The sequence below is a fragment of the Neovison vison genome, chromosome 3 (assembly GCF_020171115.1).
Source record: "Neovison vison isolate M4711 chromosome 3, ASM_NN_V1, whole genome shotgun sequence".
In the NCBI taxonomy this organism is placed as follows: domain Eukaryota; kingdom Metazoa; phylum Chordata; class Mammalia; order Carnivora; family Mustelidae; genus Neogale; species Neogale vison.
Genome location: NC_058093.1, coordinates 138,122,076 through 138,410,433, shown reverse-complemented (window position 1 = coordinate 138,410,433; position 288,358 = coordinate 138,122,076). Strand labels below are relative to the sequence as shown.

Below are 288,358 nucleotides of genomic sequence, written 5' to 3'. Positions count from 1 at the left end.
TACAGAATATTTCATTTAGATCCATATGCTTTTCACCTTAGTCACTTGGAGAATTTTCTAAGTCTACTTCCAAAGGCATCTATGAACCAAGTTCAGGGATTCAAATGCTAATTCTTTATACTGCTGCCAATTTCTCACTGCACCTAAACTTGTAAAAAACAGAATGTAATTGGTATATCAACCCAAAATCCATGCAGGTATTGAAAAAAAGATAAAATTTCACATAATCCAGCTTTCAAATGGGAGCCGTCCCTAGATCCGTCCATAGAGCTCTGGTTAACACAGTTACAGAAAGAAAGTTGCTAAGTTAAATTAGGGAAGATGACATAATAGAAACCTCTGAATCCAGCACTTCCCTCCTTGAAATTATTAAAATTGTAATTACAAAAATGAAAATGACTGAAATCCACTTATCTTCAGGGATTGGTTTACAGATTATTCCATAATAGGCATACCAAATGATCACAGCAACCAAAGTTGTGACAGGGTCACAGGAAATGGGCCTCCTGCCTGAAATCTCCAAAGATGTAAGAAATCATTTCTTTCAAATATTATAATGTCCAAATGTGCTAAATTGTTATAAATGTTATTATCTGAGAACCAAGTTAAAGGAAACACAAAATTTTGTTCCTCAGCAACCTTTCCCTGACTACAGATAAACACACGACAGAGATGTTATAATACCTCCTTCGTGGGAACTGCCTTGTAAAAGCTCAATCGTTCTGTAGGACCAAGTGTTGGGATGTTGTAGCTGTGATGCTGCCAGTTCCAACCTGCCTAAGAATGCCCTATGGTGATTTCCTCAGCAATAGAATAGCAAGTCTGTGGCCTAAAGGGAGAGTGTGGTGGCCTTTGGACCTGCCCCTCCAAGACAAAGAGGTGAGGAGCAAAAGAAACACTCAAGGGACGCCTGGGTGGCTCAGGCAGTAAGGGTCTGCCTTCCGCTCAGGTCATGATCCCAGGGTCCTGGGATCAAGTCTTGTATCGGGCCTGCTTCTCCCTATCCCTCTTTGTTCCTTCCCTGCTTGTGCCCTCTCTCTCTGACAAATAAATAAATAAAATCTTTAAAAAGGAAGGAAGGAAGAGAGGGAGGGAGGGAGGAGGAAGGGAGACTGACTCAAGGGGACTGGGTATGAAAGAGGGAGGGCTGGTGTCACTGCCAAACTGAACCCTTGGAGAAGTACAGAAGGCCTCCCAGCCCTGTCATCAGAGCAGAATGCAGCAACAGAGTTCTCGAACAAGTCTGACATGGATGGCCTGGAGTCTGCACATATAGGAGCATGGAGACACATGGGTCCCCTTGTCTGGCAAATTTTGAAGGGAGACCACAACTCTCAAAAACAAAACAGAAGAGCGGGTAGAAGTGGGTCATTTGAACTGCAAGTGTGGTCTTGTTTTCTTTGGGTCAAGCAAGTTCTTGGAGGGTGGCAGGACTGGGCCCTCACTGTAGAAACCTCATCCAAGAGGGTGAGGATGAGAAAACCGCATAATACAAGGTTACAGGTAACAGTGTTTTCAGATTAGTCAACCAGAGAGAGTGTGAAGCCAGTATATTGGAAATGTGCGATGTGATGGTCTTTGGGAGGACTTCTAGATTATCCATCCATTACCCTGTCCATGCAGTTGCCCACAAGGCAGCATACCGCATGAAGCATCTACCCCCAGAGCAGAACGGCACCACTTAGGTCATGTTTCATCCTCTCGTTCCTCTAATTGCCTACCTATCCAAGAGTCAACAAAGCAAGAAGAACAAGGAGAAGGAATGAAATACAACAGAGCACATCTTTTCCCCAGTGCAAAGAGAAGAGAGACTGTCAATTATATGCGCTAAAAATTCTTTTATTTGAAAAAGTCACAATTACAGAAAAGAGAATGATCTTCATTATAGGAAAGAGATCAGAACATTACATAATCTGCCTAAGATGTGATCAAGAAGAGAAGAACATCTTAGATGGGTTTGAAAAAAAAATAGTAATGCCATTTTCTAATAGTTGTCCAAGACTCTCCCATAATCAGTCAATCAATCAATCAATCAGGAAGTTTTAATTGAGCACAAATGCTGTGAGAGAGCATGGTCGCACACAAATAACTTAGAAGGCCTTTACCCCATTTGGCAAAATTGGGGTAGACAGTGACCAGAACTATACTGCCTAGGATTAGAGATACCCTGCTAGTTCTATACCTGCATGACCCTATCCTATAGAAATGGGAATTTGGTAAGAGGGAGGATTTTGCTAGACTGGTATTCCAGAGGACTATCTGGACCAGTATAGTTGCTGAAACTAATGTGCCTTCTAAAGATGGGAAAGTTTAGGTTAAAATCAATGATAAATGTAGAGGGGGAAAAAATAGTAGCTGAGGGTAAAGGAATAAATAAGTGGATATGGAACAAGGGAGATCCAATATCACATTAGTGCCCTGAGAAAGAGTCAGAGCAAGAGAATGATATTGTCTCATAGCATAATTATACCAGATGCCCAAAATAATGAAGCCATATGGTTGCCAAGACCACCCCTGCTTTTGGAACCTGACAAGGTCTAATGGCAGCCTGCAAACCTGAATGGCATCATTCTTGGAAACATTCTGGTCGTACAATGCGATGATGAACTCGACAAATTGTTGATGAGGTTGGAACTCCAGTATGTGCCAATATCTTTTGACTCTCATTTTTGAGGTAACATATACCATAAATGATATCACTTGGGAAGAAATCTCCAGCAACTGTGTAATAGCTTCTGGCAGACTGATCACTGTGCAACTATAAATAAACCTTGATAAACAAATGCTTAGAAAGGCCCCTGGTCATAATGGAGAAAGCAGAGAGCTAACTGCCTGACATGCCACCATGCACTACGCACAAGGGCATATTGCTCTCATTCTTGTGGATGAAAAGCTGTTAACCAGAATAGAAGAACCAATGGGTTTCTGATGAGAATTAACCAGTAGGCTTCACAAGTGGGTCCAAATTCCCCTGGGGAGCAGCCCAACCTAAGACGAGGAAAGCTGTGGGAAGCCACACAGCATATTCAAACTACATTGCATCTAGGCATGACTACCCCTCATTTAACCCAACATTTGAGAGACCCAAATTTGGGGGTACGAAACATGTATCCTAACAGCACTCAGGCTATTAGCACACAATGGCAATAACATGCCAGTGGGGTAAACCACATTGGCCCATGAGGCCTAAGTGTTTTAGAGGAGATGGGTGCCAGTCTAGACATCATAGGACAAGCTGAATTCACTTTTAGTGAGGAAAATATTCAAAGGAAAAAGATGTATGAACTAGAACAAGCAGATTAGAGGGAATTCTCTCCAGGAGGAAGGTAAGGGTTGGGATCCAGCCTGAAAAGATGACAAGGATTTAGTGAAGTGAGTTAGGCCAACTCAACAAATAATGCTCGATAATACTAGGACCCAGCATTGAGAAAGGGCTTATATCCCAATGCACCAGGACCTCTTGACTATTTTTTTAAGATTTTATCTATTTATTATTTGAGGGGAGGGGAAGAGGGAGTAGGAGAGAATCCTTAAGAAGACTCCCTGCTGAGCACAGAGCCCAACAAGAGGCTCAATCCCATGACCTGAGCCAAAGCCAAGAGCCAGACATTCAAGCAACTGAGCCACCCAGGTGCCTCCTGACTATTTGAATACAGATTAAGGCTAAAATAACTATGGGGCAATGGCCTTCACCTTGCTACTGAGGCTTAAGAAGTGAACTTATGGGATATCATGATCTCCAAACCTCAGAAATTTCTCCGGGGCAATTTAATTTACATGGATGAGCATTGACCGCTTTCACTCCAAGAACAGATCAGAATAAAATATAAACTGTGATGTAGCTAGCAGGGCTAAGAACTATTCTGAGGAACACTTGTGTCCTCTCCATAGAAGGAAGTGGGCTTGGCTACAAAGGAGCACACAATGGAAACCTGTCTCAATACAAAACTTTGAACTAAGGCAAGGAACTGGTTTTGTCCCTAACTGACTTAGAACCTAGAAATAACCAAACCATAGTCAATTTTAATGATTCCTGTCCAAAATATCTGGTATATAGACAAGGGCCAGTTCTGTTGGGAAGACATTGCAAATACCAATATAATTCTTACTGATATGTTTTGTAACAGAACTGAATTGTATCATGACTATATTTAATATAGTGTAACATGGGCAGTGTCGGTAAGATTCAACTGCCCTATATAAATAAGTTATATAATAATACCCATATTAATGATCAAATATTTCAGAAGTTGCAGTTAAAGCCTCTTCAGGATGTAGTACTGATGGAAACTGACTGGCCTGAGAAGAAGTGGATTTTAGCTAAACATTAATTAATTACTATGCTAAATGGTTAACACACATTTATCACAAGGTACAAGTAATAACAGATCAGGGAGAACAGCAAATAATCAAATTAGTACAAATATATAAAAAGGCATATAATGCCTTTACAGGATGGACTGGTTCTTTCTTTAAGTTTATCCCTACGCCACACTGGATCCGTAAAATGTTAGGCGTATTCATGCTGATACTATCGTTGCATGTTATATAAATGCTATATTAAAGGCAGATGCTCATAAAAATATGATCATTTTAGGAAGAGAGCCTAGGCCAGGGGCCAATGGTATAGGCTTTGTGGGAGAGAGATAACTCAGTAGGCCTGTGTTGCTCAAACCCTGCACATTCCTAAGTACTGCCTTTTTTTTTTTGAAGATTTTATTTATTTATTTGACAGAGAGAGAGAGCGAGAGATCACAAGTAGGTAGAGAGGCAGGCAGAGAGAGGGGGAAGCAGGCTCACTGCCGAGCAGAGAGCCCGAAGCGGGGCTTGATCCCAGGATCCTGAGACCATGACCTGAGCCGAAGGGAGAGGCTTGACACACTGGGCCACCCAGCCGCCCCCCAAGTACTGCCTTCTTGAGGATTGGTCCTTGGCTGGCTCCTAAAAGACAAGCTCTGAGCCCTTGGAATATTCTGCCTGGTAAGAGTGCTTTTGTATGCCTGTAGTCTTGGGTCACCCAGCACTAGTTCGATCAGATAGTTTATGCTAACAATGTGATTTATGGTGATACCTATTTTTGCTTTGAGTGGTTGAGGTCAGTTGTCTATGTGACTAAACCCCAGTAAAAACTCGAAACACCAAGGCACAGCCCTTCCCCTGTTGGCTACACTGCATGTGTTGTCACACATCATTGCTGGGAGAACTAAGCCCAACCAAGTGATTCTCTTGGAAAACGACACCTGGAAGTTTGTGCACGGTTTCCTCTGGACCTTGTCCTGTGTGCTTTTTCCCTGTGCTTATTTTAATCTGCATCCTTCCACTGTAATAAACTATAACCATGAGTATATCAGTTTTTTTCTGTTCCCCATAAGTCCTTTCTAGTGAAGCATAATGATTTAGAGTGATCTTGGCATTCTCCCAACCCATGGCGCAATCAGGCTACACAGAGGAGGTGGGTAGATACCCATCCTGAAGGATGGGTAGATATCCTAAGGAAAGACATATCATTCAAGACAAGAGGGTGGTTGGACACAAAAGAAAGTTCTCTGCCACAACAAAGAATCCTGAAAGGGAATAAGGAATTTCACTCATCTAGAAGACTTTGGACTGTCTTATGGCTTCCTGGTAATCTCTTTATGACTACTTTCTAACTCTGGCAAAAAAGAATACAAAGCTACATCTTTTTTATTTTCTAAATTACATTCCATAAGTTTAGAAGCTAATCATGAACAATTCTCTAACTTCATTCATCTTCCCTAAAACAGCCCTGAAACATTTTTCTATTCTGAATGTTGATAAGTTGTGAATTTTATTTTCCACTGAGCCTAAATCTTTTATTTTTACAGATAAAACCCACAAACATAGGCCTCAGTTGACTGTCACTTTTTTTTTTGAGAAAATTCACAAATTGTGCCACATGATAGAACATGTACTATAAAAAGTTATTCCACATCAGCTGTCACCAAAAGCATCTGAATTCTTTTTGTTTGACCAAGGCTTTTTGCCAAGCAGCTAAAAATGTTCTATCGTGGACACTTGATTTCCTAATAAATCTTCTAGTTCAGATCTCTGAAAAAGCTCTGTGAATTATTTGTATGATCTGATCCAAAATTGCCTGATGTTCTAATCATGCCAAGGTCTGTACACACAAAAAGTCTTCCTCTGGATATTTCTTATCACTGTTGCTAGTTTCTTCTCTCTGACTGACTCCTAGTTAGAAGAAATTCTTTCTTGGTTCTCTAGTTCCCAAATCCAAGACTTGAAGCTGTCAAAATGAAGACCTTCCACAGATATGTCAGAAGTTTTTTTCTCTGAAACACCATGAAAATTCTGAGTAACTTCCCACAGAAGTTTTTCTCTGCATTATATATGGAAAAATATGTAACAGGAGTGAAGGGAGAAGTAACTCTATAGTAGTTGGGTAACCACAGAGTATTTCTCTTGAAGGAGCACTGAGCTCAACCGATTCCTCTGATTTGCTTCCTATTTAAGATGTACCTTTCAAGGACCTAACAGTTCCTCTGAGTTCATACACGTAACATGACTTGCAGGAACATAAGCCAGCTGGCTAGACAATTGATTGGAAACTCCGGGGCTATTAGTTCTCATTCTTGTATTAGAATATTGTAATTTGGTTCAAGTCCAGTGGCCTCTTTCTGTTCTGTACACTCAGATGTGAAACAGTGCCAGGAGTCCAAACTTATCTCCTTGGATTGTTTGAAAGATTATTAATGATGGAAATTTCGAAGAGTTCTCCTAAGATAAAACATCATACCAATACTAAGTAAAAGCACATGAATGATTTTAAATTATCATGTGGTGTAGTAGAGACTGTAACAGCCTCTCACATTTTGTGTTTACACTGGCAAGAATAATAATGTTAGCATATAATCTTTGTGCAAGTAACAGTAGTCAGCCAAAGGCTTGCCTTGAATCTTGAAGCAAAACAGAAAGTCTTAGGTACTTCTGAAGTTGGCACTCTCAACCATAAGCCATCCCTAAGCCCAGCAGATATATTTAACATGTATGAATGAGTTAAAATGGAGTGAATTTTACCTGAGACTTTGCCTAACTGTGTTATCTGTTCTGTTCCTTAGGCACCTGGCACCTGACAGATTCTAACTTCAATATTTTAAAATCATTAGTGAGACTGCACTAAGCTTTAATTCCAAATGCCTTTAATCACTTGGTAAAATCTGTCTCAACAAAATTTTTCTATTTTTAATACCTTTTAGACTGTAAGGAATGAGTGAGAAGGAGCTTCTTTGCCCAACATTTATCCAGAGCTTTTTTTCATGAGAATTATAGATAAGAAACCTGAAATTAAGTAAGCATAAACAACAACAGAAAACAACAAATCTGTGTTAAAAAATAATTGAAAATCTAGGATCAGATAATCTCTTTACAAGTCAAATTCTCTACTAATGCCTCCTTTAGAGTCTCCCAAATTTCTAAATGCAGAAACGATTCGATTCCAAGCTCTACCTGTACAGAACATACTTACTGAGAATGATGCTCTTCTCAACCACAGGAGAGTCCCTACAATGACCCCATTAAGCCAACTGCCAATTTCCAAACTGTCACTAAAGAACGCAGCCTTAGTCAAGAAGACTTAGTAGATTTACATGCCAATAATGTAGATGTAGGAAAAAAAAAAAGTGGCCATGTACACCTGCACTCCTCCAACATTGGAGCTGGTCTGCTCATCCATCATTTACAACTCGTTGCCATGGTTCTGCAAAGACAATACACACTCCTAACCCAAAAAGGAAGAAAAGGAAATTGAATTCCCTGTAGTCTATACACACATATACACAGTACAAACATATTTGCTCGAACATGAATGTATATAAGCAGGAATCCAAACTTAGTAAGAGAAGCAGGAGTCGGAGCCAAAAGTTTAAGACTATTACATTTCTGCTGAGGGTGGGGTACAGTAAGGGTCTTACAGGGAAGAGAAGGGTAGCAAGAAGTCAAAGGGAAGCAGTCAGTGAGAGATCTGTGAGCTCTTCATCCCGGGTGTGGTGCACCTGCTCAGAAAAGTTCGATTTTATCTAAAAGCACAACTTAGCACTATAGTAAAGTCTTTGGCTACGGTTTTATATTTGGCTGCTGACAGCTTCCACATTCCACCAATGCTTCTTCCCCTTCTGCTCCACATCGGAGCAAGCTGCTAAGAAAGCCAGTGTGCACCCTCCTTTAGTGCCAGTAAAAAGTTCAAATGGTGTCAGCCCCAGCCCACGTGAGCAAACCTTCACCCCAGTCCCAGCCCCGCAACCACAATGAAAGCCAAGCCCATCTCCTCTCCCAGCTCTCTCACCAAACTTTCAGACCTGCCTGGAAACCTACCCCACTCCCCCCAGAAAGACTCAGCACGTGAATAATAAACATTTCAGACCCTCTTGGTTCATGTGTGGCATCAATCAGTTTCTTTTCTTATATAATTTTTAAGATTTTATTTATTTGAGAGAGAGAGAGAGAGCACAAGATGGGGGAGGAGCAGAGGGAGAGGGAGAAGCAGACTCTCCACTGAGCAGGGAGCCTGATGTGGGGCTCGATCCTGGGCCTCCTGGATCATAACCTGAGCTGAAGGCAGACACTTAACTGACTGAACCACCCAGGTGCTCTGGCATCAGTTTCAAGATCAGAACCAAATTTTAAGTGAGAAGAGTACACTCTTTGTGCAGGAGACCAGAATGAGCTCCATCTAAGCTATGCATGGTCATTATCAATTGGAGGAACTATTAATAGAGCGCACTGGGATTAGAGTAATTTCTACTCCCACTATTCAGCCCAGCATTTTTGTCATCAGAAAAACTGGTAACAAGTCTCTTATAACATTATCCATGTAAAACTAGTTGCAATCTTTTTATCAGAAGTGACTAAGGGAATAAGTGCCCTAATTTGTCTATGAGTGTGTCACAAGTCCCTCAGTTCAAGTCTCTTCCCACACACCTAGAGGAAATTTACGGGGCAGCCCAGCATTTTGGCACCTGCACTGTGAATACACAAAGAATAATGCATAAGATGGAAGCTTTTAGTGAAATAAAATCTGAAACTAGTAAGTATTGTATCATCTCATCTCATATCACAACCTGCCATATAACATTTTCTATAGCGAGTGTTAAATGACTTCCAAAGAACAGATGGGCCTTGAAAAATATAGAGACTATCTAATGCTATTGACAATCAAAGAAAATGGGCTTTTCTGAGATCTCAGTCTATGTCTATCTTAATAAAAGCAGAATGAATTGAGAAAGACTCCACAAGAGATACTTCAGGACATAGCACAGCACGCCCTGCATCCCCAGGCTAAGTGTTTACAGAGAAGCGTGAATAAAAAGGCCGAGAGAAAGGTGAAAAGCTGATTCTAGGACTGCCCCCTCATTGGACTGCAGAAGGTACCTCCCTTCATTAAAACCCTGAGACAAAGGTGGTGTCAGATACACAAATGAGAATAGTGACAACCAGCTTGCAGAGTAAGAGCATCATACAACTTTAAGTATCCAAAGTGCCTTCTGAACCGAAGCACTACTTAACTAGAAGTTGGTAGTGACTGGGTCCATCTTTCCTACATCCTACTCAATCTCTTAAGAAGTTGTGATAATTCAAGTCATAAAGGAAGTTTGGCTTGGTATAACTTTTTTTATTACCCTTTCATTTGTCTTCTTGAATACCTTTGCATGTTTGCAACAAGCAGATGTTGTATATTTGTGAAACAGAACAAAAAAACAATAAATACAAATTTAAAGGGGTCTATTTTGTCAAGTTATGAGAAGGGATTTTCTAATTAGAGCTGCTCTACAAAGAAATGGGCTTTCTCAACAAAAGATCGAGCTGCTAAATCCTGGAAATGCTCAAGTAGAAGCCATCTGTCATGCAGCATTTCTGCACTGGGAGAAAGATTGGAATGCATGATCTGCAAGGCCCCTTCTACTTGTAAAATGTGATGTGGACAGGGAAAACATGCTGTGCATCTGAGAATGATCTGGTCCTCTTAAGAAAAAAAATGTTTTGATCTCTTTTTCAAAATGGCATTCCAAGGACTGTGACATTGATGGTCCCCTAGAGGAGAGTAAAGACAACTATCTAACCCCTACTTCTCTTCTTTAAAACACAATTTCTGATTAAGAGCAGGGACTAGATCCAACCTGCATGGCTCACTAGGTCAGCACAGTTTTTAAAATGTTCAATTTAGGCAATTAGGAAGGACATACACCTTTCCATTTACCATGTCACCATTCCTCATATTATACCAACCCAATTCACATATTTACATCAACTGAGCCCTGCAGACGGTGGCACTTTTGAGATCCTAATCTATAATATAAATGAATAATAGCAAAAATAGCATAGCATAAGGTGGTATATAGTTACTTTTAAACAAATGTCACAAACAAAAAACATTAGAGGGGTCTGGAGGAGGAAAAGATCAGTATGATCTAAGTCTTCTCCAAGACTTCATGGAGAAGGGAAAATTTAAGTAATCTCTACACCCAACATGAAGCTCAAAATTACAACTCCAAGATCAAGAGCCGCATGCTCTCATGACTGAGCCAGCCAGGCCCCACCAGAAGGGAAAATTTACTCTGAGTTTTAAAGAACAGAAAGGACTGAAACAAGCAGAAAGAAGAGGAGAAGCCATCCCACACATGATGATGACAGGAAATCAGTCAAGGTGTGAAAGCACAACCACAGCTGGAAAGAAGTGCTGAGAACAATGGAAGAAAGCAGAAGAAAAAGATGGGAGTGGGAAGTAAGACTTGATCAAATTTTAGAAGGTTTGAAAGTCAAGTCACAGTAATCAGAAATTTTGACAGAAAGTAACAGAAACCCAAGCCAGAGTAGTCTATTCAAAAACAGGAATTTATCAGCTTCCCCCAATTGATAAATTCAGACACAGCAGGGTCCGAGCACTCAAATTACATGATCAGCATTTTTCCTCTTCTCACTCTTGCATTACTTCTCATTTCTTCCATGTGTTGTTTTCTGTCTTGTTGCACATGGACCACCACCATAAAATCAGGGATCCTGGCCTTCAGGACCCTCAACTTCTCCAGCTAGACTGAAAGAAAGATCCTTTCTGAATACTCATTTATGAGCTCAAAGGAAGGATTCTGAGTCCAGGATATGCTAAACCACTGTGGTCAGAGGAAACTGGGCCTGTAAACAATACTGATGTATGTATACTGGATAGTCACAATAAAGGAAGGTATTGGGATGGCTCATCACCCTACTAAAATCTACTGAAGATTTTAAAAGATTTAAAGATTTAAAACCTGAAACTCACAAGACCAAAACTCTGCCTTAAGAAGTTCATGTGATGATGGGCACCTGGGTGGCTCAGTTGGTTAAGGACTGCCTTCAGCTCAGGTCATGATCCTGGAGTCCTGGGATTGAGTCCTGCATCAGGCTCCTAGCTCTGCAGGGATCCTGCTTCTCCCTCTAACCTTCTCCCCTCTCATTCTCTCTCTTTCTCTCTCTCAAATAAATAAATAAAATCTTTAAAGAAAGAAGTGATGAACTGGAGGAAGAGGCAAAAGAATATGGGAGGCCAGTTAGAAGGCTCATCCAGCAGCCTAGGACTGAAGACATAAAGTTTAGACTAAAATGGCAAAGGATAATGCAAATCAGACAGATGCAAGAAATATTTAGGAGGAAAAATCAATAGAATATGGAAATTGACTGGACACAGGAGAGGGAGGTTTCAATGATACTTCATTCAGTAAGGCATTCATTCTGTTCCAGCTACTGTTCCAGACACTAGTGAATACAGCAGACAAGAGGTCTGCATCACAGAGATCATGCTCCTCTGGGGAATATGGAAGAGGAACACAAACTGAAAAATAAGTAACATCATTTCAGTTCCTAATAAATGTTCTGAAGAAAAAAAAAATGGGTCCACGGCATAGAAAGTGGGGAGCAGAAGGTGCTTATCTAAAGATAAGGAGATCTGAGAAGGACTGTCAGAGAGGTGACACTTGAGCTAAGAGGTAGACAGTGAGAAGGAAGCAGCAAAGTAAGGATCTGGGGGGAAAAGCTGTCCAGGGAGCGGGACCAGCAAGTGAAAACTCTAAGCCAGGAACAGGCTTGGCAGAGGAGTAAGACATAAGATCACCTGGCTGGAGAAAAGTGGACCAGGGGAGATAAGGAGGAGACGAGATGGGTGCTGGACAGGCCCACATCTGGTGGGGCTGCCGAAACCATGGAAAGGAAATAGGATTTTATTCTAATTGTCACAGAAATTCAGTGAAGGATGTAGGGCAGGAAAGAGACATGATCTCATTTGGGCTCTCCCCAGACCACCCAGGCTTCAATGTAGAGAATGGACCACAGACAAGAAGGAAGCAAGAAGACTCATTATCAGGTTTCTATGGTGGTCCAGACAGGAGAAAATGGCGGCTTAGGCTGGGGTGTTGGCAGTGGAGATGGTGTCAGATGGTCAAGGAAATTCAAGGTTTTGTGCCTGAGTGAAACACAGAAGTGGCTGAAGATTTTTCGTACTTTAGACCTGATTATATCTAGTACTCAAGAGATGTCTAAGCTGTTGGATGTCTAAACTCCCTGTTCAAGAGCAAAGGCCCACAAGGGCTTCCTTTCAACCATGCAGGGAGGGGGAAACATGTGAACAAGTGCCAAAGAACTGCTTCTGATTGAAAGTTTTAACCAACAGTGGAAAACTGTTGACAATAGCTATTTTGGATACAGGAAAAGCCCGAAAGGATGCCCTCCAAAAATGAAAGGATGAGAAAGGAATATAAAAAATAAATAAAAGAAAAATTATTTCAGAAGAATTCTTAAAAACTTCATAGAAGGAAAAAAATAAAACGAGTTCTTTGGCCTCTGGTTTTTACGAATTTTGAACAACAAAAGAGGCATGATTCCCTACCACTTCTTCACTTTCTTCTTTCTACTAGAATTCTGGTGATTTTCAGAACAAAAAATATTATAGAGACATTTCTATATATTCCTGCTTAAACAGTAATGTTTACAGATTTTCTGAAGGGGGTTTGGGCAGAATGTGTAACAGAAAAACATTTATGTCCTTTATTTGTTCTGCTAGTTAGTTACAGAAATTTATCCTAAAGAAACCCAAATATGGAAAATATTAAAAAGTTAATACAGATTGTTATATACATATACATGTAGATATAGTCTACACATACAGACAGACTACAGAGACTATATACAGAATATACAGATTATGTGTGTGTAGACATATATACACAATCCACATACACATATACATACACATAACCACACACACATATACATACACATATCCACATAACCACACACACACATATATATACACATATCCACACATACATACACATATCAGTTAAAAGTGTGAAATAATCTAAATGACAAGAGAGAAATGACAGAGACACATAGATAACTTTCCCGTATCCTTTTTGTGCTGCCTTTATAAATACACATGGGCAGGAGGGAAATCTGGAGAAATCAAGAGAAAGGTCCTTCCCAGATTTCACTGGGTAAGTAAAACCCTTCATGCAGTACCTGGTTCATGATCCTACAACAGCACTAAGAATGTGAAAGTCTATCTTTGCAAAAAAGAAATTCCTACATTTTTGTTATTTCAGACCTCAAATTCCAGTTTTAAAGGCAAAATAATCAATAAGAAAGAAAGGATGAAATAAATAAATTAAGAAATCCTGGGAACTATAGGTTCATCACTGGGGGATTGCAGACAGCGAATCAGCACCTTGAGGCTAAATGCGCAGCAGTTCTGTTACACTTTTATCCCGGAATCATCTGTTTCCCAATGTTGTTCTTCTCATGCACGGTTTGGCCTGATAAGGTGTCTTTCACTATACTGTTCTTTGAAATGCCTAAAAATCTTTAGTTTTGTTTCAAGAAGGGGCCCAAGAACCCACAAAAAAGAGGACAGTATACAAAGAACTGGTTGTCACTGCCTGCTTGGGTTCCATGTTGAGAGAGAGACAGAAAGACAGAGAGAGGCAGAGGAGACAAAGGCATGTGAAAAGGAACAAAACCATTCTGCACCATCAACAGCTGTCTGTGACAACCACATCCCATCACCTTTGGGCCACCACTGAGTAATTTTTCATAATTAATGAGAGAACTGAAGAAATAAATGGCAGAAAATTTAATGGCAAGGCTGAATACAATACTGAAGGCAGAGAAACTCATATGATGGCTTCATATTCTGAACCAAAAAAGAAAGAGAACACCATGGGTTTCTATTTTGATGTTTTCATGTTTAATTAGGGACTTCAAAAATTTTTTTAACAAAAGTTAAGTTTGGCCCCTCAAATTTCACATAACTTTAATCAGTTTCCAGATTTCTCCAGTATTTTCAAGAACGCATTCGAGGCTTATTTCGTGCTTTGAATGACAAACATCTAAACACACTGTGACACAACCCACTTTAGAGTTTTTACAAAGATAAATGTGTTAAAAGAGTTACATTTTGGTGACTCTGACTTAAAGAAAGATAACCACGTGCCCTTGGTTATAGTGACATTTGTGCCTCGTTCGTGTGGCAAAATTCTCCAGAGAGATCATTTAAATTCTCCAGAGAGATCAAGGCTGTATCTTAACATCCTCATTTGGTGTCTCATAACATTGGCCTCTACTTTGGACACTGAAAAAAGAAACAAACGATCCAGATCCTACTTTTCTTTCTTCTTTTTTTTTTTTCTTTTTCTGTTTCCTCTGACATTGAGTCATTTTCCATGATTGCAAAATACAACTTTTTGTTTCTTTATACATGATGATGTCTGCTCTTGCCTACGTCAGCCAGGTTCCAACTCCTGGAAAAGTGAGAGGATGCTAACACTGCCACGGCATGGATTCCAGGGTCCCTCTAGGTGAAGGCACATTTCCATTTTAATGACAGAAATGCATCAAATTCTTACATTAAAAGGAAGTAGCCAAAGATAAACCAAGTTCAGTGAGAAATACAAGCATTGTTTAAGCTATGTGAACAATTCTCACCAATATCATTGAAACACTAGTGACTTCACTGGTTGAATAAGCAATGACCCAAAGGTCATGGTGCTCCCACAGAATCAAGGTAGATGAAGAAATGACAGCAACAGCCCAATATCATAACAGTTCAACACCAGCTGAAAAACCTGAAACTTCCCTACCATGGCTTGGGAGTATTTATTTTGGGAAATACAGTGGTGACTGAGTGTGGCCATTAGTTTTTTCCTGTTGTGATCTTCCCTCTTTTTTTTTTTTCCCTTTTGTGTGAGATTAATTTGTGACTGAGATTTATTAGCCTAAAGGAGGCTGGGGTTGATGAGATTTTGCTGATATACTGTGTGGAACACACATCAAGTCAAAGGGAAAAGATGAAAAATTGAAATGATAGAGTCGCATTGCTAGCTCGTTGCTGAGGTAATTGAAGTGGCTTGTGTTGTGCTGTGCTGTGATGGGTAGAAATAAAATGTGTACGAATTTATCTAGATCATTCTTCTGAAGAAAAGGACTACAAAATATATTCCCTCGCTATTTATGTATTGAGGAAATCTCCCAATTCCTTTTTTGACAGTCATATTGAAGCAAAACAAAATGAAACCCATTCACAATAAGCTCCAGAAGTGAAGCCAGCTCAAAGTTATCCATGGAAATAGGCATAGGGTTAGCATAGATAATTGAAATATGAGCATAATGTAAAAACAGCATTTTGTCTATTAGGTGAAACCACAACTCCATATAATTTCTTTTCTAAAAGAACTGAAATAGTAAAATGAATTCAATTTTTTTTAACCTTCCCAAATTTCCCTCTGATGGGAGATTCTAATTATCAGCGAAATGCCTAAAAAATACATACTCACCAGAATATTTTAAAAGGAATTTTTTTTTAAGCAAGACGATTAAAAAAAAAAAAAAAAGCCAAGACATTCACAAAGAACTAGAATATTGGCTCTGTAAGAACAACAATCTTTACCTCACTTATGTGTCCCACACAGCTGGAACTGTGTTTGTCATATGAAAGGCACCCAGTACCTTTGGGAATTAACAAAGTACACAATCAATCCTTTACCACAGAGAAATGACTAGCTGATGTGGGTAAGATCACATATATTTCTTCCCTTTTGAGAACCATTTGACAGATGCCTCACAAGGAAATCTGGCACTCCCTGCCAGTTCACCAGAACATGACGCTAGATAGTGGACCACAACCCAAGTCTAGTGGGCATGGGTTTTCCTTGAAGGTGGTATGACTGGAGAAGAGACATGCCCCCTACATCTACTACCTGCACAGTTGCAGAGATTTCAGAGCTAGAAGACCCGCCCTCTCTTCCACTGAAGCCCATGATGATATACCAGGACTGCTCTATGCCCACCACCTTGATTCTTCGGCCCCTCAGTTCACTCAACCAGGTAACATCAACCAGGTATTACAGGTCCTTCCCAGAGTTGGGCAAATCAGAGTCCAGGCATCACTGTCTTCTCTGCCACTTTTTCCACCTACTATCTGGACACAAGTAAAATAAAGTTTAAATCAGGGCTGCCTGGGTGGCTCGGTTGGTCAAGTGTCCTACTCTTGATTTTGGCTCAGGTCATCATCTCAGGGTCATGAAATCAAGCCCTGCATTGGGCTCTGCACTCAGCTAAGTCTGCTTGACCCTCTCCTTCTGCTCCTCCACCTGCCTACTAGTGCTCTCGCTCTCTCTCTCTCTTAAATAAATAAATAAATAAATAAATTTTTAAAAATAAATAAAGTTTAGAGGCACTTGGGTGGCTCAGTCAGTTAAGCATCTAACTTCGGCTCAGTTCATGATCCCAGCATCCTGGGATCAAAACCCACATCAAATCAGACTTCCCAGTCAGCAGGGAGTCTGCTTCTCCTTCTCCCTCTGCCCTCCCCCTGCTCATGCTCTGTCTCTCTTTCAAATAAATAATAAAATCTTTAAAAATAATAAAAATGAAAATAAGGTTTAAATGAGCAAAATATCTTAAAGTGGGGGTTGCACAAAAGAACAAAAGAAAAAATTTGAGGGAGATTTATAAAAGCTAATGTGGGGATGAGGCCTCCAGATTTTATGCTGGTGGGAACCATCTCCTTCTGCTTCAGACTGCCCTCTGCATCACCTTAACAGCAAACCAGAAGTCTCTATCCCCAATGTGTGTTTACTTGCAGCACCCCAAGAAAATTCCGACCTTAATCCAGAGAAAAATCTACCACTGTTTTAGTACCTATTTATTATGGTTCTCCTCACAGCACCTGTGCTCCAGAGGGCACCTGGAACATGCTTCATGTTTCATATGAAGGCTCAGCCAGCACCACAGGACCCCATTACAACCCTGTTCTCTCCCAAAACACCTCCAGTGAAAACAAAGAATACCTAAGACACTCTCCTGCATCAGTCTTTGGAGGGCATCTAAGTCTCAAACTTCCAGAGAACAAAGAAACTTCTCACCCACAGAAGAATACCTTAGAGTGCTGGTTCTAGAAATTTTACTATCTAGGTGACCTTGGGCAAGTCACCTAACTACTGTGAGGCTTATTTTGTTCATATGTTAAATGGAAATACAACAGAACCCACCTCCAAAGGCTGTTGTGATAGTTAATTATATGTAAGATATTTAGCACAAATAAAGTACTGCTACATGCTACAACTTAGATGAGACTTGACAACGTTCTGCAGAGTGAAAGACACCAGTCTCAAAGACCATATACTCCATGATTCCACTCTTATGAAGGTCCAGAATAGAGAAATCTCACACAGACAGAAAAGTAGACTAGTGGTTGCTCAGGGCTGGCGGTGGAGGGAGAGTAGGAGGGATAGCTAAAGGCTTTCTTTCTTAAAGTGATGAAGATGTCCTAAAATTAACTGTGGTGTTGGTTGCACATATCTGTGAATATACTAAAAACCACTGAATTGGACACTTTCAGTGGGTGTATTATAAATATGTGAATTAAATCTCTCAATAAAGTTGTCTTAGGATTAGGTCCAAGATGGTGGAGGAGTAGGAGACCTTTGTTTCGTCTTTTCCCAGGAATTCTGCTAGATCGCTATCGAATCATTCTGAACACCTGCAAACTCAACCGGAGATCTAAGAAAAGAATAGCTGCAACTCTACAAATAGAAAATCCACCACTTTCTGCGAGGTAGGAGGTGCAGAGAAGTGAACTCGAGGCGATATATGGGAAGATAAGCCATGGGGGGAGGGAGCCTCCATAAGCCGGCTACTGGAAAGCGATATAGCAGAGGAACCCAATATCAGAACGTTTAGAAGTCTGCTCCCATGAGGAACTTCACTGCCTGAAAGGTACTACAGCGGCCAAAGGGTGGAATCCTAGGTTGGACAGTGTGGTCTCAGAATTCTTGGGGTCACAGGAAGCCTAGGGGTGCCTGAGTGTGGCACAAAGATCAGAGCAGGGAAGCCGGCTGCTATCAGCAAGCCTAGGAGAGGGCTCTCAGCTCGGGGTTGCCAGAAACCCAAACCACAGCAAGGTTGAGTAACTACTCTCTGGACAAGGGCCCAACAAGCGGCAGAAACAGCAAGAACCCCTTCCTGTCCCACGAGGAGTGGTGTGGGTGTGAGGTGCAGGAGTCTGCAAGATTTGGAGACTCAAAAGGGGCTCATGTGCCTGGGACAGAAACACTCAAGTCACAGTCCGGTGCCACCAGAGACCAGGGAGACAGAAGTGATTGACTGCTTTTCCCTGAGGGTGCACCGAGGAGCCGGCAGAGCTCTTTGAGCGCTGGAGCTGGAGATTGGGAGGCTGCCACTTTCATTTTCATTCTAGAAAGGCGTGGAAAGCCTTTGGGGAACAAAAACTACATAGAGCAAACCAGAGCTGATTACTCAGCCTGGCCCCCTGGAAAGGGTGGCACAATTCTGCCTGAGGCAAAGACACCTGAGAATCAGCCCAACAGGTCCCTCCCTCAGAAGATCAGCAAAAACATCCGACTAAGGCCAAGTTTTCCCATCACAGAGAACTGCCAAACTCTAGCACTATGGGAAAATAGTATATAGAATTCATGGGTTTTTTTCCCATGATTCTTTAATCTTTCAATTTTAATTTTTTTCTCTTTCCTTTTTCCATGAATTCTTATTTTATCAACTCTCTTTTTAAAAAAATCCTTTTTAGGGGCACCTGGGTGGCTCAGTGGGTTAAAGCCTCTGCCTTTGGCTCAGGTCATGATCCCAGGGTCCTGGGATCAAGCCCCGCATCGGGCTCTCTGCTCAGCAGGGAGCCTGCTTCCTCCTCTCTCTCTCTGCCTGCCTCTCAGCCTACTTGTAATCTCTGCCTGTCAAATAAATAAATTTTTAAAAAAATCTTTTAAAAATCTTTTTTAATTTTCATTTTTACAGTTACATTCTATCCTTTCATTGTATTTAATTTTATTTTTGTATATATATGTTTTTCTTCCTTTACGATTTTGGGATACAGTTTCTTCTAAGAAATAGTCTAAAATAATTGCAGAATTCAGTGTACTGCTCTGTTCTGTACATCTGTCTGATTATATTCTTTTTTAAAAATTTTTGTTTTACTTATTTATTTATTTATTTTTGGAGGCTTGGTCTCTTCTTTTTGTTTAGTGTCTATTTCTCTGGGGTCACTGTTGCCACTTTAGTATTTTGTACTCTCATTCATCTATTCTTTTCTGGCAGAATGACAAGATGGAAAAACTCACCTCAAAATAAGAAAACTAATGAGCTATGGTAAGTGCTGTGAAGTGTGTAAGCCTGGCGATTCACAGACCTGTACCCCTGGGGATAAAATTACATTATATGTTTATAAATTTTATTTTAAATTTAATTTAAAAAAATAAGAAAACAAGAGGCAGTACTGACTGCCAAGGACCTAATCCGTATGAACGTAAGTAAGATGTCAGAACTAGAGTTTAGAATCACAATTATAAAGATACTAGCTGGGCTTGAAACAAATATAGAAGACACTAGAGAATCCCTTTGTGGAAAAATGAAAGAACCAAAATCTAATCAAGTCAAAATCAAAAAGGCTATTAATGAGGTGCAAAAAAAAAAAAAAATGGAGCCTCTAAGTGCTAGGATAAATGAGGCAGAAGAAAGAATTAGTGATAAAGAAGATGAAATGATGGAGAATAAAGAAGCCAAGAAAAAGACAGATAAACAACAACCAGATCATGAGGGGAAACTCTAAGAGATAAGTGACACCATAAGGCAAAACAATATTATAAAAATTGGGATATCAAAAGAAAAGGAAAGGCGGGGGCAGAAGGTATATTGGACCAAATTATACCCTAGACTTTCCCTTATCTGGGGAAGGAAACAGGCATTCAAGTCCAGGAGGCACAGAAAAACCTCAAAAATCAATAAAATAGGTCAACACCTTGACATATAACAGCAAAACTTGCAAATTTCAGAGAAAAAGAGAAAATCCCGAAAGCAGCTTGGAACAAGAGGTCTATAACCTACAAGGGTAGAAACATAAGACTAGGAACAGACTTATCCACAGAGACCTGGCAAGCCAGAAAGGACTGGCATCATATATTCAGAGTGTTAAATGAGAAAAATATGAAGCTAATACTTTATCCAGCAAGGCTCTCATTCAAAATAGAAGGAGAAATAAAAAGCTTCCAGGACAAACAGAACTAAAAAATATGTGCTCATTAAACCAGCCCTGCAAGAAATATTAAAAAGGATCTTTTTTTAAGTGAAGAGAGGGCCCAAAAGTAACACAGACCAGAAAGGAACAGGGACAAAATACAGATTCAGTGACTTTTCAGGTAATACAATGACACTAAATTGATATATTTCAATAATAACTCAGAATGTAAATGGGCTAAATGCCCCAATCAAAAGACACAGGTATCAGCTTGGATTAAAAAAAAAAAAAAAAAAAAAAAAACAAGACCCATCGATGTACTATCTGCAAGATATTCATTTGAGACCCAAAGACTTTAACACCTCACTGCAATGGACAGATCATCTAAGCAAAATATCAACAAGGAAACATGAGTTTTGAATGGCACACTGGACCAGATGGACTTCACAGATATATTCAGAACATTCCATCCTAAAGCAACAGAATGTATATTCTTCTCAGGTGCCCATGAAACCTTCTCCAGAATAGATCACATGCTGGGTCACAAATCAGGTCTCAACCAGTAACAAAAAAACTGCGATCACGGGGCGCCTGGGTGGCTCAGTGGGTTAAAGCCTCTGCTTTCGGCTCGGGTCATGATCCCAGGGTCCTGGGATAGAGCCCCACATCGGGCTCTCTGCTCAGCAGGGAGCCTGATTCCTCCTCTCTCTCTGCCTGCCTCTCTGCCTACTTGTGATCTCTGTCTGTCAAATAAATAAATAAAATCTTAAAAAAAAAAAATGTGATCACTTCCTGCATATTTTTGGACCACAATGCTTTGAAACAAACTCAATCTCAAGGGGAAATCTGGAAAGAACCCCAATACATGGAGGCTAAAGAGCATCCTACTAAAGAATGAATGAATGGGTCAACCAGAAAATTAAAGAAAAGCTTTTTAAAAAATTCATGGAAACAAATAATGAAAATGAAAATACAACTGTTCAAAACTCTTGGGATGCAGCAAAGACAGTCCTAAGAGGGAAGTATATTGCAATACAAGCCTTTCTCAAGAAACAAGAAAGGTCTCAAATACATAACCTAACCTTATATGAAAAGGAGCTGGAGAAAGAACAGCAAATAAAGCTGAAACCCACCAAAAGAAGAGAATTAATAAAGGAGAGCAGAAATCAATAAAAAAGAAACCAAAAGAACAGTAGAACAGATCAGCAAAATCAGGAGCTGTTTCTCTGAAAGAATTAATAAGATCAATAAACCACTGGCCAAACTTATCAAAAAGAAAAGAGAAAGGACCTAAATAAATAAGATCATGAATGAAAGAGGAAAGATCATAACCAACACCAAAAAAATACAATTGTAAAAACACATTATGACCAAGTATATGCCAGCAAATTAGACTTAGACTATCTGGAAGAAATGGATGCATTCCTAGAAACATAAACTACCAAAACTGAAACAGGGAGAAATGGAAAACCTGGAGAGACCCATAACCAGCAAGGAAATTGAAGCAATCATCAAAAATCTCCCAACAAACAAGAATCCAGGGCCAGATGGCTTCCCAGGGGAATTCTGTCAAACACTTAAAGAAGAAACCATACCTATTCTTCTGAAGTTGTTTCAAGAAATAAAAAAACAGGAAAACTTCCAAACTCTTTCTATCAGACCAGCATTACCTTAATCCCCAAACAAGACAAAGACCCAACCAAAAAGGAGAATTACAGACCAATATCCCTGATGAACACAGATGCTAAATTTCTCACCAAGATACTAGCCAATAGGATCCAACAGTATATTAAAAGGATTATTCACCAGACCAAGTGGGATTTATTCCTGGGCTTTAAGGGTGGTTCAACATCCACAAATCAATCAATGTGGTAACTACATTAATAGAAGAAAGGACAAGAACCATATAACCCTTTCAATAGATGCAGAAAAAGCATTTAACAAAGTACAGCATCCTTCCTCGATTAAAACTCTTCACAGTGTAGGGATAAAGGGAACATACCTCAAAATCATAAAAGACATATACAAAAAGTCCACAGAAAATATCATTCTCAGTGGGGAAAAAAATGAGTTTTTTCACTCAGGTCAGGGACACAGCAGTGATGTCCACTCTCACCACTGCTGTTCAACATATTAGTAGAAGTCCTAGCCTCAGCAATCAGATAACAAAAGAATTAAAAGGCATCTGAATTGGCAAAGAAGAAGTCAAACTCTCACTCTTCACAGAGGACATGATATTCTATGTGGAAAACCCAAAAGAATCCACCCCAAAATTGCTAAAACTCATACAGGAAGTCAGTAAAGTGGCCAGACATAAAATCAATGCCCATAAATCAGTTAAATTTCTATACACTAACAATGAGACAGAAAAAAGACGAATTGAGAAGTCGATCCCATTTACAACTGCACCCAAAACCGTAAGATACCTAGGAATAAACCTAACCAAAGAGGCAAAGATCTGTACTCAGAAAATTATACAACACTCATGAAAGAAATTGAAGAAGACACAAAGAAATGGAAATGTTCCATGCTCATGAATTGGAAAAATAAATATTATGAAAATGTCTATGCTACCTAGAACAATTTATATATTCAGTGCAGTCCCTATCTAAATACCATCAACTTTTTTCACAGAACTGGAACAAATAATCCTAAAATTTGTATGGAACCAGAAAAGATCTCAAATAGCCAAAGGAATGTTGAAAAAGAAAACCAAAACTGGTGGCATCACAATCTCAGACTTCAAGTTCTATTACAAAGCTGTAATTATCAAGACAGTATGATGCTGGCACAAAAACAGACACATAGGTCAATGGAACAGAATAGAGAACCCAGAAATGGACTCTCAACTCTATGATCAACTAATCTTCAACAAAGCAGGAAAGAATGTGCAATGGGAAAAAGTAAGTCACTTCAACAAATGGTGTTGGGAAAATTGGACATTCACACGCAGAAGAATGAAACTGGACCATTTCCTTATACCACACACAAAAATAGACTCAAAATGGATACAGAGCTAAATACAAAACAGGAATCCATCAAATCCTAGAGAACACAGGCAGAAACTTCTGTGACCTCAGCCACAGCAACTTCTTGCTAGACCTGTCTCCAAAGGCAAGGGAAACAAAGGCAAAAATCAACTCTTGGGATAAAAAGCTTTTGCACCGCAAAGAAACAGTTGACAAAACCAAAAGACAACCAATGGAATGGAAGAAGATTATTTGCACATGACATATCAGATAAAGGGCTAGTATTCAAAATCTATAAAGAACATATCAAACTCAACACCCAAAGAACAAATAATCCAATCAAAAAATGGGCAGAAGACAGGAACAGACATTTCTCTGAAGAAGACATCCAAATGGCCAACAACACATGAAAAAAAATGCTCAACATCACTCAGCATCAAGGAAATAAAAATCAAAACCACAATGAGATACTACCTCACACCAGACACAATGGCTAAAATTAACAAGTAAGGAAATGAAAGATGTTGAAAAGTATGAAGAAGATGGCACAGGGAACCCTCTTACACTGTTATTGGGAATGCAAGTTGGTGCAGCCACTCTGGAAAACAGCATGGAGGTTCCTCAAAAAGTTAAAAATAGAGCTAACCTATGACCCAGCAATCACATTAATAGGGATTTACCCCAAAGATACAAATGTAGTTATCTGAAAAGGCACCTGCACCCAGTGTATATAGCAGAAATGTCCACAATAGCCAAACTATGGAAATAATCCAGATGTCCATCGACAGATGAATGGATCAAGAAGATGTGGAATACACACACACATATAACGGAATACTACTCGGCCATCACAAAAAATGAAATCTTGCCATTTGCAACAACATGGATGGAACTAGAGATTATTATCTAAGTGAAATAAGTCAATCAGAGAAAGACAGTTATCCTATGATCTCAAAGATATCATGGAATTTAAGAAACAAAACAGAGGATCATAGGGAAAGAGAGGAAAGATAAGACAAGATGAAATCAGAGAGGGAGACAAACCATAAGAGACTCTCCATCATAGGAAACAAACTAAGGGTTGCTGGAACGGAGAGGGATGGGGGGGTTGGGGGGGTAGGTAACCAGGTGATGGACATTAGGAGGGCATGTGACACTGGATATTACATAAGACTGATGAATCACTGACCTCTACCTCTGAAACCAGTAATACATTATATGTTAATTAAATTTAAATTAAAAAACAAATTAAAAAATAAAAATGAAAAGATACTTAGCACAGGGCCTACCATATAATTAATGTTTGAAAATGCCAATTTTTATCATTTACTAATTCATTCAATAGATATTTATTAAGTTTCTATTATAAATCTGACACTGCTCTTGTTCTTGTTCTTATTATTGTTTGTATACCATTTTTACATTTTAAACTTTAATAGTCCTGGAAAACTTCTTAATGTTATTATGACTAAAATACCTCACTTGAAAAGGTAAAATTAATTTAGGTGAATAAAATGTTATAGGTATAAAGTTTTTACCTGGGAAAAAGTCACTGAAACCCTGAAACCACATAGCCATCTTGAGAATACCAACAAAAAATGTCTTCATTTATTCAAAAGTAGAGTTAATTTATCTATATTTAACTTAGAAAGTTTTCCAAATGAGAAATACATAATTTAGCGACAGCAGATCAGAGAACAAGTTTCCAGGTTTCTGTAGATTTGAGCATTTCATATTAAAGAAACACAGAAATGAAATTCTGCATTGAAAGGTTTAAGTCGAACAATAAACAAAATCTAAAGCCATACCCGAACTTCAGAAGACATTAGACAATTACTCTAAGTAGCTCTCCAAATGCCACCATCCCTACTAAACTTCCCATGACTTCTGTAAAACAACCAAATTCCACTTCCTCCTGCCCTGCACTTTCAAGCACCCTCATTTCCATCTTCCACCAAAGATTCCAGGTAACAAGTAACATAACGGATTCATAAGAAAAAAAAATTGAGAAAAGAAAAAACAGGTCTCTAAAGATCTATATGCAAATGGGAAATTCTTTCACAAAAAAATTTGGATCTGCTTCAGCAAGTGCAGAGATTTAAACGGTGTTGGGTTATGCCAAGCCTGCCCGTGTGCCAGCTCTGAGCTGGTTGTTTTAACCACAATTGGGACGGGGCACTGGGAGAACAAAGAAGCAAACTAAAAGACAAAACAGCCAGCAGCCAGACTCCCCCTGTGAAACTGATCTCCTTTGTTTTTGTTTTTGTTTTGTTTTGTTTTAATTTCGGATCAGACAGGCTGCTCACCAGAATGCTCCCTTGACATTCTAGTAAATTCTCAGAAACCAGGGCCGAACAGGAAAGCACTGAAGGCACCTGTTAGACCCAGCCTTCGCCTACAAATTCGTTGATATCTTGGCTGCCAGGGCTGGAATGCAGGTTGGAAAAGTAAGTCTGAGCTGGTGAAGGGTTCTTATTTTCAAATAATGCTCTGCCACTGTCCTTACTTCCTCCCTAAACACCCCATGGGTTTGTTCATTCACATTCTGTTCTACACCACCCAAAGCCACTGAAAAAGGGAGGGAAGTTGCCCTAAAAATCAAGTATCCTACGAGGTATCTTTTTCCTTTCAGGCATATTCAAGATTCCTTCCCAAGCACACATTCTGGAGCAAATCAAAGGAAAGAAAATGGAAAAAACTGAAAGAGCAGGAACAGACTCTAGGTCTGTAGGCCAATTTCCATGAGGATCACACTCATTTCTCTTTTCCTTTCACATATGGCTAACTTACTTAGCCCGCTCTATTAATCAAGCCGTGAATTTAAATCATTAAAAATTTTACATTCTTTATAGAAGAAAATGGCTAGTTTTATTTTTATAGATAGACCAGTTTATATAAAGCAAAGTAATAATAACAATAGAGTAATACTAATTGGGGAGGTCCTTCTATTAAGATGTGAATTTTTGAGTGAATTAACTTTCCTGTGTCACCGATAGAAGTATGTCCTCACAATCAGAATCATGTTTGCCTGAATACAGTGATTTGTCCAGGATTCTTGACAAGTGCCTTCCTCCTATGGCTTGAGCTTTAGGACAGTGTGCTGGCTAGACCCAGTGTTTCTTGAGGAAAGTGACTGTGTCTCCTTATTTATTTATTTTTATCCTTCTTATCTCATATAGTGTCTGGCCCATAGTATGGATTTAGAAATTATTTGTGAGGTAAGCGAATTACCACCTGAGTTACTAATGTACACGTGGGCATCATTTCAGAGATCTTTAAACCAATTAAGGTAACTTCGCTCATAAAACATCAGCCGAAACCCTTACAGATTATTATGGACTGATGCCCAGATTATCACTGAGAAGAGAACTTCACTATGCTTCCCCTTTTGGTAGGTTTCGATAGTTGATGGGAAAGAGAAAAGTCATTCATGGTCATTTTACTCCATTTCAGCAAAATATTTCCTGTTACCTTTGGGATTAAGATACGAGGCTATCTTAGCTGGCTCTTAACCTCCCCCCACAAATTGCAGTTGCCTGCTATTTCCCAGCTATTTCTGACTCCCAGATCCAGAGCCCCGTGGTCTAGGGCACCCAGATCAGATGAGAGATCTGGGGACACACACGCTTGTACTCTCTGCCTACAATCCAAGCCACGGGCAGTGAGCCTGGGCTGGATGGAAGCACGCCCGGGGCTCCTGACAGTTGCTGGACACCCACCCAGTCTCTCTTTTTCCTTCACACGCTTCATTCTTTGCTCTCTGTTAAGGATATGTGTTGACTTTGTGGAACCACTGCAGCGAGCTGTAAATGATGCATTTAATGAAAAGGCCTTGCCTAGCGCTCGGAGAGAGAGCCAAACAATGTAGGGCAGTCACTGCTGGGCAGTGACGAGTATTGTAATATCACATTCATCTGCTTCACCAGCAAGATAGATGTACAGCTGGCAGTGTCTCAATGGTGTACACGGAGTAAAAAATATTAACGAATACTTTAATCATATTCATTGTTTGTTGTTTCTCCTGTCCCTATCACAGTAATCCTTTATTCTCAAAGATGGGCAACTATTTTGCCTGAACATCTCAAATCCTGTATCATGAAAAGATGCACAAAAGGATTTCGAGTGATTACTTTTTTGGAGGGAGTATATTAAATTTTGATTTCTGCAGAGCTCTGTCGTTATTGCTACCATCCTTGTATTTTAATACTGAACTTCAGGTTATTGAAAAGACGATTTTTCTTCCAGTTTCCCTCTTTGTCTCTATTTCTCTCTTTAAATAAATAAATAAATAAATAAGCCAGATTTGGCCTTTTCCAACAATGCCGGGAAGTACAAGCCAAGTGACAGAGTCTAATCGAAATGGGCGCCTATGGTAACAAGAGAATCTGATGGCAGGGCCTGGCTTGGATGAGACTGGAGACGCTTCCCGGGGTCCCGGGGCTCCTGCCCTGTGGTTCACACCGACAGCGAAGAAAGTGCAGTCACTGGATTTCAGATGTTCCAAGATGACCACACGCGGTGCCCTCACATACTCAGAGTGCATTTCCTGCCATGGCCTGACACGCAGCCCACCAGCTGTATTAAAGGGGCTCCCACATTCGGGTGCCTGGGTGGCTCAGTGCATTCAGCGTCCAGCTCTTGATTTCTGCTGAGGTCATTATCCCGGGGTCTTAAAATCGAGCCCTGCGTCGGGCTCCGAGCTAGGCATGGAGACTGCTCAAGGTTTTCTCCCTTTGCCACTCCTCCTCCTTCTCTCTTAAAAAGTAAAAATAAGAAATAAGGTGGGGGGCACCTGCATGGCTCAGTGGGTTAAAGCCTCTGCCTTTGGCTCAGGTCATGATCTCAGGGTTCAGGGATCGAGTCCCGCATCAGGCTCTCTGCTCAACAGGGAGCCTGCTTCCATCCCCCCTCCTCGGCCTCCTTCTCTGCCTACTTGTGACCTCTGCCTGTCAAATAAATAAATAAAATCTTTTTTAAAAAATTAAAAAAATAAAAGCTTTAAAAAAAAAGAAAAGAAAGAAAGAAAGGAAGGAAGGAAGGAAGGAAGAAAGAAGAGGGGCTCCACATTGCTGAACAGCCCTGAGACCAGAGAAACACAGCACAGCCAACATGTGCCTCAGGGTAAGCAGCCCAGCACTCTGCTCCCAGCCTGCCGGCATGGAGCTCTGCGGGCTCAGACAGAAGAGCCGGCCTAGTGATGACAGCCCGCAGGTGCATCTACTGCTCATACCGATGGAACAGGCTGCCTGGCTATCCCCTGCGATCACTAGAAGTCACAAAGGTACCAGCTGACTTTTGTTCCTATTACCTGAGGCCCGCCCTCCTGAAGTGAGGATCTTCCTGTGATGTTCTTTTTCTCAACTACTTACTCCCCTAAGAGACAGTCTGTCCAAACTGCAGTCCGGTGCTGTGTGTTTATTGGAATTGCTATTCACTATACTAATTAGAGAACAGACTCTCTATTGGGTTTGGAGTTTCTGGTTTTTGTTTGTTTTTGTTTTTGTTCTTTGCCTACTCCCGCCACTAGAGCATGTGTCCAAGTGAAGACAAAAATATTTTCCATGAGATATTTAAAGAGTTGGCCAATTCTGATCGGGGGAAAAAAAATCAGTCAGCCATGGTCTGGTGTCATATAAATGAAATAACTGGTAGGCAAAATTTTGTTGTTGTTTGTTACTGTGGCTCGGTACAGATACAGTTGGAGTTATGGAAATGGTCACTCATTGTTTTCCATTTATGTCTAGCTTTGACAGGTTTCCCGGAGTCTCCAGAATGACCTGCTGCCATCTCCAGCCATTCTCGTCTTCAGAGAAGCCTAATTAAAGAAAAATCTTGCTTCTTATGGCTAGAAAAATCTTACTTTTTAGCATATCTAATCATAGAAATGTCACGTGGAGGCTTTACTGGATGCCTAGGATCCCATTAACTCCAAATATGAAAGGATCCCTCAAGTTTCTAAGTTTTCATTTAAATGACTCCATCAATTCCCTACCACTGAATACATTACCAAAACAATATATTCAATGTGCAGATTTATATTTTCCCCAAACTGTATTTCTAGAAATACGCCCTGTCAATGTCTTATAAAATCCATATGTTCACATTCCATGTTATTGAAACCATCACTTGGTTTATCTTTATTTTTCTCTTTGTTTCATCCATCTTCCTAGTACTTCTGGAGTCTAATAAATCACTCACAGTTTCCCACATTTAAGCTACACCAGGCTAATGAGACATTATCAACCTCACATCTTGTTTCCATGGTCTTTCTCTTGAAAAAGAATCTTCTTTCAGTCACTTCTCTGTGCCTCTTCTTTCCCTGATAACCTTGCCGGCTTGGAGTCCAAAAATACTTTGCTGCATGGTATTTGGGGAGATGAGATGTCTCATCATTTTCCCCCAACACTGTTCCTGGATGAATGAAATCTCCTTGGGAACACTATGCTGACTTTATGCAGAAAACTTCTGTATAAAACAACACATGTGACATCCTTAACTTTGCCCTACTTTTTTCTATTTCCTGAATCTTTTAAAGGATGATTTGAATGTCCTCAATCTAAATCCTTCAATTCCTGTCTTATAAATACAAACCTTCTTTGACGCTTCTTTGTGAAACTTTGCTGGTTTCCCTATAAGAAATCTCCCCGTCCATCATCTCCTGGTCACATTCCTCCTACCCTCTGTCTCTTCTGGATTTCCAGAACCTTGCTTCTCTGGCAGACATTCCTTTCCATCAGGCAGATAAAACAAAAGGCTTGCCCCCCAGTTTCACATCCCACTCTCTCACAGAGAATCATACAAAATCCAGTAACGACTCACCACAACTCATAGCCTATAGCAAAACATTTCATTACATTTGTCCAGATTTCCCATAAGGCTCAACATAAAATTTTCAACAAACAAAATTAACTATGTGTTCTCTAATAATGGCTTGTGAACACCTGGTATTTATCTGCCTCCACATCTTTAAGATTGTATTTATTTATTTGACAGAGAGAGATCACAAGCAGACAGAGAGGCAGGCAGAGAGAGAGGGGGAAGCAGGCTTCCCAGCAAGCAGAGAGCCCAACTCGGTGCTCAATCCCAGGACCCTGGGATCATGACCTGAGCCGAAGGCAGAGGCTTTAACCTACTGAGGCACCCAGGCACCCCTTTATTTTCATTTCTATTTAATTTTGCCTCTTTTAATAACTTTAAACAATACACCCAAACTCTTACTGTCCTTGCCCTCAGTGGATGCATCCATTTTCTTACATTTTCTTACATTTTTTTAGAATTTTTCCCTTTGTTTGGGGATCACACAGTCTGTTTTTCTGGCATAATTCTTATACTTCAAATACTGACTCTTTTTTGTCTTATTACCAGTGGGACACTGTCTACATATGTTAATATGGGATGTATGCTACCCTACTGTTTCTTTTCTATCTTTAAAATCTACCAGCCTGAAGTAACTAGTTATCGCCCTGAAAAAGTCTAAAATCCACAATATGACAAGGGCTATGACAACCTCTTATTACTACAGTTTTTCTCCTCTCCACCACTGAGAGTAAAGATGGATATCTCTCACGTCTGTATAGACTCTTGATGCATTAACTTGGCTGGTACCCACACTGAGAGATCTTAGGGAAAAACCGTGTTTGCTGATCCAAACATTGTTCTCAGTCTAAACCTATTAAAATTCCCTTCTTTGGCACCTTCCCTTGTTTTTTCCCTAAGACCAACATCAGTCATCGGCCTTCCACCACATAAACAAGATCTGTGGAAGTGTTTAGAAACCTGTTTAACAGTCTTTGGTTTTGGCAAGCTTCCCGCTGGCAGAATTCACTCACAAATTCTTCAATCAGCATCCAAAATATCAACAAAATCAAGCTGCAATATCTGCCTTCTCCTCCTCCTCTCTACCAGGAACCTCACTTCTCTCCCATGTGCCATGAAGGGCTGTGAACATTGGCCACTTGGGTTTCAAAAAATGCAGAGAGAAGCCATCTAAGTTAGAATGATTTGCCGTCCCTAAGAACTTGATCACATCGCTAACTCTGAGCCGTAAGTGATATTTCAAAAGATACTATCAATAACATTCTTTATAGAACTGTTTCGATGGCAGAAAACGAATTGGCTTCCTTTAAAACACACACACACACACGCACACACACACACACACACACCTCTCTACACAATGACACCCTCCTAGGTCATTCTGTCCTGCTGATGACACTGGTCTTCTAGGTTTGGAGCACCTGCGCTTGACGTTATGAGGTGAGCTGGGTGCGACCAGTGAAAACAGCGGGATGACTAGGAGAATCCCAAGGAGAAGGTACCTCCCAAGCTGCTTGAGTCAGGACAAGGCCCAGCTGGTCCTCCTCTCTTGGAAAATCTACTCTTTCCAGCTCTCAGACGTTGAAGGTCTCTTTACCATTAAGTGCTTTACTTCTTCGTTCTGAAGTCTCCCATTTCTCCACATCCTCTAATCTCAGAAGGTAGCTCTTCCGGATCTCCTTCAGCACCATTAATCTACTGGCGCTCTGACGTACAGCACCCGTTCCGTTCTTGCAAATAAGACGGATTTGCCATTGCTTGACTTCGATCAACCTCATCCTATAGATAAATTCTTCTGTTATTTGTTCTTTGATTCCTGTTATTCATGCTCTGATTTCTTCACTGGTTTCCCATACAAATAGGTGTCTTTTGAATGCCCTTAGTCTCATATCTTCGTCTTGAAAGCATTCTCTCTCCTGCTTCATTACACGTTCCATCCTTCTGCAACCTTTTTAGATGGGATTTTGGCTAGTATTTTTTAATTCAACATATTCTAAAGTGAGATTATTCCTCTGTTATGGTGGAATATAACTAAATTTTCCAGATTCTACAAATTAACTTGGCTATTCCCTTAAAATTATAAGGGAAAAGGGATATTCACCCAGACGTCAGGAAATGTGTTTCAGACAATATTTACTTACTGTCTCTGTCTAGAACATACTTGTTTTGTGCTGGTCTCAGCCTATCAATTACCAGTGTTGTGGCTGGACAAGCCCTTTTGGTTCATATCATGACTGCTGGATGCCCTTCAACAATAGCCATCAGGAAACTTTGAAAAAATAAAGGTTTGTTACTTACAGGACCCAGAAATTACATGGCACATCTGGGGCCACAAAACAAGGTCACAGGTAGAGAGAGAGCATGTGGGCCTGGGGTTCTGCATTTACTGGTGTTGAGGAAGGGACCTAGGGTTTCTCCAGCTCACTCTTCTATTGGTAAATTTAAAACATAAGTGTGAGAATTTAAAGCACCAGAAGAAAAAGCGAACAAACAAAAATGGTGGCCCAAATGGTCAATGAATCAAAATCAACCAAGCTCTCTAAATCAAAGGGGCGTTGGGGAGAGACACAGGTTGGGGGTACAACTGACCAGGCTCTTTATCTGGTCAGGTGACTGGCAACAAGTATATTCAAGATATCCCTCTTTGAAGTGGATGCCTTGGCAACCAAAGCTTAAGTCAGGCACCTGCATTACCAAAAAAGAACAACAACAGAAGCCAATGCCAGCGCTTACACTACAATACTGTACTAGGCATTTGGGAGATGAGACACTCCTCTCCACACTCACAGGTTCAAGATCTACCTGTGGAGCTAGGTGTGCCAAGAAACAACTGCATCCAGTGACGCACGCACCAGCGTGAAGATAGGTCCAAGAAGTCTCCATTGGTAGGAAGCGATCCAAGAGGTTGCAACAGAAAAGCAAAGTGTTGAAGGAGGAGCCTATTCGCCAATCAGCAAGCCACAGAGCATGTGGGAAAGTGGAAGGGAAAGAGCGTTCCAAGCAGAAAGAAAAAATCATGTTCAAAATCAAGGAAGAGTAGAGAATAATATATTTAGAGAACTACATGCACTAACTGCCTCAACAAAGATAAAGCCAACTGTGCAGCCAGAATCTGAGCAAACATGACACACGACTATGGAAACCCTAGCAGTTCTAGTGCAGAACAAGAGTCCTAGTGTACTCTCATTTCATACTAACAACTTTGCAATGAAGGCATTATGCCCATTTTATGGGTGAAGAAAATGAAGCTTAGAGATTTTATCCAACCTCAATCAGCCATTAGATGGTAGAGTCGGGAAAGAACCCAGTTGTGTCTGATTCCATAGCCCACACTTCTCCCACTCCACCAGGATCTCTTCCAGATTTCATTCTGCAGGTGTTGGAGAGCCAGAATAGTTTTATACAAAAGAGGAACTTGATCACATTTACCTTTTAGAGAAAACTGGTTTGAGGAGAGATGAACCGTAGGTAGGGAGTCCTTTAAAAAAAAAAAAACAAAAACTGATTTTGATAACCCAGGGAAGAGATGATGAGGACCTTAATTGGCAGAGGTGGCTTTAAGGGTAGAAAAGAGACTGTAACTCCAAGAAACAATCAGGATTTAGAACGGACAGCCCTTAATAACGACTGGCTGGGCCCTCAGGATGACTGAGAGGAAGGCATTTCAGGGGTGTCTCTTGGATTTCTGACCACATGACTTGGTGAATAGTTTATCATCCTCAGAGACAGGGAAAAGTAATGGGTGAGAAAATGTGGGTGATGGATTTGGTTTCTTTCACCAGACTGGCCATGCACAAGACAGGCCACGGTGTCCAGCAGGCAAGAAATCTGCATCTGATGCACAAAGGTATAAGAGTATCTGGCTCCAGGAGTTCCAAACAGACAAGGTCTAGCTCCTCACCACAACAAAATCCACAGGCAGAGAGAGGAGGGTGGTCAAACAAGAAAAGAATTTATTTCAGTGATGCCAACACAGCAAAGACAACAGATGAGCATCTCAAAGGCAGTCTCCAAAGTGCCGAAAATATTTCCAGGTTTATATACACAAAAAGGTCAAAGGGACAAAGGTCAACAGGTACATTCAGGTGGGCAGTGAAGGTCAGGTCGATCATTGTCTTGGGGCCAATCACACAGGGTCCTGCTGGCTTAGGACAGTCCTAATTGACTAATTGAGGGGGTAATTTCAGTTCCCACAAGGGGACGTCCCCCGAGTCTTTTGCCTGAATAAAGAGATATGCTAGAAAGAAGAACTTAGTCAGAAAGTACAGACTGAGGTCAAAACGGAGGTACTTGATGCCCCCTTTCAAATAAGATGGGGGCACAAGACTGAGGTCAGAGCTAGAGATAAAAAAAGAATAATCAGTATATGTTTGAAGCCATGGATAAGCAGAATATTGACTGAGAGGGATACAAAGTTGGGTGGGGGGAGACATACAAGAATAGAGCAAAGAGGTGAGCAGATAAGAGAAAGTCATAAAGGAGCCTAACGGCCACCATCCAAGTAGGAAGAGAAGAGGAGGGCAGAGCTGGAGACTGAGAAAGAGGAGTGGCTCCTACGGAAGAGGGCATGATAATGGTGGCAGCCATGATGCTCCCCAATGATCCTGCCATGTGTAACGCTCTCTTGAGTGTGGGCTCAATTCAGAGGCCGGCTTCTAACTAAAAGAACAGCAGTGGGGGGCGGGGGGAAGGGAGAGGAGTCTATTAAAGGGCTGCCACTTCCATCTGGGGCACTTGTGAAGTCGGCTGCCACGTTGTGACAGTCTTAGGGAAAGGGAAGCCAGCTGCCACATCTGGGAGCCTGTGGAGAACCCATGTGGTGACGTCCCAAAGTCTCCCAGCAGCCACTGGGAGTGGGCTTCCAAACGCCCCCCACCCCCGCCACTGCTGAGCCCTGAGCTAACTGCGGCCCCAGCCAACAGCCTCACCCTCACCTCTGGAGAGACACTGCACCAGAAACACCAGCGTCATTGTTTCTGGCCCCCTGATGCACAGAAACTAAAATAACATGTGCCATTTCATGCCACTAAGTCTGGGACAATTTGTTGTGTCGCTACCGATAACAAATACTAACACCGTGCAAAAACAGCCTAAAGTGAGACAGGACCAAAGGACCCCTGTTCACTTAGCAGTCACAATTTATATTGTTGTTATGCATACGTCTGTCAATTTTGAGGGCTCATTCATCATTTCGGTAACACATCCCAGCCGGTAAACAGTGCGTAGGTCTGAAAAGCAGTACAGTGTAGCGATAAAGGGCACAGGCTCGGGAATCCAATTTCTATACCTCTGATTACTGTGCAGTCCTGCGCATGTGACTTTACCTCTCTGACTTTGGGGCCCTGAATCTTAGGAAGGATGTCAAAGCCCCTGTAGGGTCACTGGGAGGAACACAGGAAGGAATGCGCACCACGCTCTCAAAGCAGCAGGCACGCCCAGCGTCAACGTTAACTATTATGATTGTGGGTGTGAGTGTGGGCATGGGCGGAGGGAAACGGAGAGACACGTCAATTTATATTCTCACGTTGACTAAACGGTCACCTCCACTGGTCACTCTTTGTTTTCAATTTGATCATGTTTTCCCCCTGAGAAACAGTTCCTTATTCGACACATATATAAACCTGACCTCCTTCTTCCTTGGTGGAAGTTCATTGTCATGTCAACACCACCCAGATTTCACTTCATATACCTTTAGAGCAGTCACTGACTTAGTCCTAACCCTGAACCTGACCAACCCACCCCTAATCCTAAACTCAGTCCTATTGACAAGTGTTGTAAAACCGCACATCTAACTTAACATGCAGGAATGCCATGTTGAACCCTGTCCCTACGCCACACCTTTGCCTGCTGTCTGCCTGGCAGCCTCGGTAACAGTGAGTTACTTGCTTTACACATTGGATAAAAAAAGGCACAGGTGACTTTTCTTAGGTCCCTAAGCCTCCCTCCCTCTTCTCCTATTTACTCCAGGACATATCCTGTTTCTCTTCTTCCTTATTCTTATCTTTGGGATTCACCAAGGTCTAAAGATTAATCACTTTTGCCGTGTTGGGTCTCTCCAGTTTATGACTGCCAAAGGCCCCTCCTTGCCTTTCTTCCACCGTGGACCTCTCTTTTCTGGGGCAATCAGCTCTCATCTCCTTTGCTGAGCAGGAGCTCTCTTCATCACGCTGTTTTTGACCCCTCATCTGGCTCTTTGACCACTCTTCTCCCTCCTCCTCAACCCTGCTTTTACCCTGATTTCTGTGGCCCCTCGGACTATCTCACTTTTCCCCTCTAGGTGGCGCCCTTGCACCAATAAGGGCAGATAGGACCCTGTCGTCCTCTCCTGTCGCATTCTGAGCGACCCTCTCAGGCAGGGCGTGCTACGGCCTTTCCTCCTCGCAGAGATGCTGCGCCACTTTATATAAAGAGATCACTGCTGTGCCCTTGTTCTCCACACCTGAAAGACTTCCACTGACAGCATATTTACTGGAATAATTTCTTAAGCTGCACCTGTAACCTGTTTGTCTTCGGACTCTGGTAAAATCCGTTAACCTCTCAAAGCTTCACCGCAGTCATCTGTGGGGATAATAACCATGGTAGGCACCTTCAGGTGTGGCGATGCCATTTAAATGACATAATATATGCAAATGAAGGCCCAGAGTAAACAAGTAATAAATGCTGGGATTAGTATTGTTGCTGCCATCAGCCGCAGCAGCTCTGCCGTATAGCCCTTTGTACGTTAGGTAAAAAAATTCCTAAAATGTGGCTTAACTCCATCTTCCCTAGGCTATGGATAGTTCCGTATCCCCAAATATGTCTTTTTCTTTTCCAAAAATAGCACCATCCCAAAAGAAGCCGTGATTGCTTCAATCCCACTATTTTATTTCTGGAAAGAATGGTGAGCAATTTTCGTCCTAAACATGCTAAGTAAAATCACAACAAACTTCTTCCAAGAGTCCTGTCCCTTGTTCTCCTGTAAGATCTCCAAAATAAATCCATTTTCTCCACTGGTCTGAAGCTTAACATCAAACTTCCTCCTGGGCAGAACCCGGTTTGCGAACAGTATTTCCCATGGGCAGATCCTACCTGAGCTGATGGCCAGGGTCCCCAGCGCTGTAACGGTCCCTCTTGTTGCCCAGTGGTTCCTGTCTCCCGTAAAAAGATTCCTCGCAGCGACCATGCCCTTGATGGCACGTTTATGGTGTTCCCTCCCTCATTCACAGACTTCCTAGACGTTCTTTACTTCTCTGTTTATTTCACTCCTAACTACCTAAGAGCTGCGTGAAAGGCAGAACAGACTTCATTCGCTTCCTTTCCCCTTCTCAGTCTCCTGTTCCTGTATCTCCTGCACTTACCCGTCTCCGCCACATTTTGCTGTCTCTGCCCCTTCCAAGCTCACACTGCAATGGCCGCCAATCCGGTTTATAAATCCTATCCAAAACCCTCCTGTCACTAAACAGGGTTCTCGTTTAATGGGACCAGCCCCAGCTCTAGCTGCTCTCAGCTGCATCTCCGACCGCTTTCACAACTGCAGTCACATTGGCCGCTTGGGGTGGGTATCTCTCACAGCTGGCTCTGGTCTGGGCTCCTGACCACCTTGGGAGTTAAGTCTGATCACGGGTCAGATTTATAGAGGAGAAAATGCAAGCAAAAGAAATGAAGAACTTGCCTGGGATCCATCCAATGGGTAGACACAGGGATAAATTCACGACCCCACTTCTCCTATAAGAAAAAAGGGGGCCCTTTCCAAATATTCTCAGTGGACCCATCTGGGCACACGCTCCTGTGTGAGAAACATTTCAATATCCATGCTTTTGTCGCTCTCCCCTCTGTGTCCCCCACACTGACAAAGCTCCCCAAGCCCCACTCCCGAGAAGAACAAGAATCAGGCTAATTGGATCTAAAAAGCTGATTGTTCCATGAATCCACACAAAAAGAAGAAACAGCCTATATGCACATGGAGGGGACAAAATGGTGTGACTTTCGTAAGTTCCCTTGACTCTCCATACCTCGGGAATTTTCCAACAATAAAATGAGAGGGCCGGATTTGACTGTCCCTGAGATCCCTCAGATTCAAAAAATTCTTATTTTCTTCTTTTCACAATGGTACAAATGATATTAAAGGAGATATGTCAATACCCTTTCTTGACAAAGATGACATTAAAAAGCATAAATACACACAGATATTCATAACTCTTATTAATAATAATGGGTAATCTTTAAGGTATGCTTACCATGTGCCCCGCGGTGCTGAACAATTGCCATGATTCTCTAATTTAATGCTCATAAGAACCCTGAGAGGTAGGTAGTACTAGCCACACCCCCTTTCCAGATAAGGAAGTGTAGGCACACAATAGGATTCAATGATTTACTCAAAATCACTGGGTAGTAGCAGAGCCAAGACTCCTGGGATCCCCCCTTAGCCACCACACTCTCCTCCTTTTGTTTTCTTAATGCTTTTTAGAGAGAGAGAAAAATGTAATTAGTGGCTATTAACTTTCCAGTGTAATACAGCATTAATCCTCTGATTTAAGTCATCTACAACTTCGCCTTTAATACGTTATCAATAAGCATATTTAGAGCTGTTTCTTATGATTATTTGTTGCATAAGGATTTCAGAATAACGTCAAGAATAACAAATAGTTTTTACTTACAAAGGGACTTGCAAATTGAGTTCCAATCATCTGCAAAACCTCTCCACATAAAATTAGTCATCCTATTTTATACTTTATTTTTAGGCTGCTTTATGTTCTCTTAACATTTGGTTAGTTAAACATCAAAATTCACAGCAGTCTATCTGTATGTGAGGACTTACCTACTGGAGCCTCAAAAATTAATTTATAGTCCATGCTAATTTTAGGAATTAGTGTATTTTTAAATAACATGCACCTTGCCCAGCTCTTAAAGGATTTGTTATGAATAAGAAGTGATTATTATGCATATGTGTCATGCTGAGCGTATGCGAATTTAACAGTGAATATATTTCAAGAGTTTTTTTTCCACCATTTACTCTATTCTTTGAGAAAGCATCAAAATGAAAATAATAAGCCAAACCCACACATTGCTAAAACACAGACATTCCCACTCCCATTGCTGGCAACTTACATTTTTTTATATGAACCATAACTTAATATTATATTACTTTCATTTTTTTTAATTCTTAATCATCTCACATGACATCCGTCATACAAATAACAATCACGAAAATAAAGACAAATGATTTAAATGCATTCTTCCAAAAGATATGCCACTTGACAATGAATTATAAAAATGAACATTTAAACATGACTCTTTTGTTTCAGCGAAAGAGGTTATAAGCATGCATCGTGATTTCAGAGCATCCGTGCTGTGTTTCCACAACTCTCAAGATGCTGGTGTCACACGGAGGGGAACTGTCCGAGGGACTGCAGAGGAAGTTAATTTAAAACCATCGGCCCCCTCACTGCACACAGTATGACATAATCAAAGGACATACACTCTGAACTTCACACCACTAATGCTGTCACATATATTATATTCAGACTGAGAGCTGGAATTTTATAACAAAACCTATTTCTATAGTTGAATCTGGGACATCACAGAGACATAGCTCATGGCGTCTGGGGCATCACGCACACTAATATATGATAATAAATCCAAAATAGTAGGAACGCTGGTTATCCTTCTGGATTAGTTTTCTGCTGCTTTTGTAATCAATTACTGCATCGTTAGTGGCTTTAAACAGCCCTCATTCAGGAGCTCACAGTTCTATCAGAGGTCTGGCATGTGTCCCACTGGGATAAGATCAGGGTGTCAACAGAGCCGTGCTCCCCTCCGGAGGCTCCCGGGGACAGTGTTTCCTTGCCTCTTCTAGCTTCTAGAAGCTACTTCCATTCTTCCTCTTATGGCCCCTTCCATCATCTTCAAAGCCAGCCATGGCCAGCAGAGTCTTCATGTCATGTTACTCTGCCTCTGCCTTTTCCGTCTACATTTTCCATTTTTAAGGACCCTTGCGATGACATCGAGCCCCCTTGGCTAATCCAGGACAACCCGTGCTAACTGAATGCCAGCTGACGAGCACCCTGCGTTCCGCTTTGCCACATAACCTAACACAGGTATGGGTTCTGAGGAAAAGAACGCGAACACCTCCGAGGGACCATGGCCAGCCCACCTCGGAAACAGTTAAAAGGAAACCTTGGTAAGATGCCCTAAAGTTCACGTGTGTTTTTCTCAGACCCCAGGGGAGATGTGTTCTAGCCACGAGGTTCTCCAGCTGTACCCACCATTGGTTCCACCAGATTTTTTTCATCTTCTCAGACACCTCCATAACCAGGAGGCATCCTCAACCCCAGACACGCTCTTTTTCCCAATGCCAATTAATAAGGGACAAAGAGCATTTTCGTTGTTTGCCTACCAAACTCCGGCACGAGCCAGAATCAATATTTTGCAATTCTTCACTTTCTCTGACACCCCACATCAATTGTGTTCTATTCCGTTCAGCAAACAATTATCTAGTGCCGACAACATGCCTGGCACCATGCTAGGTACAGAGACAAAAAGAGAAAAAGGCAAACTACACTCTTGAGGAGCTCACTGTGTGTGTGTCACATATGTACATGTGTGTGCATGTGCGTGCACGTGGAAGTGTGTTTGTGTATATGCACGTGCCTATCTGTGCATCTGAGTATGTATTGTATGTGCGTGTGCGTGTGTGTGTGTGTGTGTGTGTGAGAGAGAGAGAGAGAGAGACAAAGGGAAAGCTGTTGAGACCAGAAACATCCAGGACAGGCAGTAAGAAGACATTATTTCAAAGGTAAGGCTGACATGCCCGCCACATCGCTTTTCTACCTCTCCTCCTGTCTCAGCTCCTGCTGCCACCTTCCTGGCTCAGGCCATCATCACATCTTGCTTCCGCTGCTGCGAGTCTCCCAGCTGGTCCCCACCCCATCCGTGCCCCCCCCACCCCCAAACGCGCCACGCTCCAATGTAAGCATGGCTGCAGTTAGGTCAGTTCCGGCTCAAAAGCAGCACCTTCCTCCCGGCCCATGTTACAACGTATGTATTTCTCCACATGGCACCCGAGGCCCTATGGGCTCCACCTACCCTTCTAGGGGTATCTCCTTTCAATGTCCTGTGTACTCGGGCACACTGCAGTCACAGTCACAATCACCCTGTGCTCTCCCAGGCTCTCCCTCTGACCACTGGTAACCCCCTCCCCGGCTCCCGTTCCCCCATATTCATTACTTGTACTGCCCAGTCTTCAGAACCCAACCAACACACACCCCTTCCACTGAGCACTCTTCGGCCCCATTCTTCCGTCTCCACTGGGGGATAAAAAAAACTCTCTCCCTAACTGGGCTTCCCACAGCACTTCATTTTTTATCCTTTCATAGAAACTACCCATTTCTGCCTTAGATTTCCACTTTGCTAAATATCAAGGCCCTCCCCCCAGATTATAAACTCCCTGAGAGCAGTCACTGGTTTTAATTTCTCTTTGAAACCCCTCTAATAACGAGCACAGCACCTTGCCTACAGCAAGGATATGTATTCACATCGGCCGGATTTGACTGACTGGACCAGCAGCGTTAGCTCCCAGAATATCGTCACAAGCGCTGAATGTTTCTACAGCCGGTTCCCCTTGGCCGTGACGGTGGTGGGGTGTGTTTACCTCCTACCAGAGTCACAAACACAGTGAAACAGACAGAAACTGACAGGCATCAACCGCGAGGGAAACAATTTCTTCTGAGGATGACGGAAAGTCACTAATGAACCTACAAATTCAAAGGACAGAATAAATGCACATGTTACACCAAAACAAAAGTAAAGTAACACAGAAGTGCAAATGGCCTTAGTGAAATCAGTACAGAGACCTCATCCGACTCATCCATCAACACTCCAGAGAAGAACATGTAGATGAACAGCGACTTCGTCTTGGTTTTGTGAACATGTGTGTGTGTGTTTTTATTATAACAACAGTTCTGTAATGAATACTTAAGGTCAGACAGGCTATGAAGCCACACAAGTGTTTTTAATGGGTCACTGTCATCAGTTCTACTAAGTAATTATCATTACAAATCCAAAAAAATATCTGGAATGAGTAAAACTGATCATCTAGATCATGAAATTGCATTGGAAGGGTATTTGCTGACTCAGGAGACTAATTACAAGGAGGGATTGAGCTGTTTACCACTTATCTCAATTGTAAAACCATAAACCACACTGGATGGGCAGTGGCTGCCAATCAGGGTCACTGTGGGGTAGCAAAAATAATACTGAACGAGGGTCAAGAGCCCCAGCTTTGTCGTTAGCTCGGTGACCTTGGGAGCTCTTACTAAAGATCATCCCATAGGAAAAAAGCCTATCCCTTCCTTAGAGAAATATGGCCATCCTAGAAACTGAAGCTGCTCATTCACAGAAAATACCCTCAAACTGCAGAAAGATTACACACACACACACACACACACACACACCCCATATTCACTCACCTTTCCCAGACTAATACCTTCTTGCTTAATGGGCCGGTGTAGTACTACTATTAACCAGATGATTATAATTTGAGCAAGTGTTATCCATCCATGTCCTAAATAACAGTAGCTGACATAAAAATGATCAAACTGCTTTCTCACCCATGCAATTTATCAGCCAGAGGTCAAGGCTAAAGTTGCTATATTTCTGAATCTACTTTTGACCAATAATAATAATATCATTACATGGTATTTTTAAATTTCCCAAACCCCCTACTAACTATTACATTTAATCCTAAGAGCCCAGGAAAGTCAATGGGACACATTTTCTGAAGTGTGCACAATTGGTGTTGATGGGTTTTCCGAATGCCTCCCATGAAGCTAAATTTGGGGATACAAAAGTGATTAAGACAAGGTTCCTGATTTCAGGTTGCTCTTGGTTAGTGGTAGAGACAACACATTGTGTTCTAATTATTTCTCTGTGCATCTTAGACATCCTAGGGGAACACAAAGAAGAGGATTGTATTTCTACTGGAAAAAGAAGTGGTGTGTGTGTGGGGGGTGGTTGGAGGAGGGAGGCTAGGCAGAGAGAGATATAAAAGATGGCTTCACTGAGAAGGTGACTTTGTCAGTGGATCAAAGTCCCCATTCTATCTGTTTCCAGGAGAAGCTCTATCTGTTTCCAGTGCCACTGCATTTCTGGAAGCTTCATATTCCTCGTCAATTAAATATGGAAACAATGCTGAATTTCTAAGGAGGACGGAATTACTAGGAGGATAGAATGAGACAGCATATGGGAGAGCAATTTGTAAATAGCAAAGGACCCAATAAATACAGTATTATTATTTCCACTTTGCAGAGGGGCTAACTTGGCCAGCTCAAAAGGGGAATGGCTTGCCCAAGACTGCCACACACTCCCAACCCACTGTCCTATCTCGGACTCTCACAGCCCTCCCCCAACACTGCCTACTGAACTCTGGGGGACATATGGAAAGCACTCATCCTGGTAACATTTGATGGACCCTAAAATCATGTTAACATATTCATATAAATAAACATTCCAACATCGGAAGACTTTTCTGTGATATATTGCCTCTAAATCCTAAGAGGATACTCTCCATAAAAGAAAGATCCAACGGAGCATTGTAAGGGAAGAATCATGATGGGGAAAATATTAAATATTTAATACAGGGATAAAACAGTATATACTTTTTTTTACAAAGGGTTTTAAACTACCCAAAGTTTCAGAGAATAAAATATGGCAGACCCTCAACTGTTTTAAGTGATTTGACTGTGAACTTCAATAGAAAATCTTTGAATAGAAATGTGCCTTGCATTTAATACACTCAACAACTGTTGAATTCAGAGACTTAGCTCTATCATTTTTACTCCTAACACTGTAATATTAAAATTTCTCCCCTCGTGTATCTATAAACCTTGCTTTAAGCAAACCTACCATAGTCCATTGTTGAATTCTTCAAAGATTTTATTAAAATCTGATGAAGTCTCATCCATATAAATATGTATACATATAATTTTTCCTCCCTTATTAATAATGGGTTTAGAAAACCTTAAGTAAAAAAAAAAAAAAACTTTAAGTAAAAAAAACTGTTTTTATTGTATACTATACAGTATGAGTTGGTGGATGGAAATATTCAGACATTCATGGGAAATTCACAAATAGTAGTATTTACTGAAGGCACCCATCTGTATTAGTCAGGGTTCCCTAAAAAAACAAACCAATAAGTGACAAATAATAAGGAATTGACTCATACATTTATGGAGGCTGGCAAGTCCAAAACCTGCAGAAGCTCCCAGAAATTCCCAATTCCAAGGCCATCAGGCAGGAGAATTCACTCACTCAGAGGGCCAGTCTTTTTATTCTATTTGGGACTTCAACTGATTGAATGCAGCCCACCCATACTGAGAAGAGCAATCTGCTTTATTTAGTCTACCAATTTAAATGTTAATCTCACCCAAAACACCCTCAGAGAAACACCCAGAATAACACTGACCAAATATTCAGGCACCCTATGGCCCAACACGGTAACAAATGAAACTAAGCACACCATGCCCCCCCAAACAAACAAACAAACAAAAGCCTGTTTTGTTTTTTCTCTAAATTTTGGTAGGAATTAATCACCAAAGAGAAATCACTTCAACAAAACAAAAATTTCTCTTTTTAGAGAAGGCAGTATAAGCTCCTGGGGACCTGAAGACTCTGGCGTATTGATTAGGCTGCTTCGAATCAGAGTTCATCTTCGCCATCTCCCCCCATTATATATACTACTTACCTTCCTGAGCCACACCTTTCTCATCTATGAAGACGGAAAAATAATAGTGCATATTGAACAGAGTAGTTAGAAAGTTTGAATGAGATGATTCCCATAATGTGTGTCTGTCACATGACAAGTTCTCAATAAACACTGGCCGCTGAAGTAATAGTTACTGTTATAACTGGGAGTTCCAATCCTAAACTTTGCTGAAACCTATTAAAATATTGCATAACTGCCTTAACCGGGGTATTTATTTCCATCAGCACAAATTTGGGGATTTTATCAGTTGCTTATACATATCCTTTTATCAGATGTTGATACAAAGATCATTTGGCCACAAGTACCACAAGTACAGGTAAAAACATTTAGTAACCAATCAATTCAATCAAAATAAGTTTCTTTTTTTTTTTTTAAGGATTTTATTTATTTATTTGCCAGAGGGAGAGAGAGAGAGAGAGAGAGCGCACAGGCAGGCAGAGTGGCAGCAGAGACAGAGGGAGAAGCAGGCTCCCCGTGGAGCAAGGAGCCGGATGTGGGGCTCCATCCCAGGATGCTGGGATCATGACCCGAGCCGAAGGCAGCCGCCCAACCAACTGAGCCACCCAGGAGTCCCAAAATAAGTTTCTTTATTTAGAAAATCAGTAATAGGGGTGAGGGGGTAGAAATCCTAGAAGCAGGGCGCCTGGGTGGCTCAGTGGGTTAAAGCCTCTGCCTTGGGCTCAGGTCATGATCCCAGGATACTGGGATCAAGCCCCGACTCCTGGTCTCTGCTCAGCAGGGAACCTGTTTCCTCCTCTCTTTCTGCCTACCTCTCTGCCCATTTGACAGATCTCTGTCTGTCAAATAATATTTGAAAAATATTATTAAATATTTTAAATATTTATATTATTAAATATTTTAATATTATTTTTAAAAAATCCTAGAAGCAATTCACCTGAAGACTTTAAATTTTTTTAAGTTTTTATTTATTTATTTGGCAGAGAGAGAGAGAGAGATCACAAGTAGGCAGAGAGGCAGGCAGAGAGAGAGGGAGAAGCGGGCCCCCTGCTGAGCAGAGAGCCCAACATAGGGCTCAAACCCAGGACCTTGAGATCATGACCTGGGCCAAAGGCAGGGGCTTAACCCACTGAGCCACCGAGGTGCCCCCATCTGAAGACTTTAAAGAGAGAGAGAGATGTGGATGCGGAAAGGGGAACAGAGGGAGTCCCCCTCTACCCAGGTATTAAATCTACGTTGTAGTCCATAACTTCTGAAGAACTTGGCATTGGAGGGTAGGAGGCAGGACAAAGGAGAGGCTGTCACTCCTGTCGACCTTGTCTGGCCCCACAGCCAAAAAGTCTGGACTATAGTCAGAAACTGCCTTCTGGAATGGCCTTGTCATAGTTACTGTGTAATTCAGAAGGCTCCCCTCACCTGAGGATGGCCTCAGCTTCCTCCTCGGAAAACGCTGTCCTGCAGGGAACTCTGCCCCATCTCTGCCTCAGCCAAAGATTTAAAACCCTATGGTTTTGCTACGAGGACAAAGACAGTAAATGACAGCATTTGGAGAAATTCTTAAAAGTAAATGATAGAGGTTTTCCTCTCCCTCTACCATCTTTCCCCACTCCTGCTCCTGAAAATTATGTCTGTTGTATCCTCAAGGTCAAGGTTAAACCCAAGTCGAAATTCATCTCCTTTCTGATCTGTTTGCCTCTCTTTTCCAGTTCTCATTAACTACCTCTTCCGGAATCCGGAATCTATGCAGAGTAAGTCGCTTCAACTTCGGGGGGAGTTTGGGGGTAGATGCCCTCCCCTCTGCCCCCAGGACTACCTACCTCCTTTCCTCTTGCTCCTTCTCAACATTTCCTTACTCTCTCAGCCAATAGAGGGGTTTAAACATGTAAATGTGGTATCTAAACTGCATTTAAAGAATTAACCCATTTTGCCCCTCACTGCTCTGAACCACAGGGTGCCAACCGGACTCTAATTGCTTTCATCTGGTGGGGTTCCAGACAGCTCCTCAGAAGGAAGGAGCGCACATTCCTGGCACCAATTGGCTAATTCAATTTACTTCCACGGCATTAGCCTCTGTCAGAATATTCATGAGCAGGGGAATGAGGACCCGCGGCACAGACAGGCGGCAGCCACTCGGGCTAGGGAAGGCGCGAGGGAGGGGAGGCGGACCGCGCGCCGCGCTCCGGGGACGGTGACCGCGACGAGGCGGCTTTTCTCCCCGGACGGGCCGAGCGCAGGGGGCCGCGGGAGGGCGGGGCAGGGCATCTGCGGGGTTGGCGCGCCTGGCATTGCAGCCCAACTCCTGGAGACCGCGCGGAGACTTTGCGAAAGATCCGAAGGCAGAAAAGCTGTGACACTTTTGATACAGGGGGTAGGGGGGTGGGGGGCGGGGACACATCGCAAGCGGAGGCGAAGGGACGCAGCGGGACACCTGCCGCCCGGCGGGGTTGGCAGCGATGTGACCTGGACGCCCGCCCCGAAGGAGTCCGGACCGAACGTCCCCGGAGAGTCGCCGGCCGTGCCAGGTAAAGGGGAGTGCTCGGGTGGGGACCCGCGCGTTTGTCCCCAGGCTCCGGAAGCTGGAGGCGCAGGGCGCCGGTGCCCGCTCTCTCCGGGCAGCAGCCCCCCGGCGCGGCGCTCTGTCCCTCTCCGCGCCATGCTCTCTCCGCAGGTCCCCGCCGCCGCGGCAAGCCTGCGGGCCGCTCGGAGTTGGACTTCCTCGGACTTTGGGGGAAGGGGACGTGAAGGAGCCGCCCGGGCTGGGGAGCTGCTTCCCGGGGGCAGGGAGCTGGGGCGCAGCGGGCGGACGGAGGACGCTGAGCGCCGGTGGCGGGGGCTGCGCGCGCGGGGACGTGGGGACGGAGGACCCAAGAGCGCGGCTCGCGGGGGCGCTTGGACCCGGCCTCGCCCTCGTTTCCCCGAGGGCGGCGGCGCCTCCGTCTGGCTGCCGATGGGCGAGAGCTGGCTGCGTCCCCAACTCGGGGATGCGCACCGGGAACGGGGACCGGAGAGCAAGGCTCCGGGGAGGCTCGGGTGCCTGCGGGGCCGGTCGCAGTCCGCGCCTCTCGCCGCGCCCCCGCTCGAGCTCAGCCGTGGGAGGAGAATGTGGTGGTGACTCGGGTCCCCGCCACCTGCCGGACATCGCCAACTCCCCGGATTTCCTGTCTCCGGGCCTGACACTCTCGGGGAAAGCTCTGAATTGCGCTCGGGGTGTTTGGGTTTTGCCCGCCGTGGTTGCCGTGGGGTGAGAGCTGGGGTGAGGAGGCTGCTAGGAGGTCGGACAGGGTGAAAGTTGCAGATGTGTCCAAGAAACGCAAACGCTGAGTCCCAGCCCGCCCTTAGCAACAGGAGAGACTGGGGGCTGGACTTGGGCTGAAGCAGGAGGCTCGGCCTGGCTATCCACCTCGGGGGCGCGGAGGTGGGGGATGGAACCTGGAGGGCAGCCTGGAGGCACTGCCAGAGCCCTTTTCTGTGTGCTGAGACCTGGCAGAGACAGAGGGCTGGCAGCACAACACCTGGGGGTGGGGCGGAAGGGTTGGATCCTGGTGGATTCAGGCTTCACTGTGCCTTTATTATTGTCATTGTCATTACTATTACTATTGCTGCTGTTGTTACTGGCACAACCGCCAGGAAGTATTTTGTCTTCTGTTAATAGGTCGCCTGGAAACTGAGTCTGCCCCTCCCCAAATAAAATGTCCCCTGATCCCTGCTAGTCTCTGATGTCCTCCCATCAAAGGAAATTACCTCTCAGAGCTGTGGTGGTGTCAGGGACACAGCTAAGGAATCGGTGCGACTTAAAAACACAGAAACAAAAAGTCGCAACTGTATACTGTGACTGCGCCCATGCTAGAGATGGACTTCCATCAGCTCGCCTTCCTCAGCCTTATCTGGGGCTGGGGAGCAGTGGAGTCAGTGCCAATTGTGAACTCCGTCCATGACCCAGCTTTCTCCTTTCTTGTATTTATACAATCTGGGAATTAATTTTTATCTTCGGGTGACCCTCGCAGCCCCACTGGGCATGTGACCTGGCAGGGGCAGGCTTCGGTTCCCAACACTGGAGGCAGCCACAAGGGCACCTGCGCTCGCCTCCTCTTGGCTTGGCCCCTGGTGAGAGCTGGCCAGCTGATGATGGAGAAAACAGGGCAAGAGTGTGGGAGAACAGCGTGTCAGAGCTAAGCCAAGTACAGGAGATGAGGTCAAGCCTCTTCACTGGCTGTATCCCTTTCTGCCAGAGCAGAGAGACAAATGAAGAGCAAGTGGGAAGTAGTATAAATTGGCAAACCAAGCTCTCAGAGTCTACTTAAGGCTGTCGCCACTGACTTTGGTGTGACCTTTCCTTTCCCGTGCTTCTGATTTTCTCTATTTGCCAATGCACGAGTAGCCATGCCTTTCTAATAGGACAGTTGTCGTGAGATGATCTAATTTCACATCCCCAAAAAACGCTTGGAGCATCCTGGGAAAGGACAGTCTATAAAATACGAGATTTGAATGTTTTGTGAAAAGTTTGCTACACTGCAGGTTACGGAGACACATTTTTAGCATGTGTGCCATGTGGCAGTGTAAAATTAAAATGGAAAAGGAAAGTACAAACATAAAAATGACTTAGCATTCTTGACATTCTTGTGCATACTTGTAGAAAAATTATCTTTCATTTGGGGAGAGTTGCCCGGGAATTTAATCAGTGTTTATACTACTGAAACGCCCCCTTCTACCTTTCTCCCCTGTAAAATTTTATGATCCAGTTCTCACAGGAAAGGCAATGCAAATGGGCTAAGTGCTGGGGGCTGAGAGGCCAGATCCAAGGGTTGTTAGGGGAACCATCACATGGGGTTTGGAGACGGGAATGGGAAAAAAGATGCCATCACCCTCACAGAGCAGGGAAATGTTCTGGGGGCAGGGGGCAACTGAGCAGTGTAGGGCAGCGGACCAAGCAGTGGCTATCATCTGCTCCCAGATTCAGGAAAGACACTCCATCAGTCCAAAGAGGGCTAACCAAGGTGCTTTTTCCTCCTCCCTTCCCTTAAGGTACTGCCTTTCTCTTGTCTTTGGATTGGCAGTAATTTCTCTATCCCCGACTGTAGAGTAGAATAGTTTTGTCTTGCTGTTTCAAAGAGATCCAGGCGTACTCTCTCAGCCCCTTACATATTTGTAAATATTCCCCAAGTTCTGAAGCTTCTCAAAGACGTGCAGCTGGTGGTGAATTTAAGTAAATAGTTGGAAGTAATCAAGAGAGCCACTGAAAAGTGGGTATGTTTTCCCCTGGTGGAGAAGTTATTGAATGCCTTTTGAGCTCGAAAATGAGCAGTTTAGAAAAGCAGAGGGGATTTCCTTGACTTCCCTCTACCCATAAACCAGTTGTTGTACTTTTCCTCCCCTCATAGTAGTGAGCACTGTTTGCTTAAGCATTTTTTACAATTTTGGACTTAAAATGGGGTTTCGCCTGCTGGTGCTCTATGGAGAGAGGAAAAATGTAAAGAGATACGGAAGGAAGAGCTGCAGGGGCCAGAACATAAATCAGCCAGAATATATGGGGGGGTGATGAGAATAGGTCTTTTCACCCTAAAAAAAAATGTCCACTTTGGAAGAAAAAGAAGTCTGATTATTGGCATCCGAGGCTGAAACCAAGGCAGCTGATGCCCAGAGGAGCCAAAGGGCAGTTCTTCTTAGTTTAGAAACAGCAAGACAGCCTCTGCCAAAGATTGCTGTAAACACGGAATAAAGATTTCATTGTGGGCTGCTGTGACTAGAATAATTAGACAGTTAATTGTTCATTCTGATCTAGTGCTGTTGGAATCAGTAGTGCAGAGCAGCAAAAATACGAGCAAGGGAGAAATAGAAAAGTAACACATCACTTTTATCTTCACTTGTTTCCCTGGGATGGAACTCTGGAAATCCTGGTTAGTGTACAAAAAAAAAGAAAAAGAAAAGAAAAGCAATATTCATATCCCCAGAACACTGGGGACACTGCATCTGTGACCCACTGCTGCCATTTCTTCCCCTCCAGGTTCTACTCTGGTTATGGACTAAATATGGCATCTTCTAAAACCAGCCTGAGGAAGACCGTAGGAACGAATGCATTAGGTGACCTGGGCGTCAGTTACTAGACTTCAGTTAGGTGAGAGCCTTAGTAGCAGCTCAATCAAAATATATGCAAATAGAACTAAATTTTTGTGCTTCTGACACTTTTTTCAGAGGCATTTAAGAAGTAAATATTCCATTTTTGACATTTAATTATTTTCTATTATAAAACAAATTGCCTGGTGATTAATCTTTCACATTTAATTGAAGAAATAGCCTCCTCTGTATTTTCATGCTAATTTAGAGACAAAAGAAAACATATTTTAAGTGATAAAGGTGATTTTAAGCAGCCGAGCTTCTAGTTATTATAGGCAGTAGACTGTGACTTATTGTTATTTACTAAAAGATGGCACCGTCATAAATTCCTTCCAAAATGACTTCTGCAAATAAGAAATGAGTAAGAGACTGTGGAGAGCATTAAGTACTTGGTATCAGGGGTGGGAAGGAAAAATGATGTTATCTATGCATCAGGTTTAAACTGTCCCTGAATCCTCATATTGATGTGGAATATGGAGCAAAGTTTTCATTATTCGAATGAAAAAAAAAAAGAAAAGAACATCTTTAAGTATCAACGTTAAATATAATTGTTCTGTGGATAAAAGCACTATGTTATAAAGTAAGCATGCTAAATTACATGAGGTCATAAAGTCCCATGAAAAGAAATATTTCATTTCTCCAAGATATGCATTTGATCTCAGTTTGCTAAAGAGGTACAGAACTACCTTTACCAACCTTCAGTTTCTTCTACCCATCATGAATAAAAAGGGATTGCAAAGGCAGAATTACTTCCTGAGTGTTAAAAAGCATAAGTGGTACAAAATTATGGAACTATCTAGATTTCAGACGACAAAATACTTTATGAAATGCACTATCTACAGCAATTAAAAATAGAAAATCCTATCGCCACATTAAATTGTGGCAACAGCCCATTTTAAAGAGAAATTTAGTCTTTTCTCATTTAATTGCTATTCATGGTTTGCTAAATAGTTTTTCAGAATAACCTGCCAATCTCCTGCTAACCAGGACTGCCTAGTTAAGAACGTTCCTAATTACATATGGATTAACTTAATTTTAGAACCCTAAAAATATTCAACTCAAAGCATTACTCAAGTGCAATGCAAACGGTCCAATTCCCCTCAAGGTATATGCAATTTTTTTTTTTTTAAGAAATCATAAAAGAGAACCCATTCGGTATGGGAATACATCAGTTAATAACTACACTAAAAGAGTAAGGAAAGCTATAAACTGGTCTATCTTTTTAAAATATGCAAAGTAAAGTTATAACAATACCACTCATTTCTTCTTCCAAAGCAGTAAGGGCAGGTCATGTCCTGCAAAGTACAAATGTCAAATACATCACAGAGCACTGCCTTTTGAAATTGGCATTTTTTTTTATGTATAAGAATGGTTAACTATCTAATTAAAAGCTTGGCCCCTCTTCCAACTAATACCTTGACCATGTTGACAGCAAGGAGGTATCTTGCATGGAAGAAATATTTCTTTATAGTTCTATAGCTCCTCGTTGGAATCTTACACACAGTAGAATCTCAATAAATATGGGATGATTTCAATTTTTAGAAGGAAAATAAAAGAGAATTAATGGAACTATCAAGTTCGATGAATTCTTAATATTTTACGTAAAATACTTGGTCTTTGTTACTTTAAATTATTTCTCTAAATTGGCAAGATATGCCTGTGACAATAATAATAATCATTACTGGTGTTCATTCATTCATAATGTTCATTCCGGTGTGGATAGGAGGAAGATAAGAAAAGAGGAAAAACTTTGAAGGCTTTCCATTTGTTTTGGCATGTTTTCGAGTTTTACCTAAATACTGAACGTGTTTATGCGTGTATGTTACTAAAATACACATTAACTCTTCAGGATGAACATGACACTTCACCAAATGGTTATTATTCCCAACAAGTAGTCACACAAATTCTACCCTTGAAGTACCGAGGATTCACTAGACCAATTATGACTACATGGCTGCATGTTCCATCCTCTATCAGCTAATTAAAGGGTTATTAATAGACTAATAATTCCACTCCATGGCAATGGCTACTTCCAGTTGTCACTGGAGTTTGTCTGACGTATGGCCAAATGGTCAAAGCCGACCACGCACCTGTAACACCGTGTTCAGCATCTGGCAGGAGGACAGAAATGCACACTGGAATTACTTGTGGCCAATACGCTTACACTTACCTGTTCTTGCATCTGATTTATAACTAAAATAACCTAAGTGAACCTTAAAAAAAAAAAGCAGGTGCCCACAAGGAACTAAAATGTCCATTATAGGTAAATCATCAGCCTGGTCTTTCTGTTTTCCTTTTAGGTCTGACCTTAGTTGAACGAACAAGGTGGTCTTAGTGTTTTCCTGGAGAACAGTACATAGTGTAATATGTTGGCATAATTGGGAGCTAGTAGTCAAGAGAAGACCAGGATAGAATTAGCATGAAGATTCAATTACCCCTTGTTCCCAGAGAGAGTTGTTTACTAGGATTCGAGTTAAGGTTGTGGTTGAAATAGCATGAAAAAATGAACAGCACAGGGGCGCCGGGGTGGCTCAGTGGGTTAAAGCCTCTGCCTTCAGCTCAGGTCATGATCCCAGCGTCCTGGGATCGAGCCCCGCATCGGGCTCTCTGCTCAGCAGGGAGCCTGCTTCTTTCTCTCTCTCTCTCTGTCTGCCTGCCTCTCTGCCTAATTGTGATCTCTGTCAAATAAATAAATAAAATATTTTAAAAAAAATGAACAGCACAGCTTTCTTGTTCTCTAGCGGATATCTTTGCATGGAACCACACTTGGGTTTCCACTTTCCACCAACAAATTACAATACAGCTTTGGAAAGAGTAGTTGCTATAAATTGCTGGAGAGACATTTTAAAGTGTGCACCTGAACATACATACGTATTTTAGATGTATTTATAAAAATCTGCAGTTAAAACTATTGTACACATACTATTTTCCCAAAGGCACGGTGTACATTTAATATCATACTCATTATCACTTTATTTTATTGTATAAAGTCAAAGTCTTTGAATCCCGTATCAAGTCCTAATATGTGGTTAATTTGTACATATCATGAATAATCAATGAACTTCCCATAATTTGTTTTTGAAAGCCAACGAAGTAATTCAGCAATTTAATTAGAAATTGGCTAAAGGAATTTCATTTAGAAGTAATTTCTAAAGGCAACAAAATACATGTCTTTTAATTCGAAAGATTATTAGCACTCTGATAGAAGTATCAGAACAGATGGAAGTAAACACTCAGTCTCTGTATTTAAATCTTCTTCCACGCAAATGTTTTGAATAACCTGTACAGTACACATTATCACCTACTTGCCAGCCTTTCAGGTTAGGGAAAAACCACCTGGACATTACAGCCATCTCTGTGCCCACCCTCACACAGGCCCAAAGGTTGCCTTGTCTTCGTTTTCTAATGCAAAGACAATACAAGTTCCCATCGCTCTCTTCTTCAGATCCCTCCATTCCCTGCATCCAAGTTCTCATCTGGAGTATGACTTTGCAGAGGCACCGTCATCCCGTCACTGAAAAAAGCAGCCACACTGGAAAGCATGGGCCTTGTGTGCATTTTTAGATATTAAATAAGAATCTAAATCTGTGCCCATAATTTGCACAAACTGGCAAGAACCTCCCAAGGATGTTCATCTTACTAATAAATATTAAACATTTTTTGTGCTATCACTAACATCACTACCGACTGTATTTAAAGCAAAAAGTATCTAGCGATCAAAGTACATTTTCATCCACATTGTAGTTTTGAAGTGTTACAGTTTTATTTACCTTTTCCCCCTCGCCTGTGCTCTCATCTCCATAACACTGGGAACATTTATGTCTGTCTAAAAATGGGAGGCATACTGGTATTTGGAAATAAAATCCTCAAGTAGTCATTAAAAAATTAGTCCACTTGGCAGTCCAGCATCTCAGTGGAATGCATCAGGCGGCTAAGCACAGATCATCTGATTCACGGGCTGGTGAACATTTGGAGATCAAGTTGCTGAGGGTCGTTTCTTTAAACACAGGAAAACAACAGATTTCTTTATGATATAGAAGTGCTATCCCTTTCTCTGGATACATCTATGTATACAGTAGCTCGCTTGTGTCCATTAAAATGCATAGTATTCAGAGAGAAAGCAGACAGAACAATAAAAATAACCACCACGTATTCAGTCCTCGCCTCCGTGCCAGACACTACGTGGAGTGCTTCACAGGCATGACCTCATTAGTCCCCTCGGTGAAGACAGCACTGCTCCCATCTTTGTGTTGCATATGCAAACCCTGAAGTCCAAGGTTAGGGGGTCACTGAGGGCAGATTTCAAACCTAGAACTCTACAGCTTGAAAGTGTACTCACTGTACACTTCTACCACCTCCCCTAGAGCAGGGTTGTTTTGTTTGTTGGTTGGTTAAAGATTTATCTATGAGAGAGAGAGAGAGTATGTGTGGGATGGGGAAAGGCAGAGGGAGTGGGGGAGAATCTCAGGCAGACTCCCTGAGATATGGGGTTCCATCTCATGACCCTGAGACCATGACCTGAGCGGAAATTAAGAGTCAGACACACCCGACTGAGCCACCCAGGCGCCCTTAGAGCAGGGTTTTATAACTTCTACCCTGGTATTTGGGGCAGATAATTTTAAATGCTTTATTGGACAGGTAAGAAAGGAGCTGATCTGTGTGTTGTAAGATACTTAGCTGCTTGTCTACCTGCTAGATTCCAGTGGCTTCCTTCCTCCCAACTGGGCACACCAAAAATGTCTCTGGACATTGTGGCATGCCTCCTGGCAAGCAAAATTACCCTAGACAGAGAACTGCCACCAGAGAAGCACAGTTTAATGTCCATGCATTACTTATCAAACACACGTGCTTTCAATTTAAAGGTACGTCATCCATTTCCCAAATAATAAGATAATTTGCATAGTTATGCTAGCCACGTGACATAGTCAATGCCTAATAATACTTCTTTAATAAATGGATGACATTATGGATAACCTCGTATAGGTTTCGAATGCTCTATTGTAGGCCTCTGTTCAACTTGGCATGTTTTACATTTTACTTTAATTGCTGGATGTGCCTGTACCAGTATGCCAATCATATTTATAAATTTAATGAAGCAAGATGGGAAAGGTAATATGTTCAAAGAAGAAATGGGATCAAAAAGTTTGGTAAGATGGGCTGGACCTGAGGAGATGAATTTTCACACGAACAAATGCCTATGAGGAAAACAGACACTGTGAAGGCTGAGGAACATGCCCACAGCCTCTGTCACCTAAGAAGAGGCAGAGCTGGGTCTCAAACTCACCCTGCTCGGTAACAGCCCTTACCTGGCTTTGCTTTGCTTTGGTCAGGGTGCACCCGAGCTGTCCCATTCTGTTCCGCTCCTCAAACTCTGCCCGAGTCCCATCTGTAGAATATATCCACTGGCCTATGAAGTGCTCACACGCATATCTTTGAGGTGAGAGAAATCGTTCAAAGTCTACAAAATGGCTGACCCGACACAGAAATAGACATAGACATAACAATCATTTTCAAGTATCTGGAATAGCTTCACGTAAAATAGAAATGCAACTTATTCTGAATTGCATGCACACCTGAGCCAGGTCCCCTGAATGGAAACTACAGAGAAGCAAACTTTACTCCAGCACCATGACAAGTTTCTTAGTGAACTAACTATCCTACGTTGGAATGGGCTCCCGTGGGGTGTAGTGAGCTCTCAGTCATCAGAGGGGGAATATGCAGATGACTGGCCTATGGGAGTCTGAATCCAAACAGAGAGGAGAATGTACCAGACATTCTCCAGGGTACTTTCTAGCTCTCGGTGTACAGAGACTCTTTATTTGTTTGTGTGCTTTGAGAGAGAGACAGAGAGAGCATGTGTGAGTGCAGGGGGAAGAGGCAGAGGCAGAGGGAGGGAGAGAGAGAATCCCAAGCAGACTCTGGGCTGAGCCCAGTGCCCAAACACAGAGCTTGGTCTCGTGACCCTGAGGTCACAACCCACGCCGAAACCAAGAGTCAGACATTTAGCCAACTGTGCCACCCAGGTGCCCCAGGAACTCTCTCTTAGAGGCTATTATGGACCTTGTAAACTACTCCATGTAATTCTGTTAATAAAAGCAAGATCTATGTTTCCTCTACCCCACATATCTAGCGTTATAGGGGTAAGTAAAATACAATGAGCAGGAGAGAGAATCTTACCATGTGTCATCATGTAGAGTAAGAATTGTCTCCTATGTGCCAAGCCTTGTGTGCAATGTACCCCCATCTTATCCCATCTTTTCCTGAAAGGAACCCCCTAAAATAAGAACTGGTATCATCACCACTTAATAACTGAAGAAACTGAGTCACACAGAAGTTAAATAATTGATCCAAGGTTACACAGCTACTAATTCTAGCCTTACTATGCGAAATCAAGTCAGTCCTGACTTGCAAAGTCTGTTTTACAAATACACAGCATACTCCTTCATCCTTTCAGCAAGGATACACTATTTTGTTCAAAATGCTGGCAATTTCTAGAGTTTGAGACATATGGCTATTTAAATGCAAATACCTAAAACATTTTCCAAAGACTCAAATACAACGTTTAAAAAATTATTTGCTATTTTCTATTATCCATGATATTGCCCCCTTCAAACAGTGCAAATTGCTATGAGTTGACTTTAAGTAAATGAGCAAAACAAGGTTTTTAGGGATTTTTTTTTGTTTTTAACGTCTATAGAAGAAAGACTTGGTAAAAGCATTCTAGATACCATTCTGTAAATGAAAGAATTAGAACCCAGGCCTCCGGGCTATAAGTACTAGTATGAGAACAAGACTGATAACTTTGATTTCCACAGATTTAGGAAATTGTCACGGTCAGGTTTTTTAGACAGTTATATCATTAGAGATTGTGTTCTCTTCTGATCCTAATCATCTTGCTGGATTTCTTCTGTTTATGGTTATCTTACTGGCTACTTTGTAAAACCAAACTGATTTTTAAAACTACTTTCTATGCCTTTATTATTTCACTGTCAAAATGCTGATGAAAAGCTCTAAACTCTTCTGCCACACAGCACTGGATTCGGCCTATCTGTGACTGATTTCGTGAAGGGAGCTTCAACTTTGCAGGTTGCATCTGGCCACGTCCTATTCTCAGGGAGAGCTGCTTCACGCCCGCCACTCCAGACAAGAATCAGCCCAGGACTTCACAGTTCAGCATTCTCTTTCTAAACTTATTGCCGCCCTGGTGCTTACAATCATTGCAAGGTGCAATGAAGCCCGTAATTCTAGGTTGATCATTTTTGCAAAGCACAAAGGCAGTCGTACGAAAGGGCCCGAGCACCTATCATAAGACTGAAGATGGCGTCCAAAGCGGCTTTCCGCAGGCGGCCCTTTTGTCAAAAGGCAGAAGGCTTCGCCAAGCCCTGTGGCTCACGGAGTTCTCCCTCTGTCCATGGTAGGGGTCGGTCACCTGTTGCTAATGAAATGTATGTTCACAGAGCACCCAGCACATGTCTAAAAGAACTACCTGCTGGGCCTCGTACTGTAACAGTCCCTCACCAGGGTACCATTCCACCATGTCAACCTGTGACTTGAAGAACGTTCCTAAGACTTTGTGAAGTGGAACAGAGATTAGTTAGTGCACTGAAGCTTTATTCACAATTTCCCCCAGGTTGTTATGTTATTCCATAGGGGGAAACCTTTATAAAAAGAATGTTCTCAATATACTCCATGGTGGGAAATATTCTAAATCAAGAGCAAAGATGTCTCTTAAATGAACACGAGTCACAGGAAACATGTGTACAACTCAAAGCAGTGGAGAGCATGGAGTACGAAACCAGGAAGGCACATCCAGGATCACACTTGAGCTGCCCAGAATGTAGGACCCGATGGGTTATCCAGGGGATTCAGAAGGAATAAACCAGGAAGGTCCTATGAACACTGAGGAACGTACCAGGCAAGTGCCACTGCTAGTACCTTGATGCCAGACTTCCCACGTTCTTGAATCAATGGGTGTCAAACATGGCATCAACTTCTACCCTCATCCGTGGTTCTAAGAACGTTGTTGCCTTTAAGTCATGACATCTTTAGAAGTCACTGGCTAGGGTGCCTGTGTAGCTCAGTTGGCTAAGCAACTGCCTTTGGCTCAGGTCATGATCCTGGAGTACCAGGATCAAGTCCCACATCAGGCTCCCTCCTCAGCAGGATGTCTGCTTCTCCCTCTGACCCTCTCCCCTCTCATGCTCTCTCTCTCTCTCTCTCTCTCTAAAAAAAAAAAGAAGAAGAAGTCGTCACTGGCTCAGGGATCTGAATAAATGGGGCAGGAGTTAGTGATGTCGAGTGGAGAAAAAGAATAACCACTAAGGCCCAGTCTTATTTATCACAAGGGTAGGGAGGATATGTGCCACTATTAGAAGTTTCATTATGATATGTAACTTTTAAGTTAAAGGGATCTTCTACCTTCTCTTTCCCATCCAACCCCACCATTATTAATGTCCTATGGAAGATACCAAAGAGAACTCTTGCATTTGGAAATAAAAAAGAAATCTTTCATACATTTAGTGCTAGGAAAAAGAAATATTTAAACCAAATTGAAGGCATCAAAAATAAGTAACTGCATTGAAAAGTCACAGCCATATTGAACAATAAACAATTTATGGAAGGAGCCCAGAAAAAAATTGTTTTTTAAAAAATTGAAAAGCGTAGCTTCTGACAAGTATTCTTTATTTATGAGTATAAGTAGAATTTTTTAAGGAACACAAAAATACTAAAATAAAATGCAAGTTTGACACACACATTTTTCTTTGAGGGTTGGCCAAAAGGGGGAATCTAGGCAGATAGGAGGTTAATTGCATAGCTTAATTCAATGATCATTATCTACACTAATTGAGAAAACAGAATCAGGATTATGTGAAATTGTTAATGGTCTGAAATCATTTACAGTTGACTAAGGAAGTGTTTGGGGCCTTTTGAGTTGAATACAGGTATGCTATCGAGCAATTCAGTTTTTAGAAAAACAAGTTTCATAAGTGAAGTCCAGATGCCCAAGCCTGACAACTTCTCTTGTTCCTCCTCCTCCTCCTCTTAGCTCAGCTCCTTCCTACTTGTCCTGTGGTGCCCGTGGGCCACATCCCCCAGATTAGTGTGAGGCTCATCTTCTGCTGGGTATATCAGATAACCCAAAGGGCCACTGGATGTGCCTTTGCTCTTTGTTCCCTGATAGCTCTTGTGACAGTGTAAATTTATGAGTCAGAGGGCAACGAAAGGGGGGAGGTGCAGAGAAGATTAACCTAGGAAATTTCTGCCCCAATACCACGACTCCAGACCTAACGTCCCAGACTTGTTTACCACTATCAGATTCACAAAAACAAAATGCCACCTCTCTTAAACAATTCCCTGGTTTCCAGGCAAATGAAGTATGAATTGTTTCAAAAGGATTCTATGCATGCAGAGTGGATAGCTGTCAACAAAGCTATAATTAAGGAGATGAGACGCTGTCAATACACTTGAAATAATGATTTTCCTTGGAGCAGACACACTGTGTCTTATCCGTTCTCAACCCTCTTCTCATATGGCCTGCCTCCAGGATCATCTGAGTTTTCTCAACATAATTTAGGAGGGGAACTCCCTATGCAGCTCTTAAGATTTTGAGAAATTCATAGACAACACTCTTCTTCCTTTTCAAAGGACATGTTGCTTTGTTTTCTTAAAATTCATCATGTGTTTTAGACCAATTATTATCAATTGTCCTACCTCCAGTGTTCCATTAATTTAAAGAACCCAATATAGTTTCATTAGCCGATGAAGAGCAGTAAGGATTACCTGCTGGGTGAATGAATAGAGTCTTGTCTTTGCAAATTAGTTTCACATGTGCTATTGCATGTTTTCAGCACCATCTGCCAACCGCCCTTCTCCTGGCTGCAACTGATTTCCTACTATTTTGGTCTACTTGGGACATTTTAGATCTCAACAAATGTTTTTAAATGGAAGTACGGACTTCCCCTGCCAATTAAGTCACTTTCCTTACTCGTCCACTCTTAGGAACTGTTTCTACCACAGTCTTGCTCATGTCACTCCCACTTCTTGAGGAAATCACATTTCTCTGGAACCATCGCTGTCCTTTTCCCCAAAAGGTGATTCAAAACATCTCTTCCTGGATGAGACCTCAAACAATTAGCCATAGATTTCTCTGCCCACCCCCAAGCTTCTGTTGTTCTCCGTGTACTAACCTACTTTTGGGCACCATGTTTGATGGTGTTTTCCACCAGAGATGGTGGTTGGCTCAGGGGTGTATTTCCTCAACTGAGTCATAACTTCTTCAAAGCAGAAAAGGAATGTGCTCCTTTCCTATGTCATGGAGCTCCCCTCTCTCAAAAGTAGGGGCTCATCAACGCCAGTGCTTTACTCCCGAAACGTTCCTGAGTGTCAGCTCCGTGCTAGGACTGTTCTAAGGCCGACCTCCTGTCAGGTGGTTGTCTTACCTATGCAACCACAGAAAGATGAGGGGCTGCAAAGGTGGAAGGAGAGGGGCACATGCGCACAACGAGAATTAAGAAAGGAACAGGGGAAGTTAGGAAGGGTGTTAGGAGGGACCTGTAAAGCTTCAATGTGCAGGAAAGGGGGAAGTTGTCAGCTTTTTAAAAATGTGAATAATTACATTTTGGTTGCTAGGTGTAGCTTTGGAATCTAGAAATCTAGGTGTAGCTTTGTGATGCACTGGGAAAAATAAATTCATTTTTAAAGTGCACGTGGGCTGTGCTTTAAAGGTTGAAGAAGACAGGAGTCGAAATGTATACTCTTTAGGACTGGCTGCGAGAAGCCCAGGAATTACCAGAACAACTAACCATGTCTCCATCTCTGAATTCCAGGCACCAGGTGGTACTTTGGCAAATCTGTTCTCTGTGCCCTACCTGCTAAAAAAAAATCTTCTGTTTGACTTTCCCCATCTGCCTCCTAGCAAATCCAGCCTAAATCCAAAACAAACGGATGGAATTAGGTTCTGGAGACGGGCACTTTCCCAGGAAAACCTAGAGAAGTTCATTAACTGTTAGCGGTTTGAAATACTCATTTGCAAGTTGAACCTAAAATACTGTCATTCTCTGGATATGTCTTCCCAGGTTGAGATGCATGAATATGAACTATCCAGGAAATAGGCTAATTTAGAGGGAATTTAAGTTCTTAATGAATGTTTTCTAAGATTGCATAATGACTCCATTCTGTTTTTGCCATGTAAAGAAGTATGCCCTTTTCACTGTTGTTAGCATGCATGTCTTAGAAATTCACTCCTACACCATACAATGGCAATTATTTTTCCATGGATATCTAGAAATTCAGCATCTAGAGGCTCTGCACTGAGAATCAGAACACGGTGATTCAAGCTGTAGCTCTCGAAACCAAGCCTAAAACCAAATGCAGCAACATCCCAAATTAGGCCAGAGTACTATATAAGACTCCTAAATTGCCATGTGCATATGATAAAAGAAAAGAAAGGGAAACGTAAACATTATTAAAATTGGATGTTTTGATCAATCTCACAACTGTGGCTTGCCTCGATGTAATCTGGCACATATCTCCATAAACTAACAGCAGCTGAAGATTTAAATGAACGACTGGAGAATCACAGCCAAAGGTGGCACATTAGCCTATAGGGGTTCCAAGATAAAACAGCACAGACGGGGTGGCTAAAACAACAGAAACTTATTTTCTCACAGTTCTGGAGCCCGGGAGTACAAGATCAGGCTGCCAGCAGAGTTGGTGTTTAGGGTGAGTCTCCCCTGGGACTGAGGATAGCCACCTCAGAGAGACTAAGGAGGAGACTAAGGTTTAGTCTCCCCTGGGACTGAGGTGGCCACCTTCTCACTGTGTGCTCACCTGATCTCTTCATTATGCACGTGAGGCCAGGTGGGGGTGGGAGGGAGGGAAGAGAGAGAGAGAGCAGGAGCGCAAGCACTGGTCTCTTCTTATAGGAACATTGGTCCTATTGGATCAGCGCCCCAACCTGTGACCTCATTTAACCTTTATCACTTCCCTATTCCAACAGTCACCCTGGGAGGATTAGGGCTTCAGCATATGATTTCGAGGCAGATACATACACTTGAGCCATAACAGGGCTGTTTCAACCAATAAAACCCATTTATGTATTTGTCCAATTAGATCGGCACAGGCATTAAGGAATCCCTGAATACTGACTGAACCCAGAGGGTTGAAGTGACTCCCACTGGCCACACAGTAGCTGCCTAACCTGAAACTGGACCCCAGGGCCCAGGCCATTGGTCCTGCCAGTGTGATACAGTGCTCTACCTCCATGGCCCCCTGCCACAGTGCCTTAGCATGACCACTGCATTTCATGGTGCTTGGCAAGGTCTGTTGCTGCCTAGTCTTAAGAAATACCAGAAGAATCTAGGGTTTTCTCTCTCTTCTACTGGCTTTATGTTCTAAGCCCTTGTCATTTTTCTTTACATTTCTAGCATGAAATTATTGCTAGAAACCTTCTGTTTCTTCCAGCAAGACCCCTAGCTTTTTGACAAGACTGAATTCCCTTCAGTGATCCCCTTGGTTCTAGGGCTAGACTCGCAAGGTCTCGGTGGACGTGTCAGGGCAGTTGTGCAAATGGAGGGTGAGCCCAAGCAAGAGTCCTTCCTCAGCCAAAAGGAACCATAAGCGGATGACTGAACTTGTTGTGTGCTGGCAAGAGAAAGAAAGGGGGCCGCATTTACTCACCAGGACTTACAGTAACACCTACTAGCTGCTAGAACAAAAATGCCAAACGTCAGAGCTTTCACATGCTGGAAGTCTAGGTCTCGCTCACATCACAGTGCAACCGCCGCCCACGCAGTCCTTCTGAGTGCTTTTCCTCTAAGAAATGACTCAGAAATGTCCATCTCTTGGGTCTGCTTCCCCTAGGGGAAGAAATCTTTGCTTGAAGTCAGCCAAGGAGAGGCAGAAGGTGTGGTGGGTCTTTCAGAAATTTGTTTTAATTATTTTTTTTAACATATAATGTATTATTTGCCCCGGACTATTTTACAGTTAGTCACGAAAATGGTGTAGATCGCTTCCAACTGCTTTTCATCAACTCCAGAATCCTGCCATGGGACCCTAAGCTAACAGCAGGGAGACTGGGAATGTACTCTTCCCATGTGCCCGGGAAGAAGGAATGGGACTCTTGAGCATGCGAACAGCTCCCACCCTTTTCCTAACTACTGGGAAGCATCTTGTTGCTTAGATGAACTCACCCAGTTTGGTGGCACTGAGGATGGGGGAATGGGAGATGGGGGGCGGGGGGAACACCACATCACTGTCAGTAATTCCACTTTATCTGTGACGTGAAATGCAAGCTCCTTAACAAATCTCAGGAGACACAACATAGCAGTACCGTATGATGGTTAAGGGTGCTATCTCTGGAACCAGACAGCCTGAGTACCGCCGCTGCTGGTCCCAGGATCATAACCCACCCCGCTTTCTGCGGATGTGGGTGTCGCTGTCCCCATCTGAAGATTAGCTCCTGGGGCACTGGCTGGGGGTTTAACCAGCAGATCTTGGAGTCTGGTTAGCTTTAGATCCCTGTTCCTGTTTCTGAGCTAGTTACTTATATTCCCAGACAAGTTACTTCGTCTCTCTGAGCAAGTTCACTCATTTGAAGAATGAGAGTAATAATGTCAACCTTGAAGGAATTATATTTGATTATCTATATAAAACATTGTGCACTTTCCCTAACACATAGGAAACACACAATAAATGGTGACTGCAAATACTATCAGAAGAAAATGGAACCACATGCCTCTTTATGACCACTAGCCAATAAAGATAACTGCAAAACCAAATTTAAAAAACTAAAAAAATTTTAGGTGGTATGGGATAGTTTAAAAAAACAACAGGTCTGGAATTCTTACATCTGTGTGTAAGCTGCGTGACTTTGGCTAAGTACCTTGACACCTTTCTTTAAAATATATTCCTGCTACCCGTGTCCTGAAATTGACCTCATGACTCTGCATCAGGAGATAACACACAGAAGCACCTAGCAGTTCCTGTAACAGAGTTAGGTACTGGAAGCAAGTTGAATGTGGGTCACCAAGTTCCTCTCAAACGGTTCTCCATCAGAAAGTAACATTTCAAACAATGAGAGTGAGAAAACACCATCTTAGAAAGACGTGTTCCCAGAGAATAAATGATTGGTTTCAAGCAGATGCTTATTATGGTGATTTTCTGATCTTTGACCTTTATCACCCCCCAGCCCCATCAGAGAGCAGCTTCTTGATGCCTCTATTCAAATGATAATCACTGTGCAAAAACTCAATGTCTCTCCATTCAGGAGCTTACAGTACACATCTTAATAAACCATAATGAACTGAAGACGTGGATATCACTGGATAAACGGGCCTCTCTCTCCAGCTGTCATGTCTGTTTGTGACAGCAACTGGTATTTCATTGTAAAAGATGCTAATTTCAATCTGAGCTGTGGCAGTGTTGAGAGGAGCATAAAAGGAATTCTTGATTATCTATATCAGGAACTGTGGTCCCTGGGGATATGCTCGGAAACTTCAGATCACATATGGCAAGAGTGTTGTGATAAAATATGCATCAATGAGGCTTCACGATTTATGATAATAAAGAAATGGAAAGTTTTGCCCTCTATGATAAATGTTTGTGGCTGGTACGTCTCTCTTTTTTTCTACTTCTGGAGGCTTTATAAATGACATTTGTTGTACTAATTATGACATCATTCTGTACCTGGACCACCATCTCACTGCTGTAACTGCTCTGTCCAGTTCCTGGGGGCTTCTCATAGTACTGTTTGAACAATGATGATTTTTCCCCCACCTTTAAGAAATAGTAATTATGTTGGCTGCTGGACCATATTAGCTGCCTATCAGAGTTAAACAAATACTAATTATTATTTCAACTTAAATATCATTGCTTATTAGCACTGGCCAGGCTACAGGGAAGCCAAAGGTTTCAGAGATGCAAAGCACACATCAGAGGGGGAGACGTGTGGAGGGCCAAATCAGGGTGGCCGCTGTCTTTCCTTGGGAATAGGTCATTCTTTATTTTTAAGTATTCCTATTTGGGGAGCAGAGAGTGTTGTGGTGAACTTTCTTAACTGGTGTGAATACGAGCTGATGATGTTTGGGGAGAATTAATATTCTCACTTAGCAAAATTAAGAATTAGCCACTGCAACCCCTCGATTGCTTTATTTTGACCAGCTCTTGAAATCTCAAAATCTGGAAACCAGTGCGACGCTTCCCTACAACCCAGCACAAAATCTTCAGGTGGCTGAGGGCTTACTGACCATTTTACAAGGTATCTGGTTCTATTTTTAGAAGCTCTCATGATCAGAAATGTACTCACTTGATTGATACAAATCTGCCTTCATATGTTTGCGACCCTCAGTCCTCTCGCGTTACACGAAATAATCCTCATCCCTTTTGATAGAATGACTCTTCAAATGGATAAAGAAGGCCAGTGTGGTCTCCCAGTTAGCCTCTGATCTGGTCACGCACACCTGCTGCTCACGGTTTCTACTTCATGATGACCCTAGGAACCACTGTCCCTTGCTTCCAGTCACCTCCCAGATCTGTGCTCTGACACAAGAAGGGTCTGGTACCTCGATTTCCAACTTAGAAATACTCCTTTAGCTGTCCAGAGATCAAAGCCTGAAGTCTTTAGAGCCGCACTGGCTTTTCCGCCACAGGCTTTCTCTTCCCACCAGCTTCCCGCTGCTATCCACACCAGTACACCTCCTTCTCTCTGATCCTATCCTTTTCCTGAACCCCGGGCCTTTTCTCCTCTAAATGATGATCTCTATCTCTCCAAGCCTGACTTACTCTTCAAAGCCCACCTCTCCCACAAAACCTTCTCAAACCCATAGGCTGGTATTCACTTCTCCAGCCCCTAGAGACCCATAAAAGGGACTCTATATTGCAATACCAGCACTAATGATTCATTTACTTGTGTTCCTGTTGGTTTCAATAGGACATTAGAAGATCTATAATTGCACAGACGGCCTCACTTGCTTTTCAATACCCCGTAGAGTCTACCACAGTGCTTTGCACTTGGTTTAATGTTCATTAAAATTCTGTTCCATTGAATTAAATGATCTCTCGCACACACACAACCTATGAAATATCCTTCAACTGCCATTCCCCAGTTTGCCAACCCCAGACCCCACTGAGATCTCTCTTGATCTCAACCCACACTGTCCAGTACTGGAGTCACTAGCCACATGTGGCTATTTAATTTTAAACTCACATTAATGAGAGTTAAACCAAATTAAACCTTCGGATGCTCCGTCACACTAGTTACATCTCCAGGGTTCTCTGTAGCCACATGTGGCTAGTAACTACCATACTGGACAGCACAGATACAGAACATTTCCATCACAACAAACAGTTCTACTGGAGAGTGTGGGTCCAGACATTGTTCCAACAATAGAAGCACAACCTTCCTTGCTGTGTGATTAGCCACATCACATGCTTGCCGAACAGCATGCAAGCCTCTGGCTAATTAAAATCCCCAGGTCTTTTTTGAATGAACAGCTTTTAAGCTCAACTCCCTTCATAGTGTACTTAGACAATTACTTCTGGGGACCTAAAGGTAATTTCCTCTCCACCATACCCCATTAAACCCTAATACATTTTATCTCTTCTGTTTTATCCGTCCAGCTTATCAAGATCTTTGGTTTTTAATTCTGGCATGCTTTGGCTATCCTAGCCTAGGTTTGAGTCACCTACACATTTTAAGTACTTCTAACTTCGCATTAGTTGTCGATAAAAATGCTGCCTGTAAATAGGGGGAAGATATGATTTGTCATCCAAACCAGGACACTTTTCAGAGTGAAATGGAGTGCTATAAAGAAACTATGCCAGGACACAGGCACTAAAATGGGACTGGGACCAGGGCACACCAGGGTGGATGGAACTTTGCCCATGAAGGTCACAACCAGACCGTCACTAGAGAGAGTCCTCCTGACTGAGACTGGACTAGAATCTAAAATCTGGTAATATGCTAACTCAAATTTATCTAATTTCAGACCACACTGCTCCACTTAATTCATGAAGCTAGCATGAGAAATAAAATATCCTAAGTTCAAATCATCTTAACTCCTCTTAGCCTTCAATACATGTACCAACACGACAATTTTTTTTTTCAGAAAGAGGACAACATAATGTAAGCGGAAAAAAACTTACATATACATTAGAAAAATATGAGCAGAAAAAAAGAATAAATTTATAAAATTGAATATAGTATCTTCCTTGTGGTTATATCAGGACTCCAGGGGTCCACAAAAACCTGCCTTGTACATGATAAGTTAACAATGACTTAAAGCTAGATTTTCGGATTCAAACAAAAAGAAAGAACAGCCATCTCATATTACATTTTTTTCTAAATGTGTCAATTTAAAGAAATCTTACAGCTCATGGTGGGCACTAATAGTACTTGCCATTCATCTAGTAACTGAGCTAGCAAAATCCTGGTAAAATCCTAACAGAGCATGGTGCCCGGATTTTGTAAGACTGTAAAGACAAAAACAGGTATGGAGGCTTGCAACTTGAAGAAGAGGATGTCACACTGTCAAACCCCCATAAAGGAAATAAAATAAAGATTTATGTGGAAGTCTGTTTTAGTGGATCTTATGCACAGAAATATGAATAAATTTGGACCCCAAACTGGACAAAATGTCCCATAAATTAATGTAGCTAAAAGTCAGATAAAGGTCACAGCATCAGTTGACAGGGAGAGAAAAGAGTAATACGAGACGGAAAGCAGAGAAGAGAGAGAGTCTGGCCCCCTCTAGCCAGCCCTGGCCACACTGTCCAGGCACTTCTTATCCTCTGAGCACGTTTCCTCATTCATGTAGGAAATCACTCTTGGCCCCGGGATACCCCAGGCCGGCAGAAGCAGTGACCCCACCTCTCCCAAGTCCACAGGGACCATCTTTAACCCAAGTTCTCCAGCTTGAAAATCCTGCAAAGCTACATATAAGTGTCGAAAGAAATACTGAGGGCTTCTCATACACATTGAAAATACAGCTCTCATTAAAATTAAAATGAACGCTTTTTAGAAATGTCACTTATTTCTTGGATCTCCACAATGTGTAGCAAATGTCTACAACCCATCTTTTCTACTTTTAAGACATTTTTAGGGCACTATATAGTATTATTGTGCCTATGTCTTTTACTTATTTTTCAACATTTTTCTCATACAGATTATATGTCCTTCAACTCGAAATCAGATATGTGTGATTAGGTGCTTATAAATGTAATATTATTTCAACAAAATCTTACTTCTATTGAGCTATAACAGAATACTGAAATGAAGATTATCTCTTAGGAAAATATTTATTTTCCTCTGCAGCCCAGATAGGGAAAAAGAACTTTCTAATCATTAGTTTGTGGGTTGAGTATATGTCATCCTTTTATTTCTGTCCTTATTTTAATTCCCAAGCTAATAGCAATTCACAGGCAGTTAAGAAACCCAATTTGATCAATTTTCTAAGTCCCTTGTTTTTCATTAGGACAATCCTTCAGGCTGGTGGCCTTCAATTAGTTTGGTGGACAGCTCTGGCTAATGTTTTAATGATCCCTAGCAAGAGAAACAAAAAAAGAGAAAAAAAATAGGGTGGTGGGAGATTTACAATGGTGAGGATAAGCTCGATCAGGCAGGGAGACAGAGTACATAACCACTAATTAACTCTCGTCATTTCAACATCTGGAAGCGAAAAGGAGACACCCAAGTATCCCTGTGCTGCTGACAAGTCAGTCCTTGAAGTGTGTGCTACAAAAAGTAGCCCCTAATCCTATATTCCCAGACACTAGGAACTTGTCAAACAGCCTAGCTAATAACACTATTACAACATCTAATTTTTTGAGGGTGTAACGATACCAAAATACTTGCCAAAAAAATGGAAGGAACAATATAATCTTTTGCAACAGGCTTCTAATTTTCCCCTCTGCTTCCATCTTGCCTCTCTGCTGTCTAATTTACACACAGCAGACGGAATACTCTCGAAGAACAAACTAGATGGTATTACTCCTTTGCTTAAAATCCTCTAAAGATTTCTCATTGCAATTAGGATGAAGTACAAAAATCTTTACTGTGGCAATAAACCCTACATGATGTAGTCTGTAACCACTTACACTTTTAGCTTCACGACTTAGGAATCCAGTTATAATGGCTTAAATGCTAACACTTCAATGAGCCAGAGATGCAAGCAGTTTACCTTAAACAAGTAAAGGCTTCCTTTTTTTCTCCTGTAACAAAAAGTCTAGAGATTGACAGTGCAGGGCCGGTACAGCTGCTTGACAAAATCGTTAAGGAACCACATTTTCTCTGGCTTCCTGCTCGGCCATCCTTATTATGTGCCTTTTGTCCTCATAGTTGCAAAACGGCTGCTCTATTTCCAGGCATTAGGTCTATATTCCAGGCAGGAAGGAAAAGAAACAAAGGATGAAAGTACTGCATGCCAGTTGAGTCTGTGACTTTTAATCAGAAAAATAATCATTTTCCCAGGATCCCCAACTGGTAATCATCATCTCTTTGTTCAAGACAGGATCACAAGGCTACTGCAACACAAGAAAATCAAGTGCTATGGTTTGACTTCATTTCCTAATCTCTTCACTCCATTCTCCATGCTCCAGCCATCCTAGCCTCTCTGTCACTCAAAACAGCTTCTTCCTCCTTGCCATCCCTGGATCTTAACACTTGTGGTTCCTTTTGCCTAACTTTCCTCCAAATGGCTGCAGGGGTCCCGCCTTCCCATCATTCAAGCCTCTGCACGAATGTCAACTCCTGCACGCTGCTTTATCTGACTCTCTAGCAAACATAGTCCGCCCCATCTCCAGTCCCTCCCCATCTCTTATTTTGTTTCACATTTGTTGTGGTGGTTATTTTCTTTGTATCATGTCTTAGTATTTGAAATATTTTATTGTTTTGTCTTGGTGCTTATTATCCTCTACCCCCATTAGAATATAGCCTCCTACCAGTGAGGTTTTCCCCCTCTCTTCTCTCTGCCATCAGTGGTACCTGGTGCAGAGCAGGTATGGAGTTGAGAGCCTGTTTCTGACTTAATGAATGGATCAATGGATTTCCTGACCTATCCCAAATTTTCAACCCTTTCTTCACTGGATTCCTCCCTCATCTTTGACTCTGAAATGAGTAATAGCGTATTGGTGCTTGATTCTATTTGAATTTTCAAATTACATTTCATGTTTTCTTAAATTTCTGTACCACTTAGTCGGCTTTTGTAAGTATGACTGTCTTGGTCATAAAATGTGTTCGAGGAAATAATTTCCAATTATTTAGTATACGCGGTGGACTTTTGATTCCCCTACCACTAAGAAGCCTCTGTTTTTAATTATTCTAAATACCTAGGCCATGAACAATTTTTTCACATTTTCTGAGTGACCCCTTCTATGTTCTAGAGACCATTATTCAAAGCTGATCCTGCACCTTTTTCTTTCTTAAAATCCAAGGGCATACATTAAACAATTTATCAGAAACATCTCTAGACGCCTTATGAACTAAACAATCAATTTCTACACTCTCTCAGACAAGTCTCTAAATCTTTGAATACAAGTATTTTTGACTATCTGATTTTTGTTCCTGCTTCAAACTTGGTAAATGACTTTAATGTGGCTTTTCTTGTTCCATCTCTTTTTGCATACCCTAGAATACATTTTGCAGAGCATTACAGAGGGACTCAATTTTCCTTATCCCAAAGATTTAACATTTTTTATGCTCAAAGCTTCCAAAGATTTTCTTGACGTAGATTTTTCCTTTATATTCATTTGTCTTGCTGCAGGGACAAAAAGCCAGGAGAGCAGGGGGGGAAAAAAAAGAAAAGAAAAGAAACAGAAACAGAAAAAGAAAGAAAGAAAGAAAAATGTACCAAGCTTAGAAATCTTTTCCTTTTCCCTCATGGGCATAAATGAGAACCTTTTCATGACCAATCTTCTAAGAACTCATTTTTCTTTTCACTCTAGCTTCACTGAATAAGGGTGGGGAGCATGGATTATCTGGGTAAAGTAAAAGTAAAAATAGTGCTAAAGCTATGTTCTTTTCTTGAGAAGCTCTGAGGCATGCTACACTTAAAAAAAAAAAAAAATCAAATTGTCCCAACCTGGGGTTTCTTTCTAAAGAGACAAGAAACATTTGGATACACTGAGCAAGAGAGTTAAATGTGTAAAAACAAAGCCTGGGCCGTATAGATGAACCAAAACTGATCTTTCCAGCCTTCAGTCCTGGTCCCTGGGGATCACTCATCATCTATCACGACAGCTATTCCTCCAGCAACCCTAACTACTTGGTGAGGGCTGGGCTGCCCTGGTGAAGGCCTGGGTTTAACATCAGGCCCCGGCTCGGTCCCTGGGCAGAGTGACAACAGACATGGCAGTCATCCCTCGAGCAAGGTAAACTCTTGCAGGAGATTACAGAATAATTATTAGCAACATCCCAAAGAGTGGCTGTTCAAAGTTTTCCAGAGTCACTGAAAGGCTTGCTGAAAATGCAATCACTTTTTTCTTCACTTTTTTTTTTTTAAGATCTATTTATGTATTTTAGAGGGGAGGGGCAAGGGAGAGGGAGAGAGAAACCCAAGCAGACTCTGCACCGAGTGCAGAGCCCAAAGCAGGGCTCAATCTCATGACCTTGAGATCACAGCCTGAGACAAAACCAAGAGTCCTACACTCAACCAACTGTGCCATCCAGGCGCCCCCTCTTCACTCTACTTTCACTGAATAAGGGTGAGAGCAGGGAACTAACTGGAAGTAAAAACAGTGCTAAACTAAGACTCCATATTTGATGGGTGCGGGGTGGAACTTGAGAACCTGCATTGAACAAATCCCCAGGCAATCTTGATGCAGATAACCTATAGGCAACACTCTGAGAAAAGATACCCCAAACTAGTTAATGGGCAAAAGGGAGGGAATATGGCTTGGGTCTTGACAATTAAGCCTGTTCTCCAAAACTGATGCAAATACATTAGATTGCTGAATGGAAGACACAAACAAAAACCAGCATGGATGTATGAATAAATGAATGAGAGCCCTTATTCACTTAACATTTATGGCGGGAATACGAAATGCCCCAGAAATTCTCAGTCTCGAACAGAGCACAAGCAGCCAGCACACCATGGAGGAAAGCGGGGCAGGGGCTGTGCAGAGTGGAGAGCTCAGATTTACTGGACAGTGAGGCTGTGCCAAGCACTGTGGAGACAGGTGCCCTATATACTCTGCCTGGTGGCACTGAGTTGTGCCTCAGAAGGGAGATGACATGTGAAGAAAGAATAAAATTTACCTGCTAACTAAGATGGGCACATTCCAAAGCACAGCCAGGCACAAGGACCCAACCACCTTTCCAATTCTACTTCCCAGGGCTGGGTGCAAGGACAGAAATGGTGGAAGGTCATTTCCTTAAGTTGCCATCAAAGCCATGAATGTCTGTCTATGCTCACAACTTTCTCTTACGTGTCAGCTGCAATTTGCCGAAATCACACCACATTTGCCACGCTCGTGTTAGCCACTGTAGACACCACCCTAATTTATGCCTCAGAATTTTCTAGCAAGTGTGCATGATAAATCTCAGTCTGTGTCCTTGGCCCTGTGTCAGTAAGGTGGACAATTAATTTATCATTCAGGCGGACTCTTTTCTCTGGAAGTCCCTAACAAGCCCTGTGTGGTGACTACAAGTACTTCAATTAGTTTGCAAAAGCAAGTTCACTCATTTTTTTCCCATTGCTTCATGGCTACCCTTCCCTTCTGCTAGACATACGCTGCAAGGTAGTAACAGAAGCTTGGAGAAGCAGCTAAGGAGAAGAAGGTAAATGCGTGCACTCAGAGACATCCCTCATGCCGTATTTAACAGGTTCCAACATTATCAGTGCTATATACTTGAATGAAATTTTAAAACAAGGGGAAAATTGTCTTCCTAGAGGATTGCACAGTGCATTTTTTTTGGTCCTGTCTTTGCTTCTCTTTATTAGTTCAACTTACTTAATTTTTGTTTACGAATTTTATTATCTCCTTCAGCCAATTAACCTCTTCACATTATACATAAAAGAAAATCTAACAATTGCTGAGCTAAGAACAGAAAATATTTTCAAATTACACCTCTCTGATCAGTCACTCATTGATGATATAATCAAACCATCAGAGGCCACGTACATGTCAGCTAGAGCTATTCCGTAACAAGCAAAGTACAGAAACTGGGAGGAAGTGTTTACAAACTTCTATAGCAATTTGACAGAGAAATATTCTTTTCAATTAAATCCAAATATAAATTTTAAATTTGGGCTTGTCTATTTTTTTTTCACTTCATTATTCTATTAAGCCACTTTTATTGTGCTTTAGAAATGCCCTCACAATATAACAGATTAGAAAATAAAAGCAGCCAGCCTATCAGCACAGATGGTTTGCGATGCCCTGATCTAAGATTATCCTCAGACCTATAATAATAATAATTACAGTATTAATTTACAGTTGCACAGAGTTTTTTGTTTTTCAAACATTCCCTTGGTGGAATTCACATGATAGCAACCTTGCTAATTATCAATTTCCATTTCACAGAAGAAATTCGTCTCCAGAGAGGTTAAGTGAATCATCCAAAGGTCACACAGCAAGCCTGTGGTAGACATAGGACTATGACCTGTGGCCCCTTATTTTAAGAAAAACATTTTTTTCTCCTACTATAACTCAAAACCATCACTTAAGGGAGGAAATTTTAGAAAATTTAAGAAAACCTACCGACATTAGGAAAAAATGTTTTAAAATTTTTCTAAGACATAGTTCAATGGCAGTTTTCAAAAGATGCTTTTCTGTTTATGGAGGATTTGAATGATGGCAGAGACATTAAGGGTCCGTAACTTATATACCTCCCCTCGTATTATGCAGATGGGGAAAACAGACCTAAAAATATAAGTGCTACTTATCAACAGAGTCAAGCAAGAGAGATGCTACATCTCCTGGACACTGCCCTTTCCACTTGGAAGCAAAGCCTCTGTCACCGATTTATCCAACACTTATTTATTGAGCACCTACTGTGTTCCAGCGGCTACCCTAGGGTGAAAGATACAAACTAGCAAAAATCCCAGCCCTCTTGCAGCTTACATTCTAGTGGGGACAGACAGATGACAAATATTCAAAATAAGTGAATTAAACATGTTAGCAGTAAACACTATGAGGATAAAAAGAAAAGGAGGAAGGGAACGTGAGAGTAATGGAAGCAGGAATTTTAAGTAATCAAGGTGACATAGACCAGTCTTTGCTCAGACACACACATTTATATTATATATGTATATATATTTATTCAGTTTCTCCAAAATGTCATTGCTTTTAGCCAACAACAGAAGTGCATTTAGAGCAAAATCATAGTTCACTAACTTCACAGGAGGTAAAGCCTTTGAAACAAGAGACTTTGAAGATATAAATGACCTGGAGAAGTTTTATGTCTTATTCTTGCCATCTTCATGATCCAAGGGACAGAAATGAAAGAGGGCAGATGCACCTTTTATGACTAATTAACAAGTGTTTATCCTGCTCCCCTAACATGCTTGGATCTGTACTTGAATTATGGAGAAAACAAAAAGAAGATATTTGGTCCTGTTTTGGGGGAGTTTACAATCTAGCTTGGATGATTAAAAAATATATACAATATATATATATACAAAAGAACATACTTAAAACCTCTCAAGAGCCAAACAGGGTGAAAGTAAGCAAGAGAGGCTGTAGGCTGGGGCCAGGCTCCAGGGCACGTTGAGGAAGCTGTTTACCTAAGTCCTGGGTGGGAATCTCTACTGGGCACTATACTTTTTATGGGACCCCAAAACTCTCCTACCAAGGAACTCCACCCATTCTTCAAACAACGATGTAACAGGCATGCCTAATATCTTCTTTTCCTTTGTAGCTAATTTATGGGGAGGTCGAAGTATTCCTCAAGGACAAGACTAACACCAAGTGGGCACCTGGGTGGCTCAGTCAGATGGGCATTTGCCTTCAGCTCAGGTCATGATCTCCGGGTCCTGGGACTGAGTCTCGAGTCAGGCTCCCTGCTCACTGGGGAGTGCTTCTCCCTCTGCATCTGCACCCTGCCCTCCTGCCTCGCTCATGCACTCTCTCTTTCAAATAAATCAAATCTTAAAAAAAAAAAAAAGGCCAAGAGAAGATGAATAAGAGACATCAGGAAAATGAAACCATAGCATTCCTTTAATGCGTTTAGTATTATTTTATCTCTTTATAATGTATTTGAGAAAGAAAGAGAGACAGAGAAAGCGCACCTGAGTGGGGGGAGGGGCAGAGAGAGAGAGAATGTCAAGCAGACACCAAGCTGAGCGCAGAGTCCCAGGCGAGGCTCAATCTCACAACTCATGAGATCCTGACCTGAGCTGAAACCAAGAGTTGGATGCTTAACGACAGCCATCCAGCACCCCACATTTAGTATTATTTTAATTAACAAATAAGAATCCATGTCTCAATACACGTGAACTGTTGTCGTTCTTTTGGCTGAAAGAGTGTAAATCTTTAATATCCATGTGGATACATGATGCTTATTTTCTGGCCTTGTGCTACATGTCTCAGAGAGAATAATGACTTATTGTGGATTTATGAAGGAGGTCTATAAAATTTTATTTTATCTTACTTAAGACAAGAGTCAGGGAATTTATCCCACCGGATGGTAGTAACAGCTTTTTATTACATCAAAGCTGGTAGTAGCTTACGGAGGAAAAATTGGCCTTCGATGGTGTCTAACTTCATGACCTAAATGAAATGAGATAGATAGTCCTCCCCTGGATGATTCTTTATATTGCTTGAAGTTAAATAAATAGATAAAAGTTAGCGAGGGAGAGAAAGAAAGAAGGAAAAGAAAGTACTAGTAGTAAAGCGCATCTTCATACAGTGCAGTGCTGTTGAGACCACACAGTGAGGTGCCAAAGGGACACAGATTGGGGACGACTCAGAGCAAGTGCACCTCTAGTACAACGCACAGTTGCCATCTCTGTCATTGGCTTAAGTAAATTACAATTCCTTAAATTTAGTAACTATTAGACAAAAACAAAACAAAACAAAGAAAACCATGATAGAGCTTTGGGAATATATGGGAAATAAGTCATTCTATGTTACTAAGCTAGGGTTGACACTGTATAACTTTCAGCATCTAAACTATTTTTATTATTTCAATTTGAATAGAAATCCCATTTTCTTAAGTAAGGGATGTGTGCACCTCCACAGCATTTAGTCTCCACTTTCAGGGCATTTGTAGAGAGAACTATCTTTTCTTTTCACATCCGTCTGCCATGCCAGCAGACCGAAGGTACACTCCCCAGGAAGCAGAAGTGTGTTTCATTCACCTCTGCTCTGCACAGAGTAGATGATCACTAACCTCAGTGGGATGAGTCCGCAGTGCCCTTGCCATGTCTACTGCCGTTGCCTTCAAAGATTCTTTCAATGATGAGTCAGACATCACCATGAATAACCGTTACTGAGCCAGACTAGAAAACATTCCCTCGGGTCCCACTCAGGGGCGCAGGACTGTTTGCTTCTATATTAACCGGTCCCAGACACTGTGGGTTGTTTTTTTTTTTTTTTAATTCAAAAAACTCATAGTTTTTTGGCTACTTCTGCTGGGACACTAGACAGACCAAGACACTTTTTTCAGGTGCCTTGGCAGAGTTATGCATTTCCAGGGACAGTCCCAGGAGTAAAAGGGGTCCGATGAGTGAAAATGTGAGTTGTAACAGTAGGACTTTGTGAACTCTCTCCTGACAACTCAGATCCTCCCTTCCCACTTTGTTTTTAAACTGATTTTTGGGCTCTCAAATATGTATCGGAAAGATGAGACCAGTGATTGCATAGTTGAGATGTTGTATTTTCCAAACTGGAAAAGCTTTTGTAGGTTTACAGATTCCTAAAAATCGGGTCTCTTCAGAGGTAAATGTTTTCTTGGAACTCAAAGGTTCTACAACCTTGTAAGCTACTGAAATAGTAAAACTCATATTTCAACGTGACACAGTGTTTGGCCACACACTAGACATTACAAGTCTTCAGTCTTCTTACCAAACAGAATCAACTCGAGGATTTATGTTAATATTTATAAAGTATTTAGAACTTCTTAGATATAAAATTTTTGGCAGAAAAACTGGAGTTTTATTGTGACATTTATAACTCTAAAAAACACACTACTTGTAACAATGCCCATTTTAAGCCTCTTATGGTTTTCCCATACATTATCTAATTTAATCCTCACGCTGACCACTCATAAACATAGGCCAGTGTGAGATCTTTATCAGTTAATCTGTAATACTAAATTCTCAAATTTCATTTGGTTCTAAAACTGGCCTCCTGAATTCTCTTTATGCTAGATATTATTCATTTCTTGTGTAAATGTCAGGGGCCAGAGAAAAACAAACTCACATTCTGCCATTTGGTATGAAGCAAGGAATTCTAAACCAACATCATTAGTGTAGTCAGTACTGGTGGTAAGCACTGCAAATACTGAAGATGTGTTTTAAAGTTAGAAGGCAGGCCTCTCCTCCCCTCATGGCTTTCTTCTGACCACTTCAAGTTTCCCTAGACTTTATTAATGTACATTATTCTGTCGTTCAGAAAATTTAATGTTTGTAGTATGAACGTGGCAATATTTCTCTAAGATATACACTGAAGAAGTGGACATGTCCATAAATAAATAAGTTTTTATTATAGGTATTTGATATTTATTAAAGGAACAGCAGCTGATAAAAGTTACAAAAATAATGGGATTTATATTTCTTAATTTTTAATGTGAAATTAGTCTACAGTGAGTAACCGGTATCTCTGATTTAGGCATGCCTTAATTATAATTTTAAAGCATTCGTTATAAGCTCATTCTAGACAAATTTGAATGTTATTTGGAGATTTATAATGTTGCTACACACACACACACACACACACACAATTTTTCATAATTCCTTTTTCTAATTTCATTTCCAACAGTGAAAAAAGCAGAGAGGGTAAAAAAAAAAAATCTCTTCTTGCATGGTTGTATTTTACCTCAAGATAATCTATTAGATGTTACTTTACATAATGTTAAATTACTGTGAAAAACTCTGGAATTACGGAGGAGGCTTGTGGGGATACAAAATGAATATATTAGGATTAAAACAGGTAAAGTCAATTCCTAATTCTTAGTACACTAATGGCCATCTGTGGTGTGACTTAAGAGATACATCCAGGATTGTAAAGTAATCTCAGAGAAAAAGAGAAAAATAAAAAAAGTGGGTCTATTGAATGTCTTACTATAAAGGGCTTCTCCAGCCTTTTTAGAAAAGGTACCCGTTTCCTGTTATGTAGAGCAGAGGAATATCCTAAAAGAGTCTTCAATTCTTAAGAAAGGGAGAAAAAAAGCATGACAAGTTCCTTTAAAAAATGTTTTACATGTCCTCTAAAATAGCAGACAAGGGAAAAATGAGCCCAAAAGCTTTGAACCCAAAATGATAAAACCAGAACAAAAGAAAGCCAAGCAAAATCCTAAGGAAATCAGATTTCATATCTAAGAGAAGTTAAACTCACATACAGGGCTTCTGTAGCAGTTGTAACAAATTAGTACAGTTGACCCTTGAACAAGGTTGGGGGTTAGGGGCACCAACTCCTCCACAGTCAAAAATCCGGAAATAACTTCTGACCCTCCAAAAATTTAACTACTAACTGCCTACTGCTGACCAGATGCCTTACTGAATAACGTAAACAGTCAAATAATACATATTTTGTATGTTATATGTATATGGCATATTCTTATAATAAAGTGATCTAGATAAAGGAAAATGCTATTAAGAAAAATCATAAGGCAGAGAAATACATTTATAGTACTAGACTGGGTTTGCCCCAAAAAAGCCACATATAGGTAAGCCCATACAATTCAAACCTGTGTTGTTCAACAGTCAACCGTAAACAATGTACATTTATTATCTTACAGGTCTGGAGTTCGGAAGTCTAAAATGGGTCTCACCATGCGACTCTTGGTCTCAGGGCTGTAAGTTTGAGCCCCATGCCAGGCATAGAGATTACTTAAAAATAAAATCCTTGGGGCGCCTGGGTGGCTCGGTCGTTACATGTCTGCCTTTGGCTCAGGTCATGATCCCAGGGTTCCAAGGATCGAGCCCTGCATCAGGCTCCCTGCTCGCCAGGAAGCCTGCTTCTCCCTCTCCTGCTAACCCTGCTTCTTGTGTTCCCTCTCTCGCTGTGTCTCTCTCTGTCACATAAATAAATAAAATCTTTAAATAAATAAGATCCTTCAAAAACAAACAAATCAAAATGGGTCTCACTGGCCCAAAGTCAAGGTGTCAACAGAGCTGTACTCATTCCTTGCTGGAGGTTCTATGGGAGAAACTGTTTCCTTGCCTTTTCCAGCTTCTCCAAGCTGCCTGCATTCTTGACTCACAGCCCCTTGCATCTTCAGGGTCAGCCATGCAGTTCACATCTTGCTCACACTTCCACTCTGTGAGTCTTCTGCCTCCCTCTTCCACATTTAAAGGACCTGCTTCAGTTTGCTGGGGCCACTACCACAAGGCTCTTCCTGAAGCCTGGAGCCTCCTTCTTCTGAGGGCTGTGGGGGAAAGACCTGCTCCAGGCCTCTCTCTTTGGCCAAGAGAAGACCTCTTCTCCCTGTCTTCGTATGGTCTTCCCTCTATATCTGTGTCCACAAATTTCCTCTTCTTACAAGGACACAGTCATATTCGATTAGGTTCTGCTTTAACACACTTACTTTAACCTGATTACCTCTGCAAAGGTCCTATTTCCAAATAAGGTCCTAATTTCCAAAATATCTCACTTTGAGATAGTGGGAGTCAGGACTTGAACATACGGAATGGGGTGGGATTACTCAATTCAACCCGTAATAGGACCCTTGTGATTACACTGAGTCCACTTGGATAATCCAGGACAATTGCCTTATTTTAACGTCAGCTAATAAACAGCCTTAACTCCACCTGCTTCCTTAATTCCCCCTTTGTGGTATAAAATAACATTTTCACAAAGACATGGATACCTCTGGGAGGGACCATTATTCTATTGATCACACTCACTCTTTTTTATTTAATGTCAAGTTTTGTTTGTTAAGAAATCTGGTATATTTGGGGCACCTGGGTGGCTCAGTGGGTTAAGCTTCTGCTTTCAGCTCAGGTCAAGATCTCAGGGTCCTAGGATCAAGCCCCGCATCGGGTTCTCTGCTCGGCAGGGAGTCTGCTTCCCCCTCTCTCTCTCTGCCTGCCTCTCTGCCTACTTGTGATCTCTCTCTCTCTCTCTGTCAAATAAATAAATAAAATCTTCAAAGAAAAAAAAAAAAAAAGATTCTTCTCCTACCCACTTAAGCCCCCATGTTGCATCACCACTTCCTCATATCAGGGAGATCATATGATAGTTGTCTTTCTCTGCTTGACTTATTTCGCTAAGCATGATACGCTCTAGTTCCATCCATGTAGGGAGGGAGACAAACCATAAGTGACTCTTAATCTCACGAAACAAACTGTGGGTTGCTGGGGGGAGGGGGGTTGGGAGAAGGGGGGTAGGGTTATGGACATTGGGGAGGGTATGTGCTTTTGGGTAAATTGGAAGGGGAGGTGAACCATGAGAGACTATGGACTCTGAAAAACAATCTGAGGGGTTTGAAGTGGCAGGGAGGTTGGGGTACCAGGTGGTGGGTATTATAGAGGGCACAGCTTGCATGGAGCACTGGGTGTGGTGAAAAAATAATGAATAATGTTTTTCTGAAAATAAATAAATTGGAAAAAAAAGAAATCTGGTATATTTGCTATATGTTGATGCCTGAGATATTTTGGATAATTAATAAATGTCGACTATTGGGGAAAAAATGCTGTTTCAGTGAGGGGTGTTAAAACGTACATAGAGCCACATACATTTTAGAGTTAAACAGAGAATTCTAGAAATTATAAACTCAGATGATATATATATGCTATTTTTTAAATAATTAAAAATTTAAATATGTGTGTACATAGCCAAAAGCCTAGAAATTTTATGTCATTTTTATGTTTTATGTTGACATTGTATCATAAAACCAGATAATACCTAAAAATTTTATTGTTAGTATTACATACTTAAAAACATATATACATACTTAAAAACATACATACATACTTAAAAACAAATTAGTAGCCAACTGCATTTAAAGTATAACTATACCATTAAATAAACTTTACTTCTAAAAACATTCTTGTGGGAAAGAAGACAAACATTTTCTCAAATGTCAAGAAGGAGTCAAAATTTATAAACAAGATGTGGAGTTCACATAAAGCCATCCCAGAAATAAAATAAAGTAGGAACTAGTTCTTTTTCAGAAAGAAAGTAAGTTCTAGTTAGCTGAGAGTTCTATAAATCACATTTGCCCATTCTTCTAGTCTCATAGAAAACTGGGCCTGACATTTAATAATATAAAAGCCTAATTTCTAATAAATAATTTTACTGAAAAAAAATCATAAAAAAACAAATAGTTCCTGGACCTGGAAGTGTTCTATAAAAATCCCAACATGGGGTCTGGATTCAAACAAAAGAGCAAGAGGAAAAAGCAGCAGTAGAACTTACCAAACAGGTTTACTGTGCATGAGATAGATACATTTCAAGTAACAACAATACAGAATAGGTCGTTAGTATTTGAAACTGTGGAAACGGGGGCACCTGGGTGGCTCAGTCAAACATCTGACTCTCAATTTCAGCTTGCATCATGATTCAGGGCTGTGAGACTGAGCTCCGAGCGGAGTCTGCTTGAGATTCTCTCTCTCCCTCTCCTTCTTCCCCTCCCCTCAACCATGCTCTCTACATACATACATACAGACAGACAGACAGACAGACATACATAATGTGGAGACAGGCTCAGAGAAGTTACATGATTTATCCAAGCTCAAACAACTTGTAGGGATAGAACCGGAACTTGAAATTTGAACTCAGGTTTGTCTGACCGGCAAAATTCATGTTCTCCATCTGAAGGAAATATACTATGTGGATTTCTAATCTCTTTAGTTATAGGATCTACTTTTAATACGAGTATATAACTCTACATATCATATATGTTCAAGTTAAGTATTCTCTTTAGAAAAACATCCAGCTCATATGTTAGGGGTTATGGGCTGAGCTAGTAGTTTTAAGTAACATATTTTAAAAGGGATATAAATTCTATGTTTACATTTTCATTTCTAAGATTTGCCTCCTGATTTGTGAATTTTTATAACTAAGGATTTCTGCTCTAATCAGGACAGTTAGAACTTTATGAGGTGCTCGCTCTGTTTTGTCCATTTGATTTCCTTAGTCAGCCTTTGTGTTAAGGCAATAAAATGACGTAAGGTCTCTCATCCGGAGCACAGCCTTGTTGTCACAAGGATGCTCCAAGGTTTATGGGAGGCTTGCTTGCTGGCTTATCTTTGTCTAAATGAGATTTCAGATGTCAATGATTTAGTAATTCAGATCAATTAAGAGTGGGTACATCTATGCTTTGAGTCCAGGTAAGTCAAATACCTACTGAATGTAGGAGAGTTTTCATAACTGATGTTATATGGACACAATAGTACTTTTCTAGTACTTAGTAATAACAACAACAGTAGCAGCAGCAACAACAATAATAATAGTAGTCTCTACTTTGAAGTTTGTATTAAAAAAAAGCAATGACAGATGAATTTTTAACCTGAAAACCATCATCGGGATATTCTTTTAAAATAACAGTGGAATTTTTCTCCAGCTAGAAAAAAATCATAAGAGGCAGGTAGCTCTAGCAATAATTACTGATAGATAACAAAATCTATTAAAAAACTAAAGTGTCCTTTTAATACAACTCTTTATTGATGGGGTCATTATGTCCAAAACAATCTTCCGAATTAAGAACGAATTTTAAGGGGCACCTGGGTGGCTCAGTGGGTTAAAACCTCTGCCTCCACCTCGGGTCACGATCCCAGGGTCCTGGGATCGAGCCCCAAATCGGGCTCTCTGCTTGGCGGTGGCCTGTTTCTCCCTCTCTCTGTGCCTGCCTCTCTGCCTACTTGTGATTTCTGTCAAATAAATAAATAAAATCTTTAAAAAAAAAAAAAAGAATTTCAAGAGCAAGAATATTCATTAAAAAAGATCCAAAAAGAGAGAGAGAGAGAGATCATATTTCCTTGTTTCATGTTTCCTAAGTTTAAAAAAATTACGGGAATTAGTAACCTGCAATTAACCTGCGGTATTGGTGCACTTCTCATTAATCAAAGTGCTTTCCATTGTAACCAATGAGATGGAGCACTGGGGCAGTATTTCTTCATTAGTGCTGGTTGGCTTGTTCTTGGTTTTTGTTTCCTACTGAAAAAAAATTAACTGGTGATAATGAAATGGTGTCTGTCTTGTTACAGGTGTTGTATAGTGAATCACTACAACCTTCTTTGGGATTGCTATCCATATTATTGGAACATGACATTTACTAAATTGAGGCGGCTAGACTCAAGGAAATGAGGTCACACATATTTTGTAATCCATTTATATGCATGGATATAAAATATACATTTGCTTGGATATAAGGAGAAAAAACTTCTTTTCAACAGAACTAACGAGAAAAATGAGGTATTTTCTTTCCAAAAATACCCATGCCCTATGTGTCATTACACAATAATGATTGACAGCTGCCCAGAGGGCTTAGTCTCAGGAAAGGCTAATAAATGACCAAAAGAAAATAGCTCATTAGGAGCTAGAAAGCAATGACTTTTTATATCCTACAGCTAAATTTGTGACAAACATGATTATTGGCCTTACATTTTCCAAATGGTCTCCCTTCTTTCATTACAGTACAGAAATACACACTACTGCAAGTCAGCATGTCTTCTAGATGATTCCAGTAGAGGAATGCTACCTGTAAACAGCTTGGTTACTCAGAAATGCACTGACTTCAAGAAAATATTTCAATCCCAGTCATTCCCTCCTCATACTTGAAGGTCATGTTCTTAAAGATCCCTGTGGGAGTAAAACTCCAAGTTGAGAAACTATCACTATAGAAAAGAGGAGGCTGGAAGTCACAGTCAGAAAAGAATCTAATAAGAAGTCTTTATACTTCCATTCACTAGATGTGTGTGTGTGTGTGCACGTGCGTGCATGTGTGAATATGTGTGTACAAATACTGTACACTAAATAAAGATAATTAACAAAGATGTTTCACTCGTTTTAAAATTTAAAATAATGGGGGGCGCCTGGGTGGCTCAGTGGGTTAAGCCGCTGCCTTCGTCTCAGGTCATGATCTCAGGGTCCTGGGATCGAGTCCCGCATCGGGCTCTCTGCTCCGCAGGGAGCCTGCTTCCTCCTCTCCCTCTCTTTGCCTGCTTGTGATCTCTCTCTGTCAAATAAATAAAATAAAATCTTTTAAAATTTAAAATAATGGGTACTATACTATTAATTTTCATTTGTCTCTCCTAGCTCCCCAGAAATTTCTCAGGACCTCTTTTCCCCATAATTTCAGTGTCCTAGGTTTTGCTTTGCTTTGCTGCACAGAATACTCATGGTAAAAGATTTTCTGCATGTTCTGATCCATTCAAATGTTCAACTCAGCTCTAATTTGATAAGCCCTTATTAGGAAAAGAAAATATTTTAGGGGGCGCCTGGGTGGCTCAGTGGTTGGGTGTCTGCCTTCAGTTCAGGTCATGATCCCAGGGTCCTGGGTTCAAGCTTCGCATCAGGTTCCCTGCTCGGTGGGAAGCCTGCTTCTCCCTCTCCCGCTGCTTGTGTTCCCTCTCTTGCTGTGTCTATGTCAAATTAATAAAATCTTTAAAAAAATTTTTTTATAAAAAAGAGCATTTATTTAAATATGTAAATAGTCCAGAAAGACTTCAACTAGAAAACAAAAAATGAATCACGAAGTTTTCCAAATGCTTCCTCCATGACAGTCTCTGCCCCATCAAGCACCACTGATTTAGGCCAGAAGTTAGCAAACTACGGCTTATTCTTTTTATACTTGTCTATCTAATACTTTATTAAAATCAAAGTTTTACATATCTAAGTCTTCTCATCTAAGGTTTGAAGATTATTAATGTTTTGTCCATCAGCAATCATACATAAAATTATAGTAGTTTTATGGTTTTTATTTTTTAATTTTTTTAATTTTAATTCCAATATAGCTAACATAGAGTGATATATTAGTTCCCGATATACAATACAGTGTTCAACATTTTCATACATCACCTGATGCTCATCAGGACAACCGCTCTCCTTAATCCCCATTCCTGTTTCCCCATGCCCCCCACCCACCTCCCCTCTGGTGACCAACAGTGTGTTCTCTGTAGTTATAAGTCTGTCTCTTGGTTTGTCTCTCTCTCTCTCTCTCTGTTTTTCCTTTTCTGATCTGTTTTGTTTCTTAAATTCCACACTGGAGGGAAATCATATGGTATTTGTCTTTCTCTGACTGATTTCCACTACTTATTTTTTATACAGCCTGCAGCTTAAGAATTATTTTTACATTTTAAAGGGTTGGGTAAAAATCAAAGGAATACATCTGCGACATTAAAAATTATATGAAATTCGAGCTTCAGTGTCCATAAATAGAGTTTGATGGGCACGCGGCTACACTCATTCGCTGATGGCTCTCCTACCGCTGCTCTGTGCTGCGGCTGCAGAGCTGTGTAACAGCGGTGCCCAGGCCGGCCCGCAGAGCCTCAAGTCCTCAATATCTGACCATTTACAGAAAAAGTGGGCCAAGCCTTGGTTTACAAGGCAGCATCCCCCAATACATCAAATTACACATTCTCAGTCCTGTCTGTGATGATCCCACGAGCAAATTATGTCATCAATCCATCCCTCTTCATTAATGCAATGTCATTCAAAGGCAGGATTTTACTTTGTCTTTTCTTCTCTTGTCCTCCCCCAACCCCAAATGTCTAACTCTTCTTCTTTGAGGGGTTTGGGGGTATTTTTGTTTTGTTTTGTTTTAATTCTAATAGGAATGATTTTATTGTACATAAAACCCACCTAGCCCGGACCCCAGCAGATACTTATTTTAGATCTAATCACTACTGCACGAGTTTCCTTTACCCAATCACCAGAAATCTGTCCCATCAGATTCTCCTACCATTTCTCAGGCTCCTGAATTAATTTCAGAGCTCCCTCGTACATTCCATTGGGACTTCTGTTTCACCACAGGGAGGGCCATCCCGCTGACCAGATGTGCCACCTATGGCAACTGCTGCCACCATGACTGAGTTGTTGACTGATCTTCTCTTGGCTGCTCTTTCCAAAGCATGGGACACATCCTGATTCCATGCAGTACTTACGAAACCAAGCCTTTAATAAAGTCTTAGGGATAATGGAAGAAAGTGTAACACAAAACATAAATGACTACTGCTACTAAAGTGGCCACTTTTAAAGCCTAGGGCCCCAAACTTAATAGGACCAGAACCACCCATTTCCAAGAAGTCACCACCCACATCCTCACGTTGGTATCTGGGACCAGGTAAGCACCCATCAGATGTGGAGGAAGTTGCCTTTCCCAAGCCAGGCCCACTGCCTGTCTTATTCCATGTCTGAGAACATTAACCTTTCCCCCAGGCATCCCTTCTTATCAAGGCAAACCATGTCATCAAAGACTAGGGATTGATTTGGCACCAAGGTCCAGACAATAAAAGCCCAAGTCTGTCAGGACAGTTTTCCCAAAAATTCTGAATTGTCTTCTGCTCTCTGCAGTAATCTTTTCTCTAAGATGAAATGACAAGAAAATCAGATGTGTCTTTCTCTCTTGAGTCCTGTCTTAACTTAAAATCCCATCTAGATCAGATCATAATTGTCAAGCATAAAGCATCTGTATTTAAATTTAGAATGTGTGTGTTCGGGAGGGGTGTTCACCAACTATACTCCATAAAATCATAAATAATACAGCAAATCTCCACTATTTAACACAACTCTTAACACTTCAGTGTAAAGCATTTTTATTGAATTGCCTCACTGTCAACACATCCTGAGAGCAAAGGGTTGGTATTTGCTTTATATCTGCATAACTGATAATATCCAGCATAGCAGAATATTCCACAATTGTATATTACATATTCTTCCCAGAATAAGAGCATGGTCTGTTCCAAATGGGGGGAAATCCCCATAACTCTTTAAAAGGTAATGTTTCAATTTAAAAAACAAAACCATAAAACTTTAGGTTTTAGTTTGAACAGAAACTGTAACCAAAAACATTACTCTTTTCAAAAAGGTATAAAGAAGCACAATGGTATATATTAGAATTTCAAAAAATTGAACACCTCTTTGGAGAGGAACAGTTTTATATTCTACTTGCATCTGTTTTTCAGAACACGAAGACCAATTAGCATTTTACACAAAATTATCTACCCACCCTTTTTAAACTCATGAAAAATTTTCTGTTTAAGCCTTTTTTAAATACTTTTATAGAGTTTTTAGATTCTCCTGGACTTGAAGATTTGGGCTTCCAATTATCTACAGAAGGTTTAACTATGCCCTTCCAGTTTCAGAGGTAGGTCAGTAGAGACCTGTCTATACCAAGCAAACACAAGTGAAAGACAGGGTCTTATGTCCCAGTGCAGTTCTTTCTGTCCACAGGTTCTGTCCCCATGCTTTGGTAACATCACCTTTTTCCTAAGCCAATCAGAGAAAGATAATTATCATATGATCCCTCTGATAAGAAGAATTTGAGAGGCAGGGCGGGGGACTTGGGAAGGAAAAAATCAAACAAGATGGGATCAGGAGGGAGACAAACCATAAGAGACTCTTAATCTCACAAAGTGAGGGTTGCTGTGGGGTTGGGGGGTAGGGAGAAGGTGGTTGGGTTATCGACATTGGGAAGGGTATGTACTATGGTGAGTGCTGTGAAATGTGTAAGCCTGATGATTCACAGACCTATACCCTTGGGGGCAAATAATACATTATATGTTAATAAAAATAATTTAAAAATAAATACTAGTACAGGAAAAAAAATCACATTTTTCCACCAAAAAAAAAAAAAAAGTCATGGTCTTATGCATTTTGTAGAGGGTGTTCCTTTCCTGGTCTATCCACTCTGGTCTTATTGTTGTTATTATACGTAAGGTAATCCATCTTATTTTACTATGTATCAGTTTTGTCCACTCAATATTTAGGGTCTTCAGCAATAGTAAAGAGGTTATCTTTTTTTTTTTTTTTAAGATTTTATGTATTTATTTGACAGAGATAAATCACATGTAGATGGAGAGGCAGGCAGAGAGAGAGGGAAGCAGGCTCCCCGCTGAGCAGAGAGCCCGATGCGGGACTCGATCCCAGGACCTTGAGATCATGACCTGAGCCGAAGGCAGCAGCTTAACCCACTGAGTCACCCAGGCGCCCCTAAAGAGGTTAACTTAATGTAAGCCTTCATAAAGACAACAGAAACATTAGATTAGTTTTGAATGACTAAATCACGATGTAGGATATATATCTATTGCATAATTTATTAACAAATACTTATAAATATATATTAAATCAAGTAAGATATAAATTCATCATAAACCAATAAATACTTTCTATAACTCTGAAACCTCTCTTTTTTCAATGGGGAAGCAGTCTAGCTTTAAATCAGAACCAGAGGAAACAGGAGTTACTTATTGACTTAAGAAAAGTATCTGCTGAGGGACACCTGGGTGGCTCAATCAGTTAAGCGTCTGCCTTTGGTTCAGGTTCGTGATCCCAGGGTCCTGGGATCAAGTCCCACATAGGGCTCCTTGCTCAGCAGGGAGCCCGCTTCTGCCTCTGCCTGCTGTTCGCCCTGCTTGGGCTCACTCACTTGTTCTCTCTCTCTCTGACAAACAAATAAAATCTTTAAAAAAAAAAAAAAAAAGTATCTGCTGAAAATAGGATTCATTTGATCATAGAATGCACATAAACATATTTTGAGCTGATACCAACTGTTACCCCATTAATAGAATATATTTTAACATAATGAAGTTTTTGAATACAGTTCTGTCTTGCAAATATTCTTAAAAGAAGTTTAATAACAGCACAATGACATATGCTCTCCATCCCTAAAATAGACTCAGGCCACCAAGATTCTGGCCTGTTGGCCAATTACGAGGTGTGAAATCAGCTCACCTCCAAGTCAATTCCAGCAGATCCTGTTCGCAGGTCAAAGGAATGCATAGATCTACACACAGCAGTTGGTTCCTTATCCTGATTTTCCTACCAAATGTATAAAAGATACAAGGCAACAGTACTCAACTCTCTGTAGGCAGCATTTTTACAAAAACCAACCAATTCCTTTCTAAAGAAAAAGAATCAAGGCTGAATAGCTAGCTATGGTGAATTTTTACATATACATTTGTATGGGTTTTGGTTTACCTCTGGATGTAAAATATCCTCATTTGTCTATATTTTTCCATCAGAAGTCACTTTCTCTCAACTTCCAGTAGTATTTCTGGCATTATCTAAGAGAGATTTCTAACATTAATATGAAACGCAAATTCATAGCTTCTTAGGTGTTGATTCTCTTAAAATCTGAACTTTTCCAATCTAACATTTCCTTTCAAAAAAGATGCTGCCACTTATTGAATTTGTGATTAGCTGTTCTAATTCATTATTATTAAAATATGTGTGTGTGTGTGTGTGTGTGTGTGTGTGTGTGTTGTAGGAGACAGAGGAGAATGAGAAAATAAATATGCTAAAAACCTTAAGCCCAAGGTGCCTTGTTAGTGCAGTAGGTAGCGCTTCAGTCTCATAAAAACCTTAAGCCTTCAACTTCACACTTCGCAGGCAGTTTCTTTATGAGTAAAGTAAGTTTAGTGTATCGACATGTCTCTTTGGAGGCGTAGCTTTCGCTTTCTCAAAAGGTTTTCTGTATAACATATGAGCTATTTCAGGTTATTAAGAGCCCCCAAAAGATCAGCAATCAGGGCGACAGTGGTGAGGAACAGCTGTGAATGCAGACACGGAGTTAAGTTATTTATGAAAGAGAAGTATCAGGCAAACCTAGAGATTCTGCTAAGGTTTTATTAGGAAGAACAGTAAGTTGCATTAGCAAGGCTGAGTAAAGACTAAGCAACAACAAGAATACAGACGAAGTTTATTTCTCTTCTGTATAGAACATGAGGCAGCCCTGCTCCATGAGGCCACTCAGACAGGCATTCCTTCCAACGTGGAACCCTTAGAACTGACATAGTCAAAGTTGAGTTGACCCCCCACATCCCTTTTTCCAGTCTGTGGCTCTCACAGGGAAAAGTGGGAAAAGGAAGTCTAGAACAAGTAATTTCCTCCCGGACAATCACTTGCAGAAGTTGTACTTGGCACACTTATTTTCATTTCACTGGCAAGAATGGAGTCTCGTGGCCATATCCAGCTGCAAGGGAGTCTGGGAAATGCAGTTTCCAAGAGGGCGATTACATACCCAGATAAACTCTATTACAATGGAACACGGAAGAACAAAATTAAGAGATAATCAGCAGGTGCTTATTTGAGCCCTTTTGATTCCCCAGTATTGCCATTTATCTGGTTTTAGACTACAGGTCTCAATCTTGGGGGATGAAGTTACATATTGGATCTATGTTACTCTTCACCTCAGAAACCTGCAGATATTTGATGTTCCTGCCTTCCTTGGGGAACTCAAGGGCCAAGAGGGCTCTGTTGCATCAGAAAAGACTAAAATGCTAAACAGCACTTTGTTCACTATTGGTTCATTCTACAAGATCAGATTAAATACTTCTATGAGTATTAAAAATTAAATCTTAACACAACAGGATGATGAAATAGCTTCATCTTCAAAATTACACTGACAGGTTAGCTGATATAGTAGACACATTTTTTACGGAGAAAACGAACCAACGGGGATATACGTATGTAAGAAATTGGCTTGTATGATTACAGAGGCTATGTAAGTCCCAAGGTCTGCATTTGGCAAACTGGAGACCCAGGAAAACCAATGATACAAATTCTAGTGCAAGCTCCTGGAGGCAGGAGAAAAACCAATGTCCCAGCTCAGAGGCAGTCAGGCAAAGAGAGTGAACGCTTCCTTACTTAGCCTTTTTGTTCCATTCAGGCCCTCGGCAGATTAGGTGCCAACCCGCACTGGGAGAAGTAATTTGCTCTATTCCAGCTACTGATTCAAATGTTAATCTCATCCAGAAACACCCTCACAGACATTCCCCCAAACACTTTTTAACCAAATATCTGGACACTTTCTAGCCCATTCAAGTTAACACATAAGGTTAACCATCAAGGCTGATGACTGTCCTTATTCTCTTTAGTAAAAGCTCTGAATTAGATCAAGAATGATCGAAATAATTGGGTGGATAATGAAGAAAACAGTTCTGTGTTGTTGTTTTAATTTCTAAAGACCTGGCATTTGGCACTTGAGCTTAGGTGTGACTTGGGGTGTATTTTAAGGAAACAACCACACTCCAGGCAGAATTAATATGAGACATCCAGGGCTACTTACCAGGAATAGAATATATACTGCAAATAGTCAGTCTAAGAGAGAACATGTAGCAATTTAAGAAGATCTTGTGATAAATTTGGAAGGTGGCCTTTTTTTTCCCCTCCACCTCAGTAGTTTTCCCACAGTATTAAAGATGTTCTGAGATGTCCAGATAAATATGATATAAAAAGAAAACTTAAGAATAACATCCACAATTAGTTTTTTCCTTTATAAAGAACATAATTTGCAAGCTTTTAGGCTGTCTGTATCTCTTGAAATGATGTATAAAAATGATAATGACTCAGACAGTGTGACACAGACAATCAGTTCAGATAATTATGGCACATAAGTAGATTTCTCTTATTCCAATTGGCTATTTTAATTGATCAGATAAGCCTAATAATCAAGCAATTTCTACTTAATTTGTGCTAGCACATGTAATTTCAGCAGCTTTGAAGCATCACTATACTCCCTGAAAATTTTTGTTAAGGCTCTTTGAAAAACTGTAATGTCGCATTTTAAGGGCTTTTTAGAATAGGACACCAAACCTTAAAACATGAAGAGAAAAATCCCTTCGTAGCATTGTAGTGGTTTCCCTGGTTTTGAGATCTAGAATACACAAACTTAGCAACTGTTCTTTCTATTCTTCAGGCTCACAGTATAAAGCTTAATAAGAGGGAAGAAAAACCTACAAAATATTCGTGAGGACCAAAGAGACCGAATGTCTATTATTAACTGATAGTTGTCAGTACCGTTAGATAGCTCCCAGTATGAATCCCAGAGAGATCAAAGTTATAGAGTGCTCTGAGTAGCAGAGAAAACATCAGAGGGGAGCCTTGACTGTGAAACTATGGACGTGAGATTTACATTTTCTCCCTCGTCTCGTGTCTTCGTACATAAAATGGTCACTGTTGGAGTTGTTCTAATGTGATTTGGTGACTGACTCCAAGGGTTTGGTTTAAATGAGGTAACCCTCACCACCGAAAATGCTGCCAGGAGGGAGAAAGCAGGTGGGTGGCCTTTGATGATTTCATGTGGATTATCATGTCAGGAGCCCATCGCAGGCCTTCTACGTGCCCGCCATCTGCTGCTGGACCAACGCGACGAGGAGCGCGCGTCGAAGGACTTTCGACTCAGAGCTGATATGGGCAAAGCATCCTTGTCAGGTTTAGTAATGCAGGCAGACAAGAGGATGTTTATTTTAGATCATTCCTTCTGACAAGACCATCGATTTGGAGTTGCTGCTACCATGAGTTAAGGGAAGTACCAAAGTGGCTGCAGGCACAGAAAACCTCCAAAAGGGAGCTCCTGGGGGCTTCTGGGGAAGAGCAGCAATAGCCCGATGAAAAGTCTTCTTAAATTTATCCACAGTTAGCTTTGAGATTGCAAAATCTAAAGTGAAATCAAAGTGTGCTCCTAGGACTTGCTGCAAGAAAGAAGTGCCATAGCACTTTCCTACAGCGCACGGAGCCGGGGGAAGGAGCGGGGAGCATGGTCTCAGACGGAACGCCGCCTATAAATACTTTAGCAAAACGGAGGGAGAAAAGCATTGGGAAAGTGATGTGAAGAAGAGATGACAAGGTCCGCGTTGCTTTTTTTGTTTTACACAGCAGAAATGGAATTTAATTCCCATTTTCCTGTTTGAGTTTCCGCAACCGTTGTTGTCAGAATTAACCAGACCAGGGCTCGGCGAGAATGGGCGGAGGTACTTCTTGGTCAGTGGGTGGCAGGTACTGCTCAAGTAAGATAAATGGGCTCTGATTTTGAAAAGCAGTTATTCTACAGAACGGATACAGCCGTCCCTCCCCTTAGTGTGATGAACAATGTGTTTACTATAAAATGCTAATTAGCCCTTAAAGTTATTAATGTAATTATTGTTCATCTAAGGACATAAATCTGAGAGTCCCTGAGGACAGAGGCATTGCTCATTTTGAAGAAGCAGGCTTAAAGCACTTTCTGCTTACCTATTTGCTTATTTTAAACTAAATCACTCGTAAAAGACAGACAACAATAAAATATGACCAAACTGCCAGCTATTCAAAGAGGACAAAGATGGTGAGAGCGGAAATAAGAGGTTGGAAGACACACTGACATTTGTTCATAAGTAAGGCACCACTTTTTAGGCCGAATAAGAGCAGATCGTGTATTTAAGTGTACGTGTTATGAATGCCTCATTTAATCTCTGATAGGGCAGCTTACTTTGAATCTGGAAGGGTTTGGAAGAATCATTTGGGCAGGGAAAATGAAAAATAGTGTTGCTCTATTCACTAAATGTGGAAGATTTTGAAGGGGGTCTACTTATTTATATTTCTCACAGAACTTTGAGGTTAATGTGTCTCTAGGGGAAAAGAGCCATTTCATCCTCCTTGCCTTCTTCAAACAGAGAGTTATCCCTCTAATTGTCTGTAGTAAATAAAAGTTCCTTGCTACAAAGGTAAAAAGCATATTAGAATTTTACCTATCAGGTTCAACTCGATTTAACTGAAAACGAGGTCAGGACTCCTCATCAGGACAGAAAGAAACAAGAGGTCTCACTGCTCAAATTCCCAATCCATTTACTATAAAAATTGTTCATACTGCATGTACCAGAAAATCTAGCTTAACATGGCTTAAGCAAAAACAGAGAATGGGTTTTCTTCTATAACTGGACACCCTGAGGTATAACCAGCTTCAGTTACGGTTTGATCCAGAAGTCCACCATATATTCAAGGTTCCCACTATGCTCTGCTGTGATTCTCACAGCTGTGTCCTTATCTGTGTATTGTCTTTGTCTTCAGGTGTACTCCCTTCAGAGCAATGATAGTGGCTGCAGTTTTAGATCTCAGAGCCACATTATCACATGGTCCATAGAAAAGGGGTGTTTATAGGTCTCTTAGAAGAGCAAGGAAGCCAGAAGGATGCCCCTGCAAAGATCTACTTATGCCTACTGAATCATAGGCTCAGTGCAACAGACTATATGTTGCCTATTCAATAGCTGTTATCCCCTTCCTCTTTGATAGCAGAACCTTGATTTTGTTCAAGTACGGAGCAGTCGGGCTCAAGGAAGTGGGCCACACCCTCATCTTAAGGAATAAACCATAACTGGACTAAGTCATTCATAATAATAACACTACTTTTTCCAGTAACTCCTTTACGGCCTGGGCAATTCTGTTCAGTAGTACCTTTAGAGAAGTCTACTTGATTCCTCTGGAAAAGAGTTTCCTCATTCATAACAGAGAGAAATGTAAGTAGACATCTACTCCGTCTATCACCTTTGCATGTTGTTATAAAAGGAAGAGATATTTTAAACTGGCAGCTATCTTGAGACCATGAGAACCTTAGGCTGATCTAGAGAGTGACTTTGTTGAGCCATGGAAAAAAACTGTGGAGCCCCTTCCAGAAATCTTGTTGGGGGATAGCCTCTTGGTTCCTATGACACTTCTACTCAAGTATCCTGTTATTTGCAGCTCAAAGCATCTCAATTGATAAAACCAATCCTGAGGACTCAGGACATGGAAGCGGTGGTGAGCTTAAGTTCTGAGGGCCCCCCTAAAGGGTAGGTTAGTCCCATTCAAAGAGCTTCGCTGAGAATGAAAAAGAGGAGTTATCTAGAGGCAGATCTGAGTGATTTCAAGAAAGGCAAAAGGGAGAATGAATGCTGCAGAAAAACCCAAAAATGTTTGATACATACGACAATACACCTTCATAAAAAACACCAAGCTTTTCCCCAAGAACCTGTAGAAGCCCCGTTAATTATGAAGACAACCAGAAAATAGACCCTCTTTGGCAGATTTCAGCTGAGCACTTCCTCCTGGGTATCTCACAAGTTCATCACACTTAAATGTTTAAAATAAAGCTCATGGGGCGCCTGGGTGGCACAGTAGATTAAAGCCTCTGCCTTTGGCTCAGGTCATGATCTCAGGGTCCTGGGATCCAGCCCCGCATCCAGCTCTCTGCTCAGGGGAGCCTGCTTCCCCCCTCTCTCTCTGCCTGCCTCTCTACCTACTTGTGATCTCTATCTGTCAAATAAATAAATAAAATCTTTTAAAAAAATAAAATAAAACTCACATTCTCCCTCAAAAGTCATCCTTCTATTATATTCCAAATCTCAGGTCATAAGATCTCTTTCACCAGTTCAAATAAACTAGAAAACTGAAAATCATTCCTGACCCTTCCTTCATCACCACCTCCCAATAAGGCCAAAACTTCTGTTCATTCCCTATCCAGAATGTCTTTTGGTTCATCTCTTGCTGTTCATTCCCATTTCCTTCCTCACTCTCACCCACAGCACCCTCACCCTGTGCCCCACAGCAACAAGGCCTACTTAGACTTCCAGAGTATAGACACATTGAACTCCATCATTTCACATCTAATGGGATCGCAAACACGACTGAATGTTTAAAACAACCCTTCAAAAATTTCTTATACTGTTCTGGGGCTCCTGGGTGGCTCAGTGGGTTAAAGCCTCTGCCTTCGGCTCAGGTCATGATCCCAGAGTCCTGGGATCGAGCCCCACATCGGGCTCTCTGCCTGCTTGTGATCTCTGTCAGATAAATAAATAAAATCTTTAGAAAAAAAAACTCTTATACTGTTTCTGATATAAAGCCTCAGACCACTTTGTTCCCTAAGTCCACACTTCAAAGCATGCATCTAAAAGCACCACGGTAATTAAGCTAACAACAAGCAAGGTCATTTAAATCAAAATAATGTTTGTTAATTAATAGTTGGGCAAAAGGGCAGAATGAGAAAACAAGGGCTTTGGAGTCAGCAAGTCCTCCACCTGAGTTTTAGCTTATTAGCTGGGTGAAAACTGGTTAAATCTCTTAACCTCTCAGAGACTTCCTTCTATGAATATGGGGAGCACGGTCCCCACTTTAGGAGCTGACAAGGGTTTGAAATAAGAAAACGATGGATAAGTAGGGCAGAATGACAGGAGACACTCAACAAATAACTGTTAGTGTTGTCCTTATTACTAGGCACTTACAAAATACTGGATTTTCTTCCTTATCCAGAACCAAGACTTGCATAGATTAAAAAACAAAATCCACAGGTTCATGTACTACTGCTCATATAATTTTTTCCTAAGAGAGCACCAACTGGTAACAATATGCAATTCTAATAAGCTTTCTTAGCTTGATTTCCCCAGTCCAAATGCAACGAATAGCAGCAAATTGAAAGGCAGAAAGGGTGAAGTCAGAGAAACAGCAGCTGGCAGGAGGGAAGCTGAAGGAGACGCCTTCTCAAAATGCACAAGGGGAGGGCAAACAGCCTTCACCAGCCCAAAGGGACCTACCCCGAGAGGTACAGAGAAGAGCACCACGTGGTGGTTAAGGACACAGATTAGGAACCCCACTACTAGGGTCTGAACCCCAGTTCTTCTGCTAGCTACCTTACAGTCTCGGGCAGTTTCCCAACCTCCCTGTGCCTCAGTTTCCTCTCTGTGAAATGATGACAATCACTATCCCTATGTCATAGGGTTGTATGGAAATACATGTGGAAGTAAATCACCTGAAGCTACAGGGGACCTTGACCCATCGTGATTGACCAGAGAAGCAACTGCTTTTATTGTTACCACACCATATCATCAATAGAGATTTCAGAAAGACTAAATCATCACATATTATGTTTTGTATCCTCTGCTTTTAAAGAGAAGTGGCAATACCTCTGATAATTAGTTCAATCAAAAATATCACATTCTAAAAACAGTCTGGCGCTTATGGTAGGACATTTTAGGTATCTGAAATATGCATGTATCTGAAATTCCACCAAGACTACCAGAAAAATGAGATACTACACTCAGATGCACATTTTTAAGTGGATGTTATTTTCAGTACATTAAAAGAGGCCTTTTCTTTCCCCCACGCCTGCAGAACCAAAAAGAGAGACAGGGAGGAAGACAGGCTTTTTTGAAAGGAGTTCCCCGGCACAGTGATGGGAGGGTCCGGCCTCAGCAGATGTTCCCCAGTGGGGAAAGAGCTGGACTCGATCCCCAAGTTTCTAAGTGATCTAAAGATCCCAGCCTTGTGGCTTGTGAGATCGACAGATCTCGGAACAAGCCTCCCTACCTCGAACACAAATCTGCCACAAATCTTCTCTTTTCTGTAAAGAAAACCAAACAAGAAATTGACTTATTCCCATTCCCTTAATTGAGAGAAGCTGGGAGCAGTGGTTCTTGCATTTTTATAAAGAATGAGTGAAAACCACTTACCAGATTTTTGTCAGTATGTCGTGTCAGGCTAGTGGGTATGTTCACTACAGAGGTTTTTTTAAATAGTAAATCACTCAAAAAATGCTGCATTTAATTTTCAATCCAAAAGCAGATTAACGTCATTTATCGTCATCATTCAGATCTTGTTCTTTGGATCTCATCAGAAGAACAAAAACGGAAGTCCTAATGCAGTCTGATTTTGGCAGTAAGTTCATATACAGTCTTCAATGTTTCAGTCTTTGGAACCAATCTTCTGAAGGTGGAGGGAAATGCCTGCCCTCTGCCATGAAAACAAGAAGTAAGAGTCTATGCACCCCCACAACTGTGCCATCTTTTCTCATTTAGTAAGTTAGAAAATCTAAACAAAAGTGTGGCTAAGCCGCTGTGGCCAAGAAAACTGCCTGACATATTTTTCAACTGTAGTCGTGAGCACTACATTAATATCTGACACATGAATCAGTAAGACTGATTTTATTTTCTTATAGAATCTTCAGGATTCTCTTAGCATTTAAGGATTAACTCCAAGTAATCAATTGTTTAAGTTGGTAACTTTCAGCTAAATGATTATTAAAAGCCCCACATTAATAACTACTCTTAAAAAATAATTCAAAGCAAATCAAATTTGAGAATGTTATAAAAATAACATTCCATGGCAGCCCAGTACTTTACCACATCAACGTAAGAATCTATTAGTAGACAAGATATAAATCTGATAGGATTTGCTCAGTAGATACAAAAATGAAGTTTCAGGGGCGGCTGGGTGGCACAGTCAGTTGAGCGTCAGACTCTTGGTTTCGGCTCTCGTCGTGATCTCATGGGTCGTGAGAATGAGCCTCGCATTGGGCTCCATGCTTAGCGTGAAGTCTCATTGGGTTTCTCTCTCCCCTCTCCTTATGTTCTCCCCCCGCCCCACGCTCTTTCTCTCTCTCAAATAAGTAAATAAATCTTTTTTTAAAAATTTCCACAAAATTCCCATATTTTCCTAATAGAAGTAAAAATAATAACTAATATTTAGATACACTATCTCCTTTTACCATCTCATCACCAAATTCAGAAGATGACATCACAGAACTCCATGTAAAAATTTAGGCTTAGAGACATGGAAGAATTGGTCTAACACCTTATTTCCAAACCTAGGCTTTAATCCATCATAATACATTATTACTTACACACTTAGTTAAAAGAAAAAAAAGAGGCTATTTCCTTGATGTGATAAACCATATCTACCTTAAATTAACAACCAGTATTATATTCATGACAAACAAGACATCAACAACCAAGAACATTAAGACCCCCACATAAAAGATGCTAACAATTTATATAGAACACAAAAGAAGACAAATATAGGAAAAAAATAATTAGAGAGAATAATTTGTAAAAAGCAAGATACCTTTTATGTGTATCTAAAATAGCAAACGTTTCAAATATAACACTCAACTTTTTTAAGGATCTACTAGGACAATTACTGGTAGAAGCACAACTATCTATAACTTCTCCAGCCAGAAATGTATCAATAAATACAAAAACTTTCAGACAATCACACCTTTTGTTCCAATAACCCCTAGTTATTTCTAGGAAATAACTAGAAATTTATACAATTTATATAAAAAGACACTCTTTGAAATGTTCTATGTAACATGGAGAAAACCGGAACCAGCCTATCGGAACAATAGCAGAATGGTTGGGTTAATTTTAGTCCTCCTGATGAAAAAATATTAGGCCAACTTCAAAATGTTGTTTGAATATTCACCCAACTTAAAAATAATCTGAATCGAGACACAGCTAGCTAAAATTAAATGAAAAATAGGACAGCATATTTATATATGTAATACTATCTTAATTGTGTACCTATGTGTATTAGCAGAAAAAAAATTGAGGTAAATATATGACAGTGTTGGCAGAAATTATTTTTGTGTGGTAGATGTATGGTTGATTTTTATTTCTATCTTCATACATTTCTGCATTTTACAAAATCTCTACAAGGAACCTGGATAAATGTTATTTTCTTTAAAAATGCTATAAAAACAAGAGGGTCTCAACTGATGGTATCCTTTAAGCGGGCAGTGTGAGACGCCCTCAGTTTTCATCAGCACGGAGCTCCAGAGGAAGTGATCTAGCTGCACGCAGACTTGCACTCAGCTTTCATGACTAAGGCAGCCGCCATCACACCGCTGACGTCCATTAGAGTAAGTGAACGCCAGCGCCCATCAGGGTGGTCAGGCTTGCGCACACTTCTTTTGCTGTTCCCGACTAGGACTTCTGCCAGAAGAAGTAGGGGATGGAGGAGTGGGGAGCCTGAGGTAGACAACTGGCAGAGTCTATGCTCAAAGTGTAAGCAACCCATCCATAGGTATAATGACAAAACTGTCACTGAGTCATGGTTCTCATCACCAGTCGCCCTCAGACCATTCACTGTGAGAACCTACAGGAACACGTATCCCCCTCTGGGATACATGTCTATTTGCCCAGTTCAGTGGAGAGTTCTCATTTGGCAAAAAGGTTGGAATTCATGAAACTGCTAAATTTCTTGAGATCTCCAGAGTCAAGTGCCTTCACACAGTACTTTCTAGAATTTCTTGAGTGTTCTTTTTGTTTTTTAAAGATTTTTATTTATTTATCAATCAGAGAGAGAGAGAGAGAGAAAATGAGTGAGCACAAGCAGGGAGAGTGGCAGAGGGAAAAGCAGGCTCCCCACTGAGCATGAAGCCTGAAGCCAGAACTTGACTCCAGGACTGTGGGATCATGACCTGAGCTGAAGGCTGACACTTAACCAAGCGAGCCAGCCAGGCATCCCTAGAGTGCTTTCTAGACAAGCTTGTCCATCCTCTGAGCAAATGTCCTTCACTATTCTAAATATACATAGAATAATGTACATAGACATAGAACAGACATGAATATATGTCTGCCAAGTGACTACATTAGACATCGAGAGTCAGGCAAGACAGCTTTATCATCTTCTACTACCTTCTAGCATCAACAGTGCCTACCCAACTAAAGTCAACATCTATTTGTCCATGGTGCAGAAAACCTTAGAAAAAAAATATTTCAGATTCTAGACATTGGTTGTGTTAGGGCAATGGATAAAATAAATTACTCTTTTTTATTTTAATTTTTTATAATTTTTCTAAATTTTCTCTCCTTGAGTATATAGTACCTTTATAATGGGGGGGGGCAACTTTAAAGTGCTTAATGTTCTCTGCTTTTGCAGAAATTAGCACCTGGCAAGGAGGACAAAGTCTTACAACTGGCTATATGACAGTATAAAGAGTATTACCAGCACAGTGCAAAAGTTTTGGGGAGCCCCCAGGGAAAGGGGAAGATTAACTCTGTCTAAGAAGAAACAGGAGCGATGATGTTGAGTTAGCTTCGCAGCTTCTGAAATGGGCCTTGAAGGATGAGTACCATTTTTATCTGACTAGATAGAGCATTCCAAGGGGAAGGTCAGCATGAGAAAACTCAGACATGAAAGTCAAGTACACTCTAGGGAAGTTAACCTGGTGGGACAGTCCTTATTTGATGTAGCCACCCAAACTGTCACCCTATTCCAACCCCAAAATTAATCTTGATTAACTTTCAATTCTTCAATATGCATTTGGGTTAAAATTGATTTCTTATTTTTATGTGTTTCACATTAAATAAAACTATGTGCTTCATCTGTCTCAATGTGAAAATTATTTTAAAAATGAAACTGATTTCAAAATTAAACAGATTTCAGTGTTCAGTCAATTCATTTAATTTGCATTTTAGAGATTTCTGTTGAGAAATTATAATGGTTCTTCAGAGCTCATTATTTCTTAGCTGTTTGATTAAAGGTTCTGTAACTTAGCTAATTCAGGTGTAGAACAACATTTAGGAAAACATATTTAAGTGGTTTTATGACATATGTGAGGATGTGAACTGTAATATAAATATGCAGTAATAGTTTCCAGCAGAAATTCTTTCAGACAGTTTAACCAGAGACTCCACCAAATCACCTTACAGCCAGTGGGGGAAATCATTTGACAGTGACAGGACTGCCCGAACAAGGAAGAGAGGACTGGGGCTCAAGTGCCAGTTCCTTCATTTATCAGTTGAGATCAGAGCAAATGATAAACTCTGAACCTCAATTCCCAAATCCATAAAAAATGTAGCAATACTATGTATTCCTTACTTTACAGGATTACTAAAAATAACATGGGCATGTACATTCATCACTTATGCAATTGTTAAAGACCTTAGAGATAACCTTATTAGGTTTCTAGATTTTACTCCATTCAGGGGCCCCTACAAGATGCAGGAAGAGTGGAAAAGGAAGAACATTGCTGCGAATGGATGGGGTCCACTCTCTCACATCCTCATTTTCAGCTGAGGAGTCTGAGATTATCTGCTTTATATTTTGGGCTCCAGAAGAAGCTTCCATTTGAAGGAAAATGCCCAATGGTTTAAAAGGATTGAAAACCACAGATTTACTCCAACTGCCTCATATTACAATGAAAAAAGTAAAACCCAGAGGAGCTGGATAACTTCTCCAACCTTAAGTAACTAACTACAAAGTGGCTGGGCAAATAAGAAAATACAATGGAGTCATCTAACCCCAAGCTCAATACCTTTTCTGCTATCCACAAGGAAGAGTGAAATAACATGATGCACAGAAGTAAGGTGTATAGGAGAGAGGACATCACCTGTACACGACAGAAATTATGCCCTACAGAATTTCAGCAATACAAAACTATAGTCCATTCACTAACCTGCATATTTATTCAATAAATATTAGGTATCAGGCATATGCCAGACATTGTTCTAAACACTGGTTTAAATGCTGAATGCAATTCCATTTCAAATGAAGAAACTATGACACCCCAGTTTAACACTGGAATAAAACACTCCATTTTGTCTAAAATTGATGAATGACAGGGAAAGTATTATAAATTTAATTATTGCCTATCCAAAAGTACCTCTAGTTCCAGGAGTGAAACAAACGTTAATATACTTTTTTCTGGGGCCACTTTCCCTGAATTTCCTTATTAGCACCTTTCCTTTTATCAAAAGCTAACACTCCACCTGAGAAGTACATTTCCTATACTCTCACCTTCAAGGAATAGGAACCTACAGGCACTGCCCTTCTCCTCTGTATATTTATTTTCTCCCTATCCAGAGATCATTCTGCCATAGATAAATATCTTCTAGTAACTCCCATATTAAAAACAAAACAAAAACCTTTGCCCTTTGACCAACTGCAACTCAGTTTCCTTCATAGTTTCAAAGCAACTGTTTTTGGAAAAGAGTTGCCTACAGATACCACAGTACAGATACTTGCCAAGCTTACCCCTCTCCTCCACCCATATCTCTCCTCAAGAAGGTGAGAAAGGAGATCTTGTCTGCTCACTATTTTATCCCCAGCATTGGAACAGCAGCTATTATCATATGCCACATTCAGTAAATATTTGTTGTATGAATAAATCATGTAGAACCCTACAATGATTTAGTGAATTATATAACATGTACTTGCCAATTACTCATATATTTCTGAAAGATCAGTCACAGTATATGCTAAGTTTTACTTGTTCCAATATTAAATAACACTCCAATCACCACTTGAAAAAATTTGTAATGACCCATAATGCTAGGGTAAAAGTAATCTACAAATGTAATTCAATCCCTACCAAAACTGAAATCAGATATTTTTGTAACTTGGCAAAATAATTCTGAATTCCATTCTAAAAGAATAAATATTTTTAAATCACTAGGAAAATTTGACTAAGAAGAATAATGCAGGCAAAACTGTACTACCAGATACAAAAATTGTGTTACAAAATAATAGTAATTAAAATAGAATAAGAGAGCAGAAACAAAAGAGAGAGTTCAGAATTGACCTCAAATATATCTAAGGATTTTGTAAATAAAAATGGTAACACTTCAAATCAAGGAGGGAAATTGTGGTTATTCAATAAAAGGTCTTGGGACAACTGCCTCGCTAACTGCTAAATACGTAACCCTTCCTTACTCCTCATACCAAATTCCAACCAAATTCATAATAGAAAATAAGAATTTAGAAAATAATTTTATAGCCTTGGAGTGAGAATGCCTTTTGAGTATATCAACAAAGCTAGCACCATAAAGAAAAACACTGACTGATGACAGGCTCAAGTCCTTAAAAGTGAAAAAACATATATGGTGAAAACAAAACAAAATAAACTAGGAAACCCTGTCAGCGAGATTAAAAGGCAAACAAAACCCAGCAAACATTTCTGCATCATATAAATGAAAACTGTTACAGAAGAGTGATGCTAAATCCACAGAAAGAAGGACATCCTGATAGCTAAATGGGCAAAGGAAATAAATAACTCACGAAAGAATAAATATAAATGGTCAGTAAACATGTGAAAAGATAGCCAGTATCATCGTAATCCAAAAAAAGCCAGTTAAGATGTTAAATTTCTTTGAACTGTTATCCTAGCCAGCTAAAATAAAAATATTGACAATACAAGGGGATGGAAGGGAATGGCAGCAAGGGGATAGAAAACAATTCCGCACTTATTATGAGAGAATAAACTGACATAAAGTTTCTGGGAGTTAGTCTGGCATCTAATGTAAAATATCCATTAAGCGAATAACCAGACAATTAATACATAAAGGGTATTATTTGTGGAGTCATTTATAATTGAAAAAAAAGTCTATCAGTGGGAGATTACTGAATATGTCATTATTGATCTGTGCAAAGAACTACAGAAACCTAATTACGTGAACCTACATTTTTGAAATATAGAAAGATATCCACAATATGTCAAGTGGAAAAAGCAGATGACAAAATCATTCTACCTCCTAAATATTTCTCGAATCAATCCTCTTCTTTCATCTCCACCACTACTCCGGCACAAGCTAACATCCCTTCCTCTTTCCTGCCCCAGCCTGCTTTCTGTGGCATTTCCAAAGGCAGCTACGGGACTGTTTTACAGTGCTAATACCTGCTTATCTTGCTGCTCACTGAAAACGCGTCCTACCCCTTGGCCCATCCAGTTCCTGCCTCCTCCTCCAGATCTCGTGCCTCTCTCCTGCTGGCTCCAACCTCCGTGGCCTTCTTTCAGTTCCCTGTAACCCCTGGCCTACTCCAGTCTTGGTCTCTTGCACTTGTTCTGGAACATTCTCGCCCACCCTACACCTCCCATCTCCACACTATGCCTGTTGATGCCCCTGCCTTTTCAGCATTCAGCACAGATGCCATCACCTCAGGAAAGGCTTCCCATTCCATATACGGTGGGTCAGTGCTGCCTTTATACATTCCCGTAGCTCTCTCTTACCTTTTCCTTGCTCACCTTATCAGTTTGCAATTTTTTATTTGTAGAACAGATCGTTACTATCCATCTCCCTCCAAAGGCCAAGGACAAAGACCATGTCAATTTTCTTCATCATTATATGTCACTGACATGTATTAAACACAATATGGAAACTGCCATGTATCGGGCACTAAAATATATTATGAGTGAAGGAAGGAAAAGAGGGCAAGAGGAGAGGAGAGAATGAGGAGTCTGTACTGTTACTTGAAATTCAATAGAAAGAGCTAAAACCAAGACCTAAAGCTACTTCTTGATTATGATGATTAAAAATGTATCTATCCATCACAGATTTTGAACCAAACAGACACCTCACCAAAGAAGATACACAGATGCCAAAGAAGTTTATGAAAAGATGTTCCATATCATGTCATCAGGGAAATACAAATTAAAACAATTAGATGTCACCACTGCATACCCTTTTAGAATGGCCCAAATCCATGATACTGACACCACCAAACGCTGATGAAATATGAAGCACTAGAACTCTGATTCATTGCTGGCAGGAATGCAAAATGGTAAAGTTAATTTGAAGGTCAATCTGGTGGCTTCTTACAAAACTAAGTATACTATTCTCACAGGATTTAGCAATTGTACTCCTTGGTATTTACCTAAAAGAAGTTGGGTCTGCACAAAAACCTGCACAATGTTTACAGCAGCTTTATTCATAATGGTCAGAACTTGGAAGCAACCACAGTGGTCCTTCAGTAGGTGAACAGATAAACTGTGGTAGTTCTAGACATGGGATGCCATCCAGTGCTAAAAAGAAATGAGCTATCAAGTCATGAAAAGATATGAAGGAGAATTTACATGCACATTACCAAGTGAAAGAAGCCAATCTAAAAAGGCTACACACTATATGACTCCAAACAAATGACATTCTGGAAGAGGCTAAAACTATGGAGACAGTAAAAATATCAGTGGTTGTCGAGAGTTAGGGGAGGGAAGGATGAAGAGGCAGAGCACACAGATTTTTAGAGCAGTGAAAATACTTTGTATGATACGAGAATCGTGGATACATGCCATTATTCATTTTGCATCCAACACCAAAAGTGAACAGTAAGTAAATGATGAACTTTGGATCACAGTGATGTGTCAATGTCAGTCCAGCGCTTGTGACAGATGTACCACTCTAGTGGGGAATGCTGATAATGGAGGGAAGCTGTGCATGTGTGAAGACAGGGGTGATATGGGAACTCTCTACTTTGCACTCAATTTTGCTATCAACCTAAAACTGCCCTAAAAATAGTCTCTTAAAAAAGTGCTAAAGGTGGTGGCTGGGAGGCGGCACGTGGGTGGCTCAGTGGGGTAAGCCTCTGCCTTCAGCTCAGGTCATGATCTTAGGGTCCTGGGATCGACCCTCACAACAGGCTTTCTGCTCAGCAGGGAGCCTGCTTCCCCCCACCCCACCCCGCCTGCCTCTCTGGCTACTTGTGCTCTCTCTCTGTCAAATAAATAAATAAAATCTTAAAAAAAAAAAAAAGTACTAAAGGGCTTTTTTTTCCTAGTATTTATCCTTCACAAATCAGAGGCTCAATGATGCATTTTCCGCTTATCCCCCTCATTGCCACAGACAAAATGGCAAATTCATCTCTAGCGTCAGGATCACTGTCTGGGTCAAGTTTATAGGACGTCAGTAATTCTGATGCCAAGAAACAGACCCATCTGTAACCCAGAGCCAGGATGTCCTAAATGTTGTCCATAACAAAGCCAATTCTATTTTCCATTTGCATACAACAAATCAGAAATTCTATTTTAAGTCAATGATTCCAGATTTCCACTTCTCACTCCCTCTTGCCCTAAAGAATTCCTAAGATAATTCCACTTTCTAGGGAAATTTCACTATAAACCCGAAAGGATAAGACCAATTTCCTCTTCATCTTCTCTCTGCTCCTGTGCTTTCCACATCATATGCCACAATATCCACCAAATCCACCCCTAACCACCTAGAAACTCAGGGCAGACATTTTGCTCCCATGGTTATCAAGTTCTAGTCCATGGATCCTAGCTCAACATTGTATTTTTAAAATTTTGGAATTGCACTGGTGACAATCAAATGTTCATCTGTCAGTGCAATAAAGAATCCAGGCCTAAGTGTAGAGCCCAGTCCATTTCTCCCAGTTAGGTCATTCTGATCTCACTTAGGAAGATGAAACCTATTAAGAGAGCAGAAGACCACAGTGGTTCAAGGTGGTTAACGATTTTATTTTGAAAGGATTCAAGAAACTTACTGTGCATTTTGGCATCAAATACATGTGATATAAATTGTGTATAACTGTAGGCAGATTGGCACCTGTGGATAGTGGGTGGCTGAAGATTTACAGTCAATATTTAGTCAACAGCTCAGTCACTTTGCTCTCGATAGAAATGGCTATGACTTCTTCCAAACATTATTTTCCACTGTGTTTACAAGCTCATGTAATCTTTTTCCCACCAGTTATATCAAAATAATTTTTTAAATGATACATTTCAAAGACATCTGACATGCTAGTAAATGGGTCCGCAAGTGTGTTTATATCCCTGGTGTAATTGAAGGAATGGAATTATAGTAGGTAGACCCTCAGGAGGTCATTTGACATTTCTGGAAATGAGATTCTTTACCTATACAGTAAAAAATAAGCCAAATCAGCTGCAAGACTTCACTTCCCTTCTCTAATAGGCTTTTAATTTATGTAACAGTCTGCTTCTATCTTATACATGGCATTTATCAGATTCTACTTTTTAGGTATCTGAATTTTTCATACTCTACCCACTCCTACCACCACCAACTCCGGGTCCCTGGAGCCAGGGATTTTGTTTCATTCTATCAGTATATTCCCTGCTATACTTAGTAAAGTGTCCCAAATGCTCAGGTGCTCAGAATAGATATTGAATGAATGGGAGTGGTCAAAAGTGAGCAATTCCCCCTGACACCCACTGTTCTGGGTTGAACTGTGCCCCCCCTAAAAATTCCTATGTTGAAGACCTAATCTCCAGTACCTCAGAATACGACTGTGTTTGGAACTAGGGTTGTTGCAGATAGAATCAGTTAAAATCAACAGGCTGGGCTCCAATCCAATCCTTATAAAAAGGGGAAATTTGGACATAGACACAAACACAGAGAACAGCATGCAGAGATCACCGTGAAGTTTTTACAAGTCAAAAAACATCAAAGTTTGTTAGCAAACTGCCAGAGATTAAGAAAGAGGCTTGAACAGATTCTCCCCTCAGAGCCCCCAGAAGGAACCAACTTTGCCAGCACCGTGACCTTGAACTTCCAGCATACAGAAATACAAGACAATAAATATCTGTTGTTTAAGCCACCCAGTTTGTGGTTCTTTGTTATGTCAGCCCTAGCAAAGGGTACACGCACTGCATTACCAATAGCTGCCTCACTGGCAGTTACAAAAATGAACCCTTGGGACCTCCACAGGTGAACAGCCACAGCTGCTGCTAGAAACCCAAGCCCTCTTGACCAGTCTCACCAAATCCTCATGTCCACCGTCTGTACATCTGACCACCCCCTTACCCTGCCCATCTATCCCCCCTCCACTGGGCCTGGGAGACTTCCAGTACGCTTTCCCCTTCCACAGAACGCTCCTTCCACTTCCCTTGCCTTAATGGAAACCTGTGCTCCCCCACGAGGACCTGCTGTCTGGAACCTGCCACTTTCTTAACTGGAAGCTAGTTTGTCATTTGAGCTTCTTAGAAGTCCAAGCCAAGAGTCTGAGTTGCCCAAAACTACTACTTCCTCTTCCCTTTACAAACCCTCCTGCTTCTGGAAGTTTCACACTGTGCCCACTGGTTCCGTTAGCTGCTGTGTTACCTTACCATTCACGGAGACAGCAGAGCAGGGCAGTTAAGAATGGAGGTGCTATGGCCAGATTGCCCTCATCAGAGAACCAGTGCTGACACCTGCTAGCATTGTCACTTGGGCAAGTCTGTCAACTTCTGTGCGCCTCATTTTGCTCACCTATAAAATGGAGGAATGATAATATATAAAGCTCTTAGAACAGTGGTAAGCACCAAATAAGTATGAGCTACTATTATATCAGTTTCTAGGTCCGAGTTGTCCTCTTTATCTCTACCTTACTGATTGTCTTCTTTCTTGGTGCCAGGGGATGACCCATCCCAACTTTGGCTTTCAATTCCTTGATCTCCTTCCTTCCAGTGACTTTCTCCTTTACATTATCTGAGCCATTGATGACCCTGATCATGTTCCAGCCTCATCAACTCCAAAATGTGTACCACCTCGAACTTCTGAAATTAAAAACACCCCATTCTCTGATCACAACCTCCAATCTGTCTGCTTGCTTGTGCAAGTGCTCTCATTACAAAAATCTACCACCTCCCATGGCAACCCAGAGATGCCATTCTCAGTATTCCTCAGTCTCCTCCGTCTTCATTCGCCTCTACATTCTTCCTCTCCACACTGGTACTCAAACAAGTGAATATTGCTAAAGAAAATTATAGAACCATTTAAACTGGTGCAGTGGGTTTTGGCACTTTGAAATATTTCCCTTCCTTCCATTAGTTATCCATACAACAGTAAGACTGTTCCTTTTAAATACGCTGATAGGCAAGACTCTGTTGACTCTCACACAACTGGATGCATGAGCAGCTGTCTCTGGCTGCTGGTTCCCAGTTCAACCCTAGTCATAATCATTAATCTCGATAATGGATGGCCATTTCAAGTAGCAAATGGGAACCCTCCAAGCCTAACTGCCACTCCCAAGTTCTTTCCTGAGACTCCTGCTCCCCCCAAACAACCTCTTTATGTCTTTACTGCTAGATGTGGGATCTAGTTATGGGGATATTCTATGAAAAAGTGTTCCATTTCTTTTCATAAAAGCAAAGCAAGACATTTTTTTCAGAAGAACAGGTACTTTTCCAATAGTCTTAGAAACTATCCATCCCCCTCTAAGACTGTGCACCAGCCCTGCAGTGAAGCCTGGTTCCCAACTCTCTCCCCAGGCAGAGTATCTCTACCCATGCCTGTGCATGCGTGCGTGTGTGTGTACACAGGCATAAGCATCACTGTAAAATGAGGAGCACACACCACTGAGGGGGTATTTAATTCACTTTTACCTTGATGGCCATTTCTTAGACTAGAAAACAGTATTCTCACTTTAGCTGGCTCTGCTAAAAGAATAAGGATTAGTTCATTTAGAAAATTCACAGTCCAAGTTAGAAGCCGTAAAAATCATTTTCAGAACTCACCTTTTCTAGGTATTCTTCTTAAAACCAATAATTAAATTTACTAAAATTTTTTTATTATTTTTAAACCTGAGTACTTTCCCCCATTCTTTCTTCTGAAGACCCCATTTTTATCTGTCCAGAGAGCTTAAAACCCCAGAAGGTTCTTTGTGCTTTTTCAAGCTCTACCTCATGACAGACCATAGTTATTTCCAAAATCCGCAGTGATTTCTGAGAGTTGACCTCCTCTCTGCTTGACAATTCTCCCACAGTTTACACACGTTGCCTCTGAGCAACTTGGCTTTAATTCTGGGGTTTGTAATTAACCTGCAGTGTGAATGTTTGCTGCAGGTGAATTTTTACCAAACCTAAGATGCCTCCATGTGAAGCAAGTAAGAGCCTAACTCCAAAAACTCAGATGTTCAAAAGATCAGATCTATTTTTCCATTATTCCAACTTCTGTTCTGAATCTCCATTCTGTACGGGTGGCTGGGAGTTCATCTCTGGCATTCAGCAAACCTCCTTCTCCTGGGATCAGCCTAACTTTCTGGGGAGAAGGGAGAGTTTTCATGGTAGCAAGACATTGGTGACAGCATTTCCCATTCACCTAAACAAAGTCTCCTGAGACATCCCTGGTGGCTGTCTGCATGATTCCTTCAATCCCCGCTGATCTCTCTACTGTGTTCTGAAGACTGGGGAACTGTTTTAGCTTTGGTGCCATGTTGGGCCACCAGAGCCTCTCTGATGCTACTCATGACCCCATACTTCGATTCCTCTGAATGAGAAAGGGACCGTTCCTTCCATGGGCATCAACCCAGGACACAGGAACAGATCACCCCAATCTTAGCATCTCTGAGTTTCTTGGTGGTTGGCCAAACCTCTAAGACTTTCCACGGGACTCACCTATACTCTTGTCCTCCTTACTTCTCCTCTTTCCCTCCATATACTTCCCCATCTCCATCCAAACTTTCCATATTCCAAGAAATAGTTTTCTCATCTAAACAAATAGTTAGTTCTCTGTCTCATATAGTTTCTTCCAGGCATTTTGGTCTCAAACCTTATTCTGACTCACTCTCCCCCTGAGGCAACAAGGGCCCTCCTGGCTGCTCTAGCACCCAGCCCTTGTTGAGTTCCTTCAACACTTGACCTTTCCTTGGCCCAAATATTCTCTCAACCCTCCACTTGGCTGCCTCCTTCTCACCCTTCCAGCCTCAGTTTATCCCCTATTCAGTGAAACCTCCCCTAATCACACTAAGCTGCTACCCTTTATTCTCCATTACCACTGTTCCTGTAGACCTATCACAACTCATTAATTTTTGTTTCTCTTTTGTTTACCTGTTTGTTGTCTGTGCTCCCTCTGGACTAGAAGTTCCAGGAGAGAAGAGACTTGGGGTTAGGAGCATATGCATGGGCTTTGGAGCCAGCCTGCCTCAGTCCTAATCTCAACTCTGTGCTTATTAGCTGTGTGACCTTGGGCAAGTCATTCAACCTATGACTCAGTTTCCTCCTTTGTAAAATGAGGGACACTTGCCTTATAAAGTTGTTATGATAATTAAATAAGTCAATACTAGGCACACAGAAAGTGCTATAAAATATTTATTAGAACAAATACCTAACACTTGGCATAATGCCTAAGTCATATGGGATGCCCAAAACATGTCTACTGAATGTAAGAATAAAAGGGGGGAGAAATGAATGAATGAATACCACAGGGCCAAACATACTGTCTGTAATTTACATGCTCTACTAGCTAAACCACAGGGTAAGAAGACCAAGGTCATTTGCTTGAATCCTAAAAAGGGAAGCAAAGTTTATTGTTCCCCAGCTGTTCTAAACCTGTGTAGTTGTCCAGCAACAGAATAATGCTGTCTTCAGCTAGAATGAGTAAGAAAGTCTGAATGGGTCAATGTTTGCTTGTCACAGTTAGCATAAAAATCATACCCAGGACATGTCCTATTCACTGTAGCCTCACACAAATGCTAGCTCTTATGTTTAATCACCCTATGAAAACTATCATTTTACAGACAATAATCCTAGAAGCTGAAAAGAGTAACAGCAATTTAATTCTGGTCTCCTTAGGATTACTCACATATGTATAAAGTTAATATATCTAGAGGTGCATATTTAACTCTATATATGGCTATGTAATCAAAATCTGAGTCAAGTATTTGACTCAAAGAACAGTCCATGCAAGATCGGAAAGTCCTTCTGCTGACTCATGTGTTGACATTTTTTTTTCAATATCCAAAACAAAACAAAAAAGGAAAGGAAAAGCAGAAGTATGTCAGAAGATACAGAAATGATCCTTAAAGAGGAGTCCTTACTATGCATTTAAGATTATCTACGCCATCCAGCATGTGCAAATGTTCCTGTTTTATTTACTTTGTGAGCTTGTAGGCTCTTGCACATGGATTTTTCTCTTTCTTTTGCTTTCCAGCTGTCCATTTCAGGTCATTAGAAAGGAATCACTGGCATGAGAGTGGGTCTAGCACTGACTGGTTGGAAAGAGAATTCTCATATTAGAAAGTAGAAATGAGTTAGAAGGCTAAGCTTCCTATGACACGATCCAGTCTATGTATGTTCTGGGGAGCTAGCACTCATCATCCAAGAACAGGACAGTCCCCTTGACTCTCTGACTAGCGGAAAAATTACTATTTCCCCAGACCCAATCCATTATCAGTTCTTGAGAGCAGAGCTGTTATGAATAAAGGAGAGCCCATTAATCTGTTTGTTTATACAGTGTGCTTGAAATGTAGCCACGCATGCAACTTTTATCCATACAACTAATGAAATAAAGACATAAGATAGACACATTTCATTAGGACCTACCTGTCAGATTCTGACCCTAGAAACATTCAGTATTCGCTGCTAATTCACGTTGAGTCCCCAGCTGTATTCACAGAGCACTGGCAGTGGTATGAAACTCTACTGAGTGGAACATCTGAGACGTTTTCTGTGATTCATGTGCCTAACAGCAAAATGTTCTGTATTCTACCACTAATTCCAAGATGTACTCAAGTAGCCTAACTTATCATGCTTATCTCTCTTTTCCGCTTTCCTTGGGTCTCATGCCCCAATTTTAAAATCTCTATGGCTATAAGGCCACATATAGAAACGCCTTCTCCCTGTTACACTTGATTTTGTGCCAATACCATGATTCATTTTATACAGGCAGCTCAATCTAGCATTTCCTCTCCAGCCTAAAATCTCATCGTGTTTTGTTCAGCTCACTGGATCAAAAATATATTGCCATATCATTTTCTCCACTGGAAAACATACTTACTATCATTTTTTTTTTTTTCATGGAAATCAGGCTTTACCCTTTGCGCACTGTTCCTCATCTCCCCTACCAACAGCTCTCTCCATTCCTTCCTAAATTGCTCACCATTCCAATAAAGTGATATACTGGAATGGAAAAAACTTGGTTTCAGTCTCGGGGATCAATTTATGATAATCTTAAATAAGCCTCTTTCTAATTGATGAGTCTATTGCAAATTGCATACTTCAGTTTACTCTGTAAGGAGTACAATTAAACTAAGGCAAAGCTGGTTATGACTCATGTATAATGAAATGAAAACAGTATCATCATTAAACACCAAATAAAGCCATTGATTCCGTGTATTATTCTGTCAGTTTTAATTGAATTGCATTTTCCCCCTTTCAGTTCTTAATTATGCAGTTCATGCTGAATCTTTATTTTTATGCACAGAATGGGATAATGTTCTCTTCCTCCTTACCTTAGTGTCTAAAAATATAAGCCTATTGAGAACAGAATAGTCTTTGTTGGTCTTAATTAAAGCAAAACACCTGCTTTTTATCCTGGGAGCTGAATGTGTTGCTGTACTGTGAGACTGTTACCAAGTGAGGGGACAATAGGGCTGCTTCCTGTTGCATGTCCCTCTCCCCGACCTCTGGTCTCAACCTCTTTCTAAATTGTATCACAAGAGGGAAACTGTGACATCATACTGCCCAGCAGAGAAGATCCAGGACCTCTCCAGCCTGCTAATGAGCATTAACTCTGTCTAGACTACCAGGTCAAGATGGTACCAACTGAAGCAGATACTGTTTAACAGGGGGATAGATACAGTCAGCAAGATAATAATCTAAAAATTCACTCTTCTCCTTAGTTAGCTTGTGGACGATTTCAAGGCAAGAGCTGGACTCTTCTCTGATACGTACCACATAACTGAGGTTACATGCAAGTAAAAATGAACAAAGGAAGTTGGTGTAAGTGGAGAACCTAGATGTGAAGGATATCCCGCTACTCTGATGTAATGCCTGTAATTCAGAAGAGGCAAAAGGAAGACAACCTTTACTCCTCTCTCTTCTCTTGAGGGTGTTGGCTATTTCTTAAGTGCTTCTGCCAGATTCAGGGATACACATCACTCTGATATCAACACACTTTTACTTCTAAGGTTCAATTCACCGGGGCCAGATGCTCTCATCTAGAAGTGTCAAATGATAATGAGTAATGAGCAAGTTTTTATCTTAGAGCATACAGACAAAGGCAAAATTATGCATTTTCAGCTAGGACAGTGTCCCAACAGAAACATAGTTTGGTGAATAAATCTTGGAATTGAGAATCTAGGGATGACCTAAGGCCAGTCTTTGATGTTCCAGTGACTTTCTATTATGAACTGAGTAAATAAAGACTGAATAGTTATTATTATAGCTTGGAAACCCAGATGACCAGGGCCTGAGTCATGGGAAGAGGAAGTGGCTGCCATTCAGATATATCCCCAGAGTTGAGGGACTGTCCTTCTTGGGCTGAGAATATCTGATGGGTGGTGAGGAGCTGGCTCTCCCTGGAATTTCTCCTAGCTCTGGCATATCAGACTCTGCCACCCGTGCAGCTGCATCTCCGGTATTCATGCTAACAGAGAAAGCTGTCTTGGAATGAGAAGAGGCACTAATCATTCTTGTACTCATTTTACCCATGTTGAAACTCAACTGCCAATATTTCCCTGTATGATGCACTGCTAAGCATTCTAATAAGCTTATTCCAATTCCATCCTTTCTATTCCCAACTTACCCTTTGAAAAAAGAGAGGAGAGAAAAGAAATGCCTAAGAAATGAGAAGGGGGAGTAGAGTAGGCTGTGATAACTAAAACGTATCAAGTTCCTTTCATGTCATAGGCACTGTTTTGTTTTGTTTTGTTTACATCAGTTACCAGTATTGGGTTTTTAGTTTTGTTTTTTTTACATCACTGGCAGTTTTTTGTTTTTAGTTGTTTTTTTTTTTTAATATCAGTTTATGTGTAGGATTAACAGAGAAACAAGATCATGTTGCTTTGATACTGGACAGCCAAGGGTTAAATGTAAACGTGGGTCATGGGTCTCCACGTTTTAAAATATTCTTGATTCAGATTTTACGGTAGTAGGTAGTTGGTAAGTCTATAAATAATGTTGATTTTCTATGTTCATTGTTTCCAATGTTGCAAACTAATGCTTATGTCATAGTATCATCTATTTCAAATCAATTTCCTGCAAGTGCCTTTTATAACTATATTGTTTATATTAATAAATTAAAACACAGTATATTTGGGCAATGTTATTTTTCCTGTCCCACACAAATATGCAGAGATCTAAAAAGATTATGCAGGAGATAAAACTGTTGTTTACAGAGACTCTCCTTCAGAAGGGTTTATGAAATTATTCTTCCACTATTAAAAATGAGAAACCGCAAAACAAGGAGATTATAACAAATCCTTGGCATAAATTCACATGAAGACTGCCTGCCAAAATTTTAATTAAGGAGAATAGGTTGGCTTATCAAATATAATTGAGAGAATATTGACCAAACGTTGGTTTGTCTAAAAGGCAATTGATGGAACACGAGGTTCTAGACACAGCCTCTCTCTGGTTCCCCCTTGATGTCCTTTGAAAAGGAATATTCTCCTTTACTTGGCCTTCTAAGAGCTGAAACAGTTAAATCAAAATGCCTGGCTGGATCTGACAGCTAGGTTCTCTGGAAGTATAAAGCCTTTGGATGCTGAAGGAACTTTTTGAAGGTAGACACCAAAGGGATCTCCAGGCCTTTGCAGATCCAGGAGGATGCCCATGCTAGAGAAGGGTTCATGCCCCACCCTGCCTATAACTTAGGCCCCAACAAATTCTCTGATTAGATTTGCTCAACTACTTCTAAATGCGGACGACATAGATTTACCCTGCCAGCACACAGAAATAACTTCCTGAGATTAAAAAAATGACATATATTCAAGAAAAAAATGGAAATCAACTGACAAAAATACCCCATGAAATACATCCCTTGATTCCTTAATGTCATCCTCTTTAAGAGCCAGATTTTCTCACCGCCTAAACTACTCCCTGATTGTAAATTAAACACCATGTGGATAATTTGCTTGACAGTATTCTAGTGATCTCAGGTTAATGTTTAACTATTAACAGAAAATAGGATTCCAGGTACTATGGCCTGGGAAGAGTACCATTAGGGTACCATTTAGCAGATTCTGTTTAAGACTTACAATAAAGAAGTAACTTAACTGCTGGAGGAATCTGAGCCAGTGAAGAAATTGATGTGAAAAGAATCTATCCCCTGGGCTGGGGTATTTTATGTTTCAATATTGAAACTTGAACATTTTTTGCATCAGAAAAGTTATTCTTAGTTGTTGGCAGAGTAAATCCATGTTATCCTGCATTCTGAAGCAGTTCAGCTGAATCTAATTAGAACATCTGCAGATTTATGCAGCTTTCTGTATATTAAAGTCCCTAACCCTTGTGAAATAAATATTTCTCCTCAATCCTTTATTTTTACCCATCTGAGTGTTAATCAGACTAATATGGTATAAATTTTTACAACCACTTTTATGATCCTAGGATGAATGGTGCACTACAAGTCTAAAATATCAAGACCTTATAAATAGTGTCAGTGTGCACTGGATTTCAATGCCTTCCTACTGGCCATCAATTTTGGCTTAGAGAAAGGGAAACAATTATGAACTCAGTCGTTTGCTTCTTGTTATTAGTTTTTCAGAGATTTTCAAGGTGATCCATACATTCCTAGAATATTAAGGAAAACCGCTTTGGTTTCAGTGTCTCTTGATAAAAAAAATTCATTGATTCTTGTAGACAATTAAACCAAAAAAGGTCAATTTTTTTTTGCAACTTAGATAAATTACTCAGATGCATATTGAAAATGACTGCTTTGCTAGAGTTAACTTTAAGATACTCCAACCCTCTTGGTATGCAAGTCTGCCATCTTCCTTGAGTCATACACCTAGATGCTATACTTCTCGTTGGAACTTTGTTGTTGTTTTTTTTAAATCTTAACCAACCTTCTATATCAGAGCAGGCTCACCTCCAGCAAATGAGTAATTTCCTCCTTAGATATATAACACCTCAAGGTGTTCCCAATTAGTCTGAAATTAAAATTAGTCTGAAATTTTCCAGCTGAGAAGCAGCACAGTAAAAGAGGCTTAATCCTCAAGCCAGCTAGCCCTGTTGAAATTCCAGCTTTATCGCTGACTAGGTTTGAACAGCTGGGCAGCAATCAAACCATCCTGAAGCTTAAATTCTTCCTGGGTAAAATGGAGATAATATTTAACTTGGTAATAACTATAAGAATTAATTGAAAAGATGCATGTAACTAGGACATACTCAATAAGTAAGAGCCAAAATAGAGACACGGGGGCCTAAAAAGAGAAGCATGCAAAAAGAGATCCTTTTTCTTGGCAATTAAAAAGAATGTAACATTTAATTTTTTTAAGGCATTATCACTCCCCCAAAGATTGTTATAAACAAGCCCCATCAACTTCTAGTCAAGCAACACTTTAAAGCAATGACTCTCAAAATACAGGGCCTGGGCCAGCAACAGCAGCACTTGAAAAATTGTTAGAAATGCAAATTCTTGGGCCCCATTCCAGGCCTACCGAATGAGAAACCTGAAGGGCGGGGCCCAGCAACCAGTGTTTAAAAAGCCTTCCAATGCGTGCTCAGGTTTGAGAAACACTATTTTAAGCCTTCCTTCAAATGTCAGCATAACCCCTAAGGCTTCCTCTATGAGGATGTGAAGATTCCTAGTAGACTTGCTAAAGGATCTGAATCCCCACTTCCTCCCTCTTGGCATTCCTCTCCTGCTCTTTATTCAGGACTAATTGATGTTCACACTGGCCAATTAGTCAATGTTACAATTCAAATAGCCCCAGCTGGAGCCAAAATTAACATGAAAGCTTTCCTAAAATATTTGAGTGGGGTTTTTTGTTTTTTTTTTTAACATTGGAGATTTTCCTATTTGAAAAACAAGGATTTGGGCCTATTTTTATTCAAGTACGAAGGTGTGTTCATGTGCTCCTTCCTCTATATAATCATGTTATGTGCTCATCAAATACAAACACTGCTAAAACTAGTTAGTCTGTTAAGTTCTCTACAAGTTGAAAAGAAATACCATAAAAGCAGATGTCCATCTTCATTGTATAATCACCCTAATCTGCTGATACTCATTCTGTTCCACTGATAGTCATAGTGGGACAGAAGTTGCCAGGCGCCGTTCTAGGTAGGTACCGGGGATTCAGCTGTGAATAACAGGACTGGTTGCGGATAGAGGAGAATCTCCTCCTCCTGGAGCTTGTACTCTAGTGAAGGGAAGAACACTACAAAACAGTCAACAAATCAATACATATAGTAATTACGGATTGTGTTAAGTACTCTGTAAGATCCACACGGGACGATGTGATGGTCTGTGTAAGGAGTGGCTTCCTTAGAGAAGGTAGTCAAAAAGGGCCTCTTTAGGAACATATTATAGGAGCTCAGTCAAGAAAAAGAGGTAGAGGGGGGTGGAGGATTTCAGGCAGAAAACAGAGCAAGTAACAGCTTGGGATTTTTCAAGAAACGAAAGAAAGCCACAGTGAGTTAATGGAGAAGAGTGTTGGGAAAATAGAATTAAAAACAAAATCTTCTCCCAATCCAGGAAACCTCTCCACAAATGTAGATAAGAAAGAAAACAATTTTATTATTGAACAAGCATTAAGCCAGAATGTGACACTCATCACAAGCAACCCACTAAGTGACCCCAGAGACTGAAAGCCATCTAACCCCTTTACGTGGCCAAGTGGATACAACCCATTACATACATATTCTTAGGATAAACAACTAGTCAAGTAAAAAGCCTTGACAGCACCATTTGTCATACAGTTGCTCCTAAATTTACTTAGTAGTGGGGTGACCATCTGTGTTAGCTAATTGGCTTTATTCAAAGGAAAAATAAACTTCTCTTTATGACAAGTAGTTTCGTAACTTGGAATGAGGCACCCGCTGCAGTTAGGTTCTATCCTCCCACAGAAACTGGGAGGTAGGTAGGGGCTCTATCTTCCTTAATGAGGACATTTCAAAGAGATGCTTCCCAGGGCCTTGAGAAACACAGTCCTGGGTCCTAAAGCTGGCAAGAGTTTATTTTAGCTCTTACAAAGATTTACATACATTTCAAACAGACAGTGAAAGAACTTACAAGTTTTTTTAAAGTAAGCGTTCTAAGATTAGGGAAGGGAAGGAAGTCTCTTCCCTTATTTTCAACACTGAGAAATAAGCCCCTCATTTTTTCATTTGTTTTCACCATTCCATGAGGCATGAATTAAAGTACACAGGGACTAGATTATGCAGGTTCTGAAAACAGTGTGTATTTCATCTCGGAGAGATGGAATCCCACTGAGGGTTTGGGACAAGACCTAATATCTCTTACAAGACATTTAACCCCTCTGACATGATGTCCTGTGAAGAACACAGCTTGACTTTGGGGAGGATTCTCACCAAAAAATGCATAACCTCAATCTAATTTTAGAGAACAACAGACAAATCTAAACTGAGGAACATCCTCCCAAAGAACTGACAAGCACTTTTTCAAAACTGTCAAAGGCATAAAAGATAAAGACTGAGAACCCATCATAAATTACAGGAGGCTAAAGAGATAGGAAAATGAACTGTAATGTGCGGTCCTGTACTAGGCCCTTGAACCAGACACAGTAGTGGGAAAACTGGCAAAATCTGAATAAGGTTTGTTAGCTTAGTTAATAGTATTGTACCGGTGTTAATTTTCTGGCTTTCCAAGCTGGATAAAGGATATAGAGGAATGCTCTGCACTATTTTTGTACCTTTCTATAGGTCTACAACTATTTCAAAATTAGCATTTAAAAAATGTAATAGATCATTTAAACTACTGAAAATTTGACTGGGGGGCGGAGTGCTGGGGATGGAAGTGCTGAGCCCAGGTGGAAGGCTAAGCAAAGAAAGTCCAGGTAAGAGATCACAGTTCGGAGATGATGTCAACAAAGAAGGAGAAAATTAGGAATGAAGATGTATTTTTAAGACAAAGTTGACAGTATTTGGAGATCTACTCAGTGTTAGAAGTGAAGGACAGGGCTTATTTGTAGGAGTCTGGTGTAAGTAACTATGTGGAGTATGTCATTTGCTCAGATAAAACTAAGGGAGAGGGGCGCCTTGGGTGGCTCAGTGGGTTAAAGCCTCTGCCTTTGGCTCAGGTCATGATCTCAGGGTCCTGGGATCAAGCCCTGTATCAGGCTCTCTGCTCAGCAGGGAACCTGCTTCCTTCCCCCTCTTTCTCCCTGTCTCTCTGCCTACGTGTGATCTCTCTGTCAAATGAATAAATAAAATCTTTTAAAAAATAAAATAAAATAAGGGAGACCCAGCATTCTGGCAAGATGATCTGTGGTTCCAACCTCTCCTCAAGAGGTCATCTCATAAATCCAGCTCCCTCTGAACAAGGAGAGGGCACTGCTCAATGTTATAATAATCAATATATGATTCCAATATTACCACTCAGACAGGTAGCTACAGATACTTCCAACCCTAGTTTAGACCCATGGACATAGCACAACCTGCACGTGTAAGACTTGTTTCTTACTAATAATTTGGTTTTAGATTTGCTTCCTTTCCCTCCACTACCCCTCCAACCCCTTAGATAGCAATCTAGTAAGAAAACAGAGGTAACCAAAACCCAAGTGAAGCCTTCTTCCTCTTAATTTAGCCAACTGTGGAAGCCAAAAGAAAACTGCCACCTGCCTATTTTTTTTAATTTAAATAGTCATTACTGCATCAGTTAAAATTTAAGTAGTTTAACTAAACTTCACACAATCATTAAATGTGGATAAAAGATAATTCAAGTAAGAAAATGACAGAACTAACATTTCTAATTCTAGTATCAGCTCTTCATCCACATTACAAGTTTAAAAGTCAAGGCAATTAAATCAGATAAAGCAGTTAACATTCTTATTCTGTATTTTTTTAAAAAAATAAATAAGTAATTACAATCTTCCTCTTCCAGATGAGGATGACTTTTCACAGAGACCGAGTATGTTACTACTTTTCATAGGATGCTTATGCTATGCCTCCACAGCATTCTCAACATCTTAAAATGGTTACGTAGAAATGGTTTCATTATACAAGATTTTTTTTTAAGATTTTATTTATTTATTTGACAGAGAGAGATCACAGTAGACAGAGAGGCAGGCAGAGAGAGAGGGAGGCAGGCTCCCTGCTGAGCTGAGAGCCCGATGCGGGACTCGATCCCAGGACCCCGAGATCATGACCTGAGCCGAAGGCAGCGGCTTAACCCACTCAGCCACCCAGGCACCCCTCAATATACAAGATTTTTGACACCAAAAACAACATTAGTCTATCTCAGAGTTTTCACTGCAGAAAAGTAAATCCCCAGGGTGCATCTGAGGCAGCCTCCCTACCTCCCCTTTTCCAAAGACTTTAAGACCCTGACTTTTTGGTTTTTGTTTTTTGTTTTGTTTTGTTTTTAAAGATTTTATTTATTTATTTATTTATTTATTTGACAGACAGAGGTCACAAGTAGGCAGAGAGGCAGGCAGGAGAGAGGAAGGGAAGCAGGCTCCCCGCTGAGCAGAGAGCCCCATGCAGGACTCGATCCCAGGATCCTGGGATCATGACCTGAGCCGAAGGCAGAGGCTTTTTTCCACTGAGCCACCCAGGTCCCCCAAATGTCATTATTATTATAGAACTTTAGTTATTACCCCAATTAAGACCCTGACTTTTAAAGGGACAGGCAACTCTTTCTGTCTTTGTGGTCCTGACTCAGGGGCAGACTTCTTTAGCAAGTGCCCATGGCTGTCCTAGGGAAATTACAGCAAACTCAGGAGACCCTCTGGTGGAAACATTTGGACTCCGAAGTCACAGGTCCTGGAATAACCACTGTGCTCTCAGTAGTTAAGGCAAGCTGTTATTGAAACGTGAGCACATTTAAGTGACCCAAAAATATTGAAAAATAACTGCAAAACTGAATTAACTATAGGAAAAGAGTTCAGCCTTACTAAGAACCAAGGACATGTACAATAAAGTTTCCAGATACTAATTCTCATCTATCAAACTGGCAACTTAAAAAATCTATGTAAACCTACGCAATACAAATGTATACAAACATTGGTAAGGTGCAGGGAAATAAACACTTGCATATGCCGCTAGTGGGAGTGTAAATTGGTACAGCTTTTCTAGACCCTCCCAAACCATGAATAGAAATTATACCCAACAATTTCATTTGATGAAACAAGTGAAGTTTTTGCATCCTTCTTGATGCAAAACATACTATAAGGCTACAATAATGAAAAACAGATATTATATGAACTAGGAACAGAGAAAGAGATTCAAATAGATATAACAATTTATATCAAGCTGGCACTTGAAATGAGTGACGGAAGATGGTACAGAAAAGAAATGGTTTGGAAACAAGTGGATATGTTTTAGGAAAAGCAAAAAGTTAGATTCCTTCCTCATACCATTAAGCAAAAACAAATTTCAAATGGATTAAATACCTAAACATAAAAGCCCTAGAAGAAAACACAGAAAACTATTTTGTAACATTTGAGAGAAGAAGGTCTTTCTTAGCAAAGATATAAAACCTAGAAGTCATACATAAGAGGACTAAAATTTAGACAATGAAAAATATTTGTATAGAAAAAAAAACCACACAAGTAAAATTCAAAGATAAATGAAGACAGGGGCTGCCTGGGTGGCACATTCAGTTAAACATCAGATTCTTGGTTTCAGGTCAGGTCATGATCTCAGGGTTGTGAGATGGAGCCTATGTGGGGCTCTGTGCTCAGCGTGGAGTCTGCTGGAGAGTCTCCTGCCCTCTCCTTCTGTCCCTCCCCACTACAGCTCTCTAAAATAAATAAATAAATCTTTTTAAAAAAAGATAAATGAAGATTGAAAGAACACATTTGCCAGACATATTTTAAAAAGGGCTAAAAGTTTCTGTAAATCAATGAAAAGAGACATAATTTAATAGACATATACACATATGATTGAAACAGAAAATAATCCACTGAAATGGAAACACATCGACACACATTGAAAAGAGTTTTCTTAATTATTAAAGCAATAAAAATTAAGCTATATATGAAATTTTTGTATGTAAGACTGGCAAAATTTTGTTATTTATAATGCTCAAGAGGATGTGGAAAAATGGAAATCGACATTTGTTCTAGGCGTAAACTGGTACAACTTTTTAAATAATACTATGGCAATATTTTTAAAACTTTAAAAGCCACACATCCTATATTGGGGATATCTCTCTTACAGAAAGCTATACTATGTAACATACTCAATACCGATACAAAGATATGCATCCAAGATGATAATAGTAGTTTTATTTATAACAGGAAAACAAACAGGGATAGCCCAAGAGTCCATCAGGTGGGGAATAAGGGTACATAGTGACTCTGCCTGTAGTATAATCAAAAAACTTTTAAATAACAATAAACAAAAAAAAATAAAAATAACATGTCATAACCAAGCTATTGCTTTAAAACAAATGGTTCCTCTATAAAGAAATACTTTATAGTCATTAAAAATGATGCTTTAGAATATTTACTCAGGCAATAATAGAGAAGGGTTCATTATCTATGGAATAGAATGAGGTTACAATATCACTAGTTCAGTATAACCCATTTTTGCAACATACACACCAAAGCAAGGGCACACACCAACATACCAACAATGGACATTTCTGGGTGAGACAAGAAAAGGCATTCCAAAGTGGCTTAATTTATTCTTTTTATTGCACTTTCCAACTTCCTCACCATTAACAATCGAATTTTGTATTTGGGGGAATAAAAGTTTAACAAAAACAACAAAATGAAGAGTCAGGAGAAGAATTCCAGAAGGAAGACACAGTGCTTTCTTTTTCTCTTCTCTCCAAATCCTAACTACCTAAAATGAAATGTTTTATACTTATTCTTTCCATCTAAATACAAAATGTTCTAATTTCATCTCCAAAGCATCCATAGTACCATCCCCACTCACATCTGTCAATCCCTTTTACAGGGGGTTGGGGAGTTTGTATGGAGAGATCTATGAACTCCACATTCTGCTGTCAGTCTTAACACCAGGGGTTTTAGAAAGTAGCATGAATAAAATGTGCTAACGCTGGCCTTGGGATAGAATCATTCCACAAAAGTGTTTATTTTTTATTTTTTTAACCAAAGAATGGATACATTTTTCAGCTGCTATATATAAAAATATTCACTTTTCAGTATGAAAGCTCAGCTGCGATGGGAAGAGAATATAATGCATTGTAAGAAAAATTTAAAGTTATAAGCTTGTGTGGCCATGCATAAAAACTCCTAAAAACTGTGACCATCCAAGGGTTTCTCTCTGAATGGGTCTTTTATTCCAGTGAGTTGGCACAGTGAAAGATGCACTGCATTGTTCTGACATCACACCAGGGTGAAAACACACAGTTCTGTTGACATCAATACAATGCACTACAATATATTTTTTATATCCTCTGTAGGTGTTCTGAAAGGACCCCATTGGTGGAAACGTTTTTTTTAAAAAATTGCAGGAAAATCCCTGCAATGAATAGAGCACAAAAGCATCTCAATTTCCTAGGAAAAACTAGAGCCTACTTAGAAATGTGACAGTAACATTAAGCATACAAATAGAAAGAAATTTCAAAGGGAACATATAAAACACTTTTCCTGTGTCACAGTTCATTATGCAAACTCCATACATCTTAGCATAATGCCGTATATTTAAGAAAATCAGTTTATCAGGAAACTTGCTCATAATAAGCCTCAGCAGATCAAGAGAAACTTAGTTTTGATGTAGACATGGTTTTATCTCCCTCTGTGCTCTGTTGTTCTCATACCTCCTGACATGAGACAATAAAATCTGTCTTTATTCGAATTCTTATAAATGAGCCTTCTTGTGGACTTCATGGTCCCTCCATCGAATTCTGGAAACTGAAAAATAAAACATTATCAGAGGTAGGTGTGAATGGTACTATGGATAGTGTGGAAAGCAATTAAACCAGTGGGAAAACAGACAAGTAAGGAACTGATGCAACTCTGGGACCCCAGTGGGTCTTGGATACTGAACAGTCAAGTGTAAGAATTCAGAATCTTGTTACATGCAGCTTGACTGAGAAACTGGAGAAACACAAAGGAAGGCCCCCATGAAATCAATTCATCGCAGCCCTATATATGACCCTCACGTTGTGAGTCTACATATGACCCTCACGTTATATAAAACAGTAGCTCCAAATGAACTCTAAGAATCGGAGTACTTAATCATTTGCTAGCTTAGTTAGATATTAATTATAGATTGGTATTAATTGAAAATAATATAATATACTGTGCTCGAATTGATATAGGCTCCATTGTATAAAAGTGTCAAATGAGTGATTTAGGATTCTGTATGCTCTATCTGCTTCTTTTAGGAGCATATCCATCTAGTACAATATCCATAGAAAAGCAATTCTGTCCAAAAACATGTAGAACACCCAAAATAAAGGCATGAGTAAGAATGAAAGCAGTCATTAGGGAAAGCATTCTGCTAAAGGCAATTTGTGTTTTAATTCAATTAAAATTTTTAAGTTTTAGTTCTTTAATTTAAGTAACACATTTTAACTATCTCTATACCTACTCTTCAGCAGCATTAGATACATTCACATTGTTAGGCAAATATCACCACCTTCCATCTCCAGAACTTTTTCTTCTTCCCAAACTGAAACTCCATACTCATTAAACAGTAACTTTTCACTGTATAAAAATTTTAAGAGGAAAAATATCAACAAGTGTACAAAAACATCATTTAACAAGTCAAATCCAAATAAAGAAAATCATTTTGATGTGATGTTTCCCAAACTATATATATAACAATCTCTTTTGTGATTTTTTTTTGCTATATTCAAGCATTTTGATGAACTTGTATTTTTATGAACTTAGTATTTATCATCTAACTACCTATTTCTACTTAACCCTAAGTACACCAGGAAAAATGGCATCATTTATCATCTGACTCAAATAGGCCTTTTAATATTTTATATTTTAAGTCATTTTACAAAAAACTTACAGAATAATAAAGAGATAATGAAAAACTTGATTTAAAATTTCATAAAAATTTAAACACAGCAAACCTCAAACAAGTGAATTTTGGTACACAAGCATCATAAATGTTGAAATAGTACCAGAACACATCCTTTTTATAAGTCTTGTCACAAAATCTCAGTATATCGAAATCCTTCCTGGTTGAACGACCAACCGAGTAAGAATGCCGAATTTTTTCATGTATCCTTAGAGATATATTGTTCTCTCATCAAACTAGCTTTTCAAGTTTGAAAAAACAAGATAGACATCTCCGTCTGAAAACTCATAATCTCAAATGTGGCTTACATGATCCATTTCGCCATCATCACTCAAGACCAGAGTGCTGCTCTTTGCCTCCTTGCATTTATCTTTGGATTCATCTTGTGTTTTGAACAAGCTTCCTCTATTTCATCCCTTACCATTTTGGAAAGAAAATGTAAAAATCTGAATTCTCAGATTTATTTTGGTAATCATTTCACTGCATATATTCTCTCTCTATATATATATGTATCAAATCATTATGCTATACACTTGAAACTAATACGTCATAAGCCAATTATACCTCAACAAAACAATTTTTAATAAATTAAAAATTTTAATTTTTTGAAAGAAATATTTTGCAGTACTTTGGACAACATTATAAGAAAGCTTAAGAATGGTGATTTTTACTCATTACATCATTCTTTTGAGGGCCTCAAATTTAGGGAGTTCTGTCATTCTTATATTTTCTTATTATTTCAGTCCTGTTTGGCCTAATTAGCCTACTTTGGCCTAGTTAATAACTGATAAATAATAATTAAATAATTCCTCACATGATGAATTAGCTCCATGTTCTAAGATCTAAAAAAAAATAGTGATAATAACAAGGTCACTAAGATCTCATAATGTATCTTAGATTTACAAAAGGATTTGCTGGACCCATACAGTGACTGCGGACTGAATGTGTTCTTCTATTTAAGAGAAACAGTAGGGGCACCTGGGTGGCTGAGTTGGACTCTTAGTTTGGGCCCAGGTCATGATCTTATGGATCATGAGATCAAGCCCTGCGTAGGGCTCCATGCTCAGCAGGGAGTCTGCTTGAAGATTCCCTCCCTCTGCTCCTACCCTCGCTCTGTCTTGCACATGGGTGCATGCCCTCTCTCTAAAATAAATAAGTAAATATTTTTTGAAAACACAGAGAAATAGCAAATTTCTCTTTGCTCTCTAGAAGACTCTGAAGAAAGAATAAAAATCATGAAGTATCAGACGTCACAAACAGTTAAACATATTTAAAAAATAAATTCCAAAATTAGATTGAATCCAGTGCATATCAGTCAAATAAATTTGTTGTATAAGTAAATTTTGAATTACTGACATAATTTGAAAAACCAGTAATATTTGCTATATCCATCTGGATTGTGTTCCTTCATATACCCCCCTAAAATAACAACAGCTTAAACAGATAAATCTCTCATTCAAAAGTAGTCAAGCCATAGGAAATCCAATCTTAGCTATGGTAGCATCATAGTAATAATTAGGAAGCAGTATCCTATCTTTCTGCTTTGTCTTTCTTAGTATGAGTCCATTGTTCTCAAGACTGCTTAATGGTCCAGTTCAGTTCCTGCTCCTCCAGCCATCTCAGCTATAGGAGAAGCAGGAAGGAAGAATGGGGCTAGGCTACACAGTGTGCAATTCTCAGATGAATAAGCACTCTTTAAGCATCCTTCCTGGATACCACACATGGCATTTCTGCTTATCTCACTGGCCAGAATGAAGACACATGACCACACCTAGGTGTAAAAAAAGCTAGGCCTTTACCTGGCACATTGCCACTATCAATAACAAAGAGATTCCTTTAATAAAGAAGAAGGAAGTGATGTATATTTAGTAGGTAATGAGCAGTTCATGCTACAGCCACCAAAAATAAGATAGTAACCACAACACATTCAAGAAAAACAAAATATTATTTAGCTATATATATGGTATTGGTTGATAACTTAAGTTCAAAGTTCAAAAGCTTCTTCCACTTGCTTATAAAGGGGATGGTATCAAGTACTAGAAAAATGTTAACAATTTTCTCCTTGATTCCAACCGAAAGCACTGAGAAGGGCAAATACTATTTTCCCCCACTAATTTAAGAATTCTGTGATCTGTATTTATGTCATATTTATGTCAGCACTAACAACCACCTCTCGAGCCACTGATATGCATGCATCCCACACTTTGGGAAAGGTTGGACATGAAAGAAATCATGAAAGTAAGTAAGATCATAGAGGTAAACTATAAAAGATAGGTTGCTGAGTCAAGGGACTCTAAACAAAAATAGTAGAATATATGAGCAAAAGGGCACTTAGATATGAGGTAGCCACAGAGTCATAAACTCATAAAATTGAAAATTATGTTACTAATATTTCCCCATTGAATAGGATGATTCTTTTTAGAACATCTTGGGAATAGTCAATAATAGTTATCTAAGCTCTGTCTCAACCCTTCCAATGAGAATGGAGCCAATAATTGACAACTAATTCCATTTTAAAACATATCTATATATAGAATTAAAATAAACCTAATGTAGCTAACCCCGATTCCTCTCTGGAACTATATAGAAAAAGGAATGTAACCTTTTCTCCATGTATAAATCCTCTAAAATTGTATTTATTCACTTTTTTCATTTATAACTTCCACTTATTACTCATTCCTATTTTTTAAACCACTTGAATACATTTTTATGGAAAAAATACAATTTATGCAAATAGGGAGCCCCCTGACTCTCCCTGAATCCCAAAGAGGGAAGCATTATTATCAGCTTATTATGAATTATTCCAGATCTTTATCTCTTTATGCACATAGGGAAATGAAATTATAATACATACATATTATATTCAGCATGCTATTTTTTCCACTTTATAAATCTTGATGATATTCTGCATATCAAAACCTACAGATCTGCCTCTTTTGTTTTCATTGCTGCATGGTATTCCATAGTTGTATCAAGGATATAACCTAACTATGATAAAACCTTTGAATATTTCCAATTTGGGGCAATTAATAAAATTTCTAAATACCCTTTTAAATTTCTTTGTATATGTGATTTTGCACATAGGCGCCTGTGCACAAAATTTCTCTAAATTACCTATCAATAAACATTCATTTAATCAATCGTGCCAAACTGCCATGCCACACAACCACAGCATTTCACATCCATTAACAGATTATGAGGGTCTCCACTTCCTCACATTCTCAGCAGTAACAGATACTGTCAGTATTTATAGCTTTTCCCAGTCAGAAAAAAACTTCTTTTTAAGATTTTATTTATTTATTTGACAGACGGAGATCACAAGTAGGCAGAGAAGCAGGCAGAGAGAGAGAGGAGGAAGCAGGCTCCCTGCTGAGCAGAGAGCCCGATGCAGGGCTCGATCCCAGGACCCGGGATCATGACCTGAGGCGAAGGCAGAGGCTTTAACTCACTGAGCCACCCAAGGGCCCCCAAAAACTTTTTTTTTAAGTCATGCAGCATCTTTGCGATCTTTTCTTTCCAAGCCTAGCCCTCCAGTTCCTTCAATCCTACTTGCATAGGTCATGATTTTCAGACCTTTCACTTCTCCTAGAGATGCTTCAATTTATCATTATTACTCTTAAAATGTACTTCTAAGAACTGATGACAATGGTACAACTATACTTTGACCTGACCTGTATACAAACAGGACTATTACTGATCTTCTGAACTTAGATCTTAACACTTTGTAAGTCACTGCTCTCATTAAGAACTTAGTAAAAGGTCTGAACATTTTCTCCTGAAAAAGAAGAACACCACCACCACCACATAGGGTACAAGATGCATACAATATCAGGTTTCATGAACCACAGACCCAAAGTTAAATACATATTAATGCAGTCCCAAATCACATTTACATTAGAGACCGTATCAGTTTATTGTTATTTCACACTGAGTTTGCAATCAAACTAGATCTCAAATATAATTCACATTATATATTTAACTACTAGAAAATTACATCTTTGTCAGCCTGTATTTTTTATACATTTTTGAACCTAGGTACTAAAAAGCATTTGCATTATTCTTTTGATGTTTCATCTTTTTACTTCCTACCCACTCTATCAGCCCATTGTGTTCTTTGTGAAGTCCGCTGTCACCTAATTTATGAATGTCTTCAACCATCCCCATGAAAAAGATTTAAGGAGAAGCACCACCGCATGCCATACAGCTATACTCTCCAGAGGCTTCTTTTTTTTTTAAACAGGTATTTTTTGAGTGACCACTGGCCAGGCTCTGAAGTGACTAAACTGTGACCAAACACATACTTACTTTCCCCTAAAAGATGTCACGTACAAATTGATAAATATCTTGCTGACATCCAAGCACACTTTATGGGTAGTATCCCTAGTCTACCAAATTAGTAACATAAACATCAAAAAACCAACTGATATTAGTCTGCATTGCCCTGATCTGTTTTATTCATTCTTTCAAAAGATTTATGGAACATATTCTAGGTGAGAAGTACTGTCCCAGGGTTGGAATGGCAATCGTGCACACAACAAATGATGCCCCCCTTACGGAGCCTGAAGTCTAGTGAGGGACCACAATGCTGGCTCCACGTCATCACCACACACCTTGCCGAGTGTCCAGAAACTTCTATTGGATAATCCATGCTAATACTGTGCCAACTATAAAAAACAAAAGGTCAGAAGTATTACTTGCTCTTTCCAAACTTCAGTAGCTATCTGGTGATTAAGTTTGGCATTATCTGATCAACAGTAACAGTGGTGAGACTACCAAAATGGTGTCTAAGACAACATTTAAGAATTTTTTTTTTGTTGTTAGTAAAGGAAGCAGAGCCGAAAAACAGCCCATCAAGAAGACTGCAGCAAACTCAGGGCATTAAAAAGTAGCGTAATCTAATCTACTGAATATGAAGATTATTTCACTTAATGAAATTCATATTATTCTCTCTTATTATCTTTGCAAATTCACTATTATCACCAGAGGCATAAATCCCATTTGCATATTCCAAAAGGGTAAATATGAGTCTCTGGCAATCAGGCTGAAATGTCTGCCACTGTTGAATCTCATAGTCTATCAAAAGGGCACATGGTATTGTAGAACTGACAATTCGAAAAATCGAGTTCGATTTGTTTAGTGTCAACGAGTTTGGGTTTTTTTTTTTTAAGTAGTTTTCATCTGAATAGTCACAAATTCCATTTTCAATAGTCCATATCATAAAATGAGCTCATTTTCCAAGCCACTTTTCAAAAATCTATACACTACCATGCTTACTATGCCTAATATCTAAAGTAACAAAAGAGGCATATTGATTTGGGATTAACATGGTTTTAGGCCCATGCACTCATGACCTTAATCAGCATGGTAATATAAAAATAATTCATGAAGGACAATGTTAAATTAACACAAGTAGTTCTTTAGTTCTGCAGGATAGAAAAGTGATTTCCTACATAAGCTTAAAGACATAGTTAAACATATATTTCATTTCTCTTTCAAGACTATTCTTTTGACCATGTCTGATACAGCTGCAGGGAAAGCAGTTGGCAGCTGCCCGTCAAAAGAAAAACTATCAGTTTTTTATAAGCTACTTTATGGCTTTTCAAACTCTCTTTTTGTCTCTCCACCTCATCCTCCTCTGTGTTGATATCATTTCTTGAATTAGAAATTGGTGTTTTACTGGGGAAAATAATATTGCTACAAGTAAAAACAAAAATTAAATAGTCAAATTAATGAGGATTTCTCTAATTCCTTTTTAGTTAGCCAGGAATTTTTGTTGACCCCTGCTCTGTGTTTCTGAGAGAAGCTGTTATTAGAAGAAAACTACATAGCTGCAAATTACATTTTTAAAAAACTGAAACTATTTGTACATCTCAGAGAAATAATATTACCCAGCATGGGAGCCAAGATTCTTCAAAAAAGATCATCACACTGTGAGTTTTTGATTACATGAGATTTAACAGAAATTATTTGTAGCATACATTATAAATGAGAACAAAAGTACATTATTTGTTAAATGTTATATTTATATAATATATAGTAAATGTGTAAATACTTAGATATTTATAAATATATATCAAATGTGAATATATTTCTAAAATTTATATAAATTCCATATTTTATAGACATTACTAGTAAATGTGAAAGAGCACAGAACTCATAAGTAAAACTGCCCATGACTCATCTATTTAACATAAAACTAACTCTATGAAACAGTAGGGAAAATATGTTCCAACAGTTATAATATTTTGCCTTTGACTACATTCAGATGTGAATTCTTTTGTAGAGAGCAATGTATTTCTCTATTACTTTTGCTTATTTATTGTCCTGAGTCTTTAAACATCAACAATTAGCAAAGGAAGAAATATTTTCTGTGATTCTGAAACATTCACAACTCTTCTTTACCTTCTTCTAGGCAAGTTAACTTTCTCCAAGTAGCAGGAGAAAAAGAGAGGAAAAATACAATGGTTAATTTTGTAGCTTGGGAAAAATCTTACGGGTAGATAGCTGGCTTACTAACTAAATACACAACTGTATAATTATCATTTGGTTTTATTTTGCTTCCTGCTATTTCTTCTTATCTAACATCACAATCAGCATGACTACTACACACAATGGTTACCCACAGCATCCATCTTAAGTAAAATTATGAAACTGACAATCATGATTTTACTTGGAAAACGGTAAGCCAACAATTAGTAAGTCCGGCAGCTGTTCAAACTGAATCAGCAAGCACAGAGGATACGCAATGGCTCTGCACAGAGAAGTAGGTACAGGGGCAAATCCTGAGCCTGCCAAGCATCACCTGAAGAGTGGACCATGAAAGATGCGGTCAACAGGCTCAGGTCGGCATCAGAGCAACAGAGGAAGAAGGTATCTGGAGCACAGGGAGAATGGTTTTGGGAGATCCCCTGCCTCCTCAATGTCCCTCTTGTCGGCCCTGCCAAGACAGTCTTCATCAGAGCGCTCAGTGTTGTGTGACACAGCCCAGAACTTCCATTTTGAGCTTCTCTCAGTGGTTCTGAGGACTCACTCCTCAGTGTGGAGAATTCACTATTCTGTGACTTCGGAGAGTACAATCCCTCCAGAGATAATCTATGTGTACATATCTCTATGATCTCTGCTTTACCCACCAGGGCCAAGGCCCTGTCTTCCCTATACACTGACTCCCCTGAATTGATGTATCACAAATCTGAGGATCTACTAAGTCCACACTGATTGTCTCTAGAAACTTATTTTTCTTTCTAACTTAATAGATCTGTGCTATACTATAATATCTAGCCAGTAAGAGCCATTGTTTAATCATGATGTGTCTTGGACTTCCCAGTCCCTGTTCTTTTCTACCTTTCTTCCCATAAAAATCCTTAAATTCAAGGCTCTGCGATCTGGTTCTATAAATCTGAAGTCCTGTAAAATACTTCTACTTAACATAAATTGTCTATATTTCACTTCCAAAGCTAGAAAATGGGTTTTCTATGTTTCATTTCTAGATGTTACATTAAATTCTTTCAAACTGACAATTCTTTATTGTTTCCTAAAGTACCCAAATTAATTAAGGAATATAACATATATACAAGATAATGATCTCACTTTCAAAGATTCTAATCATTTATAAAAGTCTGTAGATGTTTCCAATTTATCTTTCTCTTATTTTCTGGCAAGTATACCCTTTTCAGCCTAGTCTTCCCATACTCAACAAAAAATGACAGGCAAGACAAGCTCCAGAACTCTAAAGCAAACTCGAGTATATGCCCGGGTCTTTCAACTCATGTTTACAAGTGTGCTAGAGACACAGAAGTCTTACCTGCCATCTTGTACAACACTTACTAAATACCTTATTTCTCTGGGCATTGGGCAGCATGGCAGTATTAGCACTGATTAATTTTTGTGTCCAGATCAAACTTAATTTGCTCTAAGAAGAGAAGATGCCCTTCCTAATCAATATAGTGTACATCACACTATGAAACCTTGTAAAATATAAAGACAGCTTACTGAGATCTCATCCATCTAGACTTTTGTATGTTCAGTTTCTTTAACATCAAAAAGTATTGGTTTAAAATTAGTCAATCTAGTCTTTGAATGTTTGCTTTGTTTTGTTTGCCCTTTGCTTTGAGAGCCTTCTTAAGATCCCTGGAATACTACTGGAATCCAATCTGATATAAGAATCTACTTGCTGCTTATGTAATTTTAAGTCACGTATTTTTTCTTCTTCCATCAGTATTTTCGCTTTCTAACGGTAAAAGAAATAGTATAAGAATCTGGCCCTTGGGGGTGTCTGGGTGGTACAGTCAATTAGCACCTGACTCTTGGTTTCAGCTCAGGTCACAATATCAGGGTCGTGAGATTGAGCCCTGCATCAGGCTCCACACTCAGCATGGAGTCTGCTTCAGATTCTTTCTCCTTCTCCCTCCACCCAGCCCCCTGCTCATGCTTGTGCTGTCTCTCTCTCTCTGCTAAATAAATCAATCTTTAAAAAAAGAAAAAAAAAAAAAAAAAGAATCTGGCCCTTGGCCACAAACCATTTTGGGGAATTCCTCAATATTCTCACCCCAATTTCTATTCAAGCAATGAAAAGCTAATCAATGATGGGGTTAACAATTAGATTCCAGAGCTTCTAAAATATCTTCCATTACTCCACAGTCCCTTTCTCTTCTTCCCTCTCCCTCCTTCCTAAAAAGATCTTACTGAACACTCAAGACAAAAATGAGGAGAAAGCCCAAGTCCTAAGGAGGCTTGCATCAGGGTCTGTATTACAAGTTCCCCTGGATATCAACCTTTTGTCTGTACTGTCATTTGCAAATATCTTCTCCCATTCCGTGGGTTGCCTCTTTGTCTTTTTGACTGTTTCCTTTGCTGTGCAGAAGCTTTTGATTTTCAAAAAAAAAAAAAACAAAAAAACAAACAAACAAAAAAAAAAAAACAAGTTCCCCAACTTCATTGTTCAGATTTATTCTCAAGCAAAGGAAGATGGACAGGAAGTGGTGGGAACTTCTAGTGATGACCCTGTCATTGCCCTACAAAACAGAAGGTAGAACACTGTGCTCTCAGGTAAGGGGAAAGGTCGGAAGGAGACAGAGAAGGAGGGAGAAGGGGCATGAGGGGAGGCTGAGGGGCAGAGGAATGGCAGAAGGGCATCTCCCTCAATGCTCCTCATGCATGGTTAAACAGGTGACCCTGTAGACACCTGCCATCAACACATTCGCCCTGCCAGTCCCTGCGTCTCTCTTTGCCCCAACTTAAAATGGGGATAAAGAGAATGTATTTCCCAGGATGGTTGAGAGACTCAAATGAGTTAACATACATAAAGCCCTTAGAAAAGGGCTCAGCACGTAATAAATCCTCACTAAATAATTTTTTAAGAAATGCAACATGGCGTAAAGAGGTCCAAGGTCATGAAATTTAGAAAGGGTTTGAAAATGGGTTTTTAAAGCCTTGAGGGAGGAGGCATTATAAGAGGAGAACAGTGTTCTTTATCTTCTCAAAATACAGAACTTTTTAGTAAGCCTGGCAGATAGCCAAGGGAGCACATTTTTTTTTTATTTTCTTGTTTTGTTTTTTGACAGAACATAAATAAGACTACCTCCAGTCTTAGTAAATCAGTTTCTTCATATGGGCAGAGTCTGATGAGAATGAAAACATCTCGTCCACTGTCACCCACTGCTCTTTCCATGACAGGTCAATATTGCTTGTCTCACAAGGACTGACTTAATGGCCTGCATCAGAAGCATATTATGTGATTCATTTTCTTTGCAGGAAAATCAGTCATCATTTTCATAAACATCTGCAATCACTGCTCACCTCTGCTGCAGTGTTCCTGTGACACGTCCTCATTGTTGTGTTAAGCAGCAGAGTTGGTGCTCTGTCAGGATATCGGCCAGCCAGATCATCTCTGTGATGGCTCCAACAGAGAGACCAAAGTCCCAGAACACAGGAGAGCAGTGATTCTGTCATGGTCAAGGAGGCAGGGACGTGACTTAGACCACAATGATGCCAACCTGTTTTACAGTAAACAGTGTGAAGAGGGCACAGAGCAAATGAGGGGAGCAGAGCAGAATCGGAAACAAGCACGCAAGAATTCAGAGAGTATGATCATTGTTGGGAAGGAGAGATTTGGGATAAAAAGAGGAAAGAGTGAGAACAGAGTCTGTTGAGATATCCGGGGATCCAGGTCTCTCTTGGAGTAGCCTTGTAACCACAAGCAACTCTCATCACTTCTCCGGATCTGCTTTTCACCTATAAGAAGAGCAGTGGCCAGTAACCATGCAATATTCACACATGGCAGACCTTGTTCTCTCTGCTCTATGTGTGTGGACTCTTTATGGTCCCAACCACCTCAGGACATAGGTATAAAAAATTCCATCATCATCGTAGCCCATTTTTACAGAAGAAGAAACTGAGGAACAGGGATTAAGTAATCTGCCCAAGGTCACCCATCCAGAAAGCAGAAGAACCAGATTCCCACCTGGGTCGCCTACCTCCAGGGCCCATGTCTGTATCACCTTGCCTCTCTGAAAAAGGAGAGGACTAAACTATTAATGTATAATTTCAGGTGGGAAAAAAAGACAGACCTTTCGGTTTCTTTCATTTCCAACCCTTCATAAACCAATACTATCGTAATACTGTTACAAATAGGAAGTACTAGAAAAATGATCCCAGGCCTAGATGTTTCTGCAATGTCAAATACCTCAAAGGTTTCCAAATGCTTTCCATCTCCGTACTTACTGTAAAACAAGGAACAATCCACAACACAGGATGCGTCCATCGACCACACTGTGTTTAATCCTAGACTGATGGTCTCTAAACTCCAGCTCTGTGGTTGTGAAAGGCAAATTTTGCAAAGCTGGGCGCCTGGGTGGCTCAGTGGGTTAAGCCACTGCCTTCGGCTCAGGTCATGATCTCGGGGTCCTGGGATCGAGTCCCGCATCGGGCTCTCTGCTCAGCAGGGAGCCTGCTTCCTCCTCTCTCTCTGCCTGCCTCTCTGCCTACTTGTGATCTCTCTCTGTCAAATAAATAAAAAAAATCTTTAATAAAAAAAAAAATTTTTGCAAAGCTGTCCAGGTGTCCCCCTTCTCTACAAAAACTTGATTTCACTAGAGGTTAAAATTCAAAAGCACCGAACACGGTGCCTGCTTTAGGTTAGATATCTTCCATTCATTTACAAGTAATTGCTGAGCTCGTGCTTTGTTTCTGGGGTTCATTCAGATGTGGAGGACGTAAGGATAAAGATACAACCCCTCTGTGAACTTAGACTCTAGAAGGGAAGACAAAAAACATATCCCAGGTGATACAAGACTGCCCCAAGTGTTGAAGATGTTTAAAACTGTAAGAGCTTTCCTTCTTAAGTCGTCCTTTTTACCAGGTGAGTTTAGGATGGGGAAGTGTCAGGGTGATATAAAAATGGAATTTCCAGTCCAGTAAGAGCATAAGTTGGCTCCACCCTTCTCCATACTACAGCAACTCCGGCTCTTTCTCCTTAACACTACTACCAATGAGGTCTGCGAGGCCCCAGATATCCGAGAGTACCCTGTAGCTAATCCTCTTGACACCCTGGCATATCAAGGGCCTTTTTCTCCCTATGACCCGGATCTGGTTCGCTGTGATGATGCCTTGTGCATTGCATGTAAGTAAGGGATAGCTCAGCAAGCGATGGCCGCTAGAGTCTCCTGCACTCAATACTGAGGTCATGCTATAAAGTAGGGTCTAGAGGCGGGCCCTTCACCAAAGATGAACACCATCAGGCTGATGCCTTCCATCTCAATATCTCAAATCTCCTAACTTCCACTGTTCTTCCATTGTGCTTGCCTCCTTTCCCTTGCCCAGAACTTGGGCCTTAGTTCAAACAGCTGTGGTTGGAAGGACACTGAGGAACTCTACACAGAATCACCACATCTCTTGGACACTAGCCCAAGGCTGAGATCCACATTTCACCTCTCCCTGCAGGATGAAGTCCTCACATTCCCCTTAGTTCTTTCCAGTAACGTGGACCCACAAAGGCACCATCCACCCGTCCTCCAGACATGGCTGATGCAGGTTTAAGCTAGAATACCTGTTCAAGAATATGCCTGTGGCTCAAAAGTAAGCCCCTCCCCTTTTCTTTAAATGATCTCCACTTATCTGTGCCACAGGATTCCCAACTTCAGCAAGTCTGCAAAACCCCACACCTAGTAATGTTATCTTGGTGCAGGCATCAATGAAGAATGTTATATAGGAATCCGGGTGGTGATGGGGGTTTTATCTGAATCTCTGGGAGGTATGGAGGTGTGCAGAGAATCATGAGTGAGTGATTTCTTTCCAACACATGGGCAAACAAGGGAACTTTCTGGAAAACATAATGCACCACATTTTTTTAAATGCTAATTCACATTTTTTGACTTGTGTTGCTCACTGTTCTCCTTCCAAACACAAACCATGACTGAACAGTGAGAGTGGGACTGTATCTGGGGATTCTGCAGGATACCTTCTATACCGTAGACCCGTATTTCCTCTCTCAGTGGTTCTACTTCAGCTAAAACTGGCTTTCAGATGCCCTTCCAGCTGTTTATAGCCTCCAAATAATTACAGTTAGTCTGTTTGTTGTTCGAATAGAGCCAGCCAACTGAACATCTCCTGCGACTTCCGCTTTGAAGGGAAATCCTGTTCTCCCGATGCAGCCACAACTTAATTAAATTTTTTATAGCTTTCTCCAAATTTGATTTATCTTCCCCAAACCACCTGGAAGAAGCTCAAAGTGCTCTTCCCTCCTCTTCTCTCCAGTGCCCCTGGACAGTCTCTCCACCCACCCAGCCCACTTTCTCCCTAGCACTGAAGAATTGACCGTCCCAGCAGTTCTCCAGTCTTCGAGATGTGCCTATCGAATTAAGAGAGCAGAGAGAGGCTTGGGGGGTTCATTCTGAGAAGTAATTCCTCACCAATCCCTTCTCAGATAAACAATGATAGTTTACAGTTATTATTTCCTGTTTGGAATTAGTTACCCTTCTCTCTCTTACTTCAACAGACTTCTGTCCCTTTGTAGTTGATACTCTGAAAAACAGCCTATAGCCTCTGCTCTGGTGTCTGTGTTTGGGTCACATACCACACGTGTAACTGTGAGGAAGCTGCCACCTCAGAGGTGACCAGCACAGAGGCTGTGACAACACAGGGCACCAGGAGGGGTCCAGTAATGGTAGGAAAACATTTGGCTCTAGGTTTACCCCCAGATGTCTTTTTTTTTTTTTTCTTTTTCTTTTAACAAAAATTCCTGAGTTGTTTTTCAGGTTGATCACAAAGACATAAATCTCACAGTATCTGGGCACCTGGATGGCTCAGTCGGTTTTTAAGCATCTGACTCTTGATTTCAGATCAGGTTGTGATTTCAGGGTCGTGAGATCAAGTTCCAAGTTAGCACCCATACCGGGCATGGAGCCTGCCTAAGATTCTCTCTCCCTCTGTCCTTCCCTCCCCTCTTTCTCCCTCTCAAATAAAATTAATTAATTAATTAATTAGCTAATTAAATTTAATAAGATAAGATAAAATAAAATAATCTCACAGTATCTAGGTTGTAAACTCGTGAATAGTCGTATATCATTTTATTTTTAATTCTCAGTAGTGCTGGGTATATAAAAAGGGTTCTCAACAACTACCAGACAGCTCCTTACAGAGGTAAACCATGAATAAATCCCTTTTGAAAACATCCCTGAGGAAGAACTGAATTTGCTGCATTCACCTATCACATATTCCGCTTCCCCATTACCATCAGCTACAGATCTGAAGGCAGATCTGCAGGATGATCAGAAATGTTGGCTCTCACCTGTGTGCGTGGGAAATGAAGCCTGTGGATTTGAGTCTGTGTTCTGCCTCCCAGTGTTGCCACCCTCCTCCCACCTGGGGAATCTGCTCCTACTTTCCTTGCCTGTGTCCTTCTTGATTGGCAGCTGAACTGATACTCTGACCTTTGAACCGCTGATACTTTAAGGGTTTTTGACTTATTCTACCTAAGCGCTTTCCACAAAGGATGTACCAACACTCCTACCAAACCTCAGCAGTGTCAATTTTCCAGCACCCTCACCAAAACTGAGTTAAGGAAAGGTATGGTGGGTGGTGGAAACTTCTCACCGTTGGAATGACAGGTTTCAGATAAGCAAAGTAAGAAGCTAGAATGAACCACGCAGTACTGGATGAGGAGCACTTATAAGGATGAGCTCATGTTTAGCTTAATACAGACACGGATACAGACAGAAAAACAGTATCAATATACAGGTACAAGTGTCGTAGTACACATACATAATATTTCCTGACACTGTTCCCTAAGAGGGCCTAGAAGTAACACCACCCAGGAGCAACAAGCACACCTAGGGCCAAGATCTTGGTTTCTAATATCATTCTCCAGGAAAAGGAACCAGGGCTTCTTGGAAAAATGGCTGATTCTGGGACTGGGGCACTGAATATACAAGTTGAGCAAGGATCATCTTAACAGCGCCAGAAAGTGAGTGTGCTCAAAAAAACAAGTGACGGGGGGGCACGTGGGTGGCTCACTGGGTTAAGCCTCTGTCTTCTGCTCGGGTCATGATCCCAGGGTCCTGGGATCAAGCCCCATATTGGGCTCTCTGCTAAGCAGGGAGCCTGCTTGCCCCTCTCTCCACTTGCCTCTCTGCCTATTTGTAGTCTCTGTGTCAAATAATAAATGAAAAATCTTTAAAAAAAAAAAAAAAAAACAATGGGAGCCTGCCACAGTCATAGGTGCCAACCTGAAAGAAAGCTGGGACTATCTGGCTGACAAAATAAATAACATAATACTGGATTATAACAAAGTATCTCAAAGTATAACATAAATATCCGTAAGTCCATACTAACATAAATCAATGATTAAATAAATAATTAAATGAGAGAGAAGAGACAGTTCTCTGTGCAGTCCTCCAAATAATTATGTAAATTCACCACCCTCAATGAGGTGGGACGTAATTCCCCACTCCTTCGGTGTGGGCTGCACAGTAACTTCCTTCCAAATAGTAGAGTATGGAAAGGGGAGGAAAAGAGTTATTTACAGTGGAGAAACCTGACAATACTACCAACTAACCCAGGCTGACATCAACAGTGATAAACCACATTGATCGTAGGCCTCCTGGATATAACAGGATGAGACCTTACTCTGTGGTCTTCTTCCCTAAAGCCCGTAACTCTTGTCTAACCATAAGGAAAACATCAGACAAGCCCAAATTGAAGAACATTCTACGAAATACTTCACCAGGACTCAAAATTGTCAGCGTCATCAAAAACAATGAAGTGTGAGAAACTAAGGAGATATGCTGACTAGATGTAATGTGTCAGCATGAATGGAAAAGGACATTAGGTAAAAACTAAGGAATCCCAAAGAAAGTACAGACTTCAGTTAAAAACAATGTATCAATACTGGTTCATCAGCTGTGACAAATGTTCCACAGTCATGTAAAAGGAAACTGAACACAGGGTATATGAGAACTCTCTGTAATAATCCTATATTTATCCTTTATATCCTATATATATATATATATATATATTTATCCTATATATTTCCTTTTCTATAAATATAAACCTATTTTAAAATAAAAAACTTTATTAAATTTAGGGGGGAAGGCATAGAAATCTAGTACATGGAGCTCAATAAACAGTAGCTCTATTTTTTCTAAATGATTTTTGCCATCTTGCAAAGTGAAAGAAAACATTTTTGTTGTTGTAATTTTAATTTCTTTGATTACTAATGAGGCTGGCCTTGCAAAAACGTTTGTCTTTGCTTTTCATAGTCATGTCCTTTATCTGGATTTTGTAGCTTCTTGATTCTTCTGATTTATTGTACTCTCTAGGGTGATCAAACTTCCCATTTTGTCAGGGAACAATTTATGTCTGCTATTCCAGCTAATGATTAATAGGAACATTTTTAATTTCAAAAGATAAACTGTATGGTCACCGTCCTACGTCCCACTGCTGCCCTCACGTTGTGTTCTCCTACTAATTGCCACCTCCGGCCGCTAATCCTTACTCATCCCCTGCTGCTCGTGTCCAACACATACCTTGACAATTAAATGGGTCAAGTTTTTGGTAGCTAATAGTCTTCTACTTCAATTATACTTTATGAAAGATATGATCTCAATATAAATTAAAACTCATTTCAGGGCGCCTGGGTGGCTCAGTGGGTTAAGCCGCTGCCTTCGGCTCAGGTCATGATCTCAGGGTCCTGGGATCGAGTCCCGCATCAGGCTCCCTGCTCAGCAGGGAGCCTGCTTCCCTCTATCTCTCTCTCTCTCTCTGCCTGCCTCTTCGTCTACTTGTGATCTCTCTCTGTCAAATAAATAAATAAAATCTTTAAAAAAAAAAAACAAAACTCGTTTCATACTGCAATCCCCAACTTTCCATGCTGGCAAGAACACTGTTCTAAAGCGTGCAGGTCCCTTTCCCACGCTCTTGTGTTTTGAAAGACAGTTTCCTCTGCTCCTGTCCTCTGCGTTGGACTGCATTCAATGCCATGTCCAAAATGAGGCATGAGGGTAAAAGAGCTGTGGACACACATCTCTTCCAGCCGCCTTAGGAAGACATCTTTTCTTCCCATCCCTCCTTCCTTCCTTCCTTTATTCCCCCCTCTTGCCTTCCTCTCTCTTCCATTTTCCTCCTTTATTTTCTTACTTTCCCTTCTTTCCTTTCTCCCTCCATCTCCTTTTTTCGTTTTGACAAAAAGGAAGTGGTTTATGGTTCAATTTCTTCCCTCCTTTATTTATTATGCAAATTAAGCTCACTGAAGAAAATTAGAAAATACAAATAAGAAAGAAAAAAAATTCCGCATCCATAGATAACAACTACTAACGTTTTTATGTATGTTTGCCTATATCTGTTAGGGGAAATCTATCAATGTGCAAAAGCACTGTTGAAGTCAAGAGCATCCCGGCTCTCACACGTACTGAGCATGTGACCTTGAATAACTTACTTAACCGAAGCCTCAGTATCCACATCTATAAAATGAAGATAAATAGTATAGTATCTAATATTAAAATATATCATATTGTTATTAATGTCAGGAGAAAAGATAATATATGTAAGTCACTTAAAACAGGGCTAAAAACAGAACAGGTGCTGAATAAATGGTAGGTCTTACTAATAAAACATGTTTAGTCAAACATGAGATCAAACCAACATTCCAAATTTGGTACCCTGGAGTTTTGGTCAACAGAACATGGAAAAATATGACTAAATATAGGTCTATGTTCTCATTTTGGGCATTTATTTCTTTGTGCTGCATTTTATTTTGAAATATAATGAGGGAGGCACCCGGGGGGCTCTGAGCCAGCCTGACTCTTGGTTCGGGCTCAGGTCATGATCTCAGGGTCAAGAGATCAAGTCCTGCATTGAGCTCTGTGCTCAGCTCAGCAGGGAGTCTACTTGAGATTCTTCTTCTCCCTCTAACCCCGGCCCTCCCACCCCAGCCCATACTCATGTGTGTGCTCTCTCTCTCTAAAACAAATAAATAAGTGAAATATAATGAGGAAAAGTATACATTAAAAAATAATTATTGAACATGATACATTACCATTACTTTAGAAACTCCCTGACAATTATCATTTCCCCATGAATTATCACTATTCTTTTACTTTTACAGGAAAACAGGGCCACTTCACATGGTAGAAAGGCAGGGCCAGTGGTATCCTTGGTAGCCCCTCACTCTCGTGAGCTTCAGCCCCTCAAACCAGATGCTGCTTCAGGGCCAGCACTGAGCTCCAAAGAGGCCAAATGAGCTCCAAAGAACAATGTGCGCTAGCACTGATCCCCAAAGTAAGAATTTAGGGTGGTCTTTCTACCATTTGATTTGAGGAACTGCCTCTTTGCTTTTGTTGTTCTATCTGGGGGAATATGGTTTTTTGATGCCCTGGCAAGCTGTTGTTTGTGCTGTCCAAGAGTAGAGGTTCAGCCTATATTAGCTTTCATAACTGAGAAACAAGAAATCAGAATACAGTAGAGAAATGTAATTTCTATTTACTCTTAGAAAATGGAACCCTGAAACAAATTCAGGGGTGGAATTGGTATAACACAAAGAGAAGGTATTGAGTTCCTTAGTATTTGACCAGATTTTCCTTAGAGAAGAGTCTGGACAGGCTAATTATTTGGGGACACAGGTATATATGTGTGCTCTTCCAGAGTTCCAACATAATAGTTAACAGCCCTCTGCACTATGAGTACATTTCATAAGTAGCCTACATGTTTCTGAGTATATTTTCATATTGCATTCTGTATATTAAAAAACCATGTGTATGAATCCATGAAAGGAGCCTCAATGAAAGAAATCTTCCTGTCAGTTAACTGGTTCACTTCATCTGTTAGAAGAAGTCCCCAACAGGACAGCTAGCACAGTCCCTGGCATACTAGGCAATGATAAAGACCTGCTGAACTGATTTGAAGGTAAATTACTAAAAAATATGGTATGAAACTCTATATTCAGTTACAAGCTATGTGGAGAAAGGGTCTTCAAAGGATCCCTCAGCATGAAACACATCTATGAAGGGCTTACTAGGTAGCAGACAGTTCAAAGTGTTTCACATCATCCCCACGTGAAGCGTCCTCACTTCACCTCCCAGACACCTATGATGGGGGCTACTATGATGACCTGAGTCTCACACACAGGGACACCGAGGCCTGGAGAAGTTACGTCATCAACCGAGGGCCCACACAGCTAGCAGGTGGCAGACTGGCATGAAAGCCCCACCCTCAGCCACTTGTCTTGGGACTTGGCCTGGCGCTGTCTGGGGACAATCACTGGGCAGCCCAAGGACCAGGTTCAGACCCTGCCTTCTCAGTCTTCGGTGCCATGCAGTTTCCTCCCGCAGCTCACTCATTACTGAGCTAAGACTGATGAAAAGGATTGAGGACACAAATGAAAATCATGACATATGAAGACATTTTGACCCATAAAGTAACCAGTTACTGAATTCATCCCAGTGTTTATATATCCCACAGTTCTTTCACTAATACTTTCTCTTAGGTGTCCACAATAAAGAATGAGAAAGAAAACACAACTGAGGTCCTATGTTTACCCCTTTACTGAGACAGGGCCTGAGAACAGGACTAAAAGTCAAAATAATAATACAGAAACAACAACAAAGCCCTCTTACCATATTACAGACAACTTTTTATACATTCTCATTAAGTATTCACAATTCTTACAAGTGTCACTATCTTTTTTCTACAGATCAGGAAATTGAGACACTCAAAGAGGGTAGATAATGACTCAAACCCCCCAGATGGGTTCACAGCCCGGCCTCAGCATTTACTATCTCTAGGACCTTGAGCAAAGCTGTCCTTCTGCCCAAGATACTCTGTGGCCTCTCGTGGTCCTACTGTGTACCACATCCGGGCCAACCACAGACAAAACTGAGATGTGGGCAGGATGACTTCAGTACCTCCCGTTACTCTTTTCCCTCCTTTCAATGTCCCCATTTCTCCTAGGTTCCTGGGGGTCTCCACCTGTCCAGGTGCTCCTCGGCATGCAGGAAAATGCTACTGCCCTCCCCAGGATAATTCACCTCATAAAGTGGGTCAGATCTGGCCCAGGCATGACACTGGCTGCAGGTGGACAAGTATGAACAGGAAGCTCGCCCTTGCAAAGAATCCACAGTGGAGCTCAGGAAAGCAGCAGGGATGCTATTACCCTGCCGTGGGGAGTGGGTAGGTGGAACAAGCTCAATTTTTTAAGATCTATATAACAGCTTTATTGAGATACATTCACATACCATATAATTCACCCATTTAAAGTGGACAGTTCAGTGGTTTTTAACATATTCACAGAGCTGTGCAACCATCACCACAATGAATTCTGGGACATTTCAAACACCCCAAAAAGAGACTCCATACACATTAGCCAAGACTCCCCATCCCCACACACCTCAGACACCAGCCTGAACAATTGCTAGTCTACCTTCTGTATTTGTAGACTTGCCTATACTGGACACTTCATATAAATGGAATCATATAATATATAGTCTTTTGTGTCTGTCTTCTTTCACTTAGCATAATGTTTTCAAGTTTCACCCCTGCTGTAGCCTGTATTAGTACTTCCCACCATCTTACTGCTGAATAACATTCCATTGTATGGATATATAACAGTTGCCCCCACAATCAGTTGACCAACAGTTGAGCTGTTTCCACCTTTGGGCTATTCTGAATAATACTGTTATGAATATAAACATTCAGGTACAGGTTTTTGTGTGGACATAGGTTTTAAATTCTCTTACGACTATGCCCAGGAGTGGAACTGTTGGGGTATAGAACAACTCTACATTGAACCGTTTGAGGAAATGCCATACTCGTTTCCAAAGTAGCTGCAGCATTTTCCATCCCCCAGTAATGTCCGGGGTGGGGGGCAGTTCTAATTTTTCCATATCCTCACCAACACTTGTTATTGTCTGACTTTTTTATTCTAGGCATCCTGGTAGGTCTGAAGTGCTATCTACCTCATTGTTCTCATTTGCATTCACAAATGAGGGAGGAGGTTTGGTTTTAGAATGCGAGATGCCTATGAAACATCTAGAAAACTTCTGGAAATGCAGCTATAAGCTTAGTAAAAAGTCCGAATTTAGGATAGATACTGTATTTACTCTTGGAAGTATTCAGTGTAATACTGTAAAATAAAGCATTTTTATTTGTGCAATTCAGGCACTATGGTATTAAGTGCAAACTATATGTACATGGGATTCTCCCAAGAATTACAAATTGTACCACCATGGGTAACACCTAACTCCACTCACACCCAAGACTAGCCTTGGCTAAACAAAGTATAATCAGACTTTTCCTATTCTGTGTTATGTTTAGAGACTTTCTGATGGTGGGGGAGGCTGCATGGCTAGGGGTTAAAAACTCAGCCTGTTTGGTTCAAATCCTGACTTACACACTACATAGCTGTGTGACTTAGGAACATTTTACATAATCTCTGTAAGACGGTTGCCTTTGCTGGATGGAAATGAGGAATACGCATCTGTACCTTTATCCTAAGGCTACTGTGAGGAATAAAATAAAATAATAGGACCTGGCACACACACTCACAAAACAATGGCTGAATGCATGAACGAGTGAATGACTCAGTGGATAAAATGGAATGAATGAATGAGTTAATTAATTAAAAGTACTCAGCACAGTGTCCTGCACTCAGTAAGTATTCAACGTTTACTATTAATACCCCAAACGTGCGAGCAATAAAGATTAATGTGCAGCAAGGGCAACCATTCCTTCGCTACCATCATCCTCTGACCCGAACAAAACATGAATGGTAGATGTCTTTCTATGTTCTGCCCGGCTGCCAGGTGGCTCCCTGTGGGCCTGTCAGACAGGAAGAATTCATGTGCACAGTCACTCAGCTCTTTCAGCCGAGTAAACGTGATTTGTGAGCCGCCATGCTCATCATCCTCCTCCATCAGGCCATTTATGGCCCTTACAATTTCCCTCTTGATGAGAATGCATAAAATATTATTGGCCCTGTGTGCTTACTGTATAATATACGGAACTTACAATAGACATTATTAAATATTGTTAAATGAAGAGCTGAATAGGCACACTAAAACGACAGCATGTTGAAAGGATTCGTTAACCCCGCTGACGCCACAGAAAGTAACTGTGACATTTCCTGGATTTCTCCTTGCCCAGAAATCCTTGTTCACTGGTTCAAGGGGGCCAGGCAGAAAGGAAGTTTGGGGTCAGGAGCACCAGCCCTGGGGTCAAGAGCCCGGGTTCGTTACTGGCTCTGGCATCCAAATTACCTAGAGCCAGTCACTTGACTTCTTCAGACCTCGGTCTCATCTACAAAATGAGAGGCTGGCTAGTACAGTTTCGAGGTTCCTTTCAGCTCTAGCATTCTTTAACTCCATGGAAATATTCAGTGGAGAATTTGCTTCTACTACCCTTTTCTCCCTTCAGTGGATTCTCTCTTCATTCCATTTACAAGGTGTTTGGGGGACAGGGCTGATGAAACATTAAACACAAAGAATCTCAAGAAGAATTTCACTTGGCACACATGCGCAACCAAGCACAGAAGATGGGGCAGGACAGTGAGGTACGGTGGGTGACCAAAACTGAGTATTCTGAAGCTAGAAAGTCCCATCGGCGGGATCTCAACAGGAGCATTCCAGCTCAGCCGGCAGGTCTCTAGCTGCTCCACCTTCAAACTTGCCTGGGCCTGCTTCCGTCTTCCTTGGGTGCTGGTCTCTGCACTACTGGCCCATCCCCGAGTGCCTTTCTGCCTGGATCTCCTGCTTTCTTTCCCCTGGACTCCGCTGACACTGATTGCTCTGGAGGGACACAACAGATTTCTTCCCTGGCATCATACATTCTCAGATGTGAGGACGGAGACAGGAAAGAGGTGTTGATTCAGAGAAGACAGGGAGGTGGAGAATTATTCTGGAAAGGGTCCTGGCCCTCTCCCGACCACATGTGCTCCTGCTTGAGGGACTTCAACACACTTGACACAGACAGACAGACAGGCAGAAGTCACCTTTAAAAGACAAATTCACAGGACAAACCAACCAAAAATAGCACCATACTTCACATTTTTTTAGTATGTTATTTCAAATCAATTTTTCTGATAAATGCTTACAGATACTGAGATAGTGGTATATGATCATTTTTAACAAAGAAAAAGTATTTTGTGACTGTCATACTTCCTAAATAATAAAGTGGCAGCATTCAAGGGAAGACCTATCAAAGAAAGAAGCTATGTTAACAGTCAACCACAAAAAAACAATGTCTAGATTCTAAAACTCTCAGAGAAGAATATCACATATATAATACAGGTGACATACCATATATAACAGGGCATTTCAAGCACTTTTCTGTGTCACCTATTATGTGCGAGGCAGAGTCCTGCATTTCTATAATAAAATGAATTTATTCTCTTTTTTATTTGTTTCAACTCATTTTACAGCTCAAACTAAAAACTATTTCTATAATGTTTTTTCCTATTTCTACAACACTGTAAACCCAAGGGAACCTTACTAAAAGGGAAGTAGATAAAGTTATAAAACCAAGGGCAGGAAAAATATATAACCTCCAAATGTAGCGAACATAAAGAGGAACTGACAGGTGAGTTGAACAAAAAAATGAGAACATCTGTGGCATATGCCTACTCCAAATAATATAGGTTTCAAGAATAGTAACTCCATATTCATCCCAGCATATCAACTGCCACAGGTCTTTTATAGGCTGTTTTGGCTTTTTTTGGCAACAAACTCTTTACTGCATTAATGAGTTTCATCAAGTATTTCAGAAAAAGAGTTTCCCCCATTTTGCCTTCGAAATAGCTCTCCCTGTGGTCAAATATTACTCCTAATTCTTCATTTCCTTCCTATAATGGGATTACACATCATTCCCTTGCCCTTGGACTCTGCTGGGCCTCCCACAGTAGAGGTAGACTACACACCACCACACTGACTTGTGGCTTGGCCATGCGACTTCCTTCACTGAATAAAATGTTGGTGGACAGGATGTGAACAAAGACTTTAAGTCTGCTCACATATTTTAGCGTGACTCTTGTGTTTCTGCCATCTGTAGAGAAAACCCTGACCAGGGTAGCCCTTAACCCTAGATGAGGGACACATGGAACAGTCCTGAATCCTACCCTCAGCTTGAAGAAGCCAACCCAGTATCTGTGAGGGAAATAAAAACAAAAAAGAAATATTGTAAACCAGTAAGAGTTGGGAGTTGTTTGTTATACAGCTTTATTGTAGCCAGAGCTGACTAATACACAGCCTTTGTATCACTTTTCCATTGCCACAACTATGCTCTGTGACAAAGCAACACAAAACACAGAAAACAACAACCACTTGTTATTATTCATAAGACTAACATCAGCTGGATGGTTCTAGCCTCAGCTGCGTTCAATGAAATTCACTCATGCATCTGTAGTCAGCTTCAAGCCAGCGAGGAACATTTTCTGATCTTGGCTAGACTCTTCAGCTTACCTGGGAGCCTGGCTGCCTGGATGGACTTACTCAGCTCCACCCCACAAGTCCTCTCACCCTCCAGCCAACCAGGCTTATCCTCATGGTATAGTTGAGTTCAGAGAGAAAAAGCAAGCATACTAGGCCTAGCCTTTGAACTTCTGCTTGAGGCCACTGTCACTTCTGCCTGCTTTCTACTGACCAAAGCAGTCATAAAGTCACCTGGATTCCGAGTAGAGGAAGACAATTACACCTCTTCATGGGCAGAGCTACAGTCACATTATAGAAGATATGGATATAGGAAAGGGTGGGACTTCAGAAAGAACCAAACTAAGGGCTGGGGCTCATTCAGGTACTATCTGTCCCTTTTAGTAGGTGAACCAAAGAAGTAATAAATATAAACTTTGCACATAGAAGGTGTTCAATAAATTGCACTGATGTTGGTGAGACAAAGAAACACTGCACGGTCTTTGTGCCCATAAAATATGGTCATGCTGACAGCAATGGGACCTAGTATCTTCAGTAAAGCCACCATCTTTTAAGTATTTAATAAACTCAACTTTGATTCTGCCTTTATTATGTGTCTCATCAACATTTCTATATTCTATTTATACTGTAGAATATTTTACATTTAGTGAAAATCCCTTATTTTTCATTTATACACTTACGTTCTTCTTATATTCTCTCACCCATCACGCCTTGCTTAAAATTCTAAATTCAACCGACTTTTAGACTTTCAGCTCAGGAGCCATAAGATCTTATGCTATTTTATACTAAATTAATAAGTAAAAATAAAACAAAATGCAAACAAAACTCAGAAGGCACCAAGCAAAGGGCTGGTTATGTGGTCATGGGAACTGGCCAGGCAGGGTTTCTGTTTTAGAACATCACAGTGGTTTCCAGAACTTTACCCACGTCTGGCTAACTGAAGGCTTACTAAAAACTAAGTCTTACGCATCATAAGTACTCTCTTATAATTCCCAATTTCAATTAGTGTATTTAGTACAGCACGAGAAAATATATTCAAGGCTTTAAACCAATGAAAATCTGGCATCGAGAAATCTGACTAAAACTGGAGACTAGTGTGTGCTTTCAGAGAAGTCAGATCAAAACCATTTTGCAAAATATGTAAGGATTAGAGGGAGCAGTGAAATGAGAATCTTTGTAACAAGAAGATCATTGAACCATTAGAAAACCAAAAGGCAGCTTCTAAAGCAGGACTTTGATATAACCTCCTCTCTAGAGAAGGTTAACAGTAATTCATCACTGAGCAGTTAGCAGTGGTACACAGGGCTGGGCCTCTGAGACACCCTCTTAGCCTTCACTGGTTTGTTCTCAGGTCTGTGGATTTAATGGCTCCCAGGTTCCTGGAAAAACAGTGCCCAACAGATTGGCATTGTGGCTTTGCTGTGCATGAAAGGATTTATGCATATTCACCTTTCCTCCACTCTCCTCTCCCAATCCCATCACTCAGCAGGTTCAGTACAACAAGTTTTGAGTGATTTTATGATGGAGAGAATACAAGAGAAGACTCCATGAGTGGACAGAAGAATAAAGGAAAGAAAAGGAGGAGCATTCTCAATCACACCCCAGGCCAGTCCTTCTCCCTCCTGGCACTGAGCTACAGTCATGCTTGTTCAGTAACCCCAGTGATTCTTAGGGGACACCAAATCAAATGCCTCTAGGTGCCCGGCAACATAAATAAAGTAGGCCAAATGGATCCCTTGGGTTCCCTGATGCCATATGCCCAATATAAAAGGGCTAGTCACTTCTCAGTTTCCTCTGAGTGTTGCCATGTAGGACTATGGGACCTCAAGTCATCACACATTGAAGAACGAAAAACAAAAACATGATTAAGAGGCACTGGAAATGTAGAATTCTATGCAAGACCTTTCCACTTAAAATGGTGACAAGAGTGCACAGGCCAAATAAAACCTATCTGCAGGCTGGATACAGTAAGGTGGTTCTGTAATTTGCAATTTACGCTTTAGAGCAAGCTACTCAAAGTATGACCCAGACTATTGTGACCCAAACTCCACAAACTATCTGTTCCCAATCTATGACAAGACAGAGAGCCAACACTAGAATGTAAATCACTAAGAAAAGTACATAGTCCAGCTGATGTCTTTCCATGGTGAGATTTTCTTTATAGGGGACACAGAACACCGGTTTCTATTCGGGCTCAAGCTCCCTACCTCATTGTAGGTGGCACTGTGGGTAGCATCACTCTCTAGAGAAACTTTCAGGGACCTTTACCACAGTGTGTCTCAAAGACTTGAATGGATCCGTACCTTGGCTCCTTAAGCCCAGTAGCCTGTAAGGGACAGAAAGGAGAAAAGAGAGACAAGAACTTCAGTAGGGTCTAAGAAGTCACTTGTGGATGGTCCAAGACTAAGCCAGGCAAGCTGGACCTCCCTGTCCTCCAGGGGAGCTGAGTACATAGTGTGGGCAGGCAGGATGGCGGTCAGCCTCCCAGGCCATTCATGCTTTTCCCTCTCTGTCTCTCTCTCTCTCCCCCCCCCACCCTTTTTTTTTTTTTTAAAGATTTTATTTATTTATTTATTTATTTATTTGAGAGAGCAGGAGCAGGGGGAGGGGCTGGACAAGAGGGAGAGGCAGGGAATCTCCAGTCAACTCTGCACTGAGTGTGGAGCCCAATGTGGGGCTTGAGGTCACGGCCTTGAGATCATGACCTGAGCCGAAACCAAGAGTCGGACACTTAACTGACTGAGCCTCCCAGACGCCCCTTCCCCTCTCTTAACATACCCAACACCTGCACTTTCTTAGGCACGCAAGAGTTTTGCACTTGAAGCTAGTCGAGACATATTGTATATCATGAATGCTCTTTCTATTGGGACTTGTCTATTTGTTTGTTGTCTGTCTCCTCATCACTGCCACCCCTTCCCCAGGCCCCACCACAGATTACAAGCTCCACAAAGACAAGGGGTCTAGACCACTGGCTAGTACACAGTAGATACAGTAAATAGCAAATGAATGAATGATGTTAGAGCAAAGGTATAGAAGACAGGTGAACACATCATGCTAATTAGATAGGTAAAACAATTTTTAAAAAATGTTTCCAGAGGCTGACATATACCTTTCTCAGAAACTGTTAAGTATGCATTTTGTTATAATGGCCAGACCAAAAGAGATGTTCAATAGCGATTAACTATGGAATGGGACATGTTTAAAGGGCAAAATCCTTGAAAAAACTGAAGTTGGTAGATAATGGGAAGAATTCAGGATGTGGGTTTCCAGACCTTGAGCTAGTGAATTACTGGCTGATAATCTTTTCAAGAAAGAATAATTTCCTATTTAAGGAAGTTTGAGAGAGATTCAGCCCAAAGAAGAAGACCATTAGAGGACCTCAAGTCCCATGCAAACCAAAGGGTGTGGCTAATGTGAATGATGGAGAGATTTACATCTCTCCCTTCTTTGGTGTAACTCCTAAAACTAATCCTGCTTATCAATCATATTCCTTTCCTTCCAGTCTCTTGACCATCCTTGTTCTCTCACAACTTCAAATCCATTATGGTGTTTTGTGGCCTTTTCTAATATTGAGAAACTCATTATTTTTCTAATCTCCTAAACCTATTTCCTCCTATTCTCAGTACTAGAAGAAAGGGGTTGCTCTAAATGCTTTTTTGAAGTCTTTATCTTACTCTCATCATTCAAAACTTTCTTCTATTGAAACTATTATTAATTACTGATATCATCCTTCCTGAAACTTTATCACCATCTCTACTAGAACCTTCCTGTGACTGCATCCAGGGCTTCAGTGCTTATCTCAGAATTTTCTAGTCTGCCCTACTCCTACTAGTAGCCATAATAAGTTCAGGGATATCATGCTAATTATCACAGATATAATTAGTACGCTACTACTTGGTGAGTACCTACCACAAGCCAGTCAGTCACTATGCTACTGCTAATCTGTATTACAGATTTTTACCTCCAACAACGCTGCAAGGTAGATTTTATCCTCTATTTACACAAGAAGAATGCATGATTCAGACCAGTTCCATAACTTGCCCAAAGCCACATACTTCGTTAGCAATGGAACCAGAAAGTAAACACAGATATAACTGATGCCACAGCCCAAGCTCTCCCAGGCTTCCCCACAATAAAAAGAAGTGCTACCATTTGCTAATGACTGTCACGGGACAGTGACTGACTTTATACCAATTATTTCTAAATTGCACAGTAATCCCTGAGCTACATATCATCCCCACTTTCAAGAAAGGATAAGGGAGCTCAGAAACATTCCACGTCACACAGGTAGCCAAAGATCTGAACTCAGAACTCCCCGTGTCCAACTTTTTGCTCTTTGGACAGACCACACTGACATACAGAAATAGCTCTCTGTTGATTACCTTGCTGAAACCCTGCTCCCATTTTCTCTTGCTGCATACAAACCACCCAGATTTAGTGGCATAAATGAAACAGTAATAATCATATTTTCCTCACAAATCCACAATTCGGGCAGGGCTCAGCAGGAAAGGCTCCTCTCTGCTCCACATGGCGTGGGCACAGATAGTGCAATCAAAGGCTTGAGGATAAGCTTTCCAGAGGGTTCCTTCTGGGACTGCCAGAGTGCTGCTGGATTTTAGCTGCGACTTCAGTCCGGGCTGAGAGCTGGTTCACACCGTCTCTCCCTGTAGATCTCTCCATGTGACCTGGGCTTCCTCAGAGCATAGTATTTGATGGTGCCTCTTATGAGAAGAATATCACAGAATAGGCACACATTTTAAAATCGTACACACGCTGCCCCACACCCCTCACCCATTCCATCTCTGTTCTGCTAAACCAGCCATGAAAACAACGCACTTCAACCACCTCAGCATCGCCAAGGAAGGCATCAAGCATGAGACTCGGACTCTAGGGCTCAGCCACTTAAACTGTTTCCCGCTCTTACCTCTCTCTCTCACTACCTTACTGCTCCTGAACTTAACCTTCTCATCAAGAACTCTAATCCCTTTCTTCACATTCTTCAAGTCCTTCATCTCTCAGTTTGGGCTCCGAAGTCAGGATTCCACTGCTGCCCCTGCTAGCATCTTGTAATTCTTCACATCCCCTTCATCACCTACACCCTTTCCACCACCGGGTCATCTTCCTGTCCCACAATCCCTCTCAAATTATTTACTCGGAAGTTACCAATTACCTCCTAATCCCCCTAATTACCTGCTCTCTTCTCTCATTTTCCTTCCTATTTCTGCATCATCTGATACAGTTGTCTTTAAGTTTTTCCCATTTTTTGTAACCTGGGATACATCTGCCTTGCCTCAATTCATTTCAGTGTAAGAGAGAAGCCCAAACCCTAACAGGAAAACCAGTCCTAAAAGCAGATCTGAGGGTAAACATCTGATGAATGCTAGCCCAGCAGAGCAAGCTGCCACATGTGTAAACCAAGTGACTGTGTTATTCTCACCAGGGGCATGAGATGAGATGAGAGATACTACAATGGCCAGGATTTGTAAGTCTGCACAGAAGTATCTGCCCCAACCACTGGGATCATGATTCACAGGAAAGAGCTCTATCTTACGGAGGAATGCACAGTAGCTATAAGCTTTTCTTGAGCCATGGAACTTTTAAATTGTCTGATGAAAGCTCCAGACCTTCTCTTTAGCCGAAAAATATCTACAGAGAGAGACACACAAATGTTTGAATAAGAAGACTTAGTGTGTTCATTTGGCGCATGTGAGATTTATTGAATTTGAAGTGCCCATGGGACTCCAAAGCGGAGTTTACTAGGAAACAGTTGGACACAGAGTTACATGCTCAGGAAAGAAATTCAAACTAAACTAGAAACTCTGGAGGCAATAAATACAGGCTAGCTGACGCCACTGGATGGAGTTCATAACCCCCCAAACATAAATATGGTAGACTGACACGTATGTTACGAGTAGACTCCTGGGAAACAACGGAAGGTCAAGAGAAAGTAGACCACACGAAGAGACCTGAGAGGAGCAGCCGATGAGGTGAGGGAAAAACCTACAGAGAGTGGTTTTCATAAATGTCAGAGAATTTCAAAAAGAAAGTGGTTTGTAACATTCAATAAATATTCAATAATTGCCTTTGTCTTATGGGTTGAAGATTCAGCAGTAAAAAAGGTGAGGAAAGTCCATGACCTAGGGGGGGAGAACAGATATTTAATTAGTTATTATTAATGTGATGAACTAAACCAACCATTCTCTTTTGGGAAGACCTCCATTCCTGTCCTCCGTTTCCCTACACAGCCGGTCTGAAGCCACCTCACCAGCTGTCACGGGTACGTACGCTCACCTGTCCTCCATCCCAGTGACATTCTGCCACCTCAGCTTACACCTGCCCCTGCAATGCAGGTCCTGAGCAGCCAACTCCTGCCCGGGGGAGTCCCTTCTCAGGGTCCTCTGTTACTCTGCACCTGACAAGGGCCCCGCGCCGGTTTAAATCCAGGCTCCACCACTCACTAGCTACGCAACTCTGAGCAAGCACTTAACCTCCTCTATAAGCTCCGCTTTTCTCCTCTGTAAACTGAAAGTGATGCTACCTCCCTCCTGTTGATGTTATAGGCATTAAGTCAGATAATGTATGTAAAGCATAGAACACGATGCTTGGCTGAATGTTCATTAAATCAAAACAAAAAGGGAAAAGAAGACTAAAGATGTGGTTAGCACCGTTCACCCTCCCTTGATTTAGAGGAGAAGCTACAGAAAGCCCAGCCCTCCCCCATCACGAACATTTAAGGGGATAATAGAAAACCATGTATTTTGGAATACTTGTGAGAACCTTCCTTCTCTCTCAAATACGAGAGAGGTCAAATCATATAAGCTTGAAAGGTGTCCACCAACTGGGCAAGAACACCTTGGGTGAGTTTCAAAAGCCATTTCAATTGATTAGGGAAGACAAAGCCAGATATCACTAAGTTGCAAAGTGAATGGGAAGTGAGAAAGTGAAAGCTATATAAACTTGGCTTTCGGGAAGGTGGCCATAGCAGGCAGGAGACCTAGACATTCTTGAATTTTAATTAGCTTGAGCTCCTCTACAATCACCTGAATCTTCCCTGAAGAGAGCCAAATTGGTCTTCTTGGCCTTATTTGAACAAAATCTCATTTAGTTTCTCTCAGATATGGAACCAGTTAAGGTTGTTTTAAATATTCATCCTTTTCTAATCACCAGCTCTCTCTCCCTCTCTCTATCCTGCCAATCTGATGACATTTCTGAACCAGGAGGAGTGGCTAAATCTCTCTCTAGAGGTGTTTAAGAAACAGACAGACCATTATTGCTGAAAGGATTAAACTTTGGTGTAAACCAGGTGACCTCTGAAGTCCCTTTCTCAACAGCAGAAGTTAATGCTTTTTGAGCTCCTCTATCTAAAATCAATTCTAAGTAGCCTTACCAATCTCTTCACTGAGAAAGGACTGATATTTTCTTACCCTATACTCCCTTTCTGATGGTATCAGATGGGCACCCTGATGCCAGGTACTTAGAGAGGCTACTGATGGCTTTCAATTCCACTGCTCCATTTATATTTTGCTTTCAGTGCCAAAAAAGTCAAGAGGACCATATTCACATAGCACTTTTCTCATTAAAGCCAAACATGAGCCTGAACCCCCCACCTTTACCACTCAAACCAATAACGACCTCATTTAATTCCAGCACAGAACAATGTCTTTCACTTAAAATTAATGTCTTGTCCACATAAAATTGAAATACAGAATGCAGCCTTCCTGATGATAAGTAGAAAGCATAAAGGTGACTTTTAAGGAGATAAATTTATTCTGTCAGGGAAGGAATAAAAACCTTTTGCTATTCGCCTGTGACTTGAACACTCCTAAGCAATGAGTTCTTCCTTATTTGTAACTAAATATGATCTGTCACTCAGCCTTCCCTTGCTGTCATGTGTTAAATTAAAATATATCATTAATATATACATTGCTTTTGATCCTCACATGGTTAATGGCTCTCTATTAAAAGACCGGGCAGTGTGTTGGCATCCGATAGCCATGCATACGGAATAATATACCATACAAATGGATAGGCAGTAGGAAACACGGTCTTTAAATTACTTAAAATAGCATAATTGCATCACCTCCATTTACAGAGAATATCAAGCAAGGCAGTACAAAGTGTTTTGAGTTAATGGAATAATAAAGAATTACTGATAATCCAATAGAGATTTCTGGAAACAAAATTATATAGAAATATTTGTGTTGTTTAATATGACAGCCCAAATTTTCAAACAGGAAAATATGTTAGATAATTGAACACAGAAGAGATATTTTCTTCAATGAGTCAAAATCAAGAGTCTTGCATTCAATCCTCCGTTATTTCATTTCCAGATACGAAAGGGGACAACTTATATTGGCTAGTCTCTCAAAGAAAACTTTGCTCAGGCTGTGTTTTTGTTGAATCACTTCCAGTGCAGATGCAACCCACATCTGGTGAACACTTACTAGGTGAAAAGTATTTTATTTAATGCCCACAACAAACCTTCAAAATTTATTTTAGTATCATCATCATCATCATCATCATCATCCCTATTTTTCAGATTGGGAAACCAAACAACAGAACATCTAAGTGATTGGCTCAAAACTCACCAGTGAATACAGTTGATTTTGCCTCTCGATAAGGAAAATAAGGCTGACTAGACAACTATCGCAATCAAAGTCAGAAATGAAATCAAACTAAAATTCAAACCCTTCTTTTTTTTTTAACTTTTTATTATGAGGATATTGAAATAAACATTCAACTAGAGAGAATGGTATTAGGAACTGCAAACAAGACTTTTAGTTCCAAGTCTAAACCCTTTTATTTTTTCTTAGAACATTTCTCATCTATGCAATAGAAGTATTTATCGCAGCACTTTTTAATAGAAAGAATTTCACTGCTATTTTTAATTTTAAGGGTAATATATAACTTTGGAACATTGGAAAAATAGAATAAAATTTTAAAAATAAAGGTAATACATGTTCACTACAAAACCATTCATTGAAAAAGATAAGAAATAACAAGTGTTGGTGAAGATGTGGAGAAAAAGGAACCCTTGTGTACTGTTGGTGGGAATGCAAACTGTACAGCTACTGTAGAAAATAATAGGTGTTCATCAGTGGATAAATGGATAAAAAAGATGTGAGATAGTACATATACATTAAATATGCACATTTATATATTTTTATGTATGTAGACACAATGGAATATTACTCAGCCATAAGAAAGAATGAAATCTCGCCATCTGCTATAACATGGATGTATCCAGTGGTATAATGATAAGTGAAATAAGTCAGAAAGAGTAAGGCAAATACCATATGATTTCACTCATATGTGGAATTTAAGAAACAAATCAAACAACTAAAAAAAGACCAAAAAATGGACTCTTAATACAGAGAACAGATTAGTGGTTGCCATAGGGGAGGTGTGTGTGTGTGTGAGAAACAGATAAAGGGCATCAAAAGTACACTGATCATGATGAGCCCTAAGTAATGTATAGAATTGTTGAATCATTATAATGTACACATGAAACATGTAATACTGTATGCTAATTATGTATCAATAAAATTCTAAAAAATAAGAGATTAAAAAGACAAATTAATTTGTCTTTCAGAATAGAAAAGCTTGCCTCTATTAATAGCTGTGTAAATCCTTCCAGACTTTCTCTATTCATACATGCACATGTATAGAGATATAACTATTTTTTACAAAATGGAATCATACTATGTATACTCCTAAAACCTACTAATTTTGCTCTTTAAATGTAAAATGGGCATATTTCCATTTCAATAAACATTTATCTACAGCTTCATTCTTAATGTTTACATTGTACTCCATTGTATCAATGAACCATCATTTACTTAACCAATCCTTTGTTGATGAACATTTATGTTTTATTCAATGTTTTCTTACCATAAAAATACTGTGGCAATTTCCTATCTTATACATCCTTCTATGCTTGTAAAATTAATTCTTAGAAGCTCCTGGCACATAATAGGTTCTCAATAAATTTTCTGAATTAATGGATAAAGAGCAAAATAGTTTGGTCAAAAAGCTGGTAAATCTTATATTTTGATATGCATGGCTAAATTACCTTCTAGAAAGGCAATTAGTCCACCTTATTATTTATTTCTTATTGTTTTAACTTTGCTTATGGTTTAAATATTTCAGGAAGTTTCAAATCTACTTTGTGGTTCTGTCTTAGGGATAGTGATGTGTAGGAGAGCCCAACACCTTGTGAAAATCAATGGGTCAATTTTCAGAAATTCTGAGAGCCAGTTATAAAATGTAACCATTATTTTAAAACTATGTAAACTTAAAATGAAATAATATATATTTAAAATAGAGGTGGGACACCTGGATGGCTCAGTCCATTAAGCATCTGCCTTCGGCTCAAGTCATCATCTCAGGGTCCTGAGATCAAGTCCCACATCAGGCTCCTCACTTGGCAGGGAGCCTACCCCTTCCTCTCCCTCTGCCAGCTGCTCCCCCTGCTTGTCCTCTCTTTCTCTTACAAATAAATAATAAAATCTTTTTAAAAAAATAAAAAAACTGCACTACTTCCTAATTATTTTTCTATATTTTACTATTATATATGCTCTCAAACTTATGAATAAGTTTTGTATTATCAACTGAGAAAAGAGGCAGAACTAAAATTTTTAAAAAGCATTCATTTAGGGTCTCAGAATTAAATTGAGGGAGCACAGGTTTAGGTAGCAACCTAAATTGTGTCCCACTAGGGAGCAAAATTCGGGGGCTTTTCTTTTTTTTAACACAAAAGCGAATGCTTATACATGTTGTTTATGAAGAATTTGATTGGTGTTGGAGGCAGAAAACTAATCTTGGCTAAACATAATTGATTTCTAAAACTATCACTAAGCAAAACCCTGTTACTGTAGCAAGTTGCAGATGTTCTTACAGAGTCCTTGGAATGTTGGGCCCAGTTCAGAAGTTTGTGGTTTCACCCAGTGAGGACATGCATAAAGCCCACCTCCTCTCAGCTCCATTTAAAAAAACCCCTGACATAAGTGACTTCATTTTACTTCACGTTTCACAGTATCTAGAGGGTGGAAATAACATATAGTGGGGTGCACTACTCCGATCTCTTTCCAAATCCATGTTCAATGACTTTATTTTGGTAGCTTGAAATTGGTCATGGTAGGAGTTATTTACCTTGGAAATCAGTAAGTGCTATAAAGCAGGGCTTGATTTAGTGTTGAAGCTGAAAGAGTTTTTAGTTTAATTAAAAATTTATATGAGGGCGAGAAGAAGTTCAACAATAAGCCACATATCAGATTTAAAGGCAATAAATCTATTGGGAAAAGAGCAGATTGAGATGCAACTCCCTTGGTCAAATCATGGTGGAATATGACTGCAGATTTAAAGTTAGGAAAAAAATCAAGAAAGGTATTATGAGAAAAACAATGGACTATATGAAATTATACTTTATTTACAATAAAGAGTTTTTATTTGTAAGTTGTGTGCCATGCATCCTTTATATTAGTAAAATCTATAATAAGCACATGTACATAACTATACATATTTTTTCAAAGAGCTGGTTGCTAAATATTTAATAGCACATTACAGTTTAGGGTCATATACTGAGAAGTTTCCTCTTATAAAAAAAGGAAATACCCCATGTACTTTTCTCTAAGTTCCTATATGAAGATGGCTATTTCTGAAATTTGGGTTGTTTTATTGATCTTTCTGTATTTATGGTTTTAGTACTGTAATGATTAAGTCATAGCTTTAAAATGTATTTAGATTATGTTGTATACCTGAAACTAATAACTGTGTGTTAACTATACTTCAATTAAAAAATAATAAAAATAGACAAAATGCATTAAGTACCTGGAAGGGCAAATCCACTCACTACTTTCCCCACCCCGTCTATATGAGATGAACTTTAAAAAAAAATTTCCAACAGTAAGTTCCAATAGTACATCCACGATATCTCCTTTCATTCAACTCTTATTTCATATTCATTATTAGAATCATTTGCTTATAGAATCACTTGCTTCATATATACCTTATACATTTCTAGTCTTCATAAATCTATATATTTTATGTCTTTGGTTTTTAGGTACTTCATACGTGGAATTTTTATATTTTTGAATCTATTACATGAGTAATAAATGTATGGTACAGAATTGTTGAATCACTATATTGTACACCAGAAACTAATATAATATTGTATGTTAATGACACTTACATGGATAAAAAATACATGGAAATAAAAAATTATTTATCACAGATGTTATACCACTAGTTAGAATAACTGCAAAACTCCTCCACAAAAAACAAGTTTAAAAGAACTGTGTCACAAACCAATTCCAACAGGATGATGGCTGGGTCATTGTTCATTTTTTATTATCCTTCCAGTAATTCTCAATTTTTCCACCCAGAAACTGGTTAAGGTTATTTCTTTAAAATTCCTTTCTTGGGGCGCCTGGGTTGGCTCAGTGGGTTAAAGCCTCTGCTTTCGGCTCCGGTCATGATCCCAGGTTCCTAGGATCAAGTCCCGCATCAGGCTCTCTGCTCAGTGGGGAGCCTGCTTCCCTCTCCCTCTCTGCCTGCCTCTCTGCCTACTTGTGATCTCTGTCAAATAAATAAATAAAATCTTTTAAAAATAAAATAAAATTCCTTTCTTATAGAAAGAAACGTGTGAGTTGTGAGAAAGGGAGTTCTAGAATGCCAACCAAAACCTATAACAATTAAAGCATGGATGTTTTACCAGGTGGTGGGTATTATAGAGGGCACAGCCTGCATGGAGCACTGGGTGTGGTGAAAAAATAATGAATACTGTTTTTCTGAAAATAAATAAATTGGGAAAAAAAAAAAAGATAAATGAAAAAAAAAAAAAGCATGGATGTTTTATCTGTACCAGGAATGGTAATTTACTAACATGTACATATATGCCATCTCTAATACCCACCCTTTCTATATTGTAGAATATGAAAATAATATTACCCCTACAAATGCACTAGGCACTTGATTTTCTTGTATTTTTCTTCTACTTAATGTGCTTCCCTCTTGGCTGTGACTGAAAGGCAGCACAAATCCAAGTTTTATGTCCAAACAGTTTCTTAGTTAAGATACACACACTATTTTACATTCTCCTTCCCTCAGGGTCTCTTTTGGTAATTTTTAATGCATTAATAATGCATGAATATCTACCGATTAAAAAATTCAAACAAAAATATTTTGGAGACAAAGACACACTTTCCTTCTCTAATGTCTATGTCCAATTTTAAATTAAACTTCTTATTTTGAGCTAAATACAGTTTCACATAAAGTAGTAAGAAATAGTTCAGAGACATCTTGTATCACTCACTTCCCCCACCATCATTCCCCCATGGTAACTTCTTGGTAACTATAGTACAAAATCTCAAGCTGGGTATTCAAGTTGAAACAGTCAAACTACAGACCATTTCCATCCCGACAGGGACCCTGTATGTTGCCTTCTTATAGTACATCCACTTTCCTCCTGCCTCCACCCATTCCTTAACCCCTGACAACCATTAGTCTGGTCTCCAGGTCTGTAATTCTGGCATTTCAAGAATGCTATATTAATTGATTCATACAGTGTATAATCTTTTGGATTGGCTTTTTTGACTCAGCATAATTCTCTGGAGAGTCATCCAGGGTACTGCATATATCACTGGTTTTCCCTCATTGCTGAGTGGTATGCTATGGTGTAGATATGCCAGTTTGTTTAACCATTCACCCACTGAAGGACATCGGGGAATTATTATGAATAAACCTACTATAAATATTTGTGTATAGGTTTCTGTGTGAACATAAGTCTTCATTTCTCTGGGAGAAATGCTCTGAGGTACAAGTGCTGGATAGTATGATAGTTGAATGTTCACCTTTTTTTTTTTTTTAAAGAAACTGCCAAAGTGTTTACCAGAATGGTTTTACCATTTTACAATCCCACCAGCAACGCATGAGTAATCCAGTATCTCCACATCTTGAGCAGTATTAAGTGTTGCCAGAATTTTTTATTGTAGCCATTCTGAATGACATATAGTACTACCGTACTGTAATTTTAATTTGCATTTCTCTGATTGAATACTGATGTTGAACATCTTTTCAGTTGGTTAAGCAGCTGCCTTCGGCTCAGGTCATGATCCCAGCATCCTGGGATCGAGTCCCACATGGGGCTCCTTGCTCGGCGGGGAGCCTGCTTCTCCCTCTGCCTCTGCCTGCCTCTCTGTCTGCCTGTGCTCGCTCTCTCTCCCTCTCTCTAACAAATAAATAAAATCTTAAAAAATAATAATAATAAAACTAATTAATTAATTAATTAAAAGTGCTTATCTGCCATCTGCCACATTGGTCAAATGTTTCTCCATGTCTTTTACCCATGTTCTGATTTAACTATTTGCCTCCTTTACTATCTTGGTTTAAGAATTCTTTATGTATGCTAGATACTAGACCTTTGTCAGAGAAGTGGTTTAAAAAATCACTTCTCCACTCTGCTGTCTTGTCTTTTGTTTTGGTAACTATAAAACAAACCCATAGTATGTGGAAACCCAAAAAATTCTATTACATAAAACACAGAGTTGTGAACTTTAAGATTAATGCAAATCAGTAAATTTCATGTCAGCCTTCCAGTATGTGTGAGGGAGAGCGCGGGGGCGGGGAGACACTGGTTGAGGGGGAGAAGAAAAATGTATTTTCATTTATTGGACATGTATGAAAGAAAATTATTACTGAAAATAACAACATGCACTGTACACTGAAATGAAAAAGTCCTAAGTGAAAGGAGTCACTTCCCACCTCATCCCTTCAAAAGATAAAAACATCTGGGACAACTGGGTGGCTCAGTCAGTTAAGCAGCTGCCTTCTGTTCAGGTCATGATCCCAGAGTCCTGGGATCGAGCCCTGCAGGCTCCTTGCTTGGCGGGGAGCCTGCTTCTCTATCTCCCTCTGTCTGCCTCTCTGCTTGTTTGTTCTCTCTCTCTCTCTCTCTCTCTCTCTGTGTCAAATAAAATATTTTTTAAAAAATTTTTTAAAAAGGTAAAAATATCTGCCCTTTAGCCACCAACTCTACAACCAGTATCTGGATAGAACACTAGGACCATTTGCCAATCACATTAAATCCAAATAACCATTTTGTAAGATCTCATATTTTTTTCTGTTCTTTTATTTTAAGCAACCTTAAATCATCTTATAAATAGTCCAGGTAGACACCTAAGTACCACCAGAACTGCATAACTCCATACTATGTGAACGCTGTCCCAGGAGTATAGACAGCGTCATCAGGGTTTGTTGGTCCCCCTGGGTTAAGGTGTTGATTGGGCAAAGACAGAGGCATCATTCAGAAGCATCATGGTGCCCTGAAAAAGGATTAGTGTGTGGTAAGAGAACTGAGTACTAAGCTAGGCACTATAACTGATCTGGGGGAAGTCATTTAAACCACAGAGGATATGCTTTAGATGCCAATGAAATCAGGAATTTGGATTAATCAATAACATGGCTCCTAAAGCTGCTTCCAGGTCCTAATTCTATTATTGCCACTAGAAAAGTATGAGAATTTCACTAAAAGGTGAAATTTTGAGAAAACATCATGCAAACCCAAACTGATGGGCCTTCTACAAAAATACATAAGTAGTACTCTTCAAAAAGTGTCAGTATCATGAAAGCCAAAGAAAGCTCAGGAAACTGTCACAGATTAGAGGAGACTAAAGAGAGATGATAATTAAATGTAATGTAGGATCCGGGATTAAATCCTGGAATAGAAAATGGACATTAGTGGAAAAACTGGGGAAACCTACATAAAGTCTGTAGTTAATTAAAAAGTATGATTGATGGGGAAAAGTTTTAGTAGGACAGTTCACAAGATAAAGGTTCTGGAGCCATTAATGGAATTATTTTTTCAAAAAGAGGTCAACTCTTCTTTTTAAATGTGAATATGCATATTTAAATAATCTTAAAATGAGACATCTTTTGAATAATTTATTCCATGTTTTGGGTTTCTTCGATAAGCCTAATTATAAAATCAATGGAAGGTTACATTATATTCTTAAAATTCTTCTGGCCACATAGTCATCCTCTAGCAGATTCTACAAAGTATACAATTATTTGTCAAATGTGGGAATGTGGTTATGAGAACTTGAGTTAGAAAAGCAAACAAACCAACCCCATAATTTTACCTTTAAGATGCCATTTAATTTTATTTTTATCTCAAATTAGTATCTGTTAAATAATTTGGGCAGTTAACATAATCTCAATGATGAGCATCCCTTAGGAAGAGTTTTTAATGAATTACTGGGAAGTGTTTAAACAGACTGACATGAGTTTAAATGCTGGACCCCTCTGTATTATAGAATTTATCTCCACAGATTTCTAAAAAATGAACTTCTATGACCCTATCAATTAATAAGCTTATAGCTTGGACTGGCCCCATTCCACAGTAGGTTGCTAACCTCAATCCTCTATCCTATAGCTTGTGTGGCCCCTTTCCTCTTATTTGCTTGAAGGTGGGTATGGAATCTGAGTAGTTCCAAGATAATAAATTTTGGTAGTAGACTTGAACTATCTCTTCCCTTCTTTCAGGTCATCAGATGCAAAGGATGACTTGGACTTGGTATTCTGTGTTCTCCATAGGATCTGAGGAATACCTCTCTGAGGTATTCCCAGATCTATTATTGTCTTTATTTGTTTTTCATGGGTAATAGCACTAGATGATGCACTTTTCATGTTTGGTAGTTCTTTCAAAGGTTAAAGGACTTCTAATCTATTTTAGTAGAGCTGTCTTTATGTTTCAAATATAAAAGTTATTCATGTCTAAACATGAATAATTGTTATATTATAAATGTTATAATTATATAACATTTAAAATACAAAACCAAGGTTGGGGAGAACATGTCTTAAGAGCAAGACAATTTTAGCAACAAGGTTTGGGTGGGAGATATTTTACAATGGGAACAGTTAATCTCATTTATAGGAGCTCTTTAAGGGATACCTGGGTGGTTGAATCAGTTAAGCATTTGACTTGATTTCAGCTCAGGTCATAATCTCGGGATGATGAGATGAAGCCCTACATTGGGCTCCGTGTTCAACGAAGAGTCTGCTTGAGATGACCTCTCTCCCTCTCCTAATGCCCCTCCCCCTACTTGACTATATGTGCTCTCTCTAAATAAATAAAATCTTCAAAAAAAGACTTTTAATTAATTTTTTTTAATTTAAAAAGACCCCTTGATTAATAAAGCCATTTCTGGTAGAACATCTTCCAATTAGAGATTCTCCTAAACCTTGCTCTCCCTGAAACTCTGTTCTGGCTTCCACTGTAGAACATCAGTCTTGTCTGTGAAGCATTCCCAGAATCTAAAAAGAGTTTCACTGGTTGCATAACCATAGCTTACTGAAATGAGCAGTAGCTATGAATCCAGAAAACCTGGTCTGAACAGCTTATCTAGCATTAATAACTATAATAATGATAGCTAGCATTTACCTTGTACTTAGAGAGTTTTGTCAGACACTATTCTAAGTGTTTGTTGTACTATTTTCTTTCATCTCGACAACAAAAGTCAGGTACTCTTATTATCCTTCCTCTTTTACAGAAGAGGAAATTTGGGCACAGAAAGGTTAAATTACTTGCCCAAAATACTACAGAGGAAGGGCTACCCCGTGTTCAGCCACTATGAATGCTACTCCTATTCCTTCCTCATGAGGTCACTTTCCCCAAGTAATTAAATTCCCAGTCTGTTTCCTTATCCACCTTTTGACTAGATGGCTTCAGAATTAATGACTATACCATCTACTTCACAGACTTGTTGGAAGGATCAAATATCATTGGCAAAGCAATGTGTTTGGGTTTCTCTTTTTCTTTGGGGCTGTTACAAAAAATACTGAATATAGAATATATAACATATGTGGCAAAATCTTGACTACTTGGATGGAAATTGAGTGCCTTCTAGAGCCAAAGAAACAATGAAAACAGAAAGCTGAGGATTCTTCAGTCCCTTTGTCTCCTTCCCCCTTTCCATCCGGTCAGGCCTGGAGCTCCCACTGCCTGGGAATCTACTGCCATTTCCTGGCTGGCCTCACACTGATGCCTCTCTTCCATACAAGAGATCTAATTTTAAAATGCAGATCCTCCAAAGAACGATCTGGGTTCTCAGTCAACTCTTTTTGTGATCAAAGAAACTACACTTCCTTCGAACGCTTTTAAAGAAAACACACATAGAACATAACACAAGCATTCAAGCAAACACAACAGAATGTCTTTCTGCTCTGCCTCTTTGTGTCTTCCCTCCATGTCTGTTTCTCTTTCCTTTTGTCTGCCCTGTTGTTGATATGAGACCCTCTCCATCTGGTTGCCTTTTCGTTCTCTAAAATCTCCTCCCTTTGTGGTCCGCACTTACCTCCACCCATGCTGTCAGTTTACTATGTTAGAATACTGAAACAACATATCACCTATCGTTTACTCTATTTCAGAATAGGGTTTTCCTTACTTGAGGAGAATAATGAAATATTCTAAATATTCACTTTCAAAAAGAATTCCAAAATACCTTAGGTTGTCAATGATTTATTCAGCCCTTGATCCTCATTTATTAGGCCCATTCCTGTAATATTTGGGGAAGGGGAAGCCAGGAAAGTGGTCTGTCAAAGAGACCTCTTGGACATTATCTTCCCACATGAGGCCTGCCAAAGCCCCTTCCCTTTCAGAGCAAAGCATCTGGGTCTGAACTCTGTCAGACAATAGGCAAAAAATTGTTCTCCACAAACCTTTTTGATTCTGCATACATCAACAGAGCCTCCCTCGGGCTTGAAGAATCAGACTGAGAGGCTCATGGTGTCTGTAACCCGTGATTCCTTCAAGATCTGAACAGAAGCCAAAGGGCCCATATGCAGTAACTTAACTTGAAGGTAGATTGTGCATAAACATCTGAGAGCAGAAGTCAGCCCTGCAATGGTATGTGAATTAATGAAGGCAAATTAGCCCGGGATTTGTGTTTATTGTGTGGGAAGGTGATGGCAGAGTAAATCTTCCAAATTTAAGTATATTTTATGTTAATTGCATAAAGTAGCATAGATTTGTTGCTTTAAATCTCATCCACAGGGAGCCAGAATTGGGCTTGTTGATTTCTTTTATTACCCACGAAAATGACTCCAGTCCTTATTTGTATTTACTAGAGAAGTACAGATCTATTTCGGAATTGCTTTACAACTCTAGGTGTTTTAAGAAACTTCTTTTTAATACCATCCAGTTAATTGTACCATGATAGCTCCTAAGTGGAACATTATATCTATCAGTCTTAAGTGCTGGTGTGGCTATAATACCTTCAGTCATATTATTATAATCTCTTTTATTTAGAGCACTTGGAAAGCTAAAAATTAAACATGCCTCAATCTGCTATCATTCTATTTCTCACCTTAGTGCTAAGTAAATATTAATGAAACTCTATCACCACTGATTCAATTATATTCTGAATCTTTCATGATGGAATACAAGTTCACTGAAGACAGACATCTTTTCTTATTTTCCCTCTCTCTCTGCAGTTAAAAATGTTTTCTCTGTAATGGCAAGTTTCTGTGTGCACTGATTTTTGAACTCAATTTGTGCACTTAGTGGGAGAGAGAAATAAAATGGAGAAAGGGGAAATGGAATTACATCCATGTGCCAAATCCTTATGCATTTAACATATCAAGCCCAGAAATGTCTAAGTTCTGAGACAGGGCCAAGTAAAGTTAGAGATTCCCCAACGGGGGCAGCCCCTTGCTACTCTAGATGTGGCCCACCAGTTAGCATGTTTATATCTACAAGCTTTTCAGCAATGAAAAAGCTCAGAACCCACCCCAGGCTGCCCTAATAACAACCACACCCAACCAGACCCTACAGGACTACGGACTTGCGAGTCTGAGAAGCCTCGGCTTGTCCCTTGCCCGTACCTGGCCCAGCGCCTCTGGGGAAGAGATGGAAAAATCCACACTGACTAGCCTCAGGAATTAACTAGGAATATTCTAGTCATTCCCCCTCAGCAGACAATGGTGCTACAGAGACAATGGAAAGTAAAAAGCGGATTAAAAATCAAATCAGCCATTGAAATCTGGTGGTGGGAGAGGTAGAGACAGGGAAGCGGGAAAGTGTCACACACTTAAGTCCAACCAACGGCTGAAAGAAAAAGCTCCTGTTGGAACCTTTTTACCCTCCTTTCTGCGTGGTGTTATTGGATTTGATCTCCTTTCTTCTAGAGAAGGACAAATTGGGGGAAAAAAAAATGACCTAAATTCAGTATTCCATCCAGATGCTTTCAATTTGGCAGGCGGGAAGCAAGTTTTGCATAGAGACTGAGCTCACTGAAAGGGATTCGAATTTTGAGTTGGAAATTCCAAAGGCATTTTAAAGTCAAGAAACTGTTGGGGAGAAGAATAAATACGAATGACCTTGACATAATTCTGCAATGATACTCCCATCTCAGAGCCATCTTGGAATACACTCCTCAGGGTACCTTTGTGATGGGTCTTCCTGACACTGAGTTCAAAACAACAGACTTATGATGAGTTTCATTCAGACTACTGACCAAAAGTGGGAGGTGAAGTAGGGCCAGGAATGCATCTAATTGAAGGGGAGGAGCCAGTCAGTCACAGAAAACTGCAGCACAGGGAGGTCCTAAAGTGAGCTGGTTGCCACCACCACGAAGGCTGTGCTAATCTAGCTAATGGTGTCCCAGAACTGGCTGCCCTCTGAGTCGGACCCAGCCCTGGCCTTCATACTTGATGGCCATCCGTGGGAGTGACGTGGGCAGCAACAGCAGCCTTCCCTGAAAGGGAATCTGGTCTCAAAGTAAGCCTGAGATTTTTCACAGCCCTTGACCATATAGTCTATGCTTGCATTAGCTGTTTTACTGAGGTTCCTTTTTCCTTAGCCATTTGTGTTTTTCTCATGTTTTGCCACTTCTTTCAATAAGCAATGATATCTTATATACCATCAGCTGCTAACATCAGACAATATTTAAGTACTTGTTTTTCATTTTTTTCAAATCATTTATTGATTTAGGAGCAAATGTATCTTTCAATATTTTTTAATCAAAATTATTTAGAATATCTCAGGCAGTAAGTGCTAACGAGGTGTAGGACATTGTTACTTATATTTTTTTTCCACTAAGACATACAAATGAGTTTTTCAATTCTAAAAGAAAAATAGCAGTTTTATCATTTCATGAAAAGGTAAATTTGAACCACACCATATACAGATTATATAAAAATTATACAAGTGCCTAGCCTATACAAGTAGGGGATTTGAATTTACTATGAATTGGGAAAATGTTTTAGTTTAATGGATCAAAATGATTACTAGTTATAGAAAAGTAGTTAAGCATGCTATATTAGCTTCCTAGGCTGCCATAACAAACTAGATGCCTTAAAACAACAGAAATTTATTGTCTCATAATTCTAGAAGCCATAAGTCTAAATAAGGCCACATTCACAGGTACCAGGGTTAGGCCTTGAACATATTTTTTGGAGAGGGACACAATTCAACCCATAAATGTGGCTAGCATTTCCTAAAGGATGGAACATAGCCTCTAAATTTACTAAAATCATAGTATTACTCTCTCTCTCTGCTTCAAAAATTATAACTTCTTTTCACATGCCTTCACAAAACAAGGGAACAGTTAGAAATCAAGCAACAGTTGCTAATGTAATATGTCCAGCAAGTATTTGATAAAGGTTCTCATAGAAAAGAGAAAAGGGCAGCTAAAGCATGTCAGGGATGGCTGCACCAATGATAGAAACTGATGACTTAAGGTCCTTGAGATTTTCAAGAAACTCCTCTTCCTGGGTGGCACAGGGTTTAAGAAAACAAAGTAGTGATAAGTTCAAAAGATTCATCAAGGGGAAGAGATGGAAAGCTACCTAAAGTTACTTACGCCATAAATAATTTAGCATGACAAATCTCTGATACCAGTTGCATGGTCAGAAAATGTAATTCCCACTAAGCTATAATGTACCATTCATCATGCAACACATTGTAGTAAATGACTTTTTGTTGTTACAGTATTTAAATACATGACTTTCTTCCCCAAACTTTGACTATTCCCACCTTCCCCTTGCAGTCAAGGACCCTTTCCGTTGTCTCTTCCCCTGGGTGAGCTCTTCTTCTCTTCCTTGCAGGCACTCAGAGGCACCTTCACAGGCACCTCTCAGCACCATCCTGCTTGCTAGCTTCCCCTCATCTTCCTCTAACCTCCCTATTTCTATCCTATCTCTTTGATATACACCCATGCTTCTCAAACTTAAACATGGGATCTTGTTAAAATACAGATTCTGACTCAGTATGTCTGGGGAAGGGTCTGCCATGCCATCCTGCATTCCTAACAAGTTCCTGGGTGATAACCAAGCCACCGGCCCATGGACACCATAGCAAGGCTATACATCCTGATGGACAGCCCTCTAAGGCCTTCACTAAAAGACATACCACCGTCCCCAGTTTGGGCCTGTCTTCTCCCTCAAGGGCTCATACTTTCAAAATGATCCCTTCCCACTACTACCCACCTCCTCTCATCAGCTCCTGTGGCCTTAAGCATATCGCAGGTACTCACATGAATGAAAGAATCCTACTAAAGAAGGAATGGGTGATGCATCTCCCTACTGCCCCACTGCCTCTCACCCTCCCAGAGGTTTTCCTTGGCTGTTTGTATGATTATCTAAATCAAGTAGTTTATTTTATTTTATTTTATTTATTTGACAGAGAGATCACAAGTAGGCAGAGAAGCAGACAAAGAGAGAGGGGGAAGCAGGCTCCCCACTGAGCAGAGAGCCCGATGTGGGGCTCATCCCAGGACTCTGAGATCATGACCTGAGCTAAAGGCAGCGGCATACCCCACTGAGCCACCCAGGCGCCCCTAAATCAAGTAGTTTTCACTTGAAGTATAAACATTGGTACATTTTTCTGGAAAGTGGAGTCAAGACTGTTATCAGACTTTCAAACAATTCCCCAATCCTTTTTCTTTAAGTAGTAAAATAGCACACTTTAAGTAGTAAAATATCAGGTACTGTCAATAAATCTATTTAAAAGGGCAATGGAGGGGTAGGGGTAGAGAGGCCACCTCCTCGCACACACCACTTGGCTTTCTTCCCTTCGCTTTTGAGAGGCTATTCATGGGAGAGGAAGGGACAGCAGAGCTGGGGAGTGCCACATGTTTCCTATTCACATTCCCTCAGACCCAGAGAACAAGTTGCTTTGGGTTCTGCTTCCTTGTATTCCAACAGAATTGCAATCTGGAGGCTGGAGCACAACTCCCAGCCCTTCAGGGAGATTTGAAGGTGAGACAGGGTATGGAAGGAAGGAGCTGTATCCTCGCTGATTCCATCTGTAGCGAAGGAAGATTCCAGGGCCCAGGAAGTCCAAACTCCCAAACAGGGGAGAAGTCAAAAGGCCCCTGGACCACTGGGAAAGTAAGTGCCTCTGCCAAAGAAAAGAGAATCCTGGGTCTTCCAAAGGGCCCGGAAGTGTAACCTCTGCCTCCTCGAACCACAGTAGACTCTGGGAATGCCTTGTTTAGCTACACATTAAATGAGATAACATATGTAAAGCACCCAGCATGGAGCCCAGCAGATATTAGGAATTCAATAAATATTAGTTCCCTTCCCTATTAAAAGTAACACCAGCTACACTGTTTATGTGATTTGCTTGCTGTTATTACCATACAGCACAGTGAGAAGCGTGCGTAATTAAATATGTACCACTATGGTAATTTCGTTTTTTTAATTTTATTGATAACATCATTATATGCTTTATATAAGCTCAGAGTTTTCTGCTTATGCAGCATGGTCAACTATTCCTAACTTTCCAAAAAAAAAAAAAAAAAGGCAAAGGAACATCTGAGGGAAGAACAGTTTAGTGACTAAACAAGGTAAAAACAAGTTTAACATCTTCAGCAGTGTAAAGTATCATTTCCCTCATTGTTCTTCCTGTGCTAACCCGTTGCACCCCTCAGCCCTGATACCCCCCACCAACCTCCACAGAACACCCCCTCCCTCTGTCCTCGCTACTCTGCAGCAAATACGGGGCAATCTTCGGAACATCCCCTCTTGCACTTGTGTTCTGGATGCTTCGATTCATATGCTGTTCAACCCGAGCAGTTTGGGAACACCAGCCAGGGCACCGCAACCAACAAGAGCTCACAGTTACCCATCAAAACTATCCTCACTTGCTCGGGTCCCTGATCAAAACACTGGTGCAGGATGAATGTGGGCAGTCACTTGACACTACAGGAGCTGAAAGCCAGCACACCCGTTTACCACTATGCGGGAACTAGGAAGAAACAGCGGCATCAGAGTGAAAGACAGCCAGAGCCCTCCAACTTGCAAGCAGGCATTAATGAACTAGGCACAGAGCTGGAGCTAAAGTTGAAGTTGAGGTTGAGGTGAAAGCAGCTGGAACCTCCATCACTGATTATTCTTACTAAAACGTCTATGGAACCATTTAGAAAATTCTCAACAGTATTTGCCCCTTGTAGAACACTAATTCTGATTTGTAACTAACTATAGAAAATGGTAATATCCACCAATGGAATCAATCATTTCAAAATCAGCCTTGTCATCGCAGACAGCTTCAATCCCAACGTAAATCCTAGAGATTTCGTCAGGAGGCTCGCTGGCCTGGTTGCCCAAGAACATCACCTGATATTTTTTTAAAGTTGAAACTGAAAATAAGGTCACTGTCAACAGGCTCTGGCACTCACTACTCTCCACACATGTACTCCTACAGCTACTAACAAGCAAGGCATCAAAAGCAAAGAACAGCACCAAATCTTTTTAGCCATACTCATCCTCTAGCCTGCGGACTTTTCCCAACCATAACTTTGCATCTGACAGCTACAACTGCCATCTTCCTACAAAGAATAGCACCATCCCCACGTTCTGTGTGGACCTTTCACTAGTAACATACATTATTTCCCATCACAATAAAGAAAATAAAACAGAAATGGCAATTAAGAACCCTGGATCATTTATTTACCAGGTTTGCAAGACTGAATTGACATTCGATTTCCAAAACATTTTTAAATTTTCATATTTTGGAAATAAAACGATTCTTCATGTTCAGAGAGAATTAATGGCCTGGAATTTTGTCATCAACTCAGGTGAATTTTAATGGCTCATTTTTAAAAATTAACATTGAAAGGAAACAAGAAGTTTGAACAGCATAGTAGATCAAAGCAGTCAAAAAAACAGATGGAAGGCGATGTCTGTGAGCACAAAGTCAATAAAAACTATCCTCATTTTAATTCTACAGAAAATCTCAGTAACCCACCCACATACATGAGGATCTGCCCTAAAAAGCAGGTGTACTCATCACCTAAACAACACAAAGCTGAATAAAGACATATTCCCTAGAAGCAGCAAGCAGCTCTTGCACTGTGTAAAGAGTAATGAATCACTTTTTGTAATAAATACAAATACAAGACCTACAACAGGTAAACAACTCTTGAGAGTGATTGTCTACCCAGCTTTTTACAAAAAAAAATTCCACCCTAGTCATCTCACAAATGTTCAAACTTATTTTCTAACATATGCAATAGAAACATACTATTTTATTTAAATGCTGTATCACAGTATATTTCTTAAAAATTAGTATTCCTAAGTCCTTCCATGACACGATGTTCCAGTCATGCAAAGTTACAGAATATGTAGCTCACGACATCACCGCCATTTCTTCCAAGGCCATCTTATGATGGCTCTACCTTTTGCAGCTCATCTTAGTAATAAAGGCACTCAGAACAATCTAGCAGGTGAGAGAAAGGTTTAACTCTATGAAAATCTCGAAGTATTTTTCCCGCAACTTGAGGTCAGTTTTCCATGAAACAGACATAACTCCTGCTAGTAAAGTTTTGGTCTGAGAGAACCAAAACTGGTTTCCTCAAGCTAGTTTTAAGGAAAAGGGTAAAATGAGTGACTGCATGGTTACAGAGGTATCTCAAAGAATCTAAAGGCAGGAGGTTAGGCTCAGCCTCCCACAGGGGAGAGGTCTTGTGCCTCCCTTGTGTCTCTCATTTCTCTGCCAGTCCACCTTTGCACAGCCTCTACAAGAAACAGCATCCTATCTATCCCTGCACACGCCAGGTCCACACTCCCGGGAAAGAAAAGCTATATGGCCCATCTTGACTCAAGATGTCTACCCTGTGCCAAACAGGTCCAGCCTGGAAGAGGGACACAGTCTTTTGCTATGCACAAGGCCACAGGAGGGTCCCAGGCTTTGGGACCCAGGGGAGGTTCTTAAACAAAACAGACATAGGCTATATAGGAACCCCAAAAGGCATTCAGGACAGTCTCTAATAAAAGGCTCCATACATAATCGTGAGTCTGCCATTGGGAGACATGATTGCTGAGATATTCCCAACAGATTCTACTGTCAGAATTATGTGCAAATAATTTCATTGGAAAATATGTTCCAGATTTTTTCTATATTTGGAGATACTTTTGCGGCATAATTTTCCCTCATCTCCCCTTGAGAATCTGACAATTTCTACAAAGTCACAGCGAAGAAGCATGTTTGCAGTGTTTTGGTCTGTTTTTCCCCAAAAAAAGGTGTCAAGAATAGAGCGTCCTTTTGACAGGCCAGGTAGAACTTTACATCTCATCTACAAGTGTCCATTTTCTGCTATCCACCAAATAGAGGATGTGCAACTTCAATATCTTTAGGGAAATCATCACTCAGACTAGTAAGTGATATGAAACCCCATGTTGGGCAGATTAATTGCCCCCCTCCAAAAAAACCTCAGGAAAAGATGCAAACAACTTTGAGAAAAGGCTTTATAGTTTACACCGCAGGAGTGTTGTCTCTTCCGCATTTGGAAAGAATTAAACTTTTACTGAGCACCTGTTTTATTTCACACACTCACTAAGCTTTGCATGTTGCAGACAGAAGATGATTTAACCCTTAGGGCAGCCCTGCAACTCTATAGATTCGAAAAACTCTCTGAACCTGAAAGATGAAATAATTTGGGGGGGGAAATCACAGTGAAAAATGTAAACCTGATTCTGCCTGATCCTACGGCCCACAGTGTTTCTCCCACTAGTACTAATAGCCAGTATTTGTTGAGGACTTACAGTGTGCCAAGGTCTTTCCCTTACTTCACTTACAATGACTTAGGCAGTAGATGGGTAAACTTGCCTCCATCAGCTCCGTTTTGGACACGTGGACGGGGAAACACAAAGAGGTTCAGTGTTTGCCCAGATACATACAGCCTGTCAACAGCGGGGCGGAGACCAGCACGCAGGTGATCCAGCTGCACACCACATCTAGCTGCCACCTCCGGAGAATCCGATCCGTAGATGGCACGTGGCCCTTCTTACTGATCGCTCTCATTATTAAGTCGATATGCCTTAACTGCATCTGTGAGAGCAGCCATGATTCCATCACAAGTTCAAAGTAAAACAGAGCTAAAATTGCATAGCTCCCCTTTTCACTGCGTGCGTGGAGGATGGAAATGACAATCTTGGTAACCAGGATTCTCCAATCCTTGTTCCACCCTAAAACTGCTCTTTTTCCTTATAATCCCTAGATTCAAGACATGCTAAAGGTGTTACAGGTGAGGGAAATCTCTTCACTTCTTGGGGGAGAGATGCGTGTGTGTGCACATCTGTATGTGCACGCGCGCGTGCATGTGTGTGTGTGTGTGTGTGTGTGTGTGTGTTTGGGCAGGAGGAGAGCACAGTATTAAAGACTATTGGTGACTCTCTTCTGAGAACGTTCTTTTCCTTGCCTCTCCTTTTAAAGATAAGCATATGTGGTGTCTCTGCCAGGAGAGCTTAATGGACTGCATTCCTCTAGTAGCTTTTTTTTCCCCTGCTTGCTCCATAAAAAGTCTTCCAATTTCAAATCACTACAGTGCAAGTGGCTTAGATAATGTACTGTCATCCGTACCTCATACATCGTGTCCAGGGGCCTCGCCTTACAGTAAGCATCACTTCAATTGCAGTGAGCTGGCTGGGAGCCATGACCTATGGTGGCCCCAGTGGCCATTTATGGTAAACTATAGCTTCTGGGTGATGCTAATGAAGTTCTTCAAGAAGCCACATTTGCATGACTTCACATTTTACCGTGTCTCCTTTAAAACTGCTAATAAGAGGCTGGCAAACGTGCTCTTTATTATTAATGTGGTAGCCCATTTTCTTCATCTCTCTGCGCAGGGGAAACCACTTCCATGCATCATGCTACAGCGTGTCCCTTCAGAACCACCAAAAATCAAACACCTCCCGCCAAAAAATCGCAAAAACCTAATGTGGTAACTGCCTCCAAATTTATATGCAAACTGTTTGTGACATTTACAAAACTGGGAAGAAACTGCAATAGCACTGTGCTTCTGGAAAGATGAGGCCAATTTCAAGATCCAATTTTCAAAAGGAAATGCCATGTTTGTTTCGTGTCAGTCTCTGCTTCAGACCAGAGAAAAAAGCCGAACAAAGCAAAAAACCGTTGGTCTGACCGGTTATTTCCAAGCAAAGCAGAGGGCAGATGGAAAGCCATTCAGTTGGCTGTGGCGCCTTGTCTTGTCTACCTCCAGTGGCTTTGGAAGCAGCTGAGCAAAGCTTAACCCCACTGAATGGGGATTCTCACTCTCTCTCTCGCTCTCTCTGTCACACACACACACACACACACACACACACACGGTTATTTAAACAGCAGTATTTTTAAAAATATAGGCTGGGCTGTCACACGGCCAGGTGGCCTGGCTGCATTAACAGTTCTGCCACACAAGGCTGGCTGCCCAGTTTATTGAAGGCCAGACCTCCCAACCTACTGGTAGTGACAATACTGTACAGAGGCATGGGGGCACGGGATACCCTCAGGGCCAATGCAGTCTCATGTTAAGGTGGAAAGATTTCCAGAAGAGAACACGTGCTATTGGTAGATTTGGAATCAAGCTTTGGAGTATGACTATACATATATTTTTCTACATATATATATAGAAAATGAAAATCACCTCTGCTATTACATGTTTGCATTTACATTTCCATATGTACGTTATGTCCAGCTACATCCATATGGATTATATGGAATTAATGCATAAAAACATGTAGTCACAAACACTACATATATAAACACATACCAAACACTAGATACAGTGAAAATATCACAAATCATATACAATTCATAGATTCTGATAAAAAGGTGTATAGGAAAAAAATATATATATATATCAACCTTTTTTTAAGATTTTTTTTTAATTGTTATTTATTTGACACAGAGAGAGATAGTACGCAGAGAGGCAGGCAGAGAGAGAAGGGGAAGCAGGCTCCCTGCTGAGCAGAGAGCCTGATGTGGGGCTTGATCCCAGGAACCTGAGACCATGACCCGAGCCCAAGGCAGAGGCTTAACACTCTGAGCCACCCAGGTGCCCCCATATCAACTTTTAAATGAATTTCATTCACCTATATTCAGCTTTATTACCAAAGACTTTTTCTCATCGCTCCCTACTGTAAAACAACTTGAGTATTACCTCTGTTGGTCTATACAGTGTGCAAAAAGAACACAAGAACCAACCAGTCCCATCTGTGCTGGCTTGCCTCTGCCTACTGTCTGCATAGAAGTCCCACTCCCTCCCCTGCCTGCTGCAGTATATGCAGATCATACAGAGCAGAATGTTCAAGGCGCGTGTGGGGAGAAAACAAGGCTCGGTTAGCTTGATGATTATGGGGGTTACATCTTATCATCTCTGCACACAATATATCCCATGACTGTTGTCTACAACACGACCGGGCACTAGCTGTATCCAATCTATTTCTACGCTGTATTGTCATTGGTCAAAAATGGCCTTGTTCTCCCATTCCCTCCATTTTCCAACTGAAAAAGGAAAGGAACTGATAAGCCTGAGCTCAATTTGTTCAGGCAATTATTGCAAAGTTCCTACTGTGAGGAAGGCCCTGCCCGTTGGTGCGGAATGACACGCAGCCATCCAGGGTCCAGACAAAAGGAGTCCCTGCTTTTCACCAAGTGTATTCAGCCATGTATAGACATATTGGCTGAGATGCCTGCCCATTCACATCTTAATGGGAAAAAGAGAGAGACAAGAACCTAGGGGGGAAAAAAGGAGAATGAAAGATTATCAAGTGATACCAGACAACAAAACCGTGAACTTGGCAAAGAGGAAGAAAGGAAACTATTTTGACCACAGGATAGTAAATCACTGATAAAGTGTGGATATATACGTTTTAGTACTATCCAGCTAAAACAATGCTTTTATCCCAGATAAAAGTTTCTCTAATGATACTGAAATATGAACTGAAGAAAGTTACGCTTGGAGGTTGGATTATATGACTCTCGTTTCTACTATTCTCCCTCTGTCTCTCTCTCTCTTTTTTTTCCCTCTCCCTCTCTCTCTCCTGCTCATTAATTCAACCAAATGAAACTGTTGGATGAAATACCACCAAGATGTATTCTAAAGTGTAATTCCTCTGAAACAAGTACATAGCTTTATTAGAAAACCAAAGTACCGGTCAAAAGGTGAAAAAAAATAGATTATATTATGATGAAAAAGAGGTCATTTAAGAAAAGGCTGAAATAGCACTTCTTTTTGAAATGGCATATGGAGACTTTTATAACACTGAAAAAAGGGTGACTTTTTTTTTTCATATTTGTCCTTATTCTCTGCTTATGAACGGAAAGAAAATGTTTGACGATAAGGTCACTTCAAATTCTAGGCCACGGCACATGTTCTTCTCTGGAGAAGAACGCCCTCATCTTTCCCCTTTTCAACTACGTCTAATGATAATTGTTCTACCCGTCCAACACTCCTGTCTACTAAGAAAAGGGCTGACAAGAAGGAATGTCAGAGTTGCTTCTGTGACATCCCACAAATCATTTTTCCCAGAAAAAGTCACTTATTTCAAAGTTTAAGTAATGAAATGAGCAGGGGGAAATTAAGTTAATTTTAAAATCTGTTATTAGTTGCTTCTCTTTAGTCATAATGGAAATGGGGGGGGAATTACAGATTCAATACCGTGCATTTTTTCCATTATGGAGATTGGCTAATTCAATGGATGAATCATTAGAGAGAGATCCCTCTGGCCTTATGCAACTCCAGACAGAGGAAAAAAAGGAAAAGTTTAAGACATAAAATATACCATAAAATTGTTGGGAAAAATGAACTACAACCCTCAATGAAATTACCTCACCTGGCAATTAAGAGCCCGTTTGTTGGAGCATTAAGAGCCTCAGGCAAACTAAACAAACCCATTCCTGGCTGCCGGTAATGACAGATTTCTTAGGGAGTATTATTTAATTAACAATAATTTGAAAGAGCAGCTCAGCTGAGACACTGCATGTACTTACTGGAAACACTGAGCAATGGTAGTGGAAAAGACATGCAATTTGTTCGCCTTCCTATTACCCTTCGTTTCTGAAATACGTAAGCAGCTGATAGGTATTTGCCACTAGATAATTTCAGCTGTCTGTGAGGCCAACACGTCCAAAGAACTTGAGCTCTTACTGTACCAGGCTGCTAATCGTCCTCTGCCGTTTGATTCTGTTAAGAAATCCCCCAGGGCCTCCAGTGCTCAGGGACAGCATTCTTTGTCCTTCCCCCTTCTAGACAAGGGCAACCGTCAGCCCCCCTCCCCTGTGTACGCCAGGCTCCCTCCCACCCCCATACATCATTTGCTGCTAATCACCTAACATAAGTGATGCCTTTTGTTCTCCTTCCCTTCCCAAGTAGCTTTAGGTTGCATCAGCAACTCGGTGGCTGGCTGGGCCTTATTCCCCCAAGAGACGCCTTCCGACCCCATGGCACTGGCAGAGGGGGAAAGAAAGCTTTAGCGGGGAGCAGGCTTCTCCCCTCAAAGTTACTGGACTAAATTCCCTACCTCCAGCAGCCTCCTCTAGAGCTGATTATAATTTAAAGACCAATTTCAAACTGGCAGAGGGAGGACCACTCTCAGTTGTTCTGACATCCAGTGGGAGCTGGCAGCATGAAGTGAACTCCACAACTAAAGTGACAAGCTCAGGAAAATACAAAAATAGTGCACTACGTGGAAGAAGGAGAAAAGTAAGTTATAAAACTTTTCATGTCATCTGTTATTTCCAGGACATAGCTTCACAAAATCTGGTTTAAAATTGGTCAATGACATGTAACGATTGTCTTGGGAAGTGCAAGTGTTGATTTAGTTCCTGTGGGAGCCAAACAAAGCTACGCTAAGACAGTAATTTTAAATTATTATTGGATGGCTGTTAATTGTACTCACCAGTGTCCATTAAAATTCCTGCCAACAGAAAATCTTTATCTTGACTTGATTTGTGAGAAGCTTAGGAATGAACAGTCAGTGCAGAACATGGTTATTAAGTAAAACAAATTTCTGTTTGTGGCTTCTGAAAAGACAAATCTGAAATCCCAACCAGTTAGCTCATGCTTATGTTTGAGAGTAGATTAGGTCAGGGTACATGTAGAGCACCAGCATCCACAGTGGGTTGAGACTGATTGCGGGAGCTAAAGATTTTTTCTTTGATTCTTTTGAGTCCACAGTAGCTTTCGCTCAAATAATATCAAAGGCATCTGATTAAACACATCTCCCAGCAGGATTTTATCGTAGGGCATGCTTTATTGTGTACAGTATAATCAGACTGATATCATACAGCATCAGCCAGTGAATGCCTTGTTTTGAAACAACTTGTGGAAATAGATTTTTATCCCTTTCTTTAATCCTAATTTGATAATATTAACCAATTCCATTATTTAAATTGACTATTAAGATTGGAATCAGTTTGATTTATCAGAATGTATTCCCCATTAATAAGGCTTTCTTTTTAGCCTCTCCCTTTAACCTTTATTTACTTTTAGTACTTTGAAGAGAAACATTTACAAAATCTTCTTCCCTCATATGGATTAAAGCATGTGGATTGGTTCCCGTTAAACTATTCTTAGCCTTACAGTGCAAGAACAAAACCTTGTAGAGTTTATATGCATTTCTTTTAATGACTCTACTATATAGGGAAAAAAATGAAAGGGAATAAAAGACAAAGAAATAATAAATTAAATTTTGCAGAAGATACATAAGAACATTTCCCATTCCAAAGAAACCCAATTCCTTTACTGACACAGAAAAGAAATAATACAGGAATTTTAACTGCTAATGCGGTTTCCACTAGTAACTTCGAACATCTCTGTGGCCCTGCCATATGGTATTTAAATATCAGAAAGGGGGAAAGTGCTGGCATAAAAGCAATAGAGACACACAATTTTTCCAGACAGCAGAGCTAACGATCCTATCTTGCCACAAGTGTTCCCTGAGATTAATCAGCAAGTTATTAAAAAAAAAAATTTTTTTTCCTTTAACAGATACTTTGCAGCAAGTAAAAGTAGAAATAGCTAGTATCAAGCATCATCGCCAACGACTGCACTTTAAAGAAGGTTCTTTTCACTGTATGCTCATAAATTCAGCATTTCTTCTAGGCAAAAATGAATGAAATGTTGTAAATGTTGTATTATGATGCAGTCAGCATTTGAAAATATCACTCATTTGGGGCGCCTGGGTGGCTCAGTGGGTTAAGCCGCTGCCTTCAGCTCAGGTCATGATCTCAGGGTCCTGGGATCGAGTCCCGCATCGGGCTCTCTGCCCAGCAGGGAGCCTGCTTCCTCCTCTCTCTCTCTGCCTGCCTCTCTGCCTACTTGTGATCTCTCTCTGACAAATAAATAAATAAAATCTTTAAAAAAAAAAAAAAAAAGAAAGAAAGAAAATATCACTCATTTACGGGATCTGCAAAAGGCCTTAAGGCCCTTGGTTCCATTCCCACCTTTGACAAACCTACTTGAGTCTGTGGAAACCTCCCCCGCTCCTCACCCCATAGTCTCCTGCCCCTGTCTTGCCCTGTCCAATAAAGGGCAGATTTCTTAATTTCCATAAGCAACTCATCCCAGTTTATAAGCTTCACTGTCTGGAAATCATCATTTAAATCTCTTCCTCTACTGATTAAGGCCATGGTTCTTGCACCTGGTTCCTAGGAGATGTCGATCTTCAGTGAAGATGAATTTTTTTAAAATTTGGATGCCATCATCAAGCTACACCTTGACTTTTTCTCCTCTAGCCTAAAAGATATCATCTCCTGGGGCACGTGGCTGGCTCAGTCGGCAGAGCGTAGACTCTTGATCTCTTGATCAGGGTTGTGAGTTCAAGCCCCACGTTGAACGTAGAGATTACTTAAAAATAAGAAAAAAACTTTAAGGGGCGCCTGGGTGCCTCAGTCAGCTAAGCACCTGTCTTCAGCTCAGGTCATGATCTCAGGGTCCTGGAATCAAGCCCCACAACAGGCTTCCTGCTCAGCAGTGAGCCTGCTTCTCCCTCTACCTCTCACCGGGGCACTCTCTTTCTCTTTCTCAAATAATCTTTTTTTTTTAAAAATCTTTTTAAATAAATTTCCTTTCCTTGGACACTGTAGGTTTCATCTTTAGAGCCTTGAGGACTCCTCTGAACCTGCTGCAAGCTCCCACCCTCATTCAAGAACTGAGAGAGTTCTGGTGAGGAACACGGTCCCACATGGCAGACCCTCAGGCCTACTCTGTTAATATTGCTATACAAGTACCACAGTTCTCACCAAAATGAGAATGTCATATTGCGGAATCGTTCTCTTTTTGTTTAATTTCATTCTATTCCAAGTTTTATCATAATTCCTGCTTGGTACTGACACTGTACTAATTCTGAAGACATGGGGGTGACAGTCGCTGCCCTCAGAGAATTTACAGGCTAGTGGGGAAAGCAGACCGTGTGGGCTGGCCAGTGTAACGGAAAGAGTGGCATGGCGGCACAGAAGACGGGCCTTGTAACTAACAAATGCTTCCTGGAAGAGAGGTTGCCAAGCAAAGGGCCTGGAAAAAGCATTCTGTTTGAACAAAAGCATGAAGGTGTTAAAATATAGGGTCTATGGTTTATTATAATGGACCCAAAAAATGTGAGAGGAGAAGGGGACAGGAAATGAGGCTGGAAGGTAGGCAGGAGCCAGTTCCTGTAAGTCCCAGCATAACCTTGTCAAGGAGCCCAGATTTTATCAGTTAGGAAATGAGGAGCAAAGCTGCTGAGAGACCTTTTGGCAGGTGAGTGACCTGGTAAGATCTCTCTGGCTGACAAGAGAACAGATTAGAACAGGGACACTACTTAGGAGGCAACTACTTCGGTGAAGGTGTGGAAGTTACTGGAGACAGAATGAATCCTACATTAACTTCTGGATTCCTACTTTGATGGGTGGAAGTGCCATCTGTCTATGGTGAGAGTAAGAAGAGCAAGAGACCCAACAGAGAAAACAATTAGGAGACAAACTGGGAAGAAATGATATCTATTATGACCCACCAACCTTACATTTGTTCAATGAGATCTTATTTCTAGGTATCACTAGATTTTATTTTATTTGTTAATGCTCTGCTTATATTCTAATGCTTCATCAAAGAGCCCCATGTTTAAAGTCAAGCCACATTCTTCCCCACCATCACTTTACTTTGTTCCACTTTGGTAAAATCTCAATGCTTAGTGATCATGACTTTAGTTATCTTTTAAATAGGAATTCATTTTTTAAATATGAATATTAAACACCTGATACAGAACTCACCCATTTAAAAATACTTCTTGTCATTGTACTAAGGTTGAAAATGATCCATTGATAACAATTCCCCAGTCACTCAGTAATAAGAGTTAGAACCATATTTCTTGATTTGTTATGCCCGAGCAAAGACTATACGTTCAGGGATCATTTCTATAGTTTGTTATGCCTGAGCAGGTGTAATTAAAAGTTGCACAGGTATCGCTTAAATAGATACACCTACCCTTTACATACACCCCTCTCAATAGCAGCATATATGGAAATCGGGCCATTCATACAGAAGTTGCTCTCTATATATGTTTGGGTTTTTTTCAAATCAAAGAATGCCTATCCCCCACCTCCACCCCAAAATCCCCTTCCAAATACAAAAACTTGCCTTTGCTTATCTGAGATGACAGAAGTTCTTCCACACTGAACTCAGTGGCTCTGGGTTAGCCTGACTGATGGGCCAGGTGTAGCTAAGTGTATTTTCTAATGATGGTCACAATAATATGTGCCATCTCACAGGCTCTCCTGGAGCCTTGCCACTCTCCTTCAAGAGTCTAAGTTCCTTCCCTGGAGTATGTGGACTTGGAAGTGGCTCATAACCAACAGAATACAGCAGAAGCGAAGCCTGAGAGGGTTCTGCAGTTGAGTCAGAAAAGCTAATGCATCGTCTGCTTTGAGAATGGACATGCTCACCTGGGAGGCCTGACCATGTACATGGTCCAAATGCTCTCATGGAAGCCACCATGCTGAGGAAGCCCAAAGCAGTCCATGTGGGAACTGCATGTAAATGTACTAAATGAGACTACGTGAAGGGACAGAGACACCCCAGAGGGCTCCAGCAGCCCCAGACCCCTGCCATCCCAGTCCAGGCACCATCTGACTGCAGATGCCTAAGAAACACCAGGCCAGAATCAACCAGCCAAACACATCCAAATTCCTAACCCACAGAAACCACAAAAATTAATAAAATAATTGCTGTTTTAAGCTACTACATTTTGAGGTGATTTGTTTCGTAGCAATAGCTAGCCAGAAAACAGGAATTAGTGCCAAAATGATCAGTACAAAGGTCAAATGATAGAGGATCAGTAGAAATCTGGATTAATATTGGGTTTTGGTACACTAAGAATATAATAATAAAAATAAATAGATTTAAATTCAAATAAAATGTCTCAATATTATTTCCTTAGGATCAATTACATATTTATTTTAAAGACACGACACATATTGCAAAATGCTTTCAAGAAAGTTTTATCAACCTATATTTCCATCCAAAGTATATGAAAATGTCTAGTTCTCCACATTCTCCACAACATGAGTTAGCTTATTTTTCAATGTTTCCAATTTAATAGGCTAGAAATAACTCATTTTCTTCAGCAAATTGCAAAAGTAAAATGATTATCATATATTTTAGGTCAATTTATTTCCTCTCCTATGAATTTCTCTCATTGTCATTTGATCATCATTTTTTTTTAAGATTTTATTTATTTATTTGACAGAGAGAGAGATATCACAAGTCAACAGAGAGGCAGGCAAAGAGAGAGAAAGGGAAGCAGACTTCCGCTGAGCAGAGAGCCTGATGCGGGGCTCAATCCCAGAACCCTGGGATCACGACCTTAACCCACTAAGCCACCCAGGCACCCCGAACATCATTTTTAACAATGAGCATAAAGAAGACTCTTTAACATGGTAAGGGTAGTAAGTCTGTTTTCTCATGCATGTTGCCTGATTTTTATACTAAAAATGTACCAATTTGTAGTAATTATTTGGTTCAATCTATTAATATCATCCCCTTTATTACTGTGAATGATACTTTGGGAAGGCTTCTTCAACCCAGTATTGATAAAAACAATATTCACCTACATCTTCTCTTGGTATTTTTTTGTTTTTTCATATGTTCTACTAACCTGCATAGTTTGATCTTTCGCATTTGACTCTCCAATGAAAGGAAGAGTGGACGGTAGCTGGTGAAGGACAGGAGATAGCTTTTCCAACTACAGTTAACCAATTTACTAAGGAAGTCTGCCTTGCCAAATATATAATATAGATTAAGATGGAGTTTAGTAAAGAGGATACAGAAATAAAAGGAGAAAGGAGAGGAAGCCAGGGCCTACCAATTTCACCTTGAAAAAGCTTCAGAACTTCTCGTGCCTAGAAGAGCAGAGTTCTGAAAAATCCTTTACTAAAGGATTTCCACTTCCTTGATCTAAACACAATCAAAAGGTGCCAGAAATATAACAGTTGGAATTTCAGGTTGGGGGAAGAAAGGTATTAATACATAGTGCTAATAATGTAAATACTAGTAACTGTGATTGTTATAAGATACATTTGGATCTCAGAAACACTTAAAATTTGTTTAAAAGTCCTAAAAAATACAAAATACATTCATTAGGTCTGTTTGGAGGGTCTCTTTTCTATTTAATTCTTCAATATTTATTTTGTTTATTTTAAAATGCTTTTAAACTTTTAATCAGTTTTTATTTCATTAAAAGTAAAATATTTGCATTGGTCAAAAACAAAATAAAATAAGACAGTACTGGAAAGCTTATAATTAACAAAAAAAAAAAAAAAAAAAGCAGGTCCTTGCCCCACCCCAAAACTCAACTCCTAAAGGCAACCCCAGAAGTTCTTTCTTCAGGTACTTGCCCATATATTTCTAAGTAATATGTTAACACTATTGTGTATTCCTGGAATATTTATTTTATTTAATTTTTTAAAAGATTTTATTTATTTATTTGAGAGAGAGAGAACACAGAGGGAGAGGGAGAACCAGACTCCCTGCTGAGTGGAAAGCCCCACGCAGGGCTCTATCCCAGGTAGGACCCAGAGATCATGACCTGAGCTGAAAGCAGACACTTAACCGTCTGAGCCACCCAGGCCCCCATGAAATATCTGTTTTAGATTATTGCAGTTGACTTCCCAGTAGGACAGTTGAGGATTTAGTCCTCTTTAAACATATTTCCACTCATTCTCCCCTCTCTCACCCTCTCAACACAGTTCTATTTCAATTTTCACTAAATTCGTCAAAATTTATGAATGAATGTTGTTTCCTATCAAGCAAAGTTGTACATTAAGATTCTAATTCCTGTTTTCTAGAACAGCTTTGTTTTTCTGGATTAACAACTGCCTAGTATTTTCTTTTCTCCTCTTCTTTATGCATGTGTCACTATTATTTTTTTCAAGTGTTCAAAATATCTGTTTCATGGTTATTGGTAATTTTTCCAAAACCTGTAAGAATTTCTCAAGCCCTTTCATATCAGTTTCATTTCTTTCCCTGGTACCCTCCCTCCCCTAGTCTGCTGCTGTGTCAGGCCTAGTACATAATTGTTATCCTAGGGCTTTTCCTCACTAGTCTTCTATGTTGGATCTCCTTTCTCTAAGATCCCGTGTCGTTTTCTTAGTTTTCTCTATCGTTTTGCTAAAATACATGAAATTTCTCAATGATAATACCGAGTTCTAGAAGACAGTGGAGCAATTATCATCACAGACTTCTATTCATAACCAAACTAGAATAAAAACATTTTAAAGGAAATGTAAATATAGCCATATGGTGAAGACTGGACCAATAGAGAGTCTAAGTTCAAGAAAGAAGGGACTATCAAAGCAACAGGTAGAGAATGACCTCGAAAACAATTCTAGAAAAAAGACACGCTCATATCAGCCCCTTTCCCCAGAATTAAAGAGATAAAAAGCTAAACCACCAGAGATAACTTCGTGGTCATATCCTTTTAACTAGAGAACTAAAAATTATCCCAGAATTTTAGAGCACTGTAATTTTTCAAATGCCAAATCCCTCTTCAGGTTTCCCAGCATCTCTACAAAGGATCCCTTAACTTCATATTGCAACAAATGATGCCAACGTCTAGAGCACTTCTGACTTATCAGGGTTCATTTTATTCGCTAAGAACAAAACTATAATGTGTAAAAATCCATTGTTTTCTGGACTTTTTTGCCTTTATATTGTCTGATTATACATGCTTCTTAATACCTTGATGGTAAAAACGGATATTAAGAATGAAAAAATATTAAATAAAATTAAAAGACTGAAGGCAGAAAGAATAATAATATCAAACTGTTAAATACTTTTTTACAGCTTAAAAACACATCAGCGGGTGCCTGGGTGGCTCAGTCACTTCAGTGTCTGCCTTTGGTTCAGATCAAGACCCCAGGGTCCTGGGATTAAGCCCTGCACTGGGTTCCCACGCTGCAAAGAGTCTGCTTCTACCTCTGCACCTCCCCCAACTCATGATCTCTGTCTCTCTCTCTCTCTATCTCTCTCAAATAAATAAATAAAATCTTTAAAGAAATAAAATAAATAAAAATACACCAGGACTCAGTTAATATTTACTAAACACCAGAGATGTGTCAACTGCTATACTAGGTATCCAGTTTAGGGATAAAAGACACTATCTGTCTCTTCAAGGAGCTTATAATATGGGGAAGAGAGAGACAAGTAAATAATTGTAACACCAAATAATGAAGAGCCAACGGGAAATGCATGAGGCCCTCTGAGAGAGAGAAGATATGGGAAACACAGAGGAAGTAAAAAAATAAAATAAAACAGAACTTGATCTATAGTATTAGGTCGCGACAGTCTTTAACAACCTTTTAAACCTTTAAGCCCTTTAAAGGAGATATCTGGGGCGCCTGGGTGGCTCAGTGGGTTAAGCTTCTGCCTTCAGCTCAGGTCAAGATCTCAGGATCCTGGGATCAAGCCCCCCATCATGTTCTCTGCTCAGCAGGGAGCCTGCTTCCTCCTCTCTCTCTGCCTGCCTCTCTGCCTACTTGTGATCTCTCTGTCAAATAAATAAATAAATAAAATCTTTAAAGAAGATATCTGAGCCTCAACAAGGTTAAGCAAACACCCAGCATCACACGTCGAGGGGCAGAGTTAGAAAGAGTCTTAAGCCAAAATGTCCTGAGTCCAAATTATGCATCATTTTCCAAAAAAGAGGTATTTTTGAAAACAGATATTAGAAGATAAACTACAGAAGAAAAAATAAATATCAGTGTGATGGGGGGGTGTATTTGTTTTACCAGGAGTTTTTTCTTTTCCTTGAACAGAGTATCCAGTTGTCCTCTATGTATACGCTCCTTACGCATTAGAAAAATAGAAAGATAAAAAACGCATGACTCCAATGTGAGAGTGGGTATTGTGTAAAGCAAAAAACATCTGGGAGCTAACAGGTCGAAAGGTCCCTAGCTGAGCTGAAGCCCCAGAGTCGGCTTCACCAAGTCGGCCACAGAAAGGCACCTGGAGGGCGCCTGGGTGGCTCAGTGGGTTGGGCCGCTGCCTTCGGCTCGGGTCATGATCTCAGGGTCCTGGGATTGAGTCCCATGTTGGGCTCTCTGTTCGGCGGGGAGCCCGCTTCCTTCTCTCTCTGCCTGCCTCTCTGCCTACTTGTGATTTCTCTCTCTTTCAAATAAATAAATAAATAGGGTCTTTAAAAAAAAAAAAAAAGAAAGAAAGAAAGGCACCTGGAGCAGGACCAGGCCTGGGTCAGCAGCAGGGGGCGTGCAGGCAGTGTGTGCTCTGGAAGCAGCCAGAGCCACTCTCAGGGAGAGGAAGGAGCTCACATTCTTTATGTCCAAAGCTGCTTTGAAGTTTTGGACTAAAAAGAGAAGGAAAGTTCTTGCCTCTTTAAATAATCAGGCATAGAAGGATGAATTTTTTATCCCTAACTCTAAAACCAAATTTATTACCTTGCCTCTAACGATTGCCTCCTCCCAATTTCCAGCTGTAGCCTAAGCACAGAACTTTCTTCTCATTGTTTCATTAGCCCCTCAACCCCCGTACCCACGTTCCTTCACATGGATTCAGTTTCCCAGTGATGCAAACTCTGCCTCTTCCCCAGTCCTCTTCCTACCCCAGGATTCCTGGCTGAAGTCCTCCTTAGGGGCTCCCCGGGACTCTAAACACTCTCTCTCACCAGCTCTCCACCACTCTTTAGTAGCGACACTACTAAACAGTGATGGGACTCGCTCTGGCTGGTTTGCAAGCTCAAAAACCTTTAACTGCTCACTAGAAACAACTACAGATTCAAAACACTTCAAATCCAACAACATTCAAGCTCCTAGCTACTGTTTTTTGCCTGTTTCCCCTGCGCCATCTCTCATTTCTCTCTCTCTCTCTTTTTTTTTTTTAAGATTTTATTTATTTATTTGACAGAGACATAGCGAGGGAGGGAACACACGCAGGGAGAGTGGGAGAGGAAGCAGACTTCCTGCTGAGCAAGGAACCTGGGATCATGACCTGAGCCAAAGGCAGATGCTTAATGACTGAGCTTCCCAGGCACCCCCTCACTACTCTCTTGCAGGCCCCATTCTACACCCAAATTCAAGCTCTGCATCCTTCCTCTGAACCTTGGCACTTGCATTTGCTTTCCCTTGGAATGCCCTCCTCTCCATCCTTCAAGGTCTAGTTCATAGGCTACCTTAAACTTTTCCTTCCTCACAGAAGTCATTTACCCCTCCCCGACCTGACCTAGCACTGGTTTCAGGGTTCTGGCAGTCCATGTCACAAAAAGACCCATGTCACAGTCAGTCACATACAAAACGCATGCTGTAGGGGTGCCTGGGTGGCTCAGTGGGTTAAAGCCTCTGCCTTTGGCTCAGGTCATGATCTCAGGGTCTTGGGATCAAGCCCCGCATCAGGCTCTCTCCTCAGCAGGGAGCCTGCTTCTCTGTCTCTCTCTACCTGCCTCTCTTCCTAATTGTGATCTCCGTCTGTCAAATAAATAAATAAAATCTTATTTAAAAAAACAAAAACAAACCACATGCTGTAGTCGCTCCTAAGGCAAAATCCAAGTTCTCCCGCTCGCTCTCCCACCACATTTGCCAAAAGCTATGGTGTCAACACTCACATCATGGCCAGTTTAAGGAGCTGCAGAGAAACATGCCAATCAGCTCTCGGGAGAGCTGGTGGGAGCCGAGGAGCCATCCCAGCACACCACTACTGGTCCGTCTCTGTAAAATGGGAAAAGTATACCTTTTCATGGGATTCTGGCGAAGACTAAATGACAAAGAAAAGGTACAGGACTTACCTGACCTAGCATGAAGTGAACACTCCACGCTAACGCTTCTGCTATCACTGCTTCTGCGATTCCTGCCGCTACCACGCTGTCATCACTGCCACCAGCGATGCCATAATGCCTACGCCTACGCCTACTACTACCAGTATTAATGGCAGTATCTCCCCCACTAAACTGTAAACTCCTTGAAGGAGGGAAAGAGAACACTTAAGCAACTACTGTTTTTCAAACACAAGGTTTTAACCATCTGCCAAATACCATGCTAAGAGCTTCATGTATATTTTCTCACTTAATTCTGACAATCACCCTGTGAGAGTCTATAATTATCTCCAGTCTGCAGACGACAAACAGACTGTAAGAGTTTAAGTCACTTGCTTAAGACTGCTCAGTTAAGAGGTCCTAGGGCTGAAACTGAAACTCCACTTCGTTTGGCTTCACAAACCACTACTGATCAAGCATATATGATGCTCAAATATTTATCAACTTAATAAGTTGAGTCTTCATTTTAGACAGCTAACTGAGTTTTGCCAAAAACTCTTCTTCCTATGGATTAACCTTTATGGTCCAGGAAGGACTACAGAACTGTCCTGCTTTCCTAAAGGTCTGTGCAAAGGCAAAGTTAAAGAGAAAACCGTAAGTAGCAATTATTTGCAACTTCTTTTGAGGAAGAACTTAAGCCAGAGAATTATTTAATTTAAAATACATGCTTTTTTAAAATGAACAAGCACAAATTTAGTGCAATTATAAATGCCACATAAGACGAGAAATTAGTGAGCATATGAGACAACTCCGAAAAATCAAAATTGATCATTCTTGTCTAACTGTAGTCAGAGAAATTGCCCATGGACTTAACTGTACTTTCATAAGCTTGATTAAAAGTGAAAACTAGAGGAAGCATAAAGTAGGTCAAAAACTTCCTGACTCCTTTAGGATTAAAACATGTACTAGATACCAAGTGTGCATGAAAAGATGTGTAAGAATCTATTTGCCATTCTTGGAAGATATGGAAAGAAAGACAGGGCATCCTCAAATGGAAAAATTAATTACAATGGAAATGAAAGCAAGGAGGACTTGGGCATGAACTCTAGTGAAAAGATTTCTGCAGTAGAAATGCCTTTGTTTATGACCTGAGCTGAGAGTTTACAGCTAGAGGGTCGGCATATATGTAGGATGCTGAGGTGGTTTTTATTAAGGGCCTGACCAGGTTTTTCAAAGCCAGGTCCTAATTACGTAACTCACACTTTCTCCCATTTTTTTTGTTCTACTCTCTTCTCACCCACACGTGGACACACACAAACACACACATACCCTCATATAAAACCAGATACTGGCCTAAACTCTTTGGTTCAACCACACTGTGCCTCCCACTCAGTCACGTCAGCCCCTTGCTTCCATTTTTCAATTTCTTAAAAGCACTCCCTCTCATCAACCACTTTGGTTGTGGGAAAGAAAAGGAAAGGAGCAAGTGGTGAGAAAAGGAAGATTTCAGAGATGATAAGAGAGGAGTGAACATTGTAACTGAACTTTTAGGCTCAGAATTTCCAGTTTTTGAGGAACCTGGAGAAGTGGGAATTCACAGAAATATAGGTAAGCAAAATTAGGATAAGAAAAAGCAATGGCCACCTTTTCTACGAAATCTCCATGGAAATTAAATGTGCTTTGGTTTTTCTTCTGCTGCTCAATTTTTTTTAAAAAAAAAAGGCAATACCATAATTCCTCAATTCTAGACACCATCAATTTATAAACAGCCTCTTTGAGGGGCAGAGAAAGGAAATGTGACCACATTAAATGTACACACTGACTCTAAGCCGTATTCACTGCAGAAAGGCTAACTTGGGGGTTGGGGCAAGTGTCATGAGGCTGGTCAAGCATGGAGTAGGGGAGTGGAAGGGAGAGCACAACCCAAATCCAAGAAATCCAGTACCTGGACAACCTCCTCCGGCTCTGCCGAGGGTCGGTCACCTCCATAAATAGATAGCTTTGCGTAGGCTGGTACGTAGATGGCCACAAAAGAGAGATGAAGTTTCTACTCACTTAATGACTGGCTGCCCAGGAAGAAACCGAAGACGACACATCTGCAGTAAATGAAAAAGACTTCAGGTCAAAGAAGTGTCTCATCTTCCAGCATTAAAAAACACAGTATACACCCTTTCCAAAACACACTCCCAGGGGCGGAGTCTGGTCAGCAGTACAGCCACACACATCCAGGTTAAGAAATGCTGCAAGTCCATTCACAGAAGCAATGAAAATATTTTCTTTATAGGATTCCACAATGGGTATCTTGTTGTTTGTGAAATATACATATTCAAAGATATCCGTATCACATGAACTTTTCTCTCCAATTTATACCACAACCACCTGCTCTGTTCTCTCTGGGTCCTATACTCTGTACTGAGAGCTGCGACTCCTACGTGTGCTTACTCATAGTTCTCAGGTGAGACCCCTGAATGAGAGGCAGGATAGCGTGAAGGCCCTGAGATGCGTTCTGACTAAATGCCGCTACGCATCCCGGTACGCAGTCACATCTCACCACCATATCTAGGATCTTCGCAAGGTTTCTTTTCTCTTTTTAAGTACATCTTTAAGGCTCTTTCTAGAAGTAAAAGTGATAAGAAGTTTGGCTACCCAAAACCACAACACCACTGTCTATATTTACCTCTTAAAGGCATGAGGTCGTATCAAAAAATGAAAACACTTTCTTCCCTCCAGAGGGGGAGTCAGCAGCAGAGGCAGCAGACTTTCTGCTTCTAGAGAGATGTCATTTGAGCTTTACTGAGCAATACTTCCATTAACCATGAAAAGCTCAGGAAAATTGGAATAATGAAGAAAAGAAATAAGAGGGAGACCGTAAAAGCCCAGTTCATTTCAAGGAGAAAGCAGTAACATTCCCTTCCCCCTACATTTTAAATATCACAACGAATTTAAGTAATGAAATAAACAATTCACCAAGAGCACACTTTATCTACAACTTTAATTTCTTCCTACTGTGTTCATTACCAAGCTGTTTGCTTTCTTCAGGCAGGATGGGGAAAAAACTTTTAAAAGACTCATTTAACACAGAAGTCAATTTCCACTAATGTATTCTTTGTGTGGCATATGTGGTCTTCCAAAGCAGATCTATACATATAAATATACGTATATTAGCCTCTTCCAAATATATTCTTCCAGCAGAAATTAGCCCACCTTCCAACAGATCATCGCCACTATTATCCCATAGGAAAAACATGAACATGAGAACCATATTTTTTGTAAGAATTGAAAACCGGTTAGTATTTCTGATAGAACTGACATCCTTTCACTTGTATAAACAGCTCTAATTGTGAAAAGAATAACATAACTTTTGTAAGACCCAGATTTTACTTTCTGAAAAGTTAGGCAGGGAGTATTTTTCATGCATTCTGCCCAGAGGAGGCAGGAATAAAGTGCTTTCCGCCAACTGTAGCTTTCAAGTCATTTAACACAAAGAGTTTACAGGTGCTGCGCACTTTGGTATTTGATGTCTGGAAGGGGGACTAGGAGAGGCCCACCCAGGCCACCCGAGCGTTCACAGGATCAACCAAGGGCTCCACGGGTCCTAAATGTCCAGAAGCTGCTCTGGTATGTGTTCAGCGAAAGGGAAGAACGCGAGGACCTTGCACTTGTCTGTAGGAGGCCAAAGTGGGCAGGAGAGAGATGAAAGCTCAGGCAGCCGCACCACCTACAAAATATTCATCACAAAGATTCCATAGAACACCTTTTTTTCTCAAGCTCTTCAGATCACACCAAGGTAAAGACAGGGACTTTTAATTGGCAAGAATGCATGTCTAGTTTATAAGAGATGAGAGAACATAAGGGACAGTATTTAAAATCCCCCAAAATTTCCTCAAATCTCATTCTGTGCAGAAAATTGAGCGTACAAGCAGAAAAGGGGACATCTGCACACCCCCGCGCACAAACATGCCTGCACCTGAGCACCTAGAATCCAAAAGCAAGATTCTAAAACCAGCTAGAGAAAATACAAAATAGTCAAAAATAATACTTAGGCGGGTCACCCTGGGTGGCTCAGTCAATTAAGCATCCTCCTTCAGCTCAGGTCATGATCCCAGAGTCTTGGGATTGAGCCCCCCATCGGGGAGTCTGCTTCTCCTTCTACCCTTCACCCTGCTCATGCTCCCTTCTCACTCTCTCTCTAATAAATAAATAAAATCTTTAAAAAAGATAGTGCTTAGGCAAAATGTGCACATGTGAAACAGACATAAAAGGAAATATATTAAAGTATATACATTGAGTTCTAGCTTTAATAAATACAACCCCAAAAAAGAATTTTTCTCTACAGAGTTTTCTAACAGCTAGTCCTTCATTAAGTTCCTTTATATGGAAAAAAAAATAATTGTGGTTATTACAGAATTAGGCTAGGCCACAATCTAATACCCCACAGTACTTATCCCAAATGTAGAAACCTGTGAAATAATATATATACATTAAGCCCTTTCAGAATGTTGGTTCAAAAAGTGCCCAAGAGATATGGTTCAGGCTTAGCTTCACCATTTCTTTTTTTTTTTTTAAGATTTTTTTAAAAAATTTATTTATTTGCCAGAGATCACAACTAAGCAGAGAGAGAGAGGGAGAAGCAGGCTCCCTGCTGAGCAGAGAGCCCGATGTGGGGCTCGATCCCGGAACCCTGGGGTCATGACCTGAGCTGAAGGCAGAGGCTTTAACCCACTGAGCCACCCATGCACCCCAGCTTCACCATTTCTAACACAACCCAGGCAAGCTCTCCTTGGGTGGTTGCTCTAACGTCAGCTGGCTGGCACCTCAGTCATTTACAGAGTACATCCACCCTCGTTATCCTGGCGGAGAGATCCTCAGGTAGTCCTGTGAAGTAGGCAGGAGAATTATCCTACCCTACTTACCTGGAGGAACCGAAGTTTATAGAATGAACAAGTAAGAGGTAATGAAAATAGAACCAGGGGGACAAACTGTGGAATACGCAGCCTAGCACTCTCTGGGGAGTTATAGATGGGTTTGTGCCTTGCAACACATGGAATATTCCTCTTATGACCATCCATCACAGTATTCTGGTGATAGCTTCTGGGGCCATGCCCTTTAGTCCACCTTCTAAGTCCCAAAAACAGCATAGCTGTTTCTCACCAACCTTTTCCTTAATCCATCTCCCTGGGTTAAGACTCCTTTCAAAACATCTCTTCTTAGACCAGCATCAAAGAAACATGAGCTGGGTTTCTGTCCATCAGTCCAAAGAGGAAAACTGCTAATACTTGGTAACCGACTTTCTAGCACACCACTGCTCTTCATTAACAAACACGTCACCCTAAATAAGGCACACCTAGCTTGCTTTTATTTAACAGTCAAGCTGAGTTTAAGAGCGAGAACGTGAGGCACAGCCTCCCCTCAGGTTACAGAAATTCTACAGTCTCCCCCAGCTGGTCCCCTTTATCAGTTCTCAGCGAAGTGATTTCTCACACAAAAATGAAATGGCATATTGTGGGAAATTATTATAAGATATCTTTTCTAATTCCTTTGTTCATTTCAATAGTGACTATTTGAGAGAATGCTAAAATGAGTTCTGATGGTGACAGGTAGAAGGTGGTAATTGAGGTGCCATCAATGCATTCATTTTAAACCACTTGTAGAAAGGGAGCATTATTTAGTTGCATGGGTCTGAAATCCCCAAACACACACATCTATTCTGAGACGATGACAGTTCTCCACATTAGCAGTGAGAATATTAAGCCCACAGAAGACATTCTGGTTGTTCCGACGGAGTGGAGGGAGTGCTATCCCATTTCATTACGCCCAGCCGAAGTAAAGGAAGAAAAGGTGGATGAGGTCATAGCCCAGGAGTGAGGTCACCAGCTAAGCTGCCTTCATAGCAACAGAAGAAGTTTGACTGATGAAAAGGTGTCCCCGGGGTAGAAGTCAACATCCCTTTGTCTAAATGAGTCTTTCAGATCAGGAAAGAAATGTGTCGGCTGGCCTCTCCTGACGCGCCCACAGTAGCACGTGACTACGGGCACTTTTAAGTCTGTTGTGAGTGAGAGAATGATGAACTGACCATTCAAACCCTAGAAAGGTCACATTAGCTGCCCCTCTCAGGGCTTCAGAGCCAGAGCAGTAGACTGTGAAACTTAAATTCCACAAGGAACTCAGAGAATGAGTAAAGTCAGAAGTGATCTGTGGCTGCTTATAAATGAAATCTGAGATTCCTAACGTTATCAGTAACATGGGGAAGACATAAGATAACTGTGGGTGGCAAAAAAAGGCAGTTAGATTTGCTTTTGGCTTTTTAATGAGCCACGAAAAGCAGCTGGGCTAATGAAAATATTAGTTATTAGCTGTAAATTTTGGAAATGAATGCTGTTTTTAAAAGTTTAGGAGGCTGTCTGATACAAATATTCCAAAGAGCACGCTATTAATTCAAGACAAACAATAATACAGCATCACCCTCCAGCTATGTTACCAATGAGAAGAAATTTATTCACCAGTTTTATTCCCCCTGAAATCCATATCCAAAGGTTTGGGATTGATTATAGCAAGATAGGTTGTCTTCTTTTTATTAAAATATTATTTGTTACTCAAACATTTCTAAAGCAATAACATGTTATGACTCAATAATTCGTTGAGTAGAGAACAGAATATTTACTGACATTTCTTGAAAACTTGCTATAAGCCCACAGGAGAGGATCTGACATCATCACAGTGTGTTCTCCTTAACTTGACAGGAAGTCAACTTCAAGCAGACTGACTCGAATCGAGATCTCCTTTGTGAAGCTTAAGTGTCCAGGAAACTGCATTGGTATTTTTTCACTTGGGAAATACTCGAGTTCCAGTGGCTTTACCATCCTGCACCTTACTTTCTGAAAACCTGGCAATCCCATGTGGACTTCTGGTAGAATGAGCAATGCAAAGAGCTGGCTGGGACTTGGCATGTCCTTGTACTTCTGGGGACTGATGGACCTTACAACCACCGTTCTCTCGGGCACACCAACACCACCAGGCAAATTAGAAGCACTTCTGTCAGACAAACCACAGTCACACTCGCGGACAAAAAGGAGCTGGGTCTGGAACCAGTTTTTTGTTCTGGAAGAGTACACTGGAACTGATCCTTTGTATGTTGGCAAGGTAAGAATGGCCACACAGACAAATTACCAGGGTATCGAATATTGAAAGGGAGTACGAATATGAATCGAGTAAGAGAGGTCACATAGCCTGTGTTTCAGTCCTGAGAACAATTTTAACTAGCCGTATGTTACTTGACAGTTAGCTGAAATCTAATTTTGGCTTTGTCAAATACCAGTCAGAAAAGGAAAGACTTCTCTCCTTGTCCAAGGCTCTGTTCTAAGTGGGAGAAAACAAGGAATTGGATTTTGGAGGAAAAGCCTGGGACCCTGCAACAGCCATCAGAGTCCCAAAGAGGCAGCAGCAGCGTGGGGAGTAACAGAATGGGGAAGAGAGAAACGGGAAAATGCAAAGGGGGGAGTAGAGGGAGCATTCCCTTTTTTTCTTTTTTTTTAATTTTCCCAAAGCATTTCCAGAGGTATTGCCTGGGACCTAATTTTAATGGGGGGGGGGGGAATAAAACATTCTTCATTTCAGAAGATCCTAGCAAATGCTTTAGAAAAGTTGGAGACAATCAATGAATATATTTATAAACTTTACACTCGAATTCCCTTGATTTATCTATCATCATTTCATTTTTAATCCAGGCTTTCTCCGGTGTTTACTTTATTTGGATGTTAATCAGAGACCATTTTGTGAAAGCAACCAAGTGAGAGAAAATGGGAAACAAGGACCTAATTAAAAAATAAATAATTCATTCAAATGATAACTTAAACACTTGTTTAGCACAGAGGCTAAGAATGTGGGTTTCAGAGTCAAACATATGTGGGCTCAAAACCCAGCTTTGCCAATTGCTTCGAGAACAACTCTGGAAAGGACATGAAGCCCCATTAGCCTGTTTCCTCAAACATCAAACAGGGGTAACAAAAGAACTAAAACTTCTCAAAGAGTTGTCTGCATAAGCTCTTTCCCCAACTCCTACCCACTTCTGAGTTCAGATCTGACTTCTGTCCACTGCATTAAAGTCGTGTTTTCAGCGCTTCCAAGGACCCCCTGCTACTAAATCTGGTGTTACATTTTACACAACCACCCACCTCGTGTGCTGCTCATCAGTCCCTCCTTCTTGAATCACTTTCTTCTCTTTGCCTCAAGACCTTCACAATCCCATTTTTCCCTCCTTCCTTCTCAGCCTCTTTGCAGCCCTCTGCCCTCCTCGTGACCACATCCATTCGTGGTCTGGCTCGTCAGCTTTGCCCCGGGCGTCTTCTCTACCGACATTCATTCTCTGGATGGATTTGCCATCCCTATGGCTTTAAACACCACCTCTAAACCAGTGACTCCAAAGCCCCCATCTCTGGCTCAGGCCGCTGGTCGGGGCTTCAGACTCATAAACCTTATGGCTTATGTGACAGTTCCACGTTTATGACTCAAAGCCCTCCTAATGTAGCATATCCGGTAAGGAATTCTTGGTTTTCCTCCCAAACCTGCCCCCAGTCTTCCCTATGTTATTAGCACTGCCTGCCACCACTCAGTTTCTAAAACCAGAGCTAAGGTGGTCATTCTTCCCTTTCTCTTGCCCCTTCCCCCAGTCTACCTGCCAATCATCAGTCCTCTGCTAAAATACATCCCAAATCCTTCATTTCTCCCCTCCCCACTTCCACTGATCTCTCTCAGCTGGGCAAACACCTCGATCCCAACTAGTTTCCACAATTCTACCCACACTTTCTTCTGATCCATTCTCCACACATGAGAGTCAGATCACGTCACTCTGCTTACATCCTTCAGTGTGCTCGCACTGTAGTCTGAATCCCCAGGCCTCCTCCCCACAGCTTCCGAAGCCATTCCTCTCTGCTCCAGCCTGCTTCCTGGCCTCCCACCACATCACAAGCCACTCTTTCTTTCCCTTCCTCCTGTGTTCCAGGGACACAGCCTTCTGGCATTTCCTACAACTTGCCAAGCTTTGCCTGATTGTTCTCCCGTAATAAAATATTCTTCATCTGGCTTCTTTGGTGGTTGGCTTCTCCTCACTCTTTAGGACTCATTTTGAATCGAGGTCTTCCTAGACCATTCTCTAAGGTAGGCCCCTCTGTTAGACTCTCTCACAGTCACTATTTTTTTCAGAGCTCTAACCTACAATATCTAATTCACTGGTTTATTTACGAGTGCTCTCTGAAGCCTTGGACTAGACTGTAAGCTCAGTGAGGGCAAGGACAGTGCTCTCATTTTATCTCCAGGGCCTAACACAGCACCTGTCACACAGAAGAGGCTCAAAAAGATATTTAATAAGTGGATACTATAAGTGGATACTTCATGGGGTGGTAAGGATGAAGTAAGCTAACACATGTGAAGTGCTTAGCACAGGACCTGGTCCAGAGTAAGATCTTAATGATCATTAGTCTGTAACGACAGCTGTGACAGTGGCAGTAGCGGTAACAGTCGTAGATCGGGATATCATTATATGAACTCAGCAGCTCCTTAAAGCATGTGACCTAACGCAGCTGCAAATCTCTTAGCCTCAAAATCTGTGACTTCTCTTTGAGTTCTTCCTTTCCTTCCCTCCCTCCCTCATGCATAACCAGTCACTACATCCTGTCAATATCTCCTCGACAGTTTCTCTCAGATTCACCTCGTCCTCTACCAGGCTCTGTCATTACTGTGGTCCCTCTGCTCCTCGTGATTAGATTAACTAAGCAGCCACTGCCCGTCTCCCTGTAGAGAGAATCTTCCCAGTCCTCCCCCAGGACTCAGGACATTCATCTCCTTGAAGCAGCCTTCCCATCATGTCACTCCTCTGATTCAGAAAGCTTATCGGAACTCTTAGCATATAGTTCAAGGACTTGCAGAAAATGAGTCCTCCTCCCTTATCCAGCCCTCCCCTACAATTCTCAAATCTAGCCCTGATGCCATGCTGGTATCCTTACTGGCCCTGATAACATACCACATCTGTCCCTAACACAGACATGTACTCATTCTATTGCCCCACCCAGGACACGATGTCACCGCCTCTCTGTTCAATCACATTCCAGTTTCTCAGGGCCTTAGTTTAAAAGCCATTTTCATCATGAACACATCTCCTATCTATTCAAAGACTTCTAGCTTCTATTTGTAAAATATTTCTTCCAACTAGATGTACATGGCTTACTGCTAAAGTTTAAGAAATACATTTATTTGGGGACACCTGGGTGGCTCAGTTGGTTAAGCAGCTGTGTTCCACTCGGGTCACGATCCCAGGGTCCTGGGACCAAGCCCTGCATTGGGCTCCCTGTTCTGCAGGGAGCCTGCTTCTCCCTCTCCCTCTGCCTGCTGCTCACCCTACTTATGCTCTCTCTGTCAAATAAATAAATAAAATCTATAAAAAAATTTTAAAAAAGGTTTTAAAAAGCTCTCTCCTTTCCTGAAAAATAGAAAGAAAGAAAAGAAAGTACATTTATTTGCATTCAGTAATTGCTTGGTGTGCCTTGTACAATCTAGAGCCCTCTTCCCTTTTCCCAAGGGTAGAAGCCAAGATGCCAAACTTAGCCTTTCCTAGGCTTCCCCAACACTGAGTACCCAGCACAGGGCTGGACATACGACACTAGAGAAAGGCAAAGGTTTGTACTGGGCTACCACAGGGCTATGTGTCAGTCACAGTCACACGGAGCAGATCATTTAATCATCATAACAGTGCAGTGAGGTAAGTGTGATTCACCACTTCTAGATAATTAGCCTGTGAAAGACTATACTTCCAGGGCTCATTTCTATAGTCTGTTACTAGATAATTAGCCTGTGGAACGCGGTTCAGAGAGGTTATGCTTATTGTCTGAAAATACAAAGATAACAGAAAATCTGACACCGCAGCCACAGGCATCTCTTTTCATTGCCCTGACACTCAGCCCTGAGAAACACAATGAAAAGTCAATGGTGTTAGGGCACCAGGAATCCGACCAAGCCCAACTGCTTCCTGATGTGGGGAACTTAGCTGTCTAGCACCCTCTCTCTTGTACTCATGATTAGCGCCCTCCCGTTGTTAACGACACGCAACCCAGGACACAGAAGCCCCGGGGCATCTCTACAGCCTTCTTACCCAGCCAGCACTGAGCAGCCAGTGGAGTGGGGTCTGACCCCGCATTATAGATTCACTTACCCAGGCACTTCCCCTCTCTGTTCTGAAAGAGAATTCATCCACCTTTCATTCCCTCTCTCCCAGGGGCATTTAGCTTGTCACCTTGAGCTTTGGAAGATGTCTGTTTAGAGAGCCTGCCTGAGTATTTGCTTATTTCAGAGGAGTATGGCAACAATTATCAGCTGTAATTGCTATGGCCTTATAAAATCCACACTGGGCCTTCCAGGGACAAGGCAGTGTCGAGCTAAAGCTAGATTATATTGACATATGCAAAGAGCGGGATGCAGAGAGTGTGTGCGTGGGCACGAAGCTGTGGTTCCAAGGCATGCTGAGGTTAACTGCTACACGGAAGCTGTCTAACCGCGAAGTGTAAGTACTGCCGAGCTCCTGGAATTGTACGAGGCACTATGAGAGATGATAAAAAAGACTGAAAATCACCCTTGTTTTTAAATATTAAATCAACTAAGATTTTTCATAATCTACCTGGACTTCACACCATTCACTACTCCTTTGACTGCACATCTTATGAACTCCAACATTATTAGGATAAGGAGGATATCCACCTGTCTTATTCTTTCTGGATTTGGGGAGGAAGAATGTTTTCCCAATATGTACATAACCATGTGCTGCCAACTCCATTCCAGAAGCCCCTTACCTTCCTCTGAAGAGCTGGTACTCAGTCAGCATTAGCAGAATTTAATACAAACAGATTATAAAACACATTTTTATTACACTGCCAGTTTGCTGAGTGACGTAAGGGAAAGCTATCAATGCCTCGTGTTTGCAGTGGTCATAACCAGAGGTGTATTCTATGGCCGCAAACCCTAATGCTGGTTCCTCAGCATTGTGTGTCTCAGCTCTGTATTCACCTTTCCATACGCTCCGCAGCGATGTCAGTCAGGGCTGGGACGCTGCGAGCCACAGTTTCTCCTTTTTGGACCAGCACCCCATTGGGTTCCGACAGTAGAATGTACTAGAGGGAGAATCAGAGGCAGGAGGAGGGAGAAGGGACTTGTTCCTGCTACCCAGCCAACAGGTACTTCCAGTTCCCGGATCCTCCCCACACGCCCAGCACCAGCCTCATTGCATCCCCTCAGAAAGCGCAGCACACAGGATGGCAGCCCCTCCTCAGAAATCTGGGTCTGAAGTCTGAAAGAAATGGGTGCTGGGGGCACCTCCTCCATGCTCCTGAAGCTCCAACCCCAGGTGACAGCACTCCCTCTTCAGAGGCCTCAGGTCCAGCCTTCTCCAAACATCTAGATTCCAGGAGCCCCAACTGCTGCCCTCTGCCCCCAGCCAGAGGGACACTCGCTGTTTCCTAGACTTTCTAACCCTCTAAAACCTCAGTGTTCCCTTTTGCCTTTCTAATTCTCCACATTAAATTTGCTCTGCTAAAATAACTGGTCTAGGTTTTGTTCCCTGACTGGATCCTGAAATGATACAATTATATTCCTAAGAAAGCAGTTTTGTATAAGCAAACTCTGGTTCCTTTCCTACCTGGTCCCCATTTGTTCCTGTCATCATGCTTCTCTGTGGGTGTCCTCTCACCCCCTCCTCCGTCCCTTCTCTCAAGGGCTCACAAATACCCAGAAGCTACCTGAAAGATGCTGCTAGCTCTTTTAAAACAAAGGTGACGTTTCACAAAAATTTTAACCTTAATCCTATACCCTACATCACTCATTCCAGACAATTTTATTGAGCCCTTGCTACATGTGAGAATCCACACTAAAATGAAAGCCACATGAGGTTCCTACCTTCAAGGAACTTACCATCCAGAGAATTCCTCAGATTCTTCTCCCAATACAGACAAAAACAAAAGATAACAGATCTGATGTTCAACCCAGACTCTACTGATATCAGCCAGCTGGATGGCTCCCAAGGAACCTGGACCTCTACAGTAGCAATGATTTTAGCCTTCTGTTACTTACTAAGCACACTCCACACACAGAATACTCACTTAAGTTTGGCCTGTGATAACAGTAAGTATGCTTAGTTTTTTTTTAAGGACCATAGGACAAAACTTTTTAGATAATAAGTAGAACACCTCAAAACAATCCTGGGTACGTTATGTCAGCTTCTATTCTTTTTTCTTCTCCCTAAATAATCTGCCATGCCCTGGATGAACTTATTTCCGGATTACATGTCTTCATATACAAATACACAGCATTTTTAAAATTATGTTAGTCAAAATACAGTACATCACTTGTTTTTGATGCAGTGTTCGATGATTCACTGTCTGCATATAACACCCAGTGCTCCATGCAATCCATGCCCTCCTTAATACCCATCATTAGGCTCACCTATCCCCTTCACCCCCTCCCTTCTAGAACCCTTTTATTTCCTGGAGTTGAGAGTCTCTCATGGTTTGTCTGCAACTCCAATTTCTCTCCCTTCATTTTTCCCTTCCTTCTTCTAATGTCCTCCATGCTATTCCTTATGTTCCACAAATAAGTAAAACCATATAATAATTGACTTTCTCTGTTTGACTTTTTTCACTTAGCAGTCTTTCCTCCAATCGCATCCATGTTGGTACAGAAGTTGGGTATTCATCCTTTCTGATGGCTGAGTAATATTCCATTGTGTATATGGACCACATCTTTTCTATCCATTCGGGCATCTTGGATCTTTCCACATTTTGAGTACTGTAGACATTGCTGTTATGAACACTGGGGTGCATATGGCCCTTCTTTTCACTTCATCTGTATCTTGGGGATAAATATCCAGTAGTACAACTGCAAGGTCATAGGGTAGCTCTATTTTTAATTTTTTGAGGAACCTCCACACTGTTTTCCAAAGTGGCTGCACCAATTTGCATTCCCACCCAAAGTGTAAGAAGGTTTCCCTTTCCCCACAACTCTTCCAACATTTATTGTTTCTTGCCTTGTCAATTTTTGCCAATTTTTGCCATTATGCGTGGTGTAAGCTAGCATCTCAGTGTGGTTTTGATTTGAATCTCCCTGATGACTAATGATGATGAACACTTTTTTCATGTGTCTTTTAGTCTTTTCTATTTCTTCTTTGGAGAAGTGTCTGTTCATATCTTCTGCCCATTTTTTGACTTATCTGTTTTTTGGGTGTTGAGTTTGAGGAATTCTTTATACATCTTGGGTATCAGCCCTTCATCTGTAGTGTCATTTGCAAATATCTTCTCCCATTCCTTGGGTTGCCTCTTTGTTTTTGTTGACTGTTTCCTTTGCTGTGCAGAAGCTTTTTATCTTGATGAAGTCCCAAAAGTTCATTTTTGCTTTTGTTTCCTTTGCCTTTTGAGATGTGTCTTGAAAGAAGTTGCTATGGCTGATGTTGAAGAGGTCACTGCCTATGCTCTTCTCTAGAGTTCTGATGGATTCCTGTCTCACACTGAGGTCTTTTCATCCATTTAGAGGTTATCTTTGTGTATGGTGTAAGAGAATAGTCCAGTTTCATTCTTCTGTATACAGCTGTCCAATTTCCCCAGCACCATTTATTGAAGAAACTGCTTTTTTCCCACAGGATATTTTTTCCTGCTTTGTCGAAGATTAGTTGACCACAGAGTTGAGAGTCCATATCTGAGTTCTCTATTCTGTTCCACTGGTCTATGTGTATGTTTTCATGCCAGTACCATGCTGTCTTGGTGATCACAGCCTTGTAACATAGCTTGAAGACTAGGGCACTGGGGTGGCTCAGTTGGTTGAACATCCGACTCTAGGTTTTGACTCAGGTCGTGATCTCATGGGTCGTGAGATTGAGTCCTGCTGGCTCCAAGCTCAGCGAGGGAATCAGCTTGGGATTCTCTCCCTCTGTCCCCCTTCCCCTCTGTACACACTCTACCTCTCTCTCTCAAATAAATCAATAAATCTTTAAAAAAAAAAAAATCCTGAGATTCTCTCGTCCTCCTCCAAACCCCATTCCTTTGCCTGGAAACACAGTTCCAGATGAAATGGATTTTCATTTCTTTATGACCAGGTTCCAATAAAATGGCTTTCTATTCTACACAATAAGAGCCGGGCACCTCTGGTTTTTTTTTAATTGCATAAATAGAAGATTTGGATTGTAAGAAATAATAATACTGTATATGCAATGAGGAAATGTGAGAATTTCATACTCTAAACAGAATTCTCTAAGTAGAAAAAAAATTCCTCGGCCATTTTTTCGGTCAATGTTATTCTATTTGCCCTCTCTAGATAAGACACAGCTGAATTCCTCTCGGTGGCAAAATCGCTGCCTATGTGATTTGGCCAGGAGTCAGTATGAAATCAACTCAAAGCTAGCCTCCACCTCCAAACCCATCCTTGTCTGAGGATGTTATGAATACATTTTCAGGTGTCTTCTTCGTGTCTGTGCCATTTCATCCTCAGAGTAACACTGTCCTAGCCATGCTTCAGGCAGCCTTCTATACCCTTCCCCGTTAGACTATGAATAATAAAAAAAGCCAAAGGTTGTTTGTGCCACCTCTGCTACACTCCTGAAGGCTTGAAGGAAGCAGAAAAGAGCTGGGCATGTTAATACCCTTTTCTCTATGCATATAGCCGTCATTATTACCATCATCATAATCGGCCCCATTTATAGCATTCCTATTATGGGAAAGACGCTGTGCTAGGTGCTTTACATACATTAATTTCTAATGATCCCAACAACCCTTCAAAATAAGTATTAATGGTGCCCTCTACATTTATAATATTAGAAATTTGAGAGTAATAAACATTCACTACTTTGTCCAAGTCCCTCAGCTTATAACTGACATTATGTTTTAGGCCAGATACATCTGCCTCCACTAGCCTAAAGCTAAAACTGGTTGTCTATTTTATAAACTAAATCTCTGAACCATGCAAAGTGCTAAAACCCACTTTAGAGAGAGACTGTTACTTATATGATAACACAAACCTTCAGAATTCTTGCCATAGAACGTTATCTGTAATTAGAGATGCAGAAATGTATTTCTAGGCCCTAGTATGAAAATAGTGCCCTGGACTCCTTTTGAGAGTGCCTTATTCATTACAAAGTAATCCAGGAGATAACATAGTTGGATGGGCAGATAAAAGCATGTCCCTAACTCAACTATCCACATATAGATTTGAGTGATTCAATTACAAGCCCAGGAACTGGTCCCACCAAAGAGAGATACACTGATGCAAATACCAACAACCAGCTGTTAAATCCATTCTGATACCCAGAACACAGGCATGCATACATAGTCCTACTGAATGAAATTACTGAATCGAGACTGCAGAATCAGAGTTGCAGGAGTCCCTGGAGGTCATTTACAATTTCCAGGACAGTGGCCATAGCCTATTTATTAATCAGTCCATCAGTTTTTCAGGCAACTTGAATTATCACAAGGTTTTTGAAACTCCAAAACTTTGTTTATGTCAAATACTTATTTTAAAATGTTAGCTTTGTCCACTTTTTTTTCTTAAGTGGAAATGTTAGGCTCCTCCTTAGTAGACTTGCTCTTACTCTCATGTTGGAGCCTATACTTCCCAGAACTCCTGTTTTCCATATTTCTCAGGGAAAGGAACCTAAAAATACAGTAGTAAATTCAGGATACTGAATGTGATGTGGAAAGAATTTTACTTATTCATTAATCTATATTTGGTCTTTGATACAATCATGTTCAATGTATATTAATTCTTTGTAGACCAAAAATTTAAATGTTTGAGTGAAAGAAATTCTTCTTGTTTGAAAGAAAGTCATAAGTTTGGATCAAACTGAAAATCAATTAATTTCTACCACCTCTTCATATGCATAATGAGATTTGGGGGTTTGTTTGTTTGTTTTTTCTTAGCTTCATTCAGACATGGACAGGGGAGATGGATCCATCAAATACATCCTCTCAGGAGAAGGTGCAGGTGTCGTGTTTACCATCGACGACACCACTGGAGACATCCATGCCATTCAGAGGCTTGATCGAGAGGAAAGGGCCCAGTACACTTTAAGGGCTCAAGCCCTAGACAGGCGGACTGGCAGACCAATGGAGCCAGAGTCAGAGTTCATCATCAAAATCCAAGACATCAATGACAATGAGCCCAAGTTCCTGGATGGACCTTATGTCGCCACTGTGCCAGAAATGTCACCAGTGGGTAAGGTGGAGAGTCACTGATCCTCACAGACAGCAGTTCTTCTACAGAAGATCCTCCTCTCTATACACAGAGAGAATGTGCAAAGCAGCTCACAAATTCTAAAACTGGACCAAAAATGACAACCAAGTCCCTAGGCAGGAAACTACTTAGACAGTGAAATCAGCCACAGTAAAAAATAATAGTAACAATAAGCTTAGAATTGTTATTCAGTTCTGATTCTTAAAAGATAGAAGGTAGACAGATAAATGTTTGATTCATAAGGAAGAAGCATTTTGGTATTATAAAAAAAGCAATGAAGAACCCAAAGACTGTGTTGTTCTTACTGGTTACTAAGAATTTAAAACACGAATTAACTCCTGTCTCACTAGAGAGGCACAAGTTAGGAGCTATGGAAGCTTGACCTCAAAAAGGGTTCTCCCGAGGAAGCAAACACAACAATTGCAAATGCGTTAAGATTGCCTATTCAGCACTGCTTCCAGCCTTTAGCAATTCAACTTGAACAGGTTTCCACCATCTCTCTTCCTCAGGGACCTCTGTTATCCAGGTGACAGCCACAGATGCTGATGATCCAACCTACGGCAACAGTGCCCGGGTAGTGTACAGCATTCTCCAGGGCCAGCCATATTTTTCCGTGGACTCCAAAACAGGTATGTGATGCAATGTCATCAGAGCTGGTTGCTTTATTCCCTACTAATTCATAACTGCTACTTATGATAAACCCAACTCTCCTTTTCCAGGACTCTATAGGGACTGTATTAATGAAAGAAGATTGTTACAAGCTTTAGGATTAAGACAGCAAACAACCACTGCCCTGGTGGGTAAACACAGCACTATGTCTAGACAGTGTACAGAGTCTGACTGGAGAGGCCAAAAGGCCTGCCTACACAAAGGGACATCCTCACTAGCCTTCAGTAACTCCTACAGCTGAATTTATTCCCAGGGATTGTCTTTTATCACTCCAAGAAGACCTAAGAGGATTGACACATTAACCTAGGCTCACTAGAGAACTAGGATCATTGATTTTGGAAACTATGAAGAGCCTTAGGGGAACCATCCAGTCCATTACCGGTCACTTAACAAATAAGGAAATTGGGAACTGAGACCTAACAAAGTGCTTCTATTTGTAGATATGTCCCCTGACTTTTGGTCTGATGCTCTTCCCACTGAACTACCCTGTACTAAGTAGAGAACATGGCCAGAATAAGGGGATGCCAGGACACAGATTTTGCTGAGGGGGGAAAGAGCGCAGAACATGGGATGTGGCCCCTAAAAGGCAAGTGCTAAGTGGGAAGCTCTCACAGGGAGGACAACTAAGAGAACTGGATGTGTAAGAATGAACGTGGCAACAAAGGACAGACAGACAGAAGTCTGGTTGTGGTTTTTTGTTTTTGTAGTTTCTTTCACTTTTATGTGAAAGCTTTGACTACAGAATTTATGTTTTATCATTATTACCCTGCTTGTGCCAAGCTTTCTTCCTTGTAAAATACTTTCATAGACATTACCATATTTGAGCCTCCTGTTATTCTTGTGAACCTGTGAAATACGTGGCAGTATTGTTATTCCTATTCTACATACAGGAAAACTGAAGACCCAAGAATAATTAACAAGGAACTTGAGTAAAGAAACGTACAGCCTCAGAGGTAGAGTAAATGGTTAACACTCAAAGTCACCTCTCCATTTGAAAGAGAAAAAATACATTTCTATTAGAAATTTTTTTTTCCAAAAGTCCTAAAGGGAACCAGGCATTCAGAAAATTGTATCATAAAAGCAGAAGTGAGGAAGTATAAATTAGGAGGAGGAAAGAAAAAAGGGCTGCAGTGAGGGACTTCTATAAAACAGTAACTTTAACAATTCTGCAGAAGGGGAGGGAAAGTGGGGGAATGCCCAAAGGGAAGAAAAATACAGACAGGAAGAGGGTAATGTGTCCTTTATATCCTAAGAGGAACCTTATATTATTTTGACAGCTCCCAGGGGGCATCTTAAGTGTTAAGGTCAAAAATACATGAAAAGATAGTTATTGCTGTGCCCATAGGGCATTTAAAAAAAAGAAAATGCTGCATATTTCACTTCAAAATGTTGTTACTATAATGCAATATATACACTTCAGGAGTAAAGTGGAGACAGGTTTGTGGTTCCCAATCTCTCTTCTTTGCATGCATAAGGTCTATTTAGCCAAGGGTCACACTGTAAACTTGCAGTAAACAAGCCTTTAATCTTTGCCTAGAGTGTAGAGAAGTCAACTTTTCTACATAGCAGGGCTAAAAGGGAGATAAAACATTACAGCACACCCTTGGCAGGATCAAAACAACACATTTCCCTGGATTTTGATTTAGACCCCTCTTCTTCAATGAAACTGTATCATCACACTGTGATGCTGCTACTTACTGTCTGGGGGAGTTCATCCCTTATGCATGTTAAAAATGAACAACTCAACAGAGCATCTTTCATGTCCCAGCTCGTGGAAACCAGTGATGCACATAGGTAAGCAGAACAAAACTGAAGGCATATATAACAAAAGGACAATCAAATCAGAATTCCAACCCTGCTTACAGGTATTGGGGAGGCAGGGAAAAGGAGACTGGGAGTGAGCTGCTCAGGAAAAGTGATTCACACTACAAGGGCTCTCGTGGCTAGAGAAAGTACAGGCTGAAAGAGAATTATCTAAAATCACAGATTTGCAGACATACGAGGCTGTGTTTTACAGGACCCAAAGCCCCAGTTTTCTTCAGTACAACAGAGACCCTTGAAATTGGCCCGGACTGCTAGTCCCTAACTCTGTTCGAGAACCGCTGCTGCCACCTCCTGTTCTCTCCTTGTAATGTCGCCCAAGGAAGCTCTTCCTCCTGGGAGAGTGTTTGTTTCACCATTTGTTTAAGCACAGCACTCTTTCAAAGCTAGAATTCTGACCTAAGTTTAATAAAATACAGATGATTTGCATCTAGACTCTAAATACTAACAATCCACAAGGGAGAAACCAGAAAGCCAAGTTGAAACACTGGATTTGTGGATTTGTTTTTCTATCCTGCAGGTGTAATTAGGACAGCACTCATGAACATGGACCGAGAAGCCAAAGAATACTATGAAGTGATTATCCAAGCCAAGGACATGGGAGGGCAGCTTGGAGGACTAGCTGGGACCACAACAGTCAACATCACCCTCTTGGATGTCAATGATAACCCACCCCGCTTTCCCCAGAGTGAGTACCTAACCAGTGAGAGTAAAGATCTCAGGCCAGAGGGAAGCACCTATTACAGAAGAGGAAGAAAAAGCCCAGCCTGAGTTCCTCTTAAAGTTCAATTACCCATGGGTTCCCTTCCCACATTTATTATTCAACTCTTATGTCACCGTTTCCCTTCTGGGTGCCAACATCCCATAGCACGGAGCCATTCTTTCTCACTTCTTTCATTACCACCACTCTCTGGAGCTCTTACATACTTTTTTTTTTTTTTTCTTGATTTCCACACCCTGCACTCCACCCCATAAAATGAAATACTAAGGAATAATATTTCGTAGGGAATGGCTGAACTTTGGAGAGCCACAAACCACTGTAGCATTTAAGATTTTTGTTCCTACCTCCCCCTTCCCCAAACTGATGTTTGCCCCCTAGGATACAAAACTGCCCTGTTGAGAACACACACAGAGAAAATAATCCAAACCAAAGATCAACACAGAGGTGCCCATCTGACTACCTTAGCCAGTCAATTCACAAGAGTACCAACCACCTGCTTTCCAATGGCACTGGGCACGAGGGATACAAGATGCTTGAAACTCAGTCCCTGCACCTGTAAAGCTTAAGATCCAGCTAGGGAATACATACTCTACACTCATCAAAAGTTAACCAAAAAGTAGCATTTGCTTTGCCACTTGAGTAGTCCAGAATGAAACTTTCACAATAAACTAAGATGAATGAAAGCTTCATTGATGGATAACACTGCAACAGGGACTCAAAAACATAAAAGATTTAAATAGGAAGAAAGAAAAACATTCCAGAAGGGGGAAGCCACTCATTCATTCAAAAAATACTTGCCTCAGGCACCATCTAGGTATGGCATATAAAACAGTATACAAAACAAACAAAATCTCTGCTCTCCGAGAGCTCATTCCAATAGAACCTGAATGTAAAGAAAAAATATGTATCTACAGAATAAAGACCTGGAAATAAAGTAGCAAATGTGATTTCATGTTCAAAGACTCCCTAAAAATGGAGACCTGCTCTTTAGTGTTTTAAATGTCTTATATTTCTAAATATTTCTATATTCTAGATGTGCTATATTTCTAAGGGAATTCACCAAAAAGTTTCTGAGCAAGACAGAGACCTAAAGGAAAGCTAATCTGAGAGCCATGTACAGATGGGCTGGCAGGAGTGGAAACTAGAAGCCAGGGAATCCATCAGGGAGGCTTTTAGAATGTTCGAGATTTGTAATGATAAGCACTTAAGGAAACAGCAGAAAGAGCGCAGTGGGACAAGTAAGAAAACATGGGTTTCTGCCTCCTGATTTCTTGGCTGAAGGAACCGCAGCAGAGGGTGGAGTCCAAGGTAACTATGATGTCTGAAGTCTGGGTGACAGGGCGAAGAACTGTAGCACTGATAGAAACAGAGGATGCGTAAGGGAACTGATGGCAGGGAAGGAGGAAGACAAACTCCGATTTGAATATGAAGTCACAGACGACAATCTGCTGAGTGGCCTTAAGGAAGGTGGAAATATAGAGATATACCTGTGGAATGGAGCCCAGGAATGGAGAAGTGAATCTGAGAATCAAAAGCCTGAAGGAGCAGTAGGAGAAATGAGGATAGCAGACACAATTTCATGTGAAAGACCTGACCAGGAAAATCGGGTATCAAAAAAAAAAAAAAAAAAAAAAGAAGGAAAGAAAGAAAAGAAACTAAACACAAAGTCAAACCAGACTTTCGGCTGAACATCTATACTTTGAGTCAGCCAGACCAAGTGAGTCATCTCTTTTATCTACATAAAGACAGGAAGGAAATTCAAACATCCTCATACAACTGGATACACAGAGACCCCACGACATTTCATAAAACAAAAAGGCAGAATACTAGGTACGTATTTCACAAGTGGTGCAACCAAGTAGCTACTGAACTGATGAGTTCTACAGGACAGCGGGGCATCACAGAACAGGTTGTGAAATGCCACACGGACTGGTTTCTTCCTTTGTGTACGTTTATTATTTCATGAATGGCTCACACTGCACACACTGCACACTACAGATTCCTGAATATCCCTGAATATTCCTGAATATTTGGCTTTTTAAATTTGACTCTCGACAGTACCTCTGATGAAGCCAGAAAGAGCAAAAGCAGCAAGTTATTACATAGCTCGTAAGTATGTGGATTTGGACAAACTGCAGGAAAGTCACACCACCCCAGACATGACAACTTTACAACCGCATAACACAATGCTAATCAGGGTTTTAGTCCTGCTCCACAAACCAACATCTTAACCCATTCTAAAGCAAACATTTCGAGTTACCACTTTTTCAAGATGATGGGGAATCTAGCACAGAGCAGGACTGTGCTGCACAGAAGATGGAATGTAAATGGATAAAAGTAATCTGCCTGCAAGCATTTTTTGCACATCATCTCTGCTTCCCCTAAAATTGTAATTATTTTTGGACTTTTAAAAATTGTCTTTATCTCACCATTAAATATCTCCCCCATCTGTTTGTTAAAACAAAGTTTAAATGATCTCACTATTCCACAAACCTACCCTGGATAAACTCTCTGCTTTACTATCTTCTGATTGCTTATTTTAAAAATTCAATTTTCCTTCCTTTTTATAAATATTAACATAAATGATCATGGGATGTTGGCAAAATGACACTCCTACTATTTATATTGAACAAGCTTAGTTACCTGTAACTGAACCAAATGTAATGAAATATCAAGATCTCCGATCTAATACAGTGCATCACATGTAGAAATTTTACGTATATGCTTTTTTAAACACAGAACACAGAGCTTTCCTGGTGTGGGAAAGAAATTGTTTATTTTTCCTAAAAGTTCTATAATAACAAAGCCTAATCCATCAACAATTTTGGAAGAGAATGGAAAGAGATTATGAAATCCAAGTGTCTGCCAGCTTAGAACAGACATTAGCAATTTCTGGCTCATGTTTGCCAAGAACAGGCATTATTTCTTCTCCTGTGCAAGGGAGGGCGCTGTGAGCTGGTTGAGTGCTGTCAACCTCCCCAAATCTTCATGAAACTCAAGCCCTCACCCCAGGCTTCCCTGTAGCTTGCAATACACATTAGAATAAAAGAGACCATGAACATATTGAAAATATGATTATGTGATTTTCTATGTTATTTAGTCAGTCACATTTTGATTGACAAAATAATGAAGAATGTCAAAAAGCTGAGCCCCAGAGAAGGTACGTGAGTAAAGACACAACTCTAAATTTAATTGTGAAGCTGAGAAGGAGGACATTCTTATATTTTGTGAGAACTTTCAGGGTATTCTGTTCTGGAACAAGAGAACAAGAAACAACAGAGATTTCCACTGGGCAGAAGCAAGTGCAAGGACATACAGACGGACAACATGTGGAACTGGAGGGAACTTGCTCTCTGTGGCTATTCCTCCTTTACAGATCAGTGATGGTCATTAAATTTGGGCAGGTGGCTGCAGAGATGAAAACTCTATACACTGGCTTGGCCGCAAAGGAAAATGTGGGCATTTCAAGTCTAAACAGAATAAGTATGTACTTTGCAATCACAATGTTTTTTCTTTCTCAGAATGAATTAACATTTGGGGAGATAGTTCACTAGGAGGGACTGAAAGACTGGAAAGCAAGGTAATTCCTTCCACTCTGAAGGTGGATTCATTGAGATAAGAAATATTTTTGTTTTTATTTTGTCCTATTCTTAGGATTAGGTCATGCCTTTTTGGCCTGTCCTTATCAAACATCTAGTACAGGCTAAGACCTCATACTATCTGCTCAGCCTCTTCAGATCTCAGTTTTTCTTCTGTAAAACTCAAGTTTTAATTCTTGAACCAGGAGAAAGACGTCTGTTCCAGCAGGCCTGATAGGATTTGACACTGCCGAGGCATTTTCTATAGCAACAGATTACAAGAATGCATGTTCTGACCTTTCTCCACAGAACATTATCAGATGAGTGTGTTGGAATCGGCTCCAGTCAGCGCCACTGTGGGTAGAGTGTTTGCCAAGGATTTGGATGAAGGAATCAATGCCGAGATGAAATACACCATTGTGGATGGAGATGGTGCAGATGCCTTTGACATTAACACAGATCCCAATTTCCAAGTTGGCATCATAACTGTGAAGAAGGTAATCCAACTCCTCTTTCCAAATCATGTTAATGGAGGCTTTGAATATATATGAGATGTTAGTAAGGACTGTTGTACTATTAACACACATTGCTTCAAATCCTTTGATAAACATTCTTTCCACTCCTTTGAAAAAAAAAACAAAAAACTCTTACTTCTTTTGCTCACATGTAAAACTGGCTGTATCATCATTTTACAGACTGGGTATCATGTCATAATAAAAATATATTATAAATATGTCCTTTCTCCTAGCTCACTACTTAACCACTTAAAAAATTACTGTAGCTTAATTCACTAATGATGTTAATGACTTGATCAATATTTGCAGTTGAACAACAGTCATTTTTTACTGTAGTATACCATAAATAACAATAAAGCAAGCTATAATATTATTTATGAATCAATAAATAATACAAAGATTTTTTAATTGCTACTATAAGATCCATAGAAGCTAATTAGACTTGGAAAAGCTTCATCAAACATAGCTGCTGGGTAGTATTATCACTTGAAACTCCTTTGCTTCATAAATTACCAAGTTTTTTTAATGTAAACTATCAATTTTTTGGTGGCATAAAGCACATATGGATATACTGGTATGGAAGATAAAACCTTAAAAAATCGAAGTTTTAATATCCTAGTAAGTACATATGTGATGAACTTTAAAAACTCATTGATTTAATCTTCTTTCTCTATTTTAAATATATCTAAAAACCCAAGGTATGTTAAATTATTTATTCAACAAATACTGTTGAGCATCTCCCTATGTGCCATGTATTATTCTAGGCATTTAATGTAGAGAATAAATAAAACAACCAAAAATAAAATAAAATAAATAAAATAAAACAACCAAAAAATCTGCCTTCATGGAGCTTACATTCTAATAAAGGGAAGAAGACAATCAAAACAGCAAGTAAATCAACAAAGTAATATACCATAAAGTGCTAAGTGTTACCATGGGGAGGGGTAAAACAGAACACAAGTGATTCTCAGAAAAGCCAACATGACTTCAAATTTTAAACTGGGTCTTGGGATTAGCTTCACAGAGAAGTGACATTTATACAAAGATTTAAAGTGGGTAGAGTCCCAGCACAGAGTTGGGCAGGCTGACAACGCAGAACCCTGGGAGGTGCCCTACAAACGACTGTCAGGGAGAACAACACATGCAGCCCTGAAGACAAGGGAATGGGCGCAGAGACACTGCGGAAAAGTGTTCCGGGCAAAGGGACAACCGGTGCCAGGGCCCAGAGATGTGTCTCTGCCTAATTTGTTTCAAAAGCAACAAGGGGGTTGATAAGGCTAAGTGGAGGGGAAGACCCATAGATGAGAAGAAGTAACATAGAGAAGTAACAAAGGAGCCAAACTGCATAGGACCTTATACGCTGCTGTTAAGTACTTTTTCCTCTGAGTCAACCAGGGAAGAACTGGAGGGCTTTAAAATCTGAGTGGATAAGACCATTAAGCATCTAACTCCTGATTTTGGCTCAGGTCATGATCTCAAGGTTGTGAGATCGAGCCCCACATTCAGCAGGGAGTCTGTTTCTCTCCCTCTCCCTTTGCCCTTCCCCCCATTCATGCTCCGGCAATCTCTCTTCCTCCATAAAATAAATAAATCTTTAAAAAATAAAACATACAACATAACTGGACTTTCTTTATAATTACTCTGTCGGCTGTGTTGAGAAAAGACCATAAAAGGGGAGCAAGGATGGGAACAGGCACACCAGCTGAGACAATCGCAATCATCTAGGTAGATGAGGGTAGTGTGGCCTAGGGCAGTAGGAATGGAGATAGTGAGAAGCAATCAGAATCTAGATATATTTTGAAAGTAGAGTCAAGGGGATTTCCGAACAGATTGAAGAAGACATGAAGGAGAGGTGAACTGAGCAACCAGAAGAGAGCTGTCTCTGAGATGGGAGTCTGCAAGGTGGCAAATAATGGGAGTAAGTTCTGGACATGCTACCCCAGTTGAGATGTGCAGTAGCTGCTGGTTATAGGAGTGTGGAGCATGGAGAAGAGCTCTGAGTTGGAAATAGAAATTTGGGAGTCACAAGCATATAAACGGTACTTAAAGAAAATGACATTCCAAGGGCCTGAGCACAGACAGAGAAGACAGTGACATGAGCCCCACAGCACCCCAACATGAAGAGGTCAGAGAGAAGAGCAAAAGACAGTAAGGAGACTGAAAAGGAGAGATCAGGGAAACAGAAAGAGAATTAAGGGAGTGTAGTGTTCTGGAAGGCATGAAAAGCCATCTCCAGGAGAAGGGAAAGACAAATGCTACTGAAATTCTTATGAGACCATTGAAAACTGACCACAAACTTTAGGAACATGGAGATCACTGATGATCATGATGAAAGCAATGTTCATAACTTACAATGGAGCACAAGTTAATGTGTTTAATAACAACCTGACTATATGCTATTCCACAGAGTTGAATTAACACTGCTTTAAAAGGCACGAGTTCACCTATTTGCCCTTAAGCAAATATACTTAAGCAATATACCAATACAGCAAAAGAACACAGATTCAGCATTCCACCAACCAGAAATCTTTACAAGCCAGCACACAATGACCTCAAAACAGTGTAAAATGCTGATAATAACTTCACAATCAAATAAATCTGAATGTAATTTAAATACTGCAGTTTCTTATTCTCATCCCTTAAGAGTTAATAACATGTTAGAAATATAAAAGATGACTAGAATACCAATTTGGTATATGACATAGGATTAAGAACATACTCCTTTCATGTGGTATGCCTCAAGTAAACAGATAATAATACACTGCTTACCATGACTGATAACTGTAAGCAAGGTAAATACTCAAAGATAATTATGTTGTATTGAAGATAAAATGCTTCAGATAATCAGTTTCTTTAATGCAAAAATTTTCTTTAAAACAATTAAGCAATCAGAAAAAGAGCTTTTGGGATTCTCAATATATTTTAAATGTTATTTTGTATTTTAATATATAATTCTAAATAACATTAATTTATGTCAAAATATTAGAATATAGCTTAGACATTATTACAAGCCATTCTTTTTTTTTTTTTAAAGATTTTATTTATTTGACAGAGAGAGAGAGAAATCACAAGTAGGCAGAGAGGCAGGCAGAGAGAGAGAGAGAGGAGGAAGCAGGCTCCCCGCGAAGCAGAGAGCCCGACGCAGGGCTCGATCCCAGGACCCCGGGATCATGACCTGAGCCGAAGGCAGAGGCTTTAACCCACTGAGCCACCCAGGCGCCCCGCCATTCATTTTTAAAATATTAACTATCACAATTTTGTATCTGAAAGGAACTTCAAAATGTTGTTTTCTCCAGCTCCCTTATGTGCAGAAAAGATTAAACCTAATAAGACATACCACTGTCCCTCACTGTCATTAAACTATATCCACGTTTAATCAAAACAACAATCAGTTTTGCCAAGGTCATTTGGATTTCTCTTCTGAACTTGGGAAGTGACAGAAAATGGAATTAAAAAAGAGGTCAATAAGTTGGGTGGATAGACAAGTCAAATATTATAAATACTTAAGGCTATTGACTGCTCAGTCTATACTTTTAGAACATTCACTCAGATGCCTGATCCACACCCATCTTCTACTTTGTCATTAATAATGTTGTATAAAATTGAAACGGAAGTTCTACTTTTGATTTATTTCCCTAAGCCCTATTATTTGTCTAAAAAGCACATACTTTTTCAAAAAGAAAAATTAAGTTGAATTGATAGAATTGGGTCTTCATAAAACCACACTGATTACTACCCAGTACCTTGGGTCTTTTTGGCTTTTAAGTAATCAATCAATTGATTTTCAGTCTCTTAAGTCAAATGCTTGAAAGATAACTTGAAATATATATTTTGAAGATTGCTCTTTATTTTAGATGAGCATGCTGTTAGGCCATATTCCAGTCTTCAACATATCTTCCATCTCCGAGCATACAACAAGCAACAGTTTTTACTTCCTTTTCCTCTTAAATAGTCCATAAAGAGCAAAACTTCTATATTTCATCAAATCGAAGATGCCCATGAAATGTAAATCACACCATTCTTTTATATACTACTTTAAAAAAGAAAAAAAAACTCTTGCAATTTAAATGATACAAGGCGGCCTTCTTCTCCCCTAGTTTATAGTTTTTGAAAAAGCTCTAGTTGACACAGACATATGTGCTTCACTAATAGCAGATTTACTCCCTGCTGTTGTTTCCATGCCATTCTGCCCACATAACACTTTTTGTTTCAATGTCAAATCATAGTACAATCTTTCTGAAGACATTTTAGAAGGCAATGAAGTTCAACACATGTGGTACCCATAATGTGCAGAACTCAACTGCACCCTCTCTCCTGTTGGGCGTAAGCAACTGTAAGACGTCATCAATTGGAGAAGCAATCCTAGCTCCAGAATGTCAAAATATGAAAAGATGCACCCCTTACAAATCACTGAAATATTGTAACATAAAATCTGTATATATTATCACCCAACCGGTATTATATATATTAATACTTGGACTGAAAAGCTTTTTTGTCCAACTCAATGTAACATTTTGTTGCTGCCTTTTGGGTTTTAGACCTTTGCTAGGCGCAGGGAAATAAAAATTTAATTCATAGCTTTTGCCCTTGAGTCTGTGAAAGGGACCAACAAAGAAAGAAATATTTGTAAAACAGAATAAAAAGAACCATAATGTAAGTATGACAAAGTACTATGGAAACAAAAGAAGGAATAATTAAAACTGCTTTAAAAAACTGCATTACTAGTTTATGCCACAATTTTTGTGACTCAATTTTTAAGAATATAATGTCTCTTCTTTATGTGCTTTAACTCTAGGAAATTCTTTGAATTTGGAATTTAGGTTTTGAGATGACTATTCCTGAATTTACTATTATGGCTATGGAAACAAACAATTCTTTGATTTTAAAAAATAAGTACAAAAACTTTTCATGAAAAAAAGTTAAACTCGTATTTCAGTTGTGAGCAATTTAAAGCTTAGAGTATTTAGGACAATTTTTCTTTTGATTTTAAATAATAAAATTATTTAGGTGTTAGGTGAGAGAGACAATAATCTTAATATAATCATCACTAGGTAACTTATTTTTTAATAATTAAAAATTCACTCTAGTCTCTTCCACAGTTAGTGTTGGAACAACTGGATATCCATATGTAAAAAAACCATTTCATATCTCATAAAAATAAGTTCAAAATGGATCATACACCTACCAATATGCAGTATACTAAAACTATAAAATTTCCATAAGGAAACATGGAAGAAAATCTGTGTGACCCTCTCTAGGCAAAGATTTCTTAGATCTGACACGATAATACCAATAAGAAAGTGATAAATAAGATTTCATCAAAATTAAGAATTTCTGCTCTTCAAAAGCACTGTTAAAACAAATCACAGATTGGAAATAAATATTTGCAAACACATGTCTGATAAAGGACTTGAATACATAATACATGAACAACTCTTCAAGAAGATCCATAAAAACACTGAACATTATTAAGCATTAGGGAAATGCAAATCAAAACCACAATGAGATACTACTTCATACCCACTACAATGAATAAATCAGAAAAACTGATGAAATCAAATAATGACAAAGACGTTGAACAACTAGAACTTTTATACATTCCTGGTGGGAAACCGGTACATCCACTTTAAAAACTGGTTTGGAAGTTTCTTATAAAGTTAAAAATACACCTAACCATATAATCCCATTTCTAGGTCTCTACCCAAGTTAAATAAAAATCTATGTTCAAAGAAAAACCTGTATGCAAATGTTCATGGCAGCTTTATTCATAACGAACCAACTGGAAACAACTGAAATGTATCTCTAGCAGAGAATGGATAAACAAACTGTGGTACACCCATACAATAAATAGTACTTGGCAACAGAAAGGTACAAACTGTTCATTCACAAGAAGACAAGGATGAATTTTAAATACGTCGTCCAAGTAAAAGATTCGAAAAAGTATATATTGAATGGTTCCATTTATATGACATTCTTATAATAGGGACAGAGCATAGATCATTGGTTGCCAATGGGAAGGGGCTGACAAAGGGGCACAGGGCAAGGGGTAATGGCAGAGACAGAACTGTTCTGTATCTTATCATGGTGGAGATATGACTACATAATTTGTCAAAATCTGCTAAACTTTATACTAAAAGGATTAATTTTAATGTAACCTCAATTAAAAAAATACAAAATTATACCAAATTAGGAAAATGATTTAATATTAAGGAGAAAACAAACTTTACCTAGAACAAACCTAATATAAACAACAGTGCCCACTCTGGGTTACCCATATTAAGGAAAGAATTTTAGGAAAACATAATATAATTTACCAGGAAACAATGAATGTCTAAATTTAGAGAGTAAGTATAAATAAATTGGTAAAACTATTCCTTCACGTGTATCATAGTCTGAGTGGCAGATTTCCCTGTTAATAAAACCTTGCCTTTTTATAAATTATTTTTTTAATTTATTTTTTGTTAATCTCTATACCCAATGTGGGGCTCAAATTCACAATCCTGAGATTAAGAGTCAAATGCTCTACCCATCTGATTCAGCGAGGTACCCCAAAAACCTTGCCTTCTGACTAAAAACTAGGGAGACAATAAGACTGGTAAAATGGCTGCTTAAACGGGAATGGCTGATTCCACGAAACAAGAAATACAATGTAGGGTGAAACTAATGCAAAACAAGTAATAACCAAAAAGCAACTACGCAAAAACTTTTTGTTAGAATTTGAAAATGCCTAATTTAGTTAAAGGAACTTCTACTGCTGTTTGTTTCTCAAAAGCAAAGCAGTTAATTAAATGGACACATGCCTCTTTCTAACCTAAAAATGTGCTGACATTCAGCATATTTTATGGAAAAAAAAAAAGCACCAGTGAATATTTAGTTAGAAAAATTTAACTCACTACCAAGTGGATATGTGACTTCTAAGCTTTAGTAACTGCTTTGCTATCCACTGTAAGTATCTTAAAGGATTAACTTTCCATGATTTTTTTTATTATTATTGATGATGTTCTGAGGTAAGTTGCTCAAAACATTTAGACATTTTGTCAGCTTAAAAAAAAAAAAAAATGAGGGGCACCTGGGTGGCTCAGTGGGTTAAGCCTCTACCTTCAGCTCAGATCATGATCGCAGGGTCCTGGGATCGAGCCCTGCATCGGGCTCTCTGCTCAGCGGGGCGCCTACTTCCCTCTCGCTTCCCTCTCTGTCTGCCTGCCGCTCTGCCTACTTGTGATTTCTCTCTCTGCCAAATGGATAAATAAAATCTTTAAAAATAAATAAATAATTTTTTTTTTAAAAAATGAAGGGACTGTTCTTAAGAGATACCGCTCGAGTTCAGTTTCTATCCTAAAATTGTATTTATTTTGGCATAAAATATTTTTAAGGTAGGAACAGACTTAAAAAAAAAAAAAAAAAGAAGCAACCAAAAAATTTTATGTATGACATGGAATTTTACTATAAAAAGTCAAAGGTTTGTAGACGACCTTTGAATGAGGAATTTAAAAATCTGTATAAGCATTTCTACTTTGACACTGTGGAACCATGCACTAAGTTCCAAGAACCATGGAACTAAGGCTCCAGTATTTGGAGCCTTCTGTCTCCAGTCTGTTCAACTGTAAAATGAGGCATTGGATTAGGCCTTTAAAAGAGATTTTTTAAAAAGAGAGCATCTATGGTAAACTTAATACACAAACATTGATCTGACACGGTACTCTGAGAACCCTGGTAAGGTGCTTATAGTAGTTTCTTTAAAAAAAAAAAAAAAAAATCACTACTGCTTTGTACCAGAGAATTTTTTTTATAGGGACAATGGGTGGCTCATATGGCTAAACGTCTGCCTTTGTCTTAGGTCATGATTTCCAGGTGCCAGAATGGAGCCCCAAGGCGGGGGGGGAGCCTGGAGGTGGTGTCCCAGCTCAGTCTGCTTCTGCTTTTCGCCCTCCCTGCTTCTCTGTCTCTCTCACAAATGAACAAACAAAATCTTAAAAAAAAAAGAATTGTTTTAAGGAAGCAAATGGAAAAGACTAGGCCTCAGTTTGGATATTGTGATACTGAACTCACACTCTTAGTTCTCATGACATTCTTTCAGATAAACAAGCAGCTTTAAAGACACATGGACCAGGTTAGTTGATGAGTAGGCAGGTTTAAGTACAGCCTGCCCAGAGCAACGGGGTTTTTCCTGATCCGTACCCCAGCTGCTTTCACGCTCTCTGAAGTGTCCAGATCGTCCTTACATTTTCTATTAAAAATAACCTTAAGACCAAGAACTACTGAACAAAGGAAAAACTCCTCTTGTTTTGCCTCTTTTCCACCATTTTAATGAAGTTGGGAGTCTACCCCTAGCCATCAATACTGGCGATCCTTCAGAACCTTGACATATATGCTCATGGCTAATCAATTTTCCTATCATTACTTTTCAGCCCCTGAGTTTTGAAAGCAAGAAAAGTTACACCTTAAAAGTGGAAGGAGCCAATCCTCACCTAGAGATGCGTTTTCTGAACCTAGGCCCATTTCAGGACACAACAACAGTGCACATCAGTGTGGAAGATGTGGATGAGCCCCCCATATTTGAGCCAGGCTTTTATTTTGTGGAGGTTCCTGAGGATGTGGCGATTGGAACAACCATCCAGATCATTTCTGCCAAGGACCCGGATGTAACCAACAACTCAATCAGGTTTTTCCATATATTTCACCTTTCTTACACCTTAGAATCTTCCCTTCTCTGGTATCTAATTTTCCAGCACTTTCTCCCTTTGCTTCTTTGATCTCTGGAGACTCTCCTTTTTAGTTCTTCTTGTTTAAATAAGATAGTCTTTTCATGTTATTTTGAAGTAAAGTTATGGTTGTCTGCAACTCACTGTCAATTACTTTAGCAAAAAACCGGAAGTATGCACGCACGAGCACGCACATGCGCGCGCGCACGCGTGCACACACACACACACACACACACACACACACACCCTACCTTAGTTTTCAGTCATAGCCCTACTGACATTTTGAGATGGATTCTTTGTCATGACAGGCTGTCCTGGGCATTGTACAATGTTTAACAGCATCTCTGGCCTCAACCTACTAAATGTCAGTAGCACCCTGTGAATAGTAACAACTTAAAATGTCGCACATATTGCCAAATGTCCCAGGAGGAAGAAGGGGTGGGGGGGGATCAAAATCATCCCCAGCTGACAACTACCAATTCAGATAAAGCACAGACAGACACAAAGATACCAAAAAGTTAAGAACTGTCAAATCCGGGCTCAGTGGGTTAAAGCCTCTGCCTTCAGCTCAGGTCACAATCCCAGGGTCCTGGGATGGAGCCCCGCATTGGGCTCTGCTCAACAGGGAGCCTGCTTCCACCTCTCTCTCCACCTGCCTCTCTGCCTACTTGTGATCTCTGTCTGTCAAATAAATAAGTAAAATCTTTAAAAAGAAAAAACTCTCAAATCCTGGGGCACCCAGGTAGCTCAGTCAGTTAAGCATCTGATTGTTGGTCTCAGCTCAGGTCTTGATCTCAGAGTTGTGAATTCAAGACCCACATTGGGCTCCATGCTCGGCATAAAGTCTACTAAAAAAAAAAAAACCAAACTGTCAAATCTCAGTAGTGAATACAAAAGTGAGCAATGCATATTCTTTCAATTTTTATGAACCTTTGATTTTTCTACTATATATATTTCCATATACTACAAAAGAACACAGAAACTACTCCTGCTGTCAACAGCTACAATGCCATGTAGGACTGGCCAGACAGGGCTTTCTATTTCAAGTCTACAAACCAGTCTCTCCATGTGTTTCAAACTTAAAGATTCCAATCAAGATGCTTGGGTGGCTCAGTGAGTTAAGCCGCTGCCTTCGGCTCGGGTCATGATCTCAGGGTCCTGGGATCGAATCCCGCATCGGGCTCTCTGCTCAGCGGGGGGCCTGCTTTCCTTCCTCTCTCTGCCTGCCTCTCTGCCTACTTGTCCTACTTGTGATTTCTCTCTGTCAAATAAATAAATTAAAATCTTTAAAAAAAAAAAAAAAAAAAAGATGCTTCACTGCAGGGGGGAGGGGGTGCTCCTGGGTGGCTAGGTCCATTAAGCCTTAAGGTCATGATCCCAGGTTCCTGGGATTCAGGCTCCTCACTCAGCAGGCAGTCTGCTTCCCCCTCTGCCGCTCCCTCAGCTTGTGTTTGCTCATGGCACCTGGGTGACTCAGTGGGTTAAGCCTCTGCCTTCAACACGGGTCATGATCTCAGGATCCTGGGATCGAGCCCCACATTGGGAATCTTTGCTCAGCAGGGAGCCTGTTCCCCCTCTCTCTCTACCTGCTTGTGATATCGCTCTCTCTCTCGCTCTCTCTCTGCCAAATAAATATATAAAATCTTAAAAAAAAAAAAATGCTTCCCCATCAAGGCAGGGAGGAGAGCTACTGCTCTTAGAGCCATGGCCATTTCCTCCCATCAACTCTGGAACCAAAGTGCGAACAGCTGGTGGACAGGTTGACACCTCAACCTTCCAGAGCAACTGCCAAGCCACTGAAGCTTGACACAAAAGATCAGGATTCCAAGGCTGTTTTGAGGCCATCTGTCACATTAATTGTTGAAAGCCACATGGCAAAATGGATCTGGGGTTTTAGAGCAGCTAACACATTTTAAATGCACCCCAATTTATCAAAGGCCTTTCCTATCAATGGGTACTTCCCTCACCTAGTGCTATTTTGTATTTAATGAAAACGTGCTTTTTCAGTTTAACAAGGATGTTTCTCTCCTGAGAATAAATATACTAGAGGAAATCTGCTTCACCTAACCAACTAGTAAACATTTGACATTTGCAGGCATTAAAATGGCTAAAATGATCTTGTTTAAATTCTGGTATTTGATTTTTAGAAATAAACTAATCCTTCTGGTATGAATTATATCAACTTTACAGAAGTGATATTTCAACCTTAAGGTTTTCAAATGTATAAGAGGAGGGAAGAAGTTAGTGAAACCACATTATCCCCAAAACTACCATAACATAAATGAAATAGATTCTATAAATCCGTATTTTCAGAAGCCAAGAAAAAAATATGTATCTCCTGATCAATGAGTTAATCTGTTCATGTTGGAAAAGATACTGTGGGGAAAATTTTATGGAGGGAGAGAAATGAAGCAGGCATAAACTTGAAAAAATTAGAGCCCATTTCTAAAATAGTCAATCAAATATCCAATGGATAATTCCACATCTTCCTTCCTGATTCTGAATCTGGACTTCCACATGGTAAGCACTGGAAATACAGTTGTTAGGAGTCACACTGCTAAATGACAAACAAAAGAGACTGCAGTCAGAAAACACACACACACACCCCTATAGTGTTCATGTAGTATTCAAGACTAAAGTCATTAATTATCTCACAACAGATGCAGAAATGAAAGCAAAACACCAACAGGCCTACATCCACTCCTGCCATGGAGCAAAACGAGGTACACAAATTAAGGAATCCTGTCTGGCTAACAGAAAGTTCTGCTTCAGATGACTGGCTTTAGAAAATCATTAGTTGGCCAGCATCAGGGAGGTACATAAGAGAGAGGCTTTTTATTCCAATGGATCGCAGTGAGGAGGAATCCACAAATGAATAGGCCAGAGGCAGAGAGCAAGGTCCCCTGGGCTTATCCAGGGGCAGAACTCTAGGTCCTAAGAGAGAAACTGGCAAGAACAGGGTGACACCCACAGACCTGGAGATAACAAGATAAGTATTCAGACAGAAGGGGCAAAGAATTTCCACTTATCAAAACAGGGATAATTCTCCCTCTGCCTTTTAGCTGCCAAAGAGAATTCATACTGCCAAGACAGAGGGTTCCTGACTCTGTACTATCTGACAGGAATAAAGAATGGTCCCTAGACTCAAGAGAAATACCAGGAGTCCTGGATTCTCAGAGGGAAAAGCACATAAAAGGCAAATCCTTGGCTATCATTTAATAAACCCATTTGGAAATTACTGTCCTATGTTATCTTTCCCCAAATTGCTAATTTTATCCTTATTTTTCCTATGAAAGCTATTTTCTTTTAAAATAATTTGCAAGTTATATGCTGCTTGGCTAATTCATCTTCTGCATTTTAAATGCAGATTTATATTCCTATAAAGAAAACACGTATTAAATTGCCCCAAAATCAATATATCACCTGAAGTTAAAATGTTATGGATAAAAGGCCATTTAACTTTTTAAAAAGATTATTAGGACTTTCATAATCTCCTTTCTAGAAATGTTATGGCATGGTCAGGCATATAAGCTGGTTGTGATTTACTAGTAAATCCCAAAACCAAATCTCCAGATTTAGTTACATATATATGAAAAATACGATGTTCAGTATCACCTAAACAATTTAGGATTTCCTAATTTTTTAATAAATGCCCAAGGCACTTCTGGCAAGCAGGAAACTAAACCATTTGACCACTGAAGTAGGCTTCTGCTGGTATGGAAAGATCCTGCTCTCCTGTGCCTTCCTCGAGTATGTGTGCGGATTTAGCAAGCCCGCCCATGATGCCCTCCCTACCTTCAAATCGCTCCCAAATTCAGAGTATGTCCTCAGCCAAGCAAGTAAGCCGGGAGCCCAAAAAACACTAGCTATTGTTCACTGAAGGCAGTTCTGTGCGTGCCTATTGTGCCTATTCTGCCCATAATAGGTGAGAGCATTATGATTAGAGAAAGGAAAACCACCTACATAATTCACTAGTGTGTCCCAATTTCCTCATTCTCCATCTGTATCTACACCTTTAATTTGTTCTCCTGCCTCCTGAAAATTGGCCCCACGTCCCATTCAGAGTAGCGAGTGCCATTACTGCCTCAATTCAGTAACTTCCAATCTGGGAAATCCGGAGGTTCCGCTTGCTGAGGAAGGCTTCTCTGAGGCAAGCTTGCAGGGTTCCCTCTCGCTGCGGCACCAGGCAGGACAGTCAGGGGTTCTGTCCGTTGGTTATTTCTATCACCGGACCTCCCGTACCATTTGCAACATTTGCTATGGCACCGCAGGTCTGGGCGTAGAAAGCTGCTTCATCATAGAGGCTGGGGCTGCCTCTCCCCTCGGGAACTCCGCCTACAGCTTGGAGAGCTGCCATCAGGGTTATGGCTCTATGGGCTGAATGGCTGGCTGGAAGAAAAGACCGCATTTTTTCCCAAAGACAAATTCAACTCTTAAAAGAGCCAGGGAACTTTAAAACTAAATCACTAATTATACCTGGAAAAAAAATGTTCCAATTAATTTTATTTTTTATTTTTTTTTTAAAGATTTTATTTATTTATTTGACAGAGAGAGATCACAAGTAGGCAGAGAGGCAGGCAGAGAGAGAGAGGAGGAAGCAGGCTCCCTGCTGAGCAAAGAGCCCGATGCGGGACTCGATCCCAGGACCCTGAGATCATGACCCGAGCTGAAGGCAGCGGCTTAACCCACTGAGCCACCCAGGCGCCCTCCAATTAATTTTAAATGGACTTTATAGGCATGTGTTTGCTCTTTACTAAGAAGTCAAAGGTTTGCCATCGCAGGCTTAGTCTATTTCAAGAAGAGATAAGGCTTTGTTTCTTTAAACAATTGCATACATTCCCTGTACGGTAAGACAGCCTGGAGTGGCAGTTACTGGCAGGAACCTGAAACCAAACTGCTTAGGCTTGATTCCAATCTTGGGAAAGTGACTTAACAAATCCAGGTCTCAGTTTCCTCACCTGCAAAACCAAGGTAACAGCACCTACCCTCCTAGGGATACTGTAAAGGATTAAATGAGCCAGTGTCTGTAAGGTGTGGGGGGCAGCGCCTAGCTACAGGAAGTGTTCATTAAATAGAGTCACAAGTAGAGAAAGGTATTAATGTACTTCCTTAAATTTCCCAACTCTTGGAGAATCACAACTAAAATGATTTCATTTCTCCAGCCCTTAGTGGTCACTTTTTCCTTTAATTCCTCTATGAACAGCCAACTGGAATCTCCACAGAAAAAAAATAAGTATCTGGAACATTTTACCAAATAATACATACACATGCATATACTGTGTGTGTGTGCAAGTACACACTTGTACATATTTGAAACAGAAGTTGTAACATCAATATTTACCCTTACTGCATATGAGAGTCTGGCATGCATATGTTCTATTTCATTTTCTTTCAACACTAGTCATAACCTACTATACTGATTTCACTAACCTGAAATGTAAAAACAATGAATGCACTGAAGAAACTTCTTACTCCCAACAAAATGGTAGTTTTCTAGTTTCAACTGCTTTAGGACACAGACTGCAATCACTGGCAACTTTAAATAGAATTCTGAACCCAATATATTACAGTGGTTTTATATTAGCTCTGCAAATTATTAGCTATTTAACTGTATGAAAGCGACTTCTCTTAGTTTTCTTTTCTGCTAAAAGAGGTAATACCTACCTTCTAGAAATTTTATAAAAATTTAAAAAGAAGGTATGATAATATCTGGTATTCCGTAAGTGGCACCAATTATTACTGGCTGTTACCAAGGACTACAAAGATTCTCAAGAGTGATTCTCAAGGGAACCCACTGAATGGCTCAGTGGGTTAAGCGTCTGCCTTTGGCTCAGGTCATGATCTCAGTGTCCTGCGATTGAGCCCCAAAATCAGTCTCCCTGCTTAGTGGGGAGTCTGATTTTCCCTCTGCCTGCCGCTCCCCCACTAGTACATGCGCTCATGTTTGCTCTCTCTGACAAATAAATAAAATCTTAAAAAAAAAAATTAGTGGTTCTCAATCATGGCTATATATCATGGAGAACTTTAAATATACAGATGCCTGAATCTCGCTCCACACTTAATGAATCACCCAAAATGGAGACCAGGTGAGTGAACACAGAGGGTCAGATTGCCAAATCAGGTTCCACAGGAATTGTCGCTCTTACCCAGTACCCAAAATAAGTAATGACTCAAAGGATAGAAACAACAGCAGAGAGGCCTGAAACCATCAGGTAAATATCCTTCTTCTCCTGCATAAGGATGCATGTTGGTCCATATCGAACATGAAAAATATAAGCAATGAAGTGCACGTCTCAACAAAAAAGGAGCCATTTTGGTTACGGAACATCTGCTTTTTATACCCCATTAATTACATAGCTCACATGATATTTTCCAACAAGCTGTGCCCCATAAATTCATAAATTCCAGGTTTATTTACATTAAGCAATGTAGTCAAACCTGGTTCATCCTGCTAAAAATATTCCACAGATAAGGATTCTCTAGCTAGTAAATACCAACACCATTGTTTGCCAGAGTCAGTCATTAGCATGCTCACAAAGGACCTGATGGAAATCTTTCCTTCTCAATAGGTGATACTAATTACACAACTGGAACCAATGAACTATACCTTTTCCAGTCCTAATCTTGCATTTCAAAACTTACATGAATAAAATTTGTTTTGAACTAAGACATGTAGGGGTCAATATTCAGAATGCCTCAAAAGCCTTAGGGCAGTATTGAGCTTTAAATAGCTGAAACTGATTATTAATTGGCTTAAAACTGCCCTAAGACTTCGGCACCCTGTTTTATTTCATTTTACAAATGAGGAAATTCAAGCAGTAATAGTTTGTTATTGGTTGTTTATGTTTTTAGGGGGTTTTGGTGGGGGACTGTTTCTGGACATGATCAAACAGCAAATGTGGTCTTCCAAGTGTCCATTAACTCAGAACTGTTTGGGCCATGTTTCACACAGTATGCACTCAGTTCTCTCATGTAATATGCTATAGTATACTTATTCAAACAAAACAATGCATTTAATCTGTGTTTTTACAGATATTCCATTGACAGAAGTAGTGACCCTGGAAGATTCTTCTATGTTGACATTACAACAGGTGCCCTAATGACTGCAAGACCCCTTGATAGGGAGGAGTTTTCTTGGCATAATATCACTGTCCTTGCTATGGAAATGAGTAAGTAACATAATAAATTGGTCTCCATAACATGACAAAATATAAGCATTGCAGAATGTGAAAGAAAACTTCTAGAGCTTGTTATATTCTTTATGGGAAAAAACAGAAATTATGGTTTATGCAAGTGAGTGAATGCCTTCAGTTCAAATTCTATCTCCTATATACCATGTCTTATGCTAGAGAGTAAAAACAAACAAACAAAAACAACAAAAACCCCACTGCAAAAGCAGTACAAAAAACAGCATCCTTAAATCAAGGAGCTAGACTTCTATATGAAAAAAGGGACAATGTCTAAGAAATCTAAGAGGTTTTCAACCTTTAATAAGATTGGGAATGCACAAATAGTATTGAAGGGGAGCCAAGAATTCCTGTCCCCTTCAAAAGTCCTTCTAGCTGGACTAAGAATCAAATTGACATGAGACAGATTAACAAAAGAAAATCAAATTTAACATACATACATATGGGGAATGCACACCGACATAAAAATTCCAAAGACAGACAAAATGAGGTATGTGTATCATTCTGAACTATAAAGAAGGGGTAGGAGTTTGAGATTTCAAAGGAAAGGAATGCATTTCATAGGATGGTAAGAGCACATATTTGGTAATTAGAGGTTTCCCCTACCATACAGATGGGTCACTCAGATAAAATATATCTGTTAATAACCTTTATTCTGGGTGGGGGGAGCCCAATTTAGATTTTTCTGTGTGGGTTAAGGGAGTGACAAAAGTTTCTCTTGAACCGCAGGGCCTCAAGTGCCTTCAACTCAAAATAATCCACAGTCAAATTGGCACATGGGGACAGGGGGAGCTGTTCTGAACCCCCTCAGTATAAAATACTACTGGATGAAAGAAAGCATTTATAACGTATCACCCTTACCACACACATACATACAGAGAAACACGGATACAAGAATTTGAGACATCTTACACAAAAAGCAGACTTATGAACAGAAACTTAAAAACAGAATGAAAAACTACTAAAAACTAGATTAACATATTTATTATGAACTTCACAAAAATTAGATTATTTACTACTATCTTCAGTTTGTTTGTTTGTTTGTTTTCATAACACTTAGTGATGGTGAAGGTTCAGGGAAATGCAGACTCTAATGTACTGGCAGAGCGATGTATAATCACTTGAGGGGCAGGGGGGAATTAGGCAATTAAGCTTTCAAGATTCTCCAAAATATTCATACTCTTTTTCTCAAGAGTTCTTACAACTATCTTAAGGAAATAATCATAAATATCAACCAAGATCTATATACCAAAACATCTACTGCAGTGCTATTTTAACATAAGGGAAAAAATGGGAATTACCTAAAAGTCTAATAATAGGAGTCTGCCTAAGTAAACTGCGGTAAAACCAAATAATAAAATGAGACTATCAAGCAGATATTAATATACATGTTTTCAAAGTATATTTCAATGACACAGGATAATATTTGCCAAAAGTTTTAAATCCAACTTTTTAATTTCACTTAATTGCAGTGCATATGTGTGTGTCTCTCTCCATATTTTGGGACACATGTAATATTACATATATTATATAGTGGGTATCTCTGGTGGTAGGATTGTAGATCATATATACCCTGACATTTTGGGGGGATTTTCATTAGTCCTTCTATAAACTAGTACCATGGTTACAATGGGGGGAAAAAAGTAAATAGGTCAGTAATTTTGGTAACCAGGCAATAGAAATATTTAAGTAGATAACGTAGGAGAGCACAGATATTTTGGGGAAAGAAAAGAAAAAATAAATCAGAAGAATAAGGCATTCTGAGATTTTATAAAATTATTTACTAAGAATAATCTGCGTGTTTAGTTTCTATTTTATCTTCTTGGGATAAGGCCAAAACAAAAATGGATAAGAGGGGCACTCCCGGGGCTGTGAAACTATCCTTATGTGGCAATGCCAAGCAAAAGACAGACCAAAAGACACACTTCCCCATGAGTGACTCTGAGTAACTTCTCCCGCCCTAGCCAAAGATACGGATTTGGTGTATGTTTGATCCTATAATATCCCCTTAGTCCCTTAGCAGAAATAAATGTGCAGTGTTATCTGTACTTCCATGAATAACCTGAAACCTTCTGAAATACAATTCAAAGAACTGATTATTCCACAAGAATAAAACCAAAAAAAAAAAAAAGGAATAAAGCCAAGCAATGCCACACAGTATGCATCCAGTTAGAAATGGGCTGTTTTCAAGCCCAGAATATAGAACTGACCTATCTTTAATTTCATAACCTGAAGCAGGAGCCAAGTGAGTCAAACCTTTTTAGGCTGCATGTTGTGTTACCTGCTCCCCTCCCCCAGAATCACACTCTTCTCCTCACCCTCCTGACATCACACACTCTCTCAGACACGCACCTTGATCTGCGCTCGTGCCCAATTCCTTTAAAAAACCCAAACTGACAAGGTAAATACCTATTCCAGCAACGAGCAGCTTTCTTGTACTACTGAACCCTCACCTTTGGTTTTCTCTGTGTTCTCTTTAGATAATCCTTCCCAGGTTGGAAGTGTTTCTGTCACAATCAAAGTCTTAGATGTGAATGACAACGCTCCAGAATTCCCCAGATTCTATGAAGCTTTTGTGTGTGAAAATGCCAAAGCAGGGCAGGTAAGGCAGTCTGTGCAATGTGCACATTGGTTCGCCTCTGCCACACAGAATGACTGCTACACATAACCAAATTTGCCATCAGAGAAATTTAGACTCCAGAAACTAACAGTTCACGAAAGGGTCCCCAACTTCCATGCATGATGTTCCAAGTTTGTTCAGACAACCATGTGGCATCCCCCCCACCCCACATTTTAATGATCTCAGCAATGCTTTGATGGTAGCTTGCTTCACAGGCCGGCCTAAAGTTATCTACCCATCTTGGAACTGAACTGTCTAGGACCAACTGCAGTAACGTGTGCTCCTGGGAGCGAGGGACCAGGAATATCAGAAAACTCTTCTCTTTTCCTCAGTTTAGCACTAATACCTGAAAATACCTGCAGTAGGGAAGCTTTATTTTTTGTATCTTCCCACCTCCCTTTCTTAACTTCGAACAATAGGTTCGAAGTTTAGGGACTAGCTGCCCTATTCTCAGAATGATTTGTAACTTAGAATACCTACTCTCTCCTCCCTCAGTTAAAGTATCATTTTCCTAACGTTGTTCATGTCAGATCAGTTTTGAGAAGAAAGGAATCTGAAGGCACAAATTTCTACTAATTTGAAATAACCACAGTTCTCTAATTTGCAGAGACATATTTGTGTATTTTCTAAAGTATGCTTTTAAATGTATATGAAAAATTTGGTCGATCAAATTCCAAGTGGTATAACTGAGAAACATTCAGAACTCTGCTTGGAGTGGCCATGTATTCATGCATGTTTTGGGCTGCTGCCTACCCCATATCCACCCTTCCATACCTCAGAGCATCGGCCATGTCCTGTTTCTGCTCCTGGTTTTGTAAGATGCTTTCTTCTCTCACCTGTGACCCAAGAGATCCCCTAACAGCCCTAATTTCTTCCCCCACAGTATATTCTATGGTCCTATGGATACTGGTAGTAAGGCAAATGGAGTCAGAATAGTTTTAATATGGAAGTTATGAGTCTGTGAAGTGCATACCTACAAGGCAAGGACTCATGCTTTGGTAATTCAGGCAGATTTTGCTTTCTCTTCTCTTACTCACCTGGAACATGGCATCCTGCTGCACAGAGACTCGTTTATACAATCAAAACTCGTATTAGCACCCTGCATTCACCAAAGATTAAGTCAACACATCTTCACCTTTTTCAGTTAAAAGAAAAAACTGATTTACATCTACCATGGGGGTGGGGGGGCAGTCCTATAATGATTCTCATCTAAATCCTCCCATCAGCGGGACACCTGGGTGGCTCAGTTGGTTAAGCAGCTGCCTTCGGCCCAGGTCATGATCCCAGCGTCCTGGGATCGAGTCCCACACCGGGCTCCTTGCTCGGCGGGGAGCCTGCTTCTGCCTCTGCCTGCCATTCTGTCTGCCTGTGCTCGCTCGCTCTCCCTCTCTCTCTCTGACAAATAAATAAAAAATCTTTAAAAAAAATAAATAAATAAATAAATAAATCAATCCTCCCATCAGTGGATTCTTAAAATTCATGGCAATGGTGTACAGCCCTCCTAAAAATTTTTTCAGCAAGTCTTTAATAATTCTACTTCCACATCTACTGAATTTCTAAGAAGACCTGAAACATTATGCAGCTAATAAAAGTTACAATGCAGACTTTATGGTATAGGAAATGATCTGTGTCACTAGAAGTAAAGAAAGAAGGTATAAAAACCACATGTACATGCTTGCAGCTACATAAAATTATGCCTACATGTGAACTAAGACATGTAGGGGTCAAGATCCAAAACCAGCAATAGTTACTATGCTATGGTAGCTGAATTTTGAATGAGGGGGTTTGAACCGGTATTTTAACAATTTTTGTTTTGTAGTGTAACAATTTCATATATACTATATAAAGCATAACATAAAATGTTGTTTTATAAGATCTTATAACAAATATACATGATGAAGCTAATTATTAATCTACATTATAAAGAAGGTTAAAAAGCAGCACATTAATTAAAGCTCCTCTCCCCCAGAAAACGAAGCACTTACTTTCTTAAAGGTCTTCAGAATAGAAGTTGCATTCTGACAGGTCAATAGCACTTTTAACTACCTATCCTGGGTTTCAGGTTTTGTTTTGTTCTGTTTTAAGGATTTATTTATTTATTATTTAGAAAGAGCGTATAGCTGGTACATGCAAGTGGGAGGAGGGGGAGAGGGAGAGGGTGAGGTGAGAGAGAATTCCAAGGCAACTCCCTACTGAGCACAGAGCTTAACACAGGACTCAATCTCAGGACCCGAAGTTCATGACCTGAGCTAAAACCAAGAGTCAGACACTCAACTACCTGAGCCACCCAGGTGCCCCTAACTACCTCTCTTGTTTTTGGAACACATGCACACAATCTCCCATTTCTAAATACATTCTTTTTTTTTTTTTTTTTAGGTTTTATTCATTCATTTGAGAGAAACAGATCAGGAGTGGGGGTGATTTGGGGGGAGGAAGCAGAGGAGGGAAACGGACACGCAGACTCTGTACTGAAAGCAGAGACCAACCCAGGACTCGATCCCAAGACCACAAGACTGAGTCAGATGTTTAACTGACTGAGCCACCCAGGTGCCCTTCCAAATACACCTTTTAATGGCCTATCAGACAGTCCTTTACAGCACAGTTTATTTTGTGGCTTAAAGATCAGGTCATGCGCCACAAGTCTGTCACATTTATCATCCTTAGCCCAAGATACTAAAAATCCTACCCCTTGATTTTGGCTCTGGGACATATTTTAAAGATTTTCGAAAGCACACAGCTCAGTAGGCATATCTGGTTTATAGCGCATCAGGCCTCCTTGTGTTAGATGTGTCACATACTGTGGTCAGCTATGTGTCTGCCGAGTCAGGAAATGTGCTGGCCTCTCAGCAAGCAGCCAAGAAGGAGGCCCATAAAGAAATCAGATGACCTACCTGGCGATGGATGAAAGCAGAATGAAACCAGCTGAGCCGAATATTGCATGGCAAGTGGGACCGAGAATGAAATCTGACCTACCAGGAGAGTGGAGGGCAGGAGCACAGGCCATTGTGTTCCCAACTATTGCAACCAAATTTGCCATAAAAAAAAAAAATTCAGACACCAGAAATGAACCCAGCAAAGCAGTATCTTTGCTCACTCATTCTTTAAAAACCCTGTAACTGACCCCTGATGCACTGGCAGGAGTGTCAAGTCTATAGGGCCGGTCCTCTGCCTCAAGCCCCCATCTCGCTAATATGTGTATAATTTCACAGGTCAGATATTCTGAAATGACTTACCCAACTATGTACTTCATTATACATAATCACCTATTTTTTAAAAGATTTTATTTATTATTTTTTGTCAGACAGATATCATAAGCAGGCAGAGAGGCAGGCAGGAGGTGGGGGATCAGGCTCCCTGCCGAGCAGAGAGCCCAACGTGGGGCTTGATCCCACGACCCTGGGATCACACATGAGCCAAAGGCAGAGGCTTTAACCCACTGAGCCACCCAGGCGCCTCCATAATCACCTATTTTAACATTCGTCAAGAAATATGTTTCGTCAGAGCACCTGAATGGCACAGTTGGTTAAGTGCTTGCCTTTGGCTCAAGTCATGATCCCAGGATCCTGGGATTGAGCTCCGTGTCGGACTCCCTGCCGTATGGGATGCCTACTTCTCCCTCTCCCTCTGTCTACCCCTTCCCTTGCTTATGCTCTCTCTCTCACGCTGTCAAATAAATAAAATATTTTTTAAAAAAATGTTTTAAAAAGAAATGTTTTGTCATTATGTGTGTGACACTATGGGCAAGACGGAAAGTACAGGACTTGTCTCAGGAAAGTACAGGACTTGCCTGAACCCCCCAGGCACCCCTTTTGCAGCTTTTTTTTTTATCATGGCCTTCATAACCTTCATGACAAACTACTACTTTGAAAAGCACTGTGGAAAAGGCAAAGTTTGAGCCAAAAGAGCTCAGAGAAAACCATCGCTTCTTTGGTACTCCTCAACCTCAAGCGCTGCTTCTGACTCTACTCTGTTCATACATCCCACTGTAGGTCTTGGGCTCTACACCTTTCCTAGCTCCTCTTCCCAGCCACCAAAAAGCAACAGCCCTGTGACCCAACCCCTCCCATCAGTGTTCCATTAACCTAACACAGGAGATTTCTCTCCTAGGTATTGGCAACTTTTTTTTAAGATTTTATTTCTCTATTTGACAGAGAAAGAGAGACAGGGAGAGAGGGTACACAAGCAGGGGGAGTGAGAGAGGGAGAAGCAGGCCTCCTGATGAGCTCGATCCCAGGACTCCGGGATCATGACCCAAGCTGAAGGCAGATGCTTAACAACTAAGCCACCCAGGCACCCCCTTGTACTGGTCATTTTTAAGTAGAGGCTTCTCAAAGATAGCAAACTGACCCTGAAAATATTAACCCAAATGATGAGGTTAAGTAGGTGAGGTGGGAGAATGAAAAAGTGGGAGACAAGCAGGAACCTGGAGCATCTCACAGCTTTTTAAGCCAATCTTCTATTTAGATTGCTTTAAAATGACTAGCGTTGGTGTGGAAATTTGTTACGGTGAGGCTTCACCCCGGAGGTATTCAGGTAACATTCACCATGTACCTGTCAATGTATTCAGACCCAACAATAAAGACCAAAATACAATCCTGAGTTGTGTGATGGTAAGGGGTACTTTCCAGTAAGTTTCAGGATGTCCTTCTCATCAGGGAAAACAATCCACTATTGGATTTCAGGGTTTAGGATCTCGCCAAGCCCTGAAGATTATTCTTTCAACCCTGATTCATACGATTTCATGTCACTCCCACAGCTGATCCAGACAGTGAGTGCAGTGGACCAAGACGACCCACACAGTGGCCAGCACTTCTACTACAGCTTGGCTCCAGAGGCTGCTAACAACCCCAACTTCACCATTAGGGACAACCAAGGTAATGGGGGGACAGGAACCTACCAATGCTTTCTTATAGCTTGGGCTGGATACTTTTGGTCCTATACCATGCAAACAGTGTCGAAGGTCACCTGCTCTTCAGTAGCAGTGGGGACTTTCAATGCCAATTTGTTTTTTAAAAGTTTTATTTCAAAAAAAGATAAAAATTAAAATTAAAAAAAAAAAGTTTTGTTTCAAAGACAATGTCCTCTGCTGATTCTGAAACTTTTAGTTCATCAGTTCACAAATGTTTTAGAGTTGGCGCTGTGTGAGGCAGTGCCAGGCAAAAGCTTTCCTTCATTGCCATAGATAATAGCCATGTCTGTATGCTCTATAACTATAGGAAGAATCTGAGAAAAACGGTAGAAATTGAACTAGATAAAGAGAAAAACCTGAGGGAACATTTCTGACCAAGCATCAAAGGGGATAACAGTGAAAAGCTCCCAGAACAAAAGGGAGAAAAGGCTAAGATGACAAAGGACAAACATAGGATCACAAAGTGTAGCTTGGCACTGAAACAACTCTATTACTTTACAATGATTTTAAAAAGACAGAGCCAGGTGGGGTTTCTTATTCCAGAAAGCACTCCCCACTACAACTTGGCTGGAAGGGAATTCTAGACCCCTCTTGTGCAGTAAGCTTTCTGATCAGCTAAGAAATGTATAGACCTAGCACAGTCTTCGTTAGGCACAGACGGGAAAAGGAGGGACTTTTGTTCTCTCGTCAAATGATTTTCAAAGAAAGATCAGAAAAAAAAAATCACTTAAATCTGTCAAGTGAACCCCTTCTGTTGCTAACTCTGCTACGTGCTGTCTGACCTTGGGGAGAGAGGTCATCACTTCTCTGGGCCCTACTAGCCTCATTCTTATTCCAGTTCTAAAATACTAATTGTTGGGGCACCTGGGAGGCTCAGCTCAGGTCATAATCCCAGGGTCCAGGGATCAAGCTCCGCATCAAGCCCTGCACTGGGCTCCCTGCTCAGCGGGAGGCCTGCTTCTCCCTCTCCCACTCCCCCTGCTTGTGTTCCCTCTCTCCCTGTGCCTCTGTCAAATAAATAAAATCTTTAAAAATAAAATAAAATACTAATTGTTACTGTGTAACATCTAAACAAAGGGAAACAAAAAGTCATGATTATGCCTGCCTGGTCTCAGTCTCAAACATCACTTATTTGAGACTTAAGTATTAATTCAACCCCACATGATATTCTGCCATTAACATTTGAGACTATTAAACCTGTTTTCTTTTAAATGTAAAACATCTCTCCAAATCTTTCCTTTAACCTTCTACATGTTATCATAAAATCACTCTGATAATTCTAGAAGGGAGGGTAATACAAATCATAACAGAACTACAACAATTAAAAATCCTGATCTTTTTATTGGGTCAAATTTTGAGCTATTCATTTACCTGCTTTACAGGGAAATCTTTCCTACAAAAAGTGGTTCAGCCCCCTCAGGACAGGTTTCATACTGGAAACCAGGAGCCAGTGGGGAAATATTACATTATACTCTCTCTTCAAATTTTCACTGAAGTGTCACTCTATGCCTTCACTCTGATATTTGTCAGAATCAACACGAAAACAATATGCAGCAAAATGCCGCAAATTTTTTAAAGATGACTTTGGATACCAATTCACGGAGCCAATGCTTTAAAAAGATGGGCCACGGGAGTATGATGACTAGAAAAAGAAATGAGTCATTTCTTGGAAGGTTTTCCAAAACAAAAGTCAGCACATCTTCAGTAGAAAGGATGAACTCTTAATCTCCTCATGACAATTTATCCCATGAGTATTTTCTATGGAGGCTCATTAAAAAATTGACCAGCATCACTTTGGTGGATCTGCTGTCAGGACCCCAACTCCCATGCCCAAAACATATCTTTTTATAAACACCACAAGGCACTATCTCAAGTAGAGCCTTCCTTACTTTTTTTTTTTTATCCACAAAGCATTATTAAAAGGATTGTGTGTATGTAGCACTTTGCAGTTTCAGACACATTTTTCCCATACTTTTCTTTATTTGATATTTATAATAACCCTCGAAGGTTTCAATGAAGTTACTAATCCCTCTGATTCTCATTGTCTCAGATAAGGAAAGAAGACAAATGGGCCACAATCAGAAAGTGAGTAAGCATTATGTCTAGGACTGGAAGTTGGGGCCTGTTTTAGCCACACTGCAAGTGGCTACTGCAAGTTGCCAGAACCCTTCCAAGACTAACGTCAGCAAGGCAACACTCTGATCTTTTTTCTTTTTCTTTAACCTTAAATAATTCTGAGATCAAGAAACATGATGTATAGTGCTTAATTAAATGATGATGTAATACTTTTATGAAATTCTGCTCTGGTGAAGCTTTCTAAAAGTCTTGTTACAACCCAGCCTCAATTAAACTGAAAAAAGTAAAACAGATTTCTGTTTGAGAAAAACTTGGTTTCTGGAAAAACAAGACTAACACTGTAAAACAGAATACTATTTAGCTACTAAATCTGGAAAAACAGAAAAATGGGTGGGTTGTACAGTAGGTAGAAATATAATCCTCAGGTGGGTAAGCAGAGGGCCTGTACCAAAGCAGGAAAGGATTTCCACTGGCTGGATAATTTTCAAGAGTTAGTATCACTAGACCAAATAACAAATAACAGCAAAATGGAAGAAATGTATACTTGGAGTCCGAGAACAGAGCTCAAATCTCAGCTCTGCTACTAAGTTAGTAACTTTGAACAAATTTCATCACTTTCTCTAGGCCTTAACTCACCTGTATAAAAGGGTCAGATTATCACTATCTCGTCAAATGTGAAAATGAAATGAGATGCTGTGCACTTAAGCACTCAGTAAACCATCACCGCTATATCGTGAAAAGGCAGGGCAAGGAGGAAGGAGAAAAGCTAACAAAGGGATAACGTATCCATCAGAATAGGCTAGCCTATGCTGAGGAACAAATGACTGCAAAATTCCAGTGGTTTAACACAACTAAAATTAGTTTCTTACTCACGTAAAACCAGCTGTGGGTCTGAGCAACAAGGACAGCTGGTGTCCATGCAGCTCAGTGTCCCAGGCTGCCTGGCTCTCCGTCTTAAACGTTCTTGTATAGTACTGCACCGAGGCAAGAGAACACAGAGAAACAGGTATCAGCTGTTAAATTCTTCTGCCTAGAAATGACACAAATTGTTTTGCTCATTTTTCATTATCAAAAGCAAATCATATAGACGTGCCAAAATTCAAGAGGGCAGAAAAGTATAATCCTTTAATATGTCCAAGAAGGGAAGGAGAACCAGAAATATTGATAATAATGTTTACTTTGGTTAGAATCTCAGAAGTTTTTGTGAAGTTCTAGACTCTTCCTTGTAAAATATAAACCCCATGGACCTTCCCTGTTGATGTCAACTTTGAGAGTCACTGCTTGCATGTCCTATCACATCTCTAAACTTTTCCTCTACTGAAAATGATCTGAACTTTGCAAAAAAATTATGACTTATAATTCCAACCCACTGGAAGAAACTTGAAAACAAAGATTAAAAAAATAAAAGATCCTAGAACATTACATTAGGCAAATATAAATATAAATACACAGACACACACGACCTTTAAGAAAACACATCAAATAATTTTGCTACTTCCCTTTAAAACTGGAGGAAAAAAAACTAGTATTGCTGATCAGGAATGAATTTCTCCAAGTTCTTATTAACTGTGTCCCCTCAGACCACAAGTAGGGGCAAATAACAGGGTGTGTCACGTGATCAGGGGATTTCAAACAAGCTTCCGCTAAATGAGCAGTTTCTTCAGAAAGCACAGAAGGAGTTGGTGACTGCTTTCAGAGGTGTAAAAGAAAACAGCCAAAGACGTGACTTCCAGTGAAAGTGGCAAAAACAAGCAATCTGCCACAGCCAAGTGGGCTCCTCAGCATTCTTTTCCTGGAGGCACAAAGCAGCCCCAGGGCCTTGGAAAGCTGCTGAGGGTGGGGGGGGTGGGGGGGGGGGAGAACGTCAGGACGATGACAAGCAGGGACCGCAAGTGGCCAGTGATTGTTCATTCCTATCAAGCTTTCACAGGAACATTCCAGTTAGATCTGAAGTCTAACAGTTCGCCCTGGGCACTTTATGTCACAAAGGGTAAAACAGACTCTCAAAAAGGGTTTCTCTCTTAGGCCCCAGGGCTTTGCCTAGAAGCAGAGCAAAAAAGTCCATGGTTTCGGAATCCACCTGCTGATCCAGACAAAGCAGAGGGTGCTCTGGGTAGCCCCTCCAGGGAATGTCTGCCGCTCCCTCTCCGTCCTTCCCACTCCCATCCCTGCCCTCTTGCTTCCCTCAATCTAAAAGATTAATTCACTTATTGGGCTCTTCCTTCTTCTTTCCTCCTGCTTTTCCACTCGCTTGTTGCAACTCCTACATCCCCTGTCTTCTTCAGATAACACCGCCCGGATTCTGACCAGGAGGTCTGGCTTCCGGCAGCAGGAGCAGAGCGTCTTCTACCTGCCCATCCTGATAGCGGACAGCGGGCAGCCGGTGCTGAGCAGCACGGGCACGCTCACCATCCAGGTGTGCACCTGCGACGACCACGGCCACGTCCTCTCCTGCAGCCCCGAGGCCTACATGCTCCCCGTCAGTTTGAGCCGGGGCGCCCTCATCGCCATCCTGGCCTGCATCTTCGTCCTCTTAGGTGAGCACGGGGCTCCCTTCTTTTCTGTGGGGTCCCGTAAGTGCTTACTTGGCTACCATTCTAACACAGCTGTTCAGAAGCCGTTTTCTACGCCATGCTTATTGAAAAGGTGGTAGAGTAAGGCTGGGAAAGAATAAAGAAACTGAAGATAGGGCACCTGGGTGGCTCAGTTGGTTAAGCAACTGCCTTCAGCTCAGGTGGTGATCCCAGAGTGCCAGGATCAAGTCCCGCATCAGGCTCCCAGCTCCTCGGGGAGAAGCCTACTTCTCCCTCTGACCTTCTCCTGTCTCATGTTCTCCCTCTATCTCCCTCTCTATCTCTCTCCCTCTAATAAATAAATAAAATCTTTTAAAAATATATATATATAGAAAGAATTTTTATATATATGTATATACATATATATATATGGGGAGAGAGAGAGAGAGAGAGAGAGAGGAGTCACGAACCTGAAGATAGGTCCTTCCTTCAAGGAAGTCATGGCCTCTTTGGCCAAACCAAAGCAAATACATTTATCAAGCATCTGCTATGGGCCAGGGTACCATTCCAGGTGCTGGGATTAATAAGACAGACACATCCCAGCCTTCACAAAGCTTACTTCAGAGCAAAGCTTCATTTTGACACCACAGAATCAACACGACAATTCTGGGCAGGATATGATAAACACCTCTTCTGACCCCTTCATTTCACATAAGTAGTAGCTAAATCACAAAGACAGAGTGACAGGCCCAAGGCAAAATGTCAGAGGCAGAGGCAGAAGTGAAATGCAGGCGACCCTGCACTATTCATCCCTGTATCTGAGTGGCAAGGCTCTTTTCCTAAGTGTTCACCCCCCAAATTCTGGAGGTGGCAGGTGTTATGGAGAAGAGAAGGACAGGATCCTGAAGGGACAGGAGACAAGGGTGGGTGCCATTTTATAGAAGGTGGTCAGGGAAGGCCTCCCTGATAATAAGACCTTTGAGCAGATACTTGAAAGAAGTGAGAGTGAACCCCGTGGCTCTCTGGGGGAATAAGCTATTTGAGGGCGTTAGCACCCCTACAAGGCACTGTGGCCATCTAACAAGAAGCAGTGACTACACAGGATCAGCGTGCCACTGCTGGTGACATAAGAAGATGCGATGACAGGCTGGTGGGAGAGCACAGGTGAGGGGGAGGATCCTTTCGTCCTCTGCTCAAATCATACAGGCAGCCACTCACCTCCTTGCTCATAAATAAGGCTATTCGAGCAATTGTTTTTGAACTCAACACTCAAAAACCAACAATAAAACACCTAAACTAACTCTAAAAACTACAAAAATATCTGTCCATATATCCCAACTCTTCTGATTAAGTAATTCATTGCACATATATTTTACTTAGAAAAAAAGCAGACTTAGATAGTAATATCATCTAATATGAAAGAAACCCTACCATTCCATGAGGGAAAAGAATACAGCCCTGGGGATTTAAGTGAGAACAGACATGCGGAGATCCACGTAACCCCCTGGCCCCAGGTTTACCTATGAACCAAGAAACTGAGTCAAACCGAAGACAGAACGTCCTGACTACAAAATGTCAGCCCTTCATTGAATTTCTAGGTAGGTCTGTGGAATATGCCTCTCAGAAAACATATACCACATGTGGTTTGATTTTGTCGTTTTAGTTCAGGGCTACGTGAGAAGTAATATAAATTAAGTAACTTTTCTAAATCCTCTGACCCCTAGATCAGAAAGTTGTTAGGATTCTGGTCCCTGTCTGCACTGACAAACACCCTCCTGCAATTCCCCCAGTGTCCATAAGATGGCATTGGGAGTCCTTGAGTGTAGGACAGGATAAACTACAAGAAGCCATTGAAGAAACTCGCTTCGTGGGAGAAATTCCAGCCCGCCTATTCCTACTCCTATCTTTGGAATATGTCCACATTATAAGTTCACCCTTGCCCACAAAAAATATAAAAAGCCATCATTACAGAAAGACCGATTTAAAAAGACTGGCACAGAGAGAGTCTCAAGCTAGAAATGATGTGCAAGGAACAATTTACACTGTGCCTCCCAAACCCACTATGTCTTATCTTCTGAACTGTACAGAATAAACAGGTAGTTTTCACAAGCTAAACTGAGCAAAGGTTTATATGCAACTTTATATAAAATCCTCATAGTTTTAGGCATTCTTATTTCTAAGAATGCGTACCCTAAATAAAACTTAATTCATAAAACTGAGTAAGACTGTAGTGGATTTGCCAACAAAATACTACATTTTGCAGACAATTAAATAAATATACTAATTTCAACTTTATAAGGTTTTTTTTTTTCCATGTCTCTAGTATAGATCTAATTCCTAGAAAAATCTCATGGGCCCTATGTACTGTGCTTGAAATACCTAAAGATTCTCTTTTGTCAGGGAAATCTTTCAGTTGAATAGGACCATGTTTCCCAGAATCTGATTTTCAGGGCATTATCCGATACTCGTTATTTAAATCAGATTATCTAAAAAATACATTTGTATCTTATTTTGTAAGATAAAGATATTTGAAAGGTAAATATAAGATCAATCAATTCGATAAGCTGCCTAATTCTCTAACATCAGAATTCCTTCCAGCAGATATCCAAGACTTTTCTAATTTTGCTTCCTAGCATTTTCTTAAATACCACCCCTACCATTCCAGGATCATCTGTATGAACGTTTTTCAGTCCTCTGGGAAGAATTACCCAGCCAGCCCTGCCTCTGAAATCTCTTTGCAACACATATAACCCTATGATAGTCCTTATCACTGCCTGACTAGTATAAATCATCTATATTTCCTTAGATTACAAGTTTATAAGACCAAAAATCATGTCATATCAATGTGGTTTCTCTACTGTTTTGCATAGTACATAAAAAATATGAGTTTAGCACTTGTTCACTGAGCCCCACGAACACATAATATTCATTTAGAATCATCCCATTTATCCAGCTCTGCATCCAACCAGCTCACACACCAGCCTCCCACACCCACTTTAAGCCCCCACTTTTTCAGAGCCCTATTAGACCACTCCTCTGAAATCCCGCAATCAGGTAGTCCGTAAGTCGGATTTTGGCACACAGGGAAAATATACGAGAGTATGTAATTGTTTCCTGTGTTTGCCTTTTGTCACCCTAGCTATTTGGGAAATTATTAGGCATGAACATCATTTTAACTGCAATTTACAAAAAGCACATTCTACATCCAAATGTTTTAAACCATTACCATGAATTTTTGAAGTCAGTTCATAATTTTACTAGGCATACGACTGAACTCCATTTTTCTTCCCCTTGGTAAACTGCAGTTTCATTTTGTAGTGTTGTCAAGCTGTTACCGTTCACCAGCTATAACAAAGCACATCAGGAAAAAAAAAAAAAATCAATAGCAGTTCTACAGCTAAAACCTCAACACACTTCTTGGAAAACATTTTCAGTCACAGAGATAAGTTCAATGGGATTATCTCTATCTCTCCTTTAAACACAGTGAACACATCCTGGGGGGAAAAAAAAACCACATTTATTGGGATAAAATTTTATCCAAATCCGCAAGGGCACCTCTAACAGTGCGGTGTTTCTTTGATAACATGCGGAATTACATAAAATGTCACTGCTCGTTCTTTTCCTTCCATGAACATCCCTGGGTCCAGACAGTCACCACTACCTCTCTAACAGAAGGCTTTCCAAGGAATCGGAGTTTATTGGAGAACAGCAATCACGTATTTTTTTTTTTTTAAGAGATATAAAAAGACTAAGACTTGGATTCATACTTGGCCTTTATGTCCCTATGCATATGTACTAATACGTGATTCTATTTGCAGAGTGAAATCCTACTAAGATCCTAATGTTAAAAAAAAAAAAAAAAAGAAAAAAAAAATACCGGGGGTTCCGCCTACGTAAAAAGATTCCCACATTGTCAGAAATGTATACTCGTCCTTACACGGTCAGAAGACACTGTCTGAGCCTTAGCATAGATTCCACGGAGGCCGTAGAGCTTACTGGGATTTAATTCGGGGGTGGTCGGCCACCACCTGCAAAAAAGAGAGGGCTTCACCTGCCTACAAAGCCCCAGTCCGACCGCGCAGGCCGAGTGAGGAGGCAGACCCTGGGTTCAGAACACCCGAATGCTGTGTCTGGGCTCAGCGCTCAAAGACCCGGTCCCATACCTGTGGTTCCCCAGGGCCACCTGCCGTCCCGGCCCCCGCAGCCGGGTCTCCGGGGTAAAGATCCTGTCCTCTCTGTTTCCGGCAGTGCTGGTGCTGCTCATCCTGTCCATGAGGCGGCACCGGAAACAGCCGTACATCATCGACGACGAGGAGAACATCCACGAGAACATCGTCCGCTACGACGACGAGGGCGGCGGCGAGGAGGACACCGAGGCCTTTGACATCGCGGCCATGTGGAACCCCCGGGAGGCGCAGGGGGGAGGCGCCCCCAGGACGCGGCAGGACATGCTGCCCGAGATCGAGAGCCTCTCCCGCTACGTGCCTCAGACGTGCGCCGTGAACAGCACGGTCCACAGCTACGTGCTGGCCAAGCTCTACGAGGCCGACATGGACCTGTGGGCCCCGCCCTTCGACTCCCTCCAGACCTACATGTTCGAGGGGGACGGCTCCGTGGCCGGGTCGCTGAGCTCCCTGCAGTCGGCCACGTCGGACTCGGAGCAAAGCTTCGACTTCTTGACGGACTGGGGGCCCCGCTTCCGGAAGCTGGCGGAGCTCTACGGGGCGGCGGAGGGGCCCGCGCCCCTGTGGTGACGGAAGCCGGGAGGCGGGCGCGCGGCCAGACCCAGACGCTCTCGGCGGCCGCGCGGCCGCGGCGCAGCCGACCACGCGAGCAATACTGGGCTGGAGAGTGAGGCGGTGAGCGGCGGCGAAGAGAGCTCTCTCTGGATCAGCTTTACTTGGTTACATTGAGTTAAGCAGTCGAAAGGAGACACAGGAAGAAGCGGGGGCAGAAACTCCAATATCCTTTCGTTCCTTTTTTCTTTTTCATTTTTGCGACACCGCCTTCAAGGGCTTGGAGTCCAAGGTCAAGTTATGGCGAGCTTGGCCTTTCTCTCCCATTCGCCAAGGCCTTTGTCGCTTTGTCGCTCTGCCACCACTGAAGAGTTTCTGGTCTTACCTACACAGGTGGCAACTGAAGGGAAGTTGGACTCTCCTATCCTTTTTCTTTTTCCTCCCTTTTCGAAAAAATTTTTATCTTACTTTGTTCTCCACTTAAGGGTTTTGCTGGCTCATCAAACCGCACAAAGCAACCCACACAAAAGAACGCTGAAAAATTGTTACTCGGTGAAATTAACCTACTTGTCCTGGGATGGATGGAATTTCTTTTAACCCTTTTGAGACAAGGTTAAGGCGAATCAGCCTTGCATGACGGGTGGGTGGGGGATGGGAGAAGGAAGAGGCATTGACTTTGTGCTCAAGTTTAACGGCTGAACCAAGAGTTGCTGGCATTACAGCGAAACCAACGGCATCAAGTTAGAGTGCTCTGTTCTCTCGGCTCTTGAACTGTGCCCCTGCAAAATTGTTCAGAACAAAACCAGAAAATCTGCCTCTTTTGCACTGTAGATGTCTCTTCCATGTGCCAAATGTGAAGATTAGATGCTACAAATGAAAGCCAAATAAAAAGAAGTATCTGATAAAAGCATGGGTTAGAGGGCTTTCCTAATCTGTGTGAGGTCAATCCAAGGGATGTTTACATACTGTAGATAACCTACTTGAACAAAAATCAGTATTATAGAGAATAAATGGATGTAAGAAAATTACATGTATAAGTTTTGTATATTTGTTAATAATTTTGGTAATAAATATGATGTACTGCATCTCAGTACCCTAGCACTTCTTTTAATAAAAGTTAAATAGAAGGGAAAGTCTATTGCACATTTGTTTAATTGCAGAGCACGAAGATGGCCTTGTGATCTTGACCTAGCCTCAGGTTCCTGGGGCTGGAGCTGATCCATAAGGCAAAGGCACCAGGGGAGTAATATGACGCTGTGCATTCTTTTCCAGTCACTGAACACATGAATATTGTGGTTCCAACTGTTAAGCTTTTCGTGAACACTCTTCATCCCCTCCATCTCTGAAAAGAGTAAAGGACGGTTTGATGATATCAATCATATAAAGGTAAATCACGCCCCAAATTTTTCATTTTGTAAGAGGGTTTTCCACATAGCCACCAAGGAGACAGGCCACTCTCCTACTTCTATCTCTGTTCTATTGGCAAATCAACTATGTACAAAGGAATATAAATATATATCAAATCTGTACAGCTCACCAACACTGGATGAGTTCACAGAAGGCAGGGACCATATTTTATTCATCTTTCCTTGTCCCACAATTGATTGTAAACAAATTAGTTTTGTGTGGGTCTTGTTTATAAAAATGGCTCTCAAATTTTGATGGGTTCAGAATCTCCTGGAACACTTGTTCAACAATAGCTTGTTGGGCCCTACCCCCCTGCAGTTTCCAATTCAGTTGATCCGGAACAATTTGCATTTCTAACAGGTTTCTAGGTGGTGCAGATGCCCCTGGCCCATGGGTCAGTCAGACTTTGAGAAGCTCTGCTGTCGGGCCCCTCTCTCTCAAACACAAGAAGATTCGATTATCAGCCCACTTACACTGGGGCCCATCTTTTCCAGTATGAAGGACAGTTTGGCAGAAGTGTGCAAGAAGACTGACAAACGTCCAGGAGCCCGAAGGATATGTTTTATGGTCTATTACATGGTATACTAACAGCCAAGAAAATTCTTATCATCAGACATCAGTAGACTAACCCTTTCTTCCCATCAAAGGCAGCTCTCACACATCATCTATGAGTAAGGTATGATATAACCAAAGATAAGAATAAGCAAAGAAATAGGGGCGCCTGGGTGGCTCAGTGGGTTCAGCCTCTGCCTTCGGCTCAGATCATGATCTCGGGGTCCTGGGATCGAGCCCCGCATCGGGCTCTCCATTCAGCAGGGAGCCTGCCTCCCTTGCTCTCTCTGCCTGCCTCTCTGTCTACTTGTGATCTCTCTCTCTCCTTGTCAAATAAATAAATAAAATCAAAAAAAAAAAAAAAAAGAATAAGCAAAGAAATAAAGAAAGCTATGAACTTGAGTCCAAACCAGCCTCTACAACTACCAGTTACTTGAATGTGAGCAAATTAACCCCTATAACGTTTTCCTTTCTGTCACGAGCCCTGAGGATAATTTTGTGACTATTTTCCTTTGTATTGCATGTGTTAAGAACTGGGAACAGCTGTTATCCTAACCACAGGAGGTTATCATGCCCCACATCCTGCAAATGTGGTACCCATGATACTGGGCATGAAGTGATTAAACAATCTCCCAGAGCTTCTGGTCCCTGGGAGGATGTTTAATGGTGTGATACAGGAAGTGTGAGAGAAGTACAGAGTGAGAGATCCATTTCAGCTCACATTTTAAGCCGAAAGAGATTCTTCCTCCAAATCAGTTTTAAAATTCCCTTTCCATGGCCACAGTTTACCAGAAAGGCTTTTCCCTCTGAAAAGAAAACATTAGCACCACCAGACAGAAGGCAGAATGGGATTAGGTTAGGCAAGAGTGCTGTAGAATTATTCAGCCATTGCTTTGTTAACAGGTAAAAGAGCTAGCCTATAATTTACATGTTGGGGGGAAACAGGAGCATCGGTAGGAATCAATTAAAAGGACTGCCGGAAACTATTCTGGAACAAGAACACAAGCAGATAAAAATGATCAGTGAATTTTCTGAAACAAAAAAGCAGAGTATCTCAACATGGCAGATGGCAAAGACAAAGATGGAATGGTACACACACACACACATTTGTAAATCCTGGAATCAAAATTCAGACAAGTCCAAATCCGTGCAGGCACACTGATTACAGCTTGTTACTAGTTCACTAGTGATACAGAACTGGACCTTGATGTCAGAACTCGTAATATATTCTTCATAATGGTGGGACTACACTAACATGGGGTAAACTCTACAAGTCAGGTTTCGTTGCAGATGGACCCATTCTCAAATCCATTTGTCATCTCCATAATAGAGCTAAAGAACTTACAAATATTTTTATGCATAAATACCTGGATTTAGGAGTCTTTCATTTGATTCTAAGGGTCAAGGTTCTGATATAGGGAGTGGACAAAATCAGATCAAGGAATCTTCTTTTTTAAATGATCTACTAATGACACAAACCTGTCTCTTGTGATTGATGTTGTGCAAAAACCAAGAGTACTAACTTATAGTATGTACAATTACCTATAACATCAATGGGGCGCCTGGGTGGCTCAGTGGGTTAAGCGTCTGCCTTTGGCTCAGGTCATGATCCCAGGGTGCTGGGATGGAGCTCCGCACGGAGCTCCTTGCTCAGAGGGGAGCCTGCTTCTCCCTCTGCTTGCCACTCCCCTTGCTTGTTCTAGCGCGCACTCTCTCTCTCTTTCACTCTCTCTCTGACAAATTAAAAAAATAATAATTATAAAACTTAAAATTAAAAAACTATAACATTAACTCCAAATAAAATTTTTCTAGAATCTTTTCTCCTGAGACAGGAGGCTTGCAAATCCAGCCCCATGTATTTGGCTACACTTTGGTTTTGAAAGGATTGTCAAGGGGCTGATGATGAGGGAGTTTCTTCCACTCCAACACTTTTGCTACTGTGGCCGCCTTTCTGGTACTCATGATGACAAGGGTTACTTCCTATTCCAGAAAGCCTTAGAACACTTCTCAGGATTACTGACTCTCAAAAATCATTAAAACTACCTATGAATCTTTTCTAATTTTTCAGAAAGGCTGAATACCAGCTTCTCTTTTATTATTTCCATGTCTTCCCCTTCCTCCCTAATCCCTGTTTTATGATTATTGCTGCATAAAAAGACACTCCAAACTTAAGTGGTTTAAAAAGACAATGACTTTATCATGTTCACAGATTCAGTGGCTGGAGACTCAGGAAGAATCCACCAAGGACACCCCCTCTTGGCTCCACGATGTCAGGACCTTAGCTGGGGGACCAAAGGCTGGGGGTGACTCGTCCACCTCCTCCATATGTCCGGGGTTTGGGGCTGGCCATTCAGACCTGCTGGGGCCACCAACAAGACCTCCTCATGGCTCCTTGGGCTTCCCACATCAGAGGTGCTGAGTTCTAGGAGCGAACATCCCAAGAAAAGGCAGAAACCAAATCGTCTTTTATTACCAGAAGTCACATAGCGTTACTTCCATAGTAGTCAGTCACAAGACTCTCCACTTTGAAAATGAGGAAACATGAACTCCACCTCCCAACGGGAAGAGTGTCTGGGCTACATTGCAAGAAGAAATAACATGCCTCTGCTGGAAAATGTGATCAGCCACATCCTTCCCCTTTTCTGCCTACCTCCTCCCCACATCCCAGGAATCATTTTTTATTCTATTCACCATTCCTCTTCTCTCTTCACTCCTCCTCCTCTGTATAGACTACATTCTTGTTCTATGGGTATATTATTCTTCTCCGAAATTCAGTTATAACCCTACCACAGTACTTTAAGAAGTGAGTGAATATTCCATGCAAACAGCTAACAAAATGTCCAACATGTAACCAGTGTATATTTTGATTGAGGTATAATTAACATACAATAAAAATATTTAAGGTATATAATTTAATAAGGGTTGGCATACATATATATATATACCCATGAAGCCATGACCACAATCAAGGTCGTGAGTGTATCTGTCACCCACCAAGGTTTTCTCACATCCCTTCATAATACATCCTTCCCGCACCTGCCTCTCTCCCCCGCAACTCCAGTCAACCACTGTTGTGCCTTCTATAGATCTGTTTGCCTTTTCTAGAGTTTTATAGAAATGAAATCATACAGTGTGAACTTCTTTGTGTGGGTGTGGAGGAGATCTGGGATCTTTCAACTCAGCATTTTTGGAAATTCATCCAGGTCACTGTGTACATCAGTCCCTTGCTTTTTGTTGCTGAGCAGTATTCTATTTATAGACACACCACAACCTGTTTCTCTGTTCATCTATCAGTGTGCTCGGGCTGCCATAACAAAGCACCATAACCTGGTTGGCTTAAACGACAGAAATTAATTTTCCCACAATTCTGGAAGCTGGAAGATCAGGGTACCAGCATGGTTAGGTTTCGATGAGGACCCTCCTTCCAGTTTGCCTCTGATGCTTTCTCACTGTGTCCTCCAGGGCAGAGAGAGGGAGTGAGCTCTCCAGGGTCTCTCCTCTTAGACACAATCCTATCAAATTGGTGCCCCACCCTGACGACCTCATTTAACCTTAATCACCTCTTCTTTTCTTTTTTAAGATTTTATTTATTTGGCAGAGAGAGAGAGAGGGAACACAAGCAGGGGGAGTTGGAAAGGGAGAAGCAGGCTCCCCTCTGAGCAGGGAGCCCAATGCAGGAGATCATGACCAGAGCCAACGGCAGATGCTTAATAAATGAGCCACCCAGGTGCCCCCACCCCACCCCATAATGACCTCTTTACTCCAAATATAGTCACATTAAGCATGAAGGCTTTCAACATACGAATTTGGGGGATTGAGGTGCCTGGGTGGCTCAGTTACTAAGTGTCGCCCTTCAGCTCAGGTCATGATTCCAAGGTCCTGGGATCGAGCCCCACATCGGACTCCCTGCTCAATGGGGAACCTGCTTCTCCCTCCCCAGCTCCCCCTGCTTGTGTTCCCTCTCTTGCTGTGTCTCTCTCAGTCAAATAAATAAACAAAATCTTTAAAAAAAAAAAAAAAAGGCAGAGACACAATTCAATCCTTAGCTAGTCACCTGTTGCTAGACATTTGCATTGTTTGCGGCTTTGGGCCATTACAAGTTAAGCTGTATGAATATTTGCTTACTAGTCTTTGCAGGGATAATATATTTTTTTTTTCTTCTCATAGATAAATACAAGAAATGGAATGGCTGGGATCATGAGGGTATACGTTTTGTGATATTTCACTGTCAAACTGTTTTCCAAAGTCTTTTTTATCATTTTCTGTTCCCACAAGCAGTGTATGAGCGTTCCCATTTCCTCCACACGCTCCCCCGCCCCTTGGCATAGTCAGTTTTTGTCATTTTAGTCATTACAATAGGGGCATTATAGTATCTCACTGTGGTTCTAGTTTCTGATACCCTAGTGACTCATGATGCTGAACATCTTTTCATGTACTTTTTTGCTTTCCATGTCTTCTCTTTACTGGAGTACCCAGATGTATTTGTTCATTTTGTTTGAGTTGTTGTTCCAATACTGTTGAGTTTTGAGATTTCCTTCTATTTTCTAGATATAAATCCTTTACCAGGTACATACTTTGCAAAGATTTTCTCCCAGTCTGTGGCTTGTCTTTCAATTCTCTTAACAATGTCTTTTGAAGGGCAGGAGTTTCTGATTTTAATAAAACTCAATTCATCAATTTATTCTCTTATAGATTGTACTTTGGGGTCATCTCTAAGAAATCTTTGCCCCCAAGGTCACAAAGATTTTCTTCCGTGTTTTATTTTAGAGTTTTATGTTTTAGGTTTTAATGTCTATGATCCATTTTGAGTTTATTTTTACAGATTAGCAGGTCTGAAATGAGGATCTTTTATTCTTTTTTTTTCCACATATTTTTTCCGATTGTTCTAGCTCCATCTATCGCATTAATATAATTCCATTTTTATTTTTTAAAATTTTTTAAGATTTTCTAAAAATTTATTTGACAGACAGAAATCACAAGTAGGCAGAGAGGCAGGCAGAGAGAGAGGGAAACAGGCTCCCCACCGAGCAGAGAGCCCGACGTGGGGCTCAATCCCTGGACCCAGAGATCATGACCTGAGCCAGAGGCAGAGGCTTTAACCCACTGAGCCACCCAGGTGCCCCTATAACTCCATTTTTAAAAGGCTTTCCTTTTTTTTTAACTGCTCTGCCTCTGACATTTGTTGTGAGTTGAACTGTGTCTGCCAAAAAATAGGTTCAAGCCCTTACCCTCAGTACCTGTGAATCTGACTTTATCTGGAAATAGGGTCTTTGTTTACAGATGTAATCAAGTTAAGATAAGGTCATCCTCGGTGAGGATGGGCCCTGGTCCAATGACTGCTATCTTTATAAAAGACAAATTTGGACAAAGGAACAGAGACACAGGGAAGGGAGCACCGTATGACAACTGAGGCAGAGAGGTCAGAGTGATGCTTTAAGAAGGATTGCTTGCAACCACCGAAAGCTAAGACAGAAGCACGGGACAGATGCCTCCTCCATGCTTCCAGAAGGAACCAACCCTGCCCACACCTGGGTTTCACACTTCTAGCCTCCAGAACTGAGAAAATAAGCTCCTATCGTTGTAAACAACCCAGTTTGTAGTAATTAGTCATGGCTTCCCTGGAAAATGAATACAAACCTTACGCAGTACATTTTAGGAAAACTATTTTAACATAAAAATAAGTATGCCTCCTTTACATGCTCCTGTCATTTGGGCTGGAACTCCAACACATATACACAGCCGTTTACATATTAATTAACTAACTAATTTGTGTGTTTGCCTTGTGGGTTGTTTTTTTTGTTTTTTTGTTTTTTTAATTTTGACCCAGCCACTGCACATGTTCTGAGGGGACGGAGAAGGCCTCTGAGGAAGCCCGCTGTCTGGCAGGCCGCAGGCGGCGGCAGCCCTCTTCGGCTGACTTGGCAGCGTGTGAGCAGCTCTCACAGCTCCAGGCAGGGGGCAGGGAAGAAGGAATCACCAGATGGCTGAGGAAGAGACACTTTCATTCATATGACCCGGCTGACGCGGGCGGTGCAGCGAGGTTACAGAGAATGAAGGGAGAATGGAGACAGGCGTGCTGCTGGCTGAAAACAGCCCTGAGTGCCCGCTGGTCCTCATGCTCCACAGTAAACGGACAACGTTCTGAGTGGTGTCCCATGCTCTGCTGCAGCGTGGAACTTGGGCGCCACACCAGGGAGGTCCCCCTGGGCTTCACTCTGTAGGTGAAGAGCTTGCGTTGCAAAGGGAAAAAATTCACCTTCAAAGAACAGGCCGCCTGGTTTCCTTCTGTCGCTCCCACTGAATATCCTCTGGGCACCCCAGGAAGCTGGTACAGTCCTCTGTGTTTCCCTGCCCGGCCTATACCTAGTGACAGTCACTTGTCCTAACTACTATTCCTCAAAAGCCTCATGAGGGGCCCTGACTCTCAGGCCTGCTGTTTGTCCCCATGATTAGCCTCACCAACCTCAATGTCTACCTTTGCCAATGACTTCTTGGGACTTTGACTCTTGGACAATCTGATGGTCAGTGCAAGATGAGATTCTTTTTCTTTTTAATATTTTTTTTCTTCAAAGATTCTAAATTTATTTATTTCTTAGAGAGAGAGAGAGAAAAAGAGCACAAGCAGGGAGAACAGCAGGCAGAGGAAGAAGCAGGCTCCCCACCAAGCAAGGAGCCCAATGCGGGACTCGATCCCAGGACCCCAGGATCAAGCTAAAGGCAGACAACTGACTGAACCACCCAGGTGTTCCAACAAGATGAGATTCTTAAAGGAGGGACATTCCCTGAGGATGAATATTACTTACACCCATGAGGGGGACACAGGTCCTCAACAGCATACTCCAGGCCGACTGACATCACTGCTGCCGAGCTGCGGAGTTTTAGAAAGAGAAGGGAGAAGGAAACTGCCAGCTACTGAGCACGGACTGGACCGCAGGTACTGTGCCTGGTGTTTTCATGCAAAGTATTTCCCACACATTGAAATATAAGCAAAGAGCAGACCTCACATCAGAAAAGGAGATCAAGTCGTATATGACACACTCACCTTGCACGCTGATGCCCTTGGCTCCTCTGGGAATTAGAACACAATAAAGAGCTCTGCACACATGCTTAACCATTGATTACTGATAGCACTTATACACCTTAAGCCGGGAGGATTGAAGGCTGGCCTTCATGGTGGGCGGCGAAGCCAGGCGAGGACAGTTGCCATGAGTCATCTGAGAAACTACTGAGTAATCAGGCTTTCTAAGTTCCAGTCTTGTGTTCTTTCCCAAAACCATGATTTCACTACAGATGTAGAATTTTTTAAAAATAATAGATGTCATTGGATAGGACTTCATTACCAGGGACCTTACATAATCAGGAGCAGGAGGCTATTTCTGGAAGACACTGGCGGGCTGCCACATTTACAGTGTGTCCCGTATCTACAAACTGGGTACAAATTCTCTGCAAACTCAAAGCCACTTACCCCATCCAGACTCCCACATGGATCTAAGCATATGCCATGTACACCTCAGGCACATTGGGCAAACAGATTATTTATGGGCCTTGGCAGAGAAGTCTTTATCAGGGTTTTTAGTCACAGTCTCTGTGACAGCACCCACTGTGACAATGAACAGGTAAAGTGAATAATAATACATCCAACTTGGAAGGTCAAGTCCTGCTCCTATTTCTAATTATTAAGTATACAATTATGGAGAGCGTCTCTGTAGCAGAGTCCCCTACTGTGGAATCTGCTCATTATTCAAAGCTATTATTTGTTGCAGACATACAATAGCACAAGTGCAAATGGCTGTAGTATAATCCCTTTTTTGGGGGCGAAAAAGACAGTTTTTTTCTTGAAATGGAAGTGAGTGCTTGTTTCTTCTCATTTCATTCCCATGCCCTCCTCACTGTTAGAGTTCACTGGTAAACTTGAGGCTCAATTAAAAAAGAACTTGATTAGGGGTGATCATTTAGCCTCACCTTAATTGGTCTGTGGCCCTCCTGTCTAAACACTGTTAAGGGAAAAGAAAATGATGGGACTTTCCCATTTTATCTCAAAGAAGGGGGAAAAAAAAAAACCCACAAAAAGGAATTTCAGGTCACAGTAATAGGAACTCAAGAGGTCCCTATAGGCTCCCACTAACCAAATGTAGACTGGGCTCAGAAACGCCAATGCAGGAGAAACTTGACCTTCTAAACAAGGGTCACATTAACTGTATTACTTGACCCTCCTTGGCCGAGTTTTCTAATAAGGCCTAAATGGATAAACTAGACAAAGAGCAAGCTTAAGTAGATAGGTTATTTTTATATCTTCTCTATTAACCAGCACACTTGGGAGCCTAAATTATTGAATAGTAATCATAAGACCATTCAAGGGAATGACTATATATCCTTTGCCCTCTGTTTTTAAGTCTTTGTTACAAATGGCTTTATTACCCACTGCTGTGCCCTAAGAGTTTGCTCAGCAACGTACTCAGTTCTTTGGTCAAAGTTCCATACCGCGGGGGGTGCGGGTGGGGGTGGGGGTGGGGGGGTGTATATTCTCCCTCTCCAGAATGAAAGGAATGGTGATGCCAATGTGTAATGACACAGAGCTAAAGAAAGAAAGTTGCATCTCGGTGATTCACATATCCTCCCGTTCTCTTCCGTGCAGGCACACAGTAGGTCTGCACTCCCCTACCTCTTAGAGTTAGATCTGGCCATGGGACTGCACTGAGCTAATGAGACAGAAGCAGGAGCCCTAATAGCCAATGTAGGATTTGCCACACTCCCTGCCCCTGCTATAGTGATTTTTAAAGTCTACGCCCTGCTGGAGCCTCTAACTACGTAGGTCCTTGAGTGGCTGTTTTAAGTAGGGTCCTTCTGCTGGCTTGTAGCGAGAGGTCGAAATGAGAGTTGTCCCAAGAGAAAGACATCAACTTTTGCAGTAGTAAGCCCCTGAGATTTTGGACTTACTTATCAGTGCAGTAGAAGTTAGCCTACCCTGACTAATACGACAAAAATTGTTAACTTCTCTTAGGAGGAGAAATGGAACACTGTAGACCCGCTACAGCCAGCATGATGGCCTCTGAGGCCTTATCAAGAATGTGAGGCATATTTCCTGTTGTTTCTTTTTCTGCAAGTAAGAATGGATTTCATTGACCAATTCGCCGCCTACCATTTCTCCTCTAAATCAGCAATACAGTACACATTTTCAAGGTTAAAGGAGCTGGACAGGCTCAGAGGCGATGTAGCCACGTGACAATGTAGCTGTAATCTGGGGACCGCAGAGGGTTACTAGCAACCGCCGGATGTTAGAGGACAACCAAGAACAGATACTCCCTTCGAACCCCCACGAAGGAATCGATCCTGCCATACGGTGATTTTAGACTTCTGGCTGCCAGCACTGCCAAAAGATAAATTCCTGATGTTCTCTGCCACCCCCTCATGGCAGCCCTGGAGAAAGAACACAGACTTTAGCTGTACTTTCTTCCATTCCTCAGTCGGCTTAGCCATTTTTATGATGAGTCTTTACCCAGTGGTCCTGCACATACCTGTATTTTAAACCTTGATGTTTTCCAGGCCTCTTCCTGAGTAGAATAAAATGAGCATGAAGCCTTCTTTCACCAAATAAACCTCTCCAAGCAATGTCTTGTTCATCCTTTACTCCCTCCTCCAAGACCTTCCGAGAACCTAGAACAACACCTGGCTCTCCAAAATATTTGTTTAGAAAATTACAGAACACACATAGGGTATTACTCCTTATCGTACCTCTCATCTCATACTAAATAGTGATTTAGGACAACTGAATTACTGTCTATTGTTGTTGGCTCACTTCATGGCCAATTACCAAACAATAAACTGGGTCACTCTGGTAGCCAATTTAAATCAGTCCATCCATACATAAAGCCAACTATTCCATGGTCCATTAATGCCATTTTCATCAATGATTATATCAAGTCAAGCAAAGGAAGAGCCAATCACCAGAGCCAGGCTTGGGGTGCTTGAAGTAACAGACCATCATTAATCACTGAGGGCAGAACAAGAAATCTACGATTTAAGAGGCAAAAGTAAAAGTTAATCTGAAAAAATGGGATTCCGTGTGCATACAGCCCTGACGTCCATGACTGTGTACGCATATCTCATCCCCAACAGAATTGCTGTTTATTCATTTGTTACTCATCGTAATGAGTTGGCGCACAGGTAAGAGACCTGCTGGCTTCCATGCACACTCCCCTTTCTTTCCAAGCATAAGGCAAAGCCAATGTTCTCATTCTGGCTGGGAAGGAGTCCTAATTGCCTTAAGAACCAGCACATTTCAATCTCGTGAGGACTGAGTTTCACCATATAAAAATGCCCCAACTCACCGATTTCTGTTTCACACGTAGAGAAAGCCAACTGAAGGTCTTCCCCCAAACCACTTAATGCCTGGGAGAATCTCTAGTCAACTTTATCATTTGAAACCATATCCCTTACAGGCAAACAAAAGGTCCTTAAAGCCTCCCTTTCACCGTTAATCTTCCTAATTTGTGGCATTTGGGTGATGTTTTTTTTGTTTTTTGTTTTTTTAGTGTTTTTTTTTTTTTAAAGATTTTATTTATTTATTAGACAGAGAGAGAAATCACAAGCAGGCAGAGAGGCAGGCAGAGAGCGAGAAGGGGGAAGCAGGCTCCCCGCTGAGCAGAGAGCCCGACGCGGGACTCGATCCCAGGACTCTGAGATCATGACCTGGGCCGAAGGCAGCGGCTTAACCCACTGAGCCACCCAGGCGCCCCTTGGGTGATGTTTTAATTAGCTCAGCTGCTCTGCTGGCTTCCTACAGCTTTCAGGAAAATGGCCTCCTTCCCCAGAGGTGGCTGGGAAATCTGTATTTGCTTTCAAAGTTCTATGACAAGTCCATCTTCTTATTTCCTTTTCACTACTGGTCATTAAATGTTAAAGGGTTTAGCAAATTCTTGGTGCCCTAAACCCCTGTAGGTCTGAAATGGGAAAATCAATGGAAAGATTTACATTGCGGATGTTTCTGTACCCACCTCAGGACCAGACCTGTCACGAAGGTGGAGTAGCTGACGGTCTACTCTGGGTTCCAGAAAGGGTCTCAAACTTCTTAGCATCTCCCTCCACCCCCAGATCCTCTCTGAAGAGGCAAAAAATCTGAGTGAGCTAAACCTCTTTATAAAGACATCTTACCCCATTGCAGCATTGATCAGGGCACTGAGATGATGATAATTTCTGTAGAGCCAGGGGAAGAAGGAGCTCTGATGGTGACAGGGTAGGCACAGAATACACAGCCAGAGAGGACTCAGAGAGTAGACGATAGAATCCTTGATCTCCGATCAGGCAAAAATTGTTCTCTCCCTTCCGGAAATAAGACAAAGAGTCCTTTAGAATGAAGAAGGGTACCCTGTGGAACAGCAAGAAGACAGTAAATCCTTGAAAATGTGTATGACTAGAGGACGGATGAGAACACAGAAGGGCAGTGGGAAGGTGCCAAATCCTAGCTGGCTCCTTCATAGCTGTGCCCAGAATGTTCTCCGCTATGTGGAAATGCCAGGGCCACCCATGAAGGGGACACATTGAACCAACACCTGTGATGGCTCTGAAAAAATAGGACTTGAGAGAAGGGACTTTGCATGAGGGAGGGGGTGCTGGCCCCAGGAGACGCAGTGGTGGGGGTAAGAAGCAGAGTAGAGAGCCAGAGACATCGAAGGCTCTGGGTATCTGGCAGAGAAAGCTGAGAAATGGAGAGGGCAGCGGCACCTGGGTGGTACACTCCCTGAAGCATCCAACTCTTGATTTTGGCTCAGGTCATGATCTCAGGGTCGTGAGATCCAGCCCTGCATCCAGCTCCGAGCTGTGCGTGGAGCCTGCTTAATTAAGACTCTCTTTCTCCCTCTCCCTCTGCCCCTCTCATCCCCCTCACTCTCTTTCTCTAAAAACATAATAATAATAATAATAATAGTAATAATACATACATACATACATACATGGGAAGAGCAAAGACAAGGCTCACTTCTCCGTTGTTTGGAAGCTAGCCCGGATTTTATTCCTACATGCAGGATAGATTGACAAATACCAGGGGGAAGGAGTGACCAGAAAGAAGTACAAGTAAGGTAGAAATGAGCAAAGCTGAAGTGTTTCTGTGGAACATCCAGTGTTCCAAGACTCCCTCAGGAAAGCTCTGGTCAGAGATCCACAACTACACCCTGGACGTGTCCCCCGCGATGGTGGACACGGCTACGGATCCATTGGAGTATCTGTCTCTAAGTAACAGAAAAGTCTATTAATGGCAGCCTAAGGAAAAATTTATTTTCCTCACAAAGAAGAACTCCGTGTCACCTTGGTGACTCAGTGGTGTCAGGGCCAAGATGACTGCAGTTCGCAGGTCACAAAATGGCAACCAGAAGCTCCCAGGAGCAAATCTCACTCTGCATTCAAAGGCAGGAAGCTGAGGACAGGGCTAGGTCAGGTTCTCTTCTGTACCTTCCCCTTACCAGGGAGGGGGAGGGAAATTCTTTTCTGGAAGGTCCCAGCAGATTTCTTACGTTCTTGGTGATCTAAGCGACATTCCTGTCCTTAGATTAGGGACTGTGCCCTGATTCCCGAAAATGAAGAGATGCCCCCCCCCCCACAAGCCTATCCAAAGAGGTCGCCCCTGCTCCTTCCTGTGAGCCTGGGGATGGGGACGGGGCCTCCTCAGGGTCTCTAACTTCTATTGTTGATGAGATCTCAGCATCCACTGAGCACCACCCTCGGAGCAGAGCTGTCAAGACCAGCAGAAACAGGAGATGGCCTGGACTGCCAGAGAGAGAGAAGCGAACATCCCGGACGGGCTTACTGTCCAGATTTAGAAGCAAGAGCTAGCCTTCCCAGAGGCTCCTTTGAAACTGTTAAGAAGTTATAATTAGACTTTGTGCTTCTGCTGAGCCTTTCATCCCAGGAGCTCAGGGCGCTTCCCTGCATCATCTCGTTAATCTTCACACCATTCGAGGCAGCCGGCATCTATTGTCATCTTTATTTTCGGGATGAAGGAACTGAGATGTAGGTACAGGTTAATGACTTGCCAGATGTCGTATGCTCAGTGAGTCATCAGCCAGCTGGGGACAGCACCCGGATTGATGGGTGCCCAATTACCCCAACTCACTGAAGACCCGGGACAAGTACGCAGAGGTCATTTACTTACCCAGAGAGCGCGAGTCCTGAAAGGCGACTCGATGAGAATGTCAGAGGTCTGGGCAAAAAGGCAAGAAGAAGAACAGGATGCAGCCGTGACTGACGGTCCAGGCAACCCTTGAGCACTTTCTGAACACTTTCCTTGTTTAAACAAGAAGGATAGTAACAGCTACCCCCATCTAATTCATTAAGCTGTTTTAAAGACAAAATGTGTCTTTCTAATCAAACCATGGGAGCCAGGACATTTTTGTAAAACCGAAGACAACCGAAGGAGTTGGTAGAACCAATGTGTGGAAGCAGCCTGCTGCTTCTGGCTTATAACGACAAGCCTAAATTGCAACCAGCCGGTTATACAGAACCCTTCCCAGATGACCAAGGAGTTCCCTTTTGCCATTCAGCGCACTAAGAACAGACTTTCAGCACACACTGTATGGAAAATGCGAGGTGGGATACGGGCATAACCAGGATGTGACCCACATCCTCGAGGAAATAGTCTGGTGAAAAAGCCAGACAACTGAACCACTTATTTCACTGGGAGGCAGAATGAAATAAGAACCTAATGGACAAGATGGCCCAACGGTGGGGTGGGGAGGAGAGGCGGAGGTGGTTCAGCTCAGCCAGGAGCCTGGAAGAAGGTTAAGCGGGGAGAGGAGGCAGTGTACAAAAGCTAGCAGGGAAAAAAAAAATCCTCAGCTCTTCTTTTTTTTTCTGAGGGTCCATCATTCTTTTCTCCGGGAAAGATGAATTCAGGGTGGCAAAGCAGCAGGCGTTGAAGGCTGGGTTCTCTTTGTTTACTGCGGTGGGCAAGGGATCTGCAGAGAGAACATCCTTTCCTCCGCGCACCCGGGGCGGGGCCCTCTCCGCAGGCAGTCTTCTTTTTGGACACTGGAGGGCGCCTCTCCTCCTCTGCTGGTTTCTTTGCAACGAACGCGGTTTCTTTGCAGCGAATGTCGCCAGGCCCGCCGGCGACAAAGACCAGGGGTTGCGTCTCCAACACGCGCAGCCTAGAAACACTGCGCCAAGGCCTGGGGAGCCGGGAAGACAGGGTCACGGGCATGCCCAGCTTCCAACATTTTATCTGTTTTCAACGAACCAGGACCGATGTTCAAAAACAATGTACACTCGAAGGACAAGAATCCCTAGAAAATCCTCAGGAAGCAGTAAAGGAAGACTGTCTATAGGAAAGAAAGAAACAGATTCATAAGGAGCTGGAAATAGTTTCTCTAGCCCTGGCAGAAAGGTCTCCCCCCATCCAAGGCTTAAAATAAAGGGGTAACCAATTGGCATAGCAGCATGCTGTCCCTTCCCAGGGACATTTTGTCTTTAAAACAGCTGAATGAAGTACACGGGGCGGCTGTTACAGTGTGAGGCTAAGGAGACTTATAGAAGAAAGGGGCTTCCAAATCTGACACATGACCAGAAAGGGAAAACAGTTACCCTCATTTATTTTGACAATTAATCGTTAAGGTACCTGAAGAAAGGAAACTAATCAGGCAGGCTCAGTACCAGGCAAGAATTCCTAAATTGCACTCACTTGGCTGTGGCCCAAAGTTCCTTTGTTCTCGCCACACCCTGTGGTGAGATGTAAACATACCCCTCACTGCCACCCTGTCTTATTTGTCTCCAGGGGACATACCTCTTAAGGAGGTTTTAAGATAAGGTGGGAGGAAACACTGACAGCCAATTAGGAATCTTTCTTGCTCAAAACTTCCCTTACAGGGGCGCCCGGGTGGCTCAGTCTGTCGAGCCTTGGACTCTTAGTCTTGATCTTCGGGCTCAGGGGCATGGAAATCAACACACACACACACACACACACACACACACACCACCCCCGTTGGCTCTGGGCTCCTGGCTCTCTGCTCTGGGCTCAGGGCAGAGTCCGCTTCTCTCCCTCTGCCCTTCCCACCACCAGTTCCCTCCCTCTCTCTTAGATAAATCAATCAACCTAAAACAAACAAATAAACAAACAAACTTCCTATTAGAATTAATAAAGGACTGTTTTGCATGGTTTTGTCTCCTTAGAGTTAAGTAATTGCATGATTTGGGGTTAGCCACTGGGATGGGTGACTTCTGCAGTAGAATAAACCTAAACTTCCCAAACTTTTGAGATGAACGAGAGCTATGACAGCATGTAAAAACAAGAATGACCACCACACTAAAATTATCCCTTCTCATAAGGGAAAGAAAAATGTCAGCTTATGAAAATTTTTTAAACAACCTAATAACTACATACTAACATCCGAAATAGATCGAAAGTAGTCTGAGAGGTGCTTGAGCTAAAATCCCATACCTTGCTCCAGAATATTTGTCTAGACACATGCCTTAAACATACTGTATATATTGACGGCTACCGACAGACTAGGGGAGGCCAACATCAAGTATGTGGTTCATCAGCCAGAGCCTGACTCAGGTAGAGCCCATGGTTAAACCCTAACTTTCCCCCCTTTATCGGCTGAGCCTGGGTCCCAATGTTTGGCACAGTCGCAGGATCGGGATCCTGGATTGCCTTGGTGCTCCTGTGGAAACCAAAGAAAGTCTCTCTCCAGTTCCCTCCCCACAGCAGAACACTGGGGATTAAATCTGAATTACAGTGTAATATTGGGCCGAGTCCATCTCTTTCTGGAGACATCTCTCTGGGTGTTATGGGCTAGTAGGAAAAACAATGACTCATATGGTTTCTGTAGTGGTCACACACTCCTTAGGTTTGTGTTTCTAAAATCACACCAACACCACCCACTCCAAGGACATCTGAAACTAGAAACATTAAGGAAAGTAAGATTGAAGAATAAAGATTATGTGATGGTTAGTTTTATGTGTCAGTTTTATGTGGCTATGGTACCCAGCTGCTTGGGCAAACACTAGTCTAGATGCTGCTGTGAAAGGATTCTGCAGATGTGATTAAGATAGACAATCTGTTGACTTTGGGTAAAGGGGATTACTCTTGGTAATGTGGGCACTCCTCCATCAGTGGAAGGTCTTAAGAACCAACTGGAGGAATTCTTCCTCAAGCCTGTATCACCTTGGGAGTTTCCCCTCTTCTTGCTAGACGGGAGGTTCCCCAATTCCTGAATTGTTTAAGAAAGGCAATTAGCTTTCAAACTAAAATTGTGTCTCCAGCATGCTGGTCTGCCCTACAGATTTCAGACTTGCCAGGCCCCATAATAGAGCCAATCTTTCAAAATAGTTCTTGGTGTGTGTGTGTGTGTGTGTGTGTGTGTGTGTGTGGTGTACGTTTGTATATACTATTGGTTCTGTTTCTCTGGAGAACCCTGACTGATACAGATTTCAAGTGAATCTATTTTATTTTTCCTGCCATCTAAATTAAAACAATGAAGACCTTTAGTAATGCTATTTTACATGATACTACACATAGCAGGGACTTCTGGTTTTATTTGGGTACCCAGCCCCTCTCCATCAGCCCACCGACTTCACTAGAGGCTGACCTGACCCTCCTGTTTCAGGGGTAGTCCTGACTGGTTTGAGGGGGAGATGTCCCTCTTGCAACGATTGGCTCAGAAGGGATTCTGTGACTTTGGTCAGGACCAATGAGCTGTAAGAAGTTTGTTGTAAACTTCCAGTATGGTTTATCCTCCTGCTTCTGAGAGGCATTACCGAAGTAGTATTCTCTCTCTGCTGTTGGAGGAGAACAGGTGACGGACGGCCCTGGATCCATACTGGCCACCACCCTTTGGTGGGAGAGAAACTGGTCCCTAATGTTGCTAATGTCAGGCCCCAAACCAGCACTGACTCTGGACTTCCTTTTAAGTGCACCAATACAGTTTTTTTGTTTGTTTTTTTTAATTGTGCAAGTCGGTCTGAGCCTGGCCTCCTGTTAGTTGCAGCCAGAGGAGCAATTTTTCTTGCCCTTAGTCTCCTCCTCCTCCTTAGAACTAAGATCTCAAGCTTTCAATATCTGTGAATGACACATACAGACCCTAGAACTAAGCATAATTGCCAATTACTGTTTGGGGGAATCTAAATATTATTGTAAGTACCATTCTAAATCTAGCTTCATTTTTAGAAACGGCAACATGACATTGAATTTCAAGTGCTTAACATTTCATTTGATGCAATTTTTTCCAGTAGCCTTAACCCTAGTCAACTACCATCAGCAATAATAACTTTTCCACTAGCTATTTTAATATATAAAAAGCTCCAACAAATGAACAATGACTAGAAAAAGAACCTAAAGAGGAAATGGGGCAGGAATAAAGGCAAAAAGTTCCCAACAAAAGAAATACAAATGAATCTTTTTAAAAATTATTTATTTATTTTAGAGAGAGAGAAGGGGAAGGGGCAGAGGGAGAGGGGGAGAAAGAATCCTTGAGCAGACTCCCTGCTGAGACAGAGCCCAAAGCAGGGGTCGATCTCAGGACCCTGAGATCATGACCTGAGCCAAAATCAAGAGTCAGCTGCTTAACTGACTAAAACACCCAGGCGCCCCAATACAAATGAATCTTAAACCTTTGGGGAGATGTCCAGCCTCCCTCAGAGAGAGGGAAATGCAAATTAAAATGGCAGTGAGGGTGTTTCCTCACCTCAAAGACTGGTAAGTTATCAAAGAGTTTAAAAACACACTGTTGGGAATGCCTGGGTGGCTCAGTAGGTTAAGCTGCTGCCTTCAGCTCGGGTCATGAACCCAGGGTCTTGGGATCGAGTTCCGCATGGGCTCCTTGCTCGGCAGGGAGCCTGCTTCTCTGTCTGCCTCTGCCTGCCTGGTGCCTGCTTGTGTGCTCTCACTCTCTCCTTCTCTCTGACAAATAAATAAAATATTAAAAAAAAAAAGAAAAAAAGAAAAAAAAAAACCACACCGTTGAAGATAGAAACAAATAGCAAGACCCATACCAATAATGAGACTTATCACTGAAAACCAGGATTACAAGTCAGAGTAGAAACAGTTCAACTTTCAAGAAAGACAATTTGGCATTATCTGTCAAAACTACAAATGTACTCCCCTTTAGCCACAACTATTCCCCTTTTAGAACTTTATCCAACAGTTATAGTTACCCAGGTATAAAATGATGTTATTTGTGATTGCAATAATTGGAAACAAATACATACCAGTAGAGAAAGGATTAAATTATCATGATGCAGAAAATATGATTAAAAAAAAAAAGGAGGGGCACCTGGGTGGCTCAGTGGATTAAGCCTCTGCCTTAGGCTCAGGTCATGATCTCAGGGTTTTGGGATCAAGCCCCCGCATCGGGCTCTCTGCTCAGCGGGGAGCCTGCTTCCTCCTCTCTCTCTGCCTGCCTCTCCGCCTACTTGTGATCTCTGTCAGTCAAATAAATAAATAAAATTACAAAAAATAAAAAAAGGAGGCAGCACTCCATGTAGTAAAATGGAATAATCTTGAAATTCTATGTTAAATAAAAATATAAAGGTGAAGAACAGTGAGTATTGTATGATACCATTTATATTTTCTTTTAAGAAAAGGGGCACCTGGGTGGCTCAGTGGGTTAAGCCTCTGCCTTCGGCTCAGGTCATGATCTCAGGGTCCTGATATTGAGCCCCACATTGGGCTCTCCGCTTGGTGGGGAGCCTGCTTCTCCCTCTCTCTCTCTCTGCCTGCCTCTCTGTCTACTTGTGATCTCTCTGTCAAATAAATAAATAAAATATTTAAGAAAAAAAGAAAAAGAAAAGCTAACTATATGTTTGTGTCACAATCAAGTGAGAGACTACATAAGAAACTGGGAATCATGGTTCTATCCAGGGACTGTAACCTGTGAAATACAACACAGGGTGCGAAAGAGTTAAGGTTCCACTAGGTATCTTAAAAAAATGTTTAACATATAAATGTACAGCAGTTATTTTAAAATTAATAAACTTGGAGAGAAAGTGAAGTTATTATTTGCTATCATGACAGTAATCCTGAAACTAAATTACACACTTGTATTTTGGATAAATGATAATTAATGATCAGATATAAAACAATGATTTGGTACATTTGTTCTCATTTCTTTTCCTGTCTAAATAAGAGCAATGTAAAAAGGATCTTGCATTAAGGAAAGAAAATGAATCGTATCTATAACATTTTAAAAACTAGTTTGCGAGGCATTTGACTTTTCCTTGTTTTCTACCCCTTAAAGTGCTCTACCTAGATGCCTTCTAATTCAGTGTCCTGTCATCATTCCCATCCACTTACTCAACAGATATTTATGAAATGCCTTTGGCGTGACAGATACCAGGGCTCCAAGAGTCTAAAGTCACTACCTCCTGTCTCCATGATCTCAGTCTGTTCACGATTGTCATCCTCAAGCCAGATGGGAAGAGTGATGGCGTAATCAATAAAACGAGAGCTGCAGGTCCGAAAATATGGAGAATGCACTCGCAGGAAAGACCACCGTTTGGGAAAGAAGATGGCAAGAATTCATAGAGAACAGTATTGGTCCGCAGAAAATTATTCTAGAAGGAACCTTTCCCACTAGAGGGTTTCCATGACCCAGTAAAATCTTACTTTAGGAAGAAAAATAAGGGGGAAAGAGGAAGGAATGACAAAGAAAAGAATGGGCCCAGCTGACAAAATTATGCACGAGAAATAACCTCTGAACCTGGGATTAAGACACCCACTAATTCATCCACTTGCTTAACAAATGTTTGCTGATAACTTACTCTGTGCCAGGCTAAGCCCCTGCGCTTGAGAAGCTAACATGGGGCACCTGGGTGGCTCAGTTGGTAAGTGTCTGCCTTCAGCTCAAGTCATGATCCCAGGGTCTTGGGACCGAGCCCCAGATCCGGCTCCCTGCTCAGCGGGACGTCTGCTTATCCCTCTGCTCCTCCCCACTGGTTGTGCTCTCTTTCTCACTCATGCCCTCTCTCTCAAAAAATAAATAATATCTTACAAAAAAAAAAAAAAAGAAACTAACACACAAGAACGATAGATAATAAATCACTAAATGTATACCGTACTGGCAAGCCATAATAAACACTCTGAATAAGGGAAAGCAGGATAAGGAGATAGAGCGATGGATGGACCACCATTTTAGAAGGATGGTGAGGGAAAGCCTCTCTGAGGAGATGCTGAGCACAGTTTTGAAGAAGTGAGAGACCTGTATGGGTACTTGGCAGAAGAATTTTCTAGGGAAAGGAAAGAGCTCTGGCGTGGAAATGTACTTAATTAAGAATCTGAAGAATCAAGAGACAAAGCTGAGCGACTGTCCTCATTAAGGTTAGAAAAACATAGCTGAGGATCAGTGTCAGAGAGTCTTCTAGAAAACCCACCCAACAGTTATGCAACTCCATTCAGACAGTTCTGGATCTTGGAAGCAGAAACAGCATCTTATGTACAGACAGGGTAGGAGTGTGCTCACATGAGGTGACAGTTACGAATTGCCCTCTGACCAAAAAACACTCCCCCAGACTCCTGTGCTCACCGACCCTTGAGTTTCCTTCTACAGGAAGCAACCCTTTGGGGTCCAAATTTTTAGGTGAGCTTTGAACACCTTAGAAAGATAATGTATAGATTTGAATTCATACTCAGGCAAAAATAACCATTATCTGATACTTCTGTGAGCAGCATAGTCTTTCTAAATTTAGGGAGGGCAGGGCATTGAAAAAATTAAACACATATAACACAAAAACTGTAAGCCCCCAGATCAAGCTTCAGCAGCTGCACTATCTTCTCTCAGACAACTGCTGAGCAGAAACATTCTTTCTCCCCAGAGAGAAAAAAGGTATTTCTGTTAAGCTACCACAGCTTGTTAGAAATATCCCTTAGGGACATACAGCTCCCTTTGGAGTCTAATTATATATTCACCCAGCGGTGTTCTGATCTGAATTTAGCTACCTGGGAAATACCCAAGAAGAGAATGCCATGTGCAGCCAGCTGCACTAATGGCACGGTGTAAATTAATAAATGTATCCTGTTCTCTATAATTCCAACTCTGATGAATTTTGCAAGGGTGATAGAGCCCAAGACCCAACTCCAAAGCAACCTAATGAATCCATGGAACGGTCCGTGGAATTCAAATCTGTGAACTCCTTGCTTGGACCTCACCACTTTAAAACCTCTCCGGATCTGGTAACTAAGGAAATCGATCTCCTGGTTGTAGACCCCAGAAGGAAGAATCCATTCGTTTCATGAAGGATGCGAGTAAGTAGCTCCTCTGGGCCAGGTGCAAAACTTGTAAGGAAAAACAGGACCTGCCTTTTTCCATGGGAGACCAATCAGGTCCAGCAGTTAAGCAGAGTGGGACCAAGGTTGAAGTCTCCTTGAGGTCCTCAGACTGGCTGTCAAAGGGCAGGGGGGGAGCTCTCCCAACCTCAGGCTCCATGGCAGGAGGAGGACCCCCTGCACCTCACCCCCCACTCCATGAGACACACATTGAAAGGAGGCTCCAGAAATAGGAAGTGGGTATGGTTGGGGGCATTCAACTTGGATGAAACTTGATGTCGTAAGTTAGAGAGGCAACGAAGAGAGAAAAGAGGAATGGGCTCGATGGATAGCTGATCTCAAAATAAAAATTCACACAGAAACCATCATTAAATGCTTAAAAATGCTCCAGTGAAGAGAGTCCAACTTTGAGAGTAACCCTGGGAATAATACCTCCTCGGTTAACTGCAAAGAAGCATCTCTGTGGGGAAAGTAATGAGTGTCCCACCTGCCCTGAACAGTGTTATTGAGAGATTTTGAGAAAAAGATGATTTAAAGCACAACTTGAAGCCACCTCAGAATTAAAAGCTAAACAAATTTAATGTTAATTATATGTTTAGTACAGTTGGCATACCAGAAGTGAGTCAAATTTATGGTAAAGTTATACTTTTATTTAATAAAACATACATATATTCTATAACATATTTGGGTCTATTTTATAATCAATATACAGAGTACATTTATGTCCATTTTATGACCTCTAATATAATTTTACTACTTATATGATTATACTAAAGGTTTATAGATGTTGTGGCTTTACATGTATTATATATTCTTAGCCTGATCTGTAATTTCTTTGGAGTAAGAATGTAACCACCAAGTCATTTACGATTGACCGTGCCTTCTACAACAGTCAGCTTTATATAAAGCACTGTTTCCAGGGTCACAGCAAAATTGAGGTCTGGCCATTTACTGTCCTTCTACATAAAATTTGATTTATTCTTATAATAAAATTGTTGAGGTTTTGGCCGGGTTCTCTGTGAACCTACAAAATTTGAACTTTACAAAATTATACACTATGTGTGTTTCCCAAAGTTTACATTTTCCAAGATGTAAGTATTCAATTACTGTTCTATTCTATATGAGTGTTCCTCATGTTCGGTGAATGTCTTGGGGCTGTGATAGACATTTCTACAGTCCGATATAGGACGAGGATATAACGGATGCTTAAAGGAAGTATAGGTGAGCGGAGAACATACTTGACTTGATGCTCCACTTCTCACCTGGGTCAGTACCTTGCACAAAAGCTAATCCAGCCAGACTTTTCCCATCGTCTCTCGCTCAGTATGCTGCCCCCTAATGTCTGCCTCCTGACAGTGCCCTATGAGCTCAATGCTCTGCTCAGCCCGTGCCCTACCTTTGCAGGAGCAGATGAAAGATGTGAGTTGAAGACAGAAATAATACTGAAATATATATCAAATCCATCCCCCAAACCCCACATGATTTGTATTTTCAAGATTGCAACAATCTAAAAGTCTACACTCCTGGTATTATGGGCTGAATTATGTCCTTCCAAAATTCATATTTTGAAGTCTTAACCCCCAACACCTCAGATGTTGACTGGAAATGAAGACTTTAAAGTGGTAATTAAGTAAAAATAAGGTCATTGGATGGGCCCTAATCAAATATAACTGGTGTCCTCACAAGAAGAAAAGAGTAGGATGCAGACACACAGAAGACCATGTGAAGACACAGAGAGAAACCTCAGAAGACACCAATCCTCCAACACCTTGATCTTAAGAATTACGGCCCCAGGATTGTGAAAAAATTACTTCATTTGTTCAAAATGCCCAGCCTGTTGGTCTGGATTACCTCAGTGCTAGTGACTAATATACTTGAGTAAACGTGAATAAATTGATACTACTTGATGTGAAGAACAAAGGCAAAAGAAATGCAGAAAAAAAATTAAATTTCCTTACAACTTGCAGCTCAGTAACAAGTACTGGAGATAGACAGAGTGATCTTCCTCCAGGAGCTCAGCTGTCTCAGTGTGCATACTTTTGCTAGGGGTAGAAGGCAACATTAGCTTGACATTGCCCAAACCTCCAGGATCCTATAAGTCTACTTTAATGTTAAAAAAAAAAAAAATCCCTTTGGAAACGTCCATTTATCTTTACCCATCTCCTAAGATATATGTTAGCAATCATCCTCCCAATGGATGACCCACTGATATACATCTGAAGGGTCTCATGACCAATGTTTTACTAGACAGTAGATGATGATGGTATCTTAATAGCACCTAGCCCCTCCACGTCCTGAAAGCCTTGCTTCCAAATTCCTCAGAGACATACCTTATCCCTGACCCCTTCCCAACTTGAAAGTATATAATCAGTCACTCCTAACAATTCCAGTGCAACTCTTTCTGCCCATGGGTCCTGACCCCGTGCTTTAATAAAACCACTTTTTTTTTTTTTTTTGCACCAGAGATATCTCAGGAATTCTTGACCATTTCTTCCATGACCCCAAAATTATTCCAATCACTCATCATTATCATGAGGTACAGGCTCAAGTCCTATGTCCGTAGCATGGTCTAGCAGGCCTATTCAGGCTGAGCCGGCCACCCAGTCCCTCCCACCCCTCTCCCCCATTGTCTCCACTTTGGCTGGACCAAGCCCTTTATCTTCCCCGATTCTGCAAGTAGACTCACCCCTTCCAGCCCATACTTTTCATTCCTGCAATGCTGCCAAATTCTACACATAAGGAGGAGGCCATCAGACTGAATTGTTCCCACGAAGCCTTAAGTCTCACAGAAATATTTTCCTTGTCATGAGCAGAGGCTGGCTTACCCAGTGAATCTCTAATTGGCCCCATGGTTCTTTTTTGCCTCTAGGTCTTCTCACATGCTCTTCCATTGGTCTCTAATGCTCTTCACTTTCCTCTTCGCCCAGATTCCTAACATTCTTCAGAGATTTGTTCAAGTACTGCTGTTAGGATCCGTGATCAAAGGAGCGAGACTGATACAAAGCAAAGGTCAACCAAAGATTTATTTCGCGCCAGTATCGAGAACCAAACTGACCGTCCGGGGCCGCCTCTTACACAGAGAGCGACCCCTCCCAGCCTCACAGACTAACTTTTATAGAACAAAGTCCATGTGGTTGAGCCTGGCCACACACAGGTGGCCAATGAGATTGTAACACACAGAGAAAGCTGCACAATCATGCTAGGTCACACACGGGTGGCCAATTGAATTACAATTCACCCCATTTGAACTAGCTATTTGAACTATCCTAACATCTTGGTCAGAATTGGTGCCCAAAGGCGCCCAAAAGGCAAGGCCCACACTCCTTAGTAGCTAGGGAGACAGTATGCACACCCCACTGACTGGATGTCTCCACTGGCCCGACTCATCCCTGCATTTGGCCATTATCTCCACCTCACCTGACCCACCCTTGTATTTGGGCTTTGTTACCTGGGACTGGTTTCCCAACTTGCCTTGCGTTTAAGTAAGTCCCCTGGGCGGGGGCAGGGTCAGTTTAAGTTTTGCTGTGTAAACAACAAAGTGGCTCTTCAACAGAGATGGAATCACTCTGGCTAAATAGGCCCTTACACTGCGACCTCAGGAAGTCTTCTTTGTGCCCTCTGGGCCACATCAGCCCCTAACTCTCCTGTCATACCACCGTGTGTCATTGCTTGGTTTCACAAGATGCAAACTCTAACATGGAGATTTGCCTGCAGGTGGTTTATAAGAGAGGGCTCTCACTGTTGGTGTCTATGGGGAAGCTGGAGAAGGAGGATTGGGCAGAGGGACAAGTGGAGGTGTGATACAAACTGTGATAAATATTTATCTGGTCTTTGTCCCTGTTTCTAGCACAGAGCTCCTAAAACCCTTGGAATTTCCCGAGTGATGAAAGCAATAAAGATTTCTTTTGTTATGTTAATGAGGCGACTTTAGGACCACCTAGGGATGGTGACTGGTTGCCAGGGGAACCAGATGTGAAGGGAGGGTTGAAACTTTCAGCCCCACCCCCTCATTTCTGGGGAGGTAAGAGGGGCTGAAGGTTGAATCAATCACCAATGGTCAATGATTGAATCAATCAGACTTTTGTAATGAAGCTTCTATAACAACCTAAAAGGACAGGTTCAGAAAGCTCCCATGTGGGACGCCTGGGTGGCTCAGTTGGTTAAGCAGCTGCCTTCAGCTCAGGCCATGATCCTGGCGTCCTGGGATCGAGTCCCACATCAGGCTCCTTGCTAAGCAGGGAGCCTGCTTCTCCCTCTGCCTCTCTGTCTGCCTGTGCTTGCTCTCTCTCCCTCTCTCTCTGACAAATAAATAAATAAAATTAAAAAAAAAAAAAAAAGAAAGCTCCCATGTTGGAGAATACAGGAAGGTGCCAGAGAGTGATGTGTTCAGAGAGAGGATGGAATTTTCACTCCCTTTCCCCATACCTGCCCTCAGCAACTCTTCTATCTGGCCATTCCTGAGTTATATCCTTTTTATAATAAACTGGTGATCTGATGAGTAAATGGGTTTCCAGAGTTCTATGAGCTGCTTTAGTGAATTAATCAAACCCGAGGTGGGGTATGGGAACATCTGGTTTATAGCCCATTGATCAGAAGCATAGGTAAGAACTTGGACTTGTGACTGGCATCTGAAGGAGAGGGTGGGGAGGAAGACTTGTAGAACTGAGCCCTTAACCTGTGGAATCTGATGCAATCTCCCAGTAGATGGTGTCAGAATTAAGTGAAATTGTAGGATACCCAGTTGGTGTCAGAGCATTACTTGTTAGTATGGGGGGAACCCTTCACATGCTGGAATTGGGGGGGTGGTCAGAACCTCTCAAGTGGCCCAATCAGAGCCCCAGCCAATCTTATGGGAAAATCTGGAGCCAATTATCCCTTTAGAATTATTCTAACTTGGGCCAAGACAGCCAGGCTTATTAGCTACTGGACAGCCAGAGAAAGGGCATGATCTTGGGTTTCATACTGATGTGTCATAAATTACTACAAACTCGGCAACTTAAAACATCACAAATTTATCATCTCAGTTTCCACAGATCAGGAATCCAGGAATAACCTGACTGAATCCTTGGCTTAGGGTCTCACCGGGCTGAAATCAGGGCAATAGCCAGCGCTGACGTTCTTCTCTGGGGCTTGGTGGTTCTCTAAGCTCATTTGGGTTGACAGCAGAATTCATTTCCTTGCAACTGTATGACCAAGATCAAGTTCCCTTGCTAGCCATCAGCCAGAGACAGCTCTCGGGTCCTAGAGGCCATCCTCAGATCCTTGCCATGCAGCCCCACAGGCAGGTCACAGAGTATACATTTGCTTTCTTCCAGGCCAACCAACGCCCATCTCCATGACTTCCAATTCCCCTCCAGTCAGCAACAGCGAGATATCCTATCACGTGTGTCATATAACGGCACCGATTCTAGAGATTATCGCCTCACCTTCACAGGTCTGCCCACTCCAGGGAAGTGCCCTCTGCATGGGGCTGGCTGACTCTCTGCAGCCTCGAGTTCTGAGACAGCTGACAGGGGAAGACTAGGCGCCAAGTCCCCTGCCAAAGAGGGGGACGGGGAAGCTCATCCCAGGGTGACTCATCGCATGCTGCCTCTCTGTTTGGGGGAAGACTGTACTTTTTGGACTGCCTGCTGCCAGTGGCTTGCTTGGACTTGTTTCTCACAGTTTCTCTGCAGTTATGGTAATACTCCCTTCTGTAACACGTAAACCCTGAAGCCTCAGCTCAGTACAATAAAGGTTCACTTCTCACTGACATTCAGCTGGCCTGGGGCTCTGGCAGGCAGGCAGCCATCCACATGCACTGATGAGAGACTCGGGCTCTCTCTGGCCAGGACCCGTCATCCGCTAGACAGCAGGGTATCTGGTTCCAGGCAAGAGTAACAGAGAGAGGGCGCCTGGGTGGCTCAGTGGATTAAGCCGCTGCCTTCGGCTCAGGTCATGATCTCAGGGTCCTGGGATCGAGTCCCGCATCGGGCTCTCTGCTCAGCAGGGAGCCTGCTTCCTCCTCTCTCTCTCTGCCTGCCTCTCTGCCTACTTGAGATCTCTCTCTGTCAAATAAATAAATAAAATCTTTAAAAAAAAAAAAAAGAGTAACAGAGAGAGAGAGACACAGAGAGAGAGAGAAGACACCGGTGCCTGTGTGGAAGTGATGCATATCACTGCCACTCCTATTCCACCGGTGACAACTAGTTCTGGGGTCCCACCTGGAAACAAAGAGAGCCAGGCTATGCAGACCCCAGCTGGGCAGCCGCCTCCCACTGAGCATACACTGTGAAAGGCGAGCGGGACAGCTGGATGGCTGACTGCCCCCACCATGTTCCCTTTGTCCCATCCATGTCTGGGTCTGACACTTGCCCCTCTAGGCGCTTCAAGTCTTCAAGATTCATCTTCCCACCACCATACTTGGGAGTTTCAACATCCCCTCTTGTTCTTTCCCTTTTTATAAATTCGCCTTAGATATTCTCCTTCTGAATTCTGAAAACCCCAGAAGTCTGTCACAGTGAACCTCCCTCCCCACCACCAAAAAAGCTCATGGTGTGGTCAGCACTGAGAACGACAGGGAAGAGGGACAGAATGGGTCACTGGTCTGTATTTGCCATTTGCCAGGAGGATGGTTCCTGTATAAGGAACACATCCTAATGTTGGGCAAGGTGGCAAAGCCGAAGGACAGCAGGACACCCAGTGCTTTGACGAGCTCTCCATGCACTGGGAAAGATGGACTTTTCAATATAATTACAAGGCATTGTGAACTCCATCAAAATGGAGGTTTATAAAGGCCTACAAGCACATGGGTGGGGCAGGGTCTACCTTCTACCTTTGCCCAGAGTAGTACAAGGCTTCTCTTAAGAGGCAAAGTTCAAGCGGAAGTTGAACAGATAAAAGGGGAAAGAAGTACAGTCCAGACCAAGAGTGAAATATCTGTCAAGTTACAATTGTGTGAAGAGTCATGAGCTGCCATGAACCCAGATGCCCATCAACAGATGCATAAATAACCCAAATGTGGTATATACATAGGATGGAACACTCTTCAGTCTAGAAAGGAAGGAAACCCCGAGACATTACAACATGGATGAACTAAAATACCTTATGCCCAGTGAAAAGGACAAATATTGTGTGATTTCACTTAAATAAAATACCTAGAATAGGCAAAATCAGGGGACAGAGAGTGGATTCGAGTTACCAGGGGCCAGGAGAAGAGAGAAGAGGGCTTTAATGTTCATGGGCACAGAGGTTCTGTTTGGGATGATGAAAAAGCTTAGAAAACAGGTACCATCCATAGCTGTACAACACTGGGAATAGACTCAATGCCACTAAATGACGGGCTTTAAAATGGCACATTCCATTTGCATATTTTACCTCCATTTTTTTAAAGATGTGGTTATGTAAAAGAGCATAAGGAAAGGGGAAAAGTTTCTTGATGATCTCTATTTTTAAACATTGAAAATCTAATTAAAGATCAATTCGGTTCCCTGCTATAGCCCGCAGCTTCTTTTTTTTCTGTATCAAGAGGGGAAGGATGGAGCAGGAAGCTCAGAAACTCTTCTGCAGAACAGCTCCAGTATGACGTTGCCTTCCTTTTAGAGGGTTTACCATTTGTGGGAAGAGAAAAGCCCCGGGTGCTTCAACTATGACTTCCTTTTAAGTGTTCTTTTCATTAGGCAATAGTCCATTAAATGAGATTTAATTAAAGTTGATCTGATTGATGGACAAAGACCTCCTAGTCTCTCCAAAGACGACATAGCTTTGTGTCATTGATCCAAAAACCCTCACATTTTGGCAACCACATGGAAAAATGATTTATTTCCATGGTAAAAGCAGGCAATACTATTGATCCAAAGAAACATCCCTTCAGTCGTTCCTGGGTAGTAGGGGTTCTTAACTGTTATTAAATCAGCTGTTCATTGGCTGACACATCACAAATTGAAACTGTACACACAAATCACAGGGCTGAACTTGAAAACCCGAACCTGTTTTCATGGCATCGTGGAACCTAGAAATGGGATTTCATTCTGCTGAGGTTATCACATGGAAATTAAAAAAAAAAATGCAAAACATCCTCCTTTAAAAAATAATAAATGGCATAAATCATCTCGACAGCTGACCATTCCACTGCACTATTCCAGTGAATTTTGCGCTAACAAGAAACTGAATTAGATTAATAACTGTGCATTCTCCTAAACACTTCAAGGAAATTAATTTAGTCCTTCATATGTCTGAACAAAATGCTTTGGAAATATTAACTACCTGATTCTTATCACCAAAAAAAAAATTTCCTTCACACATATTTGCACATGGGGGATTTTCTAAGCAATTCAAACTGATGGATTATATAATCTAAAAATGTAGTTTTCCTATTAAAAAGACAACTTGGAACTTGTTTATTTAAGTGGCAAGCAGCACTGACTTTTTTTTTTAAGTTGGATTATTTCTGGCTATAAAAGTACAGGGAGGTCTCATTTCATACAAAGGATGCATCTCAGAAGACCTTGTGTAATTCGAACCTGCATAATTCAAGAATGATTTTCTCAAAGGAATAAATATAAAATAAGACAGATGTATTCTCAGAGCACATTTACAAGTTGTAACATAGTTTGGCTTTAAACCTGCTTTTCCTGCTCCCGACGTTACATCTAATATTTCAGAATGTCATCTCCCACGTTAAAGGCGCCATGTTTCATTGCGGTTGCTTCCCCTTCTTCTCGGCATCTTATCACATATAACTTCCCTTCAAAAGCTATTGATTTGGGGGCACATTTTTCAGTGTGAGCACTTTCGTTGCTATTTTATGAATACTTAAGTGACATTGTTATGGGTTGGAAAAATATTTTACATGATAATAACAGTGAGTGCTAAAATAATAGCATAAGAGTAAAACAAAACAAAATGAAAACAACTCATGTGTAGGAGTTTCATTGCGAATAAAAAAACAGCAGGGTTTAGAGGATGCTGCAAAGCCAGGTTGGTACTTCTGTTTGTCACCTAAAGTGGCAAGCCATGTTATAAAAGTGTAAACAAGCTTTGCAATATTCATTCTGCCCATCTGCTTTGAAATTACACGAGTCTTGACAATTTTTTTAAACATTTGATGGGACTGACATATGTTTTTACCTTCGTATGTGAATTAAGATTTTTTTTAATTTATTTTTTATTTTCAGCATAACAGTATTCATTATTTTTGCACCACACCCAGTGCCCCATGCAATACGTGCCCTCTATAATACCCACCACCTGGTACCCCGACCTCTCACCCCCCGCCCCTTCAAAACCCTCAGATTGTTTTTCAGAGTCCATAGTCTCTCATGATTCACCTCCCCTTCCAATTTCCCCCAACTCCCTTCTCCTCTCTAACTCCCATGTCCTCCATGCTATTTGTTATGCTCCACATAAGTGGAGCATATGATAATTGACTTTCTCTGCTTGACTTATTTCACTCAGCATAATCTCTTCCAGTCCCGTTCATGTTGCTACAAAAGTTGGGTATTCATCCTTTCTGATGGAGGCATAATACTCCATAGTGTATATGGACCACATCTTCCTTATCCATTTGTCCGTTGAAGGGCATCTTGGTTCTTTCCACAATTTGGCGACCATGGCCATTGCTGCTATAAACATTGGGGTACAGATGGCCCTTCTTTTCACTACATCTGTATCTTTGGGGTAAATACCCAGGAGTGCAATGGCAGGGTCATAGGGAAGTTCTATTTTTAATTTCTTGAGGAATCTCCACACTGTTCTCCAAAGAGGCTGCACCAACTTGCATTCCTACCAACAGTGTAAAAGGGTTCCCCTTTCTCCACATCCCCTCCAACACATGTTGTTTCCTGTCTTGCTAATTTTGGCCATTCTAACTGGTGTAAGGTGATATCTCAATGTTGTTTTAATTTGAATCTCCCTGACGGCTAGTAATGATGAACATTTTTTCATGTGTCTGATAGCCATTTGTATGTCTTTATTGGAGAAGTGTCTGCAAATATCATCCTCAATGAGAAAAAGCTTGCGTCCTTCCCATTGTTATCAGGAACACGACAAGGATGCCCACTCTCACCACTCTTATTCAACATAGTTAGAAGTCCTAGCAACAGCAATCAGACAACAAAGGGAAATAAAAGGTATCCAAATTGGTAATGAAGAAGTCAAACTCTCTCTCTTTGCAGATGACATGATTCTTTATATGGAAAACCCAAAAGACTCCACCCCCAAACTACTAGAACTCGTACAACAATTCAGCAACATGGCAGGATACAAAGACAATGTACAGAAATCAGTGGCTTTCTTATACACTAATAATGAAAATACAGAAAGGGAAATTAGAGAATTGATTCCATTTTCTATAGCACCAAGAACCATAACATACTTGGGGATAAACCTAACCAAAGAGGTAAAGGATCTGTACTTGAGGAACTACAGAACACTCATGAAAGAAATTGAAGAAGACACAAAAAGATGGAAGACCATTCCATGCTCTTGGATTGGAAGAATAAACATTGTTAAAATGTCTATACTGCCTAGAGCAATCTATACTTTTAATGCTATTCCAATCAAAATTCCATCGGTATTCTTCAAAGAGCTGGAGCAAATCATCCTAAAATTTGTATGGAATCAAAAGAGACCCCGAATCGCTAAGGAAATGTTGAAAAACAAAAATAAAACAGGGGGCATCACGTTACCTGATTTCAAGTTTTACTACAAAGCTGTGATCACCAAGACAGCATGGTACTGGTATAAAAACAGACACATAGACCAGTGGAACAGAGTAAAGAGCCCAGATATGGACCCTCAACTCTATGGTCAAATAATCTCCGACAAAACAGGAAAAAATATACAGTGGAAAAAAGACAGTCTCTTCAATAAATGGTGCTGGGAAAACTGGGCAGCTATATGTAGAAGAATGAAACTCGACCATTCTCTTACACCGTACACAAAGATAAACTCAAAATGGATAAAAGACCTTAATGTGAGACAGGAATCCATCAGAATCCTAGAGGAGAACATAGGCAGTAATGTCTTCGCTATCAGCCACAGCAACTTCTTTCGAGATATGTCTCCAAAGGCAAAGGAAACAAAAGTGAAGATGAACTTTTGGGACTTCATCAAAATCAAAAGTTTCTGCACAGCCAAGGAAACAGTCAAGAAAACAAAGAAGCAACCCACGGAATGGGAGAAGATATTTGCAAATGACAGTACAGACAAAAGGTTGATATCCAGGATCTATAATGAACTCCTCAAACTCAACACACACAAAACAGACAATCATATCAAAAAATGGGCAGAAGATATGGACAGACACTTCTCCAATAAAGACATACAAATGAATTAAAATTTTATTGGTATTTTTTTATATTCATATTTTCAACTGTATAAACTCACCAGAGCTGCTTCTCCCTAAGGGGTGCGGGGAACAAAAGGTAGTGGAAAAGGGATATTGCAGAGAAGCCCAGGGTGGCCTGTGAACATAGTCAGAAGATGGAAGGAGGATTTCGTCTCATATCGTGTTCCCAAAGCAGGAATTGCAGCGCTCACACTCTCCAGAGACTAAAACTCACTCAGAATCCATGTTCACCAGTAGCACCTTCCTCCTATACCTCTGAGACGGGGTGTGGATTTAGGGTGGAAAAGAAGTCTGTGTTTGTTTTAGTCTCTGCTGCCCAACTGGGAGAGTGAAGTCCCTCTCTCTGGACTCAGTTTGCAGGGGACAGCAAATGAACAAATGACAAGTCATTCTCAATGGAGGGCAGCAGAACCAACGATCTAGGTATTAGGGGGCTTCTGTGGTTTGAAAAAAACATATTTTTCTTTCTTAAACGGAAAAGCAAAGATACAGTTCCACTAGAAGTAGAAATAGACTAGCTTAGTTTAAAAGACACTTACAATTTATTATTCCACTACTAAGAAATATACTTTCAGAAGTTGTGGTGTACTTTTTCTCCTCCTTTTTTTTTTTTTTTAAGATTTTATTTATTTATTTGACAGACAGAGATCACAAGTAGGCAGAGAGGCAGGCAGAGAGAGAGGAGGAAGCAGACTCCCCGCCGAGCAGAGAGCCCAATGTGGGGCTCGATCCCAAGACCCTGGGATCATGACCTGAGCCGAAGGCAGAGGCCTTAACCCACTGAGCCACCCAGGTGCCCCCTCCTCCTTTTTTTAATGCCTATTTCTTCCATTATTACTATGACATATACCATTTTTTTATTCTACTTTAAAAAACTTACTTAAAAGCATTTTTCATATAATTATGTCAAATCTCTCCAAAAAACAATTGGAATGGCTGATTCCTAACCCAACATTTGCCTGGTGCCTTCCGTCGGTGAGCAGTAAGACTGTTTTAGAAAATCAACATTGTAAATATATTATTCTCCAAGTGTAGAAAATATTCAGAATTTTTCTATTTTTCTAAAATTACAATATGATCTTTACTTTTTTTAAAATTTAAGATTTATTTATTTATTTGAGAAAGAGAGAGAGAGAGAGTCAGGGAGGAGCAGAGGAAGAAGGACAAGCAGACTCCACAATGAGTGCAGAGCCAATGAGGGGCTTGATCTGGTGACCCTAAGATCATGACCTGAGCCAAAATCAAGAGTCGGACACTTAACTGACTGTGCCACCCAGGTCCCCCTACAATATAATCTGTAAATTCTTAAATTAAGAAGTTTGTGATACACTGATTAATACTTTATCACTAAATTCTTGAATTGTCTATCATTTTCAGGCCCTGATGATCCAACAGTAACAAAATAACATCCCTGCCCTTATGTAATTTATATTCTAAATGTTTGCCAAGGTAGAGGGAAAAGCAGTGAAAAAAGAAGAACAAATATCAACCAAATATGTAAAACTTAGGTGGTTGGAAGGGCTATGGGGGAAAAAATAGTAAGGTACATGATGCCAGGAGCTGAAAAGACATTTGAGTAGAGAGATGAGGAAAATGAAGAAATTTAAAATTTATGGGCACAAGTATGTGGGAAGAATGTATTACTGGTATATGGGACAACAGATGTAAATGCTTTGAGGCAGGGGTTTGCTTAGAGTGTTAAAGGAATAGCAAGAAGGCCAGGAACAGTAGAAACAGTATTACAGCTGGAAGAGTGGGCATGGATGTTTTCAGGGAGAGTAGAGGTGGAGGGAAAGATTGTGTTGGGGGTTTTGAATTACTATAAGGATTTTGAGTTTTACCTTGAATGATAAGGAAGCCTTGTAAAGATTTTGAGCAGTTGACAGACATGATCAATCTTAAAATTTTTAAAATATCACTCTGGATTCTGTGTTGAGAATAAATTGCAATGAGACAAGGAAGGAGCAGGGATGCCACTTAGGAGACTATTGCAAAAACCAGGGCACAAATCATAGCCAATTAGCCCAGTGGTAGAGATGGTGAGACATGGTTAGATTCTGGATATATTTTTAAAAGAATTCCAGTAGGATTTGCTAATGGTTGCATGTGGAGTATAATAGGAAGAGAAGAATAAAGTTTTCTTGCCTGATAACTGGAAGAACAGATCACATTTTCTAAGATGAGGACAACTGTCTGAGGAGCAAGATCAAGAAAGGGTGAGAATCAGGATTTCAGTTTTAGACACATTCACTTTGAGATACCTATTAAGTTAGATAGTGCTGAATCCCAAGCCACCTCTAAGCTCAATAGCTCATAGCACATGAAATGCACAATCCAGAAAAGAAAAAACAATGGAAAAAGATAAATTGGATGTCATTAAAATTAAAATCTTTTGCTGTTCAGAAATCAAAATGGCAAGACACAGGACAGGAGAAAACATACACAACACCTATATATAACAAAGTACTTGTACCTAAAACATGTAAAGGACTCTTACAACTCAAAAATAAGATTGATCATTTCTGTCAACTGCTCAAAATCTTTACAAGTCTTCCTTATCATTCAAAGAAAAACTCAAAATCCTTATAGTAATTCAAAACACCCAATTTTATAAATGGCACAAAACTTGAATAGACACCCACAA

The 288,358-nt window shown here is 40.9% G+C and overlaps 1 protein-coding gene and 1 pseudogene across 2 annotated transcripts; both read left to right on the top strand.

Annotated features, from left to right (window-relative positions):
* The first annotated feature begins 47,463 nt into the window (after positions 1-47,463).
* CDH20 (cadherin 20) lies at positions 47,464-253,037 on the top strand. 2 transcript variants are annotated; one of them, XM_044242873.1, is made up of 13 exons: positions 47,465-47,544; positions 200,620-201,019; positions 210,820-211,114; positions 211,642-211,761; positions 214,143-214,310; positions 218,231-218,418; positions 226,845-227,098; positions 234,171-234,307; positions 236,806-236,927; positions 241,702-241,819; positions 246,216-246,467; positions 252,452-252,565; positions 252,947-253,037. In XM_044242873.1, the coding sequence occupies exons 2-12, from the start codon at positions 200,774-200,776 to the stop codon at positions 252,523-252,525; spliced, it is 1,974 nt and encodes a 657-aa protein (XP_044098808.1). In that variant the 5' UTR covers positions 47,465-47,544; positions 200,620-200,773; the 3' UTR covers positions 252,526-252,565; positions 252,947-253,037. The 2 variants fall into 2 exon arrangements, with proteins under 2 accessions (XP_044098807.1, XP_044098808.1); XM_044242872.1 differs by lacking the exons at positions 252,452-252,565; positions 252,947-253,037 and adding an exon at positions 250,692-251,197 and having other exon boundaries at positions 47,464-47,544.
* Positions 204,669-204,785, top strand: LOC122903704 (annotated as a pseudogene).
* Positions 253,038-288,358: the final 35,321 nt, after the last annotated feature.

What these genes read in the sequence shown, in the direction of transcription:
- CDH20 (XM_044242872.1), top strand. Translation starts at nt 200,774, where the DNA reads ATGTGGACTTCTGGTAGAATGAGCAATGCAAAGAGCTGGCTGGGACTT. An exon ending in GCCAGAAATGTCACCAGTGG is followed by an intron (nt 211,115 to 211,641) that starts GTAAGGTGGAGA and finishes TCTCTTCCTCAG; the next exon opens with GGACCTCTGTTATCCAGGTG. An exon ending in TTCCGTGGACTCCAAAACAG is followed by an intron (nt 211,762 to 214,142) that starts GTATGTGATGCA and finishes TCTATCCTGCAG; the next exon opens with GTGTAATTAGGACAGCACTC.